The sequence below is a fragment of the Rhopilema esculentum genome, chromosome 16, assembly GCF_057945365.1.
Source record: "Rhopilema esculentum isolate cy_ngs chromosome 16, ASM5794536v1, whole genome shotgun sequence".
NCBI classification, from domain to species: domain Eukaryota; kingdom Metazoa; phylum Cnidaria; class Scyphozoa; order Rhizostomeae; family Rhizostomatidae; genus Rhopilema; species Rhopilema esculentum.
The window spans coordinates 10899859-11143039 of record NC_142830.1 but is presented as its reverse complement, the minus strand read 5'-3'; the positions used below and the strand labels follow the sequence as shown (position 1 = coordinate 11143039).

The window sequence follows — 243181 nt, the reverse complement described above, 5'->3', positions numbered from 1 at the left end:
CAAATATAAGCTTTAACTGCAACAGAATATGTCTTGGCACCTTACTGGAGATATGTGTCTTTTCGATCAAGTCTGAAATCTTGCATTCTCATGGCAATATTTGCTCAAGCTTTAATATTTACACTGATGGTTTTGTCTGAGTTGTCTAATGATTTCAACAAAGCTTCATGTCTATTTTCAGCTCGTGTGAAAACATAGAACAGAAGCGGACCAAGTTTTACTCACCTCACGGCAGAGTTACGGCTGAAGTTTCTTTTCTCGACTAATTCTATGAAGCAATAAAAAAAATGATAATTAGTGAGAGTCTGTAAAATACTCTTAACTTATTTGCAGTTTCAACTTTCGCTAAATTTTTTTGACACAAAATTTGCTTTGAAATTACCAGCAAAGTCGAATAAGAAATACTCCGAATTGTTTAGTGACATTGGGGGGGGGGGGGGTATCTTTCTTAGTTTGATTGAATCCGTACTGCGGTGTTTGAGAGGATCAAGGACTGTATTTTGTAGGACTTTTAGGCTGAAGGTAAACTTTAAACATGTATAAATTTAAACATGTAGTGTAAGCGATGATGAAGATGTATGAAAAAGATAGGCACTGCTCTGTGCGTAAATATGCATTACTTTTTGAAAAAAATCTTCTTTCCGTTTCTAGAAGCAACAAAAAGGCCAAACACAATTGTGGGTAATTGTGCCTTGAAACGTTTGTGCTTCATTCTGCTAAAAAACCCTAAACTAATGATGGTTTGAAATTTGCTATAATAACATTATGATATCTGCAATGATAAATGTTACAAGCCCCACCCAGAGTGATTAGAGTTTGAAATTGGTTACCTGGGTTATGTCAACCCGAAAGACCTCGTTTTGACAACTTGGTCGGCTTCCGTGTTGCTCCAGCCAAATCTGCAAAAGAAATTTCGATCGTCTTGCTTTCATTGAAAGAAATACATGAATACATGTTTTTCAGAAGTAATCGAGAAGTCAGCATGGGTAAGTGCCAAGCATAATTTCTTTTCGACAATCACTATAGTTGCATAATGAAATTTAAAGATTGCTAGGAAAAGCGGTCACATACTCAAATAAGTTCCAAAATGCCCAAGAGAACTGTTTTCGTAGCTTCGTACTGTCTAATGTTTTGGATCACAGCTACAATTATCAGAGGTGGCCATGTTATGAAAATGCATATCGACAGCTGGGACCATTGAGACTTAATTGAAAGCATTATCTACGTCTTTGTTTATTAGATATGCGTCCCACTTACAGCCTGGGGTACTGGTATGGAATCAACATGCCAATTCAAATCAGAACCAAGAGGGTGCAGACACGCTGTTAATATGAACCGTGGATTTTCTAGTTTTCATAGTTATTACAGGGTCTTAACTGCTATTGTTCTTGGGGAGCTTGTGCGCTCCAAAAAATGAAAAAAGTCCTTTGTTTGACAATGAACAATGCCTTTCTTCCTATTGTTTTCAAACAGTGCACCCCGCATCCCCCCAAAAAGATCCTTTCCTTACTATGGAACGTTATTACACTTTTTAGAATTATCTGGACATGAAATCTGGGATATGACAAGCAGGATCTTCAGCTACGGTCAAGCTATTGAATCCATTTACTGAATTTGAAATTGTTGTTTGAAGGGCATGATGGTTATGAACGGCGCAAGGAGTTTTGATGGTTAAAAGACTTCCGTTATAATGCACGTATTCACCTCAGTAACCCGTTACTTCTCAATTCTTCAGAGCATAAGAATTTCTCAACACGTTGAAGGCTAATTTTAAAAATCGCTCGTAAAATTATATGATTTACTCTTTTTCATAGGCATTTACAGCAAAATGACAAAGAACACGCTCATTTTTGTCACACTTACGCTACTACAGCTAGCTTTGCGAGCCATATCTCAAGGTACTTTTAATTTATATCTACTGTGAGTACATTGGCCTAGCAAATCATGATGATGCGACAAATATATTTATAGATCTGTTCGGTTTATGTTGCCTTTGCTAATTACAGGCACCGCGTCCTCCACTTGGCAAATATTAAGTAATAAACTACCAGTAAAGCATCTTTTTATACGGTTTTAGCCCCCCTCCCCCACTTTTTTTAGACCCACCACTTTTCTCAACACTCTGCGGTGCCTGTAATTCCTGGCCAGATCTCTGATATTGAAATGCAAGAAATGTTAGACACGTCATCACAGTATTCGCATCTAACCAACAATAGCGCAGATCTTAGCTTACATTTATTCGATTGGGCTTCTCCAATATGGACAAGCGGCCCAAGGCTGTCATGCCTCCTAACCTAATATACAGTAATATTGTAAATCACAGTCAAATTGTCGGATAGAATATATTTAGTAGCTCGTTGCTCAACTCGGTAAAAACTGTATGACTCTATCATTTTTAGAGTCAAACTGTCGATTCTACGATGCCTCTTGTGCAGATTGCATTAGCGGTGGAGCTGACTGCGTTTGGTGCTCAGACGAGGTAGATTTTGCAAACAGTATTAAATCTATCAAAACCATGATCCTATGAGAGGAGACACGATTTGTTGCACTTGCATGCGGAAAATGACCGTGCTAAGTACAGAAGCATTTCCTTTCTCTATGTACAAATTGGTGTTCAAAAACGTTTTTGGACCCTTTCTGTCGGGTTGATAGAATGATGGTAAACTTTGGCTTTCTTGGAAGTCTGCTTTCATTTTATGTAGAATAACCTCTAAATGATTGGTAATATAAAAAAATTATCAGGTATTCGCATTTTTATAGACGTTCATAAAGCTGGACAAAAGCAGGAGGAGATGTGACAGCACCAGTGTGATGGGAAAAATTTGTACAAACAAAACGAGCCCTTCGACGAAAGTAGATGTGGTAAGCAATGCTGTTTGTTGCTTTGGCATTCGTATTTCTATTGAGCAGCGTCAACGGAGGGAAGCAGGAGATCACAGGAGCAGGAGAGCAAGGGAAGAGTTATCTGCTCGTTCTAGGGCGGATCGAGTCTAAAAATCTTGCTTTTTCTTTTCAATTTTTGCACTTTAATGTATATCAAGGAAAACATGAACTCGGCAATACAGTAGGAGAAATTTTCAAAAACACATTTGATCCCTGTGATCCAGATGTAATTGAAGTGAATTGTTAACATTGTGGCTGCCACCGTAAGGTCTAAAAGCAGTTTAACGATTCCTTAAACATATTCTAAGGGGTTTACATTGGTGGGCCAGGCCTTTATTATCAGGAAAATTGAAGCCAATAGTCAAATGTCTTAAACAAACGAAAGTCACTGGAGCTAGAAGGGCGATTGCCCCACAGTTGCGGCTAAAATCGTCATTGGTGATTCACATCTACCATTAGATATTTTCAATGCCAAAATATATAAATATGTTTTGATCTCATGCCGTTTTGTACATTCGCAGCCTTCAAGTAACAAGCCCTTAGGGCCCAAAGTCCAAGTGTTTCCCCAAAAAGTTGTTCTAACTCTCCGAAAAGGTATCACTACAAATTTGACTTCTTGTATTCTCATTCATTGAAAATTTATATTCTTCAGATACTAACCGTGTTGAAGAAAACATTAATTTTATAATCCAAGTAACAATATGATCCTCCCTAACTTTGTCGATTTTTTAAGGTTATAGGACTAGGTAATCACTTATACGTCAATATACAGGTATTTCTCTTGACGTGACATCCTTTGTAATAGATTAGTCGTTGGTTGTCTTTTGCAACTGAACATAAGTACTATTCATGTTTCTCACTTCCTTTGCTGAAGCTTTGTCTTACTTTTTTCTGGATTTTAAAACGTCATTTTCTTCATCTGCAATGATTTTTGACTATCTAATTTTTACCTAACAGGCCAGCCGGGGAGATTTGATATAAAAGTGAAGCCTGCAAAAGATTACCCAGTAGATCTTTACTATCTTATGGATTTGTCTTATTCAATGCACGACGATTTGACAAACTTAAAGAATCTTGGAGCTGGAATTTGTAAGTTAGATCTTTAAATATTACTGTGAGCTCTTATTCTTTGTGGCAATTTTACTGAAAAACTACAAAAACTTTGTTCAGATAGCATCTTGCATTACGAGGGAGAAAGTTAAAAGGAAATATCTAACAACAAACAGTGCAAAAGCGGATATCCCAAAGCCCCAAATGATCAAAACAGTCTTTCTGCAACCAAACTTTGATGAAAGAGGAGTTGCTTCATTTTCCTGCTACAATGCCTGCCAAAAGTACTTGGAACACCCACCAATTTACGCTGCATTTGATATCTTTCATTCCTTTCATGAAAAAAATTTGCTACTTCCGCCCCCTTCCCCCTCAAACAATGTTGATGATTTAGAGAAATATCATAAAAGAAGCGCAAAAGAAAGTGCTTCCTAAAATCCTAGTCCGTTTGATAGTAAACCAACATTGTTCCGTGGGGGAGAGGGGGATGATTGGTTTTGACCTTGGAAATTGATGTCAGTGTTCCAAGACTTTTGGCAGGCATTGTCTGAAAATTTTCTCGAAAACAGCAATCTGCGATATCAAAACATTGTGCTACCCTAGGGTTTTCGATGGTGCTGATCTCAATGCTACTAATGAAAATTCGAAATTTTCACTCTTTACCCAGTTAAAAGGGGGGGGGGAGGGGGTTTGGACTCTGAACGATTGATATAGTAGATATCCGAGTATTGTTATTTGTTACAAAAAACATTCTACTGATTTTTTCCGTCAATATCATTTAAATCATTATTGAATACAAGTATTTTGTGCAGAATTCGATCATCGGTTTAAGAAAACTATCAATTTTCAAAGGAAAAACAGTATAGTTTAGTGCTTTTGAAAAAGTGTTTTTTTTGCTTAAAAGTCCCCTTATTTATGGTTTAATTGTTGATGAAAAAACAAAAAAATTCATGAGAATGTCTACAAACTATGCATGATATAAATAATTGCGAACAACATGCTGGTGAGAAACTGTTCAAATGGCTCAATTTTATCCACCATAACCCTCCCAAAACCATCTACGAATTTAATAAATTTGCTTAGGCTATGCTCCTTCGCATTCACATGTGGCAACATGGTAGCGCTCATAGACACCCCATTCCCTATTATTTTCTATCTTCCCTTGTCCCAGTAATTGGAAAATGGTTTGTGCCAATTATAATTGTTCGTTTTCCATTGTTAAAGTATGCTTGGAATTGAAAGAACGCTCCTTTCCTAATGGGCACGTGATGTAGTATGAAAATGCCTATTGCCAATGGTTACCAACGGTCTACAGCCACGGTCTACACATTTAAAATGTTCATAAAAATCGTATTTTTCAAAGAAAGTAGACGAAACCTCGTCAGTAGGTGTGCATGGCTGGTATAAAAAATATTGTAGGTTTTCAGATCGATACAAGTTGTAAAACTGAAGAAATTCAGGAAAGTGTCAACGGTCTACACTTTCTGAGAATTGAATTTGAAGTACTCTAGATCTTATTCTCCTTTTGAGTGTAGACCGTGGGATTCTCGTCATATTTTGCCGTTTTCTTCATGGAATTCATACAAAGGTTAATTTTATCTTTGAGGGGTATTATTATACACCTTTTGGGTGAATTTGGGGGCAAACATCCCCCTGACAAGTCAGAAAATTGCGAAGAAACAGCCACGGTCTACACAACGGTCTACAAGCGTTCATTTCCGAGGGTGAGAGTTGCCTTGCGGGGCCTTGTCCTTCACATCGACGCGCGCTACATTCGATGAAATAATATATTTTGTTGTGGCAAATGTCACGCAAACAAATACAGCAATCAATTAACGATGAAATAATCTGCCTTGCGCTTTATGAAGACAAAAGTAGCAGGTAGAGTCTAACTTAAAGGCCATTTCGGCAATGCAGTAACAGTAGGGAAGAGGGCTTTCTTTGTAGTGCTTCTGGACCAAGCATTTAGGAGCGCAGGAAGGCGAGTGGATGTCAGTTTTATTTCAGTTCCCTTACCAACCAACATGGAATAGTAGATCAATCAGTTGGGAACTCTGATGTGGGAAACACGGGGTTCCTTTCTACAATTTAGGTAAACACTCTGAAATTTGTCATTTGGGCACTGAATTGCACAACAAGGGCCTATATGAATGACAACTTGTAAATCCGTGATAAAAGGAGAGCAACTACCCGACATAATTCTCAAATACGACCTTATCTATAATTAGAAACATGAAACAGAGGAATCGATGTCACTTTTATAAAATTGCATCCTTTCCATTTTTAGATTATTTTCTAGCTGCCACTCATATTTGTCTCCTTCATCTATCCCATTATTTCTTAGACAGCCATCTGGCTACGAGCCTTTGAAAAGATTCAAAATACAATCTTGATCTTATTTATTGGAAATCGATTTTGATTTTAGCAATTTTCACCTTAATTGAAATATGGCATTTAGTTTTATGGGGGTAGCTTACTCCCACCCCCGAAAAGAGACAATACCCCCATATCTCCTTATCGGTAACACGTACGATGTTGAAAATGGCAGAAATGGAATCAGCACCATCAAAAACCTATAGGAGGATATTGGTTTTGGTGGAATATCTAACAAGCTTCAAAATGAAATTCAGACAATGCCTGCCAAAAGTACTTGGAACACCCACCAATTTACGCTGCATTTGATATCTTTCATTCCTTTCATGAAAAAAATTTGCTACTTCCGCCCCCTTCCCCCTCAAACAATGTTGATGATTTAGAGAAATATCATAAAAGAAGCGCAAAAGAAAGTGCTTCCTAAAATCCTAGTCCGTTTGATAGTAAACCAACATTGTTCCGTGGGGGAGAGGGGGATGATTGGTTTTGACCTTGGAAATTGATGTCAGTGTTCCAAGACTTTTGGCAGGCATTGTCTGAAAATTTTCTCGAAAACAGCAATCTGCGATATCAAAACATTGTGCTACCCTAGGGTTTTCGATGGTGCTGATCTCAATGCTACTAATGAAAATTCGAAATTTTCACTCTTTACCCAGTTAAAAGGGGGGGGGGAGGGGGTTTGGACTCTGAACGATTGATATAGTAGATATCCGAGTATTGTTATTTGTTACAAAAAACATTCTACTGATTTTTTCCGTCAATATCATTTAAATCATTATTGAATACAAGTATTTTGTGCAGAATTCGATCATCGGTTTAAGAAAACTATCAATTTTCAAAGGAAAAACAGTATAGTTTAGTGCTTTTGAAAAAGTGTTTTTTTTGCTTAAAAGTCCCCTTATTTATGGTTTAATTGTTGATGAAAAAACAAAAAAATTCATGAGAATGTCTACAAACTATGCATGATATAAATAATTGCGAACAACATGCTGGTGAGAAACTGTTCAAATGGCTCAATTTTATCCACCATAACCCTCCCAAAACCATCTACGAATTTAATAAATTTGCTTAGGCTATGCTCCTTCGCATTCACATGTGGCAACATGGTAGCGCTCATAGACACCCCATTCCCTATTATTTTCTATCTTCCCTTGTCCCAGTAATTGGAAAATGGTTTGTGCCAATTATAATTGTTCGTTTTCCATTGTTAAAGTATGCTTGGAATTGAAAGAACGCTCCTTTCCTAATGGGCACGTGATGTAGTATGAAAATGCCTATTGCCAATGGTTACCAACGGTCTACAGCCACGGTCTACACATTTAAAATGTTCATAAAAATCGTATTTTTCAAAGAAAGTAGACGAAACCTCGTCAGTAGGTGTGCATGGCTGGTATAAAAAATATTGTAGGTTTTCAGATCGATACAAGTTGTAAAACTGAAGAAATTCAGGAAAGTGTCAACGGTCTACACTTTCTGAGAATTGAATTTGAAGTACTCTAGATCTTATTCTCCTTTTGAGTGTAGACCGTGGGATTCTCGTCATATTTTGCCGTTTTCTTCATGGAATTCATACAAAGGTTAATTTTATCTTTGAGGGGTATTATTATACACCTTTTGGGTGAATTTGGGGGCAAACATCCCCCTGACAAGTCAGAAAATTGCGAAGAAACAGCCACGGTCTACACAACGGTCTACAAGCGTTCATTTCCGAGGGTGAGAGTTGCCTTGCGGGGCCTTGTCCTTCACATCGACGCGCGCTACATTCGATGAAATAATATATTTTGTTGTGGCAAATGTCACGCAAACAAATACAGCAATCAATTAACGATGAAATAATCTGCCTTGCGCTTTATGAAGACAAAAGTAGCAGGTAGAGTCTAACTTAAAGGCCATTTCGGCAATGCAGTAACAGTAGGGAAGAGGGCTTTCTTTGTAGTGCTTCTGGACCAAGCATTTAGGAGCGCAGGAAGGCGAGTGGATGTCAGTTTTATTTCAGTTCCCTTACCAACCAACATGGAATAGTAGATCAATCAGTTGGGAACTCTGATGTGGGAAACACGGGGTTCCTTTCTACAATTTAGGTAAACACTCTGAAATTTGTCATTTGGGCACTGAATTGCACAACAAGGGCCTATATGAATGACAACTTGTAAATCCGTGATAAAAGGAGAGCAACTACCCGACATAATTCTCAAATACGACCTTATCTATAATTAGAAACATGAAACAGAGGAATCGATGTCACTTTTATAAAATTGCATCCTTTCCATTTTTAGATTATTTTCTAGCTGCCACTCATATTTGTCTCCTTCATCTATCCCATTATTTCTTAGACAGCCATCTGGCTACGAGCCTTTGAAAAGATTCAAAATACAATCTTGATCTTATTTATTGGAAATCGATTTTGATTTTAGCAATTTTCACCTTAATTGAAATATGGCATTTAGTTTTATGGGGGTAGCTTACTCCCACCCCCGAAAAGAGACAATACCCCCATATCTCCTTATCGGTAACACGTACGATGTTGAAAATGGCAGAAATGGAATCAGCACCATCAAAAACCTATAGGAGGATATTGGTTTTGGTGGAATATCTAACAAGCTTCAAAATGAAATTCAGACAATGCCTGCCAAAAGTACTTGGAACACCCACCAATTTACGCTGCATTTGATATCTTTCATTCCTTTCATGAAAAAAATTTGCTACTTCCGCCCCCTTCCCCCTCAAACAATGTTGATGATTTAGAGAAATATCATAAAAGAAGCGCAAAAGAAAGTGCTTCCTAAAATCCTAGTCCGTTTGATAGTAAACCAACATTGTTCCGTGGGGGAGAGGGGGATGATTGGTTTTGACCTTGGAAATTGATGTCAGTGTTCCAAGACTTTTGGCAGGCATTGTCTGAAAATTTTCTCGAAAACAGCAATCTGCGATATCAAAACATTGTGCTACCCTAGGGTTTTCGATGGTGCTGATCTCAATGCTACTAATGAAAATTCGAAATTTTCACTCTTTACCCAGTTAAAAGGGGGGGGGGGAGGGGGTTTGGACTCTGAACGATTGATATAGTAGATATCCGAGTATTGTTATTTGTTACAAAAAACATTCTACTGATTTTTTCCGTCAATATCATTTAAATCATTATTGAATACAAGTATTTTGTGCAGAATTCGATCATCGGTTTAAGAAAACTATCAATTTTCAAAGGAAAAACAGTATAGTTTAGTGCTTTTGAAAAAGTGTTTTTTTTGCTTAAAAGTCCCCTTATTTATGGTTTAATTGTTGATGAAAAAACAAAAAAATTCATGAGAATGTCTACAAACTATGCATGATATAAATAATTGCGAACAACATGCTGGTGAGAAACTGTTCAAATGGCTCAATTTTATCCACCATAACCCTCCCAAAACCATCTACGAATTTAATAAATTTGCTTAGGCTATGCTCCTTCGCATTCACATGTGGCAACATGGTAGCGCTCATAGACACCCCATTCCCTATTATTTTCTATCTTCCCTTGTCCCAGTAATTGGAAAATGGTTTGTGCCAATTATAATTGTTCGTTTTCCATTGTTAAAGTATGCTTGGAATTGAAAGAACGCTCCTTTCCTAATGGGCACGTGATGTAGTATGAAAATGCCTATTGCCAATGGTTACCAACGGTCTACAGCCACGGTCTACACATTTAAAATGTTCATAAAAATCGTATTTTTCAAAGAAAGTAGACGAAACCTCGTCAGTAGGTGTGCATGGCTGGTATAAAAAATATTGTAGGTTTTCAGATCGATACAAGTTGTAAAACTGAAGAAATTCAGGAAAGTGTCAACGGTCTACACTTTCTGAGAATTGAATTTGAAGTACTCTAGATCTTATTCTCCTTTTGAGTGTAGACCGTGGGATTCTCGTCATATTTTGCCGTTTTCTTCATGGAATTCATACAAAGGTTAATTTTATCTTTGAGGGGTATTATTATACACCTTTTGGGTGAATTTGGGGGCAAACATCCCCCTGACAAGTCAGAAAATTGCGAAGAAACAGCCACGGTCTACACAACGGTCTACAAGCGTTCATTTCCGAGGGTGAGAGTTGCCTTGCGGGGCCTTGTCCTTCACATCGACGCGCGCTACATTCGATGAAATAATATATTTTGTTGTGGCAAATGTCACGCAAACAAATACAGCAATCAATTAACGATGAAATAATCTGCCTTGCGCTTTATGAAGACAAAAGTAGCAGGTAGAGTCTAACTTAAAGGCCATTTCGGCAATGCAGTAACAGTAGGGAAGAGGGCTTTCTTTGTAGTGCTTCTGGACCAAGCATTTAGGAGCGCAGGAAGGCGAGTGGATGTCAGTTTTATTTCAGTTCCCTTACCAACCAACATGGAATAGTAGATCAATCAGTTGGGAACTCTGATGTGGGAAACACGGGGTTCCTTTCTACAATTTAGGTAAACACTCTGAAATTTGTCATTTGGGCACTGAATTGCACAACAAGGGCCTATATGAATGACAACTTGTAAATCCGTGATAAAAGGAGAGCAACTACCCGACATAATTCTCAAATACGACCTTATCTATAATTAGAAACATGAAACAGAGGAATCGATGTCACTTTTATAAAATTGCATCCTTTCCATTTTTAGATTATTTTCTAGCTGCCACTCATATTTGTCTCCTTCATCTATCCCATTATTTCTTAGACAGCCATCTGGCTACGAGCCTTTGAAAAGATTCAAAATACAATCTTGATCTTATTTATTGGAAATCGATTTTGATTTTAGCAATTTTCACCTTAATTGAAATATGGCATTTAGTTTTATGGGGGTAGCTTACTCCCACCCCCGAAAAGAGACAATACCCCCATATCTCCTTATCGGTAACACGTACGATGTTGAAAATGGCAGAAATGGAATCAGCACCATCAAAAACCTATAGGAGGATATTGGTTTTGGTGGAATATCTAACAAGCTTCAAAATGAAATTCAGACAATGCCTGCCAAAAGTACTTGGAACACCCACCAATTTACGCTGCATTTGATATCTTTCATTCCTTTCATGAAAAAAATTTGCTACTTCCGCCCCCTTCCCCCTCAAACAATGTTGATGATTTAGAGAAATATCATAAAAGAAGCGCAAAAGAAAGTGCTTCCTAAAATCCTAGTCCGTTTGATAGTAAACCAACATTGTTCCGTGGGGGAGAGGGGGATGATTGGTTTTGACCTTGGAAATTGATGTCAGTGTTCCAAGACTTTTGGCAGGCATTGTCTGAAAATTTTCTCGAAAACAGCAATCTGCGATATCAAAACATTGTGCTACCCTAGGGTTTTCGATGGTGCTGATCTCAATGCTACTAATGAAAATTCGAAATTTTCACTCTTTACCCAGTTAAAAGGGGGGGGGGGAGGGGGTTTGGACTCTGAACGATTGATATAGTAGATATCCGAGTATTGTTATTTGTTACAAAAAACATTCTACTGATTTTTTCCGTCAATATCATTTAAATCATTATTGAATACAAGTATTTTGTGCAGAATTCGATCATCGGTTTAAGAAAACTATCAATTTTCAAAGGAAAAACAGTATAGTTTAGTGCTTTTGAAAAAGTGTTTTTTTTGCTTAAAAGTCCCCTTATTTATGGTTTAATTGTTGATGAAAAAACAAAAAAATTCATGAGAATGTCTACAAACTATGCATGATATAAATAATTGCGAACAACATGCTGGTGAGAAACTGTTCAAATGGCTCAATTTTATCCACCATAACCCTCCCAAAACCATCTACGAATTTAATAAATTTGCTTAGGCTATGCTCCTTCGCATTCACATGTGGCAACATGGTAGCGCTCATAGACACCCCATTCCCTATTATTTTCTATCTTCCCTTGTCCCAGTAATTGGAAAATGGTTTGTGCCAATTATAATTGTTCGTTTTCCATTGTTAAAGTATGCTTGGAATTGAAAGAACGCTCCTTTCCTAATGGGCACGTGATGTAGTATGAAAATGCCTATTGCCAATGGTTACCAACGGTCTACAGCCACGGTCTACACATTTAAAATGTTCATAAAAATCGTATTTTTCAAAGAAAGTAGACGAAACCTCGTCAGTAGGTGTGCATGGCTGGTATAAAAAATATTGTAGGTTTTCAGATCGATACAAGTTGTAAAACTGAAGAAATTCAGGAAAGTGTCAACGGTCTACACTTTCTGAGAATTGAATTTGAAGTACTCTAGATCTTATTCTCCTTTTGAGTGTAGACCGTGGGATTCTCGTCATATTTTGCCGTTTTCTTCATGGAATTCATACAAAGGTTAATTTTATCTTTGAGGGGTATTATTATACACCTTTTGGGTGAATTTGGGGGCAAACATCCCCCTGACAAGTCAGAAAATTGCGAAGAAACAGCCACGGTCTACACAACGGTCTACAAGCGTTCATTTCCGAGGGTGAGAGTTGCCTTGCGGGGCCTTGTCCTTCACATCGACGCGCGCTACATTCGATGAAATAATATATTTTGTTGTGGCAAATGTCACGCAAACAAATACAGCAATCAATTAACGATGAAATAATCTGCCTTGCGCTTTATGAAGACAAAAGTAGCAGGTAGAGTCTAACTTAAAGGCCATTTCGGCAATGCAGTAACAGTAGGGAAGAGGGCTTTCTTTGTAGTGCTTCTGGACCAAGCATTTAGGAGCGCAGGAAGGCGAGTGGATGTCAGTTTTATTTCAGTTCCCTTACCAACCAACATGGAATAGTAGATCAATCAGTTGGGAACTCTGATGTGGGAAACACGGGGTTCCTTTCTACAATTTAGGTAAACACTCTGAAATTTGTCATTTGGGCACTGAATTGCACAACAAGGGCCTATATGAATGACAACTTGTAAATCCGTGATAAAAGGAGAGCAACTACCCGACATAATTCTCAAATACGACCTTATCTATAATTAGAAACATGAAACAGAGGAATCGATGTCACTTTTATAAAATTGCATCCTTTCCATTTTTAGATTATTTTCTAGCTGCCACTCATATTTGTCTCCTTCATCTATCCCATTATTTCTTAGACAGCCATCTGGCTACGAGCCTTTGAAAAGATTCAAAATACAATCTTGATCTTATTTATTGGAAATCGATTTTGATTTTAGCAATTTTCACCTTAATTGAAATATGGCATTTAGTTTTATGGGGGTAGCTTACTCCCACCCCCGAAAAGAGACAATACCCCCATATCTCCTTATCGGTAACACGTACGATGTTGAAAATGGCAGAAATGGAATCAGCACCATCAAAAACCTATAGGAGGATATTGGTTTTGGTGGAATATCTAACAAGCTTCAAAATGAAATTCAGACAATGCCTGCCAAAAGTACTTGGAACACCCACCAATTTACGCTGCATTTGATATCTTTCATTCCTTTCATGAAAAAAATTTGCTACTTCCGCCCCCTTCCCCCTCAAACAATGTTGATGATTTAGAGAAATATCATAAAAGAAGCGCAAAAGAAAGTGCTTCCTAAAATCCTAGTCCGTTTGATAGTAAACCAACATTGTTCCGTGGGGGAGAGGGGGATGATTGGTTTTGACCTTGGAAATTGATGTCAGTGTTCCAAGACTTTTGGCAGGCATTGTCTGAAAATTTTCTCGAAAACAGCAATCTGCGATATCAAAACATTGTGCTACCCTAGGGTTTTCGATGGTGCTGATCTCAATGCTACTAATGAAAATTCGAAATTTTCACTCTTTACCCAGTTAAAAGGGGGGGGGGAGGGGGTTTGGACTCTGAACGATTGATATAGTAGATATCCGAGTATTGTTATTTGTTACAAAAAACATTCTACTGATTTTTTCCGTCAATATCATTTAAATCATTATTGAATACAAGTATTTTGTGCAGAATTCGATCATCGGTTTAAGAAAACTATCAATTTTCAAAGGAAAAACAGTATAGTTTAGTGCTTTTGAAAAAGTGTTTTTTTTGCTTAAAAGTCCCCTTATTTATGGTTTAATTGTTGATGAAAAAACAAAAAAATTCATGAGAATGTCTACAAACTATGCATGATATAAATAATTGCGAACAACATGCTGGTGAGAAACTGTTCAAATGGCTCAATTTTATCCACCATAACCCTCCCAAAACCATCTACGAATTTAATAAATTTGCTTAGGCTATGCTCCTTCGCATTCACATGTGGCAACATGGTAGCGCTCATAGACACCCCATTCCCTATTATTTTCTATCTTCCCTTGTCCCAGTAATTGGAAAATGGTTTGTGCCAATTATAATTGTTCGTTTTCCATTGTTAAAGTATGCTTGGAATTGAAAGAACGCTCCTTTCCTAATGGGCACGTGATGTAGTATGAAAATGCCTATTGCCAATGGTTACCAACGGTCTACAGCCACGGTCTACACATTTAAAATGTTCATAAAAATCGTATTTTTCAAAGAAAGTAGACGAAACCTCGTCAGTAGGTGTGCATGGCTGGTATAAAAAATATTGTAGGTTTTCAGATCGATACAAGTTGTAAAACTGAAGAAATTCAGGAAAGTGTCAACGGTCTACACTTTCTGAGAATTGAATTTGAAGTACTCTAGATCTTATTCTCCTTTTGAGTGTAGACCGTGGGATTCTCGTCATATTTTGCCGTTTTCTTCATGGAATTCATACAAAGGTTAATTTTATCTTTGAGGGGTATTATTATACACCTTTTGGGTGAATTTGGGGGCAAACATCCCCCTGACAAGTCAGAAAATTGCGAAGAAACAGCCACGGTCTACACAACGGTCTACAAGCGTTCATTTCCGAGGGTGAGAGTTGCCTTGCGGGGCCTTGTCCTTCACATCGACGCGCGCTACATTCGATGAAATAATATATTTTGTTGTGGCAAATGTCACGCAAACAAATACAGCAATCAATTAACGATGAAATAATCTGCCTTGCGCTTTATGAAGACAAAAGTAGCAGGTAGAGTCTAACTTAAAGGCCATTTCGGCAATGCAGTAACAGTAGGGAAGAGGGCTTTCTTTGTAGTGCTTCTGGACCAAGCATTTAGGAGCGCAGGAAGGCGAGTGGATGTCAGTTTTATTTCAGTTCCCTTACCAACCAACATGGAATAGTAGATCAATCAGTTGGGAACTCTGATGTGGGAAACACGGGGTTCCTTTCTACAATTTAGGTAAACACTCTGAAATTTGTCATTTGGGCACTGAATTGCACAACAAGGGCCTATATGAATGACAACTTGTAAATCCGTGATAAAAGGAGAGCAACTACCCGACATAATTCTCAAATACGACCTTATCTATAATTAGAAACATGAAACAGAGGAATCGATGTCACTTTTATAAAATTGCATCCTTTCCATTTTTAGATTATTTTCTAGCTGCCACTCATATTTGTCTCCTTCATCTATCCCATTATTTCTTAGACAGCCATCTGGCTACGAGCCTTTGAAAAGATTCAAAATACAATCTTGATCTTATTTATTGGAAATCGATTTTGATTTTAGCAATTTTCACCTTAATTGAAATATGGCATTTAGTTTTATGGGGGTAGCTTACTCCCACCCCCGAAAAGAGACAATACCCCCATATCTCCTTATCGGTAACACGTACGATGTTGAAAATGGCAGAAATGGAATCAGCACCATCAAAAACCTATAGGAGGATATTGGTTTTGGTGGAATATCTAACAAGCTTCAAAATGAAATTCAGACAATGCCTGCCAAAAGTACTTGGAACACCCACCAATTTACGCTGCATTTGATATCTTTCATTCCTTTCATGAAAAAAATTTGCTACTTCCGCCCCCTTCCCCCTCAAACAATGTTGATGATTTAGAGAAATATCATAAAAGAAGCGCAAAAGAAAGTGCTTCCTAAAATCCTAGTCCGTTTGATAGTAAACCAACATTGTTCCGTGGGGGAGAGGGGGATGATTGGTTTTGACCTTGGAAATTGATGTCAGTGTTCCAAGACTTTTGGCAGGCATTGTCTGAAAATTTTCTCGAAAACAGCAATCTGCGATATCAAAACATTGTGCTACCCTAGGGTTTTCGATGGTGCTGATCTCAATGCTACTAATGAAAATTCGAAATTTTCACTCTTTACCCAGTTAAAAGGGGGGGGGGAGGGGGTTTGGACTCTGAACGATTGATATAGTAGATATCCGAGTATTGTTATTTGTTACAAAAAACATTCTACTGATTTTTTCCGTCAATATCATTTAAATCATTATTGAATACAAGTATTTTGTGCAGAATTCGATCATCGGTTTAAGAAAACTATCAATTTTCAAAGGAAAAACAGTATAGTTTAGTGCTTTTGAAAAAGTGTTTTTTTTGCTTAAAAGTCCCCTTATTTATGGTTTAATTGTTGATGAAAAAACAAAAAAATTCATGAGAATGTCTACAAACTATGCATGATATAAATAATTGCGAACAACATGCTGGTGAGAAACTGTTCAAATGGCTCAATTTTATCCACCATAACCCTCCCAAAACCATCTACGAATTTAATAAATTTGCTTAGGCTATGCTCCTTCGCATTCACATGTGGCAACATGGTAGCGCTCATAGACACCCCATTCCCTATTATTTTCTATCTTCCCTTGTCCCAGTAATTGGAAAATGGTTTGTGCCAATTATAATTGTTCGTTTTCCATTGTTAAAGTATGCTTGGAATTGAAAGAACGCTCCTTTCCTAATGGGCACGTGATGTAGTATGAAAATGCCTATTGCCAATGGTTACCAACGGTCTACAGCCACGGTCTACACATTTAAAATGTTCATAAAAATCGTATTTTTCAAAGAAAGTAGACGAAACCTCGTCAGTAGGTGTGCATGGCTGGTATAAAAAATATTGTAGGTTTTCAGATCGATACAAGTTGTAAAACTGAAGAAATTCAGGAAAGTGTCAACGGTCTACACTTTCTGAGAATTGAATTTGAAGTACTCTAGATCTTATTCTCCTTTTGAGTGTAGACCGTGGGATTCTCGTCATATTTTGCCGTTTTCTTCATGGAATTCATACAAAGGTTAATTTTATCTTTGAGGGGTATTATTATACACCTTTTGGGTGAATTTGGGGGCAAACATCCCCCTGACAAGTCAGAAAATTGCGAAGAAACAGCCACGGTCTACACAACGGTCTACAAGCGTTCATTTCCGAGGGTGAGAGTTGCCTTGCGGGGCCTTGTCCTTCACATCGACGCGCGCTACATTCGATGAAATAATATATTTTGTTGTGGCAAATGTCACGCAAACAAATACAGCAATCAATTAACGATGAAATAATCTGCCTTGCGCTTTATGAAGACAAAAGTAGCAGGTAGAGTCTAACTTAAAGGCCATTTCGGCAATGCAGTAACAGTAGGGAAGAGGGCTTTCTTTGTAGTGCTTCTGGACCAAGCATTTAGGAGCGCAGGAAGGCGAGTGGATGTCAGTTTTATTTCAGTTCCCTTACCAACCAACATGGAATAGTAGATCAATCAGTTGGGAACTCTGATGTGGGAAACACGGGGTTCCTTTCTACAATTTAGGTAAACACTCTGAAATTTGTCATTTGGGCACTGAATTGCACAACAAGGGCCTATATGAATGACAACTTGTAAATCCGTGATAAAAGGAGAGCAACTACCCGACATAATTCTCAAATACGACCTTATCTATAATTAGAAACATGAAACAGAGGAATCGATGTCACTTTTATAAAATTGCATCCTTTCCATTTTTAGATTATTTTCTAGCTGCCACTCATATTTGTCTCCTTCATCTATCCCATTATTTCTTAGACAGCCATCTGGCTACGAGCCTTTGAAAAGATTCAAAATACAATCTTGATCTTATTTATTGGAAATCGATTTTGATTTTAGCAATTTTCACCTTAATTGAAATATGGCATTTAGTTTTATGGGGGTAGCTTACTCCCACCCCCGAAAAGAGACAATACCCCCATATCTCCTTATCGGTAACACGTACGATGTTGAAAATGGCAGAAATGGAATCAGCACCATCAAAAACCTATAGGAGGATATTGGTTTTGGTGGAATATCTAACAAGCTTCAAAATGAAATTCAGACAATGCCTGCCAAAAGTACTTGGAACACCCACCAATTTACGCTGCATTTGATATCTTTCATTCCTTTCATGAAAAAAATTTGCTACTTCCGCCCCCTTCCCCCTCAAACAATGTTGATGATTTAGAGAAATATCATAAAAGAAGCGCAAAAGAAAGTGCTTCCTAAAATCCTAGTCCGTTTGATAGTAAACCAACATTGTTCCGTGGGGGAGAGGGGGATGATTGGTTTTGACCTTGGAAATTGATGTCAGTGTTCCAAGACTTTTGGCAGGCATTGTCTGAAAATTTTCTCGAAAACAGCAATCTGCGATATCAAAACATTGTGCTACCCTAGGGTTTTCGATGGTGCTGATCTCAATGCTACTAATGAAAATTCGAAATTTTCACTCTTTACCCAGTTAAAAGGGGGGGGGGAGGGGGTTTGGACTCTGAACGATTGATATAGTAGATATCCGAGTATTGTTATTTGTTACAAAAAACATTCTACTGATTTTTTCCGTCAATATCATTTAAATCATTATTGAATACAAGTATTTTGTGCAGAATTCGATCATCGGTTTAAGAAAACTATCAATTTTCAAAGGAAAAACAGTATAGTTTAGTGCTTTTGAAAAAGTGTTTTTTTTGCTTAAAAGTCCCCTTATTTATGGTTTAATTGTTGATGAAAAAACAAAAAAATTCATGAGAATGTCTACAAACTATGCATGATATAAATAATTGCGAACAACATGCTGGTGAGAAACTGTTCAAATGGCTCAATTTTATCCACCATAACCCTCCCAAAACCATCTACGAATTTAATAAATTTGCTTAGGCTATGCTCCTTCGCATTCACATGTGGCAACATGGTAGCGCTCATAGACACCCCATTCCCTATTATTTTCTATCTTCCCTTGTCCCAGTAATTGGAAAATGGTTTGTGCCAATTATAATTGTTCGTTTTCCATTGTTAAAGTATGCTTGGAATTGAAAGAACGCTCCTTTCCTAATGGGCACGTGATGTAGTATGAAAATGCCTATTGCCAATGGTTACCAACGGTCTACAGCCACGGTCTACACATTTAAAATGTTCATAAAAATCGTATTTTTCAAAGAAAGTAGACGAAACCTCGTCAGTAGGTGTGCATGGCTGGTATAAAAAATATTGTAGGTTTTCAGATCGATACAAGTTGTAAAACTGAAGAAATTCAGGAAAGTGTCAACGGTCTACACTTTCTGAGAATTGAATTTGAAGTACTCTAGATCTTATTCTCCTTTTGAGTGTAGACCGTGGGATTCTCGTCATATTTTGCCGTTTTCTTCATGGAATTCATACAAAGGTTAATTTTATCTTTGAGGGGTATTATTATACACCTTTTGGGTGAATTTGGGGGCAAACATCCCCCTGACAAGTCAGAAAATTGCGAAGAAACAGCCACGGTCTACACAACGGTCTACAAGCGTTCATTTCCGAGGGTGAGAGTTGCCTTGCGGGGCCTTGTCCTTCACATCGACGCGCGCTACATTCGATGAAATAATATATTTTGTTGTGGCAAATGTCACGCAAACAAATACAGCAATCAATTAACGATGAAATAATCTGCCTTGCGCTTTATGAAGACAAAAGTAGCAGGTAGAGTCTAACTTAAAGGCCATTTCGGCAATGCAGTAACAGTAGGGAAGAGGGCTTTCTTTGTAGTGCTTCTGGACCAAGCATTTAGGAGCGCAGGAAGGCGAGTGGATGTCAGTTTTATTTCAGTTCCCTTACCAACCAACATGGAATAGTAGATCAATCAGTTGGGAACTCTGATGTGGGAAACACGGGGTTCCTTTCTACAATTTAGGTAAACACTCTGAAATTTGTCATTTGGGCACTGAATTGCACAACAAGGGCCTATATGAATGACAACTTGTAAATCCGTGATAAAAGGAGAGCAACTACCCGACATAATTCTCAAATACGACCTTATCTATAATTAGAAACATGAAACAGAGGAATCGATGTCACTTTTATAAAATTGCATCCTTTCCATTTTTAGATTATTTTCTAGCTGCCACTCATATTTGTCTCCTTCATCTATCCCATTATTTCTTAGACAGCCATCTGGCTACGAGCCTTTGAAAAGATTCAAAATACAATCTTGATCTTATTTATTGGAAATCGATTTTGATTTTAGCAATTTTCACCTTAATTGAAATATGGCATTTAGTTTTATGGGGGTAGCTTACTCCCACCCCCGAAAAGAGACAATACCCCCATATCTCCTTATCGGTAACACGTACGATGTTGAAAATGGCAGAAATGGAATCAGCACCATCAAAAACCTATAGGAGGATATTGGTTTTGGTGGAATATCTAACAAGCTTCAAAATGAAATTCAGACAATGCCTGCCAAAAGTACTTGGAACACCCACCAATTTACGCTGCATTTGATATCTTTCATTCCTTTCATGAAAAAAATTTGCTACTTCCGCCCCCTTCCCCCTCAAACAATGTTGATGATTTAGAGAAATATCATAAAAGAAGCGCAAAAGAAAGTGCTTCCTAAAATCCTAGTCCGTTTGATAGTAAACCAACATTGTTCCGTGGGGGAGAGGGGGATGATTGGTTTTGACCTTGGAAATTGATGTCAGTGTTCCAAGACTTTTGGCAGGCATTGTATGCGTAGTGCATTATTCCCTTGCTAGAATTTTTATCAAAGTTAGTTAATCTTCTTTGAGTGATAGTCCAATTTGCGGTCACACCCAAGGTTTGTAATCTTTGAGAGTGATCTTTGACAGCGGCATTTTATTCATCAAATGCTTTTTTGATTGCCGGTAATAACCAGGCGCGAATATCCTCTAGAAATATCACTTGGAAAGATTTCAAATGCAAGGCTCAAAACGCGACTGGCTTTCTCTTATCAAATAATATCAAATGTTTTCTAATTGTGAACACTGAAAAAAGTTGATAACTCCTACCTCACCTCCTTTTCCAATTACTAGCAAGAGCCATTGGTACTGTAACAAAAAATTACCGCCTAGCATTTGGCTCGTTTGTTGACAAGAGGCTTTCACCGTATATACGAATTGACAGGTACGTATTTCATTTAGAATTTTGAATTCATAACAGTAACATACAATCTAATAAAAACAAGAAAATACCCAAAAATGCTTGGATTCCATGCTTCGATTCCATAATTGGCTTAGATCCTGTATTTGTCGTGATTTATATTTATTTATGATGCACTGATAAATATATTGAGATTATTTGGGGTTTCATTGCAGAGTCAAACCGCCACAAGCAGTAGTTCCTCCTTTTGGCTTTCAACATAATCTTGACTTTACTGAAGATGCAAAGAAATTTGCAGTAAGTATGAAAACGTATGACTTTAAAAATTGTTGGATGTCATTTGATTCAAGCAGGCAGAGGTAGGTGTTTGTATGGTTGTTGAATGGGGCAGTTGTCTAGCCTGTGTTTCAGTTCTCTAACTTGAAAGCTATCTCGGAAAGTAACCAGGCCTCTAGCCTACTTTAAAGCTAGGGGTCTGGAACACAGGCTAAAGTTGAAAAGAACGCAAAAATGTCAAGCTTCAATCACATTTCAACCAGATGGTTTCGTTTGTGGCTCTACAAGTTATCACTATCTCTCAAACATTCAGTGATCAGGCACTTACATCTGCAGAGGAAAGCTTGCCTAGCCTTAGTAAGTCAAGTAATGACGGATTATGACAGTACTTACTTATGTTTGAATATACTATTGAACAAAAAATCAATTAAGTTTGAACTTTTTTCCAATATAAACGTATTCTGAGTTGAAAATTCCACACTAATATTGATACTGAGATTGAATCAAAATCGAGTGCAGCTTAAATTCTTTCCATCGAAGATTATAAAGAAATGATAATCTCAAAGGTTGATTGAAAAGAGCATTTGCAGCAACTAGTTTTGCATAAAGTGCGCTAATTTTACGCAAATTTTATGCTAAACCTATGTTTTGACATTGCGCATTTTTTTATTACTTGCGGTGTTGCAAAAAATTGCAATACAATCATTCACAGATAATTCCCGGGTTGAACACTTTTTGGTTGTGTGCATTTTTTTATGAATTCGCAGAAACGCATAAAATAGAGGCACAAAAAGGCAATAAGAGTTCTATTTCTTTATCCTTTTCAACATATAACTCCTGTTTCTTCCGTCAAATAAAATCTTCTGCTACCGTTCATTATTCTATATCTGTTCTCTTCAATTTCTCAATAGGATGGGGTTGAAAAGAGGCAAATTTCTGGAAACCTTGACTTCTCTGAAGGTGGATTTGATGGACTGATGCAAGTTACTGCCTGTCAAAAGGTACAAATTCGTATAAGAAAAGGCATTGTTTAATTCTCTCCAGTAACATATTTCTATCATTTCAAAATAATTACTAATGCGAGAAAGTCGGTCTTTGAAGCAATCAAATCAAAGAATTGTTGATATAAAAAATATAACTTTGGTAAGCTTAGTAGATGGACAAGATGTCCATGATCCTGTGTCTAAAAGTTGCTTTTTTATTTGATGAACAGAGAATAAATTGGAAAGCAAACGGAACATCAAGACGTATCATTGTATTTGTGACAGATGCGGAGTTTCATTGCGCCGGTGATGGAAAGGTAAGTGGGTGTCAAACCATGCATTTGCTGCTTTCAATAAAAGTAAATTTTGAAAGAATGACTTTTCTCTAGATAAAAGACAATTTTTGTTGTGAATTCAAAGAGCCTTGCTCCGTAGCAAACCCACAGAGATTGTCTAGACTCTTTATGCTAGGCTGAGGATGCTACAGATGCGATTTATGCAGCGTACTGATTTGAGAGGGAACAGGGACCAAATCGCCTTTTCTTAATGCCTCGAAATGTTTTACACCATCTTTAAAAATTTCACACCATCACTTCCCCTTTTAGAGCATATTTTTGTACTTTTAGCCAGCCATATGCGCCAGTTAAAGTATTCATGCTTCAAAAAGCTACTCAGGTACATTTTATAAAGTGCTAAAATAAACATTCTTTAAACACTTTATTCCAAATACTTTAATGGATGAAAATGAATTTCCCATATAGCTAGGAGGAGTCATTTTGCCAAATGATGGACAATGCCATTTGGATTCCAATGGATTCTACACAAAATCAACAACAATGGTGGGAAAATTTTATTCACTTCAGATTGTGTAACCAGTTACTTTTACTGCATCTATTTACAACACCTGATAAAACTCCTGTAATATAATTGCTCTAAAGTCTATTCCTTTTTTAAAAAAGATGGGTCTGTTGTGTGCCCGATGTCCTGAATTTTATTTTAACTTTCTCTAATCGTCTTTCACACTTTAAAGTTGGGAAGTTGGAATTATTCTAAAAACATCCCAAGCTGGAACAGTTTCCTAGAAATGTTTCGAAATTGAATATATTTTTTGTTGTTTCCATTTAACGGTTTATTAGAACGATCTTAAAGTTAGGCCCTTTTCTTGCAAGCAAGACTCATTGATTCAAATATTTAAATATTTACAGGATTATCCTTCAGTTGGCCAACTTCGTTCTAAGATGAAAGAGAATAAAATTGTGCCAATTCTGGCAGTTACAAAAAATACCTTTATAACCTATCAGGTAAAGCAGATTTTTTTGTTTCTAATTACATCGTATCATCTGATTACAAGTTTCAACGATGAAGTAAAGCAATCTTAGCTAAATTGTTTGCATATTAATTTTTTGTAAGTTTCTATCTTTGCTCGTATCGATTCGACGGTGGTATTTTACAATTTATTTAATCGTTTAATGAGAAAATTAAGTCATCCTAGAACAAAGCTCATTATACTAGGATGCTGAAGCGAGTCTGGTTCTCATCTGCTTATTTACTTCCATTTTTCAACATTTCATTAGAATCTAGCTGAGGAATGGAAAGATCTCGGTACTACAGTCGGTGAACTGTCAAAGAATTCGGACAACGTTGTCAATTTGATTCGAGATAGTTACGAGGTACGTGAAATATAGATGATGAGTGTTTCATTCTTGCATTTCGATAAAGCTCGATATTTATGCTCTAGCCACTTCTGAAATTTATTCCGGAATCGAAAATTTGAGTGTTTAATTTTGAAGCTGTTTGATGCAACAAACAATTGACATATATGGAGGTAGTTGGTAAACTACAACTAAAGTTATGAATGTTGGATGGTTTTTCTAAGAAGAAGACTATTATGATGATTGAATATTTCAAAACAACCAAAAATCTTTCCGGGAATTTCATTATTCGAGAATCAAACGAGCGAGCTCTCGATTACGAATGTGCTCACGATTAAAGAATGAATGACATAAGTACAAAATCTACTTCATCTTGAGAGCAAGTTAGTTAACGGCAAACTGATCTCTCCAAATCCTCCCTGATAGATATCAATTGAGATAAACACTTGTGCTTTTATGGATAAGTTAATTTCCATGATGAGATATGCAGGTCATTCAACTTTGCTAACAACATTTATTTCTAGAAAGTTTCATCAACCGTAAGATTAGTAGAAACAAAAAAGGAAGACGTAAAAGTGCAATATAACCCAAAGAAGTGCAGGTAACCGGAATTTTTTATTCTGTAAGGCCAATTTTTTGCAACTGTCTGTTTTTTGCAAGTATTTGCAGCAATTTCTGAAAGGTCAATTAAAGGGCGTATTACTATCTTAAATTAAACTTGATATTAACACTGCTATATAGTCAAAGAATGATAGAGGTAAAAATCTCTATGCTTTCTGTAGCAAAGAATCAAAAGTCGACACAATTCATCATTCAATTTTTTATTCATTACCTTTCGTATTTTTTAGCTTCATATTTTTGCTTAAGGAATTAAAAAGAAAGCAGGATCTAGTATCACCAAAAAATTCTGGCTGACCGCGCCTGATTGATATGCCCTTCCCAATTTTTCTTTCCTTTTTGGCTTTAGGAAATCTGTTACTGATAATGAATGCACAGGAGTTGCAATAGAAGAAGAAGTTGTATTTGAGGTATCAGTTACTGCTGAAAGTTGCAAAGACAGCGTCAGGAAATCCAAAAGGTGACTGTAAGTTATGAGTCTCATGAGCAGGACAAGGCACGATTCGTGTGCAGTAAGACATAGGTAGTCCTAACCATTGAGGTCTTGTAACGAGTCCTCAGTTCCATTCTCCTGTGCCATTTCGAGGCTATTCAAGTCAATGTTTTTAATTATGAAACCGTAATCCTAGTCTTTCGCTTTCAATGAGCTTGCTTTTTCAATTTCCAGTAAATTAAACCTCATTCCACGATGAAAAGATCAATTTCCAAAGTGCTGCTATGATGGTCAAACACAATATTTCTTTTTGTCTTTGACCTTCATTAGATGTCACCAGTATTCCAGTATACAATTTGAAAAAAATCTATAAATGGCAAAAGCTGTGTTGTGAAGTCTTATACACACATTGCAGCTATAAGTACATGGGCAGACCAAGCTTTGTCTTAACAACTTTTGACGAGAAAAACTGTAATTTGGGCATGCCGTACAATATGAACATGTCCTTTTGTAGCTTTGATATCAACATTGCTGGCTTTGGAGCAGTGCAAGTTGAAACAAATTTTGTGTGTGAATGTGATTGTGAAAAGGCACCAAATGTTGTAAGTAATTTTTGGATAAACGTTTCTTAAAATTTTTTCACAAAATAGATGTTTTGTCATGTACATTCTCCGTGTCAATATCTAACACCTAACAGTTTCTATATCATTTTAGGCATTGATATGTGAAATAAATGCTTTCAAAGGACTATTTTTATCAAATATTATAAGATATCTCGGAAAGTATTATCATTCCTCACAGATCATTAAAAATTGAAGTGTTTTTGCTTTTTCTCTCAGGAAGTAAACAGCACCAAATGCAGCTTTGCTGGGAACTACTCTTGTGGGATATGTTCTTGTGAACCTGGAAGGTCCTTATCATTTGCACCCATAAATCTATAATACTATACAGTTTGTCATATTTGTTAAGATTATCAGCTGTATTTTAATAATAGCTTTATTTGAAATTTACCTAGATGGATTTTTTCAATATAAAACAACCGTCGAAAATTAAGCATTTCTTCACTACCTAAACTTTAGCCATCGCAAACGCACCATTATTTTCTGATGTATTCCTTAACATAACTGTAGGCCATCACATTGATTTTTAGTATTACATAATATAAAGCTTTGATATTTTACATATTCTAGCTCAAATTCAGTTTGCTAGAAATTCAAACAATTTTCTAAATGTAAATTCTCCTTACAAAGTAGATTAATCTGTGCGCTGGGCCTTTGCCTGATTGCAAAAACATTATTTTACAGATTTGGTTCGGATTGCAAATGCGATGACCAGTCACGTGTTGACGATTCAACATGCAAAGCTGAGTGAGTTGCAAATATTGCTTGAGACCCATTTATATTATCTACATGCTTATATATATTAGAAGTACTGAAAATTGGGATTTTTGTTGGTATGGTAAATGCAATTGAAACTTCCTGTTTTCTAGTTATCTACATACTCTGTATCCTATATTTGGCTAAAATAAATGAAAAAGAGGGAACCTGTCCTTTTCATATCAAATTGATGACAGGGGCATTGGTCCCAGGTCCCATTATTTTATCACTGCTCATTGATCAACTGATGATATCAAAATGTAGTTGGAAGGTTCTTGCAATGTACTTGCACATTTATTAGTATCATTATAACAATATATGGACTGGTCTAGCCTCAAAAATTCAGAGTAACTTTTTTCTGGCCAATTTTAAAAAAGATTAGCAACTATTTGAAATAATCTTTATTACATAGTTGCGTAATGCAGTTTAGGGCACCTTAATTCAATAACACAAAGCCCCAAACAAAGGGGACTCCTAAATGATTTTTATATCAATCTTTTTGAGACTTCGCTCAAGTTCACTATAACTGCAAAAACTTTTAGGCTTCTTTAATTGATGTTTCGTTAACTCAGCTCCCCCCCCCCCGCCCACCTTAACCCAGTTAACGAGAAAAAATGTCATTGTTACATCTTACTTTACGCTCTACACTATTGAATGGGAAGCTCTTGCCGTCCGTAAATAGAGGCTCCATCTGTTTTCTTCTTAGGGCCCCGTATACCTCCGTTACGCCACTGTACATAGTGTTATTGTAAAAACTATCATAAATTATACTTCATTTTACAGCAATTCTACTGACACTGTTTGCAGCAACATTGGAACTTGCATTTGTGGCACATGCGAGTGTTTCACGCAACCAGTAGGCATTTGTCAATTAGCAATTTATCCTCAGATCTGCCATTAGATTCCGAAGGATTGAAATTTCACAAAATAAGGATGAAAAATGGCGGTTTACAATGTCGTTCTTTAAAAGTTGATTAGACCTGTTACAGTATATCATTAATAAAAACATTAATTATTTAAATTGGCAATAAAAACGAGGAAGATTATCGTAAGTAGAAGTAAAAATAAAGCAACAAATAACATCAAACAGGGATTGTGGGAAAAATGAAATGAGCGACTTCTTGATGCTCGTTGTACACCGTCATATGGTTTTGTATTCTGCTCGGATAGTGAACAAAAGCGTAAAATTGTCACTTTTTACGAAATACTTTCTGCCGGCCTTCTAAAACATTTTCTAATAATTCTTATCAAAAACTTTCTAATAAATCCTATAAAAAATTTCTAATAAATCTTTTGCGTTACAAACATTAAGCATGCATTTCTGGAATCTTTTCTAGAATCCAGAACACAAGGTTACTGGCTCATTTTGCGAGTGCAAGAATTTTGGATGTGACGCACACAATAGTGTAATGTGTGGAGGTAAGTCTTTTCTGTAACCTTGCAACGATTGAAAAGGTCTAACGGCCGGTAAGCTCAATGCGCTTAGAACTTTTATTAAACCTAAATTTAGTTTTTAGGTATTAATTTGGACATAAATGTGTAAATCCGTATATTCCGTTAATCAAGCCATGGTCATGCATAGTTGCCAATAGGCACCGATAGGTAGTCTTTTCCAGCTCTCTAAAAATTGAATAGAATCCGCTTTGGCTCAATGGATAGTCTATGAACTACCGCGTAAGCGACCCGGGTTCAATTCCCTGTTTGTCATACAATCGATCTCTAAAAACCCCGTAGAGGCAACCCAGCCCTCCATCCATCCTTTCGAATCGGTAAATGAGCCCAGTGTGCTGTGCCATTGGCTGCAAAGACGTGCAGAGTGACTGTAAACTGAGATACCTACAGCTGGTAGGTGACGCAATGTACCTGGTACGGAACGCGTTGTAGTTAGTTAGAGTTGAGAACAATCGGGACGCCAATCAGTTGGAGTTGGGAAGTGACGCATCAAAATGATGTACCTAAAAGTTGTTTAATTTTACGTTTATTACAACTTCTCCTAGGCCCAGATCGTGGTGTATGTGAATGCAATAAATGTCGTTGCAAGGGGATCTGGACAGGCAGTAATTGTGGTCAGAAGAATTGCACACTAGTGGCAAAAGACTGCGTGAAAGGCGGGGTACTTGTCACGTAATGTTATTGTTATGCTTGGATTCCAAATGAAATTCTTTTTTGACATTAGCTTGTACACTCTATCTTATTCAATATGTACAGCGGCCTTCTGAAGTGCCCATTTCAAATAGCGTTTGTTAACAAATACAAAAAGCCATAGATTGTTTTCTAATTGAAAGTCCATCGCCCGGTATAAAAGCAACAACTGAATGAAATATATATCATCAAGATAAAATGATAAACTAAAATAGTTTAACTAAAACCCCTCAATTCACCTCACCTCCCTTTTCGCATCCCATTTTTCGGTGGAACGGGCTCTGCTTTCAGAAACAAGGCTACCGTTGACAAGAGCAAGCCTTGACAAAGCGCCGTCACTCTTGTATTTTCACGGTTTCTAGTGGCTTTTGTTTGGCCAACTTTTGGGTTTTTTGTAGGTCTTGTGTTCAAACGAATTTGAGGCTCGTCTCATGACGTGTACAATGTGTACGTATAGTATAGTACGGTGATATTGTGAACCAGAACAAATCAACAAAATTCAGCATTAGTCTTTGTTTTGGAATACGTTTTTACATTAAATTCCAAAAAAACGTAGTCCTCTCACATAAATGGTACAAAAACTGCAACGATAACAGCAAAAGCGAGCCAAATACGTCGAAACGTTTTGCTGAAATTAATTTTATCATCTTGTACAAAACAAACATTTAAAGCCAAATTCAATTGCTTTTGCATTACTCACCTTTCTTTGCCTAGCTTGTTCTTTTTCTGTTGCAATTTCAGGAGGTGTGCAGTGGTCATGGAACGTGTAACTGTGGTGAATGTCAGTGCGAGCCTGGGTACAAGGGAACCCATTGCGAGCTGTGTCCGGTAAATAGATATGCCTATCTCTGTATTTACTCTTCAGCACTGATAACAAATATATCCTCTTCAGAGTGAGTAAATTATAACTGAATGTATTCAACATCGTAGCGTGGCATTAGAATTCATCGTATTTCAAATCTATTATTCTAGTCATGTGAAAGCCACTGTACGGAAAATCGCGACTGTGTGTTGTGTGAAGTCTTCAAGCGTGGAGACCCAGCAATCTGCAATAACTGCACTGTTAAAATCGTTATGAGCAATGCAACCCGTAAGTATTCTCAACATTCTGTTTCTTCTAACTCCAATGCAGTTATCTGCACGCGGTATTTCAAATCCCTTGAGCATGACACCCTTTTTGTTGGCTTAGATTTCCCCTAGGGACATTAAGAGAGAAATTGATTATTCTCAACGTAAAGGAACAATACCCCCACTTGAATGTTAAGTTTGAGAAAGCTGTGAAAAATAGTTTTCAGCATTTCTATTTTCACAATACCTGCAAAAGATGTCGGAGCCTATTTTGAAGGAGGGGAGCTATTCAACTAGATATTTTAAGGAGAAGTCAAAATAGTATTCCCCAAAGTGTTCTCCCGTCCCTCCTGTCCAAAAATTGGTATTGAAACACATATAAACATATACGATACGTGGCAACTTTCTTATGGCTTTGGCAAGCATTAGATTTATTTGAAGCGGAACGATAAATTAATGCTGGTCTTCCGAAACTTTTCTTCTGATTATTCCCCGCTTAAAGCACAGGAAAGGTATAAACAATATTAACGAATCCAGCCAAAGAGATTGAGAAAAAATCCTTACAAGAAACGCCTTGAAGCAAGAGTTGTTTTTGCTTTATTACATGTATAAGGTCTGAGAGAAAATGCTACGTAAAGCAACTTGCCTAGGAACTGATTTATTGAAATAAAATCGAATTTTCAGGCCAGGCACGAAAGTGTGAATTCCAAGATGACGATGGTTGCTACATCTCTTTTTATGCTGGAGAAGATGCTTTTGGAAACTTCACTATTTGGGCAAATCCAAAGAAAAGTAAGAATTAATATATAATTAATGAAAATTACGTTTTTAGCAGTCTGTCAACAGTAAAGGTAGAGCTTCAGGCTCCAAGATTACAGAGCAGAAAGGTTCCATGTTGCGATTGCCTTATGACAGTGTTGTGCGTGAGGCTCGGAGTTGCAGCTTTGAGCTGTCCTGCATTAATGAATAGATGTATAAGATTAATGGCTTTGACAAAGAATTGCCTAGGTGAGGCAGAAGAGAAACTGCCTTGAATACGAGGAAAATCTTCGGTGAGAGCCTCAAAAGTTACCAATCATTCCATTGAGACATTTGGCTAAGAGGAATGATCGTTGCTTTTGATGTCATATACTGGAGTTCGATTACGACCAAGTGCATTACTTATAATTCAAGATAAACCTTTTGGAAACAATTTTCCTTCTGTCAGCCTTATTCTAGTTGATAAAAATGTTTATCTTTTTCATGTTGCTAAATTGTTCGGGGGCCATAGCTCTGATTCCTTCTTTCGGTGCTATCCCTGAAATCTTGCAAGTTCAAGCTTTGAAATCGTTATTCAAGCAGAAATATTTTGTTAAAAATTGGTTTGTGTCACTTTTCTTGTTTTGCAGCATGTCCAAAAGTCATAAAAAGTGAACCAGACTTGCTGGCGATTGTGCTTGGAATAATCGGCGGTCTCTTATTGGCAGCTATTCTTGCTCTTCTTATTTGGAAGTTATTTGTATCAACTTACGTACGTTGTTTTTTATTGTGTCACAGAAAAGGGCTTAAGATATGGCTTTAGCTAATTAATAAACAACATTATCTCGAGAAAGTCAATTTTAGCGGTAGAATAGGTACAGATTTGCATTAAATTCTTGCTAAAATACATCACTAACCAAATTAATTTACTGAGCGACTGACTAAAGAAGAATTATTTGAATGCTGGCGAGAAACGTGACTAAATCATCTCGATAATAGGTTAATGAAACAAAGCATGAGTCCGCTCTTTATTATTTCGTTGAAATGGCAGGTAGAAACTTGGCTATGAAAAACTATAATTTGCAACATAGCCTTTCTAAATTCTTCAGATTCCTTTTAAAGGAGATGCAAGTTTCTAACTTTCGTAAATTGGTTGGAATAAAAAGACATCACTTTCTTGTCAGAAAAAGAGCTTTTAAGTTTCTTCAATCATGAATAATTTAAGAATTCAGAAGTAAAATTAAACTTTCTTCAAGACAGTATTTTGGCATTTTCAGATTCGGTACGCATAAATTTACTCTTTGTTTCTTCTATTGCAGGATCGTTTTGAATACTCAAAGTTTGAGAAAGATAGACTTAAGTCAAAATGGAATAAGGTATGTGAAGGTATTTTGTAGTAGCCACAGAATATCCCACACTCAATCATGAATAGCATGCATAAGACAAATGAATTAATAATGAGACTTAGTTGAATGTTGATTATTTATGTAATGGAACATTTGTTGCATAACTCGCGCTTTGATGAATTAGCAAAAAAATGATTTTAGATGCTACCTGTCAGCTTCAAACAGAAATCATTTTAAAACACAGCCAGTGCGGCAAATGTTGTGGATACAAGGACTTTGAAGATGGAATTTCTGTAAACTTTAGTGGCACTTATGGTTGGTTCGAAGTGACAAGTTAAACTATTTAAGGAAAACGATATCATCTTCCTCTTGTTCCATTACATAATTTCTGCCTTTTGATTCGTTTGCGAACTCCATCGCGTTCGTATTTAAATTGTGTTGTATGCCAGCTTTAGATTTTGAATTTTACTTAAGAAAAATGAATATAAGGCAGTTGCCTAACCCTCATTCGATAAGTATCAAGAAAACCACAAAATCTCAAAAATCGGTTAAAAAATTTCAATATATGAAGTAGGATGAAAAAGGCCGCCCAGAAAGTGACTTAAGTTCACTGGCCAAACAACTCAAATCACAATTTAGGCCATTGGTGATAAACCTGAAATTACCATGCTTAGAACTGGAGGAATTCAACATTTCTCTTTATACAAAAAAAATCTTTGCATTTATAAATGTAGAAAAAGGCGAGACATATATGATGACAGTGCTGTCCTTTTCACCCTAATTCCGGGTACATTTACCGACCAACTAACAACTTTGCCAGCCAGCTATCAAAAAGGGACCGTCACCATAGAGTGGCAGTACAGTTTCACATTACAGGATGTTACGGAAGAAAAATCTATGATTTAACTTCAAAACCAGAGGCTCATTGTGTTTCATTTACTCCTTTTCTTCTTTGGCAGGAGGAGAATCCGATTTATAAAGGCGCAAAAGCTAAGTACGACAATCCAGCTTATGCCGGCAAGCAATAAAAACGTCTTTTTTGCAATTGTATCTTGCACAACGTATCCTAAAGAAGATCAAGCATGCAAAAACTCGTTGCAATGAAATACATGTGAATATTCATGCCAGAAGTATCCAGTAAAAAAAAACTAATTCTAGATTGCAGATTATTTGATAAAAGACTATGTAGACTGTTTAGAAAATTAAATAGAATGTGTCTTGAATATGTAATGCTTGAAATCTTAGAGATGGAATGAAATTTGAAAAAGAAAGTCTATTGCATGATAAGTAACATGTATAACAAAGAGATTTCCTCGATGGAATCAAAGATATCTTTGATGGCATTTGCTCAGTTCAAAGAAGCAACAAAGGTACTAGAGGCTCCATTCAAAAGAAAATGAGACAGAATAACCAAAAAAGTTTTGTTACTGTAAAATAACTGTTTATTTACCTTATAGAATTCCTTCTCCAACAAATACTCTTGAACTTGAATTTGAGTTATTTAGAGCGATAATTCACTGTTAGAATGCTTTTCCGCCTCGGCTGAGAAATGTGATCTTCGTGCCATACTTGCTAAACACAAAAAACTTCATCAAATCTATGTTTCCTATAGGCAGATAAATAAATAAAATTGATGAAATGAACTGTACACAATAGCTTGTTTCTTTTTGTAATCTATAACAACGGCAGAACGTTTTGGTACACTTACCTAATGGTAATTTTTACCTTAGCATGCATGCATTTCCCATTCTCCACCTCCCTTTTTCCCTTCGTTTCCACTTTTGAAGAGTTTTGCAATATTATAAAGACAAACTTTTTTCTCAAGATAGGTCACAAATTCAATTTTGTTAGGGACGTGTCATAAAGTATCTGCTACAGGGGGCGGAGGATATAGGCCGGGGCCACCAAACATTTTCAATGCTTCACAATGGGCCACAAGAAATATTTGCAAAGTTTTGAGCAAATCCAACTAAAAGTTTTAGAATTATATGATGCTGTCATTGACTGCAAAAGAAAAGTTCAAATTGTTATAAACAGTCAGAATCTGAAGATGAACTTATACAACTGCTTGAACTTTCCTTGGATGCCTCAATTTTTCTCTGAAAGCATGAAAGTATTGCTCTCTGCTTACTTTTGTCCTTTTCCTTGTTGCCTTCTTCCTCTCCATACGCAAAACTGATCCACATTTTTGGATAAAGCCACATATTCTTCGCCCCTTGTCGTAGATACTTCATGACACGTCCCCAAACAGCGTCGATTTTGTGGCAGAGTGGCTCGTCTGTTAGAAATTATATATAGTAAGATGCTTGTAAAACGATTATAGACCAACTACAAAGTATCAGGGAGAAGCTTTGGAATTTCCTGCTTTGTTCATCAAGTTTTCGTTCATTTCATTCTAAAATTGCTTTTTGTAATTAGGAACTTTTGTTTTGTAATCGCAAATTTATTGTTTTGAAAACAAAAATCTGCAAAAATTGTTATTGTGAATAACAAATTCTGATTACGAACAGCAAATTCAGATAATAGACAAATAATTCTGATAACAAGAAACAAATTCTGATTACTTTTGATCAGGCCCGCCGCTAACTATTGTGCTCCAGGGGGGTTTCCAACTCCCATTTGCCGACAAGTTTGGAAATTTAAACAAAGCACCCTTAAATTTCAAAAAGTTTTTACAATGGAATTATTTTTACAGGGGGCCGTCACGCTCCAATGGCCCCCCTTTAGCGACTGGCCTGCTTCATAAAGAAATGGAAGAACTACGTCATTTTGCAGCCATTTTGTCGTTGATTTCGTTATGGAAAAGAGGTTCCCCCAAAATAGCAGCTTACCTTATTCTCTTGCCACAAGAAACGAACAGGAAGTAAATAAACAGACTCAACTGAGGAGTTTTTGCATTAGCTGGGACGAGCGTGAGAATAACATTCTTCGAAACTTAAGAAAAATTCTTAAGATTTATATATTTTAAAGTACAAAAAATGGAGCCATGTAGGTCGTCTGAAAGAGCTGATATTGTTTCACCAGCAAGGTTACAAGGATTCAGCGATGCAGTGTTTGCTACCGCAGCAACATTGCTTGTTATACCAATCCGAAAGTTCGAGCTCGAAGGAGATGAGACCTTGAAAGAGGGCCTGTTGAGAAAATATCCGCAATTATTGGTTTTCCTCGTGGGCTTTCTGGTGATTTGTACAATATGGGAATCTCATATTCTTAGATTCAAGGTGATCGCAAGAATTGATGATTTCATTGTTGTTATGACACTCATTTCCCTAATGTTCACAACATTCTTGCCATTCACCGTTGCCCTTGAGGGAAAATATGGCCAGACTGAAATTGCAGTTGTTCTTCCGTGTATCGTACTTTTGGTACTTGAATTAATAGAAAGTTGCGTGTTCGGCTATGCTTTTTTTACTCCCAGATTACTCTCTTCAAGTATTCAACGACTAGATCAACAAGAAATGCGGGTAAAGAAGGCGCAGATATTCGGTAAGATCGGCATAAATTGCACTTTGTTCATTCTAGCGGCAGCCTTTAGTGCTCTTGATGTTGTGGTTTCTTGGGTTTTGATTGTCAGTGTGATATTTACACCATTAATTCGGCGGTTGCTTGCTTACTGCAACAGACGATATTGCTGTCCCTCGATTGAGGGGAGGTCAAGGATTGCCGTTCTCGCAGGAAAGATTGACAAGGAAAGAATTGAGTATTTTTCAGATGCAGCAATTGCTATTGTCGCTACTCTCTTGGTGTTAGACATAACCACTGAGGATTTTCCAAAAGATTCTGCTGTTAAAAAAGATGGACTTGGAAGGACCTTGATAAATATGCGACCAATGTTTGTTGGTTACATGGGATGCTTCACTGCAGTTGCTATTTTATGGTTTGTTCACCATTCAATTCTACATCAAATAAAGTTACTAACAGCAGCCATGAATCTTTGCAACAACCTTTTTCTAGCATTTTTAGCTGGTACACCATTTGTTTCAACATTGGTTAACAAATTCACTGGTCATGTCAGCCACAATGAGAAGATTGCTGTTCGTTTTAGCTGCGTTATTTTATTTGGTGCTGGTTTCATGCAGTTTACACTCTTTGTGCTAGCATACTGGAATAGAAATCGTCTAATGCATCCTTGGGCCATACCAAATGGTTCTGCTGGCCACCGCACACACATTTACTTGCTACTAAAAACCCTGATTGTTCCATTGGTCACTTTCATCACATTTTGTACTAGCATATCCACAGATAAGGCTACATTCATTGTCTATCATGTTTCCCTGGTTGCTGTTCCAGTCCTCTTTGTGCTTCTGAAAATAGCATTTGCTTGCCACTGCAATCAGAGATCATCAGATGCTGACCCAAGCAGTATTGAAAATTCAACTGAAGAGAGGGGTATTGGCAATAGCAATACAGAAACAGATCTGGTAAATGATCAAACATCAGAGTCTGTGTGTTTGTCACCCAAATCAGAAGCTGTGTGTTTGTCACCAGAGGCTGTTTGTTTGTCAAGAAAGGATGAAGGAGAAGATGATGGTATTTCAGCAGAATGAAAATTGCTAATTAAAAAGCAAAATTCCTCTAAATAGAATATACATTGAAAAGGAATACTTTATGTAACTGGATGAAACAACAAGACACTTAGGACAATTTAATCATCCACCCAGGACTAACATGTTCTTTAAATGCCTCCACATAAATCATTATCTCTACCTGCTTTGGGAGAGTGAACAATGTCCTCATGGCTCTTTTGCAGAGAAAATTGGATAGCCTTTGCCCAAGAGCCTAAAGATTCATTTTTAATTGTTGAGTTTCCAAATAAATTTTATGTGACCACCACATGGTACACTACTTTCATTATTTTGTTGCCAATGGCCAGATCCAGGAGACAAATAGGGTAGCAATACCGTATTTCCACTAATGAACACTGCCCTCTATTGAACACCGCTTCTAAAATTTGGATTTTGTAATGAATGCCGTAGCATTCTTTAGAGGAAATACAGTAAACAGAAAAGAAGAAGTGAAAAAACTCTGGATTCAGACTTTCTTTATGAATAAAAATGGATTAGCATATTATTCACTGACTCTACATTATTTTCTAGGGTTTTCGTCTCAAAATATTAACATCATAATTTCTACACACTAAAATCATCAAGAGTGTATCTTATAGCTGAGCAGTAAAGAACACAACTTTTAATGGGAATTCTGATTAGAATTAGAAGCATCAATTTCCCTACATTTCTTGTGATGACACAAAAATATTTGACAAAATTTGCAATTAACTGATTTAGAATTATTGGAATAATATTTGGAAAATATTTTCTCACAATCGTGTACATTTTTGCCTCAAATCTATCTTAAATTAACTCCAGAGACATTAACATATAAGTGTAGCATTTCTAGCTAAATTTTTTACGCACTGTATACTTTTCCTCATAATGGTGTTCTTGAATAGAGATAATGCCCTTCCTTCAACTGAAAGTTTTACTGGATGGTAAAAGCTCCTCTTTGTGTCATAATTATCTGCAAAAATATTTCCATCTGAGAAATCGATATCTCCATATGTGTCAGGAAGATATGCTCCATCCAAATTTACTATCTTATTTTTTGCATCAAGCATAAGAAGAATTGTTGATACAGCAACTTCAAGAAAAACTTGGTATCTATAGAAAGATTCTGAGAAAGTTAGGTATGACTGTGCCAGCCTTTGGGGTATATACATGAAATCTGACCATGCTCTAACACATAAGCGAATGCCACCTGTGTTGTTGGAGTATATCTCAAAATGTTTCTTTTCTTTCCATGATGATGTTGAATTTAGGGCATCAAAAGCTTTCCTGCAATTTTCTAAAGCACCAACATCGTTCCACCAGTGCCAGCAACAAGGTGCAGGCATATCCATATTGGCTCCTGCCTCATTGATAATATCTTTACCATACCAAATTCTGTCTCTAGGCTTCTGTACTAAGGTCCACCAGTTAACAACCATATCATCGTTTACATATAAGTAGCCAAGGTAGTTTGGGTACTTCTTAATTGCTTCAGCTATACACATATAACCATAATGCCCTCTGCTGCCTTCAATAACTACAACATTAAACTCAGAACTCTTCTCAGGTCCGCAAAAGATTATTTTTTCAAAAACTGGTTCATAATATTCTTTAAGGAGAGGTATGACACTGTAAAACGGATGATTAAAGTTCACTGACAGGAGTACTCCAGCAAGAGGTTGATGTGGCATCAACACTGGTGCTGGAAACTTGTTGCTCTTTTTGTATGCTATTTGTTTAAACATGTTTCCTTTCCATTGCTCTACAAGAAAAGTGTTTTCTATCCATTACAAATGAACTTGAAAAAAGTGATATTTAATGAAATTGTATTTTGAACTTGAGAAAATATACAAAAATGAGCATTATTTTAATGGTTATCAGTTAAATTCAGAAAGCAAATATCATACAAGCAGTAAATTTCAAAGAGATATTCAGAAAACAGACAACCCATTGCCAACATGGCATTTTTTTACTTGCATGGAGACAGTCATAATTATATAGAGTAAATTTGATACAACAGATAGATTAAGAAAAAAGAGTCAAGCTAGCAACATATATTTTGTGGAAAAAACCCACTCAATTTTTGTTTTGGAAAATAAATTCTTATAAAATACCTAAATTAAAAATAGTGTTATTCAGAAACAGACCATTTCCATGTAAAATATATTTATAATGATAATGTCATATAAATGTAGGCCTATCGCCTGTAATACATCTGAACACCAGACTGGCAACTTTGCTATATGCAATGTTGTTCTCAATAGAAAAAATCTGGAAACATATATTAGCAAATCTTCTTTAAATAGGAAGTTACAGGGCACATCTTTTGAGGCTTTAGAATTTTGATGAAAGGTAAATTAAAGAATAATTTTGGCTAATGAAAATTTACAAACAAGGGCCCTTCATATGTTATTAGCACCAGGCTCCACAATACTTTGTTGGAATGAAACTTCCTAAAGCAAATATAATATCCTAGCCTTGTGCTGTAGGTAACTGTGGAGCCTTAAGAGTTAAAAAAATTGATGAATAAGCTTGGATGTTTTCAAGTAAGGCTGACAGTTGTGAATGAGACTTCCACAAATTGTTCAATAACTGTGTGCTCAGGAAGATATTTTTCTCAATGGGGCTCTTCAGCTAGGTTAGAGGTCAAAGGACATATAGGTCAAAACAAAGCTGACAAAAGCAAGAGTCATCCAACCAGAAACTTGGACATATTTTGGTCATCTTCCAAGGTCTTGCACTCTCAGGAATGGGAGGTAAAAAATCCAAAAAAAAACTTGTTCATAAGACGTTTTGATTTTGCTTCATTAATAACTTTATATCCATTATGGTGCATAAGTACCAATGCACCTTAAGATTTGATTGTGCCCTTTCAGTATTTGAAGGTCACCTGACTGATATGGTATCATGACATCCTTAAATCTAACTACACTATACTTACAAAGTATACGTAATACAAAGATTAATCACTGTTAGGAAAAGTTACTAATAGTACCTGTGAAGTAACTTGAAAAATTGCAGAGCAGTACTAGCGCAAGTAAAACAGCAACACAGGTCCCAAAGAAAATCTTCTTGAATAGACTGCTGATCGTCATCATTGTGATTTAGGGACAACTGAGTTTCAAACATCTTATCAGAACATCACAAACTGGTATGCTTTGCTTCCAGCTACAAGAGTTTTAAAAATTTCAAAAAACAGCATAAACAGAAAGTTATTATTTTTTATAAAAACAGCTTGATGCTTCAAACCAGAGATTATAAATGGCAACTGTTGCTATTTTTAGTATCATTATGGTCATTGCGTGAAAATTCAAACATGAACACATCTTAATTTGAAAGGGCTGTTGAGCTCAAATTTCCAACAGACAGTTATCTGTGCTACCCAACCTTTCTCAAAACTTTTAGTTATTGCTTGTAATCTAGTTGATGCTAGTGGCACGCCTGGCCTTTTGGGTGATTTGGCGTGAAATGATAGCTTTTCACCTGTGACTTCTAAAAAAGGTCAGAGGCTAATCTAGATGACGTGCCTCTGCAAGTTTTCTAAAAACCGTGTTTCAATTTTATTGGAAAATTTGGGGACTTTTATCCTCTCTCTTTTAAAAAAATTAAACTTTTTTTTACCGAACCGATGCAGTCAAAAAGTACAAAACAAATTGACCTGGATTCGTTTGCACATAAACTACAACCTTAAAACTGCGAAAATCTTGGCTAGAATCAAATTTAAACATTCGAAGTATACTTACAAAGTATACAGGATCATAAAATAAGAAACCATTTTAGATAAATGTAGATAAATCTATTTATGTATCCTTCATTGGTTGATGTGACGAGTGCGCATAGAGGAACACGGTCTCATAGTGCCAATGGAGCCACAGGGCTGCCGCGCAGGGATTACGGCGCACTCTCAGATCAGTTTCCATTTTTCTAGTAATTTATCTTGTTTTCAATCGATCGTTGTTGCATACCGTATTTCCTCTAAAGAACGCCGCGGTGTTTATTACCAACTCCAATTTTGGATGCGGCGCTTAATAGAGGGCGGTGTTTATCAGAGGGCGGCGTTTAATACAAAATAAAAAGTTTTTCAAATGAAAAATGCGATGAAAAAACAGACTTTAAACAACGTTTTCTTTTCCCAAAACACGTGATAAAGATTGTGTGCACAATTTTTGAAAGTTTACAAAGGACGTCATCACGTTATGGAAATGTCAAGGAATGTCAATACCCCTGCCCCCGTCAGAGTCTTCGAAACTTTTATAGCTTTCGCATAGTGGTGTGTTTTGTAATGAACGCCGCTTTTCAAGATGCGGCGTTTATCAGAGGGCGGCGTTTATCAGAGGTCGGCGTTTATCAGAGGGCGGCGTTTATCAGAGGGCGGCGTTCATTAGAGGAAATACGGTTCACCGTATTTCTAGTTCACCGTTGGTTCGCTTTAATGGATCGAATATCACCAATACCTTAAATCCTCAAATACCATAGACCCCCCCCCCCCCCACCAACCCCCAGCCACAAATAGTGTGATAGTACAACAATAGTGTGATAAACAAAGTATTAATCCTACTACACGTAGAAGCTATGCCCTCGAATAATGAATAAAACCACACACGAGGTGGCGCTAACCATCAGAGAAAACGTAGTAAAAAACAATGCTGTTAAAAAGTAAGCAAATTCTATTCTAATTCGATGTAAACTGTAGCCACCAATATGTAGATATCATATGTGTAATGAAAGGCTAACATATTTAACACATTTATTAATTATAACATAGCTCCATTGCTTCAAATTAATATATTGATTATATATATATATATATATAAAAGTTATGGATGCTAAGTCAAGATGAAATTGCATTGACCGGCAGGCTCGAAAGGCAATAAATTTGCAATCTGGTCCGTTCCATTGTTTTACTAGATTTTCTAACTTTCAAGTTCTCTTCAGATTATAGCTCGTTTGGTAGGTCCTTCCAAATTTATGAACATTAGGATTTTAGATCCAAATGTTGATTGATTAGTTCTAACCTGGGCTAGGTTATTTGGATGTCTTAATGAATAATTTGATGACTGTCGTTTGAAAATACTCTGCATTAAAGGTGGGCTCAACTATTTTACTGTTTAAAATATTTCAATGCAAATAATTCGTTGAAAAGTAACAATCATCGTGCTATTGTCTGATTTAAAACAAATCGTTATACGAACTAGTATGATCATTAAAGAGAAATATTAAGGCACATTCTTTCAACTGTTCAATTTTCTGTAATGATTCAGGAGATGAAAAGTACCAGACTAAGTAACAATTACTGAAAATAGAATATATAAAGCTCTGAACAAGAATCTTTTTTTCCTTGAAACCAATAAACCCGAAATATGTGGGTCAAAATCAAGTTTATAATCCAACTTAACGGCTAAAAATACCAATGATCCTTCAGATCTATCTTATTTTTTGCCATTAATGTTTATTTGTTCTCCACTGGTATTTGTCTTGTTTTTCCTAAGCATTATAGCATGGAACTTTTCAGGGTTGGCAACCATTTCATTTTGTTCTAAACATGATATGGCAACCCCGGTTTCTTTTTCGAAGAATTGCTTGATTTCATAGACTAAGGAACCAGGGGCACAGGGGACACAGGGGGTACATGCCCCCACTATTCAGATAGTTAGAAAGATATTTTTCAAAGAGTGGGTCTGGTACCTAGGGTATATTAGCAGTAGCGACTACTGGTCACCAGTAGTCGCTACTGGTGGCTTCGCCCAAATAATGCGAAATGCTATCTTGAGCGTAAAACAACTTAACGAAGAAAGACTGATATGGCTGCGCTTCTTTGAAGATCTTTTCTTTCTTGGTGAAGGGTTACGTTCTCAATGAAAAATATAACCTATCGCCAATTCCAAATTTCAATACATCAGAAGAAAAGAGGAGCGACCTCAATTGGTGCAAAGAAATTATTTCTCAGAATTTTAGCTACGATTTGAAATCACCATAGATATAATGGAGCTAGATAGCCCGCTCTATTGTTTCGGCCGGAGAATTGCGGTCCTCACATGGGGAGTAAAGATGGCGGCAACGGGTTGGCAAAAAAGCTGGGCCGAGACATGATCCGAGATGTTATCTTGTCGGAAAATTGTAGGCCTGCCCCCCCCCCCAAATGAAAGACTGATTTTCTGCCACTGCTTAAATTGCTCGTGTGGCTATTTTGGTTGTTAAAATTTCTATGATGGCAGTTTTGTTACTAAAATTGCTATAGTGGCTAAACTGCTCTGGTGGCAGAGGTGTAGATAAAGGCGGGTCAGAGAGGACAAACCCCCCGTACAGCTTAACTGCTATTTTGTCGGAAAAATTCTGGTCTTGTCGGTACTTTAACACTGTTGTCTATGTTTATCTAATCAATTTCTTTTGAAAAGAAAGAATTTAAAGCTAAATAAACATAAGAATATCTGAATATATCAAAAGATTTATTTATTTCAGTTCACATGTCGTTATGTTATGTTAAAATTTATGAAAGAAGTATAAATGCTTGTTAGATTGTTGTTGGAAAATCTAATTTCTCACTTCTCTTATGAATATACCAATCAAGGTCATTGTCTGGTGGATTTTACTTCTGTTTGCTATTTGAAATAATTTGAGTATAACTGATACCTTAACACAACAATTTCTGAAAATTAAAATTTCTCATGAATTTTAAAACAAAAAACGTTTAATTCGTTAACTAGATTCGATCACAATCGACACAATGTTGCAAATATTTAGAAGCCTGTTAACTTCTTTAGCCCAAGCCCACAAAAGTGAGAAATTCTTAAAATACTTTCAACACTCAGGCAGTCAAAGGCTCAAACTGCTTTTACCTCATTTCATTCATAGACTTTTGCCATTATTGTATCTATTGATGACAGTTTGTGGCAATGGAAAGGCTGGATTATTACCTAGAAATTTTATTCAAGTGACCCCCCAGAAACCCCCTCTCCTCAGCACGTCCTAAGATAAGTTTTTCCTAGGAGAACCGCAACCTGACCACAGTGGTCTAAAGCAAATTATCAAAAATTTGTTAAAGCAAAAATGTGACGTCTTAGAATAAAAAACAACGCAATTTATCATTCTTTGACAATAATGTATCTTTAAACCCTCTTTGGTTTTCATTTTCCTTTATGGATTTTTCAACTTTTGGCAAGGCAAAGTTTTTTCCGCAGGGCAAAAATACAGTCAAACAAAAAATATGAAGTGACGCCCCTGACTGCACCCCTGACTGCACCCCTGACTGCTGATGAAACACTCCTTTTTGGTATTAGCGATTTGAGAAAAATTGATAGAAAAAGTATTGAATAATATGCTAATGAGATTGAAGATGAATACGAGGCCAGGAATCAGAACTGTCTAAAATAATATCCAGAAATTCACCCCCCCCCCCCCCCCTAGAAATTATTTGCCCATATAAATGAAATGTTTTTTTGCATTGACTGAAATATATTTCTTTGTATTATATTTATTATATTGAATTATATTTCAGAATTTAAAACTTTTGAACATAACGGGGACATAGCTAAGATTTCGGACAAATAATTTCTGTCCAACAGTTAGATCGTCCGAAATTGTCGGATTTTATGTATCTGCCGGGCCAGCGAAACGTATTTGAAAGAAGAGGGGCCAAAAAAGTTTTTCGAGCTTGAATAATGACACTCATTTTTTTATAAAAAACAAAGGTCGATGTTGAGTACTCCAGTTTCTTAATGTTATGTTATGAAATGTTCGTGACCTTTTTTTCACTTCAAGAAAGGCCGTCTGAATAATCATGTTGTTGGACTTTACAAAATTTCGTTGTTCTCAGTTTTATCGCGATTTAATAGTTTCTGAATTTTTTTCCTTCGAGTACTGAAGTTCTTAAATTTTTCTGACTGTCCAGTACTCGTTTCTTATAGCCAGTTTATCATAAAAAAGAGTGTAACCATAAATAAAAACACACTTACCTTACGAATGAAAAAGCAGTTCGTCTCACTCAACAGCTTTTGATGTAACTTTGGATGTTCCTACAAAGACACAAGATTTTCATTCCCATCAAAGCTTCTGGATAAACAAAGAAGCGGAAGCTAGCTAGGATGTCCAAAAGCCGTAACCCCCCCTCGGTAAATTCTCGAATAAGCCCAGGGGGATATAATGCAGATATATTGGGATATAACTTTTGCTGTCTAGGCAATTGGGGGTTATTTGTAGGGGAGGGGTGCTAGTTCGAGGACTTACGGTAAACTTTTTCGTTTTCATCAATGTTTATACAAGTTACGTTTTAGCTGAATAAAGAAATCAAGGAATGTATTTGAATAAAGTATCGTTCAGATAACATGTTACAACTAAAAATAGAAAAGTACGTTACTGCTCTAAAGGGTTCTGTTTGGGGTTCCTTAGATTCAAAATGTCTGAGACCACTCTTGAATTGAAAGAAGAATCTTTTCTGACGATTTCCGGGTTATAATTCCAGTTATCTATGGCAGAGAAGTGTCGCTTTGCATATTCTAGATTAACTTTCGGAACATGAAACATTATGGTGCTACCTTTAGATGGGGTCTTTTAGTGAAAATATCACGGAGGTTCTCGGGACAGAGAGAAAATGTAAAATTGCTTATATCATGACCCCCTTGTCAAAAGAGAAGAGATACCAGAAAGAAAGCCTGATCAAACTGATCAAACTGACTAAACTCAAAAAGCAGTTATGTTTATTGACAAACTATAGACTACAATCTAATAGATTATAGATGGTAAAATTCTTTGGCTTCTAAGAATATGCTGGATGTAGTTTGCATGACACTTTCAAGAAAAAAGCGACAATCATCTCCGCCAGGGGCATCACTTCACACTTTTTATTGGGTGGGGGGTGGCTGCATATTTGCCCTGCAGAAAAAAATTGCCCTGGCAAAAGTTGGGAATGTTGGGAACTGGCCCTCAGTTCTCATAACACTAAAATACTTCTTAAGGCAAGTTGTTCCCGCTTAGTTCCTTGCTTAGTGTGTCCACAAGTTCACCGATGCGTTTGCCTAACCTTGGGGAGTCGAGCAAGAAAAAGTTTTTCAATGAGTGAGGCAACCCTCCATCCTGGATTCAAAGAGCATGCGCTCATTTTCTTCAATACACTTTCGATATACACACTAGCATTTCACATTAGAAATTTGTCAAAAGTTGAGAACAAATTAAGAGGCCCTATAAGGGGTGTTTGAAATATGAAATAATTGAGATTTTCGGAATGAAAATATAAATATTTAGGTTTTTTAGTCTTGAAATATGAAATGACTTATTTAACCGAATACCTCTTTAGATGTTGTGTGAGAATTATCTATTTGATAGCAGCATTGACTCAAGTGACTATTGATCTGTAGACCTGTTAAGATACCAACCATATTACACCTGGGTTGTTCTTCTAATTTTTTCAAACTTTTAGGGGTTTAAAAGGCTTTTCATACTTCACGTTTAGGAAAAAATAACAATAGCATAAAATCTACCGCAAATACTTTTGGCTTATTTTATTTCAACGAAATAGATATAAACATGTTTTTATCTATATTGCTTGTTCCACATATTCTTACAAGAAATTATTCTCAAGACCACTAAACCACTGTTTTGTAAGCCATTCAAGATGCAGGATTGATTTGCTGATAATAATATTCAAAAAGCTATTGTTCATTCTTTAATTTTTTCATCGGTAGCCAACATGTTCACCGAAAAGTTATTCTTATCTTGAAAATGTTGTTTCTACTCATATCTTTGAATTCAGTATGGCGCCAATAAGTAATGCTAAAGTGATTAAAAGTTACGCGATCAAACTATAAGGCAATATTATGAAAAGCCACGAACGCGCAATAGTGAAGAGAATTTGGTCCACTCCCACTGTTTTTTTCCAACTGGATGGAAGTTTAAATCATAAAAGTAAAGGCCACTGATCTTTTTAAGCCTTGGAAGCATTCTGGTAATTGACCAGTAGTCGCTTCGCTGCAAGCATGAAAAATTTTCAAATCTGATGATACCATCATAAAAGCTTGTAACGTGGACGTGACTTCCGGTCTTCTGCCAGAAGGTTCCCAAGGCTTAATGATTTAAACCTTAAAAATTTCGGTTAGGCTGGTTGGTAGATGGTTATGCAAAATTCCCTGTCTATAAATATACATTCTTTAGAATTATGTAGTCAATCTGCAGCATTTATTATGATTTCTTCTTGAGAACATCGTAAGAGTTGATTTCATTATTTCTTTCTATTGAATGCACCTAAGACTATAGGTGACTAGGAATAATAGTACGACTGTACGTAGTATGATAAATCCATTAAAAAACTGAATTTGCTGATTGTTAGGGCTCTTGGTGGTTAGTAGAGCCAAAGAAGATATCCTGAAATTCAAATTTCAAAAATCCTTCAAGCTCATTGTCTCTCCCAGGCATATCTATAACTGGCCCCTTCAGGTTGTACCCTCCACGCAAAAGACTTAAGACTATCAGTTTTGGTAAATGTATGTTTTTCAAGTTTTTTTAGTTGTTCCCAAAAAATAAGTTGAGCAAAACAAAGATAAATATTTCATCTAGTGTCCTTAGATTCCCCTTAGAAGTACCAAATTATTCCACAGTTTAAAGAGAATTAATTCTATATTTTTACCCAAGTGCGGAATTCGTTTGCTTTTTTATGCACTTATTCTTCAAACATTTTCAATATTTGTAGCTGCAAAGATCGGTTTTGAAGACTCGGTCAATTTTGTATGTGAGTCGGTCCAACTTTTCGTGACACCTGAAGGCAGGGCAAATGTCCTACTTTCGTGGTTGGGGGGGGAGGGGGGCTGAACCACCCCTCATACCCCCTCAAGTGACGCCCCTGACGTATGATTTTGTTGGTAAACGGCAGAGTACAAATTTCAAGCATTTAAAACATCTCAGCGAGGCTTTTTATCGTGCAATATCATTCATCGTGATGGTAAAGAAATAGGCCCTATAAGGGGGGATGACATTATTCCATATTTAATGATGATATCTTGCAATTATTTCATTTTTAAAAATTATCAAACAAAGTATTTCGAAATTTTCAAATGCTCCATTCTGCCTTCAGGTCTCAGGAAAAGTTGGACCGACTCAATAAAAAATGGACCGAGTCTTCAAAATAAATCTTTGCAGCTAAATATATTCAAAATGTATAAAGAATTTATTCAGAAAAAAGCCAAAGGGCCCCGTACTTGGGTATAAATAGAGAATTCATTCTCTTTGGAACTGTGGTGATCATTTGGTACTTTTGTGGGGAATCAAGGGCACCGGAGCTACGGGGGCAGGGGCCTCCGTTGGCCTAGTGGTACAGGGGCAGCACGGGGGCAGCACGGGGGCAGCACAGGGGCAGCACGGGGGCAGCACAGGGGCAGCACAGGGGCAGCACGGGGGCAGCAAAGTGCCCTTTTATCAAGAAATTGATTTCAGAGTAATATTAATTCGTATTAATTCGTATAAATATTTTGAATGCTAATGAAATTTAGGTTTCAAGCATCTCTTAATATCTTCGTGCAAGACAAAAGTCAATATTTTCCATATTAATGAGAACTGAAAATCGATTTGCAAAGAAATTTGTACACGCAAAGTATTTTCGTTGACAACTCTTCAACCTTCATGATCATGCTGAACAGATTTCAGATTGTTACCAACGCTGACTAACATCTATTTGATATATCAATCAAGGCATCAATGAGGTCCTAAATTCAAGCAAAGTCGAAGGAGCCATGGGGGCACAGGGGGCACGTACTCCCTTTTCCCCAAAATGTTAGCTTACCTGCCCCTTTGCAGTTCACCGAGTTGCTCTTTTTGCCAACTGCATAACCAAAAAGAGCCCTTGAATATACGAAATGAGCAAAGGGGTGACCTTTTGGGTTGATGATCTAAAATGTTTCTTTTCGATCTGCTTTTAGAAACATCAAAAAACAAGCTCACAACAAGAGTTACCGAAAGGTGGTAGCGATGGAAAATTGGCCATGGGCCTTGAGGTTTCCAGTTTGTGAAAGCCGAGGGGAAAATCACTTCAAAAAATCTCGTACACCTTTCGTGGGAATCCTATTGTTTTATCTGGAAATCCCCAAAAATCCTTTTGTTTCAGGGAAAATCTCGTACGCTATTGGCAAGAGTGAATTGCCCTTCGGTGAAAGCAATTAGTAAGACATTCTGAAATGAATCTTGTGATAATTTAGGGGCATGGTCGCCAAAATTTTTCTGCACCCTTCGCTCGCAAAGAGTCTCCCCTTTCGATTCTGCAGCAAGGCCTCCGAAACCTCTCGGCGGCACTACACACAACTAAGCCAGAAAATTATATCTATATCATCGTAGCCAGGTTCTAGCCACCCCTGATGGTTGATGTTGGGTTAAATGAATTTCCGAGAATGACGTTTGTCTGTAGTATTGACTGAAATGTATTTTTATGGATGTTCTCCCATTATGAGTCTTTGAGCGTAACAATGCGAAAATTCCCTAGGGTCCCGCTCCAGACTGCCGACCTTCTTAACCTAGAAAGGGTCTTCACCTACAACCAGGCTTCGTCATTGGCTAAAGGACAATTCCCGATCTGTTTCGACGGCAAACTTTGATACCCCCAGGTGCCCTTTCTGCAGTTCCTGCCCCCACCGCATCTTGAAGCTTCCAGTGCCTCTGTGGGGAATCTAAGGACATCGGATGAAATATTTATCTTTATTTTGTTCATGGAAACAACTAAATAAATTCGAAACATATATGTACCAAAACTAATAATCAAAATCTCTTGTGTGGAGGGTACAACCAGAAGGGTACGACCTCCATTTGAAAAAATCTTCAAATTCTTTTGTACAAAATTTTTGACTTCAGATTCGGATTAAGAGCAATGATTTTAGTCTACTTGGAAATTTTCATTGTGATATTGCTCACTATATTGATTTTATGGCGACATTAAGATAAAAATTTTTTAAGAGATTGACCGTGATTTGCGACTACGGGGGTAAAGTTTCACCCGGAATGATTGTTGCGGTCAAATTCCTTGCAAATTTTCAAACTTCATTTCTCAATAAAATCTAAATTACAAGCACAAACAAAATGAAAAATTGTATCCAGCCTAAATCAATTGTGATAAAACTAAATCTGAGCTTAAAAAAGTCGTATAATTTAATTTGGAGAAATTTCCAAAACGAGGTCTATTTCGTCACTTGTACACTTGCATACATTCCGTGAAGTATGAAAAGCCTTTTGAACCCCTAAAAAGGTTGCAATATTTAAAAGAACAATCCAGCGTAATATGGTATCTAAACAGCTCTACAGATCAATAGTCACATGAGTCAATGCTGTTATCAAATTGATAATTCTCACACAACATCTAAAGAGGTATTCAGTTAAATAAGTCATTTTATATTTCAAGACTAAAAAACCTAAATATTTATATTTTCATCCCGAAAATCTCAATTATTTCAAAAACCTCTCATTGGGTCTCAAGAAATATCTGAAAAACCAATTTCTTGTAACCTCTGGATAATTCAACTTAACGGCTTTTAGGAGGAGCGAACAGACGAAATGTTAGTATTTCATATCGCTTACCTGAAGTAGTTCATATCATTTAATTACCTACTTGTTTGATACCTTTGTCCAAAATTTGCCCTTCGTTTCATTGTTAATTTTTAAGAGGATTTTAGACCATTTTGTGAAAGGGCTTCATTTGGAGCAATGATTGACATAAACGTTTTGACAGCTGCTTCCTTTCTAGTTATATCTAACTAATTCACACTAACTATCCAAATATACAATTTTCAATAAGCAGAGAAAGATTAAAATATTTACTCGAATGTAGCATGTACAAGACTCACAACATGTTATCTTACGCTTTCGTGCTCTCACCCACTTCTTTATTCACTTCTCGATGTAAAATAACGAAACTCTAACATATATTTTGTCATACATAAATCATAAATCTAACATATATAAATCATAAGAATTTATCATCCTTTGATCCGAAAGCTAGAGATTTGATTTATTTGAAAGTAAACTCTGTCTCTTACCTGTCAGTTGAAGAATGGTAATCTCAAAAAGTATTTTCTATATAGTTTTGAAACTTGAAAACATTGCATTACAAATTTTACTCGCACTCGTTATTTGAAACTGGATACATTCGAAGTGCATGTAATACCTCCAAAAATTGTTTGAATTGGTGACACTATGAAAAATTTCAAGTCAAGTTTAAAATGTTATTGTTTGAGACATGATATGGTTTTGTACCGATAGGGATGCTTGTGACATTCTTTTCATTATATTTTAGATTTGCTTCTAACATACTAGATGATTCAATAGATGATACAAACATAAAGTTTATCTTTTCTATATTAAGAGCAGTGTAGAAGCCATTAAAATTCAGGAACAAAAGGGAAAGGGCCCAGAGCTCTTATGATTTGATAGGAGGAGAAAAGGATGAAAGTGGCCTTTTCAAGATTAGTTGGATCTTTATATTATGCATGTTGTTGATGTTATGCAAAAGGCTCTCATTGATGGTCAGTTTTCCGTGTGTTGTTTGAGGGAAAGAGTTAATTGCCTATAAAGAAAAAAACCAAAATGTTTCTCTCCAGAAAACACAATAAACAACTTGAAGTATCAAAAACAACTGCCCCAATTTCTAGTGACATAGCTCCCATTTCATTTTCTTGCTGCAATGGATTTTACGCAGTAGTAATAAAAAAGTCACTTTTACTTCCGAATACGTAATTAAAAGACTAAAAGCATGTAAGGAAATTCAACACAAGGCAAATAAACTCGTCAAACAAACATCATAGCTTCATCAGTCGAAAAAATTTCATGTTAAAACCCGACGAGTCCACTCTCATTCAATGGTTTACCCAAGCTTTCAGGAAAACATCTGAGAAGAGGGGTGGTTTTTCCGCAAACCACGGACAGTGAAAATTGAAACCGAAAAAGGGTTACCTTTTGGATTTAAGAAAAAATCACTGATATAGGGTGTTTTTTTAAAAACAAAACCAGGCAAAGGTCCCCCTTTGCTGCCAATATTACAGCCTCTGATATATAAAATCATATGGGTGCAAGTAATTTGCCCATTAACATAATTATGAAATCCAAAGATTTTTTAGAAAGAACACCACCTCAAATTCATTCAATACAGCATTGGAAGAAAAGACTTTTGTATGTATAAGGTCATCTGCAACTTATAAAAGAAATGTTGGCAGTTTTGTCTCACAATGCATTCCTTTTTCAATTATCACCATTTTACACATACCTTTAAAACTATAAAAATAAGAATCATATAACTAAAATTACTGCATTTTCGAATAAGTACAGTTTTAGATAAAATGGTGTGACAGAATCATAGTGTAGCAGAGCAAGAAATACTTTTCATTTTGTCTTTTTGTAAATGTTTATTATTATTATTCCGTATTGTATCACAGTGAAAAGGGGTTCCCAGATGAGCTCAGGTACACCACTGAATGAGAGGGCTAAAATGTGCTAAGGGGCTATGATTGATAACTAGGAGCTATTTCTCCCATCTTAAACCAAACTTTTTGCTTTGGAAGCAGCATCAGAACTCTAAACGGACTTCCAATCACATGTTTTCCATGCCATAACACGTTAATAGAGTACCAGCCAACCCTCTCTGGCAAGTACGAAACCGAATAAAAACAGTCGGTAAGTGTTGCCACTTCATGCTTCGGCGGAACCAGCCTCGGTCCTATTATATAAATCTTTAAATACTCCTTCTTGTCCTTTTCCGTGAAAATATAGAATGTAGTCCGCCTTCCAGCTGTTCCATTGTTTACACCAGGACCAGTTACACGACAGGACTCAATATCTTTTAGTTTTAAATAACTTAAAGATCCTTGGTAACCCATAGCAAAAGCCTCGAAGTCAGTTTGAATTTCTTCCTTACTGGAAAATACTTTGTAGCGAGTGCGAGGCTTTCGCTGGTGCAAACGCTTTTCATACGCGATATACCCGGAGTTCAAGGGAATTAAGATATCCCGGAATCTGTCGGTGAGACTAGATTCACTTCGACTAAGTCTATTGAGTTTATGGTCGTCAAGGCGCAAGTAGTTTGCATTCTCATCTTTATACTGCTGACCACTTATGATGTGTTCCTTCAACATGGTTAGGTTAGTTTCAGAGCGCAGATCTCTCACCCCAAATGCTCTCGGTGCCTCTAATGCACAAAGTGAAACATTGCCAAAACTTCCACGTAGTGATCCATTACGGAACTTATAGTCCAGTACGCAGCATTGACTGTTGTTGCTGCAAAGATCCCCATACGAATCAGCCGATATTTTCCTTGGCTTTAGGTCAGCAAGACCCCTCTCAACCTGGTCAGCATCAGGGTATAAAGAAAGATTTGAAGCCTCGGTGACTGTATCAAAAGAGTCAAAAATATCGCCAAAAGAGTTACACGAGTCGAAGGAAGCACCGAGAAAGTCTTCGGATAAAAGGTGATTCGAACGACGCGACGGAATAACTGGTGAATCGCATTTAAGCAGGTCATATGTTAACTTTGGTGTTTCCACTGTTAAGTGATGTTGGCATGACTCTTGTCCGATTTCTGCGCCTACCCTCCTTGTTTTAACCTGTCTATCTGTGCTGTCGTCTTCTTGTTTTTCACTAGAAAAGACTCTGTCGTAGTCACATCGACATCTGGCAGGTTCTTGAGGGCAACAAGGGATGTTCCATTGGTTTTGCGTCTTCCTAGTGCTCTTGGAAGGTCTCGGTCGCGATCTCGGCCATGTCCCACCGGCGAGAATAGCATTGTTCAACATTTCTCACGAAAGCACGATTTTACAAGCAACTAGAGAGGCTCACTTTCAAAAATTGACCTAGGGTCTTCGTGAGCATATGCTGGAAATGGCGCATTGTTTATCCCACATGGTCGAATAGACACGACAGATGTATCATATGCTAAATGTAAGCTGATGCAAATCTATATTAGTTCGAATAAGCTCGCAGATTGATAAAGATTTACGGAGTTTTTAAACCTTAAAAACTCAAAATACAGTCACATGACTTCCCACTCGCTACATAAAAACATGAACTTTAGAATTTGCGATTTGGAGAAAATCTCGGTTTTCCAGTGGCACCTTGAAGGACAGTAACGACAATCCTAGCGCGAAAGCAGCAAAACAACCATTAGTAATGCTCTAAAATAGACCTTTATTTTGCAGGTGAGATTCTTTTGGTACAATAGAAAAAGAATAATGACAATTTATTTTTAGAAGCACCTGATTTACTGCTTGCTCGCAAAAAATATTTTTGGCAGCAGCTGCCACATCGAGAAAAGATGTTGTTTTTCACTGTCTTTTGAAAAGTAACTGTCTGCAAGGTCATTTAATGCTAGGCCGTAGAAAAGACATGATGAAGACGGGGTGGTCTTAAAATGATTACGCAGTCTAAACAATTGTCAATAAATGTATTTTTCGGGGGGGGGGGGGGTTAGCCCTCCAACATCCCTAAATTAGAAAAAGAATAAAATGAATCATATTCAACTGTTGACTTCACGGTTTCGATCCATACGATTAAAAACACTTAAAGGTGATCACCATCGAGATATTCTCTGGTTACTCTGATAAGTACAAAGCAGCAAGCATTCTAAACTTCACAAAGCAACAAGCTTCACAAAAAGAATGAATATAATTACATGGCATGGGTACTTTACCAAAGGAAGTTGCAGCAAAATTACAAAAACCTTGGTACTTGCAGACATTGATGTACTAAATCCTAGTGACGAATTCTCTTCTCCAGGGGTGTTTTTATAACACGCGATTCAGTAAATATTTTCAGATCCCGATTCCTGAAGTACAATCTAGACTATGCAAAAAAGGATTTTCCTACTCAGCCTTTAAGATCTGGACTAAAGCCCCTATTAGTGTCAGGTAGCATTCTGCCAGTATATAAACAACTAGAAATAAATTTGTTTAGTTGAAAGTAATGGATACACGACTCTCTGGAAGTACATGTACAGCACTCACTTTTTAGCTTGTATCTATTCGTATTTGACCTTTAGTCATTATAAATGTAAACATTGTTGCAATATAGACTAGCTGAAGGGACTTAGTGTATATGTGAAATGTATGGACAATTCTTTCGTTTACCATAAGTACACGTAACTTTTGCCTATAGAGTTTTACCCCTCCAGAAGAGACATTAATTGATTACGTCATTTACCGACCTCGGTTTGAAACCGCTGTTGTTGTTAGGCTAGGCCTAAGTATTTTTGATCGCCTTTTCTACGAAACATTGTATTCAATGAGCTGGAAATCTATTAAAGTATCGCGGAAAATATATTGATTATTTGTGTCATTCTCCATTTTAATCGAGTGTCTAACATATAAACAATCGCGTCTTTATCAAATGTAAAGGGGCCAGGTTCGAGGTTTCAGAAAAAGCGATACCCATTTCCCTTAATCATGATGATCCCCACTTATAACAAAGTACGAGGGTAAGCATACGTAAAAAGAAAAGCCGTGACTCATTCTACACTATAAAAAGGGTTAATACATACAGATTAAACAATTTGCCTTCAGTATCTATACGCATGTTCTCCCTTTATATTAGCAGCTGAAGAAACAATTATTTTTGCCATCGAGCATCAGTTTATTATGATCCCCATTCCATTGATTTTAGAGAAAGTTCCAGCTCCTTGCTAATAAAGTCACTCTCCTTTAATTAGGCATTGCAGGGTAATAGGATTTTAAAATCACGTGGATACAAAAATGTACACCATTAAATGATTGATTTGTTTGAGCTCTAAAACGAGCATACAAATCCAAAGGATTTTAACCAAAACATTTTAATTTTAACTAGCAAAAGTATCTTGTAGATAAATTCTTTGCGATTCCGGTAGGTTCGTTGCTCTTACATTACCCAGTCGACTTCCGTATATTTTACATGCTATCTTGTGACAGTTTTGTCCTAAACAATGAAGTGAAACAAACATTCACCTCTATCAACGACTATTCGAATATACCAGCAAAAGTTACACTTGAAGTTACTCCTATTTACTTATGAGCTAAGATACACAGAGCCTGGCCCTTAATTAAAAAATGTCAGGAATTAAAAAAAAGCTACCTTGATCTTTCACACGATGCTTCCAAAACAAAGACTTGCATTTGTCCCGCCAAATCCAAAAGAGTTTGTCAAAGCGATCTTTCTCTTTCCTTTGGTGGCACAATACTCTTGGGCTTTCATAGGAACGTAGTTCAGGGAGAATTCTTTATCACAGGATACATTGTACAGGTTTAATGTTGGAGGAGCGATTTCCTGGAAAATTATTTACTCAAAGTCAGGTGAACGGATTTTACAAAATGAGCCCAAATTGATATGTTTTTGATGATTTTACAATTGATAATGCCGGTAATGATGATGCTCATGATGATGGCGATTTAATTTCTTGCGTTTGAATCATACAGCACACGCACAACCGAAAAGGTATGCTAAATTTTCACTAAATTGATTCTTACTTTAAACACAGATAGTACTGTGAATGCTGCCTCAACTGCCCCAGCGGCTCCGAGTAGATGGCCAACTGCACCTAATGAAATAATATGTATAATATAATATGTATAATATAATATAATATAATATAATATAATATAATATAATATAATATAATATAATATAATATAATATAATATAATATAATATAATATAATATAATATAATATAATATAATATAATATAATATAATATAATATAATATAATATAACGTAACATAACATAACATAACATAACATAACATAACATAACATAACATAACATAACATAACATAACATAACATAACATAACATAACATAACATAACATAACATAACATAACATAACGTAACATACCAATTTGAAAATTTAGAAGTTCTTTACTCAATATGTTCTTCTAAGTCAAGAAAATCGTTGATTTAATACCAATGATTGGTTATAGAAGACACCACTATAGCTTCAATCGCATCTTTGCAATACACTTATCGCAGATCAACAGCAACTTTCAGTATTATCACATTATGTGAAAATCGAACGCCAAGTAAACTTACTATTCACGCTAAGTAAATGCACGCCAGCGCCCATTAAATACGTAACCAGAAGCTTCAGATTACGTGACCTACCGTTATAACGGGAAAATGACAGGTACTACTCTCACTTACTGCTCAGGCTTTTAAAACGATCTCTGCAATAATACAGCATAAGTGGAGAAAAACACAATAAAACCAACCTTTAGTAGACGAAACCTGCAGCTTTTTTGAATGGGAAAGGAATACGTCTTTAATGGCTTTATTCTCTACTGCATCACCTGTCGAAACAAATTTATTCATGCACCATAAGTATTTCTAACTGAAACAAAACGTCTTGAGAACCTATGCGAACAAATACTGCAAACAATAGATTACGTGGCCACAGCGATATTGTGATTGACAGCAAAGTTTATAAAAAAATATTCTAACTAATCCAGGGCCTCCGATGAAGGGGGGGGGGGCCGGGGGCCATGGCCCCCTCACATTTTTGCAAAACAGTAGGGTTTTTTTTAAAAACTTTTGTTGGGATTGTTATATTTTCTCTTGGCCCCTCCACTTTCCAACCTGCGTTGGAGCCCATGTAATCATGATTTAAAATAATGAAATCATGTTTAAAATAATTCCAATTGGCTTTAGTAGCCTGGTAACAGAGCTTTGACAATCAAATTTCAAGGAAAAATTGATATCAACAGATTTTATTACATCCAGCAATTTTTAATATAAAATTGCTTCCTTAATATAAAACTGAGAATATCTTTAGATGAAAGCAACGGTCAACATTGTATATGGAAAACAAGTACTATATTATATACAACCTCTCCTCCTTCATCTCTCAGGCTCCCCCTCCCTTTATTCCCTTTTCTTCCCCCCCTCTTCTCTCTTTCTTCATCCTTGCTCCCCTTTATCCTCGAATCCTCCCGGCTTCCTTTCTCTCATATCTTAAAGTTCGAAACATTTCCAAAAGGGTTTTACCCAGTCATTTAAATTTATCTCAATGCACGCTTTGCTTCTACACTCGCCCCATTTTTAGCTGCCTCTTTTCCCCCGCGCACTTACTAAAATTGCTTTGTTTCATTTGGTTGTGAGACAAAGCGGTAAGAGTCTGGGGTTCAAGTACCTCACATGGGGTTCAAACTTTCACTCAGAGCCTTTTGACAGCAGCACTTAGCTACGCATGCTCAGATTTGGGCGCTACGCCTGCGCGCACAAAAAATGTCAAATGGAAATCGGCCTTTACAGGCGTAGGATAACGTGGTGTGGTCACATCGAGAGGAAGGACCAGGAAACTGTTTGATAAGCCAAGCTTCTCAGTGTCCTAATAATTAGCTTGGAATCTTTGCAGAAAAAAATATAAAAACAGATAAAAGATACATTGATTTATCAAAAACACAATTAACCGTTGCGACCAAGTTTTTGAAAAAACAAGAAACAATTGAGTATGTGTTGACAATCAATTTGAGAAATGTTTCAAAGAGAACTACTGAACAGCTGAAAACGGAAATTGACATAAATTTTAAAAAACGTAAATATTTGACAAATGCATACCAAGAGGGGTGGATGTTGCGTGAGCATTGATATATTGCACTTCGTCAGGTCGAAGACCAGCGTCTTTTAATGCTGTTTTCATTGACAAATACGCACCACGACCACTTTCAGACGGAGCAGTTATATGATAGGCATCTCCTAGCAAGGAGATTGTTTGGTTCATATGCTAAGGATTTAATCTAATCTTCATAAGAAAGAAGAACAAAGACGGTAGCTACTTCCAAAACCATAAGATAACGCTTTTGAAGAATCTTCACAATACTGCTGTATGATAGGATGATAGAGAGCTGTAGTGTTCTACACCGCAAGGCAATCTCATTTGTATATCGTTTTATAAAATTACCTGACATTCCATAGCCGAGAACTTCTGCGTACAATTTTGCGTTTCGTTTTATTGCATGGTCCATCTCCTATTCAGATGAATACTGTATTGAATAACTCTTAACTTGATAAAAAGATACTTAATAAAAGCAGGTCAAACGTTTACATAGTTATTTCCCGTAGAAAAGCAATATCAGTTCAGATTTACAATATGTTCAATTTAATTTCGCTTTAAAAAAGGGGACGATAAGGAATTAAAGCGAGTTTATCAGAAAATCCCGAAACACATGAAAGCACACGCAGGAAAAGAAAGAAATTACCCGAAGGAGGCGAGCTTTGAGGAGGCTATGAAATGCTTCCCCGCAGAGGTAAAGCGATAGCTGCAAGGTAGTGTCAAGCGAAATAACAGACACTAAAATTTGATATTAAACGATTCTTAATCGATGCTTTGCTTAACAGCGAGGTTCCTTTCTTTAACTTACCTATTTTCATCCACGTCTCCCATCCCTTTTCACCCCCTCCCCCTCTTTTTTTCTTCTAACTCTCCCAAACCCCTGATTTATTTAAATGTTGCTCACAATCATACCTAATTTTAAGATTCAGTGATAAACAATTTGTTTAGTAGTAAAACGGGTTTGTGCAGTGACAAAAATTCAGTGTGAGCAGTGATAAAACAATTTACAGTCATGGTGGAAAAATTTTAAGCATTTTCCTCATAAACTTCAAAATTCATGGACAAATACAAAGAAATGTAACAACATGAATCTACCTGCTGCACTTTTGCCAGCACTTCACAGGAAAAAAATGGTATTTTGAATGACTTGACAAAAGTGTAATCATATGGCCTTTTTCTTCTCTATCCCCTTTTGCTTTAGTTTAGGTATCAAATGCGATATCAATAAAAATGTTTAATGAAGTTTGTGACAAAAAAGCATTGATCACATTAATAGCCAAAAAGGGTTTAAACTGCACAAGGGCTCAGGGGTTATTCTAATGAGGTTTTGTTGCCGTTTCGTGAAAAATGTGAAAAACCCTTCAATGGCCCCAGCCAATTTGCCCTTTTTCTCATTTGTGCAGTGATAAATTTTTCAAAAAATAAGATTTTATCACAATTGATATTCGGAGCATACAAATTAATTACAGTTATTCGGGGTTCTAAATAGCTACAGAAATTAGTAAACACCTCAAGAATCAGCACAGCGGCTCCTTCACCTATCACAAATCCATCTCTGTCTTTGTCAAAGGGTCGTGAAGCCCTTTGAGGATCATCATTAAAGCTTGTAGACAGAGCTCTGGCCCTATAACATGAACATATATTTTATATTGTAAAAAAAACAACATAGAATATCTATGAATACCTGTCAAATACAACGAGAATTCTTTGTGCAGTAAACAGTTTAGTTATGCACTGCAAAAACAAAAACAAAAAATTTAAAATCTCAAAAACTGTGATTGCTGACAGTAGCTTTGAGAATTCAATTTTTCCTCTGGAAAATGTTGGTCCTGTCATTGAAAAATCGATGGCAAGAAAAGAATTTGTTGACACAGAAGGTATCTTTTTAAGGGACCTAAAAATTCCAAGAAATAATCCAACACGATGTCATCAAAAAGCAGCTAATACGCAGATAGGTTATTGTACCTATATTTTTAACTCAATCAATTTTGTAAGTTGAAATGTTTTCGTGTATGAAAATTCAAGATGGAAATTGAAACAGTTACTTTAATGAGCAAATGGACGTATAGCAGTTTATAATTTCAAGGGCAAAGCAGATCCACGTATGAAATCCACTGTAGCCTGTTAAAAAAGTTTTAGAAGCGTAACCATAAAGGAAAAGTGCAGAATTCTCTCCGTCGAACAAAGGCACCTGTTTACCTAAGGAACCATAATATCACACGAATTTCCACAATGCTTACGTTTTAGAGTACCGAACGAGCCTTAGGACAAGAAGAATAGCTAATACCTTGCAAATCCAGCACATGCGAGTGGGGAAATGCTAGCCTCAGTCCCTCCACAAAGCATCACATCAGCGTAGCCTCTGCGGATCATATTAAATGCATCGCCAATAGAATGGGCTCCGGTTGTGCACGCGGTTGATACTGAATGATTGGGTCCCTAAGGATTAAGCAAAGGATGAAGTTGTTCGGACAACGGACATATTGTAATATGCAGTGGTTCAGAAAGCAATTCACATAGGCCTCAAAATTCAAGTTGTCTGGAAATTCATGCCTATATATATATATATTTCTTTTCTTTTTTTGTTAACATTCATTATGTGTACGTGTAGCGTTGATATTTGCTTGTCTAGTTGCATGTATTGCATCATGTAATGGCAATGGGGTTGCATTGTCCTTTGTTTCCCATGGTATCGTAGCTGTAGTATCGTAGAGTATTTAGCAAGTATAGTAATATGTAGTTTGTATTGAAATATTTTACTTGGTTTTAAAAATAAATCATGCTGATGTCTCTTTGAAAGTACTCTTTCTATGAAAGAGATTCAAGTTGGCAATATTTTGAAAATCACGTAGTTTTCAAACCAAAAACTATTTGCCCGCTTGCCTCAAAAAATAAGGTGGTCTTAAAGTCTGGGAATGGACAGAGCCCTATTATCTTTGGCACTAAATAACTGTGCTCGCTGGATCCAAAATATAACATGTCCAAGTGCTAACAGAGATCCTGGCTTGATAACTGATGATTGATGGTAACTGTACGGTTTCCATTTATAGAATGATAAAAAAGACATTGATAATTTTATATATTTAGAAAAGAGAAACTATTGAAGATTCGGTATCAAGTGGAGGGATAAGTAAGAAAAAGGAAAGAAATTAATACCTTGAATCCATAGCGGATGCTTATATGACCAGTTGGCATATTGGTAAGAATTTTTGGGATGAAGTATGGACTGATTTTCTTGTAGCCCTGTAGAAGAAGCATATCTTTTCACAATAAAGAACAAGGGCACATTTTGTTCTAGACCAATCAGCGGGTTTGTTTACAAAATGTCATTAGCCAATCACCGGCTTCCATTTCGAGCTTGATTTTTCAATATTTCAAATCAAAACACAGTTGCTGTGGAGCAAAACCTACCCTCATACTTTTGCCCGGGAAAAAAATTTACATTTTTCTACGAAAAAGATTTTTTAAACTTACATTCTAGAGTAACTTTTTGGTACGAATCTAGGAGCCCTAAGCAGGAACACAAACGGTTGGTAAAATGTCTGCAGTGAAACATCACCTATTTTCCACCTCGGCCCTACCGCCAAAAATGCCTGGCCCCTAATTTACTCTATATGAAGCTTTTGTTAATTAAACAAGGAAACATTTTTAGATTTTAGTTACCTGATAATTTGCGCAAACAAATCACCCAGCTATCACCTGGGAATAATGTATTTTCTTAAAAAAACTAGGCTTTATAATTGCCTATTCCCTCCTCTACACTACCGCACGGGATGCCTAGGCCCTTTCCGAACCTCCCTCCTGGTCACCACAGTCCATGAAACTCAAACCACTTTTGTGAAGCCATCAGTCTATAGTTTGAAGCCAAAAAGACCAAAATATTGGCAATACTTTCAATTCAATTTTTGAAAGAAATCATCTTTTTAAAAAGTAACAAAAACCCACTTTTACAGGACAGTCTCAAAGTCTTGAAACCTTACTGATACCTGCTAAAAGGTTTTTAGCACAATGCATGATAACTTTAGAAATATCTTTGCTAAATCATATTTAGTTGTTTGAGAACCAATATGATCATATTGGCCTTGAATTTTGTGGCAAGTGATATATTCTCAGCCTTTGGTCGTTTCAAAGCTATTTTCAAGGCATTTTTGCCACGCTACTGCCAATAACGAAAATTTTGGTAACTCACTCCCCTCATGAAAGTATCTGGAAAGTTTCGAATTTACAATTTACAGATTTGTAATTGCAAAATTGTTTTCTGAATTTTCTTGAATTTTTCTGTAAGTTTCTTTGAACCTTTGAACTATTTATTTGTCTAAAAAAATTTTTTTATCCATGTGTAAGTAAATGTTGTGAGGGTTTTTGTCAAGCTTGTAGCGAAGGAAACGAAAATTGACTTACAACAGCGGCAAGAAATAATAGCGACAAGAATAGAACATTTCAGAACTGCTGAATAAAATAAGCCTTTCTTTGCACAACCTAGTAAGATTTCTATAAAGTAAACTCGCAGATACTTACCTTTATGCTTGGGTGTCTAAGACTGCTCATTTCCCTCTGTGTTATCAATAAACTGCTCATTTTCTTATTGTTATGAAAGAATTGGTCAAACATCTTGGTTCAATTTTTTTTTACTTCAACGGAGACCATTGTGAGATATGTTACAAAAGAATTCAATCCATATAGAATTTTTCGAAAGCCTCCAAGTCCATCTTTTCGAAAGCCCATCTAATTGAGTTTTTCGAAATTTCCAAGTCCATCTTTTCGATTTTTTGGAAAGCCTCCAAGTCCATCAATTCACTGCAGCAATGTTCAATCCACTGCATAGAAGACCAAGGCTGCAGTTTTGTCAAAACCACAATTCATCTCCTTGAATGCAAACTCTCCCCTCACGAAAGTATCAGGACAGTTCAACGATCGATTTCCTTTTCGGACAAAAACAAATTCAGGCTGGTGATAACGACTCTTTAATTAAGTGATAATAATTTTTTGAGAAACCATTACAAAATCAACCAAGTCACCAAACTGTTGCAAAACATTTGCTCATTTAATCTGTTATATATTTTTCTTTAAATAAGAAACCTTTGCGCTTTACGCAAATCAAACGACCAAAAGCTGAGAATATATCACTTGCCACAAAATTCAAGGCCAATATGATCATATTGGTTCTCAAACAACTAAATATGATTTAGCAAAGATATTTCTAAAGTTATCATGCATTGTGCTAAAAACCTTTTAGCAGGTATCAGTAAGGTTTCAAGACTTTGAGACTGTCCTGTAAAAGTGGGTTTTTGTTACTTTTTAAAAAGATGATTTCTTTCAAAAATTGAATTGAAAGTATTGCCAATATTTTGGTCTTTTTGGCTTCAAACTATAGACTGATGGCTTCACAAAAGTGGTTTGAGTTTCATGGACTGTGGTGACCAGGAGGGAGGTTCGGAAAGGGCCTAGGCATCCCGTGCGGTAGTGTAGAGGAGGGAATAGGCAATTATAAAGCCTAGTTTTTTTAAGAAAATACATTATTCCCAGGTGATAGCTGGGTGATTTGTTTGCGCAAATTATCAGGTAACTAAAATCTAAAAATGTTTCCTTGTTTAATTAACAAAAGCTTCATATAGAGTAAATTAGGGGCCAGGCATTTTTGGCGGTAGGGCCGAGGTGGAAAATAGGTGATGTTTCACTGCAGACATTTTACCAACCGTTTGTGTTCCTGCTTAGGGCTCCTAGATTCGTACCAAAAAGTTACTCGAGAATGTAAGTTTAAAAAATCTTTTTCGTAGAAAAATGTAAATTTTTTTCCCGGGCAAAAGTATGAGGGTAGGTTTTGCTCCACAGCAACTGTGTTTTGATTTGAAATATTGAAAAATCAAGCTCGAAATGGAAGCCGGTGATTGGCTAATGACAATTTGTAAACAAACCCGCTGATTGGTCTAGAACAAAATGTGCTCTTGTTACAATAAAGTCTTATAAACTTGAACAAACTCGAAAATCTTGATTTTTGCGGAAATCTCAATTTTCATATTGTAATAAAGCAATACAGTGTAAATAAATTTGATTATCAACTCGTTATGAGTAAATGGTTTTTTTACTCCATAAATAACTTTCTATTTTGTATTTTCAACACCATTGCACTGACCAAAAATACTTGCCAAATGGTACAATCACACTGTTTTTATTTTAGCCCCTGATCAAAAATGCTCTGCCGCTGTAGCGCCTGACTGATTTCAATAAGAACTACTGTTTTACCAACAATGTGTTCAAGAGCATTTTACAAAGTTTGCAACTACACGTAAGGTGGTAGAAGGAGGCTGAGCCCTCAAACTGTTAGTGAAAAGTTACCCTATTTTCCTTCTTGTTTTTGGAAGGGCCCCTTTGTCTATTTCATAGCTTTACATCCATAACTATACCAGTTAATATGTAGTGCTACTTGAGTGAATATAGGATCATAAAGGGGTTGTTCCAGAGGACCAACTGCAAAAAATTCCATCATGGAGCACAGTTTGCGATGTTCTGAACACATTTCTATTCAGCCAACAAACAACAACTAAGGGTTAAAAAAGCTTGATTTTTACTGAACTCGAAAGACTGTCTTAGATTGAAATATGACATCTGCAGTATTTTCGAGCAAAGACGATGACAGATGAAGGCTGAAACATGAAGGATGTAGAATTGATGTGTTCATGATGGGTTGAGATAATTCTTCTTAAAAGAACCAGGTTTAAACACAAGAAATATATGAGCTTACACATCCATTGTTCATGACCATTTCCTAATTTTTCAAAACTTTAAAATTCCTACCTGAGTATAGAAAGCATGTCCAGTGCTAGCGATTTCATCAAGCCCTGTCATACCTGTGCCAACAGCAATACCCTATAGAAAATAATTTCAACTTTTTAAAGAAAGCACCTCCCTTAGCTAAAACGTAGACCAACAACCAAAGATATGAGAAATTTTGTTGAGATCTTTTTACAATCCACAGGTAATCATTCTGTAGGATCATAAAATAATTCTTCGAAATCCTTGCAGATACAAGCATGGTTTAAATCTGTTTACGAAAAGATTTCAGCAAACATGCCATATCCTTGAGGATAATGGTAGAGTTTAGAAATTGTAAAAGCCATACTGTTCTCTCATAGTCTTCCTCTGTCACCGGTTTCCAGCTGGAGTCATTTAGTGCTCTGTCAGCACAGTCCAATGCAAACAGGGCTGCTTTTAAAATGTTTCGTCTTTCCTAACAAAAACAAACCTTTAGTATAATTTTGATCTTTTATCAATCACAGTGATACATAATTGTATGCCTCTTTTGATTCATATTGAGGACAATGTGCTATATAAGTTTGGTTCTACCCAGATAAAAATTACCAACTTGGGACTCCAAATTTGAATTTCTCAGTGGGGATGTGTCATGCATATCTTTCTGGAATTTCCAAAGAAAAAAGCAAAAAAAACCGCATATGGTGAAAATGAAAAAAGGTTTTGCCACAAAATATTTTGATTGAAATGTCAATGGAACATATCAACTTAATTTGACCTAACAATGATGCATTTGGTTGTATGGTATTTAGTGAAAATATTTCATGGTTTTCATAACTTGATTAGGAGTTGGAGATTGCTTGTGCAGTACACCAGTGAAGCTTACCTACCCCTTTGGATGCAACTTTTGTTTCATCAAACTGACCTGGCTCTGTTCCAGTAGGAACAAAAGCAGCTACAAGGAAAATTTTAAATTTAGAAAGATGTACATTTTGCCATTTTGCAATTAAAATCCAAAAAAAGCAATACTGAAGTGAAATGATTAACAGAATGGCATGAAAAACAATTTTATGAAGAATCTCATAAAAGAAGTGAAACTTACCAATTCTAGATGGCAGGTCTGAAAATTCTGTAAATTCAAAACTTAAAATCAATAATTAAAAATAAGAATCATATTATTGACAGACAGAAACAGAAAAAATGAGCAACACAGAATGCAATCCCCACAACAAACACTTTAAGACAAACCAGAAACACAGGTCTGCCCCACATTTTAATTGCATAACAGTTAGCAAACCAGAGCATAGATAAAGATAACATTTCAAGACATACCAGTCTTGATACTTGATAAAATATTATAATCCAAAGACATAATAATATTCTATATGTCTGTTATGTTCTTACTATTATGTAAATATTCCCTTTCATATATTTCCATTCACTTTATTAAACAAAAAACAGCCGATAAGTTATGACTGAATTGGCAACTTTATATCAATGTCCCGAAATTTGTTTTAATCAGCTGCTCTAAAGAAGTCAGCTTCTAGATTTGAAATTAACCTAACATTGACCTAACTCAGGGAAATGACAAATGAAAAAGTAGTAAAATGACAGGTCTATAATCTTATAAGTCAGAAAACCTGGCTGGCCATTAGGATTTTCTTATAAGGCCTAGATTGTGCATTAGAATGCCTAGAGTTAGAACCAGTTAGATGTCTTGGAATAAAGTCTATTAAACCTGATATCATGTTTAAAAGTTCTTTTTCTCAGCTACTTTTCTCACCTTTGGATTCAATTGCTGACACACCACACTCCCCCTCTGTAAGTCTTCTCCAGACTTCCTCAATTTCACATCCAAGAGGAGTTACAAGCCCTACAAAATAATATGAGTTCATTTGACTTGACACTCAATGTGCAAGAAACCAGATGTTAAATAAATTGCTCTCTGGTAAATATCTTTGCACCAATCACATTTCAAATTGAAGATTATCACTTGAAATTAATTGAGGTTTGTAGAAAAAATTTTCATTGCAAAAACAGTAACTCACTTACCAAGGCCTGTACAAACCACCCTTCTTTCAGTGGACTTACTTTGATCAGCGTGTCCTCTTACTTGAGCATATTTTGAGCTGCAAGTTACTCTTTGAAGGAGAGCAGCAGATATGGCTCCTAAAAATATGCAGAAAGATTTTCTGGCAAAAGATACCAATCTTTCTAAATACGAGGATAAATTCAGAAACAAAGCAAAACGACGAGGAGAACCCAATGTTGTGAGAGATAATAATTAAATTTATTTTGGAAAATTTATCTCATACATTTGATTCTCTTTACTCATTGCAAGATTCATCCACAGAATCCAGCAGACAGCCTATCCTGCGGTTCTTCCATCTCACACACAATCTTTCTAAACCAGGGGAATTTAGGGGGGGGGGGAAGGGGACATGCCTAAGCAGGCCTGGCCATTTGAGGAGACCTGACCTGCAGTTACAAGTAAAATCATGCTTCTTTTCTTGTTACTTGTCAATACCAGACTGAAAAGTACTTTTTCTGTGTGGGGAAAGCCAGAAATTCTGTTGGGAAAGGCTAAAATTCAAATCTGCAGCATCTCAAGAGAAATTGTGTACATAATTTATAGCAACAGCTTTGGAAAAGATCCTGTATTCTTTTTTTGCTTGTAATGAGTAGCCAGAAGTTTAAATGGTAGAACATTCTCAGGAATATAACCAGATGAATAATCACATTGTTCATGGACTTGATGGCATATTTTTAATAATGGGTGGGCAGTATAAAGGATAAAAACTATTGCCATTCCCCACCAGACCAAGACTTCAGAATATGGCAAATGCACAAATGGCACTGCACACCTGGTAAAAGGTGTAGCATTTTAAGATTATGGCGTGACATGGGTGTGTCCTATTACTTAGGCCAAATGAAGAGTTAAATTTCTTGCATTGGTTTTATAACAAAATACCTATCAATCATGTACATTTTCTAACTTTGTTCATATTCCCTTCTCAATTGATATTCTCTGGATTTAACATAGTTGTGTTAACTAATGTGCACAATTGTAGTGAACACTATTTAGTTTAAACCAAAGTTCCTACTTGCACACTTGAAATTGTTCTCTTGTACACCTGAGATCTCGTTAGAAACCAACATACACTGCAGTCCAGCACAAGACTAAACTCTACAGTATGGTGACAATTCTCAGTTCCCAGTCAAAGTCATCAATTATGCACCTTGCTATCTACAGGAGTTTCTCAAAAACTGTAGACTTCTGTGTTTTTGACTATCAGAGGCATGATATTATGTTTTGAATATTATGGTATTTCTAGTTCACCAGAATTTGCTGGCTGCAGTGAATTTTGTACTATAAAATTTGGATGTCCACTTGATTCCATCATCATAAACATTCTCTTTACAATTCTTTGTAAACACGTTTCTTAAAAGCAGGAAGAGGAGAGGGCGTGAACCATTCCATGGAAGAAGAGAAAGTGATGTTCTATTCTAATTCTAGAGGTGAAGGTAGTGGAAGTGCTGGGTAGCCCTGTCACAAAGTTTGGCGCAGATGTAGCTGGAAGCTGTGGACTGTAAGGAGCTCCCAGACACTGCAAGGATTGCAGACTTTATATTAGGGGTAGGGCAGCCATAAAAAAGGGGTTGGGTTCACATCGCCCGGGCGACTCTGTCTTCCAGCAAAATCCCGATTAGGAAAGTCTGAAAAATGAAATTTTTTTTTAAATGACAAGAAATATATTTGTACGTCTCCACAATTAAACAATCAAAGTCAGTACACTCTTCTCTCTTGCATTTGAATATCCTTTGGTCTGATTTTGGGCAAACATACCCCTGAATTCTATAGAAAGCCATTGTAAAGGAGAAACCGAAAAACTGCATCGAGTGAGCACATTTCTTCAACCCATCCCAAAAAGTGCTTGATGAAGCAGCATCATGGAAGTTGAAGTCGAAATTGGTCATTTTAACGAAGTTTTTTGGTACCAGGTCGTTTTGGCCACTGGTGAAAGCATAGAAAAGGTAAAAATACATGCGTACAAGCTTTTTTAATAGCCTCTACTTGACATTACCTATTGGATTAGTCGGATTTTTCTAATTTTGGAAAACCCGACAAGATTTCGTACCGGCCGACTCGTTTCGAGAGGGCAATTAGGACGCGAACGCAACATATTTTTTATAGACGCCCAGATCCCCCCCCCCCCTTCAGTCAGCGACGCTCAATATCAATTATCAATTTATCAACATTACTTTATGTCAAGAAATTAAGGCACAAAAATATACCATCCGTCCTTCGCGCCAAATAACTGATGCTCGTCCGACTTGTTGTCAGCAGCATGATGGCAGCCGGTCACAACACAAGCCGAAAGCTGTTTTGGATGTAAATTCACATTTCGAAAGAACTCTTGGGTAAGAAAAAAATAAGAGTTAATGCTAGGCCACATAACCTCCTCCCCAACTCGCCTCAATTTGGATACCACGTGATGAATTTCTTTCGAACTGGTTACTCAATCTTAACAACATGACAGAACAATTTAACCATAAGATTTAAGCTAATTAACAGTATGATACAAGATCTCATTAACTACATATTACTGAAAATCACACAAATATCCGTTATAAATCAATCTGTCCACTTAAAGTTATGTATCAAATGAGAAAAGAAGACTCCAGACACTTCAATTGTTAGGCCTTATCATTTTTCAAATGAAATTTAACAAATCTTGACACTGCTATTAAGCATTTTTATTTCTTTGGCTCATTAGCCATATGAATTTGGCTGTTGTGTCAAGATTTGAAACCAAGGTGAATTTTGAGTAGATGACTGCTAACATTTGGTTTCTTTCTCCGTGATAGAGTGGACGTGCTGGAAGAAAGTGAAGCCCATCTTCAAAAGTGCTTAGTCATTGTAAGTTACAAAATAGGCATGCTCTACCATTTCTAGGAGTTGGGTTCCTGCCAAATCTGTCACTCTCATTATGAAGGTTATGGACACTGAGTCTTTGAAGAAAACAGATTTTGAAAATATCGGTTATTCCAGTGCCGTCAAGGCACGGCTTTCTTAATAATGCGAGCACAGGCCAGGCATCGTGAAGGCCCCCTCTCCTCATCAAAAATAGAACTTCACAGTCAGAAATCATGTAAGCTATCCTAATTCTTTTTTCAGGCAGGTGTCGTTGGTGCTGCACAGGACACACGATAGCTCTTGGCTCTCGATACACATGGCTAGACATAACGCACAACCAAATTTTACCTATTATTCGACAACCTGCATGAATAAAACATTATGAAGTGTTTATATATAAAGAAAAATATCTGCCTCAATTGTAAGCATATGGAAATGGATTGCTCTCATCTGCTTGTATCTATGGATGTAGGAACTATTTTCAGTTCGACAAATGTCGTAAAGCTCTCGTAAGTGCGTTCGCAAATGCAGTCGCATCGTAGCACGTAGAACCTGCTGCTTTAAATGCTATCATTTCAAAGACATTTCAGAATTTCATAACGAACTCTATGGTGTGCACATACCGTGAGCTGTTATTGCAGTGAAAACAGAAACGAGCCTAGATATTTTCTTGGAAGGAAAGAAACCACGATGATGCTGAGCACTGTCGTTGGCATTTTCATGGCCGTCGTGACGATGTTTGCAATCATTGCTAACTCGCTGGTTTTCATCGTCGTGTGCTGGAATCTATCCATTAAAAAACCACTCAATATATTTCTTTTTAACTTGGCATTAGCAGACATTGGAGTTGCTTGTACGTGTATACCGTATGCTGTTGGACAAATTGCATTTAGAAACCAGGTATTTTATATTTGCAGTCCCTTTATATTTGAAGCTCCTTTTCAGCGTTTTATCAAATTAAATAAATATTTATGAGGTGTAAATTCCCGCCAATCTGCTAAAAATGTTTATGTTAAGCAAGATTTGATATTTTCTCAAGCTAAGCAAATAGAAAAATCTCAGTTCTTTGATTTGGCAGAGGAAGATGTTGGAATACAGGTCAAAAAGAGATCTTTTTGAGTGTCTGGCAAATTGTCTGAACAAATTTCTTTAAAATGTCTATTTCCTGTGAATCATATATTCAAGGGGTATTTTTTCGACAAATTTTATGACGCAAAATCAGACTTTGCTGTTGGAACGTTAGACAACTGTTCAGTTTATGCGCATGTCAAGGGTAACTCTGCTAATGTTAATTCCAGCTTTACCAAAAGAGAAATAAACTAACGAAGCAGGCTGTTCATGGTGAACTTATCCTAAATGTTCTTCTAGTTGATTGTATTCCTTTTGCCGGAGGGATTAATCTCTTCCTTAACTTAATTTTTCATGGCCTATGGCCTTGTGTTTCACAAAACACCTATACTTCTATCAAGCTGCAGCAGACAATTTATTTTATGGCATATTGACGCTGCTATCGACGTTATAATACTAGCCTTGGCTTTTCACAAAGTAGTTGCCTTATTAAATGTCTTTTTTCTGTTCCAGGGGCTTACTCCAACATTCTGCACAGTGAATTCGTTAGTGACAACCCTTTTTGTTGGCTCATCTGCTTTGATAATCGCTGTATTCCATTTCTATCAATACCTGATGGTGTCTGGGCCATTAGACAGCAACGTCTCGTCTCTTCATAGCTGCGTTTCCTTAATCCTTGCATGGATGGTAGCAATTTCACTTGCTATCGGACCTCTATTCGGATGGGGCAAGTATGAGTTTTCATCCACGATTTTCGGTTGTGCTTTCCCGCAAACCATCGGAACTGTGGAAAGACTTGTTTACAATGGGACATTGATGACAGTTCTATACGCTCTGCCGTTTCTGTGGATGGGGTTCTGTTGCATAGCAATCAGCATTCATATCAGAGACCCTGAAGTTCGCGCAGCAAAAGGACACGTTTTAGCTAGTGACATTGTTGGGCATAAATCTTTAGAGGCTGGAAAATCAAGCGGCAGGTCTGCGATAATTTTGGCATTTGGGGCATTTGTCGTTTTCCGTGCGCCATTTTTCATCTCAATATTACTTAATACGTTCAATCTTGTCGGACAAACGTGGCTTACGATGGCCGACCAAATCGCTTTTTGGGCAGTGTATTTTCACGCAGCTTCGGACCCATTTCTGTACGCATTGCAACATGGTGAATACACAAATACTCTTGGAGTGATAAAAAGGACGACGAAAGAAAGATTTCTGGATTGCTGTTGTTGCTGTACTGGGAATGTCGAGGACGGAGAAAAGCCAGGTCCATCGAAGCCACCTTTGGATCGTATTGAAGAGGAGTGATACTTCAATTCGGAGAGGACTGTAATAGCTGCAAATACGACAAACATTACTTTTTTCCTACCTTAACAGCAACAGACGTCAATAAAACTTTTGAGTTCATTTCAAAGAATACCTTTCAACAAACTCTTTAACGGAAAGATTCATAGGTATTCAAGAAAACTTCTGTGGCTACTTGTGGTTATCTTCTACAAAATCATTCTTCTGTTTGTGTTCAAACATGAGTTGCTCATCTTTTGCAACAAAGGCCCTGCCTCTACCATTACGTGGATTTTGACAATTTTGTACTTTTTTTAAGTTGATAAGAAATGCCAGGAAAAAACATTGCTTTTTATTTCAATTGCGCGGTGAAAATTCTGCTGAAACATGCTCTTAAGAAAGCTTAAAAATTTCAAAATTAGCAAAATTCTTTAAACTCATGCGATTAGAGCTCAGTTTAAAGAACAGACGAAGACAAACAAAAAGACATGAAAACGTACAAGCCTCTTTTAATAAAACAAATCTTTTTCAAGCAGTAATCACAAAATATACACAGAATAATCCTTGTGTTTGGGCATCGTACGGACAGGGACAGTTTATAACAACCGATTTAATAATTCGAAAAGACTTGATTTATGATAAAATAGAAAACAGAACATTTACACCTGCAAATGGTTAGTTTTTCAGCATCAACTCAGAAAGATACGACAAAGAGATGACGAACTAACAAGGAGTTTTTGGCTCTGGGATTTATTAAGAAAGCATGTGCGCAGCTAGAGATGGTTCTTACAGCAAAACGAGGTTTTCACAGTCTCTAGATACCTTGTGGTTTAGAAAAGAACCGTGAAATGCTTTCAAAAATAAGGACATGGGGAGGGGGAGGGAGAGGGGGGTTGAGCAAGTAAGAAAAAGTGCAAAATAATTTACATGGAGTATGATTTCTGATATTGTTAATATTGCTTAGGCAATCAGAACATTAAGGATTACGAGAAGAGTGTGGAATAGGGAGTAGAGGGAGGGAAGGGTCAATCACATAAGCTTTAAAAATATCAGCTTTGTTAATTTCACACTCAGTATTGACAATGCAAAAATAACATCGAGTATGATTTTTATCGATAAGAATACAAATGCACTGTTAAGGCCTTTGTATTTAAATATTTTTTGCTCACAGTGACTGAAAAACCTTGTAAAAATAAACTGTAATAATTGCTAATGGGAGGAGTATCTTCAAAATTAAACTGTAAACAAAAGGATAACGTGAAATGGTCCACTGGGGATATCGGTTCTAGGAAAAACGGACTCATGGTATAAGAAGATGTAACCAGCTCTTTTGCTGTGAAAAGTCTTACTGCGGAGAAAGACAACAATTTTGTCCTCCATCTCATTGTAATAATACCCAGGGTTGTTCAAAATAGTTTTGGAAAACAAAGGTAGATCAAGTTTTGTATTTGCTTTAAAAGAAATTTACAGCTGAAATTGCCTAGCTGACACAGGTAGAGGAGTTTTATTTAGTTTCGGACAGGCTTGCGATTATAATGCTGACTGCTTGATTTTTAAGGCGAAGGCAACACTACTTTATAAAGGAAATACGAGAACTCACTTGAAACAAATTTAAATAGCTGTTTTTTCTGTCAAAGATGCTATACTGATAAAATATCGATGTTCAAGTAAGTCTTGCAGTACCTTTCTGTATTTTATCTTTGTTTAAGTCACGCAAAGAAGCACTTTTTTACCCAAGACAAAATTTCTGGGACTTTCCTACTTCAACTACAAAACACACCTTCCGAAACACACGTGATGTTGTCTCAAAGATTCTGTAGGAATGACTGTCATCATTTCCGTCTATACTCTCATGGGACAGTTTAAAAGTCTGAAAGAAAAAACAAAAAACGACTTAAATATCTAGTTTAAGAATTCTCGAAACATGGAAAGCAAAATATTAAAAGATTGGTTTGCTTTTGCTTACTGGTTTTCGAAAACGACTAATGTCCAATACATTACTGTAGTAGTTCCAGTCCTCAACAGTATTTTTCAACGCGCTTTTTAGGACATGTACCAAAAAGACATGTACATGGGCGAAGAGCCTTTTTTATCTAAGGGAACTTTTCATTATGTCTAAAGTAGAAAAACTGCGTCTTTCTAATAGACCTCTTTCCTTTTCAATATTTGCTAACAAAATTTTTAAACAGCAGCAACAATTTGAGGGCATCTTTAAGGAATGAAATTGATGTTAAATGAAACGAAATCAAATTGAAATTAAATGAATATGCACATAATATACTTATCATATTCTACAGATAATTTGATCATAAAGAAAAAACTAGAAAACAGGAAGCTCAACAACAGAGCAATTTACCTATCTCTTCACTCTCCTTCCCCCTCTTCTTCATCCTCTTCATCATCATCATCTCCATCCTCGTTATCGTCATCTCCATCCTCGTTCTCATCTTCTTCCTCCTCGTTATCATCCTCTTCTGACTCAGTATCTCCACTTGTTTCCTCCGCAGTTCCGTTGCCATCACTGACATTTCCTTTGCTTGATCTTCTTCCCTTGCTTTCACACTCGTTCGCCAACACCTCAATCCACCGTTTCTCGAAAAACTTTAACATGTTTTTACCAGCCTGACCAACCTTCGATAAAATACATTATGCAACTATTAAAAACAGCATATAGAATATCGTATAAGTGGAATTTGAGCCTCAAAATTGCCCGAGAAAAAGGACAAAAAATCAAGAAAAATTTAGAATGTTCGCAACAACTTTAAATCACTCCGAGCGGACAAAGTTCTAAAAAGCATAACTGTAAAAAACATACTTCAGAATCGTCTTCATTAAAAATGTCACAGTTTCTGAAGACCAGTCTTGCATCGTTTGCGAATTCATCCTGACTTTTGTACCTAAATATTTCGTTGAACAAAAAGTTATATCTTGCATAAAATAGAAATTTTGATACTAGATAAATAGCTTTTCTTTCGTACGGGTAAAAGCAAAATATATCGGTATATATTTACTCTTTGAACATTATATAGGGTACGTTTTAGAGGCACAAAGTAACCAATAACGGATAATCTTATTTTCCTTGACTGCATGCTATAAATTGCAAAGGGACAAATCTGCCAGAACCAAACATTCAAAACTTAATAGTTGACTGTATTAGGAGGTCTTAATCAGTCAGTCAATTAGTGTGCCATGTCAGGGATCACATCCTTATGTCTATCTAGGAAAGTTGGACGTTGGCGACTACGTGCTCTTTTTCCTTCGATACGACCAGTCAGCGCCAGATCTTCTATTTTCTCAGCACATGACTGACAAAGCTGATTTTTCTGTGAATGATTCTTAATATAAGGTCTATCGACTATAAATTTCTGTTATCTAGCCAAGAAGCTTATTAGTAAAAACGCAAAAAATATCTTGCTTCACAGTAACATTTTTGCTGATAGAAACAATAAGGAACTTACTGGAAATCACGTAATTTCACTTTCATTGTATGAAAATCCATTGGATTTTTGATAATTCTGTAATACTCTGGGAACTGAAAAATGGAACAGGAATTAATTAGCCTAATTGATAAACATTTTGATAAATCAAACTTTGTAATAAATTTTATAAGAAGACGGCTTTCAGATATCTATAGTTTTTTTAAACTTGATCTACTATTAAAAATACAATATTTTTACATTGCGGAATTAAGAACTTTACTGCTACCATTATCAATCGGTGCAAATAGACCTCTTTTCATACAGTGCATTGAGTCTGATTAAAATTCATTGCAATCATGTAAAAACCACTTACAATATCTTTCTTACAACATTCAAAATGAAATATACATATAGTGGATTAACTTCGTAAGTGAGTATGCGAAACAAGGTAAGATAAATTCCATAAAAATGAAATACATAATCAAAATTATGTCGGATGTGTAATTCTACTTAAAATCATTCCTGGTTTGTCATGGAAACAAAAATTTACTAAATATAAAATCGATTGGTAATGCAGCATTTCTGCTTAATCTGTGTGTTTAACCAGTGGGCTTGAAATTTAAAATTCATAAAGTGTGTGTCCAAAATACCTGTTTAGCATTAACTGGTACGAGAAAAGGCCAGGAACATTCGTGTCTTTCCATTTCTGCCAACATTTGACGACAAGGTTGCATAAGTTCCATCGCTTGCTTCCTGTTGTTCATTTTGTTTTTCTTAGCTCTTCCTTGTTTGGCTAAAATGAAGAGGACAAACAATCCTTGAGTTTACACATGGATGGATCTACAACAAGATGAAGACTTCCGCAAAGGCGGAAATTTTTCACCACAACATACATTCGAGAGTAGATTCCTTCGTTTTGAAAAATATCTAACAGACTTAACAGTAAGGAGAAGTCCTATGAAATGTTGGAAATTGGACAAAAGAAAGCCTGGAGATCTGCAAGAAATATTTTTATTGCGATACTCTTTCCATGGAAAAATCAACAAAGGAGAGTTTGAAACCTGGCTAAGGTTGTATAACTATGATAGGTACGAAACATATACATAAAACATATTCCGGCAAAAATGTCATAACTAAATGCTCATACTCACTTGGTTGATCGTAAAGGTCAAAGGATGAAAAGCTTTCGAATTCATCTTCCGGTTTCTTTTTCCGTTTTGTAGTTCTCTTGCTCTGCAGCCGAGCTTTCTTGCAAACCGGGCAAGCCCAAGGCGATCGAGGTGTTCTAAAATTAGATGCGTCGGTTTTAAAGTAAACAAAGTGTAGGACTCGTGACAACCCTCGTCAAATATAGACAGGTTTTCAAAATTCAGATACGTCAATATGAATTACAACGAAATTGATCCACGACTTTGACTTCAAGAAGTCTTTTTATGCCAAAAATGGCATAAAAATAGCAAAGAGAAATTAGTCTTATACGAGATAGTTCGACTTACTTTTGTAAAGGCGGATCAAGACAAAACAGATGATAATATCTTGGGCAAAATTGACATTTGAGTCTTTTTCCAGTCGATCCTTGACAACCATAACACTGATCGCTTCCGGAGGCCTAAACGAAAAACAAACGATAAAAATGCAAAATCGCACAAACGAAATCCTCTTAATGAAATTGAAAAGTCTATGATATGTATGACATGTCTTACAAGGTAGTTTATTGTTTCTCCGTTTAAATGCCAGCTCGGTATTCATGTCATTTTTATATCAAAACGCTTTCAAAACAATCTTGCAAGGACAAGGATCTGATTTTGCGTATGTTGTTTTTTCGTATGTAGTTTTTTCACTTCGACTCTTCGCTTATTAAAATAAACAGATCGGTTACAACGAAAACAATTGAGGGAGACTCTGCCGAAGCCATATCTAAAAACAACTTGCGGCACCATAGTGAGCACTGAACATCTCCACATATCTCCACATCTGAAAGTTTTTAGAATTTCCGCAATTGAAACAACCACGCCAAAATAGTGCAGATGACCCAGATGCAAATAATCTTGTTCGAATCAAAGAATATATTCTTGAACTTCAAATTCACAACCAATTTATAGATGGGTTCTATCTTAATATTTTCTACTTACCATCATGATGCATTCTCTACAGAACCAATCACCATCAGGAATTTTCGCCAGTTTTGGCTGGAATGAAGCAGAAAATAAATAAACAAGAAGTTCCTCGCCAAATTTTAAACTTGTATTATGTTCAAAATTTCTCTAAATGAAATCATTCGAAAATCACTAAAAACAAAGAACATTTCGATAGCTTTCAGCTTTTCTATTTGAAGCCCTGCTCTTATTGGTCGACCTTTTCCCACTCCCCACAAGGTTTGAGAAGGTCAACCTCGTAAAACAGTAAAAGAAGATGAAAATCCAACTATAGAAGAATTTAAATTTTATTTGACTCACGTTGCAACAATAAGTATGACATCCTCGATCACATTGGTCACACAAAAGGAGAAGGTCTTCGTTGTCTCCTTTGCGGCATTCGATGCAGAACTGGAAAAAAAACGAAATACCGTTAGTTAAAAAGAGCCCACGAAAACTAAGGGAACCTGGCCATCTTGGTCAACAATCAATAATAATGCTACGATGTTAACAATGTCTTCTAGAACAGAAGAGTATTTCCAGTTCATTTTGCTTGAGGTCTTAGGGTGTAGCAATTCGAGTATTAGTTACTTGAATTATAACTACTTGAATAGTAAAAAGAGCTATAAAACAAAGTTTCTGGGTGTTGATGGACTCACAGAGGGATAGACTGCTGCGATAAATATATAGATTAAATGACTGCCTTTGAAAAATAAAATGGAAGGCAGAAGAGTGTGCTTTTGTATCATGGGATAACGACTGCATACACACAAGATGGAATCCATTAACACATTGCTTTTAATACTCTAATGCTAAACCGTAAAGGACTGTCTCTAATCTTTATTTTGTACCAAGCGTTTAAAAAGTAGGATGCTCGAAATTCTTGGGATTGGCAAGTAACAAAAGCATTGTCATATAGAGGGTTTGGCACAACACTTGAACAGTAGTAAAAACTTATGATGCTACCCTTAGCCAGCCAGGCGTGAAACAAGAAAAGAAAAGAGAAAATATCAACACTGATTTTGAATACAATAGACAGAAATACATACAACTTTCATGATTGATCTCTCCCAAGCAATGCAGTCTTTAAGCATACTGATGCACATTGCTAACTGAGCGGCTGATGTACACGACTCGACTGTCTCTCTCCAAAGTAGAAGGCTTGGCGTTATTCTCCAGTCTTTGTCAGAGCTGATAAAGAGGCAGTGAAATTTTCACAAAAGAGTCAAAATTAAAAACAGAAGAGAAAGAGTCCTAAAAAACACAAAAGACATATCTAGCATGGTCCTAAATCGAACCTACATTGCTTACCATATCATTTGAAGAACTAATTAAAATACGATTTAAGTCCTGTTTAGTAAGTATCATTACGGCTACGTTTTGACTATAGCTTTTTGGTTACGGACCATGCTAGATATGTCCAGACGTTTATTCTGTCGTTTTCTTCACATCTTTTTACAAGTTTACAACAAGTTGACGTGAATTGAATGAAAAAGCATACCTCAAAGGATGTCCATCTGAGGAAGCAACAAAGAAAAGAAATTAAAATAAAAGGTAAAAATCTGTGAAAATAAAAAAGGGGAGAAAGAAAGCTTGGTAACGATTTATGAAAGTTTTAGCCAAAAAAAGTGGAACGAAGTGCGGTTGTCCTGAAAAAACATTGTAAAACAATGGTCCCAAGAGGTCGTCAAATGATGTTTCAACAAAATTGTTGAAGATTGATCATCGAAGATTGATCAACAAAATGTTGGTCGTACCTTGAGAATTATCTCCGTTACTTTTGGCAATATGAGCTTGATTTGGATGTTTCCTACAAAAGCAAATTGCCTCTGATTATAAAAGCCCAACAAATCCAGGAAAAAGACTGCGAGGAATTATCATCACGTGTAATTTTTAATCAAAAAGCGAAGTTGTCAACGTTTATTCAAAACGCATACTCAAGGCGGAACGGAGGCTTCAAATATCTTCTTTCGATTCCTTTTTCCAATGACAACAGCCTCGACTTTGCGAGTTCCAATGGTTTTTCTTCCGGTTTCATCTTGGATTCTGCATACGAAATAGAGTTTTGGATTATTAAAACATTTATAGCTCAACAGCAAAAACCAGGTTCCGATTACGTCACACTGGCCGCGCTACTTCGAGAAAAGCACATCAACGAATCGTCGCATGACCATAGAGAATCAAATGGAAACCAGCCTTGCAAGCTGAATAAATTACAAAACCAATAAGCAAAATACTAAAGTTCTTCACGAATATAAAAAAGGCGTCCAAATTTTTCCCAGTAGAATGATTTTGTTGATCAAAATTTTCCAAAGAATCTTTCTCAGGACTATGGGAGTCATCCGCGGAGGCACAAACAATTTAAGAAAGATACAAGCAAGACAGGCAAATGACAGAATAATTACATGTACTACAAATACCTTTCTTTACGTATGTGAGATTGGAAGAGGCCTTTTGCGAGAGTCTCCAGGTCTGCAAAAACAATGAAATCAGTAAATTATACTGAAATGGCATTAAATCCGAAAGAGGCACAAAATTCACGGCCAAATGACTAGGAACATGCATCAATTTGACAAGCCATACGGGCGTGAACAAGATTATGTAAGCGGTTTTATGTACTTCTGCTCAGGACACTTACTACCATCCGTATCCTAGATAGGCAGCTTCTTTTGAAGTATTCCACCATCAAGATGCCGCAGTCATTATTTCACAATTCCCGTAAAGGACAAAATATCTAACATAGTATCCTTGCCTTCATAATCTGGTCGTGTTAACATTACAAAAAAGTCAATAGAACTTGTGTTATGATAACATTGAAAAGCAAAAGAGAAAACTAAAAAACATGTATATTGCAATGTTCCCATTAGTCCATTGCTTGACTGATTTCAAAACACCGCAGGGGAAGAAAGATTTTAGCCACTAGAATAGCTTATGGGCAATACACAATGTGTAATAGAGATTTATAGCGGTATTTCGTAATCTTCGTAGGTTTGAAAGGCAGAAAGTTTGCATAATGGATCTTGAAGGCAAATTTGTGTTGGGGTATGCAGTGGCCTGATTCTTAAGGTCTAAAGATCTTAGATGGAAGACCAGTCATTATTAAGAAAGACACTAGATGTTGTGGGTGACTCAATTGATTTAAACTCGAAACTTGCCTTATTTTGCAAACTTGCAGAAAACATTTTCTCTTCCAGTTCTTCGATCTCAATCAATATGTCCTTGTCAACGGAGAATGCCACCAGTGGAAAGGTTCGGTCCTCGATCTTCCCTTGAGGTGCTGTTTTCAGACCCTTGTGCTTTTCCTTTTTAGGGCTTTTCAACACTTCTGGTTCCTTGTTTTCATCCTCGTCCTTGTGATGTATTAAGACTAAAAGGTATAATTTTTCGTATTACTCATTGAGAGCTGTCTGTTATTGGATAGTATTCAATATTAAAAAAATAAGCTTTCTTCATGGAAGATTTGCAAAGCATTCAGATATCAGCAAACGACATTAAATAGCCAGGCACATCTACATATTTAAAGAATTATTGGGGACTTTGTTGAAAAAAGATGAAGTAAAACCTTTATTTTAATGAGAGTTGGTTAAGCTATGCTTCAAAAATGAGAAATCTATGTGAGCTTTACATAAACCATTTCCACTGCGGAAATATAAAAAAGGGTTTTCAGAGTAAATCAGGTTATGATATGTTGCATTCTAATTGGACAATCTAACAACACAAATTCATTACATTGGTTGAAATTTAACATAAAAAAAGCTGGTTTAAGTGTGTCCATTAGAATTCTTGCGGTGGAAAACATTGTGAATGTGTGCAAGGCCTGTACGTATATGAGAACCTTGTTAAGAACCTTTCAGACTGGAATTTCGAATAGCAGCCTGTTAATTAAGAACCTATTCAGGCTGTCAGAAAAAAATCTAGGTTCTTTTATGCGGGTTTCTACTGTATCAACGAACGAAGAAGAGCAGGACCGGTCGGCCTCATACTCACATGCTTCCTTGTTTTTCTTACAAGAACTGCAGGCATATTCTGTATGTCGAGTGAGACTTTTATGCAACATCTTCTCTCGAATTCCCCTACAAATCAAAAACATTCATCAATCTACCCTGTCTCCCGCAGCTTTGGAGCCTTACATGTAATCAACTGCAATTTCTAACCACTTTTCAGTTAAATATATTCAATTATTTAGGCATAATTCGAAATTATAAAACAAAATAAAACATCTCCAAATACCTTGTGTGTAAAATTTTTAACAGCCTGTGAATGACGTCAGGATCAGCTATTCTCCACCAGCCATATCGCTTATCTGAAAAAAACAAACATAGAAATCGTTTATTAGATGGAGAAACGAGAAAATGAGGAAGAAAGTATCCAATTCATGGGTTTTCCTTTTCAATGGGTTCAAACCAGGCCGTTAAAACTATTTCCAAAATTTGAAGCAAAAATGTGACTAAATTTTCTAAGCGTATAGAAACAGAAAACTCATATACTTGGAAACAAATCGAAAGCAACGAAATAAAATGTAAATTTTTCATCCGAACCAATAGAAGATGAGACGAGCCTATCACAAAATTATTTAATATGACAAGGGTTTTCCGTTATATCTAATACATCTAGTAATTAAAACTCATCTGTCTGCAATTAATATTTTGAACAAATGACTATAATCAACACTAGTCATTCGAAGCCTGCAAATGCTACTCTTGACACATTTTTCATCCTGCTAATCTTACCTTCGAAACGGTTAACAAATTTATGCTGATCGTAAATCAAGATAAACAATATTTCCTAAATCATTCGGCATATTTACCATCTGGCACAGCAGCAGGCTCCAGCATTTGCATCTCCAAAAGAACGGCGGCTTTTTGCGGGTCTTGCTGAATCAATTTTTGTATGTCAACCCCCGGTGGCGCTAAACCAAGCATCGAGGCCTTACTCATTTCATCCTGTTGCCCCTTCCACTCATGTCCCTCAATGTCTGTCTGCTTGCCAGGGTAGTGAAACACGGGGTAACCACTTCCATTTGCTGTGTGGTGCGGCTGATCACCCATATTGCTATGGTAGCCGTGATTGACATGGTGGTGGTGATGGTGGTGGTGGTGAGGATGGTGGTTATGATGATGATGATGTCCGTGAAGTTCTGGCATATACCCATGCATCGGGCTGTGGCCGAAGAAATGTCTGCTTGCTAGTGAATCGCAGAAATTTCGATCTTGACTGAGTAAATCAACGTTAGGAGGAACAATGGGCTTTCCTTTATTGACAGCAGGCAGAATGATACTCGATCTGGTCAGCGACGTTTCATCGCAAGCTTTCATTGGAAAGAGGCTGAACCATTTCCCAGAAGGCTCTTTCTTTTCAACTGGGCTTTTAATGCTATGGGGCGGCGACATTAACCCATCCTTGGGTGAAAACACTCTCGAGTTAGGCGATACAATACTATGATTTGGAGAGACTATCTTAGGCTCTTCCGTCTTAACTTTAGCATATGGACTAAATTCTTTATCAAATACGTTGTTTAATTTACTACCAAAATGTATAGGTGAAACTAAGGCTGGGCTTTGCAGAAGATTCTTCTGGTTCGGACTCTTGACAACATCCGCACCAATCTGCCCGGATGCATTGTCGTTAGTTTTAATGTCCAAAGTCAATTTTTGTTTGGTTTCACTCGTCGGAGTCGAGTTGCTGTCAGAAATACTATTTCCACTTGATGTTCTTCTACGGCCTTTTTCCTTCTCATCCTTTGATTTATCATTTGCAGAAGGATTTTCGTCATTTTCCTGCAACTCCCCACTTTCTATCCCCTCGACATAAACACCGCCGGCATGGGGAAGAATGTGATACCGGCGCTTGTATCTGTCTTGTCCGATGCATAGCCCGCGAAGAGTGTGAGATGCTGTGAACAGCTTGTGACGGTATTTAGAATGTTTCTGGGAAAGATAATTATTATTAGATAAATGAAAGCTTAAAACAATCAAAAAGTCTAATATAAAGGCGAAAACTACGAAAATACAGGGAAGTGTCTAGCATGTTGCGAATGTTTGAATATTTTGTTTGAAATAAAATGCAAATAAAAAAAGAATACGAGAGAGGGAAAGCTTCGAGTTAAAAAAATTGGGGTTTCATCAGATAGCACTTACCTTTTCAAGTTTAGTTATTCTCTTTTCTATCTCTTCCGCTGTTGTTGGATCAGTTCCGTCCTATGAAAAAATCACAATAATCACAATTTTATTAATCCTTTCATTAAACACATTTCCAATAATGAATGAAAGAGTTGGTAACAGGTACAAGGTAGATTTTAGAACTAAAAGGAGAAAGAAGGCCGTAAAGGTTGACAAAAGATATATGACAAGACTTATAAATATTAAATAAAACGCTAAGCACACATAAATACCTAAACCCGATCAACATTAAAGAGGCATCAACGTAAAATTTCGACCACCGAAAATTGCAAAAAGGTTTTGGTAATATGAAAAGGGGGTAAAAGAAAAGTTCTACCAAAAAATGGTTTTACATGCTTTGTATCACATACACGTTTGCGAGAACCAAGCTAGAGAAACCAGCATGACTGAATTTTTGGTAACCTAGTATTTCTACGGTTCGAAGGTCACCAACAAATAATCGATTGATCATGTGAAATCCGAAAATAATTGTGAAAGCTCTCGGTCGATGGAGATTTATCGGTACAGGGCAAGCTTCTGCCTAGCGGTAATGGCTGCTCGCGTCGATGAAATTAAAAGGGTTTATATAATCAAGAAAGAATTAAACCAGTCAAAAATAAGTTACGAACCGCTCCTAACCGACTTCTTCTAGGCCTACCAGGTATTAGATTCTAAACTTTCCCGTTGTAAAATGAGTCCAATGGTATTTAAACCTATGTATGATAGAATTATACTACTTGCTAACCCTCACTGGCGAGAGCTTGTCCAGAATAGAGTACCGAAGTGTGACGTCATAAAAAGTCTATTTTTAGAATTTCTTAAATTTGGCCCCATAATCTGAAAGAACGGCATAAAATACCTCTCGATGTACAAAATTAGCTAGATACGTTTCAAATTGGGCAAGATATGGCCAACAGAAGATTTGAAGTTTGCTAACGGATTACTGTTATTCTGGCCTGGTTCATAAAGTTATGAACCAAGACCAAATAACAGAGGTTTGATGGGGCAAGAGCCTGTGCTTAAGTGGCCATATCTCAGCCAATTCGTAGTGCCTTTAACTGATTTTGCATATTTAGAGGTATTTCATGATGCTCTTTTAGGTTCTGGGATCAAAGTTCAGAAATTCTAAAAATAGATATTTATGACGTCATCACTTCGGTACTCTGTAGGAAAGGTTGTTTCCTCTTTCATTCTGTCTTTTGTCCAGAATAGAAATCGTGACAACAATCACGTACTCGTTCAAATCTTCCGATATCGGCCTCAAAACGATCCCCGCTCGCGGGCACTCGTCTCTTTGCTCGCTTCAACTTTCTTTCCCTAAATTAGACCCCCCTTTCTGTATTCAAGACAACAATGAGCTTTTTTGTGATAGTCTTTGCTGTTCACAAAAAAAACTAGAACGACGAAAAATGTTTTTTGGTGATGCCAATTTTATTGCGTTGATGCCTCTTGAGGTATGTAAAGTCAATGATGAGGTATTACAACAAGATAAAACGGAAACAAAAAAATAATTTAGATCCACTCTTGGGTTTTTCAGGCCGTGTTGAAAACTACTGAGACAACCCCCCTCCCCTACCCTACCCTCTTTCCTTCATTAGAATTATCTCTATGACAAAACATGATGTCTTTATAGCTTACATCTGTATCTTCACTGTCCTCTTCTTCGTTGTCGTCTTCAGCAGCATCTTCTTCATCCCCTTCTTCATCATCACTATCCTTTTCTTCATCGTCTTCATCTTCCTCATCCTCTTCATCGTCATCCTGTTCGTCTTTTGTGATTTGTGACAAATTGCTAGCTTCATCATCAACAGCAACCTTTTTCTTGCTCTGGCTTGCTTTCGGCTTTGTCGTGCTATTGCTCTCGTTGGCTTGTACGTCTGCAGCGACCGGACCTCTTTCGATTTTCTTTGTCTTCAAGTCAGCTTTAAGCCTGAAAATAATCAAATCACAACAAGTTGCGGCAGCGTAACAAGGGAGCGAAATGTGTCACCAAGCAGAAAAAAAACAAAATAATCAAGAGAGTTCAACACCTCCTGGAACAGATATTAAGTAGCGGGCATCGTTCCTAATATCCGGCAACTGATCAACAAAATGCGATAAACTCTGCTCTAAAGTTTGTGGCAAAAAAAGATTAAATTATAGAAACTGCCGAGAAGCAAAATTTGTATTTTTTGGGTATTTTGGAGGTACATATATCAGAACAACCTTTTCGTACCGCAAAAAAAATGATAGCAAGGAAAAGTGAAAACATAGCAGAATCAAGTTCTTTCGTCCGGCATACCTCAGAGCTGTGGCGGATTTAAGGGGGGGGGGAAGCTAGGGGCAGTTGCCCCTCTCTCACCGAGTTGAAGCAAGTCTCGGGCCCTTTTTTTGGAAATTTTGCGCCCCTTTTGAAGAATCAGAAGCAGGTGAAAAATTTTCTGAGACTTCTAGGTTAACTTACCTCAAAAATTTCTTCAAATCTTCAAAGTATACAACATTATCGTGAAAAATTTCCTTACAAATTGAATTCATCATCAATTTCTGAAAAATTTTCAGCGCCCCCACTACCAACTGCCCCTCCTTCAAATTTTCTCTGGATCCGCCCCTGCCTCAGAGTATAACGTTGATTGAATACAAAACGTACTGAAGCATGCTGTGTTTAAGCTTTTTGTCCAAGCTTTCAAATTAAATTTCTTGTTGCTTTATGTAAAATGTATTATGACATACCAAAACATCCTTATACTTAAACTACTAAGAGAAACCACTTTCTTTCTTAAAATTATCCTAGTTTTCTTACAAAATAAAAGGTCAGCAAGAATCAATTGGCTACGTATATTGCACGACGGTGCAGCTGATTATAGTCAGTGCAAATATCGTTCATTTGAACACATACTTTCTTATCCTTCCTTCCATATTCCATTTGTCCCTTCTGAGGTTTGACATGTGTTCTAGACAATTGTCCATTTCACTGGAAAGAGAACATTGCAATTTAAAATAATTTCTACTTGGTTTGTCAAATGAATGAATTTGTTAAGATGTCTCATCGCTCAAACTGTCAATATTAGATCTTATAAGTAAAGAAAATGGATTAACTTCTCTCATGTTCGACATCCACTTAGTTCTGTAAAGTATTACTAAAACCAGAATTACTAAGAATTACTAAGCCTTACTAAGAACCACTACAACAAGTGAAAAAGTTCATGGTTCGTTGATAAATATACACTATCGCAGATCTGTTACATAAAATAATAAGTTGCCAGACAATGATTCTCAGGTTTTGTGAGTTCCGAGATATGTTTGACAGGACTTAATTAAGCATTGAAAATTCTCAGCCGATCCTCATTATCTTTACATTTTAAGCCTGCCCATTCAGAACCCCGGCTTAAGCCACATTTCTATCTGTCTTGTGTCATTATGCCTGTAATCTTCAATGAGCTTGGACACCTTCGTGGAAAATTGATTTATAAAAGGTTTATAATTCTTTTGTTCACAATTGTTATATCCTAAATTAAAACACTAATATCATATAATTGCAAATTTCTCCACCCCCACTACTTTTCACCTCCCGCTTATTAGATTTTAAAGATATTCCCTCATCGTCGGTTTATTGTGGATGTAAGAGTAGATCCTTGGTTTGTTTGTTTGTTTGTTTGCTTGTTTGTTTGAAAAAAGATTCGTCTCTATGTATGTTTGGCCCTACGCGATAAGAAATTACCAAAGAGATTTACAATGTGAATTTTCAAAAATCCATTCATTCGGCTTTTTTATAACAGAGGCTTCATAGAGGTCTATTTGTCAACTGTTCAACTCGACTATCAGTTTAACTCGATCAACAGTAGGTTGGCTGATTCAACTTGGATAGCTAAACCATAAAGGGCACCCGTGTCTTCTTTTAGTCACGAAAATGATCAAAATACCGAAGCTTCTTTATTTGTAGCTAAAATACTATGTGTATAGTTTGCAAGTCGACTAATGCTGTAAAAATGGTTCAGAAACATTAGCAGTTTGATTGACTTCAAATCTTGTATGCATAACCATGAATCAAAATTGAGGATTGAAACAGAACGACGATAATACAAAAAAATACCAAACAATGAAGCTTACTTGTAGATTTTGTTACTGCATAGCAATTCATTAACGAGAAAGGCCAAAACTGCTGCCTTTTGCACGGGAGACAGGCTGTGGATAGGTTTTTCTGTAAGCAGATCGGACAGCTGAAATGGAAAGTTTGATGCATGTTAATTGTGATCATATCACTATTGAATACCGTGGTAGTGGGTTGATGAAATTTCCAGAAAGTTTACAAGATAAAAAGTTGTTTACCTCATGATCTACATCGTCGTTTCTTGCGATGATGAAGAGCCTTAAAACTTCAGACATGTTAGCATCATTAAGCTCAATGTCTTCTAGGGATACTCCTAGCTTCGTTTTTGCCTGTAATACAAATAATTTTTGCAATGAAACTATGGGGTGTATAATGGTTTCAATACTTAACTTCAATAATACGCGTTAATCATTCACTCTTTCGTTTAGTTTCAAGTAACCAACAAAATAATTCTTTGATGCACCAAATGATTAACTAAATAATTAATGATCAATTAATTAATTAATTGATTAATTAATTAATTCATTCATTCATTCATTCATTCATTCACTCATTCATTCATTCTTTCATTCATTTATTCATTCACATGTTCATCAATCTATTCGTTTTATCGTTTTTATTAATCAACAAAGTAATTCATTGATTCGCCGATTCATTTATTGATTCACCGTTTTATTCATTGATTCACTGATTCATTCATTGATTCATTCATTAATGGTATAAACGTGTCAATAGCATTTACTAGCAATTCTCTACAATCTATGTGCATTACCACAACTCCAGGGTCTTGAAGCGCTGCAGTAAGAAGAGATTCGCATGCCGTTATCAACGCATCGTCACTGCCTGATTCGTTCAATAACGCAGACTGAAGATCAGCTAGACAAGGAAAGTCTGTTTCTGGATCTGTGCAGAAAAACGCATAAACCAAATTAACAAGTCAGGTTTAGAACTGGTGGTACAAGGAACAACGTGAAATGCATCTTGAATGTTCTTTGTCAAGTTTCTTCTCAAGTCTACTAAATACATTATATATACATTTGATGAATGAAGTTTCTTGTGAAGCAGCTACTTAACTTACTTACATGTTTTCCTGTTGTCATCTGATGGTTTATTTCCATTAAAAAACCAGAAAACAACGTTTAGAAGCTTACCTATGTCAAGGACATGACCAAAACAGTACACAAACTCTTCAACCATCAGCAGATCTGCATACGCGCGGCCTGGGATGTTGAGGCCCTTGATTCTTGAGAACTCGGGCAAAGGCTGTCAAAGAAGAACAGAAAAAGTGAAGAACAATATCAAAACCATGCTGAGTTTCAATATATAATTGTTTCTTCATATTAGTGTAAATAAGTTAAGAATTGGGTGGAAAATTTGATGAGTATTAAAGTCACACCTTTCCGTCATTCAAAACCATATCATCGACTGGCTTTTTCAGCTCCCGTGCAATGGATCTTTCCAATCTCCTTTGCTCCTAAAAACGCAACATTTCGTGATGAATTGAAGTTGAGTTACAGAAATATATACATATCTTTCTGCAGTAATCTATGCGATGAAAACAAAAACAATAGTATGCACATATTTCAAACCTATATGGTATATTCAAGCAACCTGAGATACTCATTCATATGTATAACAGAGATTGAAAAGAAACCTCTTCCTGGAAAACAAAAGGAGGGGGACACTAAAGTTTCTCATCTCTCCTTCCAGCTTAATAGCTCTTAACTGTATAAAGGTAAAACAATTATCTCTTGAACACAATATTCTCAAAACAAACCATTTTTCTTTGCTTAAGTAGTCTTTTCTCTAATCGCTTTTCCTCCTTTTTGCGTTCTCTTTCCTGAAAAGCAAGGCACTCGCCATAAAAAAAAAGAAATAAATCAAAGTTTTTTTCTTATTACTTTAAAAACATTGGATCACTGAATCCATAAAAAATAACCAATCAAGATCTTAGTATGACAAGAAACGCTGCGTACCTCTGCTTTACGCTGAGACTCTAATGCCCTTATCATCATCAAATGTTGCTTTCGTCTTTCCTTCTCTTGTTGTTTTAGGATAACCGTTTGCTGTCGTTTCATCTCACGCTCCTGCAAAAAAAATATACGACCATTAGGATTGCAATATGATTAAACTCAAAAAGATGGTCTTGTAATTCATAAAAAGCACAAAACACAGAAATACCGTGATCATCAGATTCTGGGCCTCAGCGACTTTTTAAAAAAACAGTAATTTTTCATGTGCCCCTTGTCGTTTATTGAGAATTTGGACCATATGATTGACGGAAACTTTCTCGAAAAAGCTAAACTGCTTTTAAGCATACCCGTGCTTTTCGTAAAGCTTCTTCCATTTTTGCGTGTTGCAGTGCTTCCTTCTTGCTTCTACGAGCCTAAAACAGACAGATGCATTGACCGACTGAGACGTTCAGATTAATTACCAGCAACAGAGAGAAATCGTCTGGTAATGTACCAATCCTCGCGATCTTAAAAGTTTTGAAACTATTTTCAGAGAAGAAAATTAATGACAATAATGAAAGTAGGTGACCGAAATCAGAGTGTCACTGACATTTTACGAAAGTAAATATCATTGACTACAAAACTGCAACAGATTCTGATGACCAATGTGTTTTCTAAAAAACCACTTTTCCAACACTATAACACCTTTCTTTAAGGAACCCACATTTTATGAGTGCCAAGAAAGATTTGTTATTAGATTGACAGGATATAACTTTAAGGAAGCGTTTAATGGATGCAAAGAGCAGATCTCGTTATTGATCGGAACCAGGAGATTATTAATCATAGGAAACAGTGCGTTTAAGAGTATCGACAATCGATTGCCTCTTCATCATCATAACACTGAACATTTCAACAAGAAACTCAATTCGCCTTACCTGCTGGATCGATCTTGCTCTCATTTCTCTCTCAACCCTCAGTTGTTCTTGACGTTGAAGCCTTTCCTAAGAAGAAAACAATAATCGATAGGTATATACTTAAAGGCACAAAAGATATTCCTTAAAGGCACAAAAAACATTTGATGGTACTCGGTCAAAAATTTTTATTCGTTGCCTTGGACACCAATGAAGGCCAAGAATTGCAGCAGAAGAAGCTGAAATATTTTAAGATCGAAATAGCGAAATTCCAGAAGACGAACCAGTTCTCGCTGCTGTCTCTCGTTCTCTTTCTTGACTCTTTTCTCCTCAGCAGTGACACGTTCTGGTGACACGGAAAAAAATATCAAGAACAAAACTGAGTGATGAATCAAACAATCACATGTTAGATTATAAGCCAAGCAAATAAAGCAACACGTTTCTTAGCACTTTCTCAAATGTAAGTGATTTACAAGAAAAGTTTCAAAATGTTTCACTCTCATAACCATCCTGGGTTCCCATCAGACTTATTTTTAACAATTATTGCAAAGGTAACTTTCGTAGTATACACTTTGTAGTACAATTCAACTGCTAAATGTTTCAGGAAATTGAAGGACAAAAATTGTAAACATTGTCAGCTCGTATTAGGAAAAATACTTACGGTGACGCTTTCTTGAGAGCTTTGCTTCAAATGCAACCTGCTTCTCAACATGTCTTCGTTGTCTGGCCTCCTGCGCTCGTTTAGCCATTTCTGTTAAAATATATTCAGCTAATCAGCCTTTAACTTAGTGAAAAAGTCAGACTCTGAGTCCAAAAGTACCTCTAATAAAACAGACGGGTGTACATGCGATTCCAAAAGTTGTCCAAACCACTCAAACAAAAAAAGAGAACATGTCAAGTGATCTGGCTTCGAAAGCAAGCACCGTGACAGCTGTTTGGAACCTTTTTATGCAGCAAAAAAATTCATTGAACAATAACGTCTGGTAATAATTTGGCACAAAATCTAACTTAAATATCCGTAAAATTTATCCTTGTTCAAAATGTAATAAAGAACTGAAATACCGTTTTTCAACTTTTTCTTTTCTCTTCGTTTTGCAAGTCTTTCGCTTTTTGCGATCTGTCTCTCCTTCTCCAAAGCATGCCGTCTTAAAACTTCTTCTTCAGAAAGTATCTCAAATTTTGCTCCCTGTAAATTTGAAAAAAGATATATGAATATATATCGTAAAGGCTCTATGAAGCCCCAGGGGGCTTATTCCTTTTTTTTGTCCTAGAAGGGGGGGCTTGAACAGCTTCATCAACATCACTAGGATAAATTGATAACCAACCCTTGGACAACTTCAAAAAAAATTCGACTGACTACTAAGTCACACAAGTTAGTCTTTACATAGGCCGTATTTAATGCACACGATCTTATTATCATCACACCCTTCAAGAGACCCACTAAGTACGCATGATTTCTATGTTTGACATCAAAAGCTAAAGAGGGGGGCTTAATAAAGAGGGGGGTTCACTTAAAGTTGGGGGCTTAATAAAGGTCTTATACGGTAATGCTAGTTTCAATTTTGCTAAATTGCTCCACCAGTATGCAGTAAAGGTTAAATCATACTCGATAATATTTGTATGCGAAATTCCGTTTGGGTAGAGGCACTGTTCATATTTAAAAATGTCACGATCTAATGTACAGGGCATACCTGCTTGGATTCCATGAATTCGCCAACCACGGTCTTGGTTGAGAAGCTGAAGTGGTCAAGGTTAAGGTGTTCAATCTCATTCTTCTCCAGGTATTTTAGCAACTCTGGGTACGTTCGAATCTTTTTCCCACACGGCGCAAAATAATACACATCTCCCCTGAGACTTTCGCCGTTGCCGCCCGCCTTGATTCTGGTTTGCCTTCGCCACCTAGACAAATCGGACAAACAGACAAAAGCATTTAGTTAAAACACTGAAGTTATTTCACGCATGAAGGCAGAGAGGTTTCAGGCAAGTAAGGTTTCTGAAAAAGGGCAGCTCTAAAATGCATGAAAGATAGAAAGAGGACAGCACAAAATGTTCCATGCCTTGGGTAGATATTTAATGCTTTCGGTAGTTCATAAACGAGTTTTTCAACAATAATTCACTAAGTAACAAACATTTGGAAGAGGTTTTCTACTCTTCGACGATTAGGCATACATCCCTGATTTCTATAACTTTCCCCGAAAAACTAAATTCTTTTCTTTCAAAAGTCTCACCAAACAAGTGTCTAGATATAGAAGTAGGTTACCCCTTTTAGGTGGAGCATTTGGTCACAAGATTTATTTCTAAAAATCACGGAATAATCAACATTTAAGTAAGAAGTTTAGAAACGCGGGCGGTCGTGATGAAATATTCACAGGCTAAATGTGTTGCTTACCCTTCTGCTAAAGGTACTCGAAGCATGTTGTCATCAACAATTTTTCTACGCTTTGGCTCACTCCCTGTTGCTGCAGCCCCCTTTCTCTTCTCCGGAGTCGAATCTGTTACACTGAAATTATCAGATGCATCTTGGGTCGACTGCGATTGGTTGTCATCATCACCAGACTCGGACCCAGATCCCGCCGAACTGTCTCCGCCCTCGGAGCCACTACCCGATTCAGCTTCACTTACTTCCTGGCTTTCAACTTCTGCAAAAGATACAGAATATCTGTATTAAAAACAGTAAATGAATATATATCTTGAAATAAAGCGCTTGACACCAAGTAAGCAATCACCAGCAACCATTTCGAACAAAGCAACAACAAAACAGTGAATCTAAAGTTTCCGTGACCCTTCGAAATAGAATTCAGTCGCTACGTTTTTAAGTTAAAAATATCTGGGAAGAGCCATAAAAATACGCAAAATTATTCATTGTTAAATGAAAAGCAGGCAATTTAGTAAATTTCAACTAGCAAAAATAAATTGTGTTCGACTTCACTGCTGCATATAAAACCACGAAAGAGCAATTTGTCTTGTTTTGAGGTAGTCAGTTAATAGAATTTTATCCAACTAATTTTTGTCTTCGAAAACTTGGGTGAGCTCAGGAAAGATTTTTAGTGTTTCTGATAAATCTTTCGCGACCAGAGGAAATATCTCTTATCTCCTTGGGACAATGTAAACTGTACAACCTGTAAAGAAATTATAGGCCAGTTCTAATTCATGATTTGAAACTTAGAGCTACATACCATCATTTTCAGTACCATCGCCATCCAAATCATCACTTCGCGCAATATGAGCCTCCTTTGGGTCAGCCTCGTCTTCGATCTGGTCCGCAGAATCCTCTTCGCTACTGCTACTGCTTTCACTGTTTTTTGAACTAATGTCATCTGGCCTGGTAAAGGACCGTGGCTTACCAGTGACAGGAGGAACTACTTTAGGAGGAATTGGACTGTCTAACAAGGACGTCGGCTTAGGCAAATATGCTTGTTCTGAAAATTCTATTCCATGACCATGTCTGGGTCTGTCCATAAATGGTGAGTCCCTTGCATCCCTATGCAGCTGAGGCATCGGTAAAGATGACTTAATTACAGACACCCTGTCTGAAGTGTTATCCTGGCTTAATGGCACGTGGTAATGGCGATCTACCTCTCTTTTCGATTTTGCTTCCATATCTGAGCTGACACTAAGAAAATCGACATTGAACGGATTTTTACCGTGATGATTTTTTGGCACTGGAGCCTCAGGTGTCGCGGTGTCCAATTCAGATCTTCCTGCTCTGCCAGGTACACTGTATCGAGGAAGGGAAGAGTTCAATGGGCTCTCATAGTGTTGCTCCTTTTTAGCGAACTTCTCCTGTTTCCCACTTCCACTTTTTGAACTCATACTTTTTGGGCTGTCCCGTTTTCTATTTAAAATAGCTCCATCAGTGAAACTGCCCCTTTGGTCTGGCTTTACATATGAAGATGGCTCAAACATGCTTGGCTGTTTACTGACCCATTCTCGGGTTGCCTCCGCCCTTATCATTCTCTCATTCTGTGGGCTACTGTTACTCGACTCTCGGTGAACTGGTGACCCTCGATTATGTACATGCTCCCGGTGATGTAGATCCCTCTTGTAATCCATTTCTCTATCTCCCATTGATGCCAATGGACCCATAATACCTGGCCTCTGACGCGGAACTTCTTTCTCTCTCATTGGGGAAAAGGGAAATGAGCCATGATGCTTCTCCTCATGGGCACGAGCGCCATAACCTCTGTCCGTGTTGTCCTTACTTAAGTAAGAAGCCTTTGCAGATGCCAAGGCTTTCTCAGAAACTGATGAAATATAGGAAGGTTTGGTTGAGCGTGGTAACATCGAATCATGATTGTGTCTTTGATCATGTTTCGAAATAACATCTGCTCTTCCTCTTTCATCAAAGTTAGACATGTGATGATGTTTTTCGTGCCATTTGTCTTGCTCTCTCGCATCTAAAGGCATTCCCATTCGTCCAGGCTTGGAATCTTTCCCTTCACTTTCTATTGCCATTTCATTATCAACATCGCCTCTTGTATGTTTGCTATTATTCTCTATCCTGTTCTGGGGTGAAAAGCTGTCACTTCTTTGAAGATGTTTTGCTTCATCCAGGAGAGCTTTATCGATGTATGACTTTGAGATATCCTCCCATTTATGCTCCCTTTCTATAAAATCACTTTGAGGACCAGCATCATTGAGTGCTGATCTGCTGTGTTTTTCTTTTATGCCTGGCGATGAAGATTCTTCTGCTACTAGTGACGGTGTTGACGATTTTTCATCCCTGCTGTTTTGTGACTGATGTCCTGACGAATGGGGAAAGTGGATGAGAGTACCACCATGTGCATGGCTGCCTCTTCCTGGATGGTACGAATGACCATGGCTAACACTATGTCCATGAATATGGCTGTGACCATGATGCCCTGATGAATGATATGGGCCATTCCTAGAGTGCGAGCCATGGTACAAAGGTCCACTGTCTCTAGAGGCACTATGTGACTCATGATGGTCATGACTACTCCAAGGTGGGGACGAAAAATGAAGCATTTCTGACGTCGGATAGGAATGAGGATGCCACCAGCTAGGACCAAGTGCAGACTGGGCACTGCTTGAAGTGACAAGTGTTGTTGCAGTAGTTTTTGCCGAGCTGTTCTGCGCACTTGTAGGTGATGAGCTTGCACCGGAGGAGGAGTTGCTCACATTCCCCGGAGAATAACTTGGCCAATGGCTTGAAAATGGATAGAGTCCATGCCCAAAGTGGTGGCCTACAAAAAATTATTGACAATGTTTGAAGTTATATATCTTTACAAAATGTATCTTGCAGCCTATAACTAGAGGATTGAAAAGTTGTTACTTAACGTTTCATTTTCTTTTGAATTTACTTCCACACATTTGGAAAAGTTTCAGATATTTTGTCAGTGACGTGCATAAATTGCTATTTATACAAATTTGTTTGCTTCTTGTTGTCTAAAAAACAGAACTTTGAAGTGATATAAAACAGACAGTTGCTCTTAAATTTACATTACAAGGTCCTTGCGTTAATAAATACCTCTGGAATGTCCTGGAGCATTCTCCCTTCCTTCCATGCTGCAGGTACATCAAAGCATTTTCTAGAGAAGTAAAAAATACATGTCCTCATATAAATGCTATGTATATATCAGTATCTCATCTCATTAACTTTAAATTTCTGGCGACATAAGGAAATGCCAAAGCAGGCTGGGGATACCGTGGATCCTGTTATATCAGTCTAGATTTATCAAACCACGAACAACTATGAAAAAATGTAAAGAACACAAAACAAATTGATGTTTGCACATCCTGTTAAACAGGATGAATGGTATTCTATGAAGCAGAAACTCAAGTTAATTACATATTTTAGAAGTTTTTTATAAAATCTTTATAATTTTAGCTGTTAAAAAGCTTGGGGTTTTGTAAATAATTTGTATTCAGAAAATGTTATGATTTGAAAAAACTCATACTCTTACATTTGGATCAAAATTATCGAAGAAATTCAATCAAAGATTTTCTATCATAATAAATGACAACTTTCACATTAGCAAATACAAAATTCCTTCAAGTTTAATTACTTAAATCTTAAGTCAGCAGGACTTTTTGCCATTTGACTTTTACTTTCCACATCATCTATGCAAAATATTGGCATTTCTAAATAAATTGACAGAATAAACTTTGCAAAAAGTAATCATGTTTTCTCTTCTACATATAAACTGCTGATAAATAAATTTTGAAGCTCAGTTCCCTCTTTTTATATGTTTGAAACAAAACTCTTTCTGATAGTCCTCAAAAATAATTCAGCTTCACTGCATCTGGATGCATTAAAACATTCAAAAACAAGCTCCTGTTCACACAAAAATCAGATAACACTTTACACTGACAGCTTGTGCCTGAAGCATTTTTAAACCAGGGAAGTTACCACAGTATGGACTGTGGGATAAAAATATCCAGATTCATATAGAGGTCCAAAGTTCAATATCGACTTCCAATGACTTGGAATATTTATTTGCTTTGTCACTTTGGCTGCCATGAATAAAACGTCTTTCTGTGCATAAAAAGGTGTCATCAACAAAATTGAACAAAAGCCAACAACTTTAATTGCCAGTAGCACCGGGAAACGTTTCTTTTAAATCAAATAAGATTATTTTGATATTCAAGAATCTGTCTGTGGAGCAACAAATATCGATCTGCAAGTGCTTAAAAATAGATCAAAGTGTGAACAGAGGGAACATACACTGTTACTTGTAAGTCAGAAGAACATGGTTAAGATACCCCTTTGTCATCCAGCCCAGTCTTATGGTGCTAGCAGGGATCCTGCTAAAAGTTATCTTATCATAAGATTACAGATAACAATGTCATGACCAAATATTAGCTTTTGTCTCGTGATAATCATTGGTTGTGCCTTGCTTCCAACACAATAGATGATTAAATTATATTTGCCAAGAGATAAAATTGCTTCCTGTTTACAAAAGGTCTACCATTCTGTACAGGTAACAAATCAAATTGACACATAGTAACTCTTGGCTTAAAGATTCACAATCTGGTTGCATATTCCACAGAATAACTATTCATCAAAGACAAATTGGCCACTTGTATGATGAAGCCACCAAGGGGCACCTAGGGGCCCATTTTACTAAGTGTCAGGATTTTGGCATAGGTACCCAGTATGGAGAAAAGTCAGTGTAAATCAGGTTAATTCATGAACATGATTTTGATGAACAGCTTGTTGTATAAAAATATCTTAAAATCTTCTATCTAATACATAAAACAATTTTCCCTGCCAAGTCTACAAAAAAATGCTTTTGATGTTGTGATATGCAATTTGCCAGAAAGGCAAAGTAAGAGGTATCAGGTTGATGTGAAGCATAAAGGAAGATATGAGAAATTCCTGTTTTAGACATCCATCAGGGAGTCCTACCCCTTTTTCAAGAGAGAACTGAAAGGATCAAAAATCATGATGGTGGGTGAGGCATGGTTGGAGAACAATTCTCTTGGCTTGAAGATTACCCAACATTCCATGGCTTGAAGAGAGTCAAGAAAAAAACATATTTAGTACTAAAAGTTTATTTTATAAGGAAGACCTTAAAAATATTTGGGTACACTAGATCTGATTTAAATTGAAACCTACATAGTAAATATCTGGTTGTCTTGTTGTCTTGTATTATGTTTTATTAAATATTTTGTGCATCTTATACATATAAGACTATATAATTGTTCCTATAATTGTTGCTTTCCAAATGCGAACAAATGTTTAATGGGTAAATCAAAGATACAAAAACATTAAGAGATGAAGGAACAACAAAATGCCAGGCAAGTCTTTAAACAGTCTTAGTATGGATATCATTTCAGATATCATTTCATTTGTTAATTTCAAATTTAATATAATTTTTTGACACTCAGTTATAATCAGGGAAGATGACTTTGAAGTATATTTAAATTGAAGATAACATCTAAAAATAGACCATAATCTTTGCAAATGAATGAAGTGATCAGGCCAAGAAAAGAAGCATTATAAAGTCTAACAACAATAAAATACAGTCAAAATTTTGAAAATGGCTTTCTTTAACTGTAGATTAAAGTTGCCAAAATAGGCAATTCACAAATAATATCAAAATGGAATTTTGTTGTAAAACTAGATTTTCTAATTTATTGCAAGTACTAAACTCGTCTTGATAAATTCGCTTTTATATGTTTAAAACTTTCACAAAAGAAGACGATGAAATGTTACATAAAATGCAAAACACTGTTAAAGATTGAGAGAGTATATATAAAGAATAGCAACGAACGACTTAAGATGGATAACTTAGGCCTTAAATATAGAGGATCGGGTACACTTTCCCTCACATGGAAGGCAACAATGAAAATTTCTTGAATTATACCAGAGATGCAAGCGCTGACTAAGTTTTAAGGTTTGTTATTATTCTTTGTTCTTCAAAATGGTTACAACATAAATTTGTCCTTCATTTTAACTAAACAAAATACAGAATCCATTTTACTTTTATCCCGGAGAGAAAAACTTGTACTTTGGCAGAAACGTGCTTTGTCCAGAATCCTCAACGACTGAAGGTTGAAAATGGGTTTATTATATGACTTGTGATGTATTTAGGCCCAAAACAACATTCCTATACAGACAAGAAAGAGTTGTAAAAGGGTAGAAATGCTTCTAATTGTACACGAAAATCCGTTCGAAGAATTAATCATCATGGAGGAACAATAACGCAGGCCAGAAAGGCAGGTTTTCGATTAATTTCACGCCCTGAAAACAACGTGGATTTTGAGCCAAAAACCGGAGTTTACCCGCTGAATATATGGCTAAGTGAAGAAAAACTTTATAAAGAATTGTTTCATGACATTTTGAGAGTCAAAAATAAAATGATAAAGCCACTTACTGAGAGAAAAGCGACGTTCTTTTAACAACGAAAGCGTGGAAGCCTTCGAGGGCTTCGGATCAACAACAAGCATGTAATGCAGTTTGAAATAAACGAACGATTTCGGTTGAATTTCGCTTGATATAAGGCAGGAAATGAAAGCCAAATTCGATCTAAAATCTTAGAACTGTGACTTAAAAACACACGCAACAAATTCACCTTACCTTTAACAAACTTAGTTGTCTCCCAGCGATCGTAAACCATACAATTCCAGTGCGAAATTTGAGGATAAAATAAAGAAAAGGTTTCGTAAAGGATCAGAGCAAGTAATTTAGGAAAATGGGGAGAAAGGATTGAGCAGAAGGCGCATGTGGTCGGTGACGTCACGCACATTTAGACAATGCAACCTTTGACAAAGTGATATAATTGAAAGCAAGCAAATGGCAATATGGGGAAACTGAGTCGAAAATGCAAGGAAAAATACAGATTTTGCGTTTGAATATTGCCTCAGTTTTTACGAAAATGTTGGGAAAACTTAAGTTTCTTAGCTTTATAAGATTTTTTAGCAAGTAAATAAAGTTGCGCGTTGATGATGGCTATTAAAGTCTCTTTTATGTAGAAATTTCAAACTATCCTGAAATTCGTTTCTTTGCAGTTTGCAACTTTAATCCAAAACCGAGATATTTGCAACTGTGATAGAGTTTTTTGGAATTCACAAAACAGTTAAATACTAAATAATTTGCTTAAATTACAAGAATTCCTGCATGCAGATAAGCAATTTATTCTTTTACAAATGTCTAATGAAGAGTGAAAATCGACCACAAAGAGTCAGAGTACTAGAAACATTATTCACCCATCATAGGCCACTCCAAATTTAAAAACTTAGCTTCATAATTCTTTAAGGAGTAATGGTTAAAACATAAACGGGCTCTATGCCAATGTCAACTCAAACGTAATAAAAATTTCGACCACAATCGGTAAATGTGGCAAAGACGTCATTTAGGCATTTAGAAATGTGAGAAAAACATTGGAAAGGATCTTTGTAAAAATAATGAATTTTTATTGATACCAGGAGAGTAACAAGCGTATTCGAATGATAGACCCGTTTACATGAGACAAACTCTCATTTACATTTTGTGATCTCAAACCGAGCTGGCTTTGGCAATTCAACTAGAGCCAGATTCAGTGCGGTTACTTTTGGGACTACTTTTCTCTCGAGTAAACATGTTTCATGGTCGCATTTGGGGCCCTTTTTCTTGTGTAAACGGAAATCTAGGGGTAGGATGATTTTTATTACAGATATGTAAAATTCCAGATCATAAAAATAAAGGTCATGGTTCTCCCTTAGGCTGTAAATCTTCTGAAAGTCATCGCCCACTAGTGTACACAAAAAAATTGGAGCGTTTTTGCATATTTTATCTATCGTTATACACAAATGAAGTTTTTATCTAAGATCGAAGAAAATAGCAAGATGGGGAAGAGGGTAACTTGGACTTTTCTAGTGGAACCTGTCAAAAACTTTGAAATCGTCAGCCACAATAAAGACTAGCTGTGGCAGGGCCGGCGAATCGTATTTGAAAGTGGAGGGGCCAAAACTCAAAGTCTTGAAAGGGTTTAGGAAAGGCTTTTTAGAATTTTTAGAAATGTTTAGAATCATGGTGTCTTAGGGATGGCCAGAAACTGTATCTAAAGTGAATTTTGACTGAAGGTGTCGCATAGTCGCGTCTTTTGCGATGTTGACTTGAAATAGAAAAGTTTTGCAAAGTTTTAGAATAACCACTATCGTATAGCTCGAAATGAAACCTTTTTTAGATTTTAAAAGTACCCGAAATAAGACGAGGGAGAAAAATCAATGAAACACGGATTAATGAAAAACATTAACGTTGAAATATCAACAGAAGAACCATCAACTAAAAATAAAAAGATAAGCAATTTTGTACAGTTAAGATATAACTTTGTGAAAAGAAAAAAGGTGAAAAACCTTCTTTCTTTATCTAAAGTTGGTACAATGTTTAGCTATACTAAAGCTTATTAAATCCAACTAATTCAAATTACCATTGCATAATACAAATCTTAAACAACTGATGTTGCACATGTATTTCTTGCAGAAATCACAAGGACAATTGATTGATGAAATTTTTTCTTGAACATTTGTAAGTTCGGGAAGCATTTTATTTCGTTGGCTAAATCTGTGTTTGTTCGGTATTTAATCCATATATTTTGTAATGTGGCTCCGTTGCTTTAAATTGGGGAAAAAATTTTATCCATAAAAGATGGATTTAAACCATTAATTGTTTTATATATATCCATTGCAAAAAATTGTAAATTTTTCTTACAAAGTTGATTGTTTTATTATTTGCTAAAAATTGTTCAAAACTTGAATGATAATCGTTATGTGCTATAAATATTGATAATAAGAATAATAATAAACCATTTTCTACAGGTAATTCTCAATGCCCTTACATGAATCCAGTTTTTCCGGCTATTACCTTTCTTACTGCAAAACATCTAAATAGGAGGATAATTAAAATACGATAAAACGAATGTTTTCATTGAAGACATTCGATTAGATTCATTTTTGTAATATTACCTTTAACCTTTAACATGAAAATGAATGTAAATAGCACTTTTGATCAAGATTTTACCTGCCTCTTGCATTAGGTTTCATAAGTTAAGTATAAAGGTGAACAGTAATTTTTTCAACTAGACTCTCTTTTGAATATGCCAAGACGAATTCCTTTTATCACTTTTCAAACTTTGACAGTGAGCCAGCATTCAGTATGTAAGGCTTGTGATTGGTCAAAGAAATCCCTGGACGGACAGATGACAATCTGGATTAGGGGAAGGAGGTCGCAAAACAGGCTGAGATGATCAAAAAGTGATTTCGAATACATTGATCAAATGAAAAAGCAAGCAAAATTTCAAACAAAAGCATGAAGCCAAGATCCTAAAACCAACTTCGGAATTGGCCTGGCGGATTCTTGAAACTTCAACTTGAAACTTGAAATTTGTTTTCCCTTGTTCAAGATTTATTTGACTCTCTTTCCCTTCCCTGGTGAATCCGATGTGCGTGAATGGGCATGATTTGTCGTATTTGAAGATAGGGTAAAGCGTAGACACTGGATTTTATCTCACAAAAAAACTGCTGTTTCCGAGGGGCAATTCACTGTTGCAAATAGCTTACGAGATTTTCCCTAAAACAAAAGGATTTCCAGGGATTTTCAGACAAAACAATAGGATTTTCACCAAAGATGTGCGAGATTTTTTAGAGTGGTTTACCTTTGGGCTGGTCCAACGATATCGTCGCATTCTGCGCTTCGTTCCGTTCGCTAGATCTGAGATCTCGGTGTCCGTTGATGTCTTACTTCAATATGGTCGATATTAGATAACGCTGTGCGCATTATAAGAACTTCCATCACGGCTTCACTAAAATGACCTTGACAATTTCCCTCCGTTTTAGGCTTAGATAGGAATTCATAAATAATTGGCGTTGTTAAGCTTCTAAAGCCCTAAACCAATTTCCATGTCGATTAATCAATTTTTTTCAACAAACAATTGTAATTGGCCGTTTGCCTGCAGAAAGGTTTTATTTGCGAAATATAGCGTTGCAATCTGCGAAAAATTTGGTGAAATATGAACTACTCCTCTAATGCAACTTTGTGCAATGTAATGAAATGTTCTAGAAAATTGTAGTACAATATAATTAAAATGGAACTTCACAGGAATCTGCGCTGGGGCCAGTGATATACTTGTAACACATGAGAAGTATTAATAGTGCAATAAATTTGATACACTTTTTAAGTATTCTGCCAAGATATTTAAACTTTCCTTTCATGTCTTTCTCTTATAGACATGTTTCGCAAAACTCGAAGCTATTACCATTAAGTGTCATGCAGACAAATCGAATTTATCAATTTGACCCAGAAGAAGAATAGGTTCTCAAGAGCAACGTGCAATTGCTGGCTATAAGATTTTATAGATAACGCTCAAGAAAACTTGCAACGCCATCCTGTAATCAGTCTGACACGCTAGGATTGTAATTGCAAATCTTTGAAAGACACCTTACTCAACAGGATGCGAAAAAGATCGGCGCGAGGATGTGCATAATTTGTAAGTGCCAAAGAAATATGCAAGCTCCTTCCAGGTATGTTCTATTCCCAGGGCGCACAACACTCTTTGGTACAGCGGAGACCAGTATTTTAGAAAAAATTACCAAGACTGGGCTTAAAGGTGATTCTACCTAGTATTTAATGAAAACAGTAAGACACTTATTCATTTTACAAACACATTGGGGTTTCACTGGGGTCACATTTTGAAATTAGATTGTTTTCTAAAGATGAGAACCATCTACAATACAATTCAAGTGGACAAATAATTGTGTATGAATAAAATACTACATCATTTTTGCGAGCGAATTAGTCGATAACAACTAATGGATTAAATTAACTAATAGCCAATTAGAGCAAATAAACTCACTGTACCTTGAGACAAAAAGAAATCCTAACCATGACTGCCGTTCCAGAATCTCTAAACCCAGCCAGAATCAATGGGATAGTCTATGAATCATACTGCATTGCATTTAGATGGTTCTGATCCAAAAAATTTCGTTTTTAATGGATATTTTGGAGAAAATTTGCAAGATGACCATCATACCTGCAGTAACAAATAGAAAAATTGTTTTGGTAAATATTTCCTGAAACCAGAAGAAGGTGTATTATACACCTTACGATCTATTCTTTTACTTGCGAACGATCTAGAATTTAGCTTTCAAGATCTATTCTAACAAAATGACTGGGGTCCTATGCCCCCTATATGTTACATTCCTGTAGCATTGGAGACACCGGAGTTGGGGCTCTATTTGGTGGGGGGGGGGGTTGGGGCTCTATTTAGACAAATTTGCAAACTTTTATTGGAGTTTGCCACTATCTTTAATGCCACAACCGTATATATTATGTTTCAACAAAAATTGGGAAGCTTTTGCCGCCCCCCTACCACCCCCGGTTTGACTGTACTTGCACATCGATTTGGAAATATTCTTCATATTATACAAATGCGTTTATGCGAACGAGAATATTCGATTTGTGGAGCAGGTGGCAAGACGCATGCTCGTCTCGGTTGAGCAAGCAAAAACAAATATCTACATTCAATGCACTAGACACCCTTTGCAATTTGCAAATCCTTTATCGAATTCATTCATTTATTCACAGGTCAGAGCTACCGTCTATTGATATAAAAACGTATTTTTGCCTTATATAAGAATTTTGATGAGTATCTTACCATTAAGGTTTTTTTTCCTCTAGATAACCTTCGAAGAATGTCACTTTCCACCAAGCTAAAAGATGTGACATAAATTACTTTGTGAAGGTATTGTTTTTCAACTACGATGGCTTGTTTTAGTTCGAACAAGTCATGAAGAAGCTGTTCAGGTGACTCAACCGTGGGCTCCGACGCAGGTTGGAAAGTAGAGGGGCCAAGAGAAAGTGTAACAATCATAACAAGAGTTTTTTTTAAAAAGCTCTATTGCTTTGCAAAAAAGTGAGGGGGCCATGGCCCCCCGGCCCCCCCCCCCCTTTGTCGGAGGCCCTGTCAACGACAACCTAGCGATTTCATTGTATGTCATATGCATCGCAAAATGGCAATATCTTGCTTTTATGTGAAAGCTTTTCTTTGTGCGTGTCACTTCTCCTTATCTGATAAGAGAGATAAAATGGTTCCAGTATGACACCATGTAAAAACAGATTGTCACTCAAAAATAACATCTCTTTTCCGTGAAGGAAATTAAAATCAGCTATGAAGCTGTTCATTGAAAAGTTTTTTGACTGCTCGGCTTTATAACCCTTGTGTCCGGGAAATTCAAGGGAATATTAATAGTTTTACCAACAGGGGGGGATTTAAGCGACAAGGATGGGGGGGTGTTAGATAACGATTCGATTTTGGTGCCGCACGCTTCAGGTAATTCAGTTTTAGCTTTATATATGGAGATAAATTAAGTACTTTCTGCATCACTTTGTTAAAACTTCCAGTTAAAACTGGGGAACTTCGGAACACTCTGGTTATATTTTTGATGTCATATATAGGCTTCCCTACAGGGGTTACAGGGGTGTCAATACCTTATCAGCTGGCACAAACTGGATTCTTGTTAGCAAATTAGGTCGAAAGTAAAGCAAGTTGTGCTGAGAATTGGTCTGTCGAAATTGAATAAAGCGTAGTAAAAGAAAAGCAAGCACTCGATACATCTTTGTAAGTATAATTTCATCTGAGATTTCTATTGTCTTCGGTGTTTTTTTTCCGATTTATGGACCGGTGGAAACATTACCCAATGTTAAAAAACTATCAAGAATTTCCTTGTTTGCATGTTCATTGCATTGGGTCTTAGAAATACCGTCACCAGGGCCTTCAACGAATGGTAGCCGGGCCATGGCTTTTTGCAAAACAATAGGGCTTTGATCTTTTGCTATGATTATTAAAATCTCCCTTGCCCCCCCCCCCCCCGATTCCCAACCTGCGTCGGAGCCCATGGTTATCAGTAAATATGAGAGAAGTAGCTGGAGAGCTAGGGAATGGGAGGCCAGGAGCTATAGCCCCAGCCAAGCATTTCAATTTACGGGAAATTTTGAAAAAGTTGTTACTATTTCAGAATTAGTTTTTTAAGATTACATTTTAGCTCTGACTTCCTGCCAATGATTGAACGACAATTTGCCAACCAGCATCGTTACCCTGTAATTAAAAATCATTCCCATCTAGAAGACGCCCTTGCACACCAACGGGCAGCGCAAAAAGGACCCTGGTACGAAAAATATAAACTCAAACACAGACATTCTTGCTATGGAAGAATACCCATTTCCTTGGACCACAATATGGTCCAAGACCAGGGTTGAAAAAAGCATCGTACCACGGGACCATAGGGCCCAGAAAGTATTTCAAGTCCCAATAAAGAATCAGAAAGCAGAGTTTATACAGACGGATACTAAAACTCCAGAACCCTCAAAATCAAGCAAGAGAATAATAAAAAGGAAATTGACGAAGCAGTTAGCAATGATCAATTAATCAATTATAATATTAAAAATGTACAAATATATCTTGAATCAATTTGTGAAATGTAACGTGTTGAAATTAAAAAAATTCTGTGATCGAGTAAACGTTTAGTGCATAAAAAGGGGCATAAATGTATAGAAACGGCAGGGATGTGGCTTCCAAAAGTAAAAAGTATCAATTTGGTTGTTTTGTAAACAAGATCAGCCTTCTTCATCGGAGCAGCCAGCTACATAGTAGAATTCAATCTTTGCAAAGTCAAAGGAAAGATCTACTGTCTACAGTAGTCAAATGCTAACTAACTTTATATGACAGTTGTTATCTTAACTGGGGTCCAAGCAAGAGAGTTTTCTTTCCGTCCCTGCCCAAGGCATATCTCATTTGCTGTTGGAAAAAAGAACAAGGACATTTTGAAAAGGCAAAATATCTATAAACATTAGAACCTTGTCCAATGCCTAATGAAAAACTTGAGAGTTTAATGCACATTAGAAACATTTCCTGGAAACTATCATTCCATGGGATAATTTATACCACTGTTTGAAATCTTAATTTCACAGTATTTGATTTAGTGCTTGGCTAATTTCAATAGCTGTCATACACATTATAGAACTAGTAATAACAAAACACAAGTTTAAATAAAAAAAAATTGTTGGAAAGTTTCTGACTTTATGAAATTTTTCAGGCATCTCAGACTTGTTTTTGGATTAAAGGGCATTAAATTTTTCTACACTGAAAACCACTTTTTGAACAGGAAAACTCTTAATAGCAAAATGGCTGCTGTTGGTGAAGATGATGATTTCATAAGTGTTTTAGAATTAAACCAGAATCTTTCAGTTACATGTTTATTCAGTACTAGATTATTCTTATGAAAATTGTAAACTTTTTCAGTTGATTCATATAAACTGCTAAAACTTTTGCTACACTTACCACAATTGGGTAATTAATTACTCTTTCTTTAAAACTCAAGCACAGAAGTCAATCAGTAATTACAAAATGCAAATAAGCAACTTAAAAATTCTTGTAAAAATCGAGCATGCATTTTCAATCTAAACCCTTGTACTCGCATTCAGGCACTGCACAGCCATTGGGCTAGCTTGCGATAATCAATATATGTTGGAAAACCTTTTAGAAAGTTTACACAATATTGAATAGTATACTTCTAAGTAAAAGCAGTTCTTCTTGACTGGGAACCCTTTCTGTTCATTTTCTAAGTGTTTTTCTTGATGTTTGATTATCTTGGGGACCTCAAGCTAATTTGCTCTATTCTATAGCTATCGATATCTTCTCTGAACCAGACTGTTTATTAAAGGGTGTTCTAGAGGGCATGGCCTCAAAAAAATTTCGGTTACGCCCTTTTAAGCCCTCCCACATTTAGACTGGTGCGCGGTCCCTGCTCGCAGTTGACTATAGCTATAACTTGGATAGCTCACTTTTCAGCTTTGTCAAAGCCTCTAGTCCACTGTGTGGCAATGAAACATGCTTACCAAATGGAACATCATGATCAACAGGGTTTATCCTTATCAAAGTCCCATTTTTTCTACCACTAACTAATCGTTCACTCTGAAATCTAACAGTTGGAACATATAGCCCAGCCCCTATCTCTATGACAACAAAGTTATCTGATAGACCTTTCAGTTTCTCTTTAACAAAAGCATCAAATCTTGCATATTGCTCTGATGTCCTTGTTTCAATAAACTCCCAGTCTCCAAACATTAATATATTTGGTCTGGCAAGTTGCTGTTTGGATGCCTCCAGATCTAAAAGGAAAAGAAAATCAGGCAAACTAATAGATGGTGTAACCAAATGCTTCATTCTGCTAATTTTTGACCCTAAAAAATCATCCAATTAAACCACTTGGATTTGTCTGGGATAATTTACAATTTATATGCACTGTTAAATGAAAAAAAGCACTCCTTAAATCATAGGTGCTGACTTTAATCTTTCACAAAAGGTGGGTAAAAAATTTAAAAATTGTGGTGGAAAGAGGTTCAACCAACAAAGAACAGATTGTATAATTAGATTTTTTGGAGAGGGGTGCCGACATAAAGACAAAATGTGACATTTCTTGCACTGCTGAAAAAGACTGAAAATGCAATTAGGAACATATTGCCCTATTCTGGCCCCCTCATCTTTTTGCCATGTCAATGTCAACATACCAGGAGGTCCCGAGGGTAGTGGATCCATTGCTTGTAGTGTGTTTTCATCAACATTAACTTTCTGATCATCAGGGAATGGCCATATTTTACCTCTCCCATTGACCTGTTGGAGATAGTTTATACTTCCATGGCATTCCACTACTCTGTTTTCATCAAACCCTGCTTTCTGAAAGTGACCATCAACATTACTCGTAAAAACAAAATATCCATTCTCCATGGAATCAGCCCATTCTTTCAAAATATCAAAGCCTTTGTGTGGCTTTGTAGCCTTATAAAGATTTTTCCTGTGCCCAAAAAATCCCCAGGCAAAATGCGGATCATCTGTAAACCGTGCAGGGGTACTCATCTCGGGGAGGGTTAATCCAAGCTTTTTCAATGGTGGGTACGCTCTCCAAAAGCCCTCAGGCCCTCTAAAATCAGGAAGCCCACTATCAACGCCCATTCCAGCACCAGCTGTCACCACTAATGTCTTTGCCTCACTCAAAGCAAACGCAGCCTTCAGAAAATTGTCTTGGGAATTATTCATTTTCAATCCAAGCACAGTTGTAGTTTGTATATGTCTTGACTGGTTGATCCTCTTGATAAACTTGCATGAAAAAACAGGTCGTAAATCTCTAATGTGCTGAAAATTTGCGAGTAGCATTCTATTTGTGGCAAAAGGTCAAAAAATCCGACCACTGATGTGATCTCTAAAAAAAGAAAAAGACTTTTAGAGATCAGAATAGACTCGGGTTAGCCTGTGTCCCAGACCCCTAATTTGACAGTGTCTGACAAATTTTGACAAATTCTACTGATTTTGCATACATGCCACAATTTTATGATGTTCTTTCATGTTATGTGGTCAAAATTTCAAAATTTTAAAATTTTTGTGACGTCACATTTGAGAACTCTATTGCTCTGAATGTTGTTGCTGTTCTCCTCCATTGCGCTCTCCTTTCCCCGAGATGCCCCGAAGTGAAACAGTTTTTTCTTTCTTTTTTAAAGTTGGTACAATTTCTAGCTATGCATACATTAAAACCAACTAATTTAAATTACCAACGCTAAATATAATATAAATCAAATATAACCGATGTTGCTAACGTATTCCTAACGTACAGCAAAGATTACAAGTACAATTAAACGATGTAAATTCTGAAATTTTTTTCTTGAATATTTGTAAAGTAGGGGAGTGTTTTATCTCATTTGGAACTGAGTTCCATGTTCGCCTCTATCTGTGTATTGCTTTTGGCCTACCCTTATTTTACTGTATGTACTAATAACTGAAATAAAAAGCGTCGCTGCATGACTAGAAATAGTCGCTATTTAATGTCTTCCTAAACAAAGTCAATTTAATCTAAAGTCGCTAAAAATAAAAACTTTATTGCATTTATATAGCTAGTTATTGTTATAGCAAGTCAGTATATTGGTGTGTCCGAGTTCGTGACATCATGTTCGACTCAACCTTTAAAAGATATATCGATACATCACAGTTATTAGTAATAGTTCCAAATTCAAACTTATTTCTTGTGGTGTACCTCAAGGATCGGTACTTAGATCTCTGATTTGCCTTATTGATTGAAAATTGAAATATTTTGTTTCTTTGCAGATAATGCTTAATGCTGATATTCTTGAAAGAATCTAAATTGAGTCCAGATTCGTAAAAAATAACAATAAATATATCCATATGTGAAACTAATTACAACATCGATCCTTTTTCCAGACTTCACTTTCAGACATTATAATCGGGATATTCAAGAAACACAATATGAACGTTTATGTGTTCAGCTTCTAGGCCCTGATTGATGAAAGTTTGCAAGAACATAAAACATGTCTACGATAAGCATCTATAATTCCCTGTTCTCGTCATTTCTACAATTAGACGCCACTGTTATGCTTGACACACTTGATTCATACCTTGATCCTATATTAAAATTGGAAAAGAGGCTATCAGAAATATTTCACATCAACTATTTTCTGCCCATTTCTTCCTGACTTTAGAAGTCTATAAACAATTAATATTGATGTGATAAACTATCACGTCTATTTTAATTTATGTCGCTTTATGGGCACAAAGGACTGTTAGAATTTATTTGCAAGGACTGGAAATTACTGCACTAAACGATACTAAATTAGGATGTGTGTGAGCATCATATATGCTGAAAATAGGCGTTCCTCCAAATCGTTGTAAATTCAGCTGAGTTCAAGTCGTCGTCGAATAATGTCGTTGATTATTTGTTGTTAGGTGATGTTAATTTTGCTAATGTAACGATAAATGCAATGATTTATTAAGATACGCTAATATAACGAGAAATTTGAAAGAAAAAGAAGATTCATGGACTAGATATTGCAAACTTTAGTCTTTATTTCATTATTTCATGCAAACCACGCATGTTTTTAAATAGAGCTCCTTGAAAACCAACTCTCGTGCCGCAGAGCTATTCTTTCCCTGATGAAATATTGACGATGAAAATGAAAGTGCCTATTTTCCAATGATGTTCTTCGTACAAAAACTAACACTCAAAGGCCAGGCTGTTTCAAACAACATATTTTTTCAAAGGGCGCTCCAATCTTTTTAAAAAAACGTATAAATGTACCGCTAAACCATTTATAATATTGCTTGTTATGCTATATGTCTCATATGAATAATGGAATTAAACAAAACAAACAAATTTAGGCCACGCCCTTTTAGCACCAGAAAACGCCCTTTTACAAACAAGGAAAGCCAACTTTACCTGAAAGAAACGCCCAAAACTAACTTTTGGCTATGTAAAGGCAGTTCGAAAATCAAAGGATGACATCGAAAAAAGTACGTTGCCAAAATATTACCCGTCCACCAACATTTTTCATCGGATATAGACGAAATTCAAAATTGATCCTGCCGAGAACTGGGGGGGGGGGACGTGTCCCCCAGTTCCCCCATGGCGCCGCTACTGATTACTATTAAATTTGTCTTTGCAATAAGCGGCTAACAGCTGAATATATAGGACATAAATCAGTTTTGATGAAGTGGCGTCTGCTGTTGCTTGAAACTATCAAAACAACACTGTTCTGTCGTCGCCCAATTCTTCATAGACTTACATAGCAAAATATAAATGTTTCCTGTCATACATTCTCTGTGACAAAGGTCTTTTCTATTTTTTTGTTCTCAAAATTATACCCAAGTAACTTGATTGATAACCCTGATATTACAATTCAGAAGAAACTGCCAGACAAAATTTGGAATTTTTCCATCGGTGCTTTTCATTTGCCATACAATGCTATACCTCTTACCCTAATACAAAGCAGATCTTAAATTAATATTATGGCGACATGAAATTGAACAATGTGCCTGGCTTGAAGCTCTAGATTCTTGCCAAGCTCTAAAAAAGACTCTGGAGCCGAGGAGCTTATCACAAAGGTCTAATGGCCAGGGGCCATGGTGGGCAAGTGACCATCTTATTTCGGGGCCCTTTCGGGGTTACAAAACACAGGGAACACCCAAAAGATTGCCAGATTGCCAGGCCTGAACCAGTTTAAAATCGGGAATATGTCTTATAAAAACATGAACAATTTTCGTTTTCTTTGTGTGATAAACGGCGCACTTCCTTCATGCTGAAATAGACTTCAGCTCCCTTGTAACAAGGTTTTTTTCTAACGTGCAGTTCTACACAAAATGTGCAGTTCTGAAACTTTTTGTGCAGTTCTTAAAAAGATCTGTGCTGTTCTAAAATTTTATTTTAATGAACAAAAAATTAAGGAGAACTTTTGCAGAAAAAAACGCACAAAAGTTTGAATGATGAAACACAGGAAGATAATGAAGCTGGCGCTCAAATTAAACACAAACTTATGGGGATATAGAAATTATAGTTATAGAAAGGCATTCGATGTAGAGGGAATCATTTTCACGAAACTTCATAGTCATTATATCGTTTTTGAGGCACACATACACGAAGCACGAAATTGATAAATCCAAGCAGGAGGCTGTTTAAACTCTTAAATTAGAGAACATTAAAAATTCAGAACAGAAAATAAAAAATGTCACCAGTTTCGAATTTAAATTTTACAGTTGCGTGGTCAAACAAAGCAGACTGACAACTAAATTGAAGATAATTTAACATTTACTTCTCAAATTGCTGTGAAATTGCTATTTATACCTTGTTTTATCGTCATCAGTCTCGTCCGTTTAATTGGCAGAGCTCGAGAAAAAAACGACATCAAAGTTTTCAAAACATTATATCTTTCTTTGCTATTAAATGTCACTCCACAAACACAATTTGGTTTTTTCAAGATTCCATATAGTTGAACTTGGTATCTTGTGACTCTATATCACCAAGAACTCACAATGGTTGTCATTTGCTCGAAAATTTGGTTTTCTGCCATAATGTACTTTATAAATCTCTATTTTATTTTATAGTGAGTCTGGTACCCAGGGTAATGTCCGTAAGCACTTCTTTATAACTCTTGATGTAGCTTTCAACAATCGAATTCTATCTTAATAATTATTTTTTAAATAGCATCTTTATGTTAATTCTAATTTGTAATTAATTGCTGAAATTTGAAATGAAAATGTGAAATGTCTTTCATTCAATCCTACCATTATCTATCAAATTTAACTTTATTTAGATTAGCACGTACTCATGTCACATGGCTTCGATAGCTCTATCAAGATAATTTTCTACTTGTCTCTCAGCTATTTGCATCAGGGACCGCGCATCAGTCTAAAGGTCGAGGGGCTAAAATGAGTGTGCCCTCAACAAATTTTCAGGCACACCCTCTCGAACGCCGGAAAAGGCCCCTTTTAGAAAATACTTGAGTATTTCTACTGAATTTTTATAACCAATCTAGTTCAAAGAAGATTACAATAGCTATAAAAATAGATAAAATTAGCTTGAGGGTTATAAAACACCAAGCTAACATAATAGTTAGAAAATACATCATATCATTAAACAAGGTAAAACAAATCAAATCAAATAAAATCAAATCAATACTTTATTTTCAGCAACAAATCAATTAATTTGAAGATACATTTATAAACATAAAGATTAAATTACAAGGAACAACATAATATATTATATAAGATCAGCTGATGGACACATGGAAAAAACTCATGAAGGAGCTATCAGAGCCATGTGCCCAGTTTGACGCAAACTGACGATAATTTAATATTATGAATAATAATATTATGAATTTGTTTGAATAATAACAGTAAGAATAAAAAATAAAAAAAATAAGAATTTAAAAAAGAAAAACAGAAATCAAATAATAATTGTTTACAATATGCATAAATAGTTCAATTGTGTTAGAATGGGGCTAAATAGGACTAAAGGTTCTCTAGAAGGTAAATTTTCATGTTATTTTTGAAAGATAACTTAGTGGCAGCATTTTTCAAGTCTAAAGGCAGAGAATTCCATAATTTAACACCATCAAATGTAAGGAAGTTTTTTTTTAAATTTGTGGAAATCGATTGAAGAGGAAAACCAAGGCTAGACGATTGTCTAGTATTGTAATGATGAAGATTTTTTGTTTTTAGAAATTCCGCTCCTAAAGTAGAGGAACTAGCATCTTTATTTATTTGAAACATGAATTTTCCTGTTTCAAGCTTGTAGAGATTATCGAAATTCAAAAGCTTCAAACGTTTAAAGGTTGGGTCACTATGTGCAGTGTACGATGCAAAGTCAGCTACTCTAACAGGTTTTCATAAGCTGCATTTTAGGGTTTCTAGAGTTAATTTGTTTGCGCACCCTCAATTGAATATGCCATACATGACATGGGATTGAATGAATGAGTTTTAAAGTGTTCTTAAAGTAGTTCTTGGCACAAAATGCCTTAGTTTATACAGAACTCCAATACCTTTAGGTATTTTAATGTTTACTTGGAAATTAACAACAACAAGAAAATTAACAAAAAAGATTCACAGTCAAGAAGAACTGCTACTACATAGGAGTAAACTATCCAAAGTTGCGTTAGGGTAAACTTTTCAAAAAATTATCTAGCATATTATTGCAAAAAATGGGGGGAGCTATAGCCCCTGCTAGACCAATGGCTGCGCTGTGCCTGATGTATTTGTATTGTACCTACTTTCATTGTACTACTATTGTACCTAACTTTTATTGTACTACTATTGTATGTAACTTTTATTGTACTACTATTGCACCTAAAAGTATTTCCTTAAAAATGTTCAAGTGCCTATCAATCATAGATTGTGGAAATCAAAACAACTGGCCTCGTATTCAATCATATGGAGAGTTCGAAGGCAGGAGGAGAAAATGACGGAAGGTAATGAAATTGAGAAGTGCAAGGAAGATGCTCTTAACTGTGCTGCCAAGTATGTGGCAAATTTGCTCCAGGTATATGAAACTTTTCACACTAGCTCATAGCTTTTTTGAAATTGAATCCTGTCGTGGTTTTGGTAGGTAGGTGCTTAAAGGGTTTGAAGAAGAGGGCCTAAATTACAATTTTGTTTTTTAGAAACCTAAACTAACTTTGGACTAGAAGTATAATTTGCTAAACTTTCTACCAAATTTTATAAAAGATCAAGCGTGCATTTTTATAAGGATTTTGGCTCCTTAAAATTGAAACGACAGGTCCAACTTTGGACTAGAATTTTTTTTCAAAGAATGATGTTTGGAACGTTCAGCGGTACCACCCTTTCTTTTTTAGCCTATACATATGCCCTCCCCCCGAACTTTAAAATTGTTTCTACGTCTGTTTATAAAAGGGTACCAAAATTTTTGCAGCAGAAAATTACCTTAGAGCTTGCAGGCTAGCTGAAGTATGTTTAATAGCAAAATTTTGCAGTGAACATTGAAGATGCGATTCAATCCACCAAAACCTTGGCTGTAGAGTATGGCAGTTTCTAACGAGATCTTTTTGTGTGCAAGAGCAAAACTTGAAGTGTGCGTTTCTGTAAATGTGTGCACTTCAGTTGTGCTAGTGTGCAAACTATTCTAGAGCCCAAGGATATCAATTGAGAAGTGAAAATAAACTAAGAAAAGAAAATGTTCATGATTGTTAGATATTTTGTTATCAAACCAATGCAGGACTATGTCTATTTTAAGGAAACCCAATTCTTCATTGTCCTTAGCATTAGGACACATCAATGCCACCCCAAGATCTCAAATGTTACACCCTTTACCAGGTGTGCTGGAACATTTTAGAAAACATATTTTGGGTGTGCACAAGCCATACTCAGCACCCAAACAATATATTTTCACGGGTACAAGGCATGGTAAAATGGCCGAGAACCTCAGATCCTTAGAGTGAAGAAAAAGTCTTTATTATCTAGCCATGAAATCCTAAGGCATGGTTTCAGGATAGAACCTGTGTCTGCTTTATCTAAATCTTGCTTGTATTTATCCCAAAGGCTAACATGCTACTTAATTGGCTTGATGACTTTTTTGAATTTTTTAATTTTTCAAAGTCTTAGGTTATAGTCTCTTGTCTACTGGCAAGCCTCCTTTGTGAAAGCATTACAGATTCCATCCCAGGCATTTTCCCATGAAGAACCAGGTTATGATAGGATAAGCTTGGCTTTTTTTGGCTGAAAACCCACATAGAGAGAGAAACATGCCCTGTATGAAATCTCCCATAAAAGTGAATGGGTTGGAATAAACAGGGGTTTGGAGAATTTTCCAGAAACAAATGAACACTGTCAGGAAGACAATGTTAACTTTGAAATATGCAAGGGGTTTGGAATATTCTCAATAAAAATAAACATAACACTTGGGTTTGGAATAATTTTGTGACTTGACTACCTACCATCACTTACTTTATGTAGCTAGTATAGGGAAAATGCTCAAAAGTCCATGATCTCAGATTGCCTGTCTTAAAGTAGATGTATTTAGTTGCAAAACTGGGTGAGATGCTGTGAATTTGCATTTTTAAACAAAACTGTTACGTAATAACCTGTGTGCATGCACTTTTTATATTACCAACAAGTCTCATGTTGAATAATTTTGAACATTTTCACTTAAAATTCATAAAGAAATATTTCAGTATATAACAAGATACAACAAGAAAAAATGTCAAAATAAAAAAGAATTATTGAAAATAAGATTATTAAATTGGCTTTTTTGTTACAAACTACTTTTCAGTTATTTGAGAAGCTTAAATAAGCCAGATTTTCTACATTTTCTAGAGACCAGACCAGCTGGACAAGGTAGAGCAGATTAGAAGAAGAGTTTTACGAACAAAGGTCAGGAATGTTTATTAATTTTAAAGAAGAACCTTTTATAGCTATATAGAATCAAATAGAGAGTGATGAAAAGTAACTATGACACAAGTTGCAACTGTTATGTTGATTCAGATTTCTGTTATGCTAGTAATAAAGTATCTTTTATTATATGCTTGTTGTTCAATTTTTTTTCAATGATGGGTTTCTTCTAATATTTTTTCACAGGCATCAGTAGATTCAAGGTTAAAGACAGCTGTCCAATCACAGTTAGATGGAATTCGATCAGGATTAAATGAACTGAAAAGGTTTTTAAAGCAATATATTATCATAAAAGGCCAAGTATAAATTCCTGTCCTGACTGAAGATCTTCATAACACAGATTTAACTTAATGCAAAAGAGGAACTTACAAAGCTTGTAAAATTTGAGTGAAAATGACCAAATACCTCTCTTTATATGTTTCTATCTTGAAATTTTTTCTAAACATACAAAGTCAGTGCCTTATTATAAGATATATTTCATTGATTTATTATTGTAAATTTACTTTTTTCTTACAGTGCTGTTGGTGAGATAGGTGAAGTAAAAGAATGGTAAGTTGGAGAAAGGTCAAAGCATATAACCTGTTAAGCAATTTTTTCCATTTTTCACTTTGTAATAGTCTTACCGTTTGTGAGTTGTGTTTATATTTACCATACCAGTAGATATTTAGAAACTGAAGATGATATTTGGAGCAATGTTTGTAGAAAAAAAATATCAATTTTGATTTAGTTATCAAAAAGAAACATATTAATTATTAATTTGCAGTTGGATCTATATGCAATAATTGATATTTCTGTCAATTAAATCTGCTCTTTTCTCTGGTGAAAAAATTTACAAAATTATGCGTAGCCGATTTCAGCTGTCGTTTCTGACAATTCGCCTAAAATATACCTTTATGTTGACAGGATTCAGGAACTGGATGGTGCATTTGATGAGAGTAGTGTTCTTAACAAGCATTTGTCTGAATTAAGGTTGCAGCAGTCTCGACATGCTCAGGTTTGTGCAAGCTTTCATTTACTTTTAAAGGCCAATTTCATTTAATGGTTTCCTTGTTTAGTCTCAGTAAGTACGTTTTGCTCAGTTTGTCACATGTTGAGGCAGAAAGTCCCATTCTTTGCACTGAGATACACAAAAGCCTCTTACCTGGTGGCTTTTGCTGGCAAACTATCTGTAGTAATTTATAATCCTTTACGTCAACTCAAGAAAGAAGTTCTTGTTTATTTCAAACATAACGGAATTCAACCTTCGTACTTCAATCACACCTTGATCCTAAAACTTAGTATGCAAGATAACAGAACATAAGTATACCATATCATTAAAATAGTGTGTCTATATACTTTTACCCCCACGCTTATTGATTTTTCGAAAAAAATCCGCCAAACTCACAGATCCCCGTTTATTATTTTGGAACCTTCTATATGAAGAAACAGCAAGGAAAGAGCGAAATTTTTTTTTTCTGTTTGTTTTAGATATGCTTTTTTCTATTAAAAAAACAATGCATCCTTATTTCCAATGTTAAGGAACTGCTAGCCATAATTTCCGTTTATTCCAGAAAGAATGTTTTGCTGCAGGCCCTAGAGTAAGGTTAACTTATTTTATGAAAGTACTAATACTTGGCGCGTGAAAAAGAAAGCGTGTAAATAAATGCAGTCTGATTTATCGTCGTAAGTGCAAGTGATGTAATTTTTTTCTCAGCTGGCAAAGACAAATGAGCATTTGAAGCAGATTTTCAATGTGCCAGAAACTGTGGAGAAGACGCGAAGTATGATTTTGGAAGGAAATTATCTTCAAGCACACAAAAAGTATGTTTATTGCCCAAAGCATGTTTTGTTATTTTGTGTGAGAAAACTAAAAAAGATACTGATACTGAAACTGATGTAGACTATGGCTAATAATTATTAGTTGACACCAAGTAAAGCCATGAAGCAAATAAAAAAATGTGACTTCATTTTGATCTATATAATTGGTTTTCATGTTGGTCTGTAAAGCGTTTAAAGTAAACTACTATTCTGTATAACTCGCCCAATCGTCTGCCTTTTCTAACTCATTAAAGGTGCGTTTAATGGGTAATTGAAATGAAATTCAAATTGACGTTAAGCAAGCAATGACCCTTTTCCATTAGCCTTATGGAACTCGAGGCAACACGAGATGAGATATTGTTTGAAGTTCATCAGCAGAAGATTGAGCAAGGAATTGAGTTCTTGGAATCCGAGGTACGATGATATTTCAAATTGTAATGCCATAGAGGGACGTAGCATTTTAAGCTGCTGCATTGCTATCAACCCAAGGAAGATGTGTTGCAAAAATCCAAAATGCATCATAAAAAAGTGAAAGATCATAATACCTAATTTTCGAAATCATTAAAGATCATAATAATAGCTAAAGAAATACCTAATTCAGGAATAACTCTACATTGAATAATTTCACATCGCCAATCTGTAAGATAACTTTCCCTTAACTGTTTTTTAATTCAAGGTAAGCTACAAGAACAATCTTTTGGCTAAATCCCTTCTTTTATTTTTCAACAATTGTATTTCGTATCCATCTATTATGTGCTCATAATATATTTATATGTTATTATCATATTTATCAACGTACTCAAAATTGTTCAATTCGCCAATTATTTTACAATTATTTCAATGAAAGACATCTTAGTGAGAAATGAGTGCGAGATATGATGATGCTAACTCAAATGTCATATAAAATATAGGGCTTATTTAGAGCAGAGATTGTTATGAAATGATGCACAATTTGTGACGTCTGTTGTCTTTTTTGCAGCCACTAGATTTGTATTTTTCAAGAGTCGGGGGATTATCGGTGAGCAATTTTTCTTTCTCTTTAGTTTGAAAAATCTGACCAGAATCTGCCCAATGCACTGAAGCTCAAAATCGTTCATTTCAAATCCTTTGCATAGACTGGTGGTGACGAATGATTATTTAAGCTATTCAATATCTTATTAACTTCTTTTTGCTTTCACCTTCAGGATTTACTAGCCAAGCAGCTATGGACGGTAATATCGCAGACACTGAGTGCTGCGAGAAGCAACCCTACACAGATTGTAACAGCGTTGAGAATTATAGAAAGAGAGGAAAGGTACTTATTTTTAAGAGTCATCATTTTTGCATTGCATCGCCGTATATTCTTTCCAGTGGCACGAACTTAAAAAATGATGTGGACTTTCAAGGCACACAGGCTTTTAATCTTTTATTGCTTATCTCGACTCCATTCATCCTTGGATTTAAATTCTAGAGATAGATTGATGGCTGATCTTATTCAATGAAGCGATAATTGGTATTTTAAGCTTAGACTTCTTCCATTCTTCTATTTACTTGAACTATTTAGAATAAGTGTCCTTTAATATAGAGGCTAATACCCCACACCCAAGATTATGATTGACAGCTCTACTATTTAAATATGGGTTTGAGGCTGCATGAAACTACGCATGCCATCCGGTTCTAACATGCTACTCATTATGTGCATGGTATTAATTGCATACAACAATTTCGTCCCATGTTTTTTCTTTACTGTCAATCCATCATTGAAGGAACTCCAGACAATATACACCTCTCTACAAGAGGATGGTAACTCCGCTGTATGGGGATTTCACTGTATTCTAAATCTGGGGTTTATTGAATTTCAGGTCAGACAGAAGAGCTCTAGAGCAACAAAAGAAAACCAATTTTTTGCCTGCTACGAGGCCAAAAGTATGGAAAAGTCGTTGCATGGCAGTGATAAGAAAGTCTGTCGATAACAGGTTTGTTTTTTTAAGTACAACCCACTGTCGTCCTCGGCGCAAGAGAGGCAAGGCAAAGTGTCAAGAGCGAGTCAAAATTTCAATCTTGTTTGATATCACAATTTTTGTGCTGTATGACTAAATTCTCACCAATAGTTTGCCGCACACGTTAGATTTTGATTGATCAAAGTGTCATGGCAATGTTGAAAAATCTTCCCTGGCAATGAACTCGAAGAACCGGCCGTTCTTAATTCTCTCTCTGGTACCACCTCTATAGTTAACTAGGAAGTGATTGCAACCTAAAATCAGGGTAACAAGCAAATTTTATTTTTTTGAATAAAGCAAAGTATCATTTTACCTGAAGCGAGTTGTTCTATGTGACAACTAAACAATGCTGCAAAAGTTTTAACATGCAATAGTTTGAACAATCACATATCTAAAAGGTGATGGACTGGAAGCCGTCGAGGCATTGATCTCATCTGCGCGTAATATAATAGTCTTTGAACGGCTTTGTATAATATTGGTATGATAATTATTGATGCATCTGATTTCCGTTTGATCCCATCTATTAGATCCCTATTAATCTCTTCTGTTTCCATTTGAAGCCTTAATGCAATACTTCGTGCCACTTCCCAATGTCTCCTTGTTCATTCTGGGTGCAATTAGGCTCGGGACTAAAGCTTGCTTTAATAAAGATTCTATAATTTTGGTTTGCTAGGTTTGAGAGTAACCAATTGGAGCTAGACCGACGGACAGACAAAATGTGGCTTGTCCGACACCTTGAAAGAATGAGAGCTTTCATCCTGGAGGACCTCGTCACTGTCAAGGTTTTATGAATTAATATTTATTTCATTCTTGTGTAAATAGCTCAAATATTACTGCCTTGCCTTTCATGTATTTGTTTGCAGTCAGTCATTTTGTTGACAGCATAAAAGTAAAGATGACAATACAATGCACAAGCTATACTGAAATCTATGAGTTTATGGTTCGTTAAAAGTTTCACTAACCTAAATTAAGGATTCTGTAATGCCCTGTTTTTGTTGAATTTTCCATCATTGGACAATTGTTTCCCGCTCACTCCAATCTATTTAATTTTTGTAGAAAAATAACTCTTGCTCTTGTGACGGCCGCTTGAGAGGACATCTTTCCTCACTTGCAAACTTCTCCTCCCTAAGACAACCATGAAGGTGACTTTCAAGTGGAAGTAAACATAATGAAATCTCTTTATTTGGAATGGTTAATGCGTTAACTTCTGTCAATGACCAGAAGCTAGAACATTCCCTTCTTTTACAGTTACCCCTGGTTTTCTTCCGGTTTCAGATTGTTCATGAAATACACAAATAGATATTTTCAACTTGAAACTGTCTCTCATTTTTTTGTATTAACTAGTGTAAACTATTACTTTATTTGTGAAGCACAATAAATGTAAAATCCTGCCTTTAACTGAAGTAGGTTCTAAGTCGACGTTGTATTTTAGGAGCTAGTCCGGCCTTGCTTTCCTGCGACTTACGAAATATTCAAAGAATACGCAAAAATTTACCACGATGCAACATCAAGAACGGTGCGTACTGTGATTGAAAACTTACTTCATTGATATAGAAAAAATGATCTTATGAACTTGTGATGGGTAATGTTTTAAAATTGGTTGTAGCAAAGTGAAGATGCAGATCTGCAAGAATGTTCAACATGAATTGTTTGTAGTAAAACATCATAAGGTTATAATCGTCATGATTTTTAGTATATCACGAGAATAATCTTAGGTTTGTTTTGTTATATGTCTGAAAACATTGAATTCTTACGAATTTTGAGCTCCTTGAATCATAGCAATTGGTAAGACAGATCCTTTTAATCTTCTTTTTCGTATAATTTTATGTTTCCATGGCTAAGTTAAACAGCTTTGCTTTTCACGATTGCGTTCCTATTTTTTGTTATTTTTGTTTGTTATTTCTTATCAGTAACACTTAACTCGTCTCATTTACCTATTTCACTAAGATTGGCTTCATCAAATTTAGTTTTATTGATGTATCCCAAACTTTATTTTTTATTAAAACCTAAAGTCAACGCACTTGATCGTACCCCTCTCTCTTTTCTATTCTCCCCCTGTTTTTCCCTTGCTAGGGCTTTCCTATAGATTCCCGGGTTTTTCCCTGACATAAACCCCCTAAATAATCATTTGTATTGAAGACTAAAGTCAAGAAATTTGTCAAAACAATGTTTGAACTATGTTTAGGATATGTATTGATGAAGTTGACATTTTTCTCTTAGCTAGAAGATTTGGCAATGGCTCGAAATGATCCGAGTGAATGTATAACACTGCTCACTTGGATAAAAGATTATTAGTAAGAGCAAATTTATTCACTCAGTATTTTTGTAGGTAGTTTCAAGATTTACATGGAGTGTTGACGATAAACACCTGTGTTTTCTTAGCCTTGAATATATCCCAATTCCCTAGCATACGATCATTGTTATATGTTCTATCATAGGTATAGGAGATGCACCAACCCGTTTTTCTCTCATTTCCATTTTTGCTTCGTTTTTCATCAGCTGAACACAATATGTCTTGATCATGACTGTTTTATATTTTGTTTGTACCTTTTTTCTTCCAAAAAACCATTTCCAGCGAATTATTTGCGCTCTATCTATTATGTACAGTACTGGATTTATTCATACGGTATCCATGCGAGTCACATTGAGGTTGAAATCCCTTCCTGTCCTCAATCTAATTCTTACCACTATTTTTCAAGTATATTTGCATTTATCTAAACATCCTTAATGTCCCTTGGTCGCCATTTATTTGTAGCTGTCTCTGTATTATCTCCTGCTCTAAGATCTTCCATTTTTCCTTGAGACGGTTTTATTATATAGCCTCACTATTACCTAACCTCCATTCCATTTCTGTACCCTTCGATTATATAAGCCATTTGGTTTTTTCGAAAATACTGTGCTTTTTCCAGTGGAGAAGAACTAATGGGCAACGATGAGTTTGCAGTTGATCAAATTGATTTCAACCTCCAAGAGGAACTTGGCCCTTTACTTAGCAGATCAGTCTTGGAGTCTCTAAACGATACGTTAGTCGATTATGTACTTTTTTCTCTTTAGCTTCAAATGTTTATATCATTGGGTTTAAACCTGTAGCATTACACGTACTTGATACATGGATGAAACAACTTACCGAGAGAACTTTTCAGGCTGTATGGTAAACGGCATAATTACGCAGTTTTAGCAATGGTTCCTTACGCCTAATCAATTTGCTTAATGGCTGATTTAAATATGCATATGCCGGCAATAGCTGTTTTGCTAACTGCCATATTCTTGCAAATGTCTTGCCTATCTAGTTGATAGCAAAGTCAGGGCCCCTAAAGACGGAAGGGCTATGATTCCCCCGACTGTTTTCCACACTATTTTGTTGTAAATCTTTAATTTGTCCTTGGCCCCTCCACCTTCCAACTTGCATCTGAGTCTATGAAAGCCAATCTTTTTTGCAAATGACATTCTGTAGGCAAGATCTGTTTGTAGAACTAGGCTTTAAGTAAAATAACATTTGTATATCTAAATATGCTCAAGATGTAGACCTATCTAGACTGCACTGAAGATTATGTACATTGACGATGCATGCAACAGAGAACCGACTTTTTCAACTTTCTGAGTCAGACTGTTTTTGGTCCTCATTTCAAAGGTGGATATGGTCATTTCAGGAACAAAGGTTCTTATTCCAAGAGATGCATTACTTGCATTCGGGGCAAAAGAACCAAAATATCTTACACGAGATTACTTACACTTTTTCAAAGACACAACTTTTTTCTAAATAAATAACAATAAAGACTTTTTGGGTTTTTTTGCTCAAAATTGCCAACATGCAGACTGCAAATAAAAATGATCCTTAGTCAACGCGCAAAAAATTCACGAAAATGCTTATTACATTAAGTACCTTGTATATTTTTCGGCCTAAAGATATTCTGATATTCAAAGTGCTTAATCAAAGAAAGACAGCGTAAGCTTATAAATGTTCGTCTTTGCACAGTTTTAATGTAATTCATGTGCCCTACACTTAAACCCCATACGTGAGTTGTGTTCTTCCACTTGTACGTTTCAAGTTTCTATCTTCTCTGTAAACCTTTTTAGCTACTTGAAGACGACAGAGCGCAACATGCAAAGCTGGTTGTCGAAAATGGTTGAAACAGAGTCGCAGGTACTTTTCCCTCCCCATTGAGTATTCTAATACCTCGAATCATTGGTTGAAACAACTGCAAAAAGACTATTTGAATCATAAAATACACGAGAAGATCTTTTTGGTTGCCAATAAACCTGGATCAGAAATAGATAAACCCTTTAAAACAAGTGGACGTTAGTTGTAATCTTTTTTATATTTTTTATAATCTTTGTATTGTACTGCCCGAACAAATCTTAGAAAGCTACTTCTTTCACAAATTTATGTATGTATCTATGCTGTTGGTTTTAGTTAAGAAAAGGCCTTATAAGAAAATCATTTCACAGAGAATACGAATCTGCAAACAATCTTTTGTTCTGAATTAAAAATAGGTTCTGAATACGAATCGATTGTTCTGAATCAAAAGAATGGTTTGAAAAATGCAATGAATATTCAAAATTGTGGGTTTCAAAGTGATTTTTTTTTCATAGGATTGGCTTGTGGATAAGCCTCCAGAAACAGATGTCGATGGATATTATCAAACATCGCTACCAATCATTCTGTTTCAAATGCTGGACCAGAATGTAAGCTTTTCAACCTTTCTTTTTATTAAAACGGTTGCAGAAGAATTTTCCCGATCGTTCATCATTAAGGATCTTAGAAGAGATTTTCAAGATGCAGTTTTTGATTAAGTGATAGTGGTTATGTCGTGGTGAATAAGATTATCCTTGATATGAAGGGAAGTCTGATTTTTTTGTCACCCGGGAAGAGAACTTATAGGAACCAAATCCGACACATTTCGATGGTTATTTAGATTTTCATTGGTTGGACTATACAGAGAACGTAGTGTTACTTATCCAATGAGCAGCGTAAGACTGATTCTCCGTGTTTTCTCAATCATAAGCGCGCTGTAGAGCTTGTTGTTAACTTTAAACGGTTTACTGACGAGAATAGTATCTTTAAGTGAAATAGCGATAAAACTGTTATGTAGCTATGAAATCTGGCCGATTTTGCTGTGTTGCAGGTGGAGGAACCAAAAATTGTCTAGCCTAGCAATATAGGTTTTTTATCTTAGTCTGTGATATTAAATCGTTTCAAAGCATCTTATTATTTGCTTATTTAGTCTCAGTCTTTCTATCTTTGATATGCGTGCTGTTCTGTTTCACAGCTACAAGTTGCTGCACAAATTGAGAAAGGAATGGAAATTAAAGTGAGATACTTTAGAATCATTTTCTGACTTGCTTGTGAAATCAGGCTAAATAGCAGTTTGTATGAAATGCAAAGAAATTTTGAACTAATCATGATAGCCAGTTCTCAGAAATGATTTGTATTTGTATTGAAAGATAACACACAATCTGAATTGTAATAGAACGGCTTTATGCCAGTTCCATAAGCATGCTTACCCGCTCTCGTTGTTGTGTTAATTGTCCTTTAAGAATATACCCTTTGTCGATCATCAGAAAAGGAATATTATAGCGACATAAATAATTGAGTGGTAAGTAGTGGAAAACATTGTGATTGCAAAATCCTACGAGTTGACCCTGAAAAAAGCACGAGTTTCTAGATGAAATTACCCCGCCAAATGAATATATTTTAAGTTAGATGAATTTACCCCGCCAATATGTTTTAAGTGTGGAATGTGCTTCAGTAACTAGTTTTGTTGATTTTCTTCACCTAGACTTTTGATCATTAATTTATCGCTGAATTTTTGTAGGTTTTGGACGCTTGCATAACTGCTCTTATTGACTTTACCATAGAATTGCAAAGTAAGTCCCTTAACAGACATTTTTTAATTTTTTAATTCTGTAATATTATATAGAATATTTTCTGTTGTTGAACTAAATGATTATTAATCATTTAATTCTTGACTAAGTTACTGTAAGCATTCATAATCTTTTTACTGCTGTTTACTTGTAAGTCTATTTTAAACGTTTTAACCTTGTTTTCAATATTACGTTCTACTGTGATCAAAAAGTATTTTTAATCTTAATCTCCTTCAGATGCAATTAAGTGTTATAAAGAAAAGCATTTTGGAAACAGAAGTATTTTACAATACTTTGAAGCCTACATGGTAAGTATTATTATCGTATATTTGAGAATCTGTATATGTATTTGAGAATCTTCTCGAAACACGCTTAACAATTCGGAAATATATCATAGACCTTTCATGGACGTATTCTGGTGAATTTAGCTTGAAAGGACCCGTGTACAATAAAAGCAAGTCTTTAAACCTTTTCTCTGTTTTTTATCAAAACAGTTGATTAAAGCAGAAGCATTTATTTTGTAGAAACTCCTATTTTATAGAAACACAGAAACATACATGTCTTATAGTCTTTCAAATCCAGATTTTTCTTTTGATCACCAGTCGCCTTCTTCAGTTTGACACTTTGTTCTTGAGCAGTTTAGTAAATATTTCTAGATAATGTTGCATTTACTCAGGTATTTTTCCACTCTAATTCGTTGGTACATCTCGTAGATTGCAATCATCAATAATTGTCAGTCGATCACTGTGTTTGGAGAACAGATGAAGGTAAAATATTTAAGCAATTTGTTTTCATTCGGACGCTGTCGATATTCTATATTAATTCACACCCTTTTTTTAATTGTACCTCCAACAGCCCTGTCTGCTCCTACATAATACACCAAAATGAGCTCCTTCTTTCGCCATCGTATTTCTTTCCCTTTCAACTCACTTGTTGAGCCCCTCGTTTTATTACATTCCTTTACATCAACTTGCCATTTCACTAGTGGTAAATCGAGTTTGTATTTTATAATCTGGAAGAACAACATGCAATGTCTCAAATTGTGCAATATCAGTTCACTTTCTGTTGTTATATGATTGAGATAGGCAAGTCTACAAAAGGACTACTTTTTTGTTTGTTTGGTTCAAATTGAACAGAGACTTTAAAATCTATTCTGTCTCATTGTATTTCATTTGGCTTGGTTGATATTTCATTTCATAACAGAATAAAGGGTGAATTTTCCTTATAACGAGTCTGTACGTAGTTAGATCTACTGCACCAGTTTGTGTCATCTTAAGGTATAGGAGTCGTTCTATAAGTTACTTTTCATCCCATGTCTACCTTAGAATCAGAAAAGGGCAGAGCTTTCTAGTGCATTTGGTGAGACAAGACTTAAGAACTTCGAAGAAGTAATCGTTGCTTTCCAAAGACTCGGCGAGGAGGCGTAAGTTAAAATCGGCTTGACGATTTCTTTGTTACCAATTTGTTCTCGTGTCTTTGATTGGGATGTATTACCTACCTGAACCTACACCGAGGTCGGGTATAAGGTAAAGGGGAAGGGAGAGGAGTTGAGGTAAACCGGGGTAGGGAGATGCATGACCAATTCCAACATTTTATATTTAAGTGGTTGACAGTTTAAAGCGAAAGCATTTTCAGAAATTGTTGCAAGCAAATTAAAAAATTTCAGAATTTTAGTCTTAATCGTTTTCGTTCATAAAACAGGGGAATGGAATTGAGAGCAGGGAAACTTCAAATTTCGCATATAAATCTGCATTTGTAAAACATATGGGGGCAAAAACTCAATTTCTTTTTCTAATAAAAACTTCCTTAGTGGGAGCAGCCTGAAGGTTTCTATCTATTGTTAAGTGATTCTAGCTCTGACTCCAAAACTTTTTCTAATTTGTGATTCTGATTTGATATTACAGATTTACCGGTCAGTCGTTTTAGTGCTCGATGCCGTATAGGCCGAGTTTTGCACGCTTTGGTGTGTAGCATCGAACAGTTCTAGATTGCAGCTCTGAGTACCACGATTTCTGGGACCACCAGACAACTGCATAACATATTTGCAATACTTACGATTATTAGGTTCACAGATGGGAAATGGCTGGCTTTATTCTGAGACATTCTTGTTGAAATAGCTACATATTAGTCATTTAATTTCACGAAACTTTGAAATTCTGTATGTACTTTGTGTTCGCACTAGACATTAAGATGTGCGTGTGTAACTAAAGTTCAGTAAGAAATAATCCTGTTTTGAATTACAGTTGCACTCTGCTTTTGGATGGAGCTCTAATCGACTTGCAAGAGTTTTTCACAGATCTCATGACCAAAAAATGGTAGTTCTTGATTCTTGAACAATCAGATATATTTTTGATTAATTCATACATATTTGTTGAGTACCTTTGGCTTGATAAGAGCTTGCTTGCTGCAGTGATCTTCTCTCAAAGCAAAAATGCTATGTCCGTAAATGTTAATGCCTTTAAGCTGGTTATTTAATATTTAAAAATGAGAGCTCGAAATGATCATGTCAATAACTTGATATTCACATTGGATTCACTTTCTCGCAGCTTTGACTTGGTGTTATAATAGTAAGGCTTGCATTTTAACGCATTCTTTACATCCATTTGTAACACATTATTCATGTTCATTTGTAAGATCTTTATTCATAAAGTTGTCTTCTTTGTTTTTTCAACCTTTCTTTGACGTATTGTGTCAACATGCCATAGTTTTGATATTTTTTCCATATCCATCCCTGTATAATATTTCTGTTGCTTTAGGTTAAAGTCAAATGTTGCCGTAGACACCATGGTACTGACGTTTGAAGATTACAATCGCGATTATGTCCATTTGAAGCCGTCGTAAGTACCTAGGGAAAGTTGATTTTCAAGATTTTAGTTTGTAGGAAGTGGTTGATTCGGAATGAGGGTGATGTTTGGTTTGGGCAGTTAAATGAAGAAGGCGAAAGAGAGTTTTTGTACTCATCTGATTTGATGGCATATAACCTCAGGCGTCTTATTGCGGTAAATTGCTAGGAACACACAGACTTAAGCAGTCCAAATCGTTCGCATTTACCGTAAGACTTCCTTTAAGACTCTCTGCCACAGGGTTCATGCCTCAGCTGAAAAATGTTTTTCATTTTCTACACAATGAAAGAGGTTTTATCGTGAAATATTTTGCACACTGTTCAACACTGGGTACATGTGTCATGACGTATGGTAGAAACATTTAAACGGCCAGAACAGATTTCTTTTTTCTCAAAAACCCACTCTAAATTTTCTACTAAATCCGGTGATACACGAACTGTTCTTCAATAATAATTTGTCCCAAATTGCCCCTAAATAATTCATTAGCAAACTGTACTCTACACTAGGTATCTGTCACACATTTAATTAGCCATGAGTGAACATGAGGGGTGACATTGCATTGTCTTGCTTATTTACTATGAATGAAAAGTCATGCATTTTCTGGTCAGGCATGCTGTCTTTGTAGGGAAAAGATGTTAGCATTTTTTGCATTGCAAATAAGTATTCGTATTTTTCACAGGTATGCCAAATTCATTATGGAGAAGGCTGAAGAAAAATTAGTTATTGAATACGTAAAAGCTATCATGTCAAGGTCAGGTGACGTTTTAAATCTTCTTTGTTAAGTAATTTTCTCCCATAAATTCGATGGTACTACTTCTATACAGAAAATACTTTTCATATTCAGTTATCATTAGAAACTACCTCTAGTAGCATTTGGTATCAATTAATTTACTTGCTTCGATAAAAGCAGGAAGGTCCAAAGTTATGTTCGGAGTTCGACGCTCAATGCGAACTCTTGCTATACTTTATCGTGCACTTTGCTACAGATAGTTTCATTGCAAGTATTAATATTTTCAGGTTACTCAGATCAAAATCTTAATTGAGCTTTGATTCTAGAACTATAAGAACTTTGGTTTGTTTGGTAAAATTGTTGTAAAAACAAATCCTGTTTAATTTTGCAATATCTCAGAATCATAAGTAAATGCCTTTCAAATCAAAAGGTCAAAAGAAAACTCGAAATCATGAAAAAATTATATAGATTATTAAAAACTCCACCCTACTTTTTCGATGACTTTATGTCCAGATTGCTTCTTCCATACTGCCTTGAGTCTAATTTCTCGCCTCTTCAGGGGCGGACACTTGGTAAAATATTGGGGGCAAGCCTATTGTTTTGATAAGATGACATCACATTTTCCTATTGTGTTAGAACAAAAGACCACTGTCCTCCAAATTATTGGTAGGGGGGGCGAACGCCACCCCAGGTGTCCGCCGCTGCATCTCTTGTTCTTTCTCTCTTGTCTATTTCCTCGCCTCTCTTTTGTTTTTCATTTTTTTCTTTCTTCCTTTTCTTTTAAATTTACTACGCCGACCACGTGGCACCCTGATGCCAAACGACAAGACATAAGACGAAGACGACAAGTCTTCTGCTCACTGCTGTCTCTCTTACGTGCGTCAGATCGCGCGGGCTGCCTCGCGTGAGTCAATCAGGTAATTGGCATTTGCGCTGACATATCATTTATCTTTAATCCTATCAAAAGTATTTACATTTTATTCTGTTACAGGAGGATAACGTTTCGATCATTTGAAGAGAGAAAGGATGCAGGAAACCAAATAATCGAAGAAGCAAATAAAATTGCAGAAGCATTCACCAGGCTGGCAAAGCTGCCGCCACTTGTATGGTCTTGTTTTTTTTTAATTTTGGTCAACCATAACCTTGATTACTTAATAATCAAGCTGAAATTTTGGCAAAAAATAATTTTATTGTCTGGTTTTTTGTAAAAACAATAATTAAAGGCTCTACAATTTTCCGGTTGCATTTGAAAAAATCTGAAGCATGAAGCATGAAGCATCTTATGTTTCCACATTTTTCCAGCGTCCATGTCTGATTTTCTGCATCCGGTTGATGTATTTTCTACTCATCTGTATCGTTATATTTTTAAGGAGGTAAATAAATACATTCAGATTATCTAATGGTCATTTTACTCTATCGGTTAGAGATGTTAAAGGAAGATTTTGACAGACAGGTTTTAGTTTATGTGGTTGGCACATGCGTTATCTCATTCTTTGAGTTGGTAAAATTTGCCAACTGCTGCATCACTGCAGAGAATTAATTTAACAAATTATTGAAAAATATAATTTATTAACTTGAACCTGAAAGTGAATATATATACAAATCAAAGCCAGTATTTTGCGAAAGAGGAATTTTGTAAATTAGGTCAAATATTTTTGCCAGCTTTTTTGTAGTTAGTCTCTGCATTTTTCCAATTCCCAGGAGGATTCACCATGTTGTGTACTGACTATGATGGCTGAAGTTTTGAAAGTCAAAGACTCTGCTATCGTTTCGTTAGAGATATCTGTAAGTTTAGTAGATTCGTTTGAATATTTGCATCTTTTTAATTTGCTGCTAACCAATGCAGCTCTTGATACCTTATTCCTTTAACATTGGTTTTTATCAATCACTTGTTTTGATTTTTTGGAATCGTTACAAGTAAAGTCATCATTATATGTGAGATTAGCTCATTGTTTTTTAATACAGGGATTGGCTGAGAAGTATCCTGATTTCCGCGCGGAGCATGCGCTAGCTTTACTGTCATTACGCGGAGACATGGGACGGACTGAGTCCAAACAGGTACCCTTACAATTTTCCTATTTTACAATTGATAGAAGTTGCAATGTTTGCTTAAGCGTTTTTTGGTAACTACAATCATTGCCAAAAGTACTTGGAACACCAAGCGATTTGCGTTGTGTTTTTATATTCTTCAATTCTTTCCCGCATACTCCTATTTCCGCATCCCTTCTCCCGAAACAATATTGATAATTTAGAAAAATATCATGGAAGTCGCAGAAGAAAGCGTACTTCCTAATCACCTACGTCGTTTGGTAGTAAACATTGTTCAAAAGGGGGGGGGGGGAGAGGAATGGCTGGATTTGCCGTTGAAAACTGGCGTTTGTGTACCAAGACTTTTGACAGGCATTGTAAAGTTTCTACTGCTCGCTAAAGGAAATCTGAAACTGTTTAGGCGGCTGTGCCCAATTACGATTTTATATCTTATTTTCTGCTATTTTCAAAAGCAATATGGAAACAACCACAGATTTCCCATTATCTTCTTGTTTTTTATTGTCAAGATTGCATTCTAAATCGATCAGAAATTGTCTTGAAATGTTAGGATGCTATCAATAAATGGCGAAAAGGGCTAAAATTGTCATTGCATAATTGTCAAGGCATTGCATAGTTTGAAAAAAGAAAACACTTTTGGACAAACTAAAGCTTTTCGTCTGACACTCCTTAAAGTATGAACTGTCAGAATAAAAGTGGGTAATATGAAGTTAGAAAATATATATCCAGGATCGCAAAACGCCAGTGAAAAACGGGAGCGCCAAAAAAATGGTTAATATTACAAAGTTTTGATAAATTCTTAACCGCACCTACAGAAGCAAAAATATGGGAGCGAAAATTCAGACAAATCTTATGCTGCATCTCTGATCGGTGTTTTTTCGAAATCTGTAAGAGGTCTCGTCAGAATAATTGATAAAGGTTGAGGGTTTTATGTTTCATAAAATCACCGTGGTATAAATCTGAATGAAAATGAAAGAAACACAGACTAAACCCACAACAAGCAGCCAGGGAAAAGCACAAGTGGCTTTTAGGAGAAATATCCCAAGCTGATGCTGCTTTATCTCAGACTATTTTGGATTGACAAGAGCTATATCCTACTCAGGATATATTCATCTGCTTTTTCTATTAATAAGAACTATTTTAGTCTTTTTCCTTACAAAGCTTTCTTTACTATTACTACACTTTACTTCATTACCTTAAGCTTTCATCCTACACTCTTTATACGAGCACTGATGCTCAGATAGTTGCCCATTCCTGTTTTAGAAAATGTGGACTTGACTCTACTATTCTTCACTTAAAAAAGCTCTTGCTGTATTTTAATAATTGGCCTATGTTAAGTATTCTTTTTTCACCAGTTTCCATGCTTCTGTTATCAAATGAACAGTTCAAGGCGGAATATGTTGTACTGCAAGGATGCCATTTAAAATTTGTAGATTATATAATCAAATGTGTTTCCTTTATGACGATTATGTTGGTTCATGATGATAATGATGAATTATAACTACGGTGAAAATGATTGACGCTGACGATTGCTAATTCTTGATGATAATTGGATGATGATGATTGCTGATTCTTGATTATGAGTGGGTGATGATGATTGCTGATTCTTGATGATTGGATGATGATGATTGCTGATTCTTGATGATGAGTGAGTGACGATGATTGCTGATTCTTGATGATTGGATGATGATGATTGCTGATTCTTGATGATGAGTGGGTGATGATGATTGCTGATTCTTGATGATGATTGGGTGGTGATGGTCGATAATGACTTATCGTTGAATCGTTGACCATAGACCCGCAAGCAAAAACTTTTCTTCGATTTTTTTTTTGGTAAATAAGATGTTTTAAATAAAAATACTTAAGTCTCCTGTAGATTTAAACTAAATTTTGTCATGCAAAGTTCAACTTTTTTACAGAACTGTTTTTTGCCTTGATGCCTCTTTCTTTCCAAACTTTTCGTTGTTTTTTGGAAGTTTCTCGCGTCGGCTAAGAAATTGAATTCTTGAAATTAGCATTACCTTGCAAAGGGACAAAAAATTCGTAAAACTTTTCAGCTGCGACCTCTTGCTGCCTATGTAATGCGTATAAGATTTCCAAGTTGGGTTAATGCATTGGCGATTTGTTGTCTAAACTGTTCTTCGCTTTCACGCATTTTTATTGAAATTTCGCCCATGATTCTATCCTCCATTTGTTTCATACTTCGCATAAGCTCACGCTGCATCGTTATCTGTTGTTGTTGCAGTTCCCTTACAGCGTTTACCAGTTGCGAATCTTGCACACTGTCACAAAGCGAGGGGTGACGAGCCCCCGTGTTTGTTGTTATTGGAGATATGCTGTTTATTATACCAGATCTGAAGTCTGCAACTTCGAGAGGTGCTCCGCGCATCGAAGTTGTGTTTTGAGGTATATTCCCAGGAAAGTTGAATTTCTGGCTTTGAGCGTGTGCAGTGCTCATGTCATTATTTCCTTGCATTGAAATTGTCAGGCTTGGAGCCGACATGCGAGTCGACTGAGTGTGAGAATATGTTGGCGAAGATTTTTTGTGCATTTCCAGAGAGTTTTGTGGCTCTGCAGGATTTCTTGTTGTTTCTACTTGCATGGATCTAGCACTCTGCAACTGGTTAGTAGGCTTGACAGTCCTCCGGCCAGCTCGTGCTTCTTCTGTATTTTGTAAGTCGTCCTCCCTTGAGTTCCGGGGGCCATGCCTAGTATCTTGTTTGTCTAAATCTCCATACACCTGTTCGAACTGAGCAAATGAAATCGATTTGCTAAAGCCAAAATTCCTTTTTTTATTTTTTATTTTTGAAGCTCGATACCTGTCTCGTAAATTTTTAAATTTCTTTTTGACTTGTTTTACTGTTTTTGCAGAGCCCGGCGCCATGTTTACCTTGTCGGTTATGTCATGCCAGTCACTTTCGCTAGTTCGAAAATGTTGCCGTCTGTCGTAAAGTTCTTTCCAAGTCTTCATCAAGACCTTGACTTGCTGGTCAGTAAACTTGTTGCTAAGGTTGACTACATACTGCGTAGGTCGTCGGCTAGCTTGCTCAGGCGCGTCCTGCTGCACCACCACCATTTCATCATCATCTGTGTCGGTCTTAAATACTCGATAGGAATCCTGACTTAGGCTGTCGTTGTTAGTCGGAGCTGTTTCCCGTGAAGACGCTCCAATCTCACACTGCGTGGGGTACCAAGAATACGAAAATGCCTCCGAAGTGCTGGTTTTAGTTTTTTCCTGCATTGTTTCGTTATTTGCCATGCCGAGTTTTAAAACGTCTGTAAAGGAGAAATCTTTCCATTCTTCTCCTGCAAGCTGCGACTCGAAGGTCTCGAGAACGAAAGGAAGTCGAGGCTACTTGTTCTATTGTTGTCGCGCTTTGTAAACAAAAGAACACCGGATTCATTGTCAAGACACCTCAAAATCTGTCGTGGTAATTCAAGCTCTCGATCGGACTGTGTTTTGTTGTCAAATTGATCCTCAATCTTATTCTCTATTATCAATATGCAAATTGAAAAATTCGCACCGCAGAAAGACCTGTTTAAACGCAAACGACCTCAAAACTCAGCGACAAAGAGTCTATCGAGTTGTACCTAGTCGACTCTCGCTTACAGCCGAAGGCAACTTGCCCAATGATGGCTACAGTTCTGTTTCTCTATATGTTGCGAAAAATCAGTTCGATGCAAAGTTTAGAAATTTCGTTTTGGCCGAGTAAAAGCTATTACATCGGCCGTACGTGCTAAATTTCGCGAGAGCTAGCCTGCAACAGAACGGCTTTTAATTGTGATCATAATTTTGTTATGGTTTTGGCAGGAAATGTTGGCGTGGTCTTTTCCTTAGGCCCTTTTGTCTTATATCTTATCACATACCAATTTCACGAAAATATCATGGGATTTTGTGCCCCGGCTCTCCGTTCTTTCAAATTAAGCCTGTCGCCAAAGCGAGACACAGTCTGCTTAAAATAATTTGATAGCCTAGGCTTATTAACCAAACACCTTTGCTAAATACAGAAGAATATCGTTGTACGAAGATAGTGAAATATCGAATGAATTAAGAATAATAGCCAGGCTCAAATTATATCGACAATATGACTTTTATCCAGATGAGTTTATTTCAGAATAAAGGATAGGCGTGACTTTCACTGGAAACACTTTCACTGTAAGTCGTTTCCTGGAGTGTTTTTAACTTTCTTTTTAATAGTTATTTAATAATTATTTTAGGCTGGGAATAAAAAATATTTTATTATACCAAGGCTCAGCAAAATTTAAAGTTTATTTTTATAAAAAAGTGTGTGGCGGTAAAACGCTAGACTTTGTTGTTTTGGCGGAATTCTATTTGGAAGATGCGGGGGAAAAGGAAGGTGTGAAACAAAAGAAATTTGCCCATAAGATGAGCGCTGTATATTCTCTATCGATGTGGCCTTGGAACTAATTGAGGCGAAGATTTGCTGCAACAGCCGATCAAGAACCGCGCAGCATATCACAGAGCTAAATACGTTTCTTTGGGGGGGGGGGGGGGACTAAACATGCTAAGTGCTCTACTCAACCTACTCACAATACCTACCCACATTGCTCTTACAGAAACATGTACTTGGTCATGGTCTTTGGGGTGGGGGGCTGGAGGGCTATAGCCCTCTCACATTTTTACTGAAGTATGATATTCGAGAGATTGTCTGAAGAATCCCCCCCCCCCCCCCAAATGAGCTCCCGCGTCCCTGTAGAAATAGGGCATAAATGTGTCAGGTTTCTGATATAGACATTAGGGGCAATCGCAGTTCCTAATGTTTTTAAAGGAGTCAAATAATATCTTCTGGATAAAATAATTGTCGTTTGGTTTTTATCTAAAGATAATAAAAGCAGAATCAACTTCAAGTAAAGAAATTCAGCCAGCAGCGAACATAAAAAGATATCTGCCTGCTTTACTATCCGTACTGACACCGACCATTTTTGAAACAGATTTTTGAAAGAGCAAAACGGATTTTTGAAAGAAGCGGCTTTGGTGATTTGCTGCATTTGCAACAGGTTCAGGTCACTCATCCCAATTTTTTGTTATCTTTGCCGATGTTGCAGGGATTGCAGCCCCCACACCACCCCACTTTAGTTCCGCTACCGTTTAGAAACGATCTGAAATAGAATATTTCAAAGGTAAGCAATGAAAGTATTTCTTTTTCAGATGGTTTCAGATCTAAAGATAAGGGAAACAAGTGAAGTTAGTGACAATCCTGATGGTTCTCCTGCAGGCATTTTTGGTCAAATCATGGTCGCAGCAACAGTCCTTGATAAGTTGGAGTCGAAGATACCTGCACGAAAGTGAGGTATTTCACCAGAATAGAAAGTTGTCAAGAAAATTGGATGCTGAATTATAGTTATAAGCAATAAGAACCATAGACATTCTGTTTATGTTCCTGTTTTTGAAGCGAAGCTGTAATCAGCGCATCATACTTATCAATGTATAAACAGTGGCGGATTTAAGGGGGGGGCAACTAGGGGCAGTTTCTCCTCTCTCGACGAGTTGAAGCAAGTCTAGCACCCCTTTTTTGGAAATTGTGCGCCCCTTTTGAAGGATGAGAATCAGGTGAAATAGTTTCTGAGACTGATAGGTTAATTTGCTTAGAAGATTTTCTTGAAGTTATATTGTTTATTCCGAAAATGGATCTGAAATTGTTGAATACAGCGTACTCTCGTCATCAATTTTTGAAAATTTGTCAGCGCCCCCACTACCAACTGCCCCTCCTTAAAGTTTGCTCTGGATCTGCCCCTGTGTATAAATAACGATGATGTGTATAAAGAGAGTACCTTTCACCCGATATTGGGTTAAGTGTACTAATGAGCAACCCGTTGCATTTGATTTGTCTAGTTTTCAAGTTACAACTACCGTAAATCCTCGAATAAGGCCCCACCCTCGAATAAGCACCCTCCTGGAATAAGCCCTTACCCCAAATTTTTTTTCCAAATAAACCCCCGGGAGCCTAGTCTAGAACTTGCGGTAAATACAATTTTATATAATTGACAAAATAAACTTTTTGGCAAATGCTAAACTCAAAAAGCACTGGTCGCGGGTCCACTTTCAAACAAGCATGTCATATGCGAAACACCATACACAGTGACCTATAAAAAAGACTGGATCAAGCTTCTTAATGTCTTGAAAAATCAAAGTTTAAGTCCCGCTCACTTTCAAAGAAAGAGGACAAATAACAGGAGCCACTCTTCCAAACCAGTGCTTGAATAATATAGATAAGCAAGAAACGCAATGCTGTTTATGTGAGTGCAGAATAAGGAAACGGCCAAAACAAATGAAAACGCTGTTAGGAGTGATAGAGAAGGCCCTTTCATCGAATGGGCTGTTTTGGAGCCCTCTTCCTAGATTGTGATTCTTTTATTACAATAAAAGCTCGATCCAGTCTTTTTTTGATCAGTGTATGCAAAGCCCTAAATTGTAGGGTAGCCCGAGCACAATGTAGGTACCATTCTTATTCATCAAAAGGTCCTAGGAATTTTACTTTAAAGCCAACTTTTTGTGTTAAGATATTTGTAAATGACTCAATGTCCGTATGATTTTGTCTTAAGTGATGTTCTGACCAATTTTTGTCTTGCCTTGTATCGATTTAATTTTGAAAATAATTGCAGAGTATGATTTTGTACAAATTTTATAAATTAGTAAAAAAAATTTGTCCGTTATTTTCTTTTACTGCTTCGTTTGTCCTTTTGAGATTTCGCCAATTATTTTCCAATGTATTCAAATTCTCTCTGGTGTTAAAAGTTCGTGAAAAATATTTCCCTCAAGGTAAAGGATGTTTTTCAATCCAACACAGACAAATAAGTTACCCCTGCATGGGCTCCCATTTCAATCTGGAAATATTTTGTAGGTTGTTTTATATGCCTATATTTCTGGCTTTTATGAGATCGACCTTTCGTTCTTTGGAAGATTCTTCGAACCTTGGCATACATTCGACGTTCTCGTGCATCTTGCAATCTCAGACAAAAATATGAAACTTGTTGTACATGGGATAACATATTTTCTTACTTTTTATTTCCCCAAGAACAGTCTTGGTGGTATTTCGAGTCAACACTGAAGAAACAAAAGTGAAACTTTTAAGATTTCTTTCAAGCCAGATGTCACTTGAAAATTTATCGAGATTGAAATAAAAAAAAATAATCATCAGAAATAAGAATGATCAAAATAGCAAATGCAAGATATGCTTTTCTATGTAAAGTAATTCAGATCATGTCAGCAAGTGCAAAATCGTAATAAAAGGCTATGATGGTGGGGTTACCTGTAAAAAATTTGTGTTAAGTTTTTTGCACATACTTGGAAAAAGATGTCTTCTTTCGAAAGTATTGGAAATTTGTAAAGCATTCGTTAATTGAAAAAAATGAAATGAAAAGACAAGAAACTTGAAATAGGGTAGACATGGGTAATGTCGGGCATGGGTAATAAAATTGTTTGTTCTTAAGAAACCATATCTGTAAGGAAATTTTCTGATGAACTTATTTTTACATTACAGTTCCATAGTTTGTTGTTTCTCTGAAGTGAACGCTAATCACTCTATGTGGGTAATATCGGGCATTCATGGGTAACGGCGGACAGGCAAATTAACCACAACACAGTTTTGGCGATCCAAATAAGAATACGATTTAAAGCCGAAGACCCACTCCGGAAAATGGTCCGCGGATTGGATCAGATTTTGTGTTGCGCACGTGCTTTGGATGCAAAAATGGTCACATGGCTGATCCGCGACGGATCGAAACGGATCGAAAATAAAATTGAAATCGTTTCAACTTTTTTGTGAACAGTTCCGGTTCTAGGTTGGGAAATGGTAATACTTTCCCGATAAATGTCTTAATTACACTTGCTAAACTTCATTTGTTCTTAACTTTTGACCAATTTTGAGGCTCGTGTTCTTATAAAATTGTTCTTAAAAAGAGTGTAGTTGTAGACATGTATAATCAAAGGTTTGACAGTAATGCCAGGATTCTATCTGAACTCGTATTATTCATTGTAATCTTGCAAAAAACAATATTTAACTGGAAACCTGCCAACCCTCGCCATTTTTCAGGGAATCATCCCATTAGCTGTCCGGCATCGCCCATGCGCATGTGCAATATACTTCGTCCAGGAATGTTGGGGAATTTTCAAAATCGTGCCATGCGATGAGGATACCCATGTTATCCAATCAAAATATATTTCTCACTCATGCAATCAATCATAGCATGAAGTCAAGACAAAAACAGTGAGCATTCCCTGGGGCAGGGTGTGGCAGGGTGTGGCTTGATGTGGCTTGATGAAAAAAGGGGGATAATAGGAAGATTAAAAGGACTAGCTATTGACATTTTATCTAATTTTCTTTTTGGTTCGGTTGGCAAGTACTACACTGTCAGGGCATTACTATGATGAAAACGATACTTTGCTAAAGGACCCTTTTCAAATATACTCTTCGAACTCATTCGTTGCATCAAATTACCACTAACCATTTCATCAAAAGTGATTCAAATCAAAACATATCATTGAAAGCCAGTAAAATTTTACTGGTCGAAATACGTCCCAATAGTTGTTGTTGAATCGTCTAACATTTGCACTGATGTAAAGAGGAAGTAACTGTAAACACCTACTCTTAATACCTTAATACAAAAGGGCTTTCAAAAGTTTCAAAATTATTCACATAGGGCATTACATGAGTTATAAATGATTTTGTGGTATGCAGTATAGACGTTTTTCTTCATGGTCTAATCGTGATATTTTCAATGCAAGTTAATATTTGAAAGAATCGAAGGTAATGAGATGAGACTGCACAATAATGCAAATAAATGCGCTCGAATAATGCAAACAGAATAGGCCAACAAGATAACTGAATACACCAGGCAACTATAAGGATATTATCCAGGCCTATCTGCATTTACTTTAATTCTATCACATAATACAAACAGAAACATCCCTGATTGGCAAGCAATAACAAATTGGCATTTCAAGAGGGAACAGATCTGAGTCAGTGTAGCATTATGTAGCAGAGCAGCCTACCTTTCCTTTCCACTTTGCTGTTGGTAGATTAAGATTAGGGGTCAAATGAGAGAATGATTATGAAACAGTAATACGGACATTGCAATAGTTTTTTAATTAAGCCATGTTTACTGTTTTCGATGCAGCTCCATCACCGCATGCTATTCAGACAGAGAATGAGAATGAGATTCAGAATGAGATTCGACATCAGAATGACATACAGAATGAGATTGAATCCGAACCACGAAAGACTAAAACTGTCTAAAATGTATTTCTGATGTTTGATTTAATAATTTCTAAGCCATCTTGTCTAAATGATTCTTTTAGCACCTTTTTACACAAAAAAACTGAGAATTGCGTGCGAAATTTTCGCGTTGTTTCCTGTCTACATATGGGGTCCCTATGGTCGAAAAAAGGGTATTTTGCCGGGCACGAAACAATCAACGATATCTTCCAAAAACAAGAAGCAATTCTCAAAATTTTTTCTGCGTAAAAAAGTACAATAAGTAAATTATCCGAAATGATTTTATTTGACAACGAAAGCTCTTTTTATCTGGCAGAACAATTTTTCATTACATTTGGCAAATTTTGTTGCAATTGTGAGGATTTTATGAAAAACTCCTGGTTTTGAGCATCAATTCGTTGATATGGAGTGGTGTTGTTTACGTCTAGAGGGCCTAAAGGATTGAATCTCATTCTGAGGAAAATCGAGTGAGTTCTGCCAGATAAAAAGAGCTTTCGTTGTCAAATAAAATCATTTCGGATAATTTACTTATTGTACTTTTTTACGCGGAAAAAATTTTGAGAATTGCTTCTTGTTTTTGGAAGATATCGTTGATTGTTTCGTGCCCGGCAAAATACCCTTTTTTCGACCATAGGGACCCCATATGTAGACAGGAAACAACGCGAAAATTTCGCACGCAATTCTCAGTTTTTTTGTGTAAAAAGGTGCTAAAAAAATCATTTAGACAAGATGGCTTAGAAATTATTAAATCAAACATCAGAAATACATTTTAGACAGTTTTAGTCTTTCGTGGTTCGGATTCAATCTCATTCTGTATGTCATTCTGATGTCGAATCTCATTCTGAATCTCATTCTCATTCTCTGTCTGAATAGCATGCGGTAGCTCCATCACTCCAACCGCTCCGACGTCCATTAACTGTTTATATCGATCTCATAACGAGACTATTTTGAACCAACTTTGAGGCTGTACGCTGCATATTTCTCAGCGTACAAGACCATTGTTTTAGCTGACTAACGGCAAATATTATTCATGGAAAGGAGCATTTTGATTGGTTAAAGTACCGTCTAGGGTATTCACTGCGTATTCATGACCGATCTCCATACAACATGAAGTAGCTCAATCTTCAAAATTAGCTTCAAAGATCTCCCAGCTTCTCTATGCTTCGCAGCGTTATTGTTTCCATGAATTTGATGATATTTTGTACTTGTACAAAATGTAGAATACCGAAGGTAACGAATTCAACCAGAATCAATAGCCCCAAAACATTTTTTACTTATTACAATTATACGTCGTATTAATATTTTTTCTGAGAAATCTCAGGGTATTCACTGAATACCTTGAATACCCGGACGCTACGCCACTGTCCCTGATCACTGCAGAGAACGACAATAGATACATGGATCTCATTGGAGAAGTTAAGAAGTATATTTTTCATCGTGTTCTTTCGGACCTTTATTCTGACATTTTTTTGCTCTGAGGGATGTTAGACGTAAAAGCTTTTATATGTTATGAAATGTTTGATTTTTTCAAAGCCATTTTCAAGTTTTGTACAGTCTTTTAGTTTAAAATTTTTAAAGGTTCTTCAAAACCGTCACTTAAGTTCTTGCTTTCAAATAAGAAGCAGTGAGTTCCTTCGTTTCGCCCAGTTTACAAGCCAACATTTACTCGGAATTTCGGGGCTGGGGCGTCGCTAAAGGAGGTAGCCTGATAACCAGCCCATTATTCACTTTATACACTTATTTCTTTAGAATAATGGGCTGGTTATCAGGCTATAAAGTAGGGTGCTTGCTCCCTATACTTTGTCTGTCGTTACATAATTTTTTCTCAACCAGTAGTATAATTATAATTTGTAGCAGTTGTAACGTGCTAAAATTTCTGTAGCCGCTAAACTTTTAAAGTATGCACTAAAAATATACAAATTTAAATTTTAGAATTCTGAATATTAAGTTAAAAACAAATAAAAGCAGCATATAAAGTTACTTATTCTATGACCACACCCAATAAAAGTGACACGCCCTTTTTGTCGGCAAAAGCGATACTACCCTTCCGAAAAAACTTTTTGGCTTCGCCCCTGTTCCCGCCCATCTTTTCAGTGCTGGCTTCGTGCTTGGTTCTGTACCTCCAAAAACTGTTCTTTTTGTTGAAAAAAATTAGGGTTGTTACTGTTGACAACGAAAGGCCTGGGTACGAATAAAATGCATCATGGGTCTTTCAACTGCACGCATTGTACTTCGAGCTTTCCTTTGACTATCGAAAGTGCGGCAGTTTGTAAAAAGTGTTGTAGAAGCAGCATCTTTGCCTGCATTGCCGTTATTCCTTGAGGTTGAGAGGAAAATACAACAATGAGTAGAATATATGTAGGCGGCCTGCCTCCAGATGCTTCTAGAAGAGAAGTTGAACGAGAATTCGAATATTATGGACCGCTAAGAGATGTTTGGGTCGCTCGAAATCCTCCCGGTTTCGGGTTCATCGTGTTTGACGACGCTAGAGATGCAGAGGATGCAGTTAGAGAGATGGATGGAAGACGAGTTTGCGGCTCTAGAGTCAGAGTTGAGATGGCCCGGGGACCAACTCGTGGTGGCAGAAGCTCCCGGCAGAACCGGGATATGCAATGCTATGAATGTGGCAGGATAGGACATTCAGCAAGACAATGCACACGAAAAGGCGAAACTGATCGCTCCTCAAGAAGGCGCCGCTCACGATCAAAGTTAGTCATTTAACTTACATTTAGAGGCCCTAGCAGGTTTATTTATGAATTGTGCTGGTTAGTAAAAATAATTTCTAATTGATACAGTGATAAGGTTAGGTATGTTGAGCGTTATCTACCGCATGCGTCTGGAAAGGCTGTGATCTATTTTGCTTCGCTCATTATGGCAAATAAATAGGAATTTGTCCCTTTTTTATTTTTGTCGCAGTAAAATTTTCCCCAATAGTTAGATAATTTGGATTAAGCATGAAAGATAATGTATTCTATCTTAGTTTGTATACGTGATGTGTTTGTTAATTGATTTCAATGGCATCCTGCAGGTCCCAAAACTACCTTCACCAAACCTCCGTCTTACGTCTTACCATCTCCCAACCATCGGTTATACAAATTTCGTCGTAAAGTGTCTACATGACCAAACATTTCATCTACTACGTACTATACAAGGGCCTTCTTCAGAAATCGGCTACGAGCTACAACCAACAGCAGCCATTCAGAAAATTCTGCTGATTTGGAATTCCTTCTAATATGGCCACATGGTCACTCCTTCCCATGTGGTTGATAAACCAACTTTTTCACGCCAAAGCTACAAATGCTGGCTGTCTGTTATTCAAATGATGACAACTTTATCAAAGGTTAGCAAAATAGTATCTCAAGTGTGCATTTAAATGTTTTCACACGTGTTTGTTGGTGTGTTCAAAACACCATCCATCTTAGTAGGTAAGTGGCTTGATTTCTTTGGAAGTAAAAAACAATAATCATCCGTGTGCTGTCGCATTTTTAGAAAAGCAATGGTCGCTTTCGGTTGTAAATCTTTTGAACTAAACTACTGTCTCCTTGTACCTTACATTGCAACACAACTATTTCTGCATTGCAACACATCTTTTTCTTTATTCAAAATATATACATACGTAAAGTTTTTTATCAAATTTGTCAACTATTTTATCCTTCGAGCTGTTAGTAGATTTTTGTACCATATGCTTAGAAAGAAAGTATTATCTGCTTTTATATTATTTTTAATAGTTTTATATGTATATATATATTTCTGGCCTGTTTCCAATTTTTTCACAGGGACAGACAAGTTCCTTCAATATTTATATTTAGTTTTTGAACCTGCTGTTTTCTTTCATTTTATATGTAGCATATATATATGTATATATTTACGTGCTATTTTTATGCCAACCTTATACATGCATTCTGACAGCCAAAAGACCAAAGAAAGAAGTAGCTCAGAAATACTGTTTCCTCTACTGGCATATTTTGAGAGCTGTTTTTATGTGCAACTTCCAGTGAGATATGTACATTGTAAGAAAACAAAATTGAAAGCAAAAATTAGATTATGTTGAATGTTGTGGCATTTTAAAATAATTTTCTCTACAAATAAGGCATTGACTGTTTATCCTATTAAAGGCATATATGTTAATAGGGGAAATGTACTTGTTTATTTAATTTGATTTGTTATATTATTGTGCAATTCAATTCAGTTGAATTAAATACCTATAAAGGTTTATTAGTAATAAAATGCTAATATTTTGTAGGTCACGTGACAGAAGAAGGTCATCAAGTAGATCTCCAAGAAGGTATATTTTTATATATTTTAATTGCTATGTGCATCTGTAAATATTATTAAAATTATAATTTTACATGCATTTGCAAAAATTACTTTAAAATAACAGAGATTTTGTTGAAACTGACTAGTGCTCTTGTGCACTAATGGTCCCACCCCATTGTGATGTTACATTTTCAAATCCTTATCTACTCTAGAAAAGTTGTTGAATGAAAAAGGATGGAAGAGAATGTGATGCATCTTTGTGCATATCAGCTTCTCAGAATATTTGCAAAATGTGTATGTTTGGAATTTGTACCCTAGATGAAGAGGCCTTGTGTAAACTGTCTGCTGTATTTTTAAAAGAAAAATAATCAAATGTCATACACAACAAAGCTATTGATCAATGTTTAATATTTGTTAGGTCTAGATCCAGGTCTAGATCAAGATCAAGGCAAAAGAAAGATGACAGACGAAGACATTCAACATCAAGATCAAGATCTCGTGACAGGTAAGCTAGAATGCTAAAATCCTGTTTAGTGAACTTTAATGGGCTATAAATGCATGTATAGATCTTAACCTATATTATATATGTTTTATCTGGGCAATAACATATGCCAGGACACTCAAAAACTCATTGCAAAAAGTGTTTTGCATACAAAAGACACAAAAGACAAGAGTGCACAAGTTTCTGTCCTTTTTGGAGAAACATTTTCGTCAGCAATGACATTGGTCATAAACACTAGTACTTTTGTTTGATTTCATATATATATATACATTTAGAACCCTAAAATATTGAAGTCATCAGCCTATGCCCATTCACTCTTCTCTATCAATATTCAAAATTTATTTACATTTCCTTGTTTACACAATGCTTTGCTATGAAATCTGAAATGAAGGCTTAAGCAACAGATTTCTTAAATATCTCCATTAGATCTCAATTGTAGAAAGAAAACTTTGATTATCAGATCATAGTAAAATTTGACTGAAAATTTTTGGGCATGCTCATATAGGCGTGGTTGAAATTTTGCAGATGTCATGTACACTAAAGATTAATGTGAAAACACAAGCGAATGACTGTTTTATATTGTTATGTGATCATCATTTTTGCATTCTTTCAATTTGGTCAAGACCAATATGAAAATGTGTTTTTGGAAACTGTCAGAAATGAAATTGAGGGTTTAGCCATGATGATGCTACTGCCAGTTTTCTTTCTACAATACCACTGAAAACAAAGGAAACTGAAGAAAAGTTTTGTTGATACCTTATTATATTGAGAGGGGTTATATTGAGTAGGATGCCCAGGTCTATAAAGGTGTTTCTGTCTCCTTGAAATTAAGGGCATGCCTCCATCCACGTGGCTCTGAGTCAGAGCGAACATATTCTTTGTGTTCAATTAACAGGATGCCAAGAGGAACAAGTTTCATTCCTCACATTCTCATGACAAAAATTTTTCTAATCTTTATAGGAAACGATCAAGATCAGAATCGAAGGAAAGAACAAGAAAAAGGTTAAACAACTTTCTTTCACTTTCCTCATTTATTGATCTACCATTTTGCATTTTTGCACAGGTTTTGTCACAGGTCTCATGCATCTGAGGCATTTTTTGTTTAATTTTGCTTTGGTTGGGGAGAGTTGGTGATCAGCCAATTTTGATACTGTTCCTCTGATACTTTAATTTAAAACACCTTGTCACCTTTATTATATCATTAGCTCTTATTTCATAATTTTAATGCATATATGTATGTTAAAAGAAGTCAGATGTTTAAAACATTTCTCTGCTTCTACAGAAGTAGAAGTGCATCTGGTGGAAAGTCAAGATCGCGCTCAAGATCAATGTCTCCAAAGCGGAATCATGAAGATGAGGACCAACAGGACACACAAAATCATGAAGATGGTGTTGGAGACAAGATTGATGATGATTATGAGAATGGAAGCTAAATCATGAAATCATATTTGACACATATAAACAAGCAAACTTTCCATTTAAAGGATTATTTATGATAAATGATAACTTGTGCACAATTACAGGACGAAAGACTGTTTGATACGAAAAGTTACTTAAAAAATTGATGCTTTAATTCATTTATTAGACTATCATTAGTATCTTCCCTTGTCCAAGCTTGACTATTTATGGCATTTTTACCAATGGAACACATCTGTTTCCAATTAGAGTGAAACAGTGTGTGGAAAGTGTCATTTGAGTTTAAGAATTGGACCTCCTTGTGATAATTTACTGTATTATTTACCTATCAATTATGAAGAATGATTTTTACCCAAGGTTTCTGCCCCATTTAAGTTAAAGACGTGTAAGATATTATTGTTTTAGAAAGTAAAGTAACCACATGATTGTAAGGATTGCAAAGTTAAGGGCTTTTATCCTCTGCTTGTTGCATTTTAAGCAAATTCGTGTTAGCATTTACTGATATATCTAGTTGTCTTACTTTGGCAGTAGCTAATTTATCATTTTAATATTTTAGTACTTGTAAACAAGACTTTGTGATTTTCTTTGCTTGTTTTTGGCACAATCTTGAAAGAAGTCTCATTCAAAACTTGTTTTAAGACAAGGTAAGGGGTTTATGCAAAACCTTTGCATTTCAGCACCTAAATACTATGTACACTAAAACTAGATAAGTTGTTGAAGTGTCAGTCAAGTTGAATACTAACATATATTCAGCAGTTGTGAGTGTTCTGGGTGGATGATCTTGAAATGACAAGAAGATCACCATGAAATGATGATCATCAGCATATCACAGATTTGTTAGGGCGCAGAGGTGATTGGACAAGTAATCCCCCCTCCAAGGCCTGTATGTATCTTTTCATTGAACAGCATTCTCAGCACCCCATTTGCATACCAGAGGTCCACACTACACATAAGCTGCCTATTTTTACCAAACGGGGTAAGTATCTTTGAAAGGGACACTTAAGTGAGCTATGTGCCATGTGAACACAAAAAAATGTGCTATTTGTTCCTACAAGTAAAAATCATACTGCATTTACAGTTGACAATTTTATAAGGAAAACAAGCACAGAATACCATAAAACCCGTTTCAGTCGTTCTTTTGACAAAAGCTTTAATCATTTTTAATTTGTTCTTAACAAAAGACTGCTTGGGGAATATAAAGTTTAACTTTATTGCTAAAATTTTTTAGTGTTTGCAAGTTTTTACAAAGTGAAAGTGCTCTCATTTCTTTTACTGATAGCAGAAACCAACGTAATTAAGTAATTGTTTCAGTTTGATCAGTTTAAATGCAATTTTGCTACAAAATTTGTGAAAACGGACCTAATAGGCTAATTTCTTTATTTTCATCTTACTATCTTTGGTCATACGCCAATAATATGTCAAACGTAAACAATTGTGTTCTGCACCAGAGTTAGGCCGTAAAAATTCACTGCTTACTTTGTATATCTTGGTTATCACTATTCACTAAAGAGTGGAGAAAAAATGGCGTCATCAGTTGTAGTTTTAGGGCCTGTTTACACAGGATCGGATCCACATGGATCCGTACCCAAAGTGGTACGGATAGGCTTTGCGTTTACACGGGACCTGGCGGATCCGATCCAATTTGGATCTGCTATCCGTACCCGTTTGGGATCGCTTTTGAAGGTGGTCCCGTTTGGATCCGATCCCAAAAAGGTCTCGTGTAAACGATATGGGATCGGATCTAAACATGTACGGATCCAAAATGAGGCGAAAATTGTACATTACGAGGTGCATCCTATATGGTATCCTTGTAATTGGACGCCAAAATTTCGTAATTGATTGCGCACACAAACCCGCTCATCTTGGATCCATACGGATCCGATCCCGTGTAAACGCACTCTGAAAAATGAGATCCGATGCTGTTTGGATCCGATGCTGTTTGGATCCGGTCACTTGTAAACAGGCCCTTAGAAGTTGGACCTTAGATCGGAAAGAATTGAAAAACAGGCCTACATTTGAGAATTTTGTTTAATCTACAAAATATTAGCCGAGGTATAGACGCTGAACCAGAGATGCATTCATAAAGAAAATTATTAACAGCTATCAACATTGGTAAGGGAAGTGTGATATTAAGAAGTATCTTAACCGATTAGTATCATATTTAATTGATTTGTACTTTAAGTCCAAAATTTCTGAATTATATATTCTTATGGCGTCAACATTTTGAGAATTCTATCTATTCTCTTAAATAAACCTGAGTCTTGGATTGCTTTTCCTTCCCTCTTTAATGGCTGCCTCAAACGAAACCTAGATAAAACCTTCTTTATGAAAGAAATCGCTCTGTTTGCTTACAGTTTCCACATCTCTGTTTCAAGTTTAGCTAGAAATATCATTTGGGAAGAGATCAATGCTACTACTTTTAAAGTTTTATACATAATTACAGGTTAAGTTCGTATCATATCATTTTAAAAATTCACTGTTGATGTCAAAATATTTGAAAATAGTTGATGTCAAGTGTCCAAAACGTTCTCGATCCACATATAGTTGCTGCCATAAGGCTAAACTCTGACTCGGATTCAATGAATCAGAGTGAAAATATATTCATACTTCAGACTCGTCTTCCATTTCTATGTACTTTCCTCTTGCAGTTTTTACTGGTCCAATCTTGATATTCCTTCTTGATTTTATATACTTAATAACAAACAAAATAACAATTATTGCCACAACTGACAGGATGATGATCGCCACGAAGAGTCCGTTGCAAAGTATGTTCTGATCACGTGTCTTTGAATTTTTGCAAATGCATGTCAAAGAGGTGGAATCTTTTACACACGGGTCAGTTGATTTACCAATTTCAGCGTTGTCTAGAAATAAATTGGTAGGGGTTTTAATCATAGGATAATGCTGTATCTCTAGTCTCTAGAAAGCTTTTGCGATGCAGATATTAACTAATACCTTTTTCAGCAATAACTATTATAAACTATCGTTTTCCCTCTCAAACAAGATGGCAAACTCGATGCAAGCAAAAGGATTGATTTGTCGAAGAGGCAAGCACCTTTCATGAAAACGATAGCAATGACATCAAGTATTCTTATTGTCTTTACGCTTAACCTATAGTTTAGTTAGCATGTTCATTGTCTTTTCACCATGTATGTTAAAAGAGACGTTCCATTCTAGTAGGCCCCCATGAGAACTAAGCAATTCTCTTGTGACAGCGGGGTTTTTTAAGCGAGAAATGCTACATGCGAACTTAATTCAGGTAGTTTTATCAATGAATGCTAGAGAATAAGTATTTTGCAGTCTGTGCAGTTTTGTGTATTTCTATTATATTACAAGTAGGTATTACAAACCTGCACAGGTTTTTCCGTCACCAATATACCCTTTGGGACAACTGCATTGGTACGAGCCGTATGTATTCGAACAGTTTGCCAGAGGATCGCATACAAATGTTTTGATGGCACATTCATCCAGGTCTGAAATTGCAGAAGACGAAGTCAATAGTAAACATTGAAAATATCGGAAAAAACGTCAAGGTAAGAAATTTCAAATTGAACTACCATGTTTTGTCTCGTTATAGGGTAGGCGTGGGCAATTAAGGGGCTACATGAGAAACCTGAAAGGTGTGGAGGACCAAACCAACGATAACTTTCCTTTGCACAATATTTGGTTTCTTCTCCCAATGTAAAAAGCAAACAATTATACTTTATTTTAGCCGATACCTATTGTCCAAAAGATACATATATATATGTCTATACATATAAAATGTGTATATAAAAATTTGAAGTAGTGGTGTAAGTCAAGTGAGAAAAACTCTTAGAAAAGTTAATGTTTTGATTGTCGATGCACTTACGCGGGCCGGACTGGAACGTCTAAAGAACCGGATTTGGCCCGCGGGCGGTAGGATTCCCAGGTCTGTTAAAAGAGAATAAAGAAAGAAGAAACATTAACCTGCACACTGGATGCCATCTCCGGTATATCCAGCTCGGCATTTGCACTGATAAGAGCCAGGCAGATTTATGCAGTCAGCCACTTGTGCGCATTTAATTGACTGACTTCCAAGCTCACATTCGTTAATATCTGCAAAAAAGTCAATATGGGTTTAAAGGTGATAAAATTTGTCAGGATTGGTATTTAGAAAAAAAATGTGGCATTGTGGAAAGAAAGCCATACCCACGTGCAGTTTATCCCTCTATGAATGGTTCACTAAAGTCTATGTTTACGCAGGACACTAAATATTGTTAAACCCGCGCTTTGGAAAATAATTTCATGTGTGTTTTAAGGTCTTTTTAAAGTCCCTGCCAAAGTAGATTTTCAAAATTCTCAATGACACCATTCTTCTCACTGAAAAATTGTGAATCTATAATCTTTATAATATAGGCGGAAATGTTATCAAATTGTTCCCATTAGGTAGTTCTTAAAGTAAAGCGATTTTGCCACCATTCGTTACCAGGCTTTTGGTAGGGCTTAAATTAAGAAATTCAAACGGTTTAACTGACTCAGTATAGCACAAAAGAAAAGCAAAAGTGAAAATGATAACCTTGACAGCTCGTTCCATTTCCAATAAAGCCAGCTTTGCAGCGACAGGTGTAGCTTCCTTGCAAATTGACACAGTCAGCAAATGCGTCACAGTACAGCTTGTTTTGTGATGACGCATTTCTTAATGTAGCTGGAGTTGCAGTTGGCAACAGAAGACATTCGTTTATGTCTGAAAGAGCGTTGAATCAACTTAGCATCATTCTTGCTACCCAAATCAATTAGATTTTTTTTCTCGTTCTACACCTTACTTGATAAATTTGGTACATTGTAAGAAATGGTTGCACTTATTCTATAATCAAATATACGTAAGATATTTTTGGCTTAGTGAGTATAGCTTTGAAATGCTAATTTTTAAAAGCTATAAATCTTTGTCCTAAAATATCATTGACATTTACAAATATATTTCAATAAACAAAATTGGATTCTTAAAGAAAATTCTGAAGACTTAGATTCCCCAAGTTAACCATCAATGCACTTGATAGAAAACACCTTTTTAAGACAAAATAAACTTTTATATTTGTAGGTGTTTGCATGAATATGACTAAGACTTGTGAATAAGAATGCAGAATAAGAGGGGTCTTACCAGAGCAGTTGCCCGCGACTCCATTTCCAACAAAGCCCTCTTTGCAGGTGCACTTTGCAGTTCCATTTGTATTGTTACAGTAGGCATTCTTGTCACAATTGTGTGTCAACAAAGCGCATTCGTTTGCATCTTTTTCAGTAAAAAAACTTGATTAGATTCTCATTTTTTTAGATAAAATGCCATCTAAAAGACACTCTGGTACAGTATCTTGCCTGGGTCAAAAAAGTTTAGAAGCCTTAGGTGTGGGTTTTAAATGTCTTTTAAATAATCAATGAAGCTTAATGGGCCTTACGTTTTAAAAATGTGTCATATGGCGCAGAAAAGCTAGGAAAAATATAAACTGAAAAGTCTGCTAAAGAGTTGCAAACACAACCGTTCAAAAGAACCGTGATCGCAGAAAGTCGACAGCAAGATGTCAAAAATGTTTTGAAAGGGCTAAATCACACTGCAGAAGTTGTAAGAGATAAAAAAAGTTGACGATGGAAGATTTCGATAGCTGACAACGTTCAGACAAGGTTAGGAAAGGAAAAAGAGGATTAAAAAAAAGAAATAAAGAAGGAGAAGAAGAGGAAAAACGAGAAGCGAAAAAAGGAGAGGAAAAGGAAGCTGAGGAGAAAAAAGATGAAGAGGAGAAAGGAAAAAATATAAAATGAAGAGAAAGAAAATGAAGAGAAAGAATATAAAGAAGATGGAGAAGATGAAGAAGGGAAAAAAGAAAAAGAAAAAGAAGATGAAGAAGAAAAAATGATTAAGGAAGATAAGAAGAAAAAAGAATGAGAATAGAAAGAAGAATGAGCCTATAATTCTCGAAGATTATGTTCTTGAATTTTTTCTTGCCGTGGAATAGAATTTCTGTTTTCCAGCTCGAGTCCTATTACCGTCAAAATTTGTGAAGAAAGCTTCATACTTAGACCAACGACGTTAGTTCTCGATTCTTTTGCGCACTGTCTAACTTAATGAACGGAGGAGCCTTGGCCTAGCCTCCTTGCAATAACAAAAACGTTTTTTACGATGTTGTCTCGATAAAAAGTGTCTTGATGTTTTTTACTAGCGTATGGAATAAATTAACAGCTTTTTTTAAGAGTGTATGCTCAAAACGTAAAAAAATATCATATCTACGTCCTACCTAAACAGGTAAAACCAGATCCAAACCACCCTTTGTTGCAAGTACAATTATAAGTTCCAACAAGATTGTTGCATGTTGCGTGTCTATCGCACTTGTCCAAGCTCAATAGGCATTCGTCAATATCTAAAACAAGGAACGACGTCATTTATCAAAGATTACTCAGAAAATATACCTGTGACGTAAATTATCTACAGAAGCCTGTGTACTAAAATTCATTATGTTGCTTCTCTAACATTCTCCTTGTCATTGTCCAGCAAGATAAAGGCCTAGATGACTAACCGATGTGCCAAAATCATTCGTAACCAGATCGAGCTTTACAATGAACTTGTTGTCATGTTGTGCTGTTGTTGCCAATATTTTTATTGATAGACAAAATAAATGTATGTTTTTAAAAACAATGTTGCTCAAGATCTTTATGATGTCATCTAAGTTCTCGTTTTTTTGTGGCTGTAACACATAATTTTCATCTAACCTCTGCTAAAGAATTTCTAAGAAAATCAAAGCTCACAGCAATTGAATTTTTCAACATGTAGATCACCAATTATAATGTATAATGGTCAAGTATAATTGTCTCAAATTGCGCAAAATTACCATTGCAGAACTTTACTCCATCTCCAAAGAAACCATCCAAGCAGCGACAGTTGAATGCCCCTTGTGTGTTGATGCACATGGAGTGGTTAGCACAATTATGTGTGCCAAGGGAACACTCGTTGGTATCTAGAAATGAGACATCTTGAATATGAATTGATGTTAAACTTGCATATTCATATATTTGCAATGCTCGATAAACAAGGTTTATCCAAGATATGATGATCAATTGAAATTCTTTGCTCTTCTCTCTGCTAGTCTTCTCTAACGACTAACGGTTGTTACTGCTAATAATGAATATACGATTCAGTCAAGAGTTAATATGTTCATCGCTAGAAACATTAGCTTTCTTAGTAGGGATTAGCTTTCTCCACAAGCCAACTAGAAACATTCTGAGAGATATTGGCACGCTGCTTCTTATCGAGAATGACTGGATATCTACTGTATTCAAATCTCAAAGAACTCTGAGATCCTACATTGTCAGCTATTACTGCAGGCTCAGAAGTGAATCTTTGTTAGCTACTCTTCGTTTCTAAGGTTCGTTATAGAGAAGCAATACAATAAAATATATACAAAGAAGCAATTTGTCCGATGCCGATGCATTGTCGATTGTCAATTGTATGTGCGAATGACTTATTAATTTTAAATTTTACTTTTTTCTTTATTCACTTACCATTACACTTGAATCCATTTCCTACAAATCCAGCATTGCACGTGCATGTAAATGAACCAAGTGTATTCGCACATGTGGCATTCAAATCACACGTATGGTTCTTGTAGTGACACTCGTCAACATCTAAACAAAAATAACAAGATATTTTTACCTGCGTGGTCATATACAGTGCTCACATCTTTTGGTTTAAAATGTCTGGCTCTCATTCATCCTTAGCAATGTGGCTTTAAGAGAACTAATAACAAAGCACCAAACTTTAACTGTTAATTGCTGTAATATATCTTTGCATCACATGCTGAAATTATTCATCTCTTAACTGATCTTGCTGCTCTCAATGTCAGTAGTAGTTTACTAAGTAAATGACAGGGGATCATAAATTTCCCTTACTCAGAATACGTATGCTTCCGTCCATCGTTGCTTCGCGATATGAATTCGAAGACAAACATGTAGAGCAAAACAAAACAGATTGTTGTCTTACCATAAATCTGCACCTGAACTTGGTTTGATTCTGCCATTATTCCATCTATGCTGGCAACACAGTGGTATCTTCCTGTGTCGTTTAAGTTCCCATCTATTTGTAAGTATTCTTTCTTGCTGATAATCTAGGAACAATAACATTTAGGATATAATAGCAATTTATCTTAACACGTTGATGACAGCATAACATGTAAAATCCAGTATAAAGATTCAGTATTATTGTTATTATTATCATTATCGTATACTTCTGCTTTAAGCACTGGCAGTTCCCAAAGCCCCGATCACTACTGGAATAACAGTTACTTTCTTATTCCATAGCGCTTGTAGTTCTCTTGCCAAATATTGATATTTCTCTCTTTTTTCTCTTTCTTTCATTTAAACTCTGTGATCGATTTTAGGCATTAACAAGGGGGCTCAGCCCCTCTGAGCCCCCTAGCTCTACACCCCTGATTTCAACTCTGTGATCTCCATGTATTGCAAAAGTCACAATCTGACATGCCTTCTTTTCTTTGTCGTCAATTATGAGGGCAGGCTTTCTAGCTTCTGTATGATGATCTGTCTTCACTTCAAAGTCCCAGAGAAACTGGCTTTTTTCATTTTTCCAATTATGATGACGTTGACAGGTTATATGTAGTAAGAAAATACGGTGGAATGGGGCCTATTTCTATTTAAGAATGTGTTAAGAATTCTGTGCTCGGTTTGAAAGAGCATGTTGAGAACAGTAACAAAAAGCTATTAAGAGCAGCAAAAGATTGGTATGAAGGATTTAAAGAATCTGTGGATGACCTTAAAAAACGCAGAGCAGCAGAAAGAAAGAAGAGGTGGAAAGAAAAACCAATGCATGGACAGTTTATAAGACAAACGAAGGATATAGCAGATGATATGTCATGGGCATGGCTCAGAAGTGGAATATTAAAATGAGAAACTGAATCACTGATTACCGCTGCACAAGATCAATGCATTCGAACAAATTACATCAAGGCAGAATAGATAAAACCCAGGAAAATAGCCTCTGTCGTATGTGTGGAAAAAAAGAGGTAATGCACATTATTTGTGAATGCACGAAACTTGCACAAAAGGAGTACAAAAGGAGACGCAACTTGGTAGGAACAGCAATCCATTGCGAATTATTACTGCTCACGGCTCTTGTTTAAACGTCGAAATTCAAGCGTAAAACTGTATTGATGCAGTTCTTTTGAGATTTAAAACATTGCTGGTCGTCCTTGTTTTAACTTAACTATCCGTACTACCTAATATATCTTCTACCAAAGATGCACTCGCGATGCACTTGATAGATCTTCTTAAAAGAAGTAGTAGTAGAATGCTTTTCAGAGGATGCCTTTCTTCAAAGTATTTTTAGAAAAACCTTACAAACAGTTTTTTAACATGCTATTGCAAATGCCTTTTTAAATAAACAGCTATCTTGATTTGCCGCGATCTCAGATATTTTCCACCAATATGAGAATAAAGACGGCTTATAAGTCATCAGTACATTTCCAATACTATTAAACAAATATATATCTACGATCCCAGACAAAAATGTTGATACAAAATGCAATTTTTGTTATTTTCTACTTAACCTTGCCCTTGTAAATTCGAATCCCCCCTCCCCCCTCCCAAAGCATGTTGGATTTGTAGTTCTATCATTTCTCCTTCAAAATCATGCATTCAACATTGAATTGAAAGAGAGGGAAAGTTATTTTTTAAAGAAAAGTGAAAATATAAGCTTTCCTTGAAAAGTCTCAACCATTTTTGTCCGGAGTTGTATGTACCCTTCCAAACGCTGTATAAAACTCCGAGTTCAGTTTCTTAAAATCAAGTGATTAAATAGTAGAACACTGTAATATGAGAACTATTTAAAAGCTTCCCATGAACATACAATAAACTGTACTGATAAAGCTTCATTAAGCTTCTTGTACATGTTTAAAGGCATTTTGTTAATTCTTTACATTGCAAAGCTATTCCATTTATTCCAAATTGGATACCTGATTATTTTTGTACCAAAGATGTTTTGCGGGTTTGTTTCCAAAGGCTTGACATCGCCATTCGCGTTTCTCTCCAACAATTGCTGAAGCGATGTACGCTGGTCTCAAAGGGTCTCCCATAACTGGTCCCTCGTCTCTGCATATTTCGCGTATTATCGAATCTAAAACGAACATATATTATGAATTGAACTTGCTATTCTACCAAATTTATTAGTCTCCTGTTAGATTTTACGATTCTCATTCAGAATGCAGTTTCAATAAGGCTAGCAACACTCTATTGGAAATAATCACATAGAGCACCAGACTCCATTTCGAAATGCTAGTCTGGAAAAAGAAAATTAATACATCAGAACACAGAACTTTAACTAGCACGAAGACCTATCCCTGCAAAAAGGAACAATGGTCTTGGAAAATATACCAGCTAAAGTATATTACCCTTAGCGCAAGCAAAAGGCTCAATGAAAGCAAACAGCTACCTCTTGCAGACGCTAATCATCAAGATCTACTTTAACACAGCGGGTTATTTTTGGTGTATTCATTACTTTAGCTTTCAATAGATAAGAGCCCTTGCATACTTCTAACTGAATATGACATCAAAACTCACTGGCAATAGCATAAAATGTAGAGCAAATAATTACCTAGATATGCAAGTGCCACAGTGCTGCCTTCTTGAATATAAACATCGGCATCGGATCGAATAAAGAGTTTAAGTTTCGTCCATTTTGGCAGAACAATACTTGACATTACATGCATTGTGAAGTTTTGCCCTACTTGAAACTTCTTCTTCATATACAATCCACCAGTTGTAGAAATTGCACCATCCTTTGATACGACGATCTCAACTGTCCCCATTCTGTCAAAAAAGTTCCTTATTCTTAAAAGGTACGTATACGTAAATAGTAGTGAATAAATTTGAAATATCAATCTAGCAAATATCAGCTATGTTTGCAACGTTTTGTGTGCGAACTTGTAGTAACTTTGAATACCGTCAAAAAGGGGCATGTTCTAAGCATGAAAATGTCAAGACAAGGCGCTTTTTTGGTTACATTGCACCACCATCACCAACCAAAATCTTGGCAAGGCAAGTTCGCATCAAATTTTCTAATCAAAAATGTTGAATTAGCAGAAATTATTCTCTACAACCATCAAACTTCTACAGGATAGATAAAACTGTATGAATGTTTCATTTATTATATAATTAGTTTTTATAATCCATCTCCTTACCCGCTGCTACTATTCGCGAAAAGCATCATGAGGTTGACGATAACTTGGTATGCACCAGTGGATGGTATTATCATGCCTTCAAAAGACGAATAATTCCCCCGGGCATCAAACACTCCATGAGTGTCATTTCCAAGTGAATACTCGTATAATGGTACCCAATGGCCCATAGTTGCAGGTGCCAATGATGTGTTAATTATCCGTACACTTAGGCCCGTTTCTTCCTCATAAGGTCGCATGTATGTTATTGTTCTACGACTATCTTTAGCAATTGTCAAATAAGAGTTAGGCTCCAGGTGCATGAAGACCGATAGTCTGTCACCATTGCGTAGGCGAACGAAATTGTTCAGTGTAATGTACTCCTGGCAATGCTTTTTACAAGTGACTGTTGATGTTGCCATGCTGCCTCGGTTTGACTTGAAGTAAAATGTCACACAGCCGATGAATTCAATTAACTTCAAATTCATACTTAGAAAGTAGATACCATCTTTGTCTGCTCTATAAATCGCAGGGGATTTATCAACCTCCGATGAAACCGTCCAGTCAGAGAGCTCTGTTATCGTTGCTTTGCTGTACGAGTAACTGTTTGCATAAACAGCTTCAGACGTTGTTGCTGCTGTTGTTTTCAGCGGAAAGTGGATGGCAGAAAAACTGCTTCCTTCTTGTAGGACAATATCTGATGACGGAAACGAGGTAGAATTGTTGAAGCTGGCAGAGTTTAAAAACGGCAAGGAAATGTTCGTTGCTATGAATATGGTGCTACCGACTTCTTGAAACTTGAGAATAGTTGATGACAAACTTGATACTGATCTGAAAGCCAAAAAAAATTTGACGGTCCATTGTATTGCATAATTATAATTATGATCATTCTATGTCATGGTATTATTGATTTGTGTTTTTTTCTGTTATTGCAATTTTTTTCTGTATCTAGATGTAAACAAATGTCCGTGACAATTTTTTCACCCAAATCCTTGCCCCTGTCTCTTCATGCAAATTAAGCGCGCGGATATCGAAAAGGTGTATAGAACGATAAATACATGTCTCCTTATTCAATAATTACTTTTAAAAGCAGAAGAAAGAACGTCTTAATAAGATTGTTGCAAAATTGTTGCCTTTGCAATGTTCATTCAACTCTCCTTTAATTAGATGACAGGACTTGTGTGAATATTCTTTTTATTGCATTTTTTGGCAAATTACACACATCAATCAACATTAGAGTTAACAGCGGAATTTTTACATATAATAATCGTAAATTGCAATCAAGTTCTTAAAATTATTTTGCAAAGTAAAATTATCACAACTAGATTCTTTAGCATTTCAGAAATACTCAAGATTTTTCATTCATTAAGCATAATTATGTTTACCCATTCGTCATTGTCAGCTCAAACGTATCACTCCCGCTGCCATGCACCATTGTGAGGCTGATGTTGGTCTTGTTATGTGACTGTGACTGTAGAACGAGGTTCATAGAGATGAGGTAGTAACCTGCCGTGTTAACCCGAAATATACCTGAGGTTTTGTTGTATCTCTTGCCACTTGTAAATGAAAATGAGGCTTCACTGTTTTCTGCCGTCCATACTTTAATAGGAAGACTTGTTGCAAATGGAATTTTGAACTTTGCCTAAAAAAAGCACAACCATGCAATAAAATATCAAAGGATTGAATGAAATTTAAACATTTTGCTTTGTCCGATCCCATTATTCAAAGTAAAGAAACACGCATTCTGTATACAAAGAATCATAAAAACGTGATAATACGAAAACCAAAATAAATTTTAACTTTTGCTAACTTATAAAATTTTAATTCGATTGAAATTAAGATTTTTGTTCTTCGAATCTCAGTAGGACGCCTTTTTCACCTTGGATTTTTACATGAAAATAGCTTTGCCTGAAATCAACAATGAATAAAGGGAAAATATGACCAGTCTATTATCTTTAAAATGAAGTGAAACAGAAGTGGTAACTATTTTTTAACATTTCAGCATACAGACTGACAATATATCACGTCAAAAGGTATTAAAACGCATATATAATCAAAGCAACGCGTAAGACATTCTTACCAAAGCAGTGAGCGATGCTGCCGGAAAGAGCTCTGCAACCGGTAGTCTTGTTATTGAAAATCCGCTTTCTTGATTAATGACAAGTCCATCAAAATTACTCGTGCTAGTAATCTTCAAAGACACAGTATCACCTTCGATTAGGAAAGCAACTCCATTGAAATGCATCGAAAAAGAGTTCCATCCACGAATATTCTCGTACGTGATACCGTTTTGTTGCAATTCATTTTGTATGAAAAGTGCAATTTTCATTACCGGTGGTGCTTCTGAAGAATGCTGGATTTCAACATTTGCTGATATCAGATAAAACCCTGTTGTCTTTATTATAGCCATGTTACTGTCGTCAAAATTGATTTTTGATGGTGTATAAAATGAGCCAAGGTTAGACGATGAAGGTTGCCAGTTGTTGACATCGAACCAGGAACTAGCCTCAGTTGAGAACATATTTTGAGTGCTCTTCTTTGGTCCAGCAAAGCCAACTTGATCACTGTTGCCATCTTCAGCGACCAAGAACATGGACCAGCTGCTCGATACAAGAATCGCGTATGACGAGTCTACAGCTGAGTATGTTGCTAGAGATATGACGTCACCCTTTGTAGCTTTGAATGAGCCGCTCAAGAACAAGGGGTAGTATCGACGCCTTGTTGGTGTGATCATTGGGCTTGCAGACACTCGGCTTGCAGACAATCCACTGACTGGGATACCATTAATACGAATCGCAATTTTATATTTTGAGCTTGATTCTACCTGGTCAGCATCCTGTAGTATGATATTTACCATCACATAATAAACACCGGAGACAGGAATAACAAATTGTCCGCTGTTGGTTTGGAATGATCCACCGTTGTTGATTTCTGCTTGCAATGATGATATCTTGGTCCAGCCAGTATTTCGAACCAGTTTCTGGTCTTTCACAGAAGCAAGTAGAGCATGCGAGCTTTGTCCGATATATGCTACGGAAAACCCAGAATTCTCTTTCACTGACCAATCAGAGTCTGAATCTGATTTGATAGTCAGATAAACCTGATCTCCCCTCTTGAGATTCATAAGTCCACCAAAATTGAGTGTTGTCACTGCTTGTGGATTTCCAGTCGAAGTGAAAAAACCTTTGGTCAAATCAAACGTCTTTCCAACTGTAATGAATGCCTCTGCCTGTTCCATATCTACTATTATTACGTTAGCTGATAATAGATAAATTCCATCCAATGGAATTTCATATTTGCCACTGGTTTCATTCATGTTTCCGAAAAAGTCGTAATCGCCTTTAATTTGAGATGTTTTCCAGCCAGTGACAGTTTCCCATTTTTTGATAACTGAAAATGAGATTGGCTTGGTCAACCTTGCAAGCATTCCTGGGTAATATATTGGCAACTGGCAAACAGCAAAACTTGATCCAGGCATAACAAATACTTTTCCTGTTTTTGATTTGACAGCAACAGCAAATGAGCTTGTGCTTGTTATATCTGCAGCGGATGTAACAGAAATATAGACCGACTGATGTGGTCCAAAATTTCTAGTTATTGTTTTTGATGCTAAGGCAAATTTAGAAGCAGGTGAATATATAGAAACAGTAACATCTGTACATGTCACAACATCACATTGCACAACCAAATTTGTAGTTATAAGGTAAATTCCACGTTGTGGTGGATTGAAATCCTGTTTGTTATTAACAAGTTGAGCAAAGAGATTCGGGGATTTGAATTCAGCCACTCCATTAAAGTCTGTGGGCCAGCCAGCGATTGGCAAGTGTGCATTGTTGCCTGGTATTGTAAAATTAAACCTCAGGAATGATGCGAAACCAGTCGTATGTTGAGAAATTTTATTAATCAAAGAAGCTGAAAAACTGCTCTCCTTTAAGATCTCTACTTTAGAGTTAAATGACGTTATGGAAATTTTCACAATATCGGCTTTATACGAGCTCATTATTTGATGAATGTTAACACTCAGAGTTGTTTGATTTTGAAAACTTAACTTGATTTCATGCAACGTTGCTAGGTTCACGGTGAACGTTAGAACGGCCTTGCTATTCAACGGTCCTTTTATTATCATGTTTGCTGAAAAGAGATATATTCCATCACAAATCACTTGCACATAATTCTTGGAATTAATGAAGCCAGTTGAAACATGGAACTCGCCTTTTTTGTCCTCAGACCAACCTGTAACAAGCCTTGTATTGTTGTTCTCAAAAGTCAAATCTTTTGTTAAACTGAATGAAAACGCTGGAACCATTCCAGCTGTAGTTATTGATGCTACTGAGAAGGAGCTCCCTGGTAGCAGCTCGACAGCATTGCTTTGCCCATCCATCGCTTTTAATGCAACTGAGATGTTATTAAAACTCGTGAGTCTGATAAACCCAGCCGCTGCAAGGCTTGACGAGGCTCCGTTGGCATTGCCATAGCTTTGAAGTGCAAGCCCGGATTTCAAGTCTGAGTCAATTACAAGACCTCCGATAATATTTGATTGGCTGGTTGTTTTTAGGTGTAGGCTATAGCTGATGTAGTAGACACCGGGAATATTCACCACAAATGTGCTGTCATCGCTGCTCTTTGAGAAGCCTTAAAAACAAATAAAATTTGAGAAATTAAGATGTAATGCATCTCTCAGAACGTTAAAGGCACTATGTCCCTTCAGTCAATCGTTCAGAGTTAGCAATAGGCTTTGCAGCGCGTTTATGATCGACAGAACATTGCAAATCGTTGCCGATTGGATACGTAACAATAGGTCTATTGTGTAGTCCAACCAATGAGGAATTCAAATGGCCAGCGAAATGCTTCGGGACATAGTGCCTTCAATGGCTTGTTTACATCCCCGTCCAAACATTGAACGAGCACGCGCATTTGATAGTAATTACAACTACGTTCTTTGCTTGTGTACAGGGGGATGAATCAGTTACTAAAAAGCTAGCAGGTTTTTATCTTTCAGGGAAACAATAACTTGTTGCTTTTAATATAAAACGTAAACAAAATCTATTAAACTAGAAAAACGAACAAAATGGTATAATATTTGTTTGTCACATAAAATTGGAAAATTGAATTCGCAACAGCCTATTGTAATCGTTTTATGCTAGCAAATCATTTGCCACTAAAATATTAACTTTTGCATTGAAACATTCAAATAAATATCTAGGGCAAAATTAACTTACATTTGAATTCTGAGCAAAATTACTTTAGAATATTCAAAAAGTGCATTCTGCCTAATTTGGGACGAAATATTAGGGTAAATGGCAAAATATAGCGACTAATTATGAAAAGAGGCTTTGTAGAAAATGTGCGGCCATAGGTCACTTTCATTCAAAAATTGCCAGCCAATATTTGAAAAATTTGTGTGGTTGATAACGATTTAATCAATATGTATGGCCTCACAGCGATAAAACATCTTACCTGCCAGAAATATACCAGGTTTACCAACTTCTGCATTGGAGTTCCAGCTCTTCACATAATTCCAACCAGGTGCTTGAAAATTTTGCAAGCTGTCAATGGTTGATGTTATCCCAGAAAACCGAACGGCTAAAAATAGCAAATTGATTTAGCCTAGGATTAAAATTATTTAAAGTAAGATGTTATAAATGTCGCAATCCTGGGATTATTGCAAAGCGACAATAGAATAGACAATATACATTTTCTATTTTTGTTTACTTGCCATTATTTCACATATTTTTTAAAATGTCCGTTAAGTCATAAATAAAAAGAACCTTAAGAAAAAGACCCATACTATTCCTCCCCCTAAACGTTTGACATCTACTAGGCCTATGAACTGACATGTGAAAAGAAGCTAGTTAGACCGATTTCTTAAGACCGATTCAAAATGGAAAGCAAAAATTCTTTTATGTTACTGTAAAAGAAGTGAAGTTCTGCCTTTATTCAATTTTTCAGAAACCTTATTTCAACGGAGCTGTGAAATTCCTTGATGCCTTGATTCGTGCTCTACACTCACACCTTAAAGACCCTATCTTTAAAATAATCTGTAAAAAGTTATTCTTGGCACGTTTGCTTTTGTAAGTAAATCTATCAAACACATATCTTTATGATGATTGTTAAATCTATGAAGCTTGCTCTTTTCAAAATCGCGAGACTGTCTTCCAACATTAGTCAAGGGAAGGATGTTTTAACTGTTATGATTTATAGCCTGATTTTATCCTAAACGAAATCGTATTTTGGAATGCAGTTTATTTCAAAACCGAAACCTTGTACACAATCACGCACAATACGTTTCAGAAGCAAGGAAGCATATTGTTTTTTCCCTCTTCACAAGAAAACATGAACAATTTAGCATGTTTTGTCAAAAAACTTCTTAATTTCTGCAGTAGCCAGCTTGAGTCCTCTGCTAGCAATTTTGTCAGCGGTTTTTCTGGCATCCTTTCGTACTGAACGTTTGAGCATTAAAATTTGTTTGTTTAACCATTTTACCATTTTATTTCTTATTTTAAATCCTCATCATTATAAGATGGCTCTAATGCAACAGTTAAGGCAAACGAAACTAAGTTTTCACAATTGCAACATACCTTTCAAAACTGTGAACTGACTCAGGATCGTAAAAAAGAAAGTTTGAAACACTTTTGTATTGAATCTCAGCTTTCGACTGCAGGCCATTTTCATCTTTTTTCTAAAAAGAACACCTGCTATCCTACACGAGGTCTAGCTTCTTATTTTCACTAGATCAAAATTCGTCCAACAACGAACTTTAAAAATCTGCTGATGTTGTCTATTACGAAATAAATTTGGTCCATAAAGTATCTACTCGCGTTTCTAGATGACGATATTTGCATGGCGACCGAGCAGGTTGCTTAATACAGGCTTCAAACGAATACATTGAAATGTTAAGTATGCATTGTGAATTCCAGTTTGAATCCTCCACGAGAACTTCCTGCATTTTAACTATTTATGAGACACTTTCTTGTCTATTTTGAAAAACATAACAACAAAGTATATACTGTTATTCAGACTGAGATATTTTTGTTGAATACGAAAGATATGAGACCCAATATTCAAGCATTGACGCCTTTCTTTACCTTTACCGCCAGGTCACCAGGTCTACATTTCATACAAGCATATTCAATTATTTGCTGACGTTACCTCCTCAAAAAATTCTTTTGCCGAGGCTCCGTGTATATTTAAAACTCCATGTTTTTTCAGATATGTATAATAAGGCATACATATGTGACTTTTGAGAAAAAAAACGTTTCTTGATCGGTGATAGGATCGTTATTTTTAGTAGGCACACTGTATGTTGTGTCCAGCTAAACAGAAGTTTTTGGCGGACTAAACTTCGAGAAGCAAAACAATCAGCCGTGAAACATTCATGCTTTCGCATATTTTGTCCTGAAAATTCTTTACAAAAAATTTTACCAAACAGTAGAAGAAATGACAACTTCCTAGAAAAAAATATTTCTTTTAGATCGAACTCTCTTCACTGTTTTTTTGCTGCACTTTTTCTTGAAACATAAATGAAAATCACTCCGTTTTTACGGAAAATATTATTTCTGATAATAGCTTGATATTTTGTCTTTTAACTTGACGGATTTTTTGCCATAAGGTTTGTGGATAAAATACAGATATATGCTCCGTAGTGTAAGTAGTCAAAGAGATGCTTTAAAAATCGATGAATGAATGAAGTTGTTGAGCTGTAACATGCAAGAATGTGGATTGTAAGCTCGTTTTTCCAAGAATAATAAACATTATTTTCCACTATTGTTTTTTTTAGAAAATTACCGTTTGGGCCTGGAAAAATTTGGAAAAATTCATAAAGTCATATAAAATAAAAAATTTTTTTTAAAAAGAAATGGTCGAACAAAAAGAAAGGTTAACCCTATTTTAAAAAACGGGCTTTTTGAGCTGCTAAAAGACTAAGGGGAAGCTCATTCAGCCCCCCCCCCCTACTCTAAAATCATTGTTCCTTGGTATATGTTGACAAAAATGACCAAAGTTATAGCAGAGGCTATGATGAATCATTTTTTGAAAAAAATATGTCCATAAATAGATATGACGTCATGATTATTCAAGACAATGACAAGAGTACACAATAAAGTGCAAGAAGCATCTATTTTTGACATTCAAATAATTTGCTAAGTTTGATTTAAGAAACCAAATCATGCTAATCGAGGAACTGCTATAGGGGCAAACTTTTCTTAAGTTGGTAAATTGAATTTTGGCAAATTCAATATGGCGGGCTGACAGACTAAAGATCTTGTTTTCCTGAACAATTACACAAGCAGCACAAATAGAGCATTTCTCGATATACTAACAAGAAAATCTGTTCAACGATATAAGATTATCAGAGTCCAGAAAAGTTGTTAACCTTCCTCCAGACAAAAACATCCCAGAAGGCAAACCTTCCTCACAAAACAATATAAAGTGGGCGTGACTTTGGTGTGTCATAGGAGCTTCTATTGTTTTTCGTGGACCTTCCTCCGGTCCGTGGCCGTGCGACCGTAATGTTTTCCTGACTCTGAAGACTATATTGTTTATAGGTCTTAAATTCCCAGGCCAGATGTCTAGATCGTATTGATATATTTTTATCTATTTTTTCATTCAAAATTCTATGCAGAAACGTTACTAACTAATTGTCGGTTATTTCTTAAAAATTACGTCATCGTCAAAGTCACGTGATACATGACTGGAATTTTGACATAGAAAAATAAAAATATAAGAAGTAACAAGGATTACATTAAATCAATTAAAGCAGTCGAGTTATTAAATGATGTCGTCACAAAAAAACATTTTCAAAATTTGTGAATTTTGAGCTTATCACCTGAAAGAACATCATAAAATACATGAAATTGTGCAAACTCAGTTAAACTTGTTTAGAACAGGTCAGTAAAAGTCATAAAGTCATAGCATAGCAAAAGAAAACCCATTTTATTAAGAAGAAATGGTCGGACGAAAAGTGAGATTAAAGCAGTCGAGTTCTTTAGTCTTTTCTCATCAAACACCCTTATTTTGGTCTCCGGTCATAACTTTTAACATAACTGTTGTCTCACCCGATTTTTGAGCATATTTAAAAGCTGATTCTGCATATTTAAAAGTATTTCATGGTGTTCGTTTTTTGTTATGTGGTCAAAATTCATATATTGTAAAAATAGTGTTTATATATACTTTGAGTGTCCATAAAATTTTTGAAACAAAATTTCAGGTGTCTTTGACTCTTCAAAAAAAGATTGACCACTCCCCCCCCCCCCCCACACATGTTATGGTGTTCATCCGGGTCGTCCTTTACTCCACACTTTCCTGAAGCTAAAGATAAGGCCCCGTGCCTTTTCTGTTGCCGTGCTTTGTTACATTTTAAGACGTAGCTTTTTCCTGGTTCAAGATTTGTGGAAGATTAGGTCAAAGATACGACCCGCAGGCCAAATCCGACCCTTCAACCAACTTTTTGTGGCCCTAAGACCTTCAGAATTGAACATTCAAAGAACGAAGATGTCTTTTGAAAGCTACGAAGGTGATAGTTTGTATTATCGGTATATATGAAATATTTCATGTCCCTAGTATTGAAGTTTATTCCCAAACGAAAAGTATCAAGATCTTACCAAGTGTATTTATTTGGAAGCAGCTTTCTCCAAAAATGAATTTAATCAGCTACAAATTTTCCAGAATAAATTTCAGAATACAGCAAACAGCTAATACAAAGATAAGCAAATGTAAAAATCATTATGAGCTAAACAGTAAACGTTACGTAGGCCTAAACATACACATAGAGGGCTTCCCAAAAAATTCCCGCAATAGCTATATAAAATGGGCTAATGATATCAGACATTGACAATCCATATCTTCTTGACTTATCGCAAAGATCAAGTGATGAGATTCTGGGAAATTTTAGATAAATCAAAGATAATATAGAATTCCTAGCAGTCTCGTAAATGGGAACAAACGTAAAGGGGACCAATAGGATTTTGTCTTCCACCGTTGTTTTATGAAAAGATTGACAATGCAGACATTTTCTATCAGTCCTAGGAATAGGCAAGGGCGCCGGAGCCACGGGGGCAGCGGGGACAGCGGGGACCGTTGCCCTAGTGATGCAGGGACAGCAAGGGAGTAGCTTAGTGCCCTTTTCAAATAATTGATTTCCGAGCAATCTTAATTCATATTTAATATTTTGAATGCTAATAAAACCTAGGTTTCAAGCATCTCTTAATACCTAAGACAAAAGTCAATATTTTCCATTTTGATGAGAACTGAAAATAGATTTGCATTGCAATTCGACCAACAAAGATATTTTCGATTAAAAGTTCCCTTTCACTTTCTTGATCATGCTGAACAGATTTCAGAATCTTATTAATTTTGGCTCGCATATGTTCGTTAGGTCAGTCACGGCATCAATAATGTCTTGAACTCAAGCTAAGGCGTATGAACCGGGGGGTTGGACACGTACCCCCCCTTTTCCAAAATTCAATTTACCTGCCCCTTTGCAGCTCACTGAGTTGCTTTTTTGCCACCTGCATAACTAAAAAGTGCCCTTGAGTTGCTTAGGTGCTATACGAATTGAGCACAGGGGTGACCTTTGGGGGCGATAATTTAAAATGTTTCTTTTCGATCTGTTTTTAAAAACACCAAAAAACTAGCTCACAACAAGGATTACCGAAAGGTGGTGGCAATGGAACGGCATGATCACCAAAATCTTTCTGCTCGCTTCACTCGCAAAGAGCCTCCGATTCTGCTGCAAGGCCTCCAAAACCTATCGGTGGCAGTATAAGCAACTTAATCAGATTGTAGCCAGGCTTTATGTAACAGCCTCTTTGACAATAATAGAATGATAGGATTTCTTCTGCTCTCAAGATCTTTTTAAAACAGATTGAGCCAAATATGGATTTCAGTTCCAAACGAAATAAGTACAATTAACAACTTTACAAGAATTAAAGAAAAAATCTCTGAATTTTCATCGTTCAATACTTATGATCTTTATAAGAAATACGTATGCAATATCAGTTATATTTGGTTCAAATTTTATTCAGCATTGGTAGTTTAAATCAGTTGCATTTTTATAGCTTGAATATGGCTGCAGATTGTACCAACTTTAAATAAAGAAAGGAAATAGCAGAAAGTTCAGAGGAGTTATATCCAAACGTTATATCAATCCATGTAGATGGTCATCAGAACAAAATTGTTTAAATGTAAAGTAGGTTTGGGTCCAGCCTTCCTTGGTGGTTGATGTTGGGGTGAAAGCAATTTCGAAAATGAAGTTTAACTGTAATCTTGATTCAAATGTATTTTGGGTGTTGCCTTAATTTTCAAGAGTTGTTAGGGCGTAGCAACGCAAAATGTCCCTAGGGGCTACGACCCCAGAACACCCAGAACTCCCTCGACAGGGTCTTCACCTACAACCAGGCTTTGTCGATGGCTAAACAACGATTCCCAATCTGGGTGTTCTGGAATACTTTGACACCCCTTTCCCAATCAACATACTTTGACACCCCTTTCTGGCAATCCTGCCCCCGCTGCATCATGAAGTTTCCGGCGCCTCTGGGAATAGGATTCTTTCCGTATCTACCTGCTTCAATCCTGATACGCTCTGATAGTTTTCCATTGAAAGGGGTTTCAAATTCTGCTCACTCCTTCCTGGCTGGAGAGGTTACATTTTCTTGATCAAGTCCTTAGAAAACATTGCCTTAAAACATTTGAATCACTCCCCTCCCCTCTCTCCTTGCATCAAAATAATGCCTAGAAGGAGCATGGAGTCAAAATACAAGCACAGAAGCTCAGGAGCTATCGTCGAGGAATACGATCATCAAGATTTTAGGTTTTAATAATTTTTATTCAATGCTGCAATATGAGATTTCAAGATGATAAAGAAAGAAGGAGATTAAGCAAAAACAATGCTAAAAAGCTTTTTATCGTAGCAAACACAAAATACTATAAAACAACTCTACTTACAGGCTACATGCAAAGCGGAATACATATGGAATAGTTGATTAAAAATTTTAATGTTTTGCAGATATATTTAAAATGATATATTCTTTTCTGAAGACTATTTAGCAGTCTAAAATAAGTAAAAGCTATAAAATAGTAAATAATAAATGGCAATACGGCAAACACAACCTTATGATCTTTTAGCAGGTTTGATGAACTAAGGACAAACTAAATTTTATAAGGGAGAGGGCCATACGTAGCCTTCTTGTGACTTCCCAATGTAAGGCTGACCAGTCATTTTAATGAATTATAAAGTTTAGAAGTCTCGGTACGTTTTACTATGCAAAACTAGTAGTAAAGCTTGCTAAAGGATTTCGAAGCAAAGTTAAGAATATTGTAAAGAACCTTCACCGATATGAGTAGAAGTAGGCAGTGAAATGTCAATTTATTGCTTTTCTTGGTGTTTCTTGAGCTCAGGCCTACGAGCAAAATAAAAACGTAAGCAGCCCCAACAAAGAACATTTACTAAAATACGTAACATTAATGCTAGAAAAGCTTGGAATTTCAAAAAATGGGAAACCCAATGCTAAAAATTTATGTCATGTGAAAACAATGGCAGCAAATTTGATCTTTTGTGGGAGGAGAAAGTGATTAGGAGGTAAGAGCAAATTTAAAGGGAAACATCAACATGGGTATTAAAGAATTAAGTTTTGCATACTATTTACTGTTTAAAAGAAAGTAAACTGTTTAAAAGCATAAACCTAGATAGTTTCAGAAATAATACTTGTCTATCTTTAATCAAATTCCATTGTCTTATATATTTCTTGGAAAATTTATGCTGTTCCTCCTAATTTTCGTTCATTTGAAAAAAATTCATAAGAACATGATAGTCTTTTGCCAAAGGCATCTCCCTGCAGTTCTTTAGAAACACCGATTATGCATCATCACCCCCATCTTCAACTGATCAGACTCTTGATTTGAGTTCAGTTCCTTCGTTGTGTGAGCTATTCTCATCCCGGCAGTTTTCATTTACCTCTTTGGTCTTGAAGACATATTCGTAAAGAATTGCTCCCAAAACTCCACCAAGCATTGGTCCAATCCAGAAAATCTGAATGAAAAAGAGATACCTCTGTTACCCTGGGTGCCACCAGAGCCTCAGAGGAAGTGGGTAGGTGAAAGAGGGGATGAAAGAGCGAAAAGTTTTCCACCATCTCTTTCACTGAGGCTCTGGTACCCAGGGTACACCTCTATAAACAATAACAGCAAGTTTGACCATTAAACTAGGAACAACTGTGTTCACAGTGGCGGCACCAAGGGGGTATAGGGGGGTGGGGTGGTAATTACTCCCCTCCTTTACCATTTTTTGTGAAAATATGAAAATAAAATGTGAAAATACATATTTCCTCTAGAAGCGGATTTAGAAGTGATAGGTAGGGGTTGATCATATTTCCTAAGGGAAATTAACTTGGTACAAAGCAATGAAACAAGGCAAAAGGGGAGTGGTCTCATAGGCCACGTCCATTATCCTCCCACTCTGCAGTAGCTGGCGCCGCCACTGTTTGTCCTTGATGTTCATAACAATTGATCACCATTAGGTCAGGTTCTGTTTATTTGGTTTTTTATAAGAAATAATGGCGCAGGGACCACAAGAAGGTTAGTGTGGGGTCGTTAAAAAACAGAAATGTCTACAACCTTTTTTGTAGATATGTTCTAACACTGCTAAATGGGGGATGGCAACATGTCGCAATTTTTGTGATGCTTCCATGGGACAGCACTTACTAGAAGACCCAAATTGTGCCAAAACTATAATAAGAAACGCACCCAATGGTCATCCCACGAGTTGGTAACGACTGCTGGCCCAAACGATCTTGCTGGATTCACTGAGCATCCTGTGTATGGAATCTGAAATAAAGAAACGGCAGATTAAGTATAAAACGTCACATTGTCCCAAATGTTCCCCTAGGAGGCCAGGAAAATAGATCTGTTTAATGGGGGTGCAAATCACAAGACATGGACAAATAAAGAGTCTTGCCAGAAATTTAGAGGTTTATAGGGTAATGTAAAGACAAAATAAAGATTTTTGCTGGCATACAAAGAGGCGTTTGCTGGCTGTCGAGGACTTTGCTTGTGGCTGATTCTACGGCCATGCATTGCTCAGATTTCCTTTTGCAGTGCAGGAGTTGGTTGAAGTAAAATGTGAAATAGGGAACTAAAAAGTATGTTCATTGTGAAAATATGTCAGCAAGAGCCCGGAAAACACAGCCGTAACATGGTCTACTAGTACGACGGTTGAAGATGTATAAAAGCATAGGTGCCAAACCTAAACCCCGCCTCCTTTGTTTTTTTGATGAAACCTTTAAAGCTTTAGCGTATTGTCACAAAATAAGATATTGTCGTTAGGAAGGATAAAAACTTTCAGGAATCTGGCGTCAGCTGTTTACAATCAACATAATATAATGCAAATTGTCACAATTCTCTTTAACATTTGTAATCGCAAATTTCCATCGGCTTTGTCTAATGACCAAAGACGAGAAATACTTCAACGTATATCTTTAACGTAGCTTTGGTAAACTAGGGAAAAGATTGGACCCTACATATAAACGTGAATTGTATCGACTCTCAAAAATTTGGTTGAATTTCAAAGTACACCATACCACTAGGTACTCAGTCCAGAATTTTGCATATGTAATAAAATTTGCATACTTGAACTACAGGATGAATAATTTTCAGCATTCTTCTGTATATTTTAAGTTTAACATGGCCTTACTGCGCTGAAAAGTTTATTGAGAAAGCATAAAAAAAAATAGCTTTGAAGGTGTAGTAACCTAATAGACTATGCGCAGGAGCATTACTTCATGTGACCCATGTTTATATAGAGCTTCAGATCACAGTCTACATTATTTGCAGTTATCGTTCTGTTCTGTTCAACCCATGCGTTCTATTTCCTTCACATCTTAACAGAAGGCTTGACTTAATATAATTTGATTTAGCATTAGAGTCATTGAATTGTAGCAGACATCTCATTTCTGTAGCTCTCATTTAAGATAACATTTAAATAAACAACCACTTGCCCTTGGCTCAATTCTTGCCTTCTGACCTTCCATACTGCAGATAAAATTGTCTTAAACTTTTTATGGCGTCTCACTGATTAGGCCAAGCCAAAGTTTAATGCACAACTGGTTACCATATGGTCTTTAACAACGATATTTTGATTCCCATTTTTCTTTGCTTATTCTTATGAGCAGCACTTCTCGCTAAATCTCAAAGAAACTTAGGAAACAGATAAATTAAATGAAACATCAGTGATTTGAACCCAGTTCCTTTCAAGATAAATGTTGCGTGAGGTGTTGAATCGTTGGGCCACCAACTAAAATCCAGGATTCAAATCAATGCAACAAATGTTGGACGGAATATTGCATCATTTGACTGACAACACTTGAGCTTCTAAGTAGAAGGCCCATTGAGCAGAACAGGTTTGAATAAGGGTGCATCTTGCTCAAAATGGCTATTGTCCAAGTGCCTTTTTGCGTAATGTTTTGGAATCTTTATGACATTTTTTTTTCTATAAAAACCTGATAATATCTGCCAAGGCTCGAGCGCTATTAATGTTGTTCTTATTTCAGATTTAACACACTGTAAACTGTTTCTAATAAAAGGTTTTGCATGACTTGACACAGCTGATTAGCTGATAAAATACGAAAAAATGTCAATTATTTAGGCAGACAGTGCTTTCTTTTTTGCAGTTTTTTAAACGTGAGTGTCTCCACGATTTTATTGTAGAGAGACTCATTTCTAATAAAAGTATCCTTTCCTTCCAGAAAATGGCGCCCACTGTACAGAATGTCCGTTTCTTAGGGGGCTCCAGGCAGGGCAGTCACTAGCCATTGTGCTTAAAGGGGTTATCTGCCTTTGCGAATTTAGGTGTAGACCATCCTTTATTTGCTGACAAGTCTGAAAATTTCATAGAGAATTTGCAGACTTTGGTAAACGGATTTTTTTTTCAAATCGGTGTCACCCCCACTCGTGCCCCCGACAGTGACGATCCTGGTCTCACTTATGGCCCGAGCTAATTCTTCATGAGCCTGGTATAGGGAACTCGTTGGATGTTACATCTTTGAAACCTGTTTCCATAATTAACCTGAGGAATACTTCAACACGAAAAGCATCACCAGAACAATGGCAAATGAAAATGAAGAACACACTCTGGTAATGATGCAATTCAGGCGCGGATCCTGCCTGAATTCTGACCAATGCAAAAGTTTTCCGAAAGAGAAGCCACGCCCTTTTGTGTTGGAAACGCCCAAAATTTTCTGAAATAAAATCATTATCACTGATATTTAGAAAGTGGGTTCATAAAAGGAGGTCGATGGAACCATCCTACAAAGGTATGGAAGGGTGAATTTACCTGCAGGAAAAAGGAAAAAGGTAGTCAGCAAAACATATGCTCTGTCCTTCGCATGCAGTTGGTATCATTGGGGGCAGATCTAGGAAGGAAGTTACTAAAGAATTCGACAAAGGAACTATTGATTAAAGAATTTCATAGTTTTAATTTTTTCTTTTGTTGCTGTAAAAATCTGACTTATGCTTCTGCATAGGTTGCTGTAGTCTGGATCCGCCTCTCTGCATTTAGCAAGCTCGTTTTGGACGAATATAAAAACATAGGAATTGATTTCCGCCTTCATTTCCGCCTTCGTTTCCGCATTTACCAGTGAATGTGATGATCACCTGACTCAAAATGATCTTTGCCCTCAACAACAGAACGTACATGCTCAAGAGTTCAGAAGTGCAGATTAAGTGGACATTGTGTGTTGTTGGAATTCTTAGTGGTAGGTTTCAAGGCATAGCTCAGTGTGCTTGATGTTGACAACTGCACGAGGTTTTCAAGCTTTGTCCAAACATAATGGATATAAACAAAAAATCAGAGAAGTCGATAAAGTCGCTTAAAACAGTCAGAAAAAGCCAAGGTAAAAAGTCATTTGCATGCATGATCTTGAATGCAGGAGAAATTTGTTTACAGTTATTTATTTCATCTATTGCATGGATCGCCTTAATTGTTTACATAATCATACCTATTGCACCAGTGGTGGCTACATTCGTATTGGCGAGGTTTATAGAGCGCCTTGTCTACTGGCGTATGCATGGTTTAGAAGCAGTAACAGGTGGTGATTCGGTATGGCTGTCCAATGGACCGGAAAATCCAGGGATAATTGCTGCTCTATTGACATTTAGCAGCGAAATGGACCTCGAGAAACTTAAGAAACGTGTACTTGAAACGAAGGAGCAGGGAGCCAAGATAACCAGTAATCCTTATCGACGTTTGACGAAAAAAGTCAGAAGTGCATTTCTTAATCACTTCTGGGAAGACGAGGATAATTTTGATATAGAAGAACACGTGAAAAAGTGGCCCGAGACGGCAAAGTCCAAAGAAGAGGTTCGTGCAATAATGTCACGATTGTGTGCACTTCCTTTTCGTTTGGGGATGTCCCAATGGGAATTCGTGATCATTCCCTGGATGGAAAATGGCGGGAAAAAATCAGCTGTTATGTTTCGAGTGAACCATAGCCTGGCCGATGGTGGTTCTTTGATGAATTATTTGACAAATGCGCTCACAGATAATAATGCAGAACCTATAAAGTTCAAGAAATTTACACAGACGGGGAGAATTTTCATGAGTCTAAAAGGTGCTTTATTCAGCCCAATATTTGTGGCCAAAATGCTTCTAAGCCGAAGTGACTCGACAATTCTGCACGGAAAACCTCTCAGCGGGAAAAAGGTCCTCACTTGGTCTGATCCTCTGAGCATGAAAACCATGAAGAGAATTAAAACAGCCACTGGAACCACACTGAATGACGTGCTTGTCGCCTGCATGACCGCCTCAATAAGAGAATTTTTCATCAGCAAAGAAATAGATCCACCTCAAGATGTCAAGGTCTCTATCCCCATCGATTTACGCAAAAACTGGGATTTGGATGCTGTTGAGTTTGAGAACAGATTTGCGGTTCTGCAGTTAGCCTTGCCAACGGGGATCAGTGATCCTTTGGCACAGTTATACAAAGTCCAAAGTCGAATGAATGACTTCAAAACATCAGGGGAACCATTTGCTGTTGGGCCATCCATGGACACTCTCCTAACTATCCTGCCCACCTGGATTATCTCACCAATTTTCAATTTCATTGTTCAAAAAAGTACCGGGGTATTATCAAACGTCCCTGGGCCACAAAATCCTTTAACTTTAGCTGGATGTAGTATCGAAAACATGACATTCTGGGCTCCTCCCAGAGGTAACCTTGGGATGACCTTCTCAATTACTAGCTACAACGAGAAGATATGTATCGGCGTTCAGAGCGATGAGTCAATATTAGACAATCCTGACGAAATTTGCAACCATTTCAGTGGGCAAGTCGAGAGGTTATTGAACAGATTAAATTTAAACGACTAATAGATTTTCAGATGAAGTTTGTTGGTTTGGGACTCTGTAATGATTCCTTTGACGTAGATTAAAATTCTCAACCTGTAGCTGTTTCCCACGGACGCCGGAACGACCAAAGGGCAAGGGGGCAAGCTTGAGTTAAAGGGCTTTTGAAAGATAACTCCCTACTAATACCTTCTACTAATTGCCATTTTAGCTCGATCTTCTGTAGGTATTTGAAAAATTGAAACGCTTGGCATAAGAATTTATTTTATAAATTTTGAGAAATGTCTACATGAATTGAGCACTGCAATCAGAATTTCATATAAATCTCTCTGATTATTACAATTGACCAGTTTTGAGGGTACTTTAATCAATAAAGCACTCTGGCCCCTCTTGCCTCTCCTATCAGAAGGCAACAGGGGCGGTTGAACCCCGCGTCCCCATTCTCCGGCATCCCTGCTGTTTTCTAAAATACTGAAATATGACTCACTCTTTTCTTAAACGAAAACTACTAAGTGGACATATATGCAAGATTAATTGAGTAAACATATATATATACCTCACTTAATAGAACAGTTTATCTGCGTATTTTATCATGGCTTTTTGACAAGTCAGAATATTCTACTTCGTGAATGCATTCTCTTCTTATTTATAGGCCCGTGTTTATGCTTTGATCGAATTTTTTTAGTCTCATGCAGAAAATCTCCTTTTGGCAGTTTTGTTACTAGACACTGTCACAATACAGAAATATGCACGATTTTTACTGTTTATCCATGGAATATTTATAATCGCTTTTATTCATGGGTTGTATGAGAAATATCCAAATAGCATTGTCAATGATGACAGTCCCCTAACAGACAGTGAGATTCAAATATCAGTCATGTCAACTAGTAAGAATTGCCTTATCCTTCTCAAAAAACTCATGAAAGAAGATAAATTTGTTAAATTTACTATCAACGAAGTGGAAAAGGAAATCTTACATACAATGATAATGTTGAGAAAGCGAAAAAGAAACTAAAAGTCTTCTCTTAGTGCAAGATAAAAATTTTAGCGTTAGTAGTATTGGTAATATTGGCATTAGTGTACTCTCTTGTATATTTTGCAATACACAGAATGTTTATCAAAGATCTATCTACAGCCGTCTGTGCATTATTTGGTATTGACTTCATATGCGTGATGAAAAATAAGCCTAGATCGTACTTTTTATGCAGTTGTTCCATGCAATTATCTTAGAATTTGATACTGCAGAACAGATTAGTAAGTAATAAATGATTTCATCAACAACTCAGCATTTTGCAATCAAATGATAGAAAGATAGATCAATTGACGAATTTTCTAGAGCAGATTTTAACACTGTTCACGTTTGAGAAAGTTGCTATACATCATAAATTTCTGGTCATATTTGTTTAAATCTTTATTATAGATTCTACTTCCGAGAATTTGGCCAAATATTGTTGGTCTCAACTATTGTTGGTCTAAGTTGATAATTCTGCGTGTTTAGCGATCGAAGATCACCAGAAATAAATCAAACCGATCACCGGAGAATAATTGTCACAACTAGCTGCTTCAGCTGCAAATGTGGAATAGAAAGATTGTAAACATCAGGATATTCATGATCCATCGATGTAGTATTGCTTGAAAGGTGGATGACAATAATTTGGCTCCTTTGCTATGTTATACACAGGCAGAGACGAGCAATGAATTTGTAAGGCATTGAAAAACAAGGTCAAGTCTTTTTTTAAATTTTGTAGACTCTTTCATGGTATCTGGAAATTAACTAGTAAGGAATTCAGAAAAAATGTAATTCTGCCAAGCCAAATAACAGTCGATTAAAGAAAATTGCTGTGGCTGTGAGTTGGTGGGATACTGTACCATCCCTCCCCCTCTGCCTCTCTCGCATACCACGGTCATTAATGAATGAGTCATTAGTCTAAGCTAAAGATTTAAAAAATGATTAGATTTGAACCTACCAAGCAGACATGGCAAACCAAGATTGAAATTCCAATCGCCAATGTAGTTCCGTATGGCTCAACTTTCTTGCCTGGATCAGTTACTGCACAAACGGTCAGAACTAGAAGGAATGTGAAGAATAGTTCCAAACCGAATCCCTGCACAGGCTTCACTCCAATCGCTTCATTCAATGCATTGATGCCGAGCCCACCACGAACCTTTGCTGGGGTTAGGCCGTATCCGAGACCAGAGCCAGCGACAGCTGAAAAACAATCGATACTCAAAGCAATGGTAGAATGACGGCCTATTCTTTAAAGGCAACAACAAGTGCGATGAATGGGCTAGACAATCTCCTTTCAACAAACAATGGGCAGCTCTAGCCCATGCAACAATTTTCTTCACTTACCCATTGTCATGAAGCTGGTGAAGCTAAAGATCTCAATGCCCAAAAAGTGTAGAGCTTTTCGGAAGTTTGAAAAAATTGTTTAAAAAGTTTCACGAGCTTACTTATTCTCTATTTCTGGCACGCCAGTTTATTTTGATTTGCCTTTACCCTGACCTTTGCATCCGGTCCCCAGTTTGCATAGTTTAATAGCATCAAAAGTTCGTAAAATGATAAATTTTTACTGCCTTTGTAAAGTCTCCTCAAGTACTGTCAGAAAGAAACTGCAATAAACTTACTACTTAACCGGCATTAATCTTAAGCCAAAGTCTTAAATTCCTAGCGTTCTCAGGATCCCAAGAATGCGCAAACTACATTGACTTTAGGTATTTGCATTAGCTAGGATGCGTAAAGCTTTGGGGCTTTGGGGGAATTCGATTGCCGTATGTTCAGCTCAGCTATATGAAAAGCTGAAGATAAGGAAGATGATATTCAAATTAACGGCGCTTGCATTGATAAAAGTGATGATTATAAAAGACCCTGGGCGAAAGATAGGAAAATAATTTCGCAGCCATTCAGTTTTCTTTGCAATGCAGTTGTAATTTGATAGACAAAAAAATCTATACTTAAAGAAATGTTTCTAATTACATCGATCAATAACAAACGTGTTATTACTTCATCAATAGTATTTAAATCGAAATTTCAGTCTTACTTCGTTGTTACTTATAACTAAGTTGCATAACTTTTTTTCTCTTGACTTTTCTTATCTCAACATAAAGTTTTTTCTTGCTGTTGTAAGGGAGAACACTTTCGAATAATAAAACTATTCTAATAGCTCCTTTTTAATCAGTCGATCTTAAATACAACATCCATGTGATTTGTCTGTTAGTATTGTACTTATTTGTTTAATCTTTTTGTTCAGTTTTGTACTTAAGATTAATTGATCATGAGAATGAAAGGAAAACGTGTGATTTTTAGAAGCTGTTTCTAAGCCGAAAGAACCAGCCTTGTCTTTAAGAAAAGCTTATCAAGGAACGATGTTCTCTCTGAAAATGCAAGCCTTGAATAAATGTATCATGAAAGGAAAAGATTCCACCGGGCTGAACTTTGATAGAACTGTCCAAAAAACTGCTCACATGCATCAGAGGTTAGTACAACTTACTGGCTTGGAAGTGTGCCCCCACCAGCCCCAGTGAAATTTTTGTTTTAGACATTAGAAATCTATGTTCTGGACAAAATTTCCAGGCTATTTTCGTTTTGGACAGTCTTTGCTCGATTTTCTCACACAAAAGTAACTCTTGACTTGAGAGCAATGTCGTGTTGATGGAAAATCGCTAGACCATGATATTATCTCCTCTGTTCAGGCACCTTGTCACGGATCATGCTTCATTTTCTTAATTGGGACACATTTTAGAAAGTTGGGACATTCTATAGGTAACATGATAAACCCCGAAAGCCAGAATTTGACCAAGATCAAGTTATGGATGGTTTTCAACTAATGGAAAATTATTTTGTGCATTGAAGCTGATATTTGTCATCAACGGTCTACCTTCTGTCGACCATGGGATACAGAGAATGAAAAAAAAGCGACCACAGAAGGTCCAGTTTCACTCCTGCTTATGTGCCCTTAATCTTGTGAAAAGTAAACCTTCCCACAAAAAATTCCTTCACGGACAATATGGGGTAGTACCAGCTTTACAGAATAATAGCTTCTCTTTCAAAGGTTGTGGTCAGGATGAAGTAACCGTCTTTGACACTGCTAAAGGCACTGAAATTCTACTTGAGAATTAGGCTAGTTTCATTTAAAGAGGGCCTTCTTCGTGTGGTGGCTGTAGTTTCGCATTTGCTTCTTGCATTGTCCTTAGAATTTCCTGTACATCTAAATGATTTCCTGTGCCGTATCTAAACATTACTTTCTCGATGCAATAACTTGTTCAAGTGAGACGACAATAAACTGTTCAGACTTATCCTCAATGTTGGCTTTTCTGTCGTTGATTTTAGTCCCTTTTAAAAATAAAATTGACCTGTTCCTGCTATTGCTTAACCAATCTATTAAAATTTCTCCCCGAGCATCCAGAAACTCGTGTGACGCAGGCTGCTGCAATGTCGCTAACTTACTTAATGGCTAAATCAATTCAGCGAGTCAAGGCTACCATTTTTTTGAGCGAACTAGGACATATCTAGAGAGATTTACACAAAAATGACACAATGGTCGTTTGTTCATTCAAACTTCTTCTTTGAGTTTTCAAGAATATTTCTTCTTTGGAAGCTCTAAAGCCTGGTACTGGCTGTAATCGTCTTTATCCACAGTGAGTACATCAAATGTAATCGTGTTATGCCTTCTAATCGTGATAAAACCATCACGATTATCGCGAAAGCCTGGTACTCACTAGACGATTATCACGATTATCACGATAACGATTAGGCTGTAATCGTCTTTATCCATAGTGAGTACATCAAATGTAATCGTGTTATGCCCTCTAATCGTGATAAAACCATCACGATTAACGCGAAAGCCTGGTACTCACTAGACGATTATCACGATAATCACGATAACGATTAGGCTGTAATCGTCTCTATCCACAGTGATTACATCAAATGTAATCGTGTTATGCCCTCTAATCGTGATAAAACCATCACGATTATCGCGAAAGGATATCAAAACTTTTTGATATTTTTTCGCGGTAATCGTGATCCGATGACGTCACCCCTTCTGTTCAAAATAATGTGAAGAATTTATGAAGGGAAAGGATTATCCAAGGCACTGTGTCCAAGGCAAAAAAGATGTTGAAAAACTGTCATTTTAGTCATTCTCTGTGCGTTATGTTAAGTATATCTCATCAAACATTCTGATTTCAAAATGGAGAGTGAAAACTAGCAAGTCGACGAGAAACTTTCTGAAGTTGTGAGAAAATATCTGTTATGAAATTCGCGGTCGTTCAGTCGTTGTTCTCGAGCCAATCCATGATTTTCGCTAGAAGTTTTATTTTTGAAAATATCTCTGACCTACAACCTCTTCTTTTTCTCTCGATCTTTTACCTATTCTCTTCTCTGTCTACGTTTTCTTAAATGTATAAAACGCTCAACATAGCAAGGAGTTTTTTACTCCTGTGAACAGTCATTTTGAGCAAACGATTAACGCGTCAGTGACTATATGATTTAGCTGAGCATCCTACTGTCAAGAAATATTTTATCGTGAACGTGGTAATCGTGATAATCGTGATAATCGTCCAGTGAGTACCAGGCTTATAAGAGACCTGGGCAATGATAACAAAACAGTGGACGAGCGACCCAACACAAAACTGGAGGCAGGCAGCCAAGTGCTTATTTGCTGTTTGCCTCTCTAGAAAGCTTGCTTAGATATTAGGTATTTGAACTAAAGAACCAACAATAAATATTCAAGGCTGCACCCGAAATCGCTAAATTTCATCAATCTCATAACAAACATGCATTAGATTTTTGATATCAGTTCTCAGTTGTAATTGTAGTCTACACTGACATTTAATTGCAGGTTGCAAACTATGTATAGAACAGTAGCTGAATGTTTGATTCGGTTCTGCATGTTGACACCCGAACAAGCCACTAGATCCCTTATTGATCCTGCTGTATATCAGGGCTCAATGACTGGCTCTAATAACGGCTCACTGTACCACCTATTTGGTTTGCCAAAGTATCTCTCACGATACATGAATGGGAGGCTGAAAGCAACCACAAATGCGAGGTTAACCTTATGTCTTGAGGGATCTTCTTCCCCTCTCACCAAAGGTTAGTTTTTATTGGATGTGATAACAGCTATGAAGTTGCCATTTTGATATCCGTTTGGTAGAATAAAGAACTTGGTTAGAAATCCGGAGGCTAGGGGGAATAAAGGATCAAAGTTCCTAGCTTTCTGGCCAGTGGGTAGAGACACACATGATCAGTTTACTGCTCTGCTGTCATCGAGAATTGAGTTAAGCTAGACAAAAAGCTGCGTGTCCAGCTTTTTGAAATCGCCCAAAGTGTTTTTCTCCTACAATTATTAGAATAAGAAGCGAGGACATACTTATGAAATATTCCTGTCTTGGTTTAATATATAATATCATTAAGAATGTAAAGATTTAAGAATGTAATTTCATTTAATGAGGTAAAAGACCCGGTAGTAGATTTTCTACATTCGTTGATCGCAAGGAAGCAAGAAAAACCATTCATTCGTTGGTAGCAAGGAAAAACCCTAAACCTTTGATTTGCTGAGATGTCTGAAATCTCCATATTGACCAATCAGAGTACAGGAAATCTGTCAGCCAATCAATAATTTGGAACCTATGCTCTAATAGCATTTTCAAATGTCTAGGCGTAAGCAACCAAGTCTGATGTAGCAAAAGAGACTATTTTGTCGATCGAGAATAATTTGCAGCTTTTAAAGAACGTAACTTTCTCCTTGTGTTCTAACAAGATTGTCTTCACCACTACATCAAGTGAGTCTAACGCATTAAAAACTTATTTTTCAATTTATCTAATGGAAAAGCACAAGATACGTTTTAACAGCCGCATTTCCCTCTTAAGGATATCCATCATTTGTTTTGAATAATAGTTGTCATATGCCTGGACTTTACAGATCAAATAAAAAGATAGCTTGATTCACAAATGTATCTATTCCTTTTTTGTAAATGATATGGTTGTTTTTGCATATTTTGTTACAAAAGCAGATTTAGTTTAATATCTACTTGTGATCTTTAGACAAGACTTGAAACATGTAATTCAATTGTAGGATTATGCAACCAATCAACATGCATTAGAGGTTTTAGTGTGGCTGTATAGCTGTGTCCTCACTGCAGCAAACAAACAATCTGTGAGCTATTAACGTCACTATAAAGAAGATATGACTTGAATATGGAAGACCTTTGATCTTGAAATACATCGATATTAACTAACAACGGGAAGTTGATAAATATTCACTCACATCCAGAGAAGACAATTAAAGAAATATATAAGAAACTTTCGCACACAAAATTGAAACATACTATTATATATTCAACAGCAAACTCATAAAACCGCAAAAATTATAACTTGTGTTGAATAATGCGAATATTCCACTTTCCCATGCATTGTTTTTGAAGATGTTCTTTGCTTCACGGATGAAGATTACACGAGACAATGGCTCTTATCTTAACCGTTATCAAACGGCACCTTCTGGGTTGATCGGTGTCAATGCCCTTGAGGCATGTACTTCAATATCATATATCGCAAAATGTCATCAAACAGATAACGTGTGTATTCTTTATAAAAAGCTTATTTTTCTTACAAAGATGAGAGACATTGCTAAATTTGCTCAAATGGAATTCTTTTCAACTTTTTCTTTTTCTCGCGTTTTACACTATTGTGTATCAGATCATATAACCTTGCGTAAACATTTTTAAAAGTTCTAAAAGGTTTAATTCTCTAATTCTCATACACCAATGTGCAAAGGACTTGATCAAAGAAAAAGAATCAACGAAAAAAGAGAATTTTTCTAAGCTGTTATTACAAACAATGTCAAAACTTACCACCAAGTAGTTGGGCAATTATGTAGAGAAAGCCCTTGATTGGGGAAATCTTTCTAATTGCCATCATGCCAGCAGTCACTGCGGGGTTTATGTGCCCTCCACTGACATGTCCTATTGCTTGTGCAAGGGTTGAAATGCTCAGCGCGATTCCAATACCAATTGAGACAGTGCTGGCTGAAAAACTTTGCTGTGTACCAACGCCTGAACCGCATGCCACCATGATGATATTCAGCAAGAAGATCGTCGTCGCAAGGAATTCGGCGAATATCGCCTTCCAGAAGCCAACTTCTTTCATTTCGTCAACCATTCCCATTCTTTGCTTTCGTACAGTTTGCGTGGAGCTGTCTGTCTTCTGCGAAGAGCGCGGATATTGATAAGTCAGTGAATGGTCTGAGTTACTCGTCAACAACGCTTTAAGAAATCTAGTCACTAACTGTCAATCTTGGTGGTTGGTTAATGTTGTGTGGCCAATGGTTAGCCGAGGCGATACACAGCTATAGCCGCGGGATCGTAAGCCCTGATTCAAGGTGCTTGCGTTAATTACTCATTTCCTGCTTGACGTTTACAGAGATTTTAAAGCTACCATTGTAATTTGAGCGAAGATTTTGCTCTGAAGGTTTAAAGATGACCTGATGGTTGATTAAAGGTATTAACAAATAATCAAAACAAAAAACACTTTCATGCCGTTCGGCTATTCGATGCAAAAGTTTCTTTCTTAAGCTGCGAACAGTTACGATTCTAAAATATTAACTTTAAATAAACTGCTATGTTTTATGCTTTCAAAGTCAATTTGGCTATATTTTGACATTTAGTCGCTTCTGACGGGTGGGTTGTATAATATTTGTTTAAGTGAGTAACTAACGGAAGAAGTCAAAGAAAAATAAACGCTTCAGGAATTTCAGAAGCCAATCAGAACTTTTGCAAAATTTATGTCAAAGATTCCAAATAACTTAAACAAATTTGTTTCAGCATTATGAAGTTGGAACGATTATCGCATTACGAATTAGGGGAGGGGGCAGCCCATGGATCAAGGGGAATGTAGAGCAAGTCAAGTATCTGTAACTTCGTGAATAAGATAAACCAAAACGGTGCGAACAGTGTGACATCCTTTGTTAGAACAGTAGCGTTAGGTAAACGATTGCGAAGTGCAATGACTGAGCTAGCTGTTACGATAAGGACTAAAGCGACTCAAGAATTTGTTGATGGCTTTTTTAAGATATCATTTGCTTGTGCTGTACGAATTGCTCTAACTACTTATGTTTAATAAGCATCAAACCAGTATACAAAAGAGAAGTTGCTGCACATGTCCAGATCAATGGAGTTCAGTTAGGGGTTTTGCCACTTATATCAAATACGATTTGAATTAGTGGTATTCGACAATTCTTGCTATTTAAGACACTTGTGCACAATAGAGTAAATTTCTACAGGGTTTTATCCACAGACAGAGGTTTGAATTAAAAATCTACACTAAAGATATCAATTTTAACATAGGACTAAGAAAACTATGTGCCACTATCAAAGAGCGACATTCTTTTTCAACAAGGTTAGCCGTGTTGATCGAAATGATGAATCTATGGATTATGTGTACCAAAAGCATGAAATTTCAATCTCTCAATTGCCAAGGATTCTACAAACATCATTCAAAAAAGAATTAGACCTTTGAGGTTGGTGAACCACAAGTCACGAAGTAAGTGATACTCGGTGTTAAATAATTTGCCCACAGTTTTTCTACACCGTTACATTCACTCCTCGGGGAATATTTTTATAAAGGATACTTAACATTCTATCGCCTTTTAAACTTAACATCATCCCAAGTAATACTGATTTGGAACATCAAAAAGTTTACCCTTTTTGAGTTATTGAAACCATAAAACACATTTTTTCTCTTGAACGTAACAGCAAAACGTTGGCATAACCTAAGAAGCAAATCACTATATGAATCTTATTCATCTCATTTTCACAAACATATCCATGTTTTATATTCATATTTGATATCCCCGATAATTGATGACACACTAAAAGCGCGTACAGCTGTGTCTATACTTTCACGTTTGTTACACAAAATCCCTTTCAGCATGAAATACAATTATAAAAAGATTAATTTATTATCCAAAACATAATCTGATAGTGTACATGCAGACAAAATGGCTTTTTGGATCTGTTTGCTCTTCAAGGAGATCGTGTTTCATTTTTTAAATAAGCACTTACGATAGGATTTTAAATCTCTCTTGAAATGCCAGAATTTCAACACTTTTTAGCTTTGTAATTTCCCTCAACTTCAATGGTATTATCTCAGATTGCCTATACGCAAGACACTAGCATCTCTCTAGATTACCTTCTGCTTCTGCAAACGGATGGTACAACTTGAGGATGAAAGAAGAATTTGAAATTCAAGAAAGCTGTTTATTTCTTTGGATTCGAGGTTTAGTTAGAGTGTAAAATTACTAAATGCAAAACATTTGGCCACACCTTCGTCCACCGCATTGTTACTGAAATTACATCTTTCATTGGATAAAGGTTAGTTTTTGTATTTAAAGCTGAATTATTTTCAGCTATAATTAAAGTTAACCGACAGAGCAAATATGGTTTTAGGCCTATCAGTGAGGTTGCCTTTGATATCTTCGTATGCAATACCGAGGTCTTGCCAAGATCATTTCATCATTAGCGCCCAGGGGCTACAATGACGCCAAGCTGTAACGCCAGTTGCAAACAAGTTATCTATTGAATTGCAGTCATGATTACCTATTTTATCTATGTAAAACACATCTTATATAGATAGTGTTAACTAACAACAGGCAAAGCAAAAAGGCCCTCTTGCGTCAACATAGGAAGTTATTTTCAAATACCTCAAACTGAAGCGGGTGAATATTAATATCAAATGACTTTGACCTGCAAAAAATTGAGGATAAGCACAAACAATTCAGTGTCTATTCTTAGATCTTGGAAAAGCCAATTCAGACTTTAAAGCAGTATTTTAAAATTGAATCCCATTTGCATTGCTTATTCACTTCTTTTTTGCATAACATATAACATAACATAACATAACATAACATAACAAAACATAACATAACATAACATAACATAACATAACATAACATAACATAACATAACATAACATAACATAACATAACATAACATAACATAACATAACATAACATAACATAACATAACATAACATAACATAACATAACATAACATAACATAACATAACATAACATAACATAACATAACATAACATAACATAACATAACATAACATAACATAACATAACATAACATAACATAACATAACATAACATAACATAACATAACATAACATAACATAACATAACATAACATAACATAACATAACATAACATAACATAACATAACATAACATAACATAACATATAAAGCACGATAATAATAAGCCACAGGGTTTGATAAATATTGCACTGTTATCAGAACAGGGACATTATAAGTAGCACCATCTGAAACTACAATATAACGAGTAAGCTTATCTTTGGAAAGTCCGATCGTTTGACGTTATAAAGATAATGACCCTTTGTCATTGTTTCTAAACAGTGACAAGTATCATATTTCTTTCATTTAATTCAATCCTCACCAAGACAAAAATGCTTTATAACAAAGATGCGAAGGATTGATAGCCGATATCAATTTCTTTTCGTGTTATTTATTTGTTTGACATTTCTTTTAGAGGAATAATAGATGGATCAAAAGGTCGTCATATTCTTCATCATACCTCTTTAGTTTTCAGATTATTGAAGATTTGCCACTGATTTTGTACAGATCAGAAAATTTGTTATTCAATTCACATTTAATCCTGAATGGAGTCAATGCAATTTTTCAAATTCTGTGTAATACTACGTGAAACGTGACTTTCTGAAGCTCGTTCCGTATCATCGAATGCGTATCTGCACAACTAAATGAATTTTCCCTGAGCTGATAGTGAGCCGAGATGCATTGTTTGAGGCTAATTTTACCAAGACTTTTCTGCCCAGAAAACAATAGAACAGTTCTATGAAGATTTATCAGCTTCTTTAGGGTTCACGTCCCTGAAGTCACTTGTTACTGTGTATCCTGTGTTTCTTGTCACTCACCGCAACATCTACTAAGTAGTCTCTATTCTACTTGAATGTATTTTCCTTTGCATATTTGCTCTTATATTGCAGCCACGCCTTCCTCTTACTATAGGTCTGATTCCCATAACATCGTAAAAGTCCGGAACGTGTCGCCGATCCCTTATTCAATCTTCTATAACGATCAAAGAAAAAGTGTTTCCATTGATCGTGGACGAGTTGACAACTGTCGGAAAGCGATAAAATATCTGACAACAAAATAACAGCAAGCAAAAACGCGCAAAATGACTTTCCTGTGATTGGTTAATTACATCTATGTGACCGTTTTTTAACAAATGTGGATGGGCGGCGTCGGGGAACCGTGTTCCCGTTAAAGCTTTCATTGATCAGGAGAGCCGCAATATTTCTATTTTAGACCAAATCCAAAGATATTGTCAATACAAATTAGGCCTAGTTTGTTTTAATAGTTTGTTCTTGAAACAAATAACACTGAACTAGCAACGAAAGTAGAGAAAGCTGACAAGGATGTCAATTTTACGTGGACTGGCAAGATACTGCACTTTTAACACGAGTATTTATCGACAACAAGGCAACCAAGATGGCGAAAGGTCATGATTGGGAGACAGTGAAAACTAAATAGCCAATCGCTTTCGAGCAAGATACGATGTGAATAAAATTTATCCGGATAAAAGCGTTTACACTGTACCACATAGCTATCCGAACTCATTTAATCCACTTTCCTAGGTGAACTAATTTTGTTCGGATAGCCGCTCTCAAATTCGTGCGGATAGCGTAGGTCTAGTATAAACGAGAAGCCTATCTGAACTATATTTGATGCGGGTAAAATTTATCCGGTACAGTGTAAACTGGGTCTAAAATATTATAAGAATTTTCATTTTTTTCAATATTTTCATTTTTGTTCTTTTCATTTGTCAATCGTCATCTTTCGTTTGCATGGATACAATGTCTGAGATTCTTCCAGTTCAGTGATGCATTCCTACAGCGCATAGACGTTTTTTCAGGCTAAAGGGCGCGAGGGCAAATATTTCTGAAAAGTGTTTTCTATGGCCCCCGGCCCCCACGTCTATGCTATAGCTACATCCACCTAGCAAGGTCCGCTGGAGAAATCATCATCAACCACAAAGCTTCTCCTGTCAACTTTTTCCTTTTAGACTTTATAAGAACCAAAAACTCGGAACCATAGAGAAAGTTAGGGTGTTTATTTTACTTCTGTCTTTTGTGCCTGTCTTTCCAGCGGTTGACAGTACTACTGTGCAGGTTTGGAATCGCTATCTTTCTCTTTATCTCACGCGAGTCACCTTAAGCTTAAGTAAAAAACTTGATCCTAGATATGAATCTTGATAAAAATCATGTACGGTTTCTTTATTGATCGTACCATCGTCATCTCTGGAACTATGTCATTGTATTACCATAATATTTGCATTTTTAGCATTTAGAAAATGCAAATATTATTGCATTTCTCGGAATATGTACTAGATATTATCAATTATCGAAACTCCATCATCTGCATACCTTAAGTTGATTGTATTAAATCTACTGAAGGCACTGTTTACTATAAAGGCCTCTGAAGATATTTTATTTTAACAGTTTTAGAGCCCATTTTGAACAGACAAGGAGACAGAATGCCTTCATGTCGCACTCCTTGTTCAAATTTTAAACCAACCATTTTATTCATAAGCTGTTCTTACCAACGCCTTCTGTTGATCATATATTATTGTTGATCATATAGAAATCTTATAAAAACCTATAAAAACGTCCATATTCGTACCTCAATGCAAAGTGCGCTATTAACAATCTCATCAAAGACTTCGGACCGGTCTATAAAACACAAAGGCAAGTCCTTCTCATATTCTTTATTCTTTTCCATCACCGTTTTTAGCTTTACGATTCAGTATCTGGTGTCTATTCCTTGCTAAAATCTTCCTTATTCGTCCGCATTTTTTTCTTCAAGTTTACCGTCATTCTTCCTTCCTTTTTTTCTATAGTATTTTAATTCATGACTTTGAAGTGCTGTAGTTCCGTTTTACCTATACTGTAAAATGTTTCACCTGTCACAAACAGGCTCAAATATTCTTGCCAACATCCTCGGACTTTATCACCATCGCATAAAAACTATTTAATCTTCACAATTAAATTCATTTCTTTATTTGACTCCTGCATCTTCTGTACTTTAAGATTATACCTTGTTTTAACCCTTTACTTTTAACATTGTCACGTCCATGCATTCTCTTCTGCTACTGTTTCTCCCTCTCAATAGTGACAACGACGTTTTCTGAACTCAAGGGGACAATAAATTGCATACTAACGTCATATTCCGGAAGGTATACATTCTCATTGTTGTACTGCCAGGTAAGCTACACAATATGTTATGTTGCTTATTGATGACATTATATAAATTTATGAATTTTTTTAGATATACTAACATAGCCAAGTAATATCTGCATAAACACAGGCTCTTCCACTGTCTGTGTTCTAAGAATTATGAACACGATCCTTTAGTTCAAGGCTCTTCTTTATTTTCATACGCTTAGTTTTAATAATAGTAAGAATGCTGATTTTAAACAAAAACCTAAGAAACTCGTCAGTGCAAATTTTTCATCGTCCAACCCTCATACCTAATGGTATTATAGGTAGATCAATTGCAATGCAAATTCTTGGGCTCAAAGGACAAGACAACTAAAACTCAACATGAAACTTTAATTAGTTGCCCGAAGAAGTGAAGAAAGAAATGGTTTGGAATGAAAAAAGGTGGATTCAAAAAGCATGGTCAGTTAAATTAGCCCCCTCTAGAGCAAAACTGTCGGCATTTTCGCAATGTACTTGGCAAATTCAGCACGATACCCCTCACCCTGATTTTGTTTAATAAAAATGCGCACACGGTCCACGATCCTAGAAGTATAGACATCGATCTGCCCTTCCGGTACAAACGCTCTCTTATCCCATACTTTGCCTAAAACGTTTGAAAAGATTTGAACTTCTAAATCCTCTGTTGACGGTGGTACACTCAGGGTCCTTTATTCTATAATCTACGCGCTTTTCTGCTTGCTTGTAAGCTGATATGATGTGGCAGGTGTTGCCTTTTATTTGTGTAATTATACTCCAACCATAACAAAAATACGTAAAATTAGCGGATAAGTTGAATACAATGACGATCTTTTTGGTCTGTTTCGCAATTTTCATGAATTCGTGAGTCTCCGCCTGGCCCAATCCCTTTATATCCAAAGGCAAGTATCATGTTACAGGACTTCTCCGATCAAATGAAAATTAGTTCATCGACGAAGTCAGCGATGTGGGTAATTAGTCGTGAAACAGTTTCAAACTTACAAAGGCAATTCGGTTACTCTCGTGATAATTACAGCAAATGTGAACAAAGAATCAACGGATCAAGAAAAATGTTCGAATATACTTATGTTCTTTTTATGATTTGGTATGAGTACGATACCCTAGTTTTTCAGGATTGCTATTTTGAACATAAGTCAACCATGCTCTCAGTAGCTTAATAATCGTATGAAAGGACTAACCGACACATCATACCCCAACAAATTTGCTAGTTGGAGGTAAAACAATTGTTTCATGGCCAGGAATCTTTATTTGACATTCATGTCCACGAAAATGAGGGTGTGATCTTGAGACCTTTTTCGACATTTGCAGAGCAGATTTTTTAAGGAATTCATTGCAAGTCAATCAGGGTAGCCCCGGCTTATTAGCATACATCATATCTCACTTAATTGCCTGCCACTCAACTCCTGTATCAAGAAACACGGATGTACATGCATGATCATCAATGCTCATACCTGAGAATATGTTCGTCCAAATATATGGTTTCCAAGAGTATCGGGTGCTTGGTGTAGCCCTCTCAGACTCTTGTTGCCTGGAAGCTGCACGCTGTCACTCTCCTTTTTATATGCTATTTTTTGCTCAGTCCAGTCCTTCTTAGGATCAAGCAGGCTTTTTCGCAGCAACTCTTTGTCCTCTGTCAGATAATACCCATCTAATAGATCCGTTTCCCTCGAATCTCGGTCGCTGCTAGTAGCGTTCTCCATTAGTTATTTCGGCCGGTCTTCTGTGCAATATGTTATACAGGACTAAACCAAACAAAGCAACTAGAGACAGACCTTCCCACGAGAAACCTGTCTGACTTTGAAGATTAGTTTACATTGTATCGCTTGTACGCTTGACAGGTTTTTCCTCTGATAAACTGTTATTGTCTTAGTCATTTTCAAGTCAGAGAAGCTATTTTTATGGATTCGCTCTAGTGAGTCTCTCAAAAACTCAACAGAGCCATAAAAAATCTTTCGAGGAATTCCCTTATCTAGGATTTTACAGATTGAAACTTTTATCCTTTTTGCCAAAGAGATATATTGTAAGTAAATCCATTGTGTAATACTTTTCTTAGCAATGGTAATCTCCGTAAAATGAAGCATTCGGCTAGAGTGCTATTCGGCTAGATTGGGGAAGGCAGACCACGCGCCCAGAGGCAGCTTTAGGATGACCAGAGGGGGTGGGTGACAGCAGGGACAGCCCCTTTTCTTTACTCGTTAGAATCGCCGTAAACTCCAACGTATAGAATCATCGTAACCTCTTTTCTTGTTACAAGAAGATTTTTTAGGCCTGTTTTCCGGCCACTATTTCCCAACATGATTTTCTGGTACATTCACAGCTCCATACTACCCACAAAGTAGTCAAACCCTTAAAAAAATTCATGTCACTCCACTGATATTGGTTCCTACAACATCGTAAATTGTTCTCAACATCCGTTTACATGTGGAAAAAGGCAAATCTTTTTGCATCTAACCTATTTTCACTTACTTTTGGTAGAGTACAAAATATTTGATGATAACCAAAAGTATTAAGGTTATAAATAAACGCTTCATTTGTCACTGGAGTGTTGCCTGGAATTAAGAGCACGGAGTGGGGGGGGAGGGGGGCAAATTGCTGCTGTTGTCGACAAATGTAGTTTCTTTTGGCTTCTTTGAGAATCATTTCTAAAGCCATACCTATCTTGCTAACAAATTTCTTATCCTACACCCCTCTCTTGATAATCTGTCGTAGCAGCCCTGGTTAAGTGGTGTCCTTTGATGCTAGCAGCTTGCTGGTAGCAACAAACGTCAATGCAAAAACTTGAATGAAATACACTTTCCTTCCTAATCCTTGTTCATATTGACTTGAAGGAGACCATGGTTACTTGAAAGACGTCGAAGAAACCTTTAGTCATTTTTTGAGCAAATTGGGTGCTATAATAAGTCTCCTTTTCAGTGCTGTTCTAAAATACCAGCAAAATTATTTGCGTTTTAATTGACTTGTATCATTATTCATACATAATAAAGCCTGCCAATTTGTGCAAAAACTGTTAATATCAGAAAATGTATATTCAAATTATGCATTTAAGTAGCAAATAAAAGAATCACCAAGCTTTGCGTCTCTTGAGTGACCATCTCCTTCAACAGCGAGTACCGAAGCCGAGCAATGTCCAGAGTATCCATTTTGCTTCTGCTAGACTTTCTCACTAGCTTGGGATGCAATACGTTTCCATGGTCCTTACATTTGTCTGGAACGGTATTGTAAGAAAGTATTATTTCTAATAGGATAATATTCATTGTAAAAATTGTAAGGAATAAGCCACCGTGCTTGAACCGTTTAACCCCAACTCACCAAGGTCACATAAGCCAATGTTGGTTCCAAATTAGATAAAAAACGGTCCGGGGCCTCCTGGAAAGTGAAATACTTTATTCTGATTACCATAGATTTTCGTGAAATTGAGAAAACCACTGACACCTCAAATAGTCGGCTGTATTGTATTTTGTCTTGTTTTGGTAAGAATTTAGAACCAAAAAGACTTAACAGTGACCTGATTGGGAAACAGCCTGCAGGCACGAAAATAGTAGAGAGCGTGGGGGCGTGACGCCCCCAAAAGGTTGGAAAATCCAGTTACAGTCGGAAATTTAAACAATTGACTTGGAGTTTTTTCTATCTTTTAGACCACATATGTGAAATCTATATTTTAGGAATTTTGGGATTTTCAATGTAAAAATCGTAAACCTGGTTGAAATTCAAGTAGAAAAGAAGAAAGGGACAATTCCTTGTTGCATCTATATGGGCAAAGGCTAAGTGGGCAAAGCAGAAAGTGAGAAAATTCTTTTGATTTGATTTTGAAAGGAAATTACTTAATGAGCAGAAAACCTTTGCAACCGCGCCCTCTAGACTAGCTTAAAATATATTTCAGAATATTCCTTGCGATCGTTTTTTGCGAATATTTTGCTATTTTTAAGGCATGGTTGTTTACGTTTGAATAATTCCAGTCTTAAAATTGAATTCGTCACTCGATGGGGTCACTGTATGGGCTTATTCCTTTCAAATAAAGCAAAACTGTAAAAGGATTTATCGCACTATTCTTTTCTTCTATTGCTATTTTTATATTTTTTTATTCTCTTAAAAACACTTTTTTGCAAAGATTAAATGCGTCGCCCATGATTAAATATATCCAAGATCTAATGTTGATTATGCTTATAAGTTGCTTTACGTCTTACAAAGTGATTAAATATTCTTGTTACGTTAATCCAAATTTAGAGATTTTCTTTATCATCTTTAGTGTTTTTATTTTTAAGACTAATTATTATGAGTAAAATGTTTGTAATTACGAGTAAACTAGAGATCTTGAAATAGGCCATTTCCAAATATAAATTTAGTAGGTACAACAGATTTACAGGTCGAAAAAAAAATTTTTTAAGGTACAGTTGGAATTTTCATCATTCCTCGAACCCCCAAAATTAGCCACCTGTTTCCGTCCTCGAGAGGACGTTGCTATAGATGTTGATATAGATTATTCATTTTGGAATATTAAACTGTTTTTCCACGTTGAGAAGTATTTTCCATTATTATCTCAGGTTATCTGCTCAAAGTGAAGACATATGACATATGAGTATGACTCGATAGTTCCTCGCGAGTTTTTCTCATGTGTCCTTCAGCATAACAAAACCAATTTATCTGATGTACTTAATTAATTAAATTTTTGAAAATGCTAACTTTTGTATTCTATTTTTTAATTCTTGGTATATTGTAATTAACATTTGTTTTTGCTGATAAAGATTCTGAGTTTGAAAAAAATCACTAATTTATGTTTATAGTGTCATCACATTGTTTCTCCATTTTCAAATCGCTGAGGAAAAACTTACAACAACAACATTGAATCGAAGAGTAGCCTCTTATCCAAAGAGATCATTTGCAAAATGGCGTCTATGACTAACACGCGACAATGGCGATCAACTTCAACTAAATTACGAAGTATAGAATTTGCTGCAATCAAGAAAGGTAAAATATTTGAATTTTACTCTAATATATTATAAGATTTGAAAAAAAGAGCTGCCTTCTCCAAATTTGAAAATAGGAGCTGCCTTGACAAGTTACTGCTCTAGGGTTTATAAAAAGATTTTCTCATCACTTTTGGCCGCATGCAATGCAAGAACATTTTTAAAATTTGCTGTTGGTTTGGGTTAGTATTTTAAAAAGGCGTAACTGAAGAATCCGGGTATAACCTTTTAAAATATCAGTATACCAATCAAGCTAACAGAAATCGTAGTAACATTTTCTCTTGTTGGTTTGTTCTGACACACAAAATATAGACCCATATTTTGAAAGAACTGAAATCAAGTAGCAAAATAATTGCAAGATGCCTGAACACCCCGGTGGCTAGAAAGAAACTTTCGGACGAGGAAAAGTGTACCATGTTTGAGAGGGTATCTTAGCTAAAAAACTGCTGAAAGTAACTGAGGAGTAAGAGATTACACAAATGCTTTGGATAGGTAGTCTTGATTTCAACATGTTAATGTAAAAAGTGTCTTATCTTAAAGGGGAGAATGAAGAACAAGACTAGAATAAAACTATTCAAGCTTTACTTTACATACAAAATGATTTTAGGGTTTTTATTATGTTGTGACCATGGTTGTTTCTTAGTACTATGTTCTTGAAATCAGAGGCGCAGGAAGCTTCATGACGCGGTGGGGGCAGGACCGACAGAAAGGGCACCTTGAGGTGTCAAAGTTTGCTGATGAAACAGATCAGGATTCGTCGTTTAGCCAACGACGAAGCCTGGTTTTAGTTGAAGGTCCTGTCAAGAGAGAGGGTCGGTGTTCTGGGGGTGTAGCCTCGAGGAATTTTGTGTTGCTAGGCCCTAAAGACTCTCAAAAATGAAGGCAACACCCATAAAAGATACATTTCAATCAAGACTTCCAATCAGTCAAACTTTATTCTCGAAACTCCTTTCACCCAAATATCAACAATCAAGGGAGGCTGGACCCAATCCTACTTTGCATTAAAGCAAAATTTTGTTCTGATGACCATCTAATTGCTTTATATAACTTTTGGATATAATTCCTCTGAACTTACTGTTTTTTCTTTATTTATTAAAATTTTGTACAGTTTGCAGAATTTAAATTACCAATGCTAAGTATAGTTTAATTCAAATATAAATGATGTTGCATAGGTATTTCTTGTAAAGATCACAAGTATTGAACGATGAAAATTCTGAGACTTTTTCTTTAATTTTTGTAAAGTAGGGGAGTACTCATATTTTGTTTGGCACTGAGTTCCAAATTTGGCTCAGTCTGTTTGACAAAGATCTTGAGAGCAGAAGGAATTATGTCATTATATGTTTGTTATAAGGCTGTTACATAAGTCTGGCTACAATGGTTTTGCTATCATTTTCTGGCGTAGTTGTGTGTAGTGCCGTGAGGGGGCTTTGGAGGCCCTTTGCAGGCCCTTTGCAGGCAGAGCGAGCAGAAAACTTTGGCAACCATGTCCTTTAGATTACCTAAAAATTTATTTCAGAATATTTCTGCAGTCACCTTCTTGCAATCGTTCATGTCTTACTAATTGCTTTCACAAACTGAAAACATCGAGAGCACCCTAAACTTCAAGGACCATGGCCAGTTTTCCATCACCATCTTCTTCCGGTAACCCTTGGTGTGGGCCAGTTTTTTGGTGTTTCTAGAAACATTTTAGATCATCGCCCCTCACCCTTTTGCTTATTTTATAGAGCACCTAAGCAATTCAAGGGCATATGTAGTTGGCAAAAAGAGCAACTCAGTGATTGAAAAGGGGCAGGTAAACTGAATTTTGGAAAGAAGGGGAGTACATGCCCACTGTACCCCCGGTTCCTACGCCTTTACTGGAATTTTAGACATCATTGATGCCTTGACTGATGTATCAAACATATGCGAGCCAACTGATAGCAGTCTGAAATCTGTACAGCATGATCATGGAAGTTAAAGAGAACTTATCAAGTTAAAGAAAATATTTTTATTGGTCAAATTTCTTTTGTCTTGCATGCAGGTATCTATCCTCGGTACCAGGAGTGATCTTGATACTTCTTGTACCCAGGGTAGTAGGTATCAAGATATGCTTGAAACCTAGACTTTATCAGCATTCTAAATATTTATATGAATTAGTATTGCTCGGAAATCAATTAAAGGGCACTTTGCTGCCCCCATACTGCCCCAACACCACTAAGGCAATGGCACCCTTGCTTGAAATGCAATTTTTTAAGCTTTATGTTTCTGCTGAGTTATTACTTTTAAACAAGAAGTTATTTTTCTTAGTTTAGTTATGCATTATCACTAAATAAGTTGATGATCAGTAAAGCAAAAAGGGCACAGAATGTAATGCACTAAAAACTAAATTGCTGTTCATACCCAGTCCACTTTTTTGGGGTCTTGTTGGTCAGGGAAATATTTTCTATTTGGTATAGCTTGCTAAAAATTTTAAATTACACACCAAATAAACAATCATGATAAAATTAAATTATTTCATAGCATTTTTGTTAAAAAAACATATCTATCTTGAAAAAAAGTTCAAATTTGGGCTTAGATGCTTAGTTGACCTTATGGCCATGTAAAAATGCATGCATACATCCCAAACCCCTGCTCTTTACAATATTAAAATACCTGCTCAAAGTCACCTGTTATGCATGCAAAGCAGTTAAGAGTGCATAAAGAGTGCTAAAACAAATCTGGTGCTTTGTTAAAATCTGGTACCTCTATCAATGCAAGTTATTTTGTAAATAATGATTAAAGATCCACTTTTTATTCATACCCAGACTGTAATGCTGAGGATCTGGAATTGCCAAAAAGAACATCAGTAAAAAGTATGTCTCACTTTCAATGTCTTCTTTATTTATTAAGATGGAACTTTATTTTTGTATCATTGCTTTATCACTGTTTTTTCTTTTCTACTTGACAGGAGTTTGGAGAAGGTTGTTTGGTATTGTTTGAAAAGCTTGAGCTCAATACTTTTGTTAGCAAATGTAAACTTCTGAGTATGTCCCAAACTACCAGTGCTCTAAGCTCCTTGTAAATTGTTTATCTGTAATTAGGATTATCATTTATTTTGTGTAGGATTAGGTAAATAACTGTTGATGTTTGGTTCAAAGCCCCTCTTAAAATTTGCAATGCTAGCATAAAGAAATATGGAAAAGTAAGATCAAAAACATTTATTGAATCATAGAAAAATTTTGCTAGAAACTTGTATTTTTAGTTTTTTCTTAATTTGCTCTACTTTTGAAACAGATGAAAGGTTAAAAGGTAGAAAATTGTTAAGGAAAGAGAGAAGACTCCAAACTAAAGCAAATCAGCATATCTCTTGGATGAAGAAGAGGGTAAGTATTAAATGTAATGATATAGCTTGTCAATATGATGAATAATGATCTTTTACTATATACAGTAGACTCATTTTGCAAAGTTGTAAACTTGAAATTGATTCTTGAAATTTATCTACTAAGGGTATTGATATCAAACCTGCTGAAGAAGAAAAGAAAAAAAAGAAAAGGGTGCAAAAAAGAAAGAAAAAGAAGAAGAAGAAAGAGGAAAATGAAGATGATGTAAGCTCATTATTGAGTACTTTTGTTTGTTATTATCATTTGTAAGAAAGAAAAAGAATAAGAAGAAAGAGGAAAATGAAAATGATGTATTAAGCACATTATTGAGTACTTTTGTTGGTTATTATCATTTGTCTTCTTTTTGTCTTGAGGAGATTACCAACTCTTTGTCTGTTAACATAGCATCCATTTGAATTCTGCAGAAAGTCAAAGACAATGAACAAATGGACACAGACGCCTTAGTTGCTGCCAATGAACAGGAAGATAAATTGATCGCAAGACTTGAAAAAAAACTTGGATTGAAAAAAAGAAAGAATTTGCCTTCAAAATTTAAGGAAGATGGATTTGATTGTATCCTTTCTCATTTTAGGATTTTCAATCTATAAATGTAATTGGCCATTTTCATCACATGCTTTGTCTGCCATGCTTTTTAAGTCCAAAAATTATTAAAGTCCTTTTGGCTTTGTTCTTAGATTACTTTATTTTCTAGTTTTATTTTAAAAATATCTCATTTTCCAATATGTTTTGTTTTGATTTACTTTGAAAAATGTGTGATGAAGATGTACTTTGATTGTTTAAATGTTTGATTCTTGGTTTATAAAAATTGTTTAAATGCTATTAATAAGTAACAATCATATGGTGTATAAAGTAGCAATTCATGTGGTTTCCCTTAACTCCACTATACAAGATTTGTTGGAACTTTGTGAACCAATTGATAATCCGGCATTGTTTTTATCTGATGAAGATGAGGGTGGCTTGAAAGATGACATAGTGCATAACAAGGCTGAAGACTCCGAAAGTGAGCCTGAGACAAAAGCTTCGAAAAGGAAACAAGGGAAGGAGAATATGGGAAAACCTGCTGCTAATACAAAGGTTTGTTTTCCAATAATCATCCAGTTGCTCTTTGTTATTATCGTTGTCACAAAATATAGATAAATAAAAAAGGTTCAATTTTTACTTGTGAAAATAAATTGTTGGACATATTGATACTCAAAGTTTTTTGCACAACCTGCTCCTACACAGAAAAAGTATTCAACTGCTTAAAGCCAACAAAAATAATGAGATGTTAAGTGCTCTAGTTGGCTTTGATTAAATCTTTATTCAGAAGTCTATTCACTAGCAATAAATTCATAAAAAATCTTGATCAAGAAACAGAAGAAACAACACAACATATTGCTGAACATAACAATTTGACATACCAAGAATCATTTTCATTAACAGTTCTGTTAGGAGCCCCTTGCAATACTGAGATGAAACTGCTCTTTGGTAGGAGAGAGAGGAATGAAGATATATTTTTCTATATACTTACAATGAATATTTTTATTTTGGCAAGAGTCAACAAGAGTCTAAATATGCATTCATCTTTAGCAACTTAAACTTATTTCATTTTCTTTATTGTAATATTTTCCACAATTAGTTTTTTGATGTCTTTGGTTCCCACGCTGGTACTCCTTCAGTGAAACATAATAACTGAACAATTATCAAATTTATGTGTTTTTTTTGGAAACGATGAAATGATTGTGTTATGAAAGTGTATTTAATGGCTTTTTATAGGAGAAAGAAAATGAATTAATAATATAAATGATTTATAATATAAATGGCTTTTTATAGGAGAAAGAAAATAAATTAAAGATTCAGGATAAAGATGAAGATGGTAAAGATTCAGAATTGGATGAAGAAGACTCTGACGATGAATATCTAGATGAAAACGACAGCATGTCTGAAAGCAATTTTAGTACAGAAGATTTGGATAACGAAGAAAGTGAGAGCGAAGGGGTTGCTGTTCAAGGCCTGAAAAGTAATGCAGATAGTAAGGACCTCTATGGAAAAATAGTTAATTCGCATGAAAATGTATTAACAAGTAAATTGGGAGATGAAGATTCTAGAAAACTTGGTCAAGATGAAAAGAAAAAAATCGGTGATGTTGTTGAACCATCAGCCAAATACGTGCCACCTCATTTGAGGAAAATGATTGGAAAATCTAAATCTACTGATGATCAGCGAATTGAAAGACTAAAGAAGAAACTTAAAGGTCTAGTTAACAGGTTAGGAGTTTTCTGTTGAGTTTAAATTTTCAGTTGAATTAATCTAGCTTTTATTACACGTACCGCTTAACAACTGCAAATACTGTTTTGAAAAATTTCATCTTACAATGTTCAGTCAGTGTTGCAACTACTTGTTTGATTAATTTACTAAATCTGATTTTGTTAATAGAAGTAGATAAATTGTTTCCTTGAGTTTTCCTGGAATTATTTTCATTAGGTTGAGTGATTCAAATATGAAAAGTATCGCTCTTGAAATTGAGGAAGTATATGCTACAAATAGCAGAAATGGTAGGTATCAAGCTGTTTTTTATATTTATCGCTGATATACTGTGTTGTATTCGTGATATAATTATTCAAAGAAGAATAAATAACTCAGCGGCATAGAATGAGGCATCAAAACAGCATTGTTGGTCAAAAGAAACATTTTATCAAAGAAACTAGTGCATCAAGAAAAACTGATGTGTTTTTCATTCCTCTCTCTCTTACCAATGAGCAGTTTCTTCTCAGTATTGCAAGGGGCTTCTTCGATTAATTAATTCTATAATTAAGGATATTTATTTGGAAGCTGTTTCATAATTAATGACCCTGATATTTCTAGTGAGCATTGACATAACCATTTACCTTTTACGATTAATATATACCCTTTAAATGAACCTTGGTTGTTAATTTTTTCATGTCTTTTAGATATCTGCGTGAAATTTGTAGTTTTTATTATTTAGATACAAACAGTGTTCTCTCAAATCTGGTCTTCGATGCCTGTGTCACACCAACCCATATGTCAGAGAAAATATTAATGGAGCACATGATGTTAGTCGCAATTTTGCATACCGTCGTCGGAAACGAAGTTGGTACGATATTATTAATGTATATAAAGAAAGTAATTTTGAATCAGTTACTCCGGGTAGGTTGCGTGATTGGAAATCTAGATCTAATATTGTTTGAACCTTAGTTTGAATATAGACGCGATGAATTAACGTTTATAAATCTACTACTGTTAGCCATATAGAATATGAGCCCTTCGCAGGAGTTCAAGTTTGTCGCTCTCAATCAAATCAGCTGGAAAGGAAAGGGAAAATTGATCGTTATTGCATTGGACTTAGATCAGTAAAAAATACTGGTTTCTATAAAAATTTTAGCACATTTTACATTCATGTGATTGGCATAGAACTTAGTGTTAGACTTTTTGGCCTTGTTGGCTGCTAAAATCGAACCAACAATTTTCTGAGGGATTGGTGTATTTAGTCTAAGTATGGGTTATTATTTTTCTCAAAATACATTACTGAGATGTAGAATTCGGCGGACGTTATTTTCAGCGTTGATGACTCCATTATGGTATAAGGAAGTACACGCTGCATTTGGCATGCTACTTGAATTGCTAAATAATTCCCTTAAAAATGATTCAAACACGTTTATCATAAAGTTGAGCAGTGTTGAAGAGTAGAAAGCTCGTAATTGCAATACGTTTGGACGTTCGAGTAGATTTTCGATAAAATCTCTATCTTTCAGATAGAATTTGAGCTTTTGAGCCCGGCTTACATTGGAGTTCAGAAAAAATGTTGCTGGACTCAAATGTTACGTGCATACAGTTGCTTAGAACTCTTGCAATTTGGAGAACAGTTATTGCTTTGATATGCTAAAATATTGCTAATATAATGTTGCTTTTAAAAAGTTTTTTGTAAAAAAGTGCCTTATAAAAATGCTGCTTACAAAAGTGTTGCTTATAAAATATATATGTAATAGCCAATTGCCTTCAGTTATTAGTTATTATTGACAGAATTTCAATCCTTTTTTGTTTTCCATATAGGTGCATTTTTCGTTCAGTCTTTAGCAGAAATGTTTCATGGGTTACATTCAACAACGGAAAAATATTTGAATGGGAAAGAATGCGACAACGCTCTTTTATTGATTGCACATTTGTACAATTTCTCAGTAAGTATGGCTGCATGTGCTAAATGAAATAATGTTTATTCTCTATGTTCATGTAGATACGTATTTTCAACGTCTTTGCATAGTATTTTGGCTCACTTGTTTTTGTATAAGTATTCGCATAAAATTTTATAACCCCTTTGGTGACTGTATTTGCGATTGTGATCTATTGAATAAAAACTAGCTTGCCAGGGACCTAAAGTTTTTTGTAACGTGTAATATCGATCTTTTAGAGCCAATTAGGAAAACTATCGTTTAAGATAGCAAAAAACCAAGTTTTTTGTCATGATCATCAAGTTTTCAAAAAATTTTGAAAACCTATTGATAAGCTATTTCAAAAACCACCAGCATATATCATGATATTGGAGATAAGGTATTATTTGATTTGTGCATATGATGAAAAACTTTGCGTGTCATTTGAGTCTTACAGGTTCTTGTGTGCTGTAGTGAATACTTGCTACATGTCGAGAGGACAATGTAAGCGTTGATATTGCCAATGCTAATCTGACGTACAATCAAAATATCTTTTCTTGAGTGTTTTAAGATACCAGTGTTTGAAGAATCTATTCACTTTGTGCTTAGAATTTGAAACCGTTAAGCATAAATTAATTCCAGGAATTATGCATTCTGTATTGAATGATAGCTAGTGCATTCCAGATATTTTTTTTTATTTGCATAAATCAACTCGTCAAACCCTTTTTGCTAAAGTAGTGTCTTATTTCACAGGTTATCGATTCCTTGCTTGTGTATGATCTAATACGCGAACTGGTAAATGCATTCACTGAAAGAGATATTGAAATGCTGATGCTTCTGCTAAAAGGTATTATGTGCTCAATATCAACTGATATCTAAAGCAATAGGGAAATACTAACCAAAATGCTTATAAGCAGCAGAGAAAGCAAGTTGTTTATAGAGATTGAAAACAAAGACAATATCCCCAAGCAAAGACCGAGATACAACTTTTTGTTTGGGGGGGGGGAAAGGGGCAGCCAGTTAAGTTACTTATACCAGTTAAGTTTTTTTGCCACCCCCCCCCCCCAGTATCTCGGTCTTTGGCCCCAAGTCATCAAAGAAGTACTACAGTTATGCTCATATGAGAGCTTTGCATTACAGTTATTTTTGTCGATTCTTCAAATGCGTCCTCAAATTTTCTTGTGAAATATGCCGATAGCTTGAGTGGTAACTCATCTCTGATTTGCGCAAAATTTTAATCAGTTTTTTTCTTCATGTAGTATAAAGGGGGTTATGTCAAACCAGTCTGCTTGTTTTATGTCACACTTAAATTTATTTCATTGCATTTTGTTAATTTTTACCTGACTACTTTCCTTTTTCATCCAGTAGATAAAATTTCAATTTTGAGGGCAGCAGTTTTAATCAATATTTTTATAAGCTATCTCAGCTTTTATAGATATTTCAAAATGTTATAAATGTCTTAATTGTTTCTTTGAAGCTGTTGGTGCTGAAATACGTCGTGATGATCCAGGCAGTCTCAAGGTAAGTGCTAGTTTTGTGAAAGTTTTACCTTTGGTATTCTTTGTGCTCCCTTGCTTCTATATCCTTACTACGGAAAAAAAATTCGAGTGTAAAAGTAACATCTTCAGCACATTTTCCTGGCGTAAACTTCATCCCTTTATCTAAAGATTTTTTTGTTTGATTTGTTTATTAGCAACCTTACAACCAGGGGTGTAGTTCCATCAAAATAACAAGGAGGCGCTTGAACAAAACGCTGCGAAAAGTAGAACAATAGCAAAAGTAGAGATTGGCTACTTTCCGGCATTAATAAGGGGGGATCAGCCCTCCTGAGCCTTCCTAGCACTACACCCCTGCTTGAAACTAAGCTTTTTCTCGAATTATTTCAATGTTATTTAAGACAAAGTGAATGTCATTGCGGTTTGTGTTAATAAACCATCTTCCCTTCTTTTTTCCAAGGAAATTATCTTAGAGATCCAAGCAAAAGCTGCTTCCTGTACTGATCTTATGAAACAGTATGTATAATGCTCATTGTCATGGCCTTTGCTGAAAGACTCTCTGATATATTCCTATGGATATATGCAAACATACTCATATCAGCCAGCCCTTAACATCCTTTCAATAAGTATCAACCCGAGCAAACCCATAAGGACTCTGTGCTCAAATATACAATTAAACCATAGACTAGAATATCTAGGATATATAAATCGGCTAAAAATTTTTTTGAAAAAAAAGTTGAAATAAGTGAAACTTTCTTTTTTCGTTGTAAGAATTGAAAATATTTGTTTGATGGAGAAATAACTTTTAGAGCGATATACAAACTACTTGCTGAGCAATTTGAACTAAAAATTATGAACGACTTCTTCAAATTAGGGCTATGTCTCTTTGAAATAGGGACATTGTTTCCAAGTCTAGAGGCAAAACAAAACATTGCAAATTTTTACAGCTTGTTAGAAATTTATATTTCTAATTGTCGCAAAGACACGTCATATTGCAAATGTTAATTTGTTTACTATCATACTCAGACTAAATACATAAGGAAATTATCACCAAGTTTTGCAGCTAATTATAAAGCAGCTTTTCGTCGTTATTTCACTCTATGCATCATAGAGTGAAATATCGTATTAAGCTTGAGACTTGGAGTAGCAACTTAGAACCGTCCTGTTCTATACACCAAAACATGTACAGCTCTGCCTATATGGCATGGAACACGTTGCAACAGACCGGTAAACAGTAATTTTGTTTCGTTATTTCACTCTAAATGGTCTCGCTCTCTCTAGGTCGAGGGTGCGTTTCATGTTGGATGTTATAACCGCGCTGAGGAACAATAATCTCCGAAAAATTCCTCAATATGACCCTGCAGTTTCAGAGCATGCGAGAAAGAAACTAAAAGCCATTTTGAAAAATAAAGGTATCACCAATGTGTTTTTTCAGTTTGGCCTTTAGACGAGGTTTACCTCTTAATAATGTATTTCGAAAGAAAAGTACACTAAAGTTTCGATCTATAATTTTAATTAAAGGTTGAACTTCAGGATATATTTTTTGATGTTGAAATTTTCGTCATGGTAATAAAGTATCCGAATTTGAATGTCTTTTTGTGGATTTCTGAAAACGTTTATATGTATATTATACACTTGCCTAATTAAGAAGGGGCTTTGAGTTCATTTTGGAAAACTTCATCACCAATTGCACTTTATTCTGATCCCTGCCCTATTATTAAATTGCTTGAAAGGTATTTGTTAATCCAAAAATGCTTTAAAAAATCTCTTCTCATAAATGAGTGTTTTAGTTGTTTCAGTGAATTCAAGCCAAATTTCTACATACACCCCTGATATGTTCCAATGCAATATATTATGTGCGAGGATGGCTCAGACCCAAGGATCCATAGTTAGAGTCCCTGACATGACTAAACTTTCACCCAGAGTAGGGAGAGTTGCCAGCTCTCTGTAATTCCAGGCGTAGGAATCATGAGGTGTGGTCACATCGAGAGGAAAGACCAAGACACTGGTCGATAAGCATAAGCTTTTCAATGTCCTAAAAACTACTTTCAGATGCTAGGTAGCAACGAATACAAATACAGCTACAAATAAGAATACAATATATCAGGCCATCGGGGATTCTTCGAGGGTGTGAGCTTATTCGAGGACTAACAGTATGCTCCTAACCAATTTGCTCCCTTCTAAAATAAGGTAGATTTTCTTATCCCCATCCCATTGCTATTTTAATGACCCTCACTGATAACAATATTGACATCTCGTTTATCCTTCCCTTTTTTCTTTAGTTTCCTTTGCTGTCGTACTTAACATTTAAAAAAAGTTTGTTTTATTTCCTATATAGATTGTTTTATTTCTTATTTATATAAAATGTAGATTCGTCACAAGATATCAAGCTCAGAATCTCCTTGAAAGACTTACTCCAAGCAAAGGACAAAGGTAAAAAAACTGTTCTCGAACAAATGTTTAAGTGGTGTCTTGTTTAAAATGTTTTGTGAAATGTAATTATGGAGGGTGCGAGGGTAAGGCCAACTGCAGTGGTATGCTTTTTGGTAGCCATGTTCTTAATAGTTCCAATAGCTTTAATATTGACATGAATCTAGGTATGTTGGTGACAATGTAGAGGACTGCTATGTTAGGAGAACATATCACTTGGAAACTGGGCACATTTTGACAGCTTCTTCTGGGGCAGTAGGAGGCAAAACTTGGTGTTCCTAATACGCTTCAGGTGCATTGGAATGTTTCCTTAAACCACGCCTTAAGTTCGAATTGCGTGCTGATGGAATCAGTAGCTGATAAATTGCCAAAGAGGATTGAATTCTTTTCAATATTTCACTGCAGATCGTATGCAGAAATTATGCATAATGCTTGGAAAATGTCCATATTTTCAATTTTTTATCTAAATTAAAACTATTGTTGCTTTCATGCTTATTTCACATGGAGCTGTTAGCAATGGTCAGCAAGAGATGTAAATGATGAATTGTCACCAGCTTTCAAAAATTGTGATATCAGTATTGCATTTGTCAAAAAGTGACCAACGTCCCAATTTGATGGTCCTTAGGATGAATTTACTAGTTTGTACAGAATTGAATTTTATTAGTTTGTTTGGATATCCGAATTCTTTTTTGAATCCAGATTCTCTGTAAGGCTAACGAATCAAAGTATATTTTCAGTCGTTGCAAAGTGAAGAATTTGAGATCTAGAAAAAAACTGGGCTCTACTAAAGCAGAAATAAGTTTGAATTTCTGAAAATCAGTAGCACTTAGCCTAAGCACATCGTCATATTGTTCACTTGTCTTTTGATCGTAAGCCCTTCTGCTATACTTTTCTGGAAAAATAGCTTTATACTAACCAAATTGTCTTATAGGACGTTGGTGGGTGGTAGGTTCTGCTTGGGCAGGCAGAGAGAGCGATCCAGATCTCGATGTTACTGCGAAAGATTCTCGTCAAGACATTGGTGAAAATAATCTCGTTTCACTCGCAAAACAGCAACGGATGAACACCGAAATTCGCAAAAAGATTTTCTACGTTATAATGTCTAGTGAAGTGAGTGTAATAGGCTTGCAAGTTGAATTTTTTTAAATCACTCTGAAGAGTTCCAGAACTTTCCAGCATTCATTTAACCTTTGTTGCAACGGCAATGCTAACGTAGGATTTGCCAGGCTCTTATTCCTTGCACCAGGCATTCCTACAAGAAATGTTCCACGTCACAATCTTGTAATAGACTTTCATGTTATCTTGTCAGCTCGAAAGTGACCGCTGCTAACATATTAGATGCCAACCTCCCCTCCCCCTCCCCCCTCTCTCTCTCTCTCTGTCACGGAAGATTTTTTTATACATTCAAATTATATATATCAATTTATTTTTCTCTCTTTTTGTGCATTTATCTGCAATTTTTACTTACAGGATTACATCGATTGCTTTGAAAAATTGCTAAAGCTTAATCTCAAAGATAAACAAGCAAGGGAAATTGTTCATGTCCTGATTGACTGCTGTGTACAGGTTAGATTTTGATTTGATGTGTGACAAACAAAGTCCGTTTTTTATAAAGTATGCTTCACTTATCTTTCCTGATTAATCTGATTACGATGGTGTCGCTTATTTACTTTTAATGTGTTATTTACCAGGCTAGCATTTCAAGAGGACTTTTTTGTAAATAAATTCTGCACTGTGCCCTTCACACACAGTTGACATGTGATTTAGTTCCCTGTATGCATTCTTTCTGCAGAATTCCTCAGCTTTCACTGACTCATTATATTCCTTTTGATTTTTCTCATTATTATATAGACCTTAAGATGTTTCATACTCGATTGTGTAATTTTTTTTATGATATTTTTCTATTGACTATGTTCAGTTATTTGATTTTTATATGGCTTAAAATGCTAGCTTGGCTTTGTTTGATTCTATCATTTTATTTTATACTGAATTGTTTTTTATGATGACAAAAGTATCATGTTGAATATGTTCAACTTTTAATTTCTAAATTTTTGAATTTTTATCTTTCCCCTTTTTGTTTTGTAACAGGTAGCTTGAAAATATTATTGAATACAATTTTAAGTATTCAATAATAGTTATTTGTATGCATTCTATTATCACTTTAATGTATTCTATTATCTGTTTTCGTATATGCCACCATCGTGTCTACGTCAGACTTTATCACTTGCAATTAACTAATGGAGTGCTTGTTTTCTAGGAAAAGATCTACAATCCTTATTATGCATTTCTCGCTCAAAAGCTCTGCGAATTTAGTCGTAGTAACCAGGTACACCTGTTTATTGATTAAATCAAAACAACCTTATTCCTTTTTTAAAATTATCAAGGCTGTTTTTTAGTTTAAAAAATAAACAATCTACCTATACCATGATGTTTATGCTTTGATTAAAAATTTAGTCTAACACAAAATTTTCATGTTTGCCCATGAAAGGGTGAATCCGTACAAAATAGCGGAGCTTATTTCATTCCCTATTATGTCCTGTTCTTTGCTACTCTATTCTTGTCCCGTCTATTCCCTTATATCCACTTTTTTTCATTCCATCTTTTCTATTTCCTTCTATTTATTTCTATTCCCTCCCTTCTACTCCATTTCCTTCTAGTCCCTTCTACTCCCTTCTTTCTACTTAGTTTCCTTCTAGTCCCTTCTGTTTTCATCTGTCCCTCCTTCTTTTCCCATCTTCTCTACTCTGCCGTTTTCCTTGTGTTCCCTTCCTTCTCTTCACGTTCCCTTCTATCTCCCTTCTTTCTCTTCCTTCTACTCCCTTCTTTCTACTTCATTTCCTTCCAGTCCCTTCTGTTTTCATCTGTCCCTCCTTCTTTTCCCATCTTCTCTACTCTGTCGTCTTCAATTTCCTTGTATTCCCTTCATTCTCTTCACATTCCCTTCTATCTCCCTTCTTTCTCTTCCTTCTACTCCCTTCTTTCTACTTAGTTTCCTTCTAGTCCCTTCTGTTTTCATCTGTCCCTCCTTCTTTTCCCATCTTCTCTACTCTGCCGTTTTCCTTGTGTTCCCTTCCTTCTCTTCACGTTCCCTTCTATCTCCCTTCTTTCTCTTCCTTCTACTCCCTTCTTTCTACTTCATTTCCTTCCAGTCCCTTCTGTTTTCATCTGTCCCTCCTTCTTTTCCCATCTTCTCTACTCTGCCGTTTTCCTTGTGTTCCCTTCCTTCTCTTCACGTTCCCTTCTATCTCCCTTCTTTCTCTTCCTTCTACTCCCTTCTTTCTACTTCATTTCCTTCCAGTCCCTTCTGTTTTCATCTGTCCCTCCTTCTTTTCCCATCTTCTCTACTCTGTCGTCTTCAATTTCCTTGTATTCCCTTCATTCTCTTCACATTCCCTTCTATCTCCCTTCTTTCTCTTCCTTCTACTCCCTTCTTTCTACTTAGTTTCCTTCTAGTCCCTTCTGTTTTCATCTGTCCCTCCTTCTTTTCCCATCTTCTCTACTCTGCCGTTTTCCTTGTGTTCCCTTCCTTCTCTTCACGTTCCCTTCTATCTCCCTTCTTTCTCTTCCTTCTACTCCCTTCTTTCTACTTCATTTCCTTCCAGTCCCTTCTGTTTTCATCTGTCCCTCCTTCTTTTCCCATCTTTTCTACTCTGTCGTCTTCAATTTCCTTGTATTCCCTTCATTCTCTTCACATTCCCTTCTATCTCCCTTCTTTCTCTTCCTTCTACTCCCTTCTTTCTACTTAGTTTCCTTCTAGTCCCTTCTGTTTTCATCTGTCCCTCCTTCTTTTCCCATCTTCTCTACTCTGCCGTTTTCCTTGTGTTCCCTTCCTTCTCTTCACGTTCCCTTCTATCTCCCTTCTTTCTCTTCCTTCTACTCCCTTCTTTCTACTTCATTTCCTTCCAGTCCCTTCTGTTTTCATCTGTCCCTCCTTCTTTTCCCATCTTCTCTACTCTGCCGTTTTCCTTGTGTTCCCTTCCTTCTCTTCACGTTCCCTTCTATCTCCCTTCTTTCTCTTCCTTCTACTCCCTTCTTTCTACTTCATTTCCTTCCAGTCCCTTCTGTTTTCATCTGTCCCTCCTTCTTTTCCCATCTTCTCTACTCTGCCGTTTTCCTTGTGTTCCCTTCCTTCTCTTCACGTTCCCTTCTATCTCCCTTCTTTCTCTTCCTTCTACTCCCTTCTTTCTACTTCATTTCCTTCCAGTCCCTTCTGTTTTCATCTGTCCCTCCTCCTTTTCCCATCTTCTCTACTCTGTCGTCTTCAATTTCCTTGTATTCCCTTCATTCTCTTCACATTCCCTTCTATCTCCCTTCTTTCTCTTCCTTCTACTCCCTTCTTTCTACTTAGTTTCCTTCTAGTCCCTTCTGTTTTCATCTGTCCCTCCTTCTTTTCCCATCTTCTCTACTCTGCCGTTTTCCTTGTGTTCCCTTCCTTCTCTTCACGTTCCCTTCTATCTCCCTTCTTTCTCTTCCTTCTACTCCCTTCTTTCTACTTCATTTCCTTCCAGTCCCTTCTGTTTTCATCTGTCCCTCCTTCTTTTCCCATCTTCTCTACTCTGCCGTTTTCCTTGTGTTCCCTTCCTTCTCTTCACGTTCCCTTCTATCTCCCTTCTTTCTCTTCCTTCTACTCCCTTCTTTCTACTTCATTTCCTTCCAGTCCCTTCTGTTTTCATCTGTCCCTCCTTCTTTTCCCATCTTCTCTACTCTGTCGTCTTCAATTTCCTTGTATTCCCTTCATTCTCTTCACATTCCCTTCTATCTCCCTTCTTTCTCTTCCTTCTACTCCCTTCTTTCTACTTAGTTTCCTTCTAGTCCCTTCTGTTTTCATCTGTCCCTCCTTCTTTTCCCATCTTCTCTACTCTGCCGTTTTCCTTGTGTTCCCTTCCTTCTCTTCACGTTCCCTTCTATCTCCCTTCTTTCTCTTCCTTCTACTCCCTTCTTTCTACTTCATTTCCTTCCAGTCCCTTCTGTTTTCATCTGTCCCTCCTTCTTTTCCCATCTTCTCTACTCTGCCGTTTTCCTTGTGTTCCCTTCCTTCTCTTCACGTTCCCTTCTATCTCCCTTCTTTCTCTTCCTTCTACTCCCTTCTTTCTACTTCATTTCCTTCCAGTCCCTTCTGTTTTCATCTGTCCCTCCTTCTTTTCCCATCTTCTCTACTCTGTCGTCTTCAATTTCCTTGTATTCCCTTCATTCTCTTCACATTCCCTTCTATCTCCCTTCTTTCTCTTCCTTCTACTCCCTTCTTTCTACTTAGTTTCCTTCTAGTCCCTTCTGTTTTCATCTGTCCCTCCTTCTTTTCCCATCTTCTCTACTCTGCCGTTTTCCTTGTGTTCCCTTCCTTCTCTTCACGTTCCCTTCTATCTCCCTTCTTTCTCTTCCTTCTACTCCCTTCTTTCTACTTCATTTCCTTCCAGTCCCTTCTGTTTTCATCTGTCCCTCCTTCTTTTCCCATCTTCTCTACTCTGTCGTCTTCAATTTCCTTGTATTCCCTTCATTCTCTTCACATTCCCTTCTATCTCCCTTCTTTCTCTTCCTTCTACTCCCTTCTTTCTACTTAGTTTCCTTCTAGTCCCTTCTGTTTTCATCTGTCCCTCCTTCTTTTCCCATCTTCTCTACTCTGTCGTCTTCAATTTCCTTGTATTCCCTTCATTCTCTTCACATTCCCTTCTATCTCCCTTCTTTCTCTTCCTTCTACTCCCTTCTTTCTACTTAGTTTCCTTCCAGTCCCTTCTGTTTTCATCTGTCCCTCCTTCTTTTCCCATCTTCTCTACTCTGTCGTCTTCAATTTCCTTGTATTCCCTTCATTCTCTTCACATTCCCTTCTATCTCCCTTCTTTCTCTTCCTTCTACTCCCTTCTTTCTACTTCATTTCCTTCCAGTCCCTTCTGTTTTCATCTGTCCCTCCTTCTTTTCCCATCTTCTCTACTCTGTCGTCTTCAATTTCCTTGTATTCCCTTCATTCTCTTCACATTCCCTTCTATCTCCCTTCTTTCTCTTCCTTCTACTCCCTTCTTTCTACTTAGTTTCCTTCTAGTCCCTTCTGTTTTCATCTGTCCCTCCTTCTTTTCCCATCTTCTCTACTCTGCCGTTTTCCTTGTGTTCCCTTCCTTCTCTTCACGTTCCCTTCTATCTCCCTTCTTTCTCTTCCTTCTACTCCCTTCTTTCTACTTCATTTCCTTCCAGTCCCTTCTGTTTTCATCTGTCCCTCCTTCTTTTCCCATCTTCTCTACTCTGCCGTTTTCCTTGTGTTCCCTTCCTTCTCTTCACGTTCCCTTCTATCTCCCTTCTTTCTCTTCCTTCTACTCCCTTCTTTCTACTTCATTTCCTTCCAGTCCCTTCTGTTTTCATCTGTCCCTCCTTCTTTTCCCATCTTCTCTACTCTGTCGTCTTCAATTTCCTTGTATTCCCTTCATTCTCTTCACATTCCCTTCTATCTCCCTTCTTTCTCTTCCTTCTACTCCCTTCTTTCTACTTAGTTTCCTTCTAGTCCCTTCTGTTTTCATCTGTCCCTCCTTCTTTTCCCATCTTCTCTACTCTGCCGTTTTCCTTGTGTTCCCTTCCTTCTCTTCACGTTCCCTTCTATCTCCCTTCTTTCTCTTCCTTCTACTCCCTTCTTTCTACTTCATTTCCTTCCAGTCCCTTCTGTTTTCATCTGTCCCTCCTTCTTTTCCCATCTTCTCTACTCTGCCGTTTTCCTTGTGTTCCCTTCCTTCTCTTCACGTTCCCTTCTATCTCCCTTCTTTCTCTTCCTTCTACTCCCTTCTTTCTACTTCATTTCCTTCCAGTCCCTTCTGTTTTCATCTGTCCCTCCTTCTTTTCCCATCTTCTCTACTCTGTCGTCTTCAATTTCCTTGTATTCCCTTCATTCTCTTCACATTCCCTTCTATCTCCCTTCTTTCTCTTCCTTCTACTCCCTTCTTTCTACTTAGTTTCCTTCTAGTCCCTTCTGTTTTCATCTGTCCCTCCTTCTTTTCCCATCTTCTCTACTCTGCCGTTTTCCTTGTGTTCCCTTCCTTCTCTTCACGTTCCCTTCTATCTCCCTTCTTTCTCTTCCTTCTACTCCCTTCTTTCTACTCCATTTCCTTCTAGTCCCTTCTACTCCCTTCTTTCTACTTCATTTCCTTCCAGTCCCTTCTGTTTTCATCTGTCCCTCCTTCTTTTCCCATCTCCTCTACACTGTCGTCTTCAATTTCCTTGTGTTTCCTTCCTTCTCTTCACGTTCCCTTCTAACTCCCTCTTTCTCTTCCTTCTATTACCTTCTATTTCCCTTCTATATTCCTAGTCCCTTGTGAGTGTGAATTTGGCTCCCGTCGAGTTTTTATTTATCCTCATTCTCTTCTCTCTTCAGGTCACATTCCAGTATTCGTTCTGGGACCGATTCAAACAAATCTCCGCATCAAGTCCACACAACTTGGAAAATTTAGCAAAGCTGCTGGCTCATTTGTTTGCGTCATCCGCATTATCGATGTCCATTTTAAAGGTAAGTGGACGTGAATAACATGGACATAAATAACATAGAGCAATTGTGGTTGCTTCCTTTGCGGAGCATCTAAAATTTTGAAGTATAACAAGAAAAACCTTTCAGTTTCGTAGCTTAGCATTACATATATTTATATATATATATATTTATATATATATAGCTTAGCAAAACATCAGCATTATATTTCTTGAAAAATGAGCTATGAAATGTTGGTGGTTTTAATTTCCAAAGCAAGAAAACGCTGTCTTGAGGTATTGTTTGCTATTTAGAAACTTGCTTAATTTAGTATGCTATTTTCATCGAAATCCACCAAATTGAGTATTGTTAGAAACAGCAAAACACTCAGTAACAGTAAAAATTTGTTTTTTCTTTAATCCTATCATCGATTGTTATCATCTGAAATTTAGCTCGAAAATCTTGCAACATTGTTAGCGATAAAGGCCTTCCGAAACTTTATTTTAAATTACATTGCTATATCACTTATTGTGGTATATATTCCCTTTGTTTTAACTTCTTTTTAATGTCAAAACTTGACGAACTTGTTTATCAAAATTTGTATTCAGCGGTATGCTTTGTAAGTGATTAGGTTTAGTCAGTTTAATTTGTAGCCGCATAATTTATTTAGTTGTTTTTCTCGTATTCTTGGTGTTTTCAGAGTTTTTATCAACTCACAAAATTGTCCGGTTTTCGTTTGCTGAGTTTAATGTTGAAGTTACGAGTAACAAATTCGAAGCTACAAATAACAAATGTGACAAATCCCGGTCAAGATTAGTTTTTAGTTAAATTTTTTTAGAGAATTTTCAGTCGTTTTGATCGTTAAATTTTTCATCAAAGGTCGTGGGATTTGCTACCATCGATAAATCATCAGTCCGATTTTTCATGCGGCTGTTCACCGTACTACTGACAGAGTACCCTGAGAGCACGATGAGGTATGTTGATCGGCCAATCAATGTTTATTTCGTTGTGAATAAGGCCATGATCTTTTAAAGGACTGAATAGACTTGAGCTTAATGCCTTCACGTTTTCTTTAGATCAAGTGTCTATTCATAAAAGTCTTTTAAAAGGATTTCTTGAAAATTGAGTAAAGCATTTTCTTTATATTTTTCTTAAGATGGCCTATTATTTTAAGTTTCCTCAAATCTTCTAACGGCAAAAAAACGTCTTTCATTGCACAAATTTTCCAACAAAATGCCCTTATCTTTTCTTATCAAAGAGAAATGAGTATTTACTTATTTTCTTAATGACTAATGATTGCAAAATCAAGGACCTTTAATTATTTTCAATTTACAGAAGTTGTGATTTTCTTATATAAATGGAACATGATATAAAGTGCCCTTTAACTTTTTTGTCCTTACTACACATTTTCGTAATAACCTTTTCTTGCAGAAATGTATTCTCTCGAATTTCACCTTTATCAAAGCTGTCACTGTTGCGAGAAGGACTGAAGTTATTTCTAAAACACTTTTTACTTTCAAAAAATACGACGAAATTAGAAGGAAAGGTAATTGCTCCTGGCAGATTAAAAGAACTTGTTGAAATAGCCGAGGCAGCATTGGATGGAAGAGAAGTCGTTAAATTTTAAGTTTTATTTAATATTTACGTTTGCCTTTTGCAATAAAATGTTCGTTATATATGGGCCTATTTGTGTTTTTTTTAAATTCGCTTGTCTTGCATTGATTTTGCATCTCCTCCTCTTCTCGTACAGCGGAACACCTTTTCAAGGATTCCCCATGCCAAGGACTTCCCCTTTAAACGAACGGAGCCTTTGTTTTAACGAATTATTCCGAAAAACAAATTTTACGTTAATTACTTCTGTTTAACGAATCAACAGTTTAACGAACAGTCTTTAATATCTTCAATACCCTTGCTTTATATTTAAACCATCCGGTTTCTTCAACGAAAAACTTTAACCAAAAATTCTCAAATCTATATGTTTTTGCAATAACTTTTTACAATATTCCTTCTTCATGAAATGTAGACTCCCTTGTTTAGTAATTTTGGACTTGGCCGTGACAACTCCATTTATTTGAACATCATCCTAGTTTTCACTGCAATACAAAACTACAGGCTTTCATCTTCTTTAATGCAACTGTCTAAAGGGTAATGTGAAGTCCCGTTGTCAGACAATAAAACTGAAAGTAGAATACACCGTATATTCAAATGGATCTCACTTAATGACTGGGCCTTGCCGTACCAATGTATCTATTCTAGTTCTCTAATGTTAAGGATTAAGGAACATCAACTGAAACCTAGATTCGCATGGCTATTCATTATTTCTAGTGGTAATCTAGAGGCAATTTTCTACCAAAATGGAAATTTTTCAAACCTTATGCCTTACCTTTTCTCACAATATCTTTTACATTGTTTCTGTTGATGTTTTCCTTTCAAAATAGCTTGCTGCTAAAATAGCTAACTATTGCTAATGGCACCCTAGGCAATATTTTTTATGTTTTTCAACATATAAAGCAACAATCTAAAAAATCTCTATCAAAGCTGCAATTTTTCTAAGCCTATAGCCTTACTTTCTCTCTAAACATACTTTTATATTTTTCTTGTTAAATTTTCTTCCAAAATGATTTTGAATTTATAAAAATGCAGTTAAAACAATTTCTCTTCATATTCTTGATTATCTCTAGCAATAATACAGAAACTTTCCATGAAATTGCAATTTTTCTAAGCCTATAGCCTTACTTTCTCTCTAAACATACTTTTATGTTTTTCTTGTTAAATTTTCTTCCAAAATGACTTTGGATTTCTAAAAATGCAGTTAAAACAATTTCTCTTCATATTTTTGATAATCTCTAGCAATAATACAGAAACTTTCCATGAAATTGCAATTTTTCTAAGCCTATAGCCTTACTTTCTCTCTAAACATACTTTTCTGTTTTTCTTGTTAAATTTCCTTCTAAAATGACTTTGAATTTCTAAAAATGCAGTTAAAACAATTTCTCTTCATGTTTTTGATAATCTCTAGCAATAATACAGAAAATTTCCATGAATTTGCAATTTTTCTAAGCCTATAGCCTTACTTTCTCTCTTAACATATTTTATGTTTTTCTTGTTAAATTTCCTTCTAAAATGACTTTGAATTTCTAAAAATGCAGTTAAAACAATTTCTCTTCATATTTTTGATAATCTCTAGCAATAATACAGAAACTTTCCATGAAATTGCAATTTTTCTAAGCCTATAGCCTTACTTTCTCTAAACATACTTTTATGTTTTTCTTGTTAAATTTCCTTCTAAAATGACTTTGAATTTCTAAAAATGCAGTTAAAACAATTTCTCTTCATATTTTTGATAATCTCTAGCAATAATACAGAAACTTTCCATGAAATTGCAATTTTTCTAAGCCTATAGCCTTACTTTCTCTAAACATACTTTTATGTTTTTCTTGTTAAATTTCCTTCTAAAATGACTTTGAATTTCTAAAAATGCAGTTAAAACAATTTCTCTTCATATTTTTGATAATCTCTAGCAATAATACAGAAACTTTCCATGAAATTGCAATTTTTCTAAGCCTATAGCCTTACTTTCTCTAAACATACTTTTATGTTTTTCTTGTTAAATTTCCTTCTAAAATGACTTTGAATTTCTAAAAATGCAGTTAAAACAATTTCTCTTCATATTTTTGATAATCTCTAGCAATAATACAGAAACTTTCCATGAAATTGCAATTTTTCTAAGCCTATAGCCTTACTTTCTCTAAACATACTTTTATGTTTTTCTTGTTAAATTTCCTTCTAAAATGACTTTGAATTTCTAAAAATGCAGTTAAAACAATTTCTCTTCATATTTTTGATAATCTCTAGCAATAATACAGAAACTTTCCATGAAATTGCAATTTTTCTAAGCCTATAGCCTTACTTTCTCTAAACATACTTTTATGTTTTTCTTGTTAAATTTCCTTCTAAAATGACTTTGAATTTCTAAAAATGCAGTTAAAACAATTTCTCTTCATATTTTTGATAATCTCTAGCAATAATACAGAAACTTTCCATGAAATTGCAATTTTTCTAAGCCTATAGCCTTGCTTTCTGTCTAAACAAACTTTATTGTTTTTCTTGTTAAATTTTCTTCCAAAATGACTTTGAATTTCTAAAAATGTAGTTAAAACAATTTCTCTTCGTATTTTGGTGATCTCAAATAATTTTTTCATGAAATTGCAATTTTTCAAAGCCTATAGCCTTACTTTCTCTCAAAACATAATTTAAGTTTTTCTTGTCAAATTTCCCATCAAAATGACTGTCAATTTCTAAAATGCATTCATGGTATTTTGATTACAAATTTTTGATGATTATGATTTACAAGAAAAGAAAAAATTAGTTTCTTTATTAGGGTTGGAATGAAATAAAAAAAACTGCAGTGATTTTTCTGATTTTTAACCATTGAATTTAATGTCTTAATCACTAGATACAGTAAATCTTTGAATCTGACCCAAACGTCTTGAAAAATACTAACAGTTTCTATTTCGCCCTTTAAATGACTTTGGTTTGCTACAAACAGAAACATGTCTTCAACCTCGGAATGAAACATGTCTTCAACCTCGGAACTGTCTACCAGTGATTGTCCACATGTTTTGAAAACAAGGTCAATGAAATAGAAAAGAGACCAAGTTTAAACTTAACAAGAAACAAAGTTCTTTAGAATTTTATGAAGGAAGATGCTTTTAACTTTAACATTTTATGCATGATAATAGTCATTTTATGAAGCACCCTATCTTATCTAAGCTACTTGCTAGTGATTATTTTTATCCAATTCTCAAATAAACGATTGTGATTGAAATTACTGAGTAATTTCATTCCTAGTCATCCTAGGTAACATATTAAGCATACATGCTCTGTCCCTTTACCATAACTACAACTTGAATGATACTATAGCTTGATTTATCGTTAACCATTAAAATGTACACAGGATTTTGGTATAGCCTTTAGTGCTATAGCTACATTACTATTCAATTGGTGCTAGAAAAATTAAAAGAGAAGGATTAAATTATAAAAAATGTTTGGTATTTACTGTTATACAAAAAAACGTTCTGACGTATGAATGTATTCTAGCGTTGATTCCAAAATTATCTGATTTTGGTTACGTGAAAATCTGTTATCACCACATAACATAACCCAGTCTATTTGAAAGGTGAGAGATGCTATTTGGTTCGTTATCGCGCCAAAGAGATCACGCCTTGGATCATCTAGGCCTGGCAATGCAGCAAGAAATGTTCGGTATCTTCAATACTGCCGTTAATTAGGCACATCGGGCAACTGTTCCTCCCAAGATGTGACAAAATTTGTGATAATTTAGCTTACTGAAGCCTATGCGTAGCTGTGTGAATAACGAATTGTTAGTTGATGCTATAATATGGAATTGAGTAATTCTTATCCATCAGAATTGATGAAATGCTTCATATAGGCCTAACCGAATTATAATTAAAAAAATATTGCTCACCTTTATTGAGCTCCAAATTAAATACAGAAATTGCTTGAATAAAATCCATGTTCTCAATTGAGATAAAGGTTATAATCTCATAGCGAAATGATTCTTGACTTGATACTAATTCTCAGAATTACAAAGCGTGCTTACGATATATGTACAATTTTGATTTCTATTGTGTTTTAGTAGTTGCTGTCCTATGATAGTATTTGAAATGAATAAAAGATGTTAAGATAGACAGGAAAAATGTTTTTTGATAAAGAACAGTTGGACCCTCCTCTCAATTTGACACTCTTCAAAGAACAATGTAATTGCATATCCTTATGAAGCTTTGCTAAACATTGTCCCAATTGATTGTGATTGGCTTTAGATTTTGTTGACATTAACCAAACATTCTAGATGCGCAGTCTGTCACAGGCATGTCTCCACTGTCACAATATTTTCATATCCATAAATTTTAGCCTCCGTTTCAGCATTCTGAGCAGCCTTGTTGCAAATACGTTGCAGTATTTCTGCCTCGTTGTGCATTTGTTTGAGGCAATCAGAAAGCTGCTTCATGTGGACTTCATGGAGATATCGCTCCTCTGCACTTGTGCTGTCATACAGCCCTGGTGAAATAAGATTTGGGCTGAATTCGGTTAACCTGAAGTCTTCAGCGAGTAACTACAGTACGGACTTTTTATGCGTTGTTGGAACAATCTTCTTCACATTTGAACAAACCATCGAAAAGAAGGTGGCATTTCTTTTTCTTGAAAGATTTGTGTTTTTACTACTTTAAGAGCTAAAGGAATAGGTTTCTAAGGGTAATTCTCCATGGTTAATCTTACCCATGTATAACAGGTAACTACTGTCTTACCCTGGGTTCCAGAGCGCCAAGTGGGGGTAGGGAAATGCTAGCGTTGCGGGAGAGTGCGGAGAAGGAGAGAGGAGAGAAAGACGTCTTGGGTACTCCTGTCTGAGAACTGTACGTAGGGGTAATGGGACGTGTTATTCTCTACTAGACGAGAGACGTGTTATTCTCTTTGCCAAAAGTATCAAAGGGTAAGATAGCGGGTTGGCACTCGGTACCTTTTTCAGCTCAAGTGCATAGAAAGCGGGCGTCTTTGGGTTTAACGTGAGATTGATCTGGGGCCTCCTACCCCGACGTAAAGCGCTCTGACAACCTGGCTTTATCACCTTTAGATGACCCTTGGTGTCCCAGAATTCTCTTAATGGACCCGTCAATGCTTTTTTCAAATCTCCGTTCAGTAATGCCACTAGGTTTTAGAAAATTAAGAGACGAACCTTTATTTGATGGATTCTTCCTCTTTTTCCTAATGTAGTCATTCAATAAAAAAGGGCAACTGATGAAAAACAGAGAAGCCAACATTATGAGCAATGGTATATATGTGGGCACTGTCTCGAAAGTAAAGATGTTCTTTGACATTTCTTCCGCAGTACTTTCATCAGTTGTTTTCTGTTAAATAAAAAGGAACTTGAAAAACCTCTTTAACTGAAAGACAATCTTGAAAGACAATGGCTAGTTCTAGAACAATACAAGTAGGCAGGACCATAGGAAGATCAATATCTGTAAGAAAAGAAAAACTATTTCGCTTGAATGTACAATCACTGCCAAAATTACTTGGAACATCCAACACTTTGCGCTGTGCTTTTCCATTTTTCATTTATTTTCCCGAATACTACTACTCCCGTCCCCCTTTCTCCCCAAAACAATGTTGAATGTAAAGAAAAATATCAAACAAGCCACAAGAAAAAGCATACTCCATAATCCCTTTCTTTTTCCTAAAGTAAATCAACATTGTTCTTAGGGGGAGCGGGGGTGGCGTTAGTGTTCCAAGACTTTTGGCAGTGATTTTAGCTGCTGCAAAATTCAAGTCGTGCTAGAAAACAAAATGCTTTAAATATAAAGACGGCTGTTTCTTAAATTGTCTAGAAAAACAGAAAGCTTTCATATGCACTAAAAAGATTCAATTTTTGAGGCCTTAAGTCGTTGGCCTATTAGGAAGCTTATAACGATTTGCGGTATAGTAAAAATAATAATTGCACGAACTTTGTGATAGTTTCTGCTTTGAAATTTAATCTCTATCACATGTCTGTCTGCACTGAGCCCCGTATCTACAGGAATCAAGCAATCTATTTTTGGAAGAAAACTTCCATGTTCCTGGAAAATGGCTGGAGATAAATTGTCCATGTTTTACGTTCTTCCAAAACCTTCCGAGAAGTTGATGATTAATATTTTAGTGCTTTAGGTCATTGCTTGAATCTTTCGGACGATAACTAGTGTTTGACCTCGACTCTCTCAGCAGATAACTATTTTCAAGTAAATTATTCATAGCAAATTAGATTAGATTATACCCTTAAAAGGCATGTTTATAATAATGCAATATTACAAATAATGATTTAATGACAAAAATCTAGGTTCTGCGAATTTGAAACTAATTTTTCTTCATACTTTAGGTTTGACATTTGCATTTATTTTGATTTCTAAACTCACAACCATGGATTTACTGCACCAATTTCTGATAAACAAGGCTTTTTAATAAAATAATAAGCTTGTAAGCAGCACTGAAATGTGCCGATATAGCAACATTTCTTGTTCATTTTTATCGATAAAAACGTAAAGGAAGATTTCAGTGTTAGAGACGTTTTGAATGTTCAGAGTAGAGAGTAAGTAGATAGAGGGGCAGACAGTGGCGTCGCGTAACAATTCTCGCTTAGGTGGGGGTGGGGGTTGAAAGAGATGCAAAGCCATATTTTACCGACGGAAATTCTTTTGTTACATATTTTGTTATAAATTTGATTTTACCGACGAGTTCTCTGAAAGTTGGGGGTGTACCTTGGGGCAGCTACGCCCCTGAGGGCAGCTACGCCCCTGAGGGCAGAGTTTCATGCAAGACGAATTTGGTCTTGGAGAGAAAATCAATAGTAGTAAACAAGCAAATGGTGGCTAAAGAAAACTCAGATGATCTGCAGATTATTTCTGTAAGCATTGAAAATATACTTTAAATCAGCAAGTAAAACAGCCCCTAAGCAAGGTTTATTTGACTAAACACAGCTAGGAACGGGGCAATACAAAGTGATACAGAGTTTGCCCTGGTTTCAGTTGGAAATCAGTGCCAAATAAGTTCCGATTCTTGTAAAAAGAAAGGACGTTCACAAGTGCATCTGGCATTTAGTGTACAGTATTTGTGCCTACAGGATGCAATTGATTAGAGACCGAATCATAACTATATATTTTAATTGCTAATACACGATATTTTTATTTTTAGGGATCGCCACATGGTTAGTAAACAAATCTAATCAATACCGCTAGATCTCGATTGATCTCACTGGTCCTGCTTAGTCAGTTAATTTCTATTTCCTTACCTTATTTGGAAATCTTTTGATCGCTATTTACTATGCATTTTTTCCTACAATCTATTGGCACTGTCTAAGCCACTCCATTCATTCTTCATTTAGCTGAAGACGAGCCCGTCTTTGAACGTTCTAATTTACAAGAATAAGAAATATGTCTTCGTCGAACTCGTAAATGTCTTATTCAATGAATAATCAACTTTGGTATAGTCAATAATTTTACTCGTATCAAACATGGCTTAGTCAAATCTTGTCATTGAAGTGTCGAATTGTCCTTTATGGCATGAAGCTTGTGTCTTTCGTCGTGGTCCTTATACTAAAATTCATATTTGAAGTTCATGACCTTTCGAAAAGGAAATTTTTTCCTTTAAAAAATAAAACTCATTTTATTCAAATTTTTTGCACCCTTATTCCATTTTGAGGGCATCGCTAAAAGCTTAGGTCTCGGTATAGATGGACAATTTAAGTATTTTGAACTTGAAACTCAATTTTCAAAATATTTCCAATATAAAAGTTGGTAATATACTCACCTTAAGAGGAATTATATTGGAAGACACCACATGTGAAAGGAAATCGTGGTTTGACATGAGAAACTCTTTGAAACATTTTTCATACTTCATTACGGTCGGCATTAAAACGACTCCATAAGTAAACAAATCTTCTTTAATGTCATTTAAACGAAACTCTTGAAACTTGTCTTGATGAAAGCCAGCAACATAGCTATCAAGAAGAGCGCCAACAGATGTACCATCTTCTAGAGATCTCACTATCTCTTCGACATCCGAAAAACCTACAAAGATCAGTTTTTCTTTATATCTAGTACTGAAAAGTTAGACATTAGCAACTTAGCAACCTTATCCTGTTTCCATGAAAGTGGTCACAGCCTTCGACTCAAAAACCCTCTTGACAATTCAAAAGCCAGCTTTGGTATCAGAGAACTACCAACAATGGTATCAGATCATTACGTTTCGAAGGGCATAAAATCTGGAATTATCTCCCAGAATCAATGATGACAGCAAAGAATAGTACACAATTCAAAAATTTGATTAAAACTTGGTCCCTCAAAACAAGTGCGCTGGCTTTTTTTGCAGTAAGTAATCTCTCAATGCAATTCTTGAAATTGCTTTTTGTTAGTCTTAGTGTACGTTCACTATTGTAAAAATTAACTTTAAATAATCTATACGAATAAAATAGTACATTTAAAGTAAACTGTTTGGTAAAATAAAAAGTGCATGTTGCTGTAATTTTGGAAATTCATTCGCAATAACATAATAAGAGAAAAAGCTTACCAATCGGAAGAGCACTTTTTCTAACTGCGAGCGAGTGTTCCTGGCCGCCTTCAATCACTGCAATCTGGAATGAAATATCCAATTATTTTTACAAGTTTTGATAATGGTATTTTGGAACAAGGATTACATTACTTGATATTCTTTATAAATCTAATACAATTTTCATTTTTATATAAATAGACGAATGTTTCTTGCTTATTGCAATAAGATAGGTAGAATGAATAGTATAAACATAACATAAACAGAATCTAGAAAACTTCTCCTTTTGCGACTAAAGAATGAGAAGAAGAGCCTCTTAATTTCTAGACCAAAGCAGGGGCGGATCCAGAGCAAACTTGAAGAAGGGGCAGTTGGTAGTGGGGGCGTGTATACAACAATTTCAGATCCTCTTTTGGAATAAACAACATAATTTTGAGGTAATCCTTGAAGCAAATTAACCTATCGGTCTCAGAAACTTTTTCACCTGATTCGCATTCTTCAAAAGTGGCGCACAATTTCTAAAAAAGGGGCGTCAGACTTGCTGCAACTCATCGAGGGAGGGGCAACTGCCCCTAGTTGCCCCCCTTAAATCCGCCACTGGACCAAAGGTGTTACTATTGCTATTTGGTGACGAAAATTTTCATATTTTTGGCTTGATGGTCTAGATCATTCGAGCAATGAGATTCAAGGAAGCAACCTTGTTTCCGCGTAGTTCTAACTTCTGGGAAAGACATGCCATGGTCAAAACAGAACTGACAACTGCTACAAATAAGGAACAAGCTACCAAGCCGAACAGTATCCAAATGACAGCAACAATTTGCCCTTTCTTTGATTTGGGGGAAATATCCCCATACCTAAAAAAATAAATCGAAAATTCTAAGTTTGTTCCGAGTTTTATAAACGATAAGTTCATCACTTAAGAAGCCTCAAAATTTCATTAATATTTCAGACTTGCTTTTTTGGCATTAGTATGTTTTCTCCAAACACTGGCAAAAGCTTTTTAATGCTGCCCAGCTGAAAATAGTCCTTTGAGAGAGCAAAGACATAACAAATTTTCCACAACTCGAGTTCTCTTTAATCTATAATATTTTGTCTTAATTTGTTTTTGTTTCAAAGGCATTTACTCAAGCAAATGTCGATCGGGTTTTCTTTCAGATTTGTTTGAACAGATGTTCCCTTCATGGCAGAAATTAAAGAAGACAAGTGAGATTTTGATCGTCTTTATGCTTTCCTGGGATGAAATTCATTCAATCAGAAATCTTGCTTTTTAAGAAACTTACCCGACGGTAGTCATCGAGACAAATGCCCACCACATGCCATTAATGATGCCAGGCACTATTGGGGTTTCATTCCGCTCTTCCTAAAAACATTAAGTATTATTGATGAATTGATCAACTTTTAACAAGAGCCGCCTATCAGCTAAAGTTGCGTTTTTGACATAGTTTAAAAACAGGTAACGTGGAGTATATTGGGGCTTAAAGGTATTTGTGGGAGGGGGCTAAATGTGCTATAAACAAAGATCATGGCGATTTTTCTTATGGTTTTTGTTGCATTTTGAAAATGATTTTGGGGGCTAAAACCCACAGTCTCTGTTTAAATGAGTATGTCAGTTTTCCTGCTTTCAATGCCATCGATGCTGCCCAAGTGACAAATTGGCGATCTAAAATCTACTGACATAGAGAGTGATATGTGGCTCATCTTCACCGAAGCTGAGCAAAATAGTTTCAGAAATTGAAGCATTAAAGAGACCTAAAGAACACTAGATTGATCGGACCAAAAAGCGAAATATGCAGCAATTGTTTTTCATTGCATTACTGCTGCTCTTCAGCAAATCAATTGGCTAATTACTAAATGTCGAACATGCTTGAGATGATTCTGCTAGTGGATTTTGAAAAAAACTTTACTCTCAGCAGCACCCTTTGTCCGACTCTTTTGGAACTTATTTGGGGCTCTTTGGGGGGTCTTTTTGGCGTTGTATGTTCCTAGCTACTTTCATGGGAGAATATCCTTACGTGCATCTGCTGCACATTGCTGCAGATTAAGGCCTTTGTCATGCAAGAATTAGATTGGCAATTAACCATACACAAAGTACACAATAATGCCTTTCTCACTGGTTGTGAAATTCTTTAAAGCATTTTTTAGATCAATGTTCTGCAGCCTTGGAGCTTTCCAGCATCTTCAGCACATTTAGCTATAAAAAATCGCATCCTTTCGAAACTTTAACATGGCATTGGCGCTTATGAAAAGATTTACCAAACGAAGACATTTGATCGCTCTCTATTCGCGTCTGGGGCATCGCCAAAGAGGGTCCAGGGGGCGCGGTACCCCCCCTAACACTTTATCCGTCGGCAAATTAAATATTTTTGTCGGGCAAAAGAAGCAATTTTCATGCTCAACCTGCAACCTTAATTCAACAATTGTGACGTATTAAAATTGTTGTACTTGTAAAGTATGGCACTAAAGTATGAAATTTGAACCAGAAACCAATAAATGCAGCATATAGGAGTATTTATCTGTTGATCATACCCTTGAAAAGTGAGATACAGCCACCCTTTTTGTCAGCAAAAGTCACTTCTTTACCCCTCCAAAAAACTTGTTTGTCTTCGCCCCTGATTCGCGTTAAATCAATCGAATCCTTGAAATTCAAGCGATACTTTGCTGTCGTCTATTCTTTATAAGGCATATTTTCTCTATCTCTGATTAATTCTTACTTCTTATACAAGTTTCAAGGCTATCAACATACCCAGCAAACATGTGCTATGTTTTTCCCTGTAAAGTATTTAAAGACACTCATCTTCATATCTATTGAAACTCTTACATGTGTCCAATCACACAGCAAGAAGTGAATAGGTGATATTTTCTTTCTTTTTTTGAACGCTTTAGTGTTTATTAAGTAAAATTTTCTTTCTTTTAATGAATGCTTTAGTGTTTATACGTTTTAACCTGTCTTAAAAAATTTTTTAAAGGTAATTACAGTTTTCTGAAGGTATAATATTTTTCTTTTATTAACTTTTGTAGACCTCAAATTACCATAAACACTAAGGTTGAACCTTTAGCTTTTATATAAATCAGGATACCAAAGTTCAATCTATTGCAAAATTATAAGGTATTATTGAAAGAAATTGTTTTTTAACAGATTCCAAATTTTTATGTCGATTAATTTCATGAAGAGACACGTTTATGATACTATTTAAATAAGACGATCAAAGACCGTATACAACAGAAACTAACCATAGTTGATGCAAAACGTTTAGGGGGGGGGGGTGGCTTAGTAGGGATCTTGCCCGAATATTATTGCTTCATCCAGATAAAATTGTCCAAATGGAGTCTGAAATGCGATTAATGTTGCCTTATTAGGGAGGCTGCAGCCCACCTAACCCCTTAGCCCCTATGTCTCCGATGCCTATGAATTTGACAGTAGAATTTGATCAAGCACTCACCACAAGCCAAAACACTATTCCAGCCACCATTACCATTAGTGTCATTATGACAAGCATCGGTGATGCATCTACAATTATTTTGATCAACGATTCACCTGTACCCAAAGGTGCAAGGCCGTAAAATGCAATGCCTGGCGACTCAACTAAAATCAAATGAAGTATAGAATAAGTAAGTATCAGTTTCGTATTAATTGAATAAAGAAGCAAATCTGTTTTTTGCTTGATGAAGAAGCATTGTCTTTACTTTTGTCAAGCTTTATTGTTCATCTTGTAATAGAGTTGCTGCGAGGAGTGTAAAAGGGATACCATCCTATTTGTTTGAAAACTCCTGGCATAATACTGGGGTTTACTGATGATTATCTCCCTCTTCCCCTAATTCAAATTTCGTGCGCATATACATAGGGTATAAAATCTCGGCATTGTCTGTTTTGGGATTTTAACTTTGTCGTCAAAAGAAGAAGCTTAAACCAAACTAGGTGTATTACATCAACCAATAACTATTTTGCTGCTGCGAAATTCTTTGTCAGGACGATTGAAGGCTCATGATAAAAGGCCTGTAGCCCTAGCCCTTCGCGATAAACCAAGCAAAGAGCATTGTTCTTCTGTGTGATTGATAATTATGCGAAATTAGATAGGTTAGAGCATGCATTATTTTCTTTCGAGGTATGATCTTTCTACATTATAATCAGTTTTAGATACAGAAAATAATTAATACATACGATACTAGAACCTGCCATTTTTCAATTCTGGATTTACAGGGGCACAACAAAGCTGATCCCCGAATTTTCAATAAATACAGCGACGATATAGGGTCAATTTAGAATAATAGGGATCCAGAAAATCATGGGTGTATAAGCTTTCCATAAGGCAGTCTGTACAAATAATTGAAACAAAATACAAGCATAGATATGGAGCCTTCATCTGAAGGGTAAATGCTCAAGCGTTTGTTCTCATAAAAGGTCTATCAGTTTGTTAACAATTATTTTTGCGAACTTACCCAATGGGACCAACGGAAAAGAAAGAAATTTATGCTTTCCACTTTTGACAATAAGCGGCAAGACAAAATCGGATGTTCCGTTGATGACTTGTTCCACTGCTTCGACTCTGTTATCTACCATGGCATCGTAAGAGAGGTTCACGTGTTTTTGGCAGCATTCATTAACCATTTTCTGCATGATAACTGGTAATACGCCATCGACTGTCCCATTTTCAATAAATATATAGGGTGAGACTGACCACCACGCTATTGAATACCCAGATTTGCAATTTGGCCGCCAGTATGAGAAAGCACCTTTTAAGAAATTGAAAGACAGAGCACTGTTTACAACATAAAAAAAAGGACCTAGAAGACTTTTTATTCAAAATACACTAATATCCTTTTTTGTTAGAATACTATAAATTTTATTCAGCCAATTCTAAAGTTCTTAATAAAATTTTCGTTTTTAGCCTGGATATAATTTGTAAGGAATTTGAAATGGTTTCAGGGGAGCAACTCCAAACGAACAACTGCTGAGAAATTAATTGAATATTGTTATAAACAATAATCTTATAGAAAAAGAGTGGTCGTAGACAGAGGTGCATTTTAGGCCTTCAAAATGGCGTATCGTAGCACTACCAGATTGGCGTGTTGTAGCATTGGGGAGGACGAAAACAAATTTTCTCGGCCACGCCCTCCTTTTATCTATTTCGTAATTTAATACAGTAATTTATCTTTTTTCCATCTTTGGGCAAGCAACTTTTTCAATCAGCCTTTTTCGTAACGGTGGCTCTTTTGCAAGTCGAAAATCAAAATCGATCTGATCAACTCACCTCCCAAAATCAAAATCGATCTGATCACTCACCTCCCAACCCCCCTGAAATTTTTCAACGGATTTCGAGAAATTAGAAAATCGACTTCTTGGAAAACTGGGTCCATCCCAGTCTTCCCCGTGGCGACGCCACTGCTCCCTATTGGCTGTTTCCTTATTGATATCATCCCCCCCCCCCCACATTCACATTTTGCAACTCATTTCCTCTGCTAACACAACCCCTTTCTCTTGCAGGAATAGCAGAATCAACCAAACAGTTGCAAATAAACACTCTTGCCAAATTTCAGGAAATTATAATTGTTAGCAGGTTACTGCAAACAAAATGTATTGCTTAAGAGCTTTTTGATTGATCAAAAGTTTCCGAACCATTTTCTTGCAAACGCTGAAAATTAATTGGAATTGACTAAAGGAAAGCTTCATCTGGCTGAGATTTATTCACAATCCTGTCTGAATAGTGGTGGTGAGAATGTAACATGTGATCAAACAATAGCCATAGCGTTTTTATTGATTGTCTCCAATTTTATGTAACATTCATTTTTTCTCAAAGGAAGCGTGTGAACGAGTCATTACACTTTCATTTGTATCGAAAAAACTATTTGGATATCGCACTTTTCTCTGCAAAGTCATGTGATATGTTAATTGATTTCAATATCTCTCCCCCCCCCCCCCCAAATTAAAGAGAATTAACATTAGGCTTGCCCTTAATCTATTAAAAAACAGAAAATCTTTATGAAGCCAGACATTCTCTGTATTTCTGTCTTTAGACAGCTAAGTTAAATACGAATTGATTGGAAATTGGAGTTATCAAAAAAATAGTAGAACACACGTCTGTTGCTATTTTCAATTCTTCCGATAGAGATAAACCTGGCTTGTAAGTATTAATTATGAAGTTTTGAAAGACACCATAAGACACCACTAGCTATTGTATCAAACAAACCAACACATTTATTGACAGTAAGCTTTTACCATTCAGGACTTTCGATGTTGCTGACCCGCAGAAAATCTACAAAATCGATAAGACACATTTTCTTAAATGAGGGGCTAAAGACTATCTTTAGTCTAATCTAGTTTGATATGATTACTCTATTTATTTGAATTTGAAGCGTCCATTTTTCAATTAGTAAATGAATGAAATGTTATCTTGGTTTGGAAATAGCGACAGGTCCTCGAAATCACTAGAAGAACGCATCTTTTATCTTTGAAATCAGTTGCCTTCAAGCCAGTGACGCTCAAACAAGGCTGTATGACAGGGAGGGGCAATAGAACAATAGCGATACTTTGCGATGGGAGGGGGGCGTTCCTGTAAACACCCATGCTCCGATGTCCCGTGCACTACCTTCTAAATTAAAAATTGAAGCAATGTTTTAAAATCTTCTTCGTGCTGCAACGTGTCAAGATATAAAGTTTGAATATTGTTTTAAAAATTCGCAAAGGGTTACGGGGTCCCCGATAATTCCATGGCTGAGTCGAAAGCTAAGGAAAAATGCTAAAAATGGGTATATTTTTCTTCACATTCTTGATAGTTCATAACAAGATTTTCTTGAACAAAACATCATAACACGAAAAAGCAATTGAATGCACACCAGAAGTTGCAACGAGAGGGAAAAGATGCTCCATCAGCTCCCAGCAAAATTATCCGCTCTTGCGATGATAATGTCTGGGTTAACGAAGTAATACCATTGCAGAAAGAACAAAGATGGAATAACAAACGCAGCAGTTGGTCAAAAACCGCCATGGATACCGTTTCTCGTGCATTTTGTTCTTTAAGCATTTGTAAACAAACCTGCAAGTAACAAATCCTTGCAATCGCTCCCTGAAAACTAAACCAAATCATAAAAATACGAAATATCAATTTATGGATACTTTGATTTTGGATGTATATTTTAAAAGATTTTAAAAAGCTCTAAAAGCAAGGAGTTGGCTTGATTTACTGTGATGAAGTTTAAATTATCCGGGTAGTAACTTTTATCCTTGAAATTGATGTAACCAAGCCGTTGATAACTTATTGCATTCGAAGTAATAACAACAAAGTTTATTTTATAACACTATGCTTACCTTTTGCCAAACATGAACAAACGAATGCAAGAAATTCAACACGTAACATTATGCTTGTGTGCACCAGAAGTCATTCTCCATTCCTCGGTCCTTGACAATTGACAATGAGAACTAAGCCGGATGCAACTGCGAAGGGACAATGATGGCCAGATGTAGCACGTTCACTGAATTGACTGCAAATGGCCAAGTTGTTTGCAGCGCAAAATGAATCTCGTAAATGTTTTGCGTCGGACTAATGTCGAAGATTCACCTGTTACGAGATGACAAAACGATGTTTTTGCAAACATCCCGATTCATTGTTTGCATTTAGACATATTGTTGTTGCATTGTATATCTGATATGAAAGGCCAATGAAATAAGCGAATTTTTCATTACTTCTATTAATGCTAAACGGTTTTCCTTCTCACTTACGTTAAAACAGATAACTCCCGCCACTGGCAGTTACATCTTCTTTTATCACACCTATGGAAATATGGATGAATAGCGTTGCTTTCTTTACACCTGCAAATTGTTCGTTCGCTCACATCAATCAAGCACAGATGTACTACGCGCATATTCAAGAAAAATTGAAGTAAAAGTTCCCTGAATTATTTTCCTGAGAGCACTCTTTTTTTATAAGAACAATTTTATAAGAACACGAGCCTCAAAACTGGTCAAAAGTTAAGAAAAAATTAAGAACAAGCTGAGGCTGAGCTTCTGCAGATTGCAATTTTGAACAACGTTTTTTCTCAAAATCGAGGATTTTTAGCGATGTGTTGGTGCTTTTTCGGTGAATATTCAAATCTGTCAGCAAATTAAGGCTGTCTCACTCACTTTGTTGGCAAATGAGGCCTGAAAACCTCCTTAAAGCGAAAAAGCTAGCAATAGCACTGCTTACACCCTCTTAATTTAAGAACAAATTAATAACAATCCGGCCTCAGATCTTCGAACAAATTAAGAACAGTCAGCCTGAACTTAAATTTACTGGTTCTTATAAAAAAAGAGTGTACATGAAATATCATAAAAACGTAACTTATTCAATGTCGCTAAAAATGTAAGTACAATCGAAGGTTCGAATGCTTTCTACTCGTAAGTTCCACTTACCATGGGATCCGACGCAGGTTGGAAAGTGGGGGGGGGGGGGGGGGTATGGTGGCTAATATAAAATATCTGTGATTTTTTTATATTTCATAAAATATGTTTCTGTTTTTTGAATGAGAATGCTGGGCCACCATAGGGGGGGGGAGGGCAAGAGGTAATTTAACAATCATAACAAAAGATTTTAAAAAGGCATTTCGTCGGAGGCCCTGCTTACTGGACTTGAATTTAATAAATAACGAAATGCTGTCATAGTAAAATACATTTTTTAGCCCCATTAAAGATTCCTTTATTGTGAAGATGAGATCGGCAAACTGATATCAAATTTTCCGAAGCCTTAATTTTTTCTTTTCAGTCAAACCTAACTTTTAAAGGGCAATCTTTAGTCGCAGCTAGTAAACAAGAGCGATAGGGGCAAGGACTTATCTCAGCCGTCAGCCGTAAACAAAAACTTCATTGTAACCTGGTTTCAAACTATCATTGGTAAGATTTTTCATCAATCCAAAAAGGAGTTGTAAATACCTAAGATAAACGAGATCTAAACTTAATGTAAGTTGATTCTGCAAAAAATGTCGATGAAATCAAATTTTAAAGGACGTTCACATAATATCAAAGATGCGCATCGTAAATGACACTATTCAGAGTATCAAGCGAAATGTTTCCAATTTTTAAATTCTGTGTCGCCAATTTTTTGTAAATAAAACTCATTTTATGAGGGCATTTTATTAGGATTTTTCAAACAGGTATGAGTTCCAATCCCGATAAATCTAATATCACTTATAAATATGAATAATTTTGGCTCTTTTACACCAAGCTTTCATAAACAAAACATAAAAATCTCAAATGAGTAAGTGAGAGCACCGAGTGCAAGAAAGTGATGGATTTTAATGATTTGTATCTCTTTTATACTATAGATCAGGAAAATGGAAAGTAGCTTGACGAGAAATGAGGGTAGAGTGATAAGTTAGGGGGCAGAGTGATGGAAGAAGGGATATAATGATGAAATATTAGGGTATTATGATTGGAAATGGGGATAGGGCGACGGGATATGGAGGTGGGCTGATGAGTTGAGTGGGTAGGATGATGGGAGATGAGGGTAAGCTGACGGGAGATGGGGATAGGCTGATGGGAGATTGGGAAAGATGGGAGAAGGGGGCAGTATATCACATTCTTGATTTAAAAAGATTTTGCCATTAACTACGAATATGTTTTGCAGACACGAAAGTTACCGAGCTAACTGACAAAAGACCAGCCCCCACTCCCCTCCAACCCTGCATTCAAAAAGCATAGGCTGATAGGAGAGTTGGACAGATGGGAAAATGGGTTGATCTATCAGATTCTAAAATTCAATAGATTATGCCAAAAACTATTGGTGTGTTTGGGAGACATCAAAACTCCAAGCAACTCAAAGTTCTAGCAGAACAACACTCCGAGCTGACCGAGAAAGGAGCCCTCATTCGACAGGGAAAAGGCATGCGCGTCCAGCTCAATCACAATTTGATTCAGCCAATAATTCAAAATTTTGTGATAAACGGAATTATCACATTCCGAAAAAGGTGTTATTGCTATCAAGCTCACTAAAACATTGCAGAAACAATCTTATAAATCTTAACCTATTTATATGCCGGTCATCATGAAATTTCTTGGGCGCAGACAACTTTGATACAGGGGCCCTTCTATCACATTATTATGTGCCTACGTCCCGAAGATTCTTTGAGCTTCATTTGATGATTTCAACTTGACATAGTTTCATGTTAATATTTTGATGTTTAAAGTTAATTTATGGTTTCTAGACGTGACGGTCTTTTAAAAACCTGATTTTATCAGCGTAAAGATCTTTTCTTTATGAAAGCAACTTGCTATAAGTAGAATGTCATCATCGTGTGAATTTTTTGGTTATTGATTGAAATCTCTTCTAAAGACAAAACAACGAGGAATTTTGGCATTGAGAAACGACTATAATTACATATTAAGACGCGCAAAGCAAGTGTGGTAGAGCAAGCTCGACAAATGTTCGTTCAAATAAATTGTCAAACAATAACAAGCATTAGTTTTTTAATAATTTAAAATGGCATATCATTTCCTTTGTTACGAGTGTTCAAATATAAACGAGAAGCTTCGTTTTTTCTGTCTTTATCTTTACTAGTTTTTTGGACAGGGCTCGAGTGCACATTAGAGGCACAACTGAAAAGAGACAATTGTGCTTTAATATGTGAAGATGTAAAAATATGTTTTTAGAGTTTTGAATTTTAACCAAAGAATTTTAAAGCACACCATTATTTACCTTCAAGATTAAAAAAATCAGCTAAGGATGTTATTAAGTGAGCGAGGTATGACAAATGGTAGATTAGATGTTTGCTAATGGATTATGACTCAGTTCATGATATATGAACAGAGACAATGATATTAATAAAGAAAGAGCATTTGTGTATTAAGAGGTATTTCATGATGCTTTTTTACGTTAATTGGTCAAATTCAAGAATTTCAAACAAGATTTTTGTGACATCATCCCAATAAAACTCAATAATAGGCAAACAAAAAATTGTAGCATTAACACAATTGTAGGTCCTTAGGCAGGTGTTTCGGAGAAATGACATATTTGGGGGTAAACAAAAAAATTTGAGCTATAAGTTTATATTGTGAGATACGCATTTTCGGGCCAACTAGAGTTAATGACCTATTCGACGTTAACTGAACAAACTTTTCACTTTCATCAGAATTTTGAACACCACTATTCTTGCTTAATTTGAATTCGTTAAAAAATATTACCCTTGTTAAGCCACTGCTTCATCATTTCGAAAATTTCCGTTTCATTGCAACACTTTAGCCAACTTCAAGTCATTGTTAAAACCAATATGGTATTTTTGAGAAGGAAACACTCTGTTAATTTCTTCACTAACACCTGGGATTATTCTTGAATTTTTTCTTCAGCATTCTCCATGGTAACAATACTTCAGTAAATATGAACGAGATTTTCAAGGCCAATTCTTCAAACTAAGAAACAAGCAGCTGCCTCTTTAGTTGCGAGACCTTGTCTCAACATAAACTAGGTTATACGTCAGCATGATGACGTAGAGATTCAAGACGTTCGAGCCTAACAAACAGCATGTACAACTGAACACACATCTTTTAGGATATTTAATCTGGGATTATTTGGTGAGACGCTTGTTGAAGGCAATTGAAATACAATGCAATCAGTTAGGCTTTAAGGAAAAAGATTCCGTTTAGGGGAATTTAACATGTTTTCTTCTTGATTGAGTTCATTTCGCCTAAAGAACTTAGATTAGAAATGGGTTAATATTTCTATTTCATAGAAATTTCATAAATAGTGCTTGTTCTAGCTACAGATATATAACTTATCTTGAATGGTATTTCATTGCCAAGGTGCTTTAGAATCACAAGATATTTCGACGCTTCAACGAAAATCAACCGTACGCACAATTCAAACACGTAGCCATAGTGCATGCAGCTGTTTCTCGAGGAATGATGCCAGGCCTTCTAACGAGAAAATGTCACTATTGTCTTATAAACAGGCTTATATGCAGGGAAAATTTTAAATCTGATTATCTAAACGATAAGAAACACGGGCGAATGTCAGTTCGATTAAGGCTTATTCTGTATGAAATTCTTTGACGTATTTATAAAGCAAGCACAGCAAAAGGCCACATCTTTGCCGTTTATTATAAATCTAGGCAAGTTGTTCATTTTCAAAACAGCAGAAAGAAGCTTAAATCAAGTAATGAATTAATGCTATTATTGAAAATACTCTTTTACACAACTTGCCGTATAACTATTTAATTCAAGGATTTAAGTTACGGCCTGCCTCAATGTAGTTATAATATAGAAAACCGACTACAAGGATTAACATTTAACTAATTGCACAAAATCAATGCTTAAAGGAATAAGTAGATGTTATAACTAATCAGATGAGATCGCAAAATTAAACAGCGGACATAAACGGCAATTTTTCCACTGACAAAATGACAAATAAGAATAAAAGATTATCTCCACCTCATAAGACACAGCACAGCTGCATTTGAATGGATTTCAGATTAAAAGGATTTGTAGTAAGGCAACCAACTACGGATAGTGAAAATTCATCAATTAATTGTATGTAAGCCCTACAAACATCATAAACTTAGATGTGGTGTGTTCACCCCTGTGGCTTTGAAGTGCTGTCTAAGAGGTTTTTGAAGAGCTGTTTAAGAGGCTTTTGACGAAGAGTGGTTAAGTATTTTTAGGCAATCCGTTATAAGGCCATTTTTAACATCATTTTAGGTAGTTGCAATATCTTAAGTAAACCTGTTGGTCGAGATCTCCTTTCAAACTTCCAACAAAATGGGCATGTCGTGTTGGTTTGTAAGACTGCTGGCATGTTTTCACCATAATAGACAGCTACCAAATCACATCTAGATGTTGCAAGCCTTAAAAACCGACATAAAGAAAATAATTACTAGCTAGCTTGTTATCTTTTAATATTAAGCTGCAGATAAAGGATTTAAAAAATTACAAAAATATTGGAACGAAAGGAAAAATTCAGATTTCTTGACAAAGCCAGAAAAGACAGAAAATGATTAGAAAGTTAGTAACAAGTACTACAAAGAAAAATATTGATTAAGAGCTTGCTATGAGTAGCCAGAGGCTGTCAAGATTCAAAGCACGTGGCCAAGGAAAATCCTTTTAAGACTCATTGCTAACAATGAGCCATTGCGCTACGCAAGCATCCCATAATGCATTTTTAGACAGTCTGAAATCAATTTTGGTTAATCCGTAGAAGTTTACTGCCATTGTTTGGATCGTCGCCAGAGGAATATGTTATCATGAGCACATTTCTAATTGAACGTAGATAAATGCAAACCCAGTGGAAATGTCATAAATCCATTTTCAATTTGTTTATAAAAGAACATTTTCTTCGTTTGCTTTCTGCAAACAGAGTTATTGATCTTTTAATCTAGTTTCAAATACTAGTACTTAAAGACTTAAACTTTCATTATTTCGACAAAGTGAAGACAGCAATAGCAAAATAAAACGTTTTTTTGAAACTAGATACAAACTCTTTTAGGTACAACAGGGCTTGTTTTGCAGATTATCTGCAAATTAAAAATTGCTGAAATTATAAAATGTTTCATATGCAATAGCAAAACAGTGTTAATCTAGAAAGAGAATGCAGTCAGTTTTACCATAAAAAGTCAAAATTCTGAAACTTAAAAATTTGCCATTCTACAAGCGTTACTGCTCTTCAACTTGCTAAAGGCAATCAAATAAAATAGGAAATTTCCACAACTGAAGGCTCTCTTACTAATCATATCCAGCAGAAGCATAAAGCTCTAATTTTCTTTTTGTCATTCTGGAGTGTTTTGTTTCCAAAACAACAGGTGCTGATTTTGTACATGTTATTGTCAAAGCATTTTCAAAGCATTTAAGAGATAGGTGTTTTCCTTTTTGATCTTAAACTGGTATCCTATTTCTCTCCATCAGGTTTTCTTTCTAAATATTGTTTCATTGTTATCTTCTGCGGTATGATGTCTATAAAAAGAAAAACAAAAGGTGTTTTAAAAGAAAATTAAAATTGAAAAACTTTTTTATAATACATACTTTGATGAAACAACTTTTAAGTTCTTAAGTCCAACTCTTATACACTATCTTTTATAAGAACAATTTTATTAGAATTGGTTAAAATTGGTTGAAAGTTAAGAGCAAGTTAAGAACAAGCTGAGGCTGAGCTTCTGCAAAATGCAATTTTGAACAACGTTTTTTCTCAAAATCGAGGATTTTTAGCGATGTGTGGGTACCTTTTCGGTGAATATTCAAATTTGTCAGCAAATTAAGGCTGTCTCACTCACTTTGTTGGCAAATTAGGCAGGGGCGGCGTCAGCCCCAAAAAAGTGAGGTGGACATTGAAGGGGTGGAGCTGATCAAGGAGTCTGGGTAAAAAAAAGCCGGTGCAACACCGTACGAGAAATGGCTCGATATTGATAACCAAGTTTGACATATTTTGAAAACCTCAATAGAAGAGTTAAATTTCAAAGGCAAAGGTTTACAAACATAAAAGTTAATAACATAAAAGTTAATTTCAGAGTGATATTTTTAGCTAGCAATGGTAATTTTAACTAGATTTTTCAACCTTTCGTCTGACAATGAGGCTAAAAGGTGATGCAGCTGTAACAGGTGGGGCTGCAACTATACTATAAACTATACTTACAGCTTAAACAAGGTTTGGGTACAAGTTTTAAAGTTATTTATTGCCAAAAAACCTTCAACAAGGAAGGATTGCAAAGACCACACTCTAAGAAACAACTGTTTAGACGATAAAGCTGTATTTTATATATCATCTTCCTTTTAAGTTTCTCACTATTTACGGGACTGATGATCCAACACACCATACTCTATGTCAGCTAAGATATAGAAAGAGCCATAACTGACCATCAAAATAAAAAAAGTTTCGATCTCAGGGAGGAAAACTAACACCCCCACCTTATGTTTTAATCTAGTTTTGGAAGAATTAGAAAGTTGTCCCTAAAAAAAGTAGGGTGGACATGTCCACCCCAATAGGGCCATGTCCACTCCAGTCCACTCCGTGGTGCTGCCCTTGAAATGAGGCCTGAACACTTCCCAAGAGCAAAAGAGCTAGCAAATGCACTGCTTACACCCTAATAACTTGAGATAAATTGAGAACAATCTAGTCTCGCATTTTTAAAAAAAGTTACTGGTGCTTATTAGTCAGCCTGAACTGAAATTTACTGGTCCTTATAAAAAGAGTGTATGTTTAAGAAAGAGTCAAAAAATAAGTTTGGTATATAAATAAATCATTGACTGAGTATTTATAAAAGAAGGAAAAAGAATTGCTTACACCAGTCTTTAACTATTGTCAACATTTAAGAAAACTTGTATACACTGTGCTAGCTCTGTCAGAAATTCCAAATACTTTGTGCCATTAGAAATTAGTTTATTTGAGAGGTCTTGTCTGTGCCATGACATGCCAGCACCTTGGCCCGCATTTGACATAATCCAGATGATTTGTTTTGATCTCACAAAAATTTCAAAATTTTCAAAATATAATTCTAAATTTTGCATTATAATGATCATTTGATAGCTAATGACTTCTCTCTGATTGGTTTCTCACATGCAGAACTTTAAAAATGTCAGAAAATAGAACATGGAATAGTCTTCGTCATAAGGAAATCACCATGCGTGTGGCAAACCACACATGCGTGCACGCATTAAACGACAAAGACTGATGGAAGCTTAAGTTGAAATGTGTTAATAATATGCTAGAAAATAAGAACCCAACCTTCCAGAAAATCCAATGTATCATTTCCTTCAACAGCATTTGCTAAATAAGAAATGAGGTTTTTATACTAAAATCTAAGTTGAAAAATTAGTGTTTTGGCAAATGAGCCTTGATTGGAATTTCCTTTAAATGATATTATTTTATAGAAATTTCACTTTAACTTATTGAAATTTTAATATTATAACTATTGGCATTGAAATGAAATTTGAAATTGCTGAATAACGTAAAACCTGTGACATGACATCTTATTTTCTCATCTTGCCTACAATAGTTAAATTTAACTGAAATTATTCAAACATTTGAGAGACATGTAAAACAATGGGATGGACCTATTGTAATGCCACAAATAAGCATGCCCCTCAAATAAGTGCCCTTCAACCTTCAAAATTACTTCAAAATCTATTTTTTTAAATAAGTGCCCCTCTTGATTAAGTGCCTCCCTTGAATAAGTGCTCACCCTGGAGTCTCAAAAATTAAATAAGCGCCCAGGCGGTGCTTATTTGATGCATTACATTGTAAAGCAAAGCAAAATAAGACAAGAAAAACAAACTGACTGAAAAATATTAGGTATGAAGGTATCTTGTTATTTTACGTGTTGTTTGACATATCAAATGAGATGAAACACTTTAGAAAAAAGCACAATGTTAACTGACACTTTTTTGCTGGTTACTTTTGATTCTTCTATAGTGATTTATCAATTTCATCACTGCATCTGCTTTCCAAAATCTAGTAGATTAAAACTACATCTTAATACTTTCTTTGGCTAAAAAATTATGCCAATCACAGTTTTATAAACATTCTGAAGAAGTAACAATGTTGTAAACACATACCAAGCCCTTTGTAATTTAGCTCCATGCCATTGCTTTCAGATTTCAAACCCTCTTTTGCAATGTATTGTGCAAACAGCTCCTTAAGTTACATAAAGCAAAAATTACTTGAAGGTCGCTTAATCTGATTTCAGGAATACAAAATTTCACATTAAATATAAAAGCCTTTGATACTACAAAAATTTGAATTTAACATGGAAATACAGAAGCATAACGAACTAAAGGTAACCTCATTGGAGGATAAACATAGGATGATGACTAGAGGTAAGCAGAAATTTATTTCAAACTACAAATCCTTGTATTATAAGGCTTAAAACTCCCTAGGCATGCTTTTTACAGAACATGCAGCACCACGCTTTGACTGAATTCTCTTTTCTCTGTTGTCTCTTTCATTTCTTTCTAATTTTCTTTAAACTAGTTTTTCTCTGATTGCAACCTTGATAGTGTTTCTGTAGGAGAGAGGGGGGATAATCACTTTTTAATATCTTATATGCTTTTTTCAAATTATTCTGTGGAAAACTTTTTCACAAATTCCTGAAAAAATATTACCAGGACTGATATATTACCATATTACCAGGACTGATATACAGACCAAAAGGAATGTGAGAGGAACAATTGATAAGCTTTTGACCAAGTAGTAGCCATTATCTTTTCACCTAGTTGAAGAGACTAAGACAAAAAACTCTTTACATGAGTCAGGATCTCATGTAAACAGGTCCCAATACCTAAATATGCTTTTTGATTTGTTTCACTCAATTTTGAAAACTGGCTCTCAAATCTTGAATCTGCAATCAAAATTCTAACTGATTCAGGTAGGGTTGCGATTTGGCTGCTTTGATGGCTAACTTTCTCAATTTTGTAAACTTTTCAAAAACCATCACAAATAATGTTTATTTGGCCAAAAAAGTAACAGTTGGTTGAATTTTTGGCACAAGTAAACAGACCAAAGAAAGTACAATGGTAACAACTATCTTTGCCAAAATAATGCTCAACAAAATCTTTAAAGGGCAAATGAGAATTTTAACATATCTGCAAATAATTTGATGAGAAAATTTTCACCAGATTTTGAATTCAGCTACATGCCTTGCACAGAAAAGGTCAAAGTTGATTGTTCATGTCAGCTCCGCTTTTAACAATGAAGAATCCTCTGATGGCACAAGTTTAAAGGCAATTTGGGTCTGATATAGCAAAACCAAATAAAATAGATATTTTCGTTCAGACAAGGACGAATGTTTTCTAAGCGTGCACACATTGTTTTCGTTCAAAGCTCAGGCGTGCAACTTCTATACTTTCAATTGACAAAAAAGGACAAGATCTGGGGACGACAAAGG

General features: G+C 36.1%; 15 protein-coding genes across 20 annotated transcripts in view; 7 read left to right on the top strand and 8 right to left on the bottom strand.

Moving 5' to 3' along the window:
- Positions 1-838: 838 nt before the first annotated feature.
- Positions 839-33525, top strand: LOC135682273 (integrin beta-PS). The gene is made up of 27 exons (XM_065197088.2): positions 839-986; positions 1815-1898; positions 2400-2479; positions 2761-2862; positions 3405-3477; positions 3841-3972; positions 21341-21431; positions 21623-21704; positions 22595-22684; positions 22897-22983; positions 23428-23505; positions 23872-23967; positions 24241-24336; positions 24843-24919; positions 25286-25396; positions 25884-25971; positions 26209-26279; positions 26674-26736; positions 27529-27601; positions 28083-28164; positions 28743-28858; positions 29629-29715; positions 29860-29977; positions 30640-30747; positions 31344-31465; positions 32013-32069; positions 32999-33525. Exons 1-27 carry the CDS (start codon positions 953-955, stop codon positions 33065-33067), a joined length of 2367 nt encoding a protein of 788 aa, XP_065053160.2. The 5' UTR covers positions 839-952; the 3' UTR covers positions 33068-33525.
- A 1272-nt stretch (positions 33526-34797) lies between these two features.
- LOC135682275 (endosomal/lysosomal proton channel TMEM175-like) lies at positions 34798-39751 on the top strand. The gene has a single exon (XM_089113137.1). The coding sequence runs from the start codon at positions 35018-35020 to the stop codon at positions 36584-36586; it is 1569 nt and encodes a 522-aa protein (XP_088969263.1). The 5' UTR covers positions 34798-35017; the 3' UTR covers positions 36587-39751.
- On the bottom strand, positions 37003-39719 carry LOC135682277 (uncharacterized). The gene is made up of 2 exons (XM_065197095.2): positions 39579-39719; positions 37003-38345 (listed from the first exon to the last, which is right to left on the bottom strand). The coding sequence occupies exons 1-2, from the start codon at positions 39679-39681 to the stop codon at positions 37411-37413; spliced, it is 1038 nt and encodes a 345-aa protein (XP_065053167.2). The 5' UTR covers positions 39682-39719; the 3' UTR covers positions 37003-37410.
- Positions 39752-54051: 14300 nt separating the features above from the next.
- LOC135682276 (3-oxoacyl-[acyl-carrier-protein] synthase, mitochondrial) lies at positions 54052-69360 on the bottom strand. Of its 2 annotated transcripts, XM_065197094.2 has the most exons (16): positions 69156-69360; positions 66912-67028; positions 66643-66732; positions 65962-65988; positions 65750-65814; positions 65230-65337; positions 64905-64976; positions 61266-61352; positions 60397-60548; positions 59619-59733; positions 58458-58524; positions 58115-58252; positions 56770-56847; positions 56026-56096; positions 55634-55825; positions 54052-55477 (listed from the first exon to the last, which is right to left on the bottom strand). In XM_065197094.2, exons 1-15 carry the CDS (start codon positions 69208-69210, stop codon positions 55643-55645), a joined length of 1425 nt encoding a protein of 474 aa, XP_065053166.2. In that variant the 5' UTR covers positions 69211-69360; the 3' UTR covers positions 54052-55477; positions 55634-55642. The 2 variants fall into 2 exon arrangements, with proteins under 2 accessions (XP_065053166.2, XP_065053164.2); XM_065197092.2 differs by having other exon boundaries at positions 54052-55825; positions 69156-69358.
- A 23-nt stretch (positions 69361-69383) lies between these two features.
- On the top strand, positions 69384-74710 carry LOC135682278 (rhodopsin). The gene is made up of 3 exons (XM_065197098.2): positions 69384-69780; positions 70039-70677; positions 71359-74710. The coding sequence occupies exons 2-3, from the start codon at positions 70468-70470 to the stop codon at positions 72148-72150; spliced, it is 1002 nt and encodes a 333-aa protein (XP_065053170.2). The 5' UTR covers positions 69384-69780; positions 70039-70467; the 3' UTR covers positions 72151-74710.
- Positions 72620-99988, bottom strand: LOC135682272 (bromodomain adjacent to zinc finger domain protein 2A). 2 transcript variants are annotated; one of them, XM_065197086.2, is made up of 38 exons: positions 99832-99988; positions 96277-96337; positions 93965-95992; positions 93178-93427; positions 92480-92687; positions 91851-91974; positions 91450-91539; positions 91073-91134; positions 90813-90878; positions 90246-90311; positions 89902-90012; positions 89703-89765; positions 89322-89399; positions 89077-89188; positions 88698-88828; positions 88144-88254; positions 87925-88034; positions 86714-86788; positions 85477-85768; positions 83818-83877; positions 82488-83607; positions 81911-81983; positions 81668-81753; positions 80836-81047; positions 80101-80152; positions 79618-79726; positions 79438-79490; positions 79182-79197; positions 78730-78871; positions 78002-78091; positions 77678-77734; positions 77042-77154; positions 76697-76830; positions 76196-76338; positions 75585-75658; positions 74942-75023; positions 74483-74757; positions 72620-73996 (listed from the first exon to the last, which is right to left on the bottom strand). In XM_065197086.2, the coding sequence occupies exons 2-37, from the start codon at positions 96311-96313 to the stop codon at positions 74491-74493; spliced, it is 6897 nt and encodes a 2298-aa protein (XP_065053158.2). In that variant the 5' UTR covers positions 96314-96337; positions 99832-99988; the 3' UTR covers positions 72620-73996; positions 74483-74490. The 2 variants fall into 2 exon arrangements, with proteins under 2 accessions (XP_065053158.2, XP_065053159.2); XM_065197087.2 differs by lacking the exon at positions 90246-90311.
- Positions 99989-105696: 5708 nt separating this feature from the next.
- Positions 105697-138910, top strand: LOC135682726 (exocyst complex component 3). The gene is made up of 29 exons (XM_065197733.2): positions 105697-105847; positions 114953-115100; positions 116891-116947; positions 117152-117231; positions 117482-117514; positions 117869-117959; positions 118659-118765; positions 119086-119176; positions 119742-119780; positions 119947-120056; positions 120604-120717; positions 121415-121523; positions 122174-122257; positions 122962-123035; positions 123651-123764; positions 124819-124885; positions 125335-125427; positions 126012-126053; positions 126558-126609; positions 126844-126914; positions 127320-127373; positions 127932-128029; positions 128850-128921; positions 129363-129443; positions 130129-130200; positions 131171-131282; positions 131881-131964; positions 132145-132237; positions 137396-138910. Exons 2-29 carry the CDS (start codon positions 115020-115022, stop codon positions 137534-137536), a joined length of 2316 nt encoding a protein of 771 aa, XP_065053805.2. The 5' UTR covers positions 105697-105847; positions 114953-115019; the 3' UTR covers positions 137537-138910.
- Positions 106081-109629, bottom strand: LOC135682732 (uncharacterized). The gene is made up of 2 exons (XM_065197742.2): positions 108796-109629; positions 106081-108396 (listed from the first exon to the last, which is right to left on the bottom strand). The coding sequence occupies exons 1-2, from the start codon at positions 109436-109438 to the stop codon at positions 108050-108052; spliced, it is 990 nt and encodes a 329-aa protein (XP_065053814.2). The 5' UTR covers positions 109439-109629; the 3' UTR covers positions 106081-108049.
- Positions 138911-143692: 4782 nt separating the features above from the next.
- LOC135682731 (uncharacterized) lies at positions 143693-148207 on the top strand. The gene is made up of 5 exons (XM_065197741.2): positions 143693-144169; positions 145705-145746; positions 146137-146223; positions 147181-147222; positions 147503-148207. Exons 1-5 carry the CDS (start codon positions 143805-143807, stop codon positions 147651-147653), a joined length of 687 nt encoding a protein of 228 aa, XP_065053813.1. The 5' UTR covers positions 143693-143804; the 3' UTR covers positions 147654-148207.
- Positions 147995-165643, bottom strand: LOC135682724 (uncharacterized). The gene is made up of 16 exons (XM_065197731.2): positions 165383-165643; positions 164262-164387; positions 160885-163436; positions 160190-160446; positions 158829-159635; positions 158243-158457; positions 157605-157765; positions 155621-155744; positions 155143-155265; positions 154473-154598; positions 153882-154004; positions 152756-152884; positions 152174-152341; positions 151585-151713; positions 150987-151109; positions 147995-150500 (listed from the first exon to the last, which is right to left on the bottom strand). Exons 1-16 carry the CDS (start codon positions 165474-165476, stop codon positions 150238-150240), a joined length of 5520 nt encoding a protein of 1839 aa, XP_065053803.2. The 5' UTR covers positions 165477-165643; the 3' UTR covers positions 147995-150237.
- A 5030-nt stretch (positions 165644-170673) lies between these two features.
- On the bottom strand, positions 170674-194637 carry LOC135682730 (aquaporin AQPAe.a). 3 transcript variants are annotated; one of them, XM_065197740.2, is made up of 6 exons: positions 192880-193242; positions 184987-185338; positions 179103-179344; positions 172542-172622; positions 171754-171828; positions 170674-171199 (listed from the first exon to the last, which is right to left on the bottom strand). In XM_065197740.2, the coding sequence occupies exons 1-6, from the start codon at positions 193126-193128 to the stop codon at positions 171194-171196; spliced, it is 1005 nt and encodes a 334-aa protein (XP_065053812.2). In that variant the 5' UTR covers positions 193129-193242; the 3' UTR covers positions 170674-171193. The 3 variants fall into 3 exon arrangements, with proteins under 3 accessions (XP_065053812.2, XP_065053811.2, XP_065053810.2); XM_065197739.2 differs by lacking the exons at positions 170674-171199; positions 192880-193242 and adding an exon at positions 194494-194637 and having other exon boundaries at positions 171208-171828; XM_065197738.2 differs by lacking the exon at positions 170674-171199 and having other exon boundaries at positions 171208-171828; positions 192880-193240.
- On the top strand, positions 175495-179057 carry LOC135682728 (uncharacterized). The gene has a single exon (XM_065197736.2). The coding sequence runs from the start codon at positions 175621-175623 to the stop codon at positions 177157-177159; it is 1539 nt and encodes a 512-aa protein (XP_065053808.2). The 5' UTR covers positions 175495-175620; the 3' UTR covers positions 177160-179057.
- Positions 194638-196239: 1602 nt separating the features above from the next.
- On the top strand, positions 196240-216943 carry LOC135682725 (nucleolar MIF4G domain-containing protein 1). Its single transcript, XM_065197732.2, has 21 exons — positions 196240-196393; positions 199176-199223; positions 199645-199733; positions 199857-199955; positions 200156-200303; positions 200641-200825; positions 201564-201997; positions 202215-202285; positions 202717-202845; positions 203802-203926; positions 204650-204743; positions 205374-205417; positions 205853-205908; positions 206674-206804; positions 207763-207825; positions 208754-208932; positions 209293-209388; positions 210080-210148; positions 215171-215302; positions 216137-216231; positions 216689-216943. Exons 1-21 carry the CDS (start codon positions 196312-196314, stop codon positions 216882-216884), a joined length of 2565 nt encoding a protein of 854 aa, XP_065053804.2. The 5' UTR covers positions 196240-196311; the 3' UTR covers positions 216885-216943.
- A 2656-nt stretch (positions 216944-219599) lies between these two features.
- On the bottom strand, positions 219600-233448 carry LOC135682729 (uncharacterized). 2 transcript variants are annotated; one of them, XM_065197737.2, is made up of 10 exons: positions 233067-233448; positions 232656-232905; positions 229790-230083; positions 228793-228935; positions 226633-226712; positions 226050-226206; positions 225374-225437; positions 224615-224874; positions 222015-222186; positions 219600-221338 (listed from the first exon to the last, which is right to left on the bottom strand). In XM_065197737.2, exons 2-10 carry the CDS (start codon positions 232702-232704, stop codon positions 221142-221144), a joined length of 1416 nt encoding a protein of 471 aa, XP_065053809.2. In that variant the 5' UTR covers positions 232705-232905; positions 233067-233448; the 3' UTR covers positions 219600-221141. The 2 variants fall into 2 exon arrangements, with proteins under 2 accessions (XP_065053809.2, XP_088969054.1); XM_089112928.1 differs by having other exon boundaries at positions 232656-233448.
- Positions 233449-238190: 4742 nt separating this feature from the next.
- Positions 238191-243181, bottom strand: part of LOC135682734 (chromatin accessibility complex protein 1) — a 5218-nt gene continuing 227 nt past the window's right edge. The window contains exons 2-4 of the mRNA XM_065197743.2: positions 241854-241932; positions 241024-241065; positions 238191-239258 (exon numbers count right to left, since the gene is read on the bottom strand). Coding sequence (XP_065053815.2) covers positions 239194-239258; positions 241024-241065; positions 241854-241932 — 186 coding nt within the window. The 3' untranslated portion in view covers positions 238191-239193. The remainder of the gene's footprint in view (positions 239259-241023; positions 241066-241853; positions 241933-243181) is intronic.

What these genes read in the sequence shown, in the direction of transcription:
- LOC135682273 (XM_065197088.2), top strand. Translation starts at nt 953, where the DNA reads ATGTTTTTCAGAAGTAATCGAGAAGTCAGCATGG. An exon ending in AGCGTCAGGAAATCCAAAAG is followed by an intron (nt 25,397 to 25,883) that starts GTGACTGTAAGT and finishes GTCCTTTTGTAG; the next exon opens with CTTTGATATCAACATTGCTG. An exon ending in TTGGGCAAATCCAAAGAAAA is followed by an intron (nt 30,748 to 31,343) that starts GTAAGAATTAAT and finishes CTTGTTTTGCAG; the next exon opens with CATGTCCAAAAGTCATAAAA.
- LOC135682275 (XM_089113137.1), top strand. Translation starts at nt 35,018, where the DNA reads ATGGAGCCATGTAGGTCGTCTGAAAGAGCTGATATTGTTTCACCAGCA.
- LOC135682277 (XM_065197095.2), bottom strand. Translation starts at nt 39,681, where the DNA reads ATGATGACGATCAGCAGTCTATTCAAGAAGATTTTCTTTGGGACCTGT. An exon ending in TTTTTCAAGTTACTTCACAG is followed by an intron (nt 38,346 to 39,578) that starts GTACTATTAGTA and finishes CTTTTCTTGTAG; the next exon opens with AGCAATGGAAAGGAAACATG.
- LOC135682276 (XM_065197094.2), bottom strand. Translation starts at nt 69,210, where the DNA reads ATGCTGCTGACAACAAGTCGGACGAGCATCAGTTATTTGGCGCGAAGG. An exon ending in AGACCTGCCATCTAGAATTG is followed by an intron (nt 65,815 to 65,961) that starts GTAAGTTTCACT and finishes TTTTCCTTGTAG; the next exon opens with CTGCTTTTGTTCCTACTGGA. An exon ending in CGCAACATCCACCCCTCTTG is followed by an intron (nt 56,848 to 58,114) that starts GTATGCATTTGT and finishes TTGTTTCGACAG; the next exon opens with GTGATGCAGTAGAGAATAAA.
- LOC135682278 (XM_065197098.2), top strand. Translation starts at nt 70,468, where the DNA reads ATGATGCTGAGCACTGTCGTTGGCATTTTCATGGCCGTCGTGACGATG. An exon ending in AAATTGCATTTAGAAACCAG is followed by an intron (nt 70,678 to 71,358) that starts GTATTTTATATT and finishes TTTCTGTTCCAG; the next exon opens with GGGCTTACTCCAACATTCTG.
- LOC135682272 (XM_065197086.2), bottom strand. Translation starts at nt 96,313, where the DNA reads ATGGAAGGAAGGGAGAATGCTCCAGGACATTCCAGAG. An exon ending in ACGACGATGTAGATCATGAG is followed by an intron (nt 88,035 to 88,143) that starts GTAAACAACTTT and finishes TTTCCATTTCAG; the next exon opens with CTGTCCGATCTGCTTACAGA. An exon ending in AGAGATCAATCATGAAAGTT is followed by an intron (nt 78,092 to 78,729) that starts GTATGTATTTCT and finishes TTTTTTTTCCAG; the next exon opens with TTCTGCATCGAATGCCGCAA.
- LOC135682732 (XM_065197742.2), bottom strand. Translation starts at nt 109,438, where the DNA reads ATGCTACTCGCAAATTTTCAGCACATTAGAGATTTACGACCTGTTTTT. An exon ending in ACTACCCTCGGGACCTCCTG is followed by an intron (nt 108,397 to 108,795) that starts GTATGTTGACAT and finishes TTTTCCTTTTAG; the next exon opens with ATCTGGAGGCATCCAAACAG.
- LOC135682726 (XM_065197733.2), top strand. Translation starts at nt 115,020, where the DNA reads ATGACGGAAGGTAATGAAATTGAGAAGTGCAAGGAAGATGCTCTTAAC. An exon ending in GAAGAGTTTTACGAACAAAG is followed by an intron (nt 116,948 to 117,151) that starts GTCAGGAATGTT and finishes ATTTTTTCACAG; the next exon opens with GCATCAGTAGATTCAAGGTT. An exon ending in GATCTCATGACCAAAAAATG is followed by an intron (nt 128,922 to 129,362) that starts GTAGTTCTTGAT and finishes CTGTTGCTTTAG; the next exon opens with GTTAAAGTCAAATGTTGCCG.
- LOC135682731 (XM_065197741.2), top strand. Translation starts at nt 143,805, where the DNA reads ATGAGTAGAATATATGTAGGCGGCCTGCCTCCAGATGCTTCTAGAAGA. An exon ending in TCAAGTAGATCTCCAAGAAG is followed by an intron (nt 145,747 to 146,136) that starts GTATATTTTTAT and finishes AATATTTGTTAG; the next exon opens with GTCTAGATCCAGGTCTAGAT. An exon ending in AAGGAAAGAACAAGAAAAAG is followed by an intron (nt 147,223 to 147,502) that starts GTTAAACAACTT and finishes CTGCTTCTACAG; the next exon opens with AAGTAGAAGTGCATCTGGTG.
- LOC135682724 (XM_065197731.2), bottom strand. Translation starts at nt 165,476, where the DNA reads ATGAAAATGGCCTGCAGTCGAAAGCTGAGATTCAATACAAAAGTGTTT. An exon ending in CAGCATCGCTCACTGCTTTG is followed by an intron (nt 160,447 to 160,884) that starts GTAAGAATGTCT and finishes TGCTTTTTTTAG; the next exon opens with GCAAAGTTCAAAATTCCATT. An exon ending in AAATGGAACGAGCTGTCAAG is followed by an intron (nt 151,714 to 152,173) that starts GTTATCATTTTC and finishes ACTTTTTTGCAG; the next exon opens with ATATTAACGAATGTGAGCTT.
- LOC135682728 (XM_065197736.2), top strand. Translation starts at nt 175,621, where the DNA reads ATGGATATAAACAAAAAATCAGAGAAGTCGATAAAGTCGCTTAAAACA.
- LOC135682730 (XM_065197738.2), bottom strand. Translation starts at nt 193,128, where the DNA reads ATGGAGAACGCTACTAGCAGCGACCGAGATTCGAGGGAAACGGATCTA. An exon ending in TGGTTTGCCATGTCTGCTTG is followed by an intron (nt 172,623 to 179,102) that starts GTAGGTTCAAAT and finishes TCTTTATTTCAG; the next exon opens with ATTCCATACACAGGATGCTC. An exon ending in ACTCGTGGGATGACCATTGG is followed by an intron (nt 171,829 to 172,541) that starts GTGCGTTTCTTA and finishes TTTTTCATTCAG; the next exon opens with ATTTTCTGGATTGGACCAAT.
- LOC135682725 (XM_065197732.2), top strand. Translation starts at nt 196,312, where the DNA reads ATGGCGTCTATGACTAACACGCGACAATGGCGATCAACTTCAACTAAA. An exon ending in ATTTGCTGCAATCAAGAAAG is followed by an intron (nt 196,394 to 199,175) that starts GTAAAATATTTG and finishes ATTCATACCCAG; the next exon opens with ACTGTAATGCTGAGGATCTG. An exon ending in ACTCCAAGCAAAGGACAAAG is followed by an intron (nt 207,826 to 208,753) that starts GTAAAAAAACTG and finishes ATTGTCTTATAG; the next exon opens with GACGTTGGTGGGTGGTAGGT.
- LOC135682729 (XM_089112928.1), bottom strand. Translation starts at nt 232,704, where the DNA reads ATGTTACGTGTTGAATTTCTTGCATTCGTTTGTTCATGTTTGGCAAAA. An exon ending in TTGTTCATGTTTGGCAAAAG is followed by an intron (nt 230,084 to 232,655) that starts GTAAGCATAGTG and finishes ATTTCTTAAAAG; the next exon opens with GTGCTTTCTCATACTGGCGG. An exon ending in AAAAAGTGCTCTTCCGATTG is followed by an intron (nt 224,875 to 225,373) that starts GTAAGCTTTTTC and finishes TGATCTTTGTAG; the next exon opens with GTTTTTCGGATGTCGAAGAG.